Source organism: Canis lupus, chromosome 2 (genome assembly GCF_048164855.1).
Source record: "Canis lupus baileyi chromosome 2, mCanLup2.hap1, whole genome shotgun sequence".
NCBI lineage: Eukaryota > Metazoa > Chordata > Mammalia > Carnivora > Canidae > Canis > Canis lupus.
The window spans coordinates 41374658-41663015 of NC_132839.1; the positions used below are offsets into that span (position 1 = coordinate 41374658).

The window sequence follows — 288358 nt, forward strand, 5'->3', positions numbered from 1 at the left end:
CACGCATCTTCACTCCTAGCAGGCTAGGGACGCTTATCGTTTGTCCTGTGTGATTTAGCAGAATGACAGTCTGCCTCAATCCTGTGCCCTTGGAGGATCACCTAGAGGAGGACAACAGTTAAGGGGAATGGTGGGTTTTCAGAGGCATTCTGATGCCAGGTCTCTTGCCTTTTAATAAAAGATCTGTCCTGCAAGAAGGTGAACACCTGCGGGACTGCCTGCCTGCTGGGACTCTCTCAGCTGCTCAGGGGCTCTCCCCTGGCCCCAGATTTCAGGCTATTTACTTGTCCTTTCTTGTCATGGAGGGAAATAAGTGCCAGCCCTCCTGTACCTGCGCTGGCGCCTGCCCTGGGGGATTAGGCTGTGTTACTGAGTATAAATTGCTGTAATCTCTGCTGCAAAGGAGCTTACGTGCCACAGTGACTGGGGGCCAGCCAGGAGGGGATCTGTCTGCTGAAGTGGCTGCACAGGGCTGTACCTACCTCAGTGGGTCCCACTGTGCTCTTTCAAGCCCTCGAAGTATGGGTTTCTGTTCCACTTGAAGGAAAAGGCTGCTCATACCAAATCTGCTTAGTCAAACTTGTTATAAATGTTGCAATGCATCAGATCAGGTTACAGCAACTCATTTTGTATGACTTTCAGTAAAAAAAAAAAAAAAAACAAAACCACCAAAAACCTCGTGTTAGTTTTTGCTATGCTTCACAATTTTTGGCTTTTTGCAGGCATGTAGGGGAATGGTAGAAGGAGGGGGAGGTGGGGATAGAAAAATCTTCAACCAGAAACCATAGGTCCAATCAGATTAGGAGCTGGTTTGTCATCAGGGCAGTTAAAACCACTTAGGTGCCTGTTGTCAGATACTTTCTCAGTGCATTTATTCGTCATTTATTATATTCCAGGTATCAGGGTTTTTTTGTCTCACTATAGACAGAACCAACATTTTGTCCTTTAAAGAACATTTTAGCTGCATCTTTTTTAAAATAATAAGCATTGTTATGCCCGACTGATTTCTAATGAAAAATATAACAAATTGGTCAAGTCATTTAATGATGCAAATTAGGCCAGCTCTGGAATCTGCTTACATGGAGCTGATGCACTGTAATGAATTTCTCTCCATCCAGCAGCTCGTCAAAATTAAGCCAGCAATGCAGTGCGTGTGGGTTGCCACTTTTTTCTCCTGCGGAAACTCAACCTTGCCGCAACTCAACACCTGGGTTGGGCCGCATCCTACCACATGCCTTGCTCAATGCTACCTACATGTTCCCAATGGACAAAGGAAAACACTTTCAGCCAAATCTCAAGGTGACCTTCAAATTGATCAATCCTGAGTAAAGTTCAGGTCTTTCTTTAGGCAAAGGCTCACTTCCTGTTACAAAACTAAAAGGGAAAAATCTCCGTCATAGGCTCGAAATGCCACCCCTCACCCCACTGCTGGAAAGCTAGAAATTTCCTAAAATTTTCCTAAAATGCACATTCAAGGAGCTGTGAAGGAAGCATTTTGGATTTTTAAGTCTGTTTCCCCTTGTGCATAACAATGTAATTCATCACGATATGGAAAATATGTGTACTAGGAAGTAGGAAAAGCCTGTTCCCACTTTGGCAAATTCCCACGGGGTTTTTGAAACATATAGTTTGATGCAAATGGTGTGTGTACAGTGCAGCAGTCAGCTCCTTGCGCCTCCACCACACACACACTTAAAACCCCTTTTTGTCCTTTGGAATTCTCATTCAAGGCTGCCTTTTCCGGTAGAGTTGAGAACATGCCCAGTGTTGGCCACCTCGAGCGCCCCGTATTGTATCTTGTATCCGGAATGACCCTGCAGTGAGCGCTGTTCCGCACACAACACGGTTTGTACTTGGACCATCAGATTTCCCGAAGCGAGGGGCCCATCTACATCTAGGGCTGAGGGACTTGGTGTTTGGCTATTTCTGACTTCACACTAAGTCATTTGGTATTTCACGTGGTCAACGTTGACATTTTGTACCTACTAGCAATTCTAGTAAAACCTTTGAAAAATAAACTTGAACTCAGCTAAATGACCTTTGAGAAAAATTATGGAAATTTTGCACATGGTACTTTGGTTACACCATCCCGTGAGAACAGCAACTCCACAGACCCAACTCTGTTACTGCACCACTGAGTCACTTACAAAGTGAGAAAAAAGGCAGACAGATTTATTGATGAGTCAGGGAGTGAAGAGAGGCCAGTTCCAGACAGATGGCCTGTTTGGAAACAAGGTACAGTTCTCCACTCCTGGGCCACAGGCATTTGTCCCAGGAGGCGCCAGGGCAGGGGTTGGTGTGGCTGGCTTGAGATAAGAATGACTCTTTCCAGACTTCACAATGCAATGGGGGTGCTAGGCGAGGTGTGGACGTGACCAGAGGCGCCAGGCCTCCCTCTGTGTGGCCAGAAGGGCGTCTGCATTTTTGGGGTGGGCAGCGTATACATTTGAACACCGATGGGAATAAATTTCAATACTCAAAGGTGAAACTATCGATCACTTCCCTATGTTCTCAGCAAGTTTTGAGGATTCAGAATTAGAATGTATCGTCATTTGGCATCTGTCCTGCTTGAAAGCCAAAGCGCATGGCGAGATTCACAGGTGGTATTGGCTGTGGGCTGGTGTAGGGCCTGGGCCTTGGAGACTGAATGAATGGTCATTGTAGGGGCAGGCATTGAAAGGACATGTGGGGCGTCTCATGGTAGCAGAGGACGGCTGGGGATCCCCGTTCGGCCCCAGTGACCTGGAGACCTCTGAGAGATGGTCTTGGGCTCAGGGAAGGCTAGTAATGATTCCACGTACCTTCACAGCTTTTCCAGGGGCTGGAGCAGGTGGACGGCTGAGCTGGCTTACCACACAGTCATTAGTAACAGGCCTTGTTTAGAATTAGATTTGGGGATGGGCCTTTCCTTCTCCCAAAAGGATGTACCTTCCAGCAAAAACTTGTCAGGCCCTGCCTCTCTGAGGCGGACTGTCAGGGCAGTCCTTGGCTGGGCCACATCCCCGAGAGGATGTGACATTTAACGTCCCGCCAGGTTGGAGGGGTAGAGAACCCCTGTCTGGCTCCAGATGGTAGCCCGTGGGCCTATGGGGAGTTGCTGGGCAGTGTTGGTCGCTGTGCCTGCCCAGGAGCTGGATCATGGCTGCCAGGTCTTCCCCGAGCTAAGAGGATGCTTGGCTTCCATTACCCACCCGACTGGGGGTCCTCCAGTTAGCTCATGCCCTACAAGGGCCTCCCTCACCCGGCTAAGGGCCTGACGCTGCCCTTTCCTCCACAGCCACTCTGCAGCAAATAGCTGCCCCTGTTTTGCTTTGGGAGGTGAGTGTATCACAGAATCACTCTATTTCACCCCAAAGCCTATCTACTTCCACCCATAGAAGCATATGGTAGGGAGGGTGGGGGTTGGAGGGTTCGGCTTGCGCTGTTTCTGGCCTCCCTGCCCCTTCTCCGTGATTGCCTTTTTCTGCCTCCACAAAGTCCCAAATGAGGAGGCAAATGTCCACACACTGCAAGACTGGGAAGAAAATGTGGCACGTATGGACTTTCATAGGCTTGGCACTCACCATGCCGCAGATCCATATCTTAAAATGGATTGTCTGAGAAGATGTGGAGTTGCCAATTTGGAAGACAGATGCTGTGCAAACTGAACCCATCTTCAGGCCAGGACGCCAGCATCACGACTCCTACTGTGGAGAGAAATCGCTGTGTCGGGGTTCTGAAGGGCGAGTAGCTCCCCATCCTGCTGATGTAGGGGTGCTGCCAAGTGCGGCTCCTTGGGCAATGTGAGAAGCAGATTCGAGTGGTGTGCTTCAGTACAGCCTGTGCCCTCTCAGCAGAAATGTCTCTCTGTGGGAGCTAGACTTGCTGCTTGGATACAGCTCCAGAAGAACCCTCGGACCTGGGCATCCTGAACTAGCAGGGCCTGTGGTGGGGACAGGTGGGGAACAGTAATCCTGTTCCTTACAACCCAGTTTGATGCACCAGCCTGTGGTTATTCAAACCCTGGAGAGTTTGGGATGAAGGGCAGGGAATAAACACACATAGAATTAGGTTCATTGTGGGGTGTTTAGTTCATCAAGGGGTGAGAGCAGCGGCCCAGGAACCAGGCAGACCTGGGTTTGCATCAGTGATGGGCTGGAGCGGGCTGGTTACTGGTTAACAATGGGGAATCGTGTGCGGGTCGCCCCAACCCCATGTTGGGTGGCCTCAGGCCGAGCCGGTGGCCCTCACCTGGCCGAGGTGGAAGTATTTATGCCACTGGAGGTGGTGAATGCTTCAAGCCAGGACTTCTTTTCCTTCCTGGTGTTTGGAGTTGGCCTTCCCAGCCCAAAAACTGGCTTGCACTGGTTGGGATCCAGCCTGCAGACAACGGGCCAGGCCCTGTGTGAGTCTGCCGGGCACTGGGTGACCTGCGACAGGTCACCTACCTGTGCCAGAGCTCAGCTTCATCCTCTAGAATGGGTGGTTATGATCACCTCGTGAGCCTGCTGAGAATTCACAGATCCTGGTTCAGCTCCTGTCACTCTGTTTCAGTGACTGTGTCACCCTCACACCGTGTCCCCACCTCGAAATTGCAGTTGCTCAAAACTCCTTCCAGACCCATATCCGGTGACTCATCCAATCCCACAATCCCTCCGGGACATAAAGTCACCAGGGTGGCCCCTCCTCCCACCCCGGCGTCTCCCCACAAAGCTGCCTGTATCGGGCAGGTCCTGCCCATTTCCTGCTCCTCGGGTCCAGCTGCTTCTTGGCCATCAGACTCTTCCTAAAAAAGATAAACCTTATCTGTCCTCTCCTGATTAGACGTGACCTGGGTTCCAGTCCAGGCATCGAGGCCTGACTGCCCCGCGGCCACCCCACTCGGCTCACCTCCGCTCTGACTTTCCAGCCTCATCTGAGCCCAGAACCTCTGCTCCCAACACCACACCTCCCTACCCAGAAGGAGACAGGAAATCCCTCTTAAAACTGCAAGCTCTGGCCCAGATGGCATTCTCTGCTTGGAATGCCCGCCTCCTCTCTCCTGGGCAAATTTGCAGAATCCATCGCAATGTGACCCTCTCGCCCAGATCAGCCTGGGCACCTCAGATGGAGCTTCATCATGCAGCCTCACCCATCCTGGGCCCCCTTGCCGCTCACCTTCGGAGGCCCTAGCTCCTAGCTGGGGGCTTCTTGTCTCCAGCTGCTGCTTGTCTGGCTGCCACACCAGACTGGCCGAGACTGAGGCTCACTCACCTTTGTGACTCACCAGGGGCCTGGCAGGTTGTGCAGGCAGCATTCGTTTCCCTTTACTTCTATTCTAGGCTCTTGGCTGCGTTATTTGCCAAGGGGAAATAGCAACCAAGATGAAATATTTCTATACAGACAGCCTGGGACATTCAGTTTTTAGGTGAAAACAATCAACCCGCTTTCAGTAAGAGCTGTAAGAACAAGAACCTTACTTCAGAGACGTGGAATGCTTTCCCTCTTGAATCATGAAGCTAACATTTTGGGAACAGTTACTAAGTGCCAGGCACTTTATATGTTACTTCATTTGCTGTTTCCTAATCCCTGTGAGATCAGTATTCTGACCTCGGTTTATAAGAGAGGAATGGAAGCTCAGAGAGTTTAGGTGACATGCCCGGGGTCACAGAGCTCATAAACGGCAGATCCAAAATTCACACCAGATCTTTTTTTTCAAAATCCATGTCTCAGGCTGTGGGGGGAGGTGGTGGTGGTGGGGGCGGTGGGGGGGTGGTGGGTGGAGGAGGGAGTGCTGGGATGGGGTAGGGAAGGGAGGAAGTGGTGTATCTACTTGTCAGGGAATTTACGGTCCTCAATTTAGAGCACTCACAGAGTACCAGGATGTGGGAACCCACTGAATGGAGTGTTTTCAGAAACAGCCTTTTAAGAAAAGGGCAGAATGCATACACACTTTATCTTTTACTTTTTCTCTACCTTTCTGAATGCTTAATTTTTTTAAGATCCCCCAAACCTACAATTCAATATAGATACAGTAAAAACATTTTTTTTCTCCAAAATATACAGTATTTAGAAGAGTTAAAGTTCGGATGTTGGAATGCCTTGTATCAGACTCACTCTCCCATTGATAGTCATGATAAACTACGGACAAAGTAACACACACACACAGAAAAAAATATTTAAAGATTTGAAAGCACTAGAGAGTGACAAAATTCAGGCAGATACCAGAGAGATCTGATCCTTGAATGATGGCAACTGTGTATTGTGTTGGTTTTTTTTTTTTTTTTTTAATTTATTTATGATAGTCACACACAGAGAGAGAGAGGCAGAGACACAGGCAAAGGGAGAAGCAGGCTCCATGTCAGGAGCCCGACACAGGACTCGATCCCGGGTCTCCAGAATCGCGCCCTGGGCCAAAGGCAGGCGCCAAACCGCTGCCCACCCAGGGATCCCCGCAACTGTGTATTGTTATAATCACACGTGTTATTTATCCTGCTCATCCCTGGAGGGCACCCTCCTGGCCACAGAGCACAGGAGGATAGGGGCTCAGAAAGTTCCACTATTATCGGCTCGAGGTGTCAGAGGATGGAGTGTAGAGTTGACAGCGCAGCTGGCAGTGGAGGAAGGACATCCCAGGAAGCAGGGACATGGAGGAGGGAAGCCCCAAATCTGCATATTGACTGTTCTCAGAGCCAGTTAATCCTACACTGTGCTTGCAAAGGGGAGACTCCAAGAATCACAGCAGTAAGCAATAGCTGTAAAGCAGGAAAAGCTAATTGAAAATTTCACCTGCTTCCCATTACAGTGGAGTCAGTCTTTGGAGTTAGAATCCCACGTAGTTGGAGGACCTTCACAAACACCGGGGGATTTCCAGTGAAACCCCAAAGGGGCTGCGTGTTAGGAACAAAGACTATGTCTCAGATTTGTCCTAAGACCAATGGCAAAATCAAAACAAACTTCTCCCAATAAAGACTTGTGTGAAAAACAAGTCTCCACAAAACTGAGATAATCTGTCAGGAATTTAACGGTCAGGTATTCACAAAAATCAACACTCTTCAGAGAAAGGTAACAGGATCCAGAGTTTGTACAACTTCATTTATGAGGTCTAGAATTTTCCTCTCAGTCAAATCTTTCTCTGCCTTGGGCAGAGTGTTAGTCATGGCTCCTCATTGCCATCATGGACCCCCTTTGTACCACACCCTGGTAGGTTCTTATACATTCCTGGGGGTTTCTTGTCAAGATCTGCTGAGTGTCTGGCTGCCACACCAGTCTGGTAACTTCTGATTAGTAGACATGTGTGAAAAAACAGAGAAATGTGACCTATGGTCAAGAGAAAATTCAGGCCATAGAAACAGACCTGAGATGAGCCAGGTTTTCATATTATCAGATAAATCTTTACTACAGCAAGTATAAAATATTCAAGGGGTGACTATATGGGGAATCTTAATTGAGAAAAGAATAGAAAAAGGGATTTCATGGATATTCTGAAAACTACAATATCTGAATGAATGAATGAAAAGTTCCCTAGATAGATTTAACAGCATATAAAAAATTACAGAAAGTTTTTTTAAGATTAAAGAAATTAGCAAACCACTGCAAAACTGATCAAGAAAATGAGAACAAAATGCAATTTACCAATATCAGAAATGGAACAGAGGATATTACTACAGATGCTGCAGCTATTAAAAGAGTAATGAGAATATTACATCCAATAACAAAGATGAAATGGACACATCTTTAAAAACACAAGTTGCCCAAGTTGACATGAGATGAAGTAGATAATCTGAATAGTCTTTCATATGAGAAGAAATTTAATTTGTAATTAAAAACCTGGCAAAAGGGACGCCTGAGTGGCTCAGCAGTTGAGCATCTGCCTTTGGCTCAGGGCATGATCCCGGGGTCCTGGGATCGAGTCCCACATTGGGCTTCCTGCAGGGAGTCTGCTTCTCCCCCCTGCCTGTGTCTCTGCCTCTCTCTCTGTGTCTCTCATGAGTAAATAAATAAAATCTTTAAAAAACAACAGCACCTGGCAAGAGAAAAAACTCCAGGCCAGATGGCATCACTGGTGAATTATATCAATATTTTATAAAGAAATGATAACCAATCTTACAAAAATTGGTAGAAGGTAGAAGAGGAAAGAACGTGTCCCAGTTTCATTTTTAAGGCCGGTGTAGCCTCAATACCAAAATCTGACAAAGATACTGGAGGCTTTGTAGAGTGGAGTATCTGCCGAGGTGTCCTGGCCACTGGGCCCCACTATCATGTCCTTTACAGTGAGGTCTTTCTTCATGGGACACCCTTTCTTCTTCTTTTTAAAAAGATTTTATTTATTTATTTATTTGAGAGAGAAGAGTAGAAAGGAAGAGTAAGAGGGAGAAGCAGACTCCTTGCTGAGCAGAGGCTTCGATGCAGTGCTCTATCCCAGGATCCTGAGATCATGCCTTGAGCTGAAGGCAGATGCTTAACCAACTGAGCCGCCCAGGATCCCCCATTGGACATCTTTTCTCCATTTCAGTAATTCCACTTGCCATATTCAGGAAACATTTGTCACTTTTTGGGTCTCTTCTGCTTCACTGTCCCAACATTGCCAGACACCAGGATAAATGTGGGGGTCTTGCTAATATCCCCAGTCCTACTCAGGATGGGGGCACCAGTTCCCTCTGCTGTTAGATTCCCAAGAAACTAGAGTTCAAGAGAGATGGACCAGAGACAGGGAGCCCACCCCAAGCTCTGCTCTGCCCCTTGCCTCTCCTTCTCCTCATCTAAGGGATCTTTATATCATCTCATAAGCATGAGACACTGGCTCTGACTTATCCGTATCCTTTTGAAATTCAGAAGTCAAGAACCTTGACAATTTATCATCTATGTTCTACTGCAACAACCATCCGTTGAGGAAGCGGATGTCTCATAGGCCTGCATGTTTGAATGAGGGAATGACGTGGGGTAACAGGAAATAGCAGTGTGGAGGAAACACTTGTCTTCAGAACATGATTCAGCCACATTTTTCTGTAATAGGGACTGTTTAAATAAATCCTGGGTAGACAGATAGATTGATGGGACAGACCAGAGAGCTCAGAAGCAGGTCTGCACACACATAGACATGAAATGTTATAGGGTGACCTGCAGATCTGCAGAAGACTGACTTCTCAACAAATAGTGCTGGGACATTTGAGTAGAATGAGACCCCAACCTTATGCTATAGGCAGGATGGATTAAAATCCTGAATGTGAAAAGCAAGACCATGAAACTTTTAGAAAATAATACAGGAGAAGATCTTCTTGATCTTGGGATTTGGAAGGGTTTCTTAAACAAGATCCCAAAAATGTGCTGACCATAAAGGCAAAGATTAATACATTCATTCACATCAAAAGGCATCATAAAAGGAACAAAGGGTAAGCCATGGATCAGGAAAGGATATTTGCAGCACATATAAATGACAAAATATTTATATTTGGAAAACATAAAGCACTCCTATAAGCCAATAAGAGCAAGACAGACAACCCAGAGAGAACAGGCAAAAGATCTCAACAAGAATTCCATGATGAAGGAAATTCAAAGGGCCAATAAACATGAATAGTATTCAGTATTAGCAATCAGGAGCATGCAAACTAAAGCCAGAATGAGATACTCTCCTACACCATTAGAAGAATAAAACATTTTCAAGTCTAATGAGTGATCCTGGTGTTGGTGAACACAGAGAGCTCATCCAAGAGAGATGAAGGTATGTTGGGATAGACACATTAGAAACACATTTGGTGTTATCTAGTCAAATTGATGATACACATAATTGTCTGAGGAGCAATTCTCCTTGTAGCTCGTACCCAGCAGAAATGCATGTGCACTAGGATTCATGTACAAGAATGTTCATAATGACATTCATTGCTCGTGGTAGTCAAGTATTGGAAACAACTCAAAGGTTTCCAAACAATAAAAGTGGATGAAGAGAGTAAGTATATATTGAGATAAGGAATACAATATAGCAGTGAAAACTAATAAACTATTGCTACATGCACACTAGATGAATCCACAAATGAATGAAAAAAGTCAGCAGAAGGACATTACTGTATGTTTCCATTCACATAAAAATTTTAAAACAGCCAAATTAAACAATGTTTCCTAGAGATGAATCCAAAAATGGTAAAACTACTAAGAACAGAAGGGTAAGAATTATCAGAGATAGGCTGGTTGTAGAATCTGTCAAGAAAAGGGTTTCTGGGGGCGCTTGGGTGGTTTAGTCGGTTAAGCATCTGTCTTTGGCCCAGGTCATGATCTTAGGGTCCTGGGATCGAGCCTCACATCCAGCTCCCTGCTCAGTGGGGAGTCTGCTGCTCTCTCCCTCTGCCATTTCCCTTGCTTATACCCTCTCCTTCTCTCTCAAATAAATAAATAAAATCTTTAAAAAAAAAAAAAAGAAAAGAGCTTTTGAGGTACAGTAAAAATTCTGTTTCTTTACCCAAGTAAAGATATTTTAATATCATAATTATTATTTAATTATAATTATTTTTATTTTAATTTTATTTATAATATTATAGTTACTATTTAAACTGCCCATATGCGAATGTCCTCTTTTTTATTTATTAGCCATTTCACAAAAGAAATAAATTAAAAGAGGAAATTAACTATATATGCTGTATTCACTAAAACTCATCTTCCTGAAGACACTTCTACAATATAGGACATTGTTCATGATTCATAAGAATAGAAAGCAAGTTAAAAAACCATATGCACAACATGAATGCAGCTTAGAGGGGAACGTATACATTTGCAGAGAAAAGATCTAATGAGAAAACCTCAAAAAATGTGTTTTTTTTTTAAATTTTTATTTATTTATGATAGTCACAGAGAGAGAGAGAGAGAGGCAGAGACATAGGCAGAGGGAGAAGCAGGCTCCATGTACCGGGAGCCCAACGTGGGATTCGATCCCGGGTCTCCAGGATCGCACCCTGGGCCAAAGGCAGGCGCCAAACTGCTGCGCCACCCAGGGATCCCAACCTCAAAAAATGTTAACAGGGATTCTTTTCCTTTGTATACTCTTAAATGATACCCAAATTTTCACACTGAACAGGTGTTAATTTCTAGGTTTAAAAAATTATTTATTTATTCATGAGAGACACAGAGAGAGGCAGAGACATAGGCAGAGGGAGAAGCAGGCTCCCTGCAGGGAGTCCAATGTGGGACTTGATCCCAAGACTCCGGGATCACAACCTGAGCTGAAGGCAGAGGCTCAACCGCTGAGCCACCCAGGTATCCCAGCACTGTGGCTTTGATTCAAAAATCATTACTGCCCAGGCCACTGGGGCCACACGCAAGTCTCACACCCATGGACCATCTCAAGATGCTGTAGTAAGGTTGCAGTAGGCCACAGACAGCTACAGCCTTGTGGCTGCCAGCCGCAGGAGCAGCCACAAGCTGGCCCCCACCGCAGTGCCACCTTGTAGAGCGCATGAGTGTCTCTCACCCATGAACCTAACACATACACGGAACCCAGGTGTAGGAGTCTGGTGCATGGAGGTTAGAGCATCATGGCCCCTGCACAGCATCCCTGGGGGTTCCGCATGAGGGGAATTGGAAAGGAGGTGGCCTAGAGGGCCAGCTTTCCCTTCGTACGTTGTACCCTTGTGGATGTAAGGCTAGGGCTACTGTAAGAGACCACTATAGCCTGGGGGGCTTACCCAACAGCCTCACGGGTGAAGACTGGACATCCAAGATCAAGGCGTCTTGGCAGTATTGATCCTTTCAATCCTTTCAGCCTGAGGGCTGTAGGGAGAATCTGCTCCAGGCCTCTCTCATCGGATGATAGATAGGCCTGTGTCTTCACCTGGTCTCCCCACTGTGTGTGTCTCTGTGTCCAAACTTTCTGGTTTATAAGGACATTGGTCATATTGGATCAGGTGCCACCCACTCGAGTGGGACTTCATCTTAGCTGATGGCACCTACGATGATCCTGTTTCCAAATCGGGTTGCATTTTGACAGACTGGGGATTTGGGCATATGAATCTGGGAGGGGGACGCAGTTCGGCCCATAACAATACGTTCAAACTTCTTACAAAAGCATGTATAATGAAGGGAAAAAGGAAACCCTAGATTCTCTGCAGATAAATCATGGAGACTTTGACAATGGGTTGTGCTGGGAAGGGTTTTGTGGAGGTTGGGAGCTGGAGAAACACACAAGGCCAAAGGTCCCCAGCAAGAGCAAAGAAGTCAACCTTCTGAGAATATTCCTGCAGGTGATCACTTTGTTGGCAGCAGAACCCAAGAATGCACGTAGAAACCCATCTGCCTTCTGCACTGTGAGGGGTTTTATTTTGTGGGGGAGCACCCCCTGCCCTGCCTGTCCCATCTCTTTTTACCTTCTCTGGTAGAATCCAGCTGCCATCTGGCTTTGACCCACCTTGAGGGGGAGAGGGGGACCAGTCCCTGGGGCCCTTTATTATCCTGGCTCTGGCTTTGAGCCTAGGAAAGCTTTGGGAGGACAGGCGGAGGCCCTGCAAGAAGCCCCTGCCTTGATCTGATCTGGCAAAGCCCCGGCTTCAGGGTGGGGACACCTGTCGGCCTTCCACACGAGACTGCCACGGGATCTCTGGACACAAATGGTCTCTGGCTCCAGTGGCTGCGGGAACAGCCCCCAAGAGGCCAGCGTCAGGAGGGCCAGGGCTCCCTGCCCCCTGCGGATGCTCCCCCGGAAGGATAAGCGGTCATCGGAGGGTCGGAGCAGAGCCTGGGGGCTCCCAGCGAGAGTTCCGTGTGTCCCTTCCAGCGGGTGTTGGCTGGGACTTGCATAGATGCCTTTGTCCCTGCTGGTGCCTCTGAAGCTTGGATTCCATCCCTGGCCAGGCCCCAGAGACGCCGGCTGCTTTTCTCCAGCGGAAGAAGCTGTTCTTTTTGTGTCTGCAGATGGTCCTGTTGCGAGTAGCTCGGTCAGGGTGGTTCTGGAAGAACAAGCTAAGACAAGCAGACGTTCCCCTTGCCTTTGAGGGGGTGCTGCCGGCTGTGGTGGAGATGGCCTTGGAGTTAGTGGGGATCATCTACCCTGTTGTGGAGGTTGTTCACCCTGGCCCCTCCATGCTTGCTGTTCTCTCTTCCTCCCCTTCCTGCTCTTGGCCATATGGATAGGAAGGCTCCACGGCCTCTTTCTGCACACTGCCACACAGCCCTCCATTTGCCTCCTGCACAACCTGGCTCCAAAACCTTTTATGGCTCCCTAGTGCCTAAAGTGGTATTTCCCAAACTGTGTGCTTCAGGCTCATTTGTACCTCATGAAAGACCAGGCCCTCCCAGCTCCCATCCCAGACCCAGCAATCAGATATCTCCAGTGCGGGAGCCCAGGGACTTTAATTCACTTCTTAGTCAACTTTTTTATTTATTTAAAAACTTGTATATGTGGGGCTCCTGGGTGGCTCAGCGGTTGAGCATCTGCCTTCGGCTTAGGTGGTGATCCTGGGGTCCTGGGATCGAGTCACGCATCAGGCTCCCTGCAGGGAGCCTGCTTCTCCCTCTGCCTATGTCTCTGCCTCTCTCTGTGTCTCTCATGAATAAATAAATAACTTATTTAAAAATAAACAAACTTGTATATGTATATTTTTTAAATATTGTGGTAAAATACACATAAAATTTACCATGTTAGCCATTTCTTTTTTTTTTTTTTATGTTAGTCATTTCTAAGTGCAGAGTTCAGTGGATTTAAGTACTATTATGGATTGAATGTGTGTGTCCTCCTCAAATCGATATGTTGAAGACCCATCTGCTGTAGCGATGATATTTGGAGGTGGGATCCTTGGGAGGTTCTTAGGTTTAGATGAGGTCAGGAGGGTAGGGATCTCATGATGAGATTAGTGTCCTTCTAAGAAAAGAAGAGAGGATCTCTCTTTCTCTGTGAGCACCCACCAAAGAAAGGCCTTGTGAATGCACAGCATTCAAAGACAACTCTCACAAGATCCTGACCGCACTGGCACCTGCTCTCGGACTTCCATCCTCCTGAGCTGAGAAACCAGGTGTGTGACGTTTACATCACCCAGTCTGGAATGGCAGCCTGAGCGGCCTGGGGCAAGTACATTCACACTGTTGCGCAGCCATCATGACGAGCCATCCCCTGAATTTTCCATCTTCCCCATCTGAAACTCTGCCAAGTAAACACTAACTCCCCTGTTCCTCCTTCTGCCCCTTCCACTTTGTCTCTAGGAATTTGACAACTTGAGGGACCTCATATAAGTAGAACCATCTAATATTTGTCCTCTGTGACTGGCTGATTTCACTGATCATAATGTTCTCCTGGTTCATCCATGTGGTAGCCTGCATCTGAATTATCTTTCTTTTTAAAGCTGAAGATCATTCCCTTGTTTGTAGAGACTACATTTTGTTTATCCAGTCATCAGACGATGACACTTGGGTTGCTGACACATTTTGGCTACTGTGAATAATGCTGCTGTAAACACGAGGATACAAACAGTTCCTCCAGACCCTGCCTTCAGTTCTTTTGGGTATATATCCGGAGGTGGAATTGCTGACTCTTATGGTAATTCTTAGTATTGCCAATGAGCTGCCATACCACAGTGGCTGTGCCACTTTGCATTCCTACCCACCGTGCATGAGGGTTCCAATGTCCCCACATCCTCACTGATATTGTTATTTTCTGATTCATTTGTTTGTTTGGTTAGTTGACTAATTTTGGGGGGGTTGGTAGTAGCCATCCTAATGGATATAAGGTGATATCTCGTCGTAGTTTTGGTTTACATTTCCCTGCTGATGGGTGATGCTGAGAACCTTTTCATGGGCTTACTATTCATTTGTGTATTTTCTTTGGAGAAATGTCTATGCAAGTTTCTTGCCCATTTTTAAAAACTGGATTTTGTTGTTATTGAGCTATACCTATAGCTGATATTTGATATACACATATATATTTATTTATATATATAAAATATAGAGAGAGTGCATGAGCAGGGGCAGAGGTGGGGGCAGGGGGGAGAGAGAGAGAGAAAGAAAATCCCAAACAGGCTTCACACTGAGTGTGTGGAACCCAACGCGGGGTTTGATCTCATGACCTTGAGATATGACCTGAGCCAAAATCAAGAGTTGGACACTCAACTGACTGAGCCACCCAGACACCCCAAGTTATATCTATAGATAATTTTGATGGAGAGTGAAGTGAGAGACCACTGGTGAGCAAATGAGCTCTTTGTAGGGCATTCAGAGCCCTCTGCAGTGGGGGCCTGCCCCGCCTTCCATCTCATTTCCTGCTGGCCCTCATTTATACCATTCCAACGACATGGACCTCTGTAGCAGACAGACCTTTTTCGTCTACACAAGAACCACTCTTTTCCATCTCCTATTGAGATAGTTCTCATGAGATCATGGGTCGTACTGTCCTTTTGCCCCCTGGCCACATCAATGGCACATGACCCAGGTTTGGCTGATCCTAGGGCTCCCAACACCTTAGTTTAAGGGGGCTGGCCCAAGGGGTGGACATTCAATCCAAGCCAGTCAGGCTTCTACGGAGCTATTAGAGAACTGTCTTTTTCTGCTTGGCTTGCCACACCAGGATGATATAAGCCTGGGTACCCTTGTGGCTTCTCTGCAGGAAGAAAGTAAAGGTCAACACACAATGTAGGATGAGTCAAAACAAGGAAAACAAAGAGAATGTGAGTAAGAGGGAGAGTGATATTATTTGAGTCCCTGGATCCAGCCATACCTGAAACTAGCATTCACTGATATTTTAAATACATAAGCCAATGGATTCCCTTTTTGCCTAAGCTGGTCTGAATGCAATTTTTGTCACTAGCAATAAAAAGTTCTGAAGAATGCGGAGCCCCCTCCCCAGATCTTCCATCTGTTCCATAATGTGGCCACCTTCCCACATCCCCACCCAGCTTAGATCCACACTCTTCTCTTTTATGTCTAGGTGAAGGGCTGCTCCCCTAGGGATCTCCAGCAGTCAAGGGGTAAGGAGATGGCTTTGCAGGTGTTCCGATTTTCAATTCTCTGCCTGCCCTGTCCCTTAGAGATCTTCTGTATTGTATACTTGCCGTCTGTACTTTGTGTAATAGGGTGAGTCTTTACGATAAAAAATGATCCTTGTGGTGGCTGGTGTGAACTTGGGAGGGAGACATCCAGCATCTCCACATTCCCCACCCACACCTTGGGGCAGTCTTGGGCCAAGGTCCAGCCACAGGCAAGGAACATGTCCTCTGCGGGGACTTATGGAAAGAGGGTGTGAAAAGGTGAGTAATTGTGGAAAACATGAGCTGGTGTCTCCTTGTTGTGGGTTTCAAGTATGTGGCTTTTTCTTCTCGCAGCTGTGCTCTCCCTAGAGGGTTTCCCACCCCCAGCCCAGGAAGGGGAAGCCACCCCCGGGTGTCAGAAAGGGCTGGGCGGTTCCCATGGGGAACCACTGGTCTCTATGGTTCAGTGTCTTGGAGGGCGGTTGCAGCATCCCTGGAACAGGATGGAGGGTGGTGTCTTGGGTCAGAGGTTTTGGGGAATGTCCTGGCCACCCTGAGAGAGAGGAAGGAGATAGATGTTGGAGTCTTGCTCAGTGGTGAGTCCAGCACCCTGACTTTCCTCTGGGGGGTGAGGGTGCAGGGAGACCTACCCCTCACACTTTCATAGTTTGGGGCTTCTACCATGTGAATGGCTCTACCATATAACTTGCTCAAAGACAATTTTTTTTCTTAAGGGTACAACTTTTCGTTTGAAAACCAAAGAAATGTTTCTTGCACCCAGGTATCATGGAAGAGTTCCTTAGGGGCCATACGTTAGTATGTCAGTGGATCACATGGCATCGTTCACTCTTTTCGCTAGTGCTGTTGTAACCACTTGCTACATACTTGGGCCATTCATTTGGGGATGTTCCCATCCCATTTCCCCAGTCATGCTTTTTGAGTCCTGCTTCTGCTGCTCTGAATTGCCCCTGGCATTGAGGGAGTCCAGCCTGGGTAGAAGTGCTCAAAAGGAGTGAGATTAGTAATAATAGTAATAGCTAATAACATTTATGGCAGGCTTTGTGTGAGTCAGGGACTGGTTTAAGCACTTTGTGTGTATTATTTCATCAACAGTTGATACTCAGAGGATCCCGATTTTTTTTGTGATCTACGCAGATGTAGCCAGGCTACAATGGACCCCCTCCTGCTCACCCTATGAGCCAGGGGCTCACGCGTCCCTCTGGAAAGCACACTGAGCCACCTTGAGAGTCTGTGGGTTTCTTTCCAATGTTGTTCATGCCATTTGCACGTGTTATAACAAGGAAGTAATCTAATTACACACGGTGCAAACTAATGAGATATAAGGCAGTAAGAATGGATCGTTGTTTTTATGATATGTAGGTTGAAACATTGGATAAAGGTGAGTCACCTTCCAAAAAATTCTCGTCCAACTAGATGTGGGCAAGACAGCTATGAAAGATCAGGAAAACCCATTCACAAAAAAATCGGGATCCTCTGAGTATCAACTGTTGATGAAATAATGGCTCTACTTTAAGAGAAACCAAGTTGAAAATTGTAGTACCAAGTTATGATTTATGCAAAAAACTAAAAGCTGACATGGAATTCTGAGTGGCTTGTTGTCAAAAGGAAGGACTAGTACCTATATCAAAGTGCAGCTACTAAATGTGTTTTAAGTTAGAAGCTTTATGTTGTAAAGAGTGGTTTTATGATTCCCCATTTTAACCATCTTTTGAAATTAGCCCACCGACGGCTGGTCAGAGGATTTGGCTACAAGTATGTGTGACCAAGCTGTGCCAGGGCAGCAGGGACAAACTAGAATGGGGACAAAAAGTTGTTTGATTTTTTTCAGAGCAAGAGCAGGCAAAGACAAGCAAATGAAAATATGTTTTCTTCTTTTCCATATTTTCTATGAAAAAGAGGAAGTCATGGCACATGGCCTTTTCTACGCCTTAGTTTTATTTATCTTATTTTGCAATATATCCCAGAGATCTTTCACGCAGAGATCCTGCTTTGGGGGATTGCTAGAAAGCCCAGTGACACATGGGAATCGATCTATTGAACCAGTCCCGGCCAGTGGACACGAGCTGTTTCAGTCTTGTGCTATTACAAACAATAGCGCAGTGAGTCATACTGTGTAAACCTCATTTTAGGTACTATAGTAAAATAAACACCGAGGCTGTTAGTGCCCTGGTCTATGTGCATCTCAAATTAATGCATTGGATAGTTTTCTTTGGTTTTGTGCTTTATAGAAATAAGATCCAATTAAATATGTTATTTTTAAATACTGTGACTTTCTCCCCATTTCTACCCAAAATGTTTTTGAGATTTAGCCATGTAATGAGTGTTGGAGGCCATTGAGTGAATGTGCTACATTTAAAAAATAATTCAGTCTGGATTTGGGTTTGGTCTGCATCGTTGTCAGTGTTCTGAGCTTTGGACGATGGGGCGTGAACATTCCCTGGTCTCTAGTGTGCTGTGCGTGTGCTTTCTGTACCGCTTGCACCCTCACAGGGCAGGTTTGTATTCCCTCATCAGATGCTGCCAGACTGTCCTCCAGAACCCTTGTGCTGAATCACACTCCCATGTAACAGATTCCCGTCACCCTACCTTCTTACCTTGGCTTTCTTTTCCATTTGAGGTTAAACCACTTTTCCTTTCTTTGTGATTTGAGTGCCTGCTTTGGCAAATGCCTCTTTGTGGCTTTTGCTCATTTTTCCATTGGACTAATATCTTTTCCATGTTGGATCAAAGGAGTTCTTTCTACACTTTGCATAGGACCTCTCCGTTGGTTACAATCGCTGCAGACACCGTCAGTTTGTGACTTGCGTTTACCCTCTCCATTATGTCTTTTGATAACAGATGTTTCATTGCCATGTGCTCAAATAAATCTTTCCTTTGTGGTTGGTGTTCCTTTGTTTCCTGCTTGAGAAGCCTTCCCAGGCTGCAGTCTCAATCCTCACATTGCGTGGGAGCTGACAGCGGCTCAGATGTTTGGGTGTTGGGTTGCAGGCCAGGAATTGGTGCCCAGGTTCTGACCTACTTGCTCCTCCTGAGGAGTTGCCAACCCAAGCCTGGCCACCCAAGGCCAGAGTGCCTGGGACGTCCCTGCCCCTTCCCAAACCCGCCAGGGACATGTTGGGCTCTGATGGTGCACTGGAACCCTGTGGCCCACTCTGTAGACCACCCCAGGCGGGTCTCTCATCCTCACACACCTTCATCAGCTCCTCCTTTGGGCTTGGAATTTTATTTTTCTCACAGGCTTTGCCATAGTGGGACTGGCCTGTATTTCTTGGGATACAATCCAGGACCCATCTATGTGACTTCCATGTGGTGTGTTCCAGGAGTCATCTCCCTGGGGCTGGAGTCTCTGAAAATATGGATTTATTAGGACAAATGTGGTTTAGCGTGGTTCTGGCTTTGATGACAACAGCAGCAGTGATGAGGATGCTATTTTGTTGTTTGGACTGCACACGCGCTGAGAGGCACAGCAAGAATTTCCCCCTCTCTTTACCGGCTGGGAGGTACCCATCCTGCGAGCTCTGGTCTCTGCCTCTTGAGGACAGGTGGAAAACCCAATGGCCTCCTTTAAAGGCAGAATGAGGGAGTGGAAGAAAAAAAAGGAAGGAAGGATCTCCTGCAATCCCAACATCCCAACACAAACCTCCTTCTAGGCTACGTGTGGCGGGCACACATCATGTCTGTTACGCCCTGTGCAATTTTGTGTTCCTGTTTGTCCTTGTGAAAGGGACGTAATTTTTTTTTTAATTTTTATTTGTTTATGGTAGTCACAGAGAGAGGGAGAGAGAGGCAGAGACACAGGCAGAGAGAGAAGCAGGCGCCATGCAGGGAGCCCAACGTGGGATTTGATCCCAGATCCTGGGATCAGGACCTGAGCCGAAGGCAGATGCTCAATCGCTGAGCCATCCAGGCGTCCTGAAATGGATGTAATTTTTAATAGCTATACAGAATGCCATTGAGTTGAGAGACACACACTAATACAGCCATCCTCATGGTGTTGGACAGGGCCATCTCCAAGGTCACCTTAGATGTGTTAGTCAAAGCCACCTGCAGCGGGTGGCTTTGTCTATTACTTTTTTCTTCCTCTTAATTATTCCCTTAAGCTACATTCTCAGAAAATGAGATTTCTGGGTAAAAGGGGATGGATTTTTTTTTATGGCCTTTTAAAGATAGTAGCAAATTTCTTCTCAAAGATGCTGTGCTAATTTGCAAAACCCCAAATAAGTTTCTTATACTTTTTTAAAGATAGAGTAAGGCAGGAAAAGCTCACTTGGATGTCTCTCTGGCACCCCGGAGGGCTCTGGCCTTACTGCTTGTGGAAGGTCCTAATCAGTGGCACTATTTTTGTGTAGCCAGGCTGCAGCAGACAGGAAGGCTTTGTGGCTATCTGGACTGATAAGATTATTTAAGGACTGTTTCTGGCCAGTGTAAATGCCTGCTGTGCAGGCCTCCAGTCTGGGGACCTGGTAAGGGGCTCTGTCTTCCCAGAGCCTGCATTTTAAATGAGAGGTGAAGCCACCAGGAGGGTTGCCAGCCAGGATCAGGGAGCCTTTTTGTTTTGTTTTTTAAATTGTATTTATTTATTCATGAAAGACACAGAGAGAGAGAGGCAGAGACACAGGCAGAGGGAGGAGCAGACTCCCTGCTGGGAATCCCATGTGAGACTTGATCCCAGGACCCGGGATCACAACCTGAGCCGTAGGCAGACACTCAATCACTGAGCCACCCAGTGCCCCTGGGTCAGGGAGCTTTGCTTACTCGGTGCTCTCGTGTGGGCCTTTCAGGAGGCCTGGGTGGTGATGGCCAGGGCCAAGGGGACCCTGAGAGGGTCTCAGCTCTCTCCCCGTGGCCCAGCTGTGGGGGGTTAGAGACGTGGTGGGTCCAGCTCAGGAGAAGCAAGGCCCTCAGGGAAAACAGCAAGGTCCAGGACTAAACACTCCAAACAAACACTCCAAGCACTAAAGCCCAGAAGGCAGACAAGTGGTGCAGGGGTGGTTCAGGGGTGGCAAAGGTCCAGAACCTTTGCCTTTGGTGACTGAGCCTTCCCAGGACAGACAGGGACCCATGGCTTGAGGATGAAGGGCAGGTGTCCCCACACTGGCTGCGTCACAGACCCCCATGCATCCTCCATCAGAAGCCGCTGATCTTTTTGCAGCTGCCTGGTGTGAACCCAAGTCCACTCTTCTGGCCACCCCAGAGGGAGGCCAGAGCGTCTGTGGGGGCCTGCCCAGGACATAACTAAGGCCACAATTCACTTCCCCCTGGGGAGCAGGGTGGGAGGCTCTGCGAGAATGGGAACCCGAGAGGTCTGAACCCTCAGAACAAACGTCATGCAAAACCAAACCACTTCCTGGGTGAGGGTGAGAGGCTGTGTAGCGCCTGGAGTGTCAGGGCCCAGCTTACCACACTCTGCACTTGCCACTGCCTAAGGGGGCTTCTGGGGCTTCTAGGGTTGGCCAATTTCAGGACGCCTTCCCCTGTTACCACCCCAGCCACACGGTTTTCTGAGCTTCTCCACCCTCTTTGGCATTATCAGCAACAATACAAATAATAAAACAGTAAAAGCAGATACTTGCCCCACCTGCCAGCCACAGCTCTGAGCGCTTTACGTGGTCTAGGTGTGTGTGAGATGCTACTCTCATTACCCCCATCCTACAGTTGGGGGTATTGAAACACAGAGAGGTTAAGAAACTTGCCCTGGGTCACTCAGCCGGTGAGTATCAGAACTGGGAACCGCACTGAGGCTGTCTCCAGGGTCTGTGAGTTTACTCACCTTTGGTATTGTAAGATGACAAGCAACTCACAGGTGCCCGCAGCTGGATGCAGGGGCACGGTGTGGCTCCCCGCCCTGAGCTGGGACCGCATCCCAGCCCCGCTGCACACCAGCCAGGCAACGTCGCCTAATGACTCTGTTTCTCTTAGCCAGCCACTTTATCTGCAAAATGGGTATAACCTCCACATCACGGGGGCTGGAAGGATTGAATGAGATCACTATTGTGAACGTGAGCAGCACTGTAGCCCCCCTGGCTGTGGCAGACATCTAGAAAGCATGGGTTCCCGGCCCCAGTCCTCTTCCTTCTCGTATGTCCTTGGAGGGTCCCCTACTGTCCTGGGTGCGGGGGCAGCATCCACACAATGGTGACAATTCTATGTCTGCTGCCACACGAGGCTGTTGGAAGAGGCAAATGCACTCAGCACCAAAAGACTCCACTGTGCAAGGCTGGTGCCTTCTGGGGTTCTCTAAGGAGCTGGCGAGGGGGAAGGATAAAGCTTTTCTGGCCCTTCTCTGCTGGCCAGAGGGACCTACCGTCTAGCTGCCTGATGTCCTGCTCTCTGTCATCCTTTCACCAGATGGCCCCTGGGGACTAGCCAGCTTGTAAGCGTGGGGCACATGGCCCCATGCGGTAACCAGTTTCTCCTTCCAGATTCACCTCTGAATTCCCAAAAGGGCCACTGGGGAATTTACACGTTTTGCTGACCTCCCTGTTCCACAGGAAAGTCAGCCTGCCTGGCCAAAGCAAGAGTGAAATATTTATGAATGCCATAAAAATTTAATGCTGATTTAGATTTCAGTTTGATTTTCCAGTTCCACTTAAACAGATGGGGAGGATTGCAAGGGTGTAGCTTAGCGCACTGTGAATGCAGTGGCGGACGGCAGTGCTCCTGTTTCAGGTAATGGCTCGTGTTAGAAAATGCTTGGCAAGGCCATTTACTCCCCTGGGCTGCACTGTCCCTTGCCTCCTTGGCCTTGTCCTGTTCCCACAGCGCCGCATGCTGCTCTCCTAGCACTTCCTGCCTTGGTTCCTCGAGGGTGGGGTCGTATCTGGGCCTCTTGGCCGCGTGCTCTCCCACTCGCCACCATGTCGCTCCGCTCTCCCCTAACCTCCCACATCTCTCTGGCTCCCTCACACTGGTCGACGACCTCCCTTCACGCCACGTCATCACAAGGTGGCTGCTGCATCACCGGCGTCACATCTCCTTTCTATGTGGGAAGAGGAGGGAGGAGGGCGAGGCGAAGGAACAGAGGTAGTCCTTCCAGCAAGCTTTGACTTTCAGTGACCGACCTGCAGCAGGGGCCACCTCTCACTGAGAAGATGAGTAGCTCACACGAGCACATTCGTGCTTCCTTCTGAGCCAGCACTGGTGGCAGGAAGAAAGTGGGGATGGGCACTGGCTGGACAGCCAGCAGGAACCGCCACCCAGCGGCCCCTCTGCAGCCAACACCTGTCGTACTCCTTCCTCCGACGCGGCAAACAGACAGGGTGTCGTCCTGCTTCACCGGGCAGGCTCCTCCACAAAGCCAGCCGTGGGCCTGTGACTTAAACCACAAGACAAGTAGTCTGCTCCAACCACCTCGGCATTAGCCGTTGGCTACGCTTGGGAAGGCGGCGGAAACAGCTTCCATTCAGAAAAAGGGAGAACGGGAAGCAGGTGAAGTCCTGTTCCCCACGGCCACGCTGCTCCTTGGGTGGCCACACGGCACCTGCTCTGCCCCTGGGTGGCTCTGCCATCGCCATGGTCCCCTGTGGACTTGGCTCTGCCCTCCAGAGGGGTCCTTCTTGCCCATTATTCTCCATGGCCACGGGAGAGACAGGACTTACGGGGCATGCCATCTCTGGGGGCCACGCGGCTTCCGGGTGGTATGAGTTTGGGGTCCTGGCATTGCTTCAGGGATTGGCTGTTACCATCAGCCTTGGGTTGATTATTTTAGGTAATTCATTTTACTCAAAAACTTGGTTGGCTTCTGGTCTTTTGGAAGGAGGTCAGTCCCACTGGAGAGTGACCACAGCCGGAGAGCTGCTCTAGCCTAAGCCTTACACATGACAACTCCAGTTATTTACCCACTGGGCTCTGCTGTGTCCTCAACCTAGTGGAATGGTCACTGTAATTACATGACTCAAAACCGTGACCTTGGTGGGAGACATCCCCAAGGACTCACATGCTTTTTTCCAGGGGCCCCTCTGTTAGATGGAATTCTTAAAAGAAAGTTCTGGAAAAAGACCTTGTGTCTTAATTTTATCTCCTGCTATGGCTGTTATTTGCAGGCAAGAACTTGATTTACTCTGTGGTAAAGAAACTCTGCGTGCGTGTGTGTGTGTGTGTGTGTGTGTGTGTGTGTGTGTGTGTGATCCTGCAAGACTCTGGGACTTTCCATCCATTCTGATGGCAGGCCGCTGGTACAGGTACCTCTCTCAGAGCTGCCACTTTCCCTTCTGTCACTGTTACTGTCACTGTTACTGCTACTGTTCCACCTCTGTCACTGATCTCAGTCCCTCCTCTCTGTTGTAGAACATTACCCGACGTAGTGAATAACAGCATTCTGGATGTTTCCTTATGTTTCCCCAATTCTGGATGTTTCCTTACGTTTCCCCAATTCTATAGCCTCGGTTGGCATTTGGTCTCTGTCTCACCATGGAGCAGGTGACGCTGTGGCCAAATGTCATGCTGCTGCAAAGCAGATGTCCCCAAGATTCCATCCTGCATGTTGGGGTTCTGCATGTCCACCCCTTCCCGCTCTCTCAGCCCATTCCCACTCCTCTGCCGGCTACCAGACTTGACTTAGGAGTGCATTTGCCTTTAAGAAAACCTGAACAGCAGGGAAGGATTTCTTGGCCTCACACAACAGGAAGTCTGGGGCAGCCCTGGGCTGGCCTGGCATGGAGCAGGGGTGGAGGTGGGGTGCTCAGGCTCCTCCTTGCTTTCTGTTCTGCTCCTTCTAGTCTTCTCAATCAGGCATGATTCTTAGTTTGTGCAACAGAAGCTGAGTTAAGATGATTCAACCAAACAGGGGTTTATTTTTATTTTTAAAAAGATTTTATTTATTTTAGAGAGAGAGAGAGAGAGATCGTGAGCTGGGGCAGGAACAGAGGAAGAGGGACCAGCAGACTCCGTTCTCAGTGCAGAGCCTGATTCAGGGCTCCATCTCACAACCCCGAGAGCATGACCTGAGTTGAAATCAAGAGTTGGATGCTTAACCGACTGAGCCACTCAGACACCCCAAAATAGTTTATTAAGAGAAATTTTGAAGAAGGCTGGAGTAGCAGGCTGGAAACTAAGCCCCAAGGATCAACTCCCTACACTTGAACACCAGCAGAGCTAGAGAGGAAACTACTCCCACTGCTCCATGCAGCGCCAGATGCCACAGTGGGTCCACTGCCTGGAGCGCGACCTTACCACAACTGGCCCTGCTGCCACCACTAGCATCTCTTTGATGCTTGGAGCTCAACCCCTGCTGTCCTCTGGACCTTCCTCCTGAACTGATGTCAATAAACGTGAATCCGATTGGTGGAGCTGGGTCACATGCCTGTGCCCCGGCTGCAGAGGAGGTTGGGAAGAGAGCTTGACAGACTCACGAAGTTGAGTCTGGCCGGTGGAGCCAGGTCCTGTTATTGCGCCCTGGGTGCACAGGAGACCGGGAAGAGAATTTTCTCCACTCTACCTCAGGGACACAGGACCTTCAAGGTGAGAAAGTCCTCCAAGCAGAGCCTGAGTGTTCTCAAAGTGCGGGGCAGGTGTCACCCCAGGCGCCATGCTCACGTCCTCACCTCTCCACCACTCTTCTCTCCACCCCCATCTGCCTCCTGTCCCACAGCCACCATGGAGCTGCTGTGGCCAGTCACCGGTGGCGCCCTGTGACATGCCCAGGCGCGTCTCTGAGCTCCTCTAACTTCTCAGCCCAAGGTGACATGCTAACAACGCCCCCCCCCCCCCCCCAGGAATGCTTATCTCAGGTGCCTTCCACAGCACCCAGCTCCTGGTTTCCTCTTTCTCCTCTGGCCACTGTTTTGCCTCTTCTTCCTCCTCACAATTATATCTGAGGGGTCCCGCTCCACCGGTGGGTGGATAGCCCCGCATCCCTATCTCTAGGCCAGACCCTCCCCTGAGTTCCTAAAGCCCTTACATCCCTTGTGTTTGCTGGTTCTGCAGGCATCTCTAAACTTCCTGTGTGCACCACAGAGCTCCCGATTCCCCTTTATAACCTGTCTCTCCACCCTCGGTGGATGGACCTACCCTGTCTCAGCCACCGGTGCCACCGTGTTAAAGCCGGCAGGTCATGAGGTCCTTGATTCTCCTTTCCTTCCAACCTCAGATCTACCTCAGCAGATAGAGCCTGGGGCTCTGTGTTCAAAACTATCCTGCTTCTCCCCACTTCCCTCTGTCCTGCTACCATCGCCGTCATCCAGGTAAGCCTCAGTTTTCACCTGGAAGGTTCCAAAGTCCTCCAAATGGGTCTCTCTGCTCCACTTGTGTTTCTTCCAGTCCATTCTTCACACAGCAGCAGAGGAGTGGCATTCCTCAAGCCGCGTGGGAGCACATGGGTCCTCTGCCTCAAACCTTCCAACAGCTTCCTGTAACCAAGAATAAAATCTACACTCCTTATGGCTTATGTGGCCTCAGCTGCCTGTTCCTGCTTCTCTTTTCCTTCTCCGGCTGCCTCAGTCTTTCAGGGGGTTGAGCATGGCAACCTCTTCCTGACTCAGGGCCTTTGCCCATGCTAGTTGCTGTCTGTCATGTTTTCCCCTGCATTCTTCCCATGACTGACTGGTTCACTCTGCATCCTTCCTTTCTCAGTTTATTTTAATTTAAAAAAATATTTAAAAGATTTTATTTATTCATGAGAGACACACAGAGAGAGGCAGAGACACAGAGGGAGAAGCAGGCTTCCTGCAGGGAGCCCAATACAGGATTTGATCCCAGGACCCTGGGGTCATGACCTGAACTGAAGGCAGATGCTTAACCGCTGAGCCACCCAGGTGCCCTTCCTATCTCAAGTTAAATGGCATGCTGTCAAAGAGGACAGCGATCACCTGTTATTATCATCTCAGTCTGTTTATTTTCTTTGCAATATTCGAACACGTACTGGTTCATAAGCATCTTATTTATTTGATTGTCTCCTTATCTGATCCTCAAATTGAATACCAGGCCCACGAGAGTGAGATCATCCCTGTCTTATTCACTGACCGGCAGAGTCCCTGGAAGAGTAGGCACTCCGTAAATTAATATTGTTTGGATATTATCTGTCCGTCAAACGTAGCCCGGCACCCAGTGCTCCAGAAATCTTTATCGACTCATCCGGCCTGAACAGTTGGGCAAATGTTGCCTATAGGATATGCTCTTGTGGGAGAGAAGAGGTTTGGCAAACCCTGTGGCCCACTCAGCTCTCAAACTGCATTTACAATGAACGCATCCGATCTTGAACCTTTTAAAAAGCAGCAGCGAAGTGCAGCCAATCAGCTCACCGTCAGGTGTGCACAGGCCCTGTCTGGCGCCCACCGTGAATCGAGGCTCCGTGGCTGTTCACACGCTTGTAAAAGGCGGTGGCTCCCTGGAGGCCTCAGACCTCCTGGTTGCCTGGCACGTTGACATATGTGATGAAAATTCTCCAAAGACTCAGGTGAAGTGTGTGGGAGAGCAGATCTCCCAGGCAAGTCAAAGGTGTTTTGATTTATGACGTGTTGCCCTTTCCTGTTGAGTACGGGCTGGAGACCACGTACAGGACGGTTTTGTTCAGGCTTGTGAAGTTATAGGAGTGATCCCTTGGGCCTCAAATCTCTAGTTTATAGCATTGGAATATGTGAGAGTGGAAAGGGCCCGCTTGTCGAGTGGTAACCTCGTGTAGCATTTGTTAGATACCAGCTGATGCTGGTCCCCAAATAGGCCTTTGTCCACATCATGTGCCACCTTGACACGGTCTGCAAGGCACGTGGATTCGCTTCTTATAGCTGGAGCCTCTGAAGCTCTGAGCAGCCCTCTGGCTCAAGAGTGGAAGAGCTGGGACTGTGGCCAGGCCCACCTTTTCCAAATCCTCTCAAGGGAAGCTGAAGCCAAAAGGCAGCCTTGCCAGGCTCGTCTGCAGGTGAGGTCACCCCTTGGGGGTTCCTGGGTTTGTTCCTCTTGTGGGGGTGGAGGCTTGGCAGCCTGGGAGTGGGAGCCACAGGGCAGGTGGGTGGGGGGCTAGCCTGAGCCCCTACTTTGGCTGAGTGGCCTGGCCAGAACGGGTCCTGGGAGGTCACTCAGCCTCCCACAACCCTCCCTTAGGGCATGGAGGCCAGTCCCAGCATATGGATCGACTGCCTCAGCCCACCTTGGGGAGTACCGTCTCCCAGGGGAGGAGGGGCCTGGGCGGGCTCCTTGGCACTCATCAGTATTTACCCTGTCTCCCTGTGGCATTCATTCCATACTTATCAGAGCACTTATTCCACCACTATGACAACTGCTATGCCAGTTGTCATAAAATAATAAATAACATAAAATAATAACAACCATTTTGCTAGTTGTCTTTGTATTGAGGTGGAAGTCTGGCTCATTTGTTTTTGTACCCACAATGCTTAGAAGGCGGGAATATGGAACAGATGGATAGATGGATACATGGATGGATGAATGGACAGGTGGATGGGTAGGTGGATGGATAGGTGAATGAGTGGGTGGGTGAGTGGGTGGGTGAATGGGTTAATAGATGGGTGCATGGGTGGATGGGTGGCAGGTGGATGGATAAGTGTATGGGTGAGTAGATGAATGGATGGTTGGATAGATCCGTGGTTGGAAGGGTGGATAGAGTGGAAGGGTAGGTGGGTGGATGAGTGGATGGGCAGATGAGTGGGTGAGTGGATGGGTTAGTAGATGGTTATGTGGGTGGGTGGGTGGGTGAGGAAGTTGAGAGCAGAGAGGGGATTTACTTCCATTTGCCCAGTCAGCCATCACAGAGGCCAGCAGTGCCTTGATCCTCCTCAACTGTCTTCCTTTTGTCCCTGTTGGTCTCTCCCTCTTTGCACCCCAGCATCAGACAGACTATCCATCTGATTGGTTGGTGTGATGGGGCCAGGGTGTGGCTCTGGTCACCAGAAGCAGGGATTGTGGTGAGGGAAGAACATGAGCCCTGAAGGGGCCCACTGCTGTAGTTCCCCAAGCGGAAACTTGAGGACTCTGGACCATCATCCCTTTGGGGCAGTGCTGCAGATAGAATTTTCTTTAGTGATGGACTCTTCTATGTCTCTGCTTTTGGTATGGTAGCTACCAGCCCCGTGAGGCTACTGAACACTTAAAATGTTGAAATATTAGTGTGATAGAGTTGCTGACTTTTTAAGTTTTTCTGAGTTATAATTACATAACATGATATTAGTTTCAAGTGTATAACATAATGATTCAATATTGGTATAAATTGTGAAATGATCACCACAGTGCATCTAATTAATATCCATCACCATGTGTACTTACAAATATTGTTTTCTCATGATGAAAAGTTCTAAGATTGGCTGTCATAGCAACTTTCAATATGCAATGCAGCATTATTAATTATAGCCACCATGCTGTGCATGACATCCCCAGGACTTCGTTTATAACTGTAAATTTGCCTCTTCTGACCACATTCCCCCATTTCACTCCCATCCCCCACCCCAGCAACCACCTATTTATTCTCCATATCTATGGATTTGGTTTGATTGTTCTTTTTTTAGATTTCACATATAAATGAGAGCGTATGGTATTTGTCTTTCTCTAGTGGACTCCTCTCACTTAGCAGAATGCCCTCAAGGTCTACCCACATTGTCAAAAATGGCAAGATTTCCTTCTTTTTATGGCTGAATAATATTCCAAGGTGTGTGTGTGTGTGTGTGTGTGTGTGTGTGTGTGTGTGTGTATGTGCCACATTTTATTTATCCATTCATCTCTTGATGGACACTTAGGTCACTTCCATGTCTTGGCTTTTGTAAATAATGTTGCAATAAACATGGGGCTGCAGATATTTTTTTGAGTTAATGTTTTCTCTTCCTTCAGGTAAATATCCAGAAGTGGAATTGCTGGATCATGTGGTAATTCTCTCTTTAATTGTTCAAGGAGCCTCTGCATTGCCTTCCATAGTGGTGGCGCCAATTTGCATTCCCACCAAGAGTGCACAAGGATTTCTTTTCCTTCACCGCCTCATCAACACTGGTTATCTCCTGTTATTTTCATGATAGTCATTTCTCACATATGAGAGCTGACATCTCCTTGTGGTTTGGGTTTGCATCTTCCTGATGACTAGTGATTTTGAGCACCAAAATTTATTTGATTTCAATTAATTTAAATTTCAATTTCAACAGCTACAGATGAGTAGAGGCTAACCATTTGAGGAAGCACAGCTCTGGTGCTCAGGGTCAGCTCTTATTTGTAAAAGGCCTCATTCAAGGAAGAGTCCCAGGATGGAGGGGCCCCTGACTCCTAAGCCTGAGAATTCAGGATGGAGCAGGGGGAAAGATGTCACTACAGCAGAGAGGTTGGCAGGCACAGCCTTGGGGGCTCACATGCCCTTCACTCTGTTGCAGTGGCTGGGACCTTGCAGGACCAGCTCAGAGCATCTTCTACTGGTTCCTGGCCTCGTGAAATAAGACCACATGTTTTGTTCAGCCTCCCTGACACTTGGGACACCTGAGTGATGTCAGGCAGTGGTCGAGGAATCTCTCAAAGACCTGTCTGTGGGATGGCCTTGGCTCACCTTCCCCTTTTCTTCATCTGCTATTTGGAGCATGGATGTGATGGCTAGACCTCCATCTCTTGTGATGAGGACCAGGGTCCTCCCTTTCCCCCAGGGATGATGGAGGAGAAAGCAGAGGTGGCCTGGGCCCTATGTTTAAGCATACTAACTAGTTCACCTGCTATGGTGGGAAATCCTGGTGGGAGGAGGCTCACCAGGCTTCACTTTCTTCCATCCTCTCTGGACTCCATGAAGCTCCAGCCATTTGTCTCCATCACATGCACCATCTGGACCTGGGCTGTGGGGTCAGAGTGGCTACCCCTTCTGCTTATCTCTCCCCTCCTCCTGCCCTCCTGGACAGGCTTCTTCTAGGGGCAGCACTGGTCTTGCATGCATTCTTCCTTTTGTCTGGTCTAACCCTTGTCCTCTGGGCCTTTTAGGACCAAAGCCAAAACACAAAACCAAAACTTTCTCTCTCAAAAGAGCTGGGCTCTTCCACCATGAAGCTCTCTCTCCTACTGTTCCTCTTCCTGGAGTCTCAGCAGCTTACAGTGGACGTTGAGACCTACCCGTTGGGACTCCTGGGTGGCTCAGCGGTTGAGCATCTGCCTTCGGCTCAGGATGTGATCCTACGGTTTCAGGATTGAGTCCCACATTGGGGTCCCTGTAGGGAGCCTGCTTCTCCCTCTCTCTGTGTCTCTCATGAATAAATACATGAAATCTTTAAAAAACAAAAAAAATCAACAAAAAGCCTGCTTGTGCATGCCCTGCTGTGTGGCCCCCACCCTGAGGAACTCCAGTTGAAAATAACCTGCTGCCTGAATGGGCTAAATGATTGGGTAGGATGATGTACCAAAAAACCCAAAAACAAACAAAAAACAAAGCAAAACAAAACAAAAACCCAAACAGAAAATAAAGCCCTTTGATTAATATGTCAAACTAGTATCCTGTCACAAACAGAAACAGCTCTGTGTGCATTGAAAACAACTGTTTTTCATTCTGTTAATGAGGAAGAACCTTCATGGCCTGAAATGTATTTGGACCCCACAGGGAACAGGTGGGAAGGGCAGCGTGGACAGGTGGGGTGAGCCCATCTTAAAGATCATAGACCCTTTAAGACCTCTGGGGCCTACTCCTCAAAGCAGATGCAGCCTGAGTCAGGCCCCCCCCAACACTCCCCCTACACACATGCACATGGACATACACGTATGTGCACGTTTGCACGCATGCATACACACACACACACGCATTCACACTCCACCTACACCACTCTTGGCTGGCTTGGTGTTTTCACTCCCTGCCTCTCAACTCTGTCAAAGATTTATATTTCCAGGTTGTGGTACTTTGGTAGGCCCCGGAGACTAAGGGGTTAACAGGGAAAAGGAAACACATGGATTTCTTCATTGACCATCATGAGCTCAATGTCCTGCAGCCATAAAGGGCGTCTGTGCCCCAGCAGAAGCCGGGGTTCTGCATCTAGCCCCACGAGCCCTGTGGGGGTCTTACAGGTTGTCGAGGGTGAGGTAGTTTTTTCCTAGAGCGGTGGGTGGGCAGGGGCTGGGGCTGCCAGGTTGTGACACATGTCTATGAAGTGGTGCCCAGACCCAGACAATCCCCAAAGTCTGTCTCTCCAGGCTCCTCCCCAAGGCAGACTGGCCCCTCTTTCCAACCTTGGGGCTCAGGCACCCCAGGATTGTCTGCCTCATCGGTAACGTCTGCTCTTGGGAACACCACAGGGAGGTGGTACTTTAACAGGGATCTGCTCCACAGTTAGGAGTGAATGGGGGGGAATTTCAGGCATCAGCTCATGGGCGGGCAGCTCTATCTGGTGTCTGGCCTTTTCTGGTGCCCTTGAAATTACTCATCGTCTGGGTTTAAAGCCCTGACTAAAGGGCTGAGGCTGAGTTTATGAGAAGGACCCTCCCGAGGCCTCCCTTGGGAGGACTAGGAGCTGCAGGGAACTGTGTGCCTGGAAGTGATCGACCCAGCAACCTCTCCCCACCCTAGAGCATCTGTGGAGGGTCGGGAGGCTGGCAGCTTAGTCCTCACTCTGCCCCAGCTGCTGGGGGAATTGGTGGTCCCCAGCCCTACTAGGGCAGGAGCAGCATAAGGCAGGCCTGGGACATCTCGTGCCAGAAAGCAAGCAAGCAAGTGCTCAAAGATTTCTAGGGTAATTGGGACATCGAAAAGCATAATGGCCATAATTGAGCACAAAGAACGATACATATAAATCATAGGCCCATTGTGATCATCAAAGAGAAAAAAGAAAAAGACAAGGAAGGCAGGAGAAAAGGGAAGGGGTGAGGGAAGCAAGGAAGGGAGGCCTACTTCTCACTGTTGGAGGGGAGCATGATACCATTTTCGGAGAATCACCTGTTCATCCCCAGGGGTTAGGGATGCTCTTCTTCACAGAAGAATGTTGGATAATGCAGAAGGAAGGAGAGAATCAGAAAGTCACTGACCTGCAACCCTCAGTGAGCAACTGATTCGGGCCAGGACCATCAGTAGAGGCCGAAACCATTTAGTGAGAGATTACTGGGGACTGGGCTAGTCACCTGCCGATACCCTGGCAATCATGAAAGTACGAAAGCCCTTTGGGAAAGGGATTGAGGCCTCTTTAAGCTGACAAAGAGCTTCCCTGGGTGAGGGTCCCTGGCCCAGCTTCCCAGACCCCTCTGTTGGTCCTCGGGAATGGAGGGCAGTGAGCCTGGTCGTGTGTGTGACCCAGGGGCCTTGGGGGCCAATCCAGTGTCGGGGACTGCATTTCTGAGAGAGGCCTTCCTCTGAGCAGAGATGCTTCCTTTGAGGGTGGTGGGCAGGACCCTGGGAGTCTGCCTCTGCCTCTGAGGGGGTAGCCTTGGTGTGGCCTCGGACCTCTTGTTCTCCTAACCTGGAAAAACATTCCTGCCAGCTCTGGGCAGTTTATGAAGTAAAGATACTACAGAAATCCGTCATTGTTTCTTGGTCTTTCTTTGTCCTGAGTGAGGTCTGAGGTAACCCAAACACTGCTCAGTGGCTGCACGGCTCTGTGAAAACTGGCACCTTCCTACAGAGGATGTTCTGATGGCCTGTCAGAGCAAGGTCCCAAGTCGTGATGTTAAGTGACAAAAGCGATTTGGAGCAACACACATGCTAAGAACCAATCTCACACACACACACTCCTTACTTGGGGGTCCTAAGCATATGGGTACTGAGTATAGAAGAACAGGCCCCAGCCCACTCTGCTACTGATGGGGGCAAGGAAGCAAGGGTTTGGGGTGTGTGTGTGTGTGTGTGTACATGCACACGTGCACGTGCAAGTGCCTGGATTCGTCCTTATATGTTACTTGTGGAATCAGAAACATAAAACGGGAGGTCTGGCAATCTGGAATGTATGTGGAGTAGGGAATCCTATGAAGGAAGTACTGCATGTGCCAGGGGGTTCGGTGTCTCTGTTCACGTGAGTCCCCATCACATCCCTACTCAGGGAGCCCTGCAGCCACCTTGGTGCTACCACATTCCCTAGTGAAGCAGGGGGGACTTTCTGCGTCCTACTCCCTCCCGGCTCACACAGCAAGTAGCTGTGGGCCACTTCACTCCCAGCTCTCCCCAGAGGCAGGCTGACTCGTGAGTCCCACTTCACAGAGGAGAAAAGCATGGCTTAGAGAGCCTGCGGAATTTGTTCAAGTCCCACCGCTGGGAGCAGCTTCTCCTGAACCCATTTTCTTTCCACCCCCCACCCCAGGCCCCACAGCACCCCTCCACCCCACTCCTGCACTGCTGCCCAGCTCTCTGCTCACATCACCTCTTGTTCTGGCCCAGAGTGAGACCCCAGTCCTCTGCTTAGAGGTACAGCCGTGCCCTGAGTACCCTCTCTCCCGAGCGTGTTGCTATCCACACTGCCTGGTGCCAGCTAAGTCGGCTGCCCCCTACTTCCTGAGTGCCCAGGTCTCTGCCCTGCATTCACTATCCACAGACACCACTGCTTGGGAGATACTGGGCCTAGGAGTTCAGAGGAACGACAGTATCCTCTTCCTGGAAGATGCATCTGGTGCATCTGGGATGAGGGGTTCCTCCTGGAGGGACAGACGTGTGAGGCCAGTCTGTGTGTGTGCGAGAGGGAGGACTTCCTGAGGCCAGAAGAGGATTAATGGCAGCAAGTAACCCCAAAAGAAACCCTCAGAGTCCTGCTGCAGGGGTGGGGTCACATCCAGCAGGTAGGACGTGGTTAGCTGAGCCCAGCTTTGCAGAGACAGGCAGGTCTAGGGGGGGCCTATGACACCTGGAGGACCCCCTCCCAGCCTTGGTCTCTAACCTGGGCACCTGGACTTCAGGTTCAATCCTGAATCACTAGATAATAATAATAGTGATAAAAGTTGACACTTAATGAGCACTTGCAGTTTGCTCGGTGCTGACTAAATGCTTTATGTGTATGCCCTAATACATCTTTTTTTTTTTTTTTAAGATTATTTGAGAGAGACAGAGAGAGAGAGAGACAGAGAGAGTGAGCAGAGGGAGAGGCAGAGGGAGAGGGAGAGAGAGGCTCAAGCAGATTCTCTGCTGAGCACAGAGCCTGTTGTGGGTCCTGATCCCCAAGATCTCGACCTGAGCCAAAACCAAGAGTCAGACGCCTAACCGACTGAGCCACCTGGGTGCCCCCTGTTCTAACTCATCTTTATGATACTATTATTTTACTTTTTCGGGAAATTCTGCATTTCTCCCCCTTTGGGCCCCTGTGGGCATTGCCCACCAGAAGGGCAGGGCCGGGGCCAGGGCATGACCTGTAGCAGGCTCTCACTTTATTGCGGCCTGTGAGGTGAGTCTGGGGGTCAGGAGAGAATGTGACACTTTCCCCAAATGCTAGGGAGCTCTTTTGACAGTTTTATAAGCCTTTTAAAGAGTGGGGTACAGGGGTGGGGGGAAAGATTTGAACAGATACTTCATCAAGGAAGATATACAGAGAGTCAATCAGCACATGGAAAGGTGGAATGTCATTGTCAGGGAAACGCAAAATAAACCCATGATGAAATGTCACCATACACCTGTTGGAACAGCTAAAATGAAAACACACCCCTCAGTGCTGGTGGGAACGTAAAGCAGTAAAACCACTCTAGAAAACTGTCCTGCTGTTTCCTACAAAGGTAAACATATACCTTTGACCATATGACCAGGAATCCTCCTCCCAGGTAGTCACCCAGGAGTTGAAAACACACGTCCTCACACAAACCGTATACGTGATTGTTCACAGCAGCATTATTCGCCACGGCCAAGAAGCAGCAAAACACAAATGTCCTCAGCTGGTGGATGGATGAACAAAACATAGTGTGTCCACACGGGCGAACTACCCAGCATTAAGAGAAGGGAGTTCCAAAGCATGCAGGGATATGGATAAAACTCAAAAACATTAAGTGAAATAAACTAGATGTTTTATGATTTAGGATTCCAATTCCATGACGATGTTTTATGATTCTAGTGATATGACGCTCCGGAAAGCGTCATAGGGATGGATGCTAGGGATGGAAAGAGATCAGCAGTTGCCAGGTTTGCGGGTGGGGGAAGGATATTGACCGCAAAGGGACACAGGAAACCTTTTGAGCAGATGGAGATATTCCTTCTTAGACTGTGGTGGTGCTTACAGGACTGTGCACTTGTCAAAAAGAATCAAATGGGGGCACCTGGGTGGCTCAGTGGTTGAGCCTCTGCCCTTGGCTCAGGTTGTGATCCCGGGGTCCTGGGATCGAGTCCTGCATCAAGTTCCCCGCAGGGAGCCTGCTTCTTCCTCTGCCTGTGTCTCTGCCTCTCTCTCTGTGTTTCTCATGAATAAATAAAATCTTTTTTTTTTAAAAAAAAGCATCAAGTTGTATACCTAAAAATGCTGAATTCTACTGTGTATAAAGTACACCTCAAGAAATTTGATTTAAAAATAGTTCAATCTGGGGGCCACCTGGGTGGCTCAGTTGGTTGAGTGTCGACTCCTGAAAAGCTCAGGTCATGATCTCAGGGTTGTTGGGCTCTGGGCTCAGCGGGGAGTCTGCCTGGGGTTCTCTCTTTCCCTCTCCCTCAGCCCCCAGCCCTGCTTACGTACACATGTGCACACACACTCTCTCTCAAATAAATAAAATTGTAAAAAGAAAAGTTCAACCTGAAGGGCTGCATCTCACCATGTGGTCAGTGAGTAACCACGTCCCCTGCAGATGTCCAGGATTGAGGAGGCCACAGGGAGAGCTGAGAAGAAGCATCACATTCACAAAGACGCCCCGGCTCTACCTCCCAGGCTCTGAGGAAATGGCCTGGTCGTCTTGCTTCTCTTAAAGGAACACTGGGCAGGCCCACCTCTGGGGAGGGATTCTGTTGGGACCGTTCAAGGCTAGATTCTAGAAACATCTGGCCTGGGAAAGGCCCATTTCGGCCCCCGCCCTGCCGGGGCCACTCCTTGCTCTGACTCCTTGTTCCCCTGGTAGCTCTGGGCACCCTGGCAGGGGCTCCCTGGGGGCAGGCCAGGCCTGAGGGGGCCTCCCCTCCCCGTTCCTACCCCCTTTTCCCCCCCAGGTGGCTTGGGAGCCCGCAGGTGCCAGGCATGAGCTGCCCCCTCCCACCTCATGGCCCGGGCTTGGAAATTAGAAACATGTGTCTGAGAGGCCCCGCGAGAAGGGGGAGGTGTCAGAGGCACCCAGCAGCTGCGGCCTGGCAGGACCCAGACCCTGGGACCTGGGGGCCTGTCAAGCAGCAGCACGAGGTGGGGTGGGAGGGGTCAGAGGGGTAAGGTCAGTGAGCACAGGGACTTGTGAAAGAGCAAATGGAGAATATTTCATAAATCAAGGAAGAGCTGCTGCTGGTCGAGCCAGGCCTTTGTGGTGCTGGGTGGGGTTGGGCCGGGCTGGCCAGCCTGGCTGCTTTCTGCTGGGGCTGGCCAGAGCCTTCTTCTAGGACATAGTGACCAAGTTGGGGTGTAGAGAGGCACCTAGGTGTGGGGTCTGTGGCCTCCCCCCAAGTCACTTGGACCGATGGCCCTTATCTTTAGGGTTCCTATCCTTGACCTCAGGGCTGCCGTGAGGACTGAGCCAGGCAAGGCGGTGGGAGGTGAGGGACAGTGAGGGTGGGGGTCTGAGATCAGCCGAGACCTGGAAGCTGTGACTAACTTTGCTCCTATCTCAGCCGGCGTGCTTAGGTGAGAGGCTGTGGGAGGCCTGGGCTCCATCCCCCTTATGCGTGGCCTTGGCTGAGTCTCACAGGCGTTTCCCTGATGGACAAGGCACGGTCTTAACACCCACCCTCGGAGAGGAGCTGTCGTGGAATGACGTGGCTCGATGAGGGGGAAAGGATCAGAGCCCACAAGCCTCCTGGAACGGGCCTGGCGAGGACCTGCATCTGTCCCCTGCCTGCCTGCTCCCAGGACTCACTTCCCTTCACCCTCCAGGCAGCTACAGGAGCTCCAGAGCAGGGGGAGCTCCTGGCTGGGCGTGGAGTGAGGACCCCAAGGGAAGGAGGACAGGCTCCATGTGGGGAAGGACGGGAGGAGGGGAAGGGAGGCCGTGGCCGCGGCTGCAGCCAGGTCGGCCTCCCTAACCTGGCCCAGCAAGGCCAGCCAAGGGCATCTCCCTACAGGCTTCAGAGAGACCTGCGCACTCTCGAGGCTGAACAAGCCTTTACGTTTTTATGATGTTTCAGTCACAGGCGCGCCGCCAAGCAGCTGCGGTGGAAGGTGAGGAATAGCAGTGGTCAGTATTAATGAGCTGCTCTGTGCAGCCCCGATCCATCCCTTCCATGGGCTGTGTCCCTCCAGTCCCCATAGCACTGTTTGGTAGGGACCAGGCTTGTTCCTCGGGCCAAGGTTGGGTCAGGCACAGGTAGTGAGGGATGGGCCGAGACGCAAGCCTTGCAGGGGCTCCATAGCCCACATTTGCTCCACACTCTTACTGACCAGGAGGCCCACTGGCCTGAGTGTCCTCCCCCATGTGGAGGTCAGAAGCGGTCTTCCTGCAAGATGCCTGCGGAGGGCATTTTATAAAGGAGTCTGGTTTGGGGTCCAATCTGGGCTCCCCTGCAATGAGCATCTGAACCCCTGCCTCGCTTAGGAAGAGAGCCCATGTCACACCTGTGTTTGTGCAGACATGCATAGGTTATGTGTGTCCCCCAGGCTGGGCGGTCACACATGGAGACATGATGCCACGGGGAGGAGTGACTCTCTCAAGGTCAGAGCAGGCCACAGGCCCCCGAGTGCCACCAAGTCCAGCGTTAATTCCCATAGAAAAGCAGGCATGTAGGGGAGTGCTCTGATTCTTTCAGCCCAACCTCTGCTCTCCCCTGGCCAAACACCACATTCTCATGGCCAGTGCATTATATTTCTACAACCATTTTTTAAAATAAAAAAACAATATTTCTGAATTGGCAATAGTTGTTCACTGGTAGGAAATTCAAAATGCATCAGATGGCATATGGTAAAAAATCTCCTTTCCCATCCCTCCTTCCAGCTCCTCTCCCCCGGAGGCAATCCTTGTCTTGGACTCATTTTCTTGGGTATCTTTCTAGAGATAATTTTACTTAGTTAAGTAAATACATTTATAGATTCCTTTGACCACTTTTATTTAACCTAAGTGGCAGCGTGCTATATGCGTAAAGATTTATACCTTCCATTTTTCCATTTAACATACTATGGAGATTCTTCTTTATGCTTATAGAACTGCCTCTTTCATTTTAATGGTTGCATAGTATTTCAATGTAGGAGTCAGTATTGCTGTTTGCACAACTCCAGGGAGGTTCTTTTCCCATGGTATTCAATGTGGCCCTGGATAGATCCACTATGATATATTTGACCAATTCCCTATTTTTTAAGATTTTATTTATTTATTCATGAGAGACACAGAGAGGCAGAGACATAGGCAGAGGGAGAAGCAGGCTTCCTGTGGGGAGCATGATGTGGGACTCGATCCCAGGACCCTGGGATCACAACCTGAGCCAAAGGTAGATGCTCAACCACTGAGCCACCCAGGTGTCCCTCAATTGCCTCTTTAAAGGTCTCATCTCCAAATATAGTCATATTGGGGATTAAGACTTTATGAGTTTGGAGGAGGAATGCAATTTGGTACATATAGCTTGTTTCTGTACTTAGCTACGAGCAAATAAAAAACAAAGCCAAGGATTAGGCAACCTGCACGTTCAATGTCTTGGAACTGGAAGGTTGTGCTGGCCAAGGAGACAAAGCAGGACCTGATTACTTGGTTGTCCGGTCTGACCTCTGCTTGACGTGCTTGCTGCCTCCTCCGGGCTGACTGGCCCTCATCCAGCTCCCCTGGGCCATGCAACTGTGTAACTTTGTGTGTCTAATTAACAGCCACAGATGTCTGGTGTCTTGGATTTGTGTCTTGTTTCTGACAAACAGCTGGTCTCTCCAGAAATGGCCTCTGAGATGATTGTGCCTGGAATCTCATTGGTTGCAGCTGATACAGAAGTACCGAATGAACAGTCGTGGTAAGTGAAACCATAATCTTGCCCTCATTAGCTGCTGCTTTTCCTTATAAGCTGCTTATGCAAGCCTTCTTTCCCTGCTGTAGATACAGGCCAACGATTTCCAAACCCTACCTGAACCAACACACTATTTTCTCTCCTTGCCAGTTCCCTTGCTGGGGGTGGGGGGTGGGGGGTGGGGGGGGGTGGGAGGCTAATATGCTTTGACCTGTGCTCAAGAGCCGTTTGTGCTAAGAAGTTTTGCTTCAACACAATTGAAGCAAATATCAGGAGTCCTATGTCATTCTGCATGTGGGCAAGTTTATTAAAAGGATGCATTCCTGGAAGCGTGGGTGATGGGGGGTGGCTGGGCAGTGAGCATCCTTTCCCCCTTCCCTTCAGTGTTTTTTCAAAGCCTAAGAAAGTGAACAGCTGCATTTCCTGCTTCCCTTGCAGCTAGAGTGATGTGCTGATAAATACTTAACAATCGGCTCTCAAAAAATAAAAAAGATAAAAATTACACTCTGGCTTGTTGCAGTGCTTGCTGATTTTCGTGGTGTAAACACTCCATGGCCAATTTCGATTCAGCTATTCATGCAGTGCTGCTGAATGTGAAGTGGGATTGCTGTGTACCACTGACTTGCTGGGGTGAGCTGGCTCCAGCACATGCCCAGTTCTGCCACTTAGCTTCAAGCTACTACAGTTCAAGGCCAAGAGCATCCCCCTGCTGCTTTTGGCTGCTCCTGCTGGCAAGCAGAGTTGTGGTGGTTGTTTCTGCTGCAGCGGCATTCCGGTGCCCCTTTAGTCCTTTCGTGGGGTCAAGAGGCAGGTGTAGGGGCAGCAGCACTGGGGCCAGCTGGTCCCCAGGCATTGTTCCAGGCATCTCTCCAATAGGCCTGGCCCACACCCGCTCCTCCAGCCCTTTCAATAAAATCGTAAGCCCATAATTTCCTGTCTAAACCCCTTTTTGCTCAAAATTGTTGGAGTGGTTTCTATTTCCTGTAAGTAAACCCTGGATGATATAAAGTGGAATCTGAAACCTTTTTTTTTTTTTTTAAACAGATATACATTTCTCTCAAACCTGTTCCCTAATCTGTCTGGGTGGAAGGATTTGAATGAGCTGTGAGGTCTTAGAGGACGATAATAAAGAAAATGGCACTTTACTAAGTTTGGCAAATCTGGCAATGCTGCAGGGAAGCCTCTGAGGGTGCTGAGAAGGACAGGACCCACTTCCAGAGTGAGTCTCCAGGCCCTGCTGAGGCTGTCTGTGCTTGGGAGGCAGACACTAAGCTGTTTGGGGAGAGGCTAGATTTTCCTGGCTCCACACAGCCAGACACATGAGAATGTGTCACATAATCGTTACTCTAAGTGCACTTTGAGTCTGAGTTGATTTTGGGGTCCCTCTTTCGATTTATCCTTAGGCAGAATTCATGTTTGGGAATCAAAACCACTCCTGATACTAAGGTGGGGAAGAGAGATGCCTATATAGATGGTTCTGGCAGCCCACGGGAGGCATTCTTTTGGCTACTTAGGAAGTACTCCCTTTCTTAAAGGCAAGTAGTTCCTGAGAATGGGGCCTGTGATCAGCTCTGGGCACCCTACAGTGAAGGAATTTCCGGGTTCCATCCAGACCGATAGCAGACACTGAGCTGAGCCATTTCCTGGGAACATGGCCCAGCCTGGAAGAGTGTGACTGGCAGAACTGTGGCAGCAACGAGAGAGGCCAGTCTGGGTGGGGGTGCCACAGGTAGGGGGCTAGGCCCCAGACAAAAGTGGCTGAGAGCTAGGGTCCAGCAGACCTGGCTTTAGGCTCTGATCCTGGCCCCTGCACAACCACTCACCTCTTTGGGCCTGTAAAATGGGGATTGTAATATCTAACTCATAAATTTCTCCTGAGGGTTGGCTAAAATGAAAACTATAAGGCATTGGGGACCAGAGAATATAGGTGATAAGCCAAGGGCAGAGTGATGGGAACTGCTCGAGTGTGGTTGTATTTAGTCAATAAAGCGGGGGAGGTCATCTGTAGAAAACTGGACAATAATGAAATCCACCAAGTCGGACTGTTTTTTTTTTTTTTTAGTAACCCAGTATGATAAAATACTCCTCCCAGGGAAAATATTTTATTGATTGAATTCTAAATAATTGCTGGTTCCCGTGAGTATATATATGCTACATGTTAGCATGATTTTATTTCTTATCTTTTCATGAATTTTGTGTTCTACATGAAAGTTCATTTGGAAGGGGCACCTGGGAGGCTCAGTTGGCTAAAGATCTGCCTTCAACTCAGGTCATGATCTCAGGGTCCTGGGATTGAGCCCTGCATCAGGCTAGTTGCTCAGCAGGAAGTCTGCTTCACCCTCTCTCTCTGCCTACCGCTCCCCCTGCTTGTGCTCTCATTCTTTCTGTCAAATAAATAAATCTTTAAAAAATATAAAGTTCTTGGGATCCCTGGGTGGCTCAGTGGTTGAGCGCCTCCCTTCAGCCCAGGGCATGATCCTGGAGTTCCAGGATTGTGTCCCACATAGGGCTCCCTGCGTGGAGCCTGCTTCTCTCTCTGCCTATGTCTCTGCCTCTTTCTCTGTGGGTCTCATGAATAAATAAATAACATCTTTAAAAAATATATAAATTTCATTTGGAAAATTCTTACATATACAGTTGGCCCAGAAATGTGCTTTATAAAGTAAGCTGTGAGAGGGAAAAGGCCATTGTGTGCATGTCTCTAACCCTGGGATAGCATGAATTCCTTCATTAATAGCAGATTTGACAAAATCATGATAGTACGGTGATTGGAAAGATGAAGATACAGAATTTGAGTTACTTTCATTCTGCCATTCCGTGTGACCACTAAAGTTTTTATTTATATTTAAAATTCAAAATAGTATAACAGTATAACATCTTGCAAACTGCAAGATGAGTGCAAGTTTTGGTTCATATATGAACTGTTTTTGCTACATTGGAATAATATCTTTAAAATTAAAATATCTTTTAAAATTACTGATTTAAAACCAACGAGCAGGGTTCCAAATGTAAGGAGTTTGTAAATTGCCACTCTGTCCTCACAAGTAAAAAGTTGAACAAAGAGAAAAATCAACAACTTTTCTTGGATCCCCAGGAGAGGGGAGGGCATAAGGCCAATTGCTGCCCCCCAAAATTGGAGAGACAGAGGTGAGTACATGGAGTGACAGCTTCCTGGGGCAGAGGCTTGTTACTGGGAACACAGTTGGAACCTGGGCTGGGGCAGGAAAATGTGAACCATAATTGATGAACTGCTGGAGGCCCAGTGTGGACAAGTCTGAGAATTAAAAGCTCCAAGGGATCCAGTCAGAGAGGGACCCCCACAGTTTTGACCTGAGATTGACCTCCAGGAGCTTGACCAGGTTCCCACAATAAGTATCAGAGTAAAAATCTCCTTGTAACACTGGCAGGTGGAGGGGAAAAAGGAATCATTTTGAACTATGCCAGAGCACTCTATTCTTAGCAAGGCCTGCTTCTGGAAAAACTAGTTAGCAGAGCCTGTGCTGTTGGGGCATTATCAGAGCCTAACTGATCTGGGGGGAATGGAAATAATCAACTCCAGGAAACTATAGCCATCATGTCTCAACCTAAGGGGGAGAAAAAAACCTGAGACACTCTGTGAAGTTCACAGTCTAGAGAAACTGGCTCACTAAAAGATTGAGACCCAATCCTAGGACTGCAGAATACTTCCCCTCCTCACACATCTCACCATATTACTAAGGTTTATTTATGGCAGGTTCTTTTACCTGGTGCATCATATCCAACTACTAAGGAAAATTACAAGGCATGCTAAAAGGCAAAAAATACAATTTGACGAGACCTAGCAAACAGTAGAGCCAGACATCACAAGGATGTTAGAATCATCCGTCTGGAAATTTAAAACACCTATGATTAATATGCTAGGAGCTCTAACAGACAAAGTAGACAGTCAAAGTAGATTGTCAGAGTGGATCAAAAAACAAGACCCAACTATATGTCATCTACAATTGATTTCTTTTTAAAGATTTTATTTATTTATTTATTTGACAGAAAGAGAGAGAGAGAGATTGAGAACATAGGTAGGTGGAGCAGCAGGCAGAGGGAGAGGGAGAAGCAGGCTTCCTGCTGAGCAGAGAGCCTGACTCAGGGCTTGATCCCAAGACCTGAGATCATGACCTGAGCCTAAGGCAGATGCTTACTTGACTGAGCCATCCAGGCTCCTCTGTCACCTACAATTTACATATAATTTAGATGATGTCATAAATTGCATCTCAATTTAAATATAAAAAACACATTTAATATAAATATAAAAACACATTTTAAATATAAAAACACCTTTAGATTAAAAGTAAATGAGGGGCGCGTAGGTGGCTTGGTTGGTTGGGCATCTGACTCTTGATTTTGCCTCAGGTCATGATTTCAGGGTCATGAGATCGAGCCCCACATCAGGTTCCATGCTCAGCGGGGAGTCTCCTTCTCTCTCTCTCTCCCTCTCCCTTTGCCCCTTTTCCCACTCATACTCTCCCTCTCTCTCTAAAATAAATAAATAAATCTTGAAAATAATAAATAAGAGTAAATGAATCAAGAAACACGTACCACACTAACACTAAATCAAAAGATAGAAGTAACTATATTAATTGCATACAGAGCAGATTTCAAAGCAAGAACAGTTATCAAGGGTAGAGAAGGGCATTACGTAATGATAAAGGGGATCAATACTTCAAAAAGACATCACAATCCTTAATGTGTATGCTCCTAACAACAATGCATCAAGTCATGTGAAGCAAAGACAATAGAAATGCAAGGAAAGTAGATGAATCCACTATCATCATCGCAGATTTTAACATCCTGCTATGAGATACGGACAGATCCACCAGACAAAAAATCAGGAAGGACATAGTGGAATTCAGCAATACCATTAATCAACCGGATATAATTGACATCCATAGGCTATTTCATCTGACAATAACAGAGTACACCTTCTTCTCAAACTCATATGGAATATTTAAAAAGATGTACCTCATTCTGGGAAATAAAACACATCTTAACAAATTTAAAAGATTAGAAACCACCATTGAATTAAATTAGAAATCAATAACAGAAAGATAACTGCAAACTCATGTCTCATGAACACAGATGCAAAGTCCTTAATAAACTATTAGCAAATTAAATCCAACAATATATAAAGAGGTGGGATTTATCCCAGGTAAGCAAGTTTGGTTCAACACTTGAAAATTAATTAATGTAATCCATCACACCAACAGGCTAAAAAAGGAAAATCACTTGATCATATGAAGAAAAAGCATTTGACAAAATCCAACATCTATTCATGATAAAACTTAAACTATAAGAGAAAGGAACTTCTTCAACTTGATAAAAATACTTACAAAAAACCTACAGCTAACATCATACTTAATGGTGGGAAACTAGAAGCTGTCCCACTAAGATCAGGAAAAAGACAAAAATGTCCCTTCTCACTACTCCTTTTCAGTATCATATTGGAAGTAATAGCTAATGCAATGAGACAGGAAAAAGAAATAAAGGGTGTATAGATTGGGAAGGAAGAAGTAAAACTAAAGAACAAATCAAGAAAATTAAATATCACAGAAAATGTAGTACTTGCCTAAGTTTTATTTTGTTCAGATGTTTTATTTTTTTTCTGCTGAAGTATAATTTACATACCATAAATCTCACCATATTGAAGTGTACAATTCAGTGGTTTTTAGTATTATTCACGAGGTTGTGTAATCATTACCATTATCTAGTTCTAGAATATTTTTAAAAGGTTTAATTTATTTATTTTGAGAGACAGAGTGCATAAGCAGGGGGAGGGACAGAGGAAGAGAATCTCAAGCAGACTCCATGCTGAGAGTAAAGCCCAAAGTGGGGCTTAATCTCAGGACCCTGAGATCATGACTTGAGCCGAAATCAAGAGTTGGACACTTAACTGATTGAGCCATACAGGTGCCCCTAGAGCATTTTTATTACCTGAAAAGTAAACCCTATTATCACTCCTCATTCCTCTCCTCCCAAATCCCTGACAACTACTAATCTTTGTCTCTAAGGATTTGTGTATTCTGAGCATTTATTATAAATGGAATAATATAATATGTGACTTTTTGCATCTGACTTCTTTCACTTTGCATCATATTTTCAAGATTTATCTATGTTGTAGCATGTAATAATACTTCCTTCCTTTTTATGGTAAAATAGTTTTCCATTTATGGATATACCATATTTTGTTTATCCATTCATTAGTTGATGGACATTTGAATTGTTCCTATTTTTTGGCTGTGATGAGTAAAGCTGCTATGAGGATCCATGTACAAGGTTTTGTGGGGACATGTTTTCATTTCTTTTGGGCATACACCCAGGAGTAGAATTGCTAGATTATATGATAACTGTATATTTAACTTTTTGAGGAACCACTAAATTGTTTCCCAAAGTGGCTGCAACATTTCCCATTCCCATTAGAAATGTAAGTGTTCCACTTTCTCTATATCCTTGGAACCACTTATTATCTGCCTCTTAAAATTTATTTATTTATTTAAAAAATATTTTACTTTGGGCAGCCCCAGTGGCGCAGCAGTTTAGCACCTGCCTTTGGCCCAGGGAGCCATCCTGGAGACTCGGGATCGAGTCCTGCGTCGGGCTCCCTGCACGGTGCCTGCTTCTCCCTCTGCCTGTGTCTCTGCCTCTCTCTCTCTAGCTGTGTCTCTATGAATAAATAAATAAAATCTTTTAAAAAATTTTTTACTTTTATAGGATTTCTTTTTTTTAATATTTTATTTATTTATTCATGATAGACACAGAAAGAGAGAGGCAGAGACACAGGCAGAGGGAGAAGCAGGCCCCACACAGGGAGCCCAACGTGGGACTTGATCCCCAGTCTCCAGGATCGCGCCCTGGGCCAAAGGCAGGCGCTAAACCGCTGCGCCACCCAGGGATCCCAGAATATTTTATTTTTAAATAATCTCTATACCCAACATAGGGCTTGAACCTATGATCCCAAGATTGAGAGTTGCATGCTCCACTGACTGAGCCAGCCAGGCACCCCTGCCTTTTTAAAATTATAGTAGTTCTAATGTGTTTGGAGTGGAATCTCATTGTGGTTTTAATTTGTATGTCTCTAATAACTAATTATGTTGAGTATCTTTTTGTGCATGTTTTTGTACAAATACTCATTAGCCAGTTGCATATCTTCTTTGGAGAAATGGCTACTCAAATTCTTTGCCATTTTGAAATCAAATTATTTGTCTTATTACTGAGTTTTTAGAATTACATATTCAGAAACAAGCCCCTTATCAGACATATAATTTGGAAATATTTTTTTCCCATTCTTTGGGTTGTCTTTTCACTTTCTTGATGGTGTGATTTAAAATATAAGTGTTTAATTCTGATGATGTCCAGTTGATTTATCTTTTTCTTTTATTGCTTATGGTATCATTGCTAAGAAACTCTTGCCTAATACAGGATTAAGATTTATGTTTCTGTTTGCTTCCAAGAGTATTTCAGTTTTAACTCTCACATTTGGGTTTTTGATTCATTTTGAGCTATTTTTTTTTATGTGGTGGGAGTTGGAGGGGTCTAATTTCATTTCTTTAGCTGGTGCATATACAGTTGTCCCAAAATTGTTTTTTGAAAAGACTTTTCCTTCCCCTATCAATTTGTCTGGGCATCCTTAGTGAAAAATCCACTGACCATAGATGTAGCTATTTGATGCCTTATTTCTCTTGGTCTCTCTCTTTTTATTTTGAAAAATGTAAGTTGCAGACCTTGACTCTTCCCTCTTGTTTCAGTTAGAAATTCTTCCCAAATGGGTCAACAGTTGGCCCCACTCACAACCCTGGTAGTTGGTTGGGCTGTTAGCTTGGTGCCTTGGTTCTCCTCCACATGCTGTCTGCAGTGGTCTGGCTGAGCCTTCCTCACAGGGGGTTCCAAACGAATGACAGTGGAAGCTGCAAGGTCCCTTGAGTTCTTGCTTGGAGTCACATGGCATCACTTGTGCCACACTCTACTGCTCAAAGCAAGTTTACTAGTTGGCATCTATCAGAATGGTGTGGAAATAGACTGTGCATTTTGATAGAAGCTGCAAAGAGCCTTCGAAGAATCCATGGCCATTTTTAATTCACAGCAATCTCTAACCACACCAGTGTGTATCTTCTAAGAACAAGGAAATCCTGGATTACATATGGATTACACATGGTTGCTGAGTAAGCTTTTCATGGGAGGGAACATTTGATAGAGGCCCAAATGAAGGGAATATGGCATGAGGAAGAGTATTTAAAACAAGAGGAAAATCATATATGTGCAAAGGTCCTGGGGCAGGAAAGCATTTGGTGTATTTAAAGAACAGCACAGAGACCAGTGTGACAGAAGAGAGGTGGGGCTGTTGTGAACATCAAATGGAATAATATATGTAGGCACGTTCTATTATGGGATGAAAGAGGTATACTATTTCCTATCACTGATTCTCTCAAGATCTTTTCAGAGAGTGAGAGAAGACAGAAGAGAAATGCCTTCAGTAATAACATCCAGCTAGATCAGGGCCAGGGGCAAGCACCAGGAATGCCATGTTCCCCTTAGCGTCCAATTCCTGCTACACAAACCAGGTTCTACGTTGTGAACCTGAGCCAGCCCATTCAGGTGGGCTGAGCACCTTCTTTGGCTCCTCTTTCTCCCCAGCTGGGGTGGACCTCTCATGTGCCATATAGCCAGCCGGCTCCCCGGGCTCCCCTGCCTTTCAGAGTCCCTGATTCCAGTGACTTCTAAGGGGCAAGAGGGTTCAAAGGCCTTAGCATTGAGGGGTATAGGGCTTTCCCCAGGGCTGCCCTAGATCCTGGGGCCTGTGATGGGGTCCACAGGAAGCCTGCCATGCTCCCAGCTGGGGCACTTACAGAGCCGCATGAGCCTTCCAGGTGACCTAAGGTGGAGGCAAATCCTGGCCACTCTTGCTTTTGGAGGCTTTCAATATATTAAAAAAAGAGAAAAGAAAAAAAAAAAAGAAAAGAAAAGAAGGAAAGAGGGAGAGGGAGGGACGAAGGGAGGGATGGAGAGAGGGAGGGAGAAAGAAGCAATAGGATTCAGACAAAATAAGATTGCAAGCTTGTTCATACTCTCAGTGTGTAAACAAACTGATAGTTGTTTTAATTCACACAAATACAGTGGAAATCTTTTGTGCTACTCACAGCACAGTCATAGACTTACTGAAAACCTAATTTCATAGCGCAGCCCAAGGTCATAGATACCTGGTGGGCAGCAGCCTCCTTCCATCCCCTGTGTGACTCTAGATCCAACTTCATTTGGAGGAAAGGTCGCCCTGGAGGCCCTCCAGAGCGTGGTAAGCCGAGGGGAGTCGGGCCTCTGGAGTGGGGAGCTCTGCTCACACACAGGTGGGGGAGCCAGCCCAGAAGTTCTCCTGACTGAGAGTTAGGAGGTCTCCCTGTCTCTGTCTCTCATCTTTCTATCTCTGTCTCTCTCTTCCTTGTGTGTCTTTCTTTTCTCTTGTCTCTGTTTCTCTCATTTCAGCTGCTGACGCGGGGCCTTCCCACCCCCACCACCAGGCCTCCTGACAACAAAGCTGCATTTGGACATCCCAGCTCTGGAAAACAGCAGAAGGTTGCTGGCAGGGTCGAGACTTCCTTGTCTCTGGGTTGGCTTCCTCCCAGCTGGAGGGCCCAGCCGCCCTGCCCCTGGGAACCCCTGCCGTGTGTGGTTTCTGGCCAGGGCTGGGAACAGGGCCTCGGTGTCTGGTGTGTCGGGGGGCCTGCTCGGCTGCAGCGAACCAGGGATGTGGTGGATGGTGAGGGGGTTTCTTGCAGGGCCGCCCACACTCCAGTGTGGGGACAAGGCGTTTCCTCTTTTGGTCTTCTTCTTGACCTTCTTTCCTAACTAGTCACTGTTTTCCCCAGATGCTGGGAAATGTGAATGCATGGATATCACAGGGGTTGTCCTCTTTCTAGGCTGGCCCTGCCCCTCCGGAGCTGGAGCCACGAGGGTGTCATCGTCCCAGCCGGCTGAGGGTGACGGCCATGCCTCTGAGGTGCGGGTGGCCTGGCCCAGCCACACAGATGTGGTGTTTAAATATTTATTTTTAGTGGCCACTGGTTAAATACAGCCTTCGCTTTGATGGGGGCAATCATGAAGTAAAAATAAATGAGATCTTTGCCTCGTCAGGAAGTCCTACTAGCCCAGGCCCCAGATGTCCAGGGCAACCATCAACATCAAGGCTCGTGATTTGAGGGCCCCTCAGGGAGCCAGGCTGGTGGTGCCCACGGCCCCTCACCGGGAAGACCGCGGCCCTTCTTTCCCCAGCCTCCTGGCCTGCGCCCAGCTCCACCTGCCTCATGCTGGGCCCTTCAGAGGCCGGGGGCTGTAGACCAGGACTGGGGGCTTGGGTCTCCTGAGGGTACTCGCTGACCTCTCTGACCTCAGCTCGGGTCAGAAGGTCCTACCTGCTTTGAGGGACACAGAAGAGTCTGTTGGCTTGAAGGTTCTGGATGTTCATCTCTGTGCCCTGACAGCACGGGCTCTCAGGGTTACCCTGCTGGAGCTCTTCTGCTTGTTCCAACCTAAGCTGGCTTTGGAGGTCAGGGGCGATAGCTTTTCTTGTGCTAAAGCACTGGAAGGTGTGGGTGAGGCTGAGTTTACTCTCTGGTTTGGATTTGAGAGTGTTGGGTGGTGGGTTCCTTGCCCCACAGCAGAAAGGGCAGCTGACCCTGGTAGGTCTTGGGGAACACTGCCTTAGAGTCCCCAGCCAAGGCTTCTCCTATCCTGCTTGTCAGGGCCCTGGCATCCCCACTGGGACAGGGCTTTTCTTGGCTCAACGTGTTTCTTCAAGGGAGTCTGGGTGCAGCTGGTCTGCCCTGGGAAGGGTGACACCCAGAGGTCAGGGCCCACCTAATCTTTACCAGTGTTCTGGTTTTCAGCTGTGACAACTGTCTCAGAGGCACCAAGTCCCTTTTCCCAGGTCAGAGGTCATAAAGGAATGTGGGTTCAAACCCAAAGTTGTCTCTGAGGTTTTGACCCTTCTCTGGGCCACCTTCCCATTGGCTTATTGTCCCTTGTCCTTTATGGGCTACTGACACCTCAGACGGGATTGATTATTCTATCACAGCGTTTCTTAAACCCAAATAACGTAGGACCTGCACCTCCCCCGACTTTTTAGAGGAAAAAATTATCTTGGTTCCTAGTATTGATCTAAATTATTTTCATTATAATGCTCCTTAAATACCTAAAAAAAACAAAACCAGGCATAACTCTCTTATGTTTGCAGCTGTTATGATTCATGCCCCCAAGACCATTCAAAAAGTACAAACAGGGGCACATGGGCTGCTCAGTGGTTGAGGATCTGCCTTCAGCTCAGGTCATGATCCCGGGGTCCTGGGATTGAGTCCTGCATTGGAATCCTCACAGGGAGCCTGCTTCTCCCTCTGCCTGTGTCTCTGCCTCTCTCTCAGATAGATAGATAGATAGATAGATAGATAGATAGATAGATTCTATAAAAAAAAACCCCACCAAAAACAAAAATTACAAACAAAACGAGAAGGAGAAAGAGATTCCAGTGAATGCTATCCATCATCCTCATGAGGTAGGGCAGACACCATTTTGCAGAAGACAGTTCCCACTTGCTTTGAAGCCCACCAGGCCTGCAGCATCTCCCCCCAATGCCTGTGCTTAAGCTATGAAGCCCATTGGTGCACATGGTGGTGCACATGGTGGTGTCGTCTGGTCCTCTGCATGTTAATGACAGAAGCTTACTGACCCACTCTGACCTGGTCCGCGGGATGGAACACTGTGAGGTGAAGTTGAGGTCTGCGTCCTGGTCACTGAGCAAAGCCCCAAAGACATGTAGCACTGGCCAGGGAAGTGGGGTAGGATTGGAACAAGGGACCTCGGTGCCAGTGTGGGCTGGGGAAGTCCTGCAGAGGAGAGACGGGGACATCTTTCAGCTAGAGTGAAGGTGGCAGGAAAATCTTGAGGCTTCCAACCTGCAGGTACATGTGAATGGGTGGAATCAGAATGAGCTTCCTGTCCTTTGTCGCAGGGAAGAGCAATTCTAGAGCACTCCTCTGCAGGTCGCCTTGGGGCTGCTGCCTGGCTTGGGCTCCCAGGAATGGGACAATTGGGCCACTGGCCACTACCAGTCCTGGAGGTCCTGCTGGGCCCTCATTGCCCCTGATCAGCGTGTCTCTGTGTCTGTGAGGATGAAGGGTTAGGGCAGTGTAGAGCCAGATCCCAGGAGAGGGTTGCCAGACAGGTAGGGATTCCCGTCCCCGACCTGAGAATGACTGGAAGGTCAGGAGAGGCTGACTGGCAGAGCTGAACCCCACACCGAAGGATGGAGCTTGTTCTATTTCGGCTCTTTGTTACTCTCCTCAGCCCCCAGTCAGACTGAATGAGGCTGACAAGAAGTGTGAGACCTTTCGTCTCTTGGGTCTTCTGTTTAAAGCCTCTCCACTTCCTAGCTGATTGCCCTTGGGTTTGTCAATTGATCTTTCTGGGCAGCAGTGTCCTAATCTGTGAAATGGGTCCGTGTGTGAATGCCACGGGGTAATGTGGATCTTGTGCATTGGACTCCAGCTCACCTACATACACCTGTAATATATTTGTGTCTGTGCATATGTGTATAGATACAGATATTATTTTATAAGCAAGCTAAAAGCAACAAAAATAACCCCGAGCTTCTCTCCAGATGCCTGGGGCACCAGGATTTGCTTCACTGGAAGACCTGAAGCTGCGCAACCCTGGGAGGAAGGAGCTGGAGCAAAATGGTAGGGCAGAGAGCCTCAGCAGCAACACAGCAACACAGTCACAAACTGATGGTGTTTGTTCCTGGTTTCATCTGGGAGCATGGGAAGAAAAGCAACTGAACTTTAGTTGAACTTGGTCAGGTCATGGTGTGTGTCAGGGAGGAGGCCTTGCTACCTGGTGGCCCTTGGCCAGTCGTTCTACTTTTCTTGGCTTCGATTCCTCACTGTGGGCACCCAGGGGAAGCCCTTTGCAAGGATTACAAGCGAGCCAAAGCTACACGCTGGCCTTGGATCTCTTTTGGAAGGAGATGGTGCATAAATTATCACTAAAGGAGACGCAAAATATTATAGTAGGAGTTTTCGTGCCCAGAAACATCCCGGGGAGCACAGTGAGCTATATAGTCTTCCACACCTCCTGAACCTGATCCTTTAGATCTCCGCTTTACCAGACTTGCCATAGCTCTTACTTTCCCAGGAAAGAGCCTGCTTTCAAAGCCCCTGGACTGGATGGGGACAGAGCATTGACTTTGCCCAACCAGGGGGACAGAGAGGCTGTCGTTCTATGGGGGTGCTAAGCTGGCAGGATGTACATTTCTAGCTCCCTTCATAGTGGAGAGGCCTGCTTGTGATAAGGCCGAGATGGAGAGATAAAGAGGGAGATCCTGGGTCAAGCCATGCCTGAAGTCGTTGCTCAGATATCTGTTATGTGAACCTCCCTTCCCACCAGCACCCCGTCCCCCCCAGTCTTTTCTTATGAAGGTGGTTTTGAGCCAAAAGCATCTTGACCACCACAAGTACCATTGTGGAGTAAGAAGTATGTGGACAGGCTCATCCACCCACTCACAGGCTACCCTCACCCCAGGCCCTGAGATAAGTACCAGGGTCACAAGGACAGGTTACCTCCGCCGCTAGCACCTTGGTCGGCTGAGGGGGCAAATGTGAGACAAATCCACGCTGTCCTGTGCTGAGTATGAGAGGAGGGAAGTGGCGCTGTGTGGAGGAACTGAATCCAAGAGGGCTTCCCGGAGGAGGTGACACGGGCCTCAAACTTGAGGGAAAGATAGGGTTTTGCTAGAGAGAGAAGAGGACATGTGGGCACAGACCAAGCAGCTGACAGAGTCCAGAGTGTGTGCAGAAACCACAGGCCAGGAGCTGGCAGCCAGCGGTCCCAGAGCCGGGAAAGGAGGGGTGGGGGACACAGCTGCAGCCTCCGCCCGGCTCCTGCAGGGGCCCCCGGGCCAGCGCTCCGGCTCTGTCCCCGCCTGCAGTGTTGGCAGGAAGAGGCCGGGGGAAGCTGGGAAGACACGCATGGTTGAGAACAGCAGAGAAGGGGAGGGATGGAGCCGCTTTCTTTCCCGCTCCTTTTTTTAAAAATTTTATTTAAATTCAATTTGCCAACATACAGTATCACATCTTTCCAGCTCCTACTGGTAAGGAAATGACTTTCCTCCTGCACAAATTGGACTTCCTGCAGCTGGAGAAAAGGTATTAATGCCGTGTTGGAGGACGCGCTGCTGGCGGGGCAGGGCTGGAGCAGCCTGGACCTGCTGCCCCTGCTGGCACGGCGACCGTCCCAGGCCAGGGGAACTTGGCTCCGTGGTGACTCTCCGAAGACACGGTTTAGATTTCATGTGCACCAGGGAGGTTACAAAATAGAATTGGGGTTGCTGCTCCACATATTCCTTATGGCCCGCTCCCCCCGGCTCCCTTCCCCGGAGCTGCTCACAAAAGGGTCTTTGTTCTCTGTCCGCTCAAAGTCAGCTTCTCCAATGGGAAACGGATCGGGGATTACAAGGAGGAGACTGAGTTTTACTGGCTGTCCGACCAGAAATATGGGACGCATCAGGGTTCTGGCAGCAGCCAGGGCGAGTGTGGTCTGCCGGCCACAGAAGCCAGTGTGAATGGCCTTCCAGTGTGAGCCCCAGGCAGGCGGTGGGGGGCAGCCCACATGTGCCTCCCATTCCTTGCTTTCCCCACCCATATCGTGGGGGCCTTGTACCCTGGGCCAGAAGAAAATCAGAGGCTTGCATTCAGCTCCTTGGCTCTCCAGGGCTCTCGTGAGGGTCTCATGACAGGGTGGGCAGGGCTCGGGGCACCCATGGCCCCTACCACCCTTCTGATGTTTTGACTGAATGAATGAACGTCCAGGTCCAGCTTTAAGGAAGAAGCTTTTGCAAAGACAGTTTGCCAAGGGCTGACCCGGGTGACCTTGAAGGCCTGGGAGATGCTGGGCTCCCAGAGATGTTGGGGGTAGGAGGCTCAGGGCCTGGGGATCCTGTGCAGCCTCGAACGGGGTGGTTGGTCTTTCTGGGCCTCATGTGTCCCTCTGGAAAGTGGAGTCATGCACCCTGATGGGAGTGGCGCACAGAGCCGTGGGGACTGCAGGCTCAGAGGTGCAGAGGCTTCAGACTACGCCCACCTGAGCACCCACTGCTTGGTCAGAGCCAGCCTTTCTGAAGACTGGAGAGCCTGCCTGTGGTACCTGCACCTTATCCAGCACAGGCTCGTTACCAAGGTGTGCCCCTCATCTGAGAGTTGGAGTAGGGGCTCAGTGCTGTGGGTACTGGGCTGAGATGCTGGCTCTCACCCAAAGGGGACACTTTCTACGCAGGGCATCCTGCAGCAGGGGGCTTGTCCCCAGCATCCTCGAGGAAACTGAGCAGAAGCATCTCCAGAACCTCAGCTAAGCTGGGCCTCCCCTCACCACGGTGGTTCCAAGGGGGAGGCTAACCCACAGGGCCCTTGATTGCCAGCATCATGGGGGGCTTAGGACACAGTGGGCCCCCAGGAGCCCTTGGGGAGGATGCCGGTTTCCTTGGCCACAAAGCCAGCCCAGAACCCATGCGGGATTGGGAGTCTTCAAGGCAGTAGCCGTGGCCTAGATCACCCCCCTCTGACCCACTTTCTGGTGCCTGCCCCCCTTGTGGAATCTCATCTCCCTGCCATCCCCTCCTAACCCAGCCAGCAGACCTGGGGCTCATAGCTTTTACTCCAACGACAATAGCCTAGGAGTTTGGGGGTGGGGTAGGGGAAGTGGTATGTCCATACTGGCCACGGGGCTCTTCTCCATCCTGGGGTGGGGGCTGCTGGAGTGACAGTTCCATCAATGCTGGAGTCTTCCCTCTCCGAGGAGCCAGAGCTTCCCTTGGGAGGTCACCAGTGTGTTTCTGCAGCTCCAGGGCCTTGCTGGGACACAGCAGGGAACTGAGGGTGGGAGTGGGAGTGGCTTTAGGAAAAATGAAACCTCCCTCTCGCCCCTCAGGGAGATGCTGAACTCCCTGTGTGCACTTTATAGAACTTAGCAGGAGATGGAGGATCTCTCAGAGGTCCTCCCCCTACCCCCCACCTGGCTCCAGGATGCCAGACCTCAGGGTATTTCAGAGCAGAAGCCACATCCAGATGGAGGCTGATACAGAGGCCCCTCCCAAGGCTGGGGGCTTTGCAGAAATGCCACCTGTGGCTCCCAATCTGCCTCCCTGGGCGGCCCCACTCCCCTGCCACTGCCAGCCGTTGAGTTCTCTGATAAACACTGGCTCTAGCAGTTGAGCCATCAGGGCCCTGGGGAACTTCTGGGCAGGCTAGAGGCACTCTGCTAAAACCACACCTCAGGGGTGGCCTCTCGGCTTACACCGGCATGCAAAGAAGCAGGGTTTCACAGTAAAGGCCTCCTCATCAATGGAGAGGCCACCAGCAGGGGATGCGGGCAACCGTGGGACCCTGGCCACCCCAGACACACTCACTGTGGGAGGCAGGATGCTTGGGCAGGCTCGCCCTGGGAGGTGTGCCCATAGAGGACAGATTGTGATTCTCCCCATTTTATAGCCAGGGAAACCAAGGTTCACAAAGTCAGAAGGGCTTAGGATTGGGGTCTGCTTGCTCCAACCTTGGGGTGCTCTAGGGTGGAGGCTCTATGCTCCGTGTTTCCTCATCAATACTCACACCACACCTGAACTGTGGGTATTGACCCATTTTATAGATCAGAAACTGAGGGTCTGAGTGGTTAAGTAACTTGTGCTAAGTGAGCTAGGACGGAAACTCAGGCCTACTTGACCCTCAAAGGTCTCACCCATGCCACCCCTGCAGGGCTTTGCTATCATCAGGTGCTGCCTCCCCTAAAGCTCTCCTGAGCTATCCCCTGAGGAGCTCACAACAAGGACCATGTCTGGACTCCAGCCCCAGAGATTCTAATCTACTGGCTGGGGTGTGGCCTGGGTGTCAGGGGTTCTTAGAGATGCCAGGACCTTCTGCTGGGCTCAGGTCCCTGACTCGCACACCCTTAAGGACATTGGGTCTAGCCCACCTTAGTCTTGGCCTGCTTGGGTGTTCCCCCTTGGGTTGAGGGTGATTGCTCTGAGAGAGAAATCTCAACCTTCTTGGTAAACACCCTGAGTTTATTCCACCTCCTCTGGCCTCCTGACCATCCAGCCCGACAGTGAATACTCACTCCAGGAACCTGCGTTCCGGTCGGCCCGGTGCTCTTCCCACCACAAAGCATGATCTGCAGGGACTTTCTTGTTTACTTGTGCGCTGATTAATGTCAGTCTGTTATTGGAATAGATTCCCCTCGGCAGAAGGGACCTTGGCTGTCTCATCCATCACAGTGTCCTTGGGTCTAGTGCTCGGCCTCTGAAAGGTGCACAACCGGAGCGAGTGGAACACGTGAATGAATGAGAAGAGATATACTCATCAGGGTTCAGACGTCCAGTGGTGCATCCTGGGAGAACCCCCAGAGGAGGTGGGATACATTAGGGAGCTGGGATTTTGGTTTGTGGGTTAAAGAGAACAGGAGCATCTACGCTCCCCACCCCTTCCCATGGTTAAGACCCAGCGAATGACCTGGGTGCCACTCAAATGTTAGAAAAAGTTGTTTTTTGTGAAGGAGTCATCTCCTTCAGCATCCTGTGGGGTAAGCTGCACCCACGTCCCCTGTTACCACCAATACTGTTTTCTTGGACTACAGCAAATAGTACCTCGACTCCTGACTTCCCTGGGCTGGATGCGATGCAGCAATGCTTTATTCCTGTTGCTGTTGTTCGCGGATTGCCGGCTCGATAAATAAACAACCCAAACGTGAATTGTGAATTCATGTGAATCGGCTCATGTGAATTGGCTTGGTTCCCTGGAACCCATAGAGACGGGACATCCACGTTCCTCTAGGTGTAGCTGGTGCCTCCTCACCGATCTCCTGCTCTGGGGGAAATAAAGAAGTTTCTTTCAGGTCCTAGTAGGGGAAAATCGTGCCCGGGTGCAGGCATACAGACCCTCCACCTACAAAGGTGGGAAGAAGGACAGTGCTGGGGCCAGGGCATCGGGGTGGGCTGGCAGGAGGAATCAAGGGAGGACGGGAGCCTAGGACAGATCTTCCTCCATCCTGGAAGTACCCAGGGCCCCCAGAATCCCAGGATCTCTGCTCCCTTGTCCTCTATGGTTAGATCTGAGGGGCTTCCTCTGTGTTCTGAGCTTCCCATGATGACTAAGGTGGTCAGGGCCTCCAGGATGGGGGTGACCCTGTCTGAAGGAGGAGGGAGGGGCATGGGGTTCATCCGTGTTATAGCAGGTGCCAGAATGTCCTCCCTTTTTAAGACTGAGTAATGTTCCATTGGATGGAGAGGCCACATTTTGTTGATGCTTTCATCCATCAGTGAACACTTGAGTTTTTGCCACTTCTTGGCTAATATTGTGAATAACACTGCTGTGAACATGGATGTACTGCTTTTTTCTTTTTGGCATCAGGAATCAGGGATATGCCTTGAGAAGGCCAGGGAGGGATTGTGTGCTCGCCTTGGCAGGGATGCAGCATTTCCAGAGGGGGACAGGGTCAGGAAAGATGGTTCGACAAACTCGTGGCTCCAGGTTATGGTCCTGGCACAAGTGTGAGGTGTGTCGAGGGGAAGGGAGTTCTGATGTCGAGATGTTAGACCGAGTGTCTGCAAATGATAATGACAATACCACTTGGCTAATATTGGTAGTAAGCAAATTAGCCAGTTGGCAATTGACATGAAACAATGAGACTGATTTTGAAAAACAGCCACTTGTGAGAATGTAGTCAGCCAAACAGAGAACGAGAGGTTTTGGTCCATGTTGAAGTGATGAACGGGTAAGAGTTGAAGGGATGGGGGTGTAAGATCAGCCACCTTTGAGCAAGCACTCACTGGGTGCCAGGAAATGTGAGGATTGCTTCTCAGACATACGGTGACAAAGGGGAGAAAGGGTGAATAGTGACTCCCCATTGGTGGTTGAATAGTGACTCCCCAAAGCATGTGTCCATGTCCAGATTCCTAGAAACCTGTGAAGGTTACCTTATTTAGAAAAAGGGTGTTTGCAAATGTAATTCAGTTACAGAGCTTAAGATGAGTGGGCCCTCACCCAGAGACAAGTGTCCTCAGAAGAGACAGAGGAGGAGATGCAGGCACACAGAGGAGAAGCTCGTGTGGTCATGGAGGCTGAGACTAGGGTGACTGAGTCACCAGATCATCCCTAGAGCCTCTGGAGGTAAGCAGGACCCTGTGACATACAGAATATGTGGTGATTTTTTTTAAAAGAATTTTTATTTATTGAGAGAGAGAGAGAGAGAGAGAGAGAGAGAGGAAGAGAGAACAAGGGGAGGGGAAGAGGGAGAAATAGATTCCCCAATCAGCAGGGAGCCCCATGTGTGGCTTGATCCCAGGACCCCAAGATCATGCATGACCTGAGCCGAAGTCAGATGTGTAACCAACTGAGCCACCCAGGTGTCCCCAGAATATGTGTTAATCTATCGTTTATATTATTGGTAAGACTTCTGGTCAACAGTAGGTTAATAGTAATTGTGTTTTAGGGGAGTCAATAGTTGTATGTGGATTTCTGACTGTGGGGCAAGAGAATGGTGTCCCTAACCCATGTTGTTCAAGGGTCAACCCCTGTATTTGTAAATTGTCTTAAAGATGTTTCCCTCCCTCCCTCCCTCCTTCTCTTCCTCTTCTTCACTTTCTCTCTCTCTCTCTCACACACACACACACACACACACACTAGTGTGACCAACTAGTTACACACCAGTGCCCACCAACACATTGACTGGTACTTATGGGTTCACTTCATTTGGTGCAAACCTTAAAATAAAGCTTTTGTCATCTCTTTGACAAACTTGTTAACAATGGTTATCATTTGCAACTAATTGTCTCTGTGAATCAGAATTTCCTTAAAACTCTATAGCCAGGAAAAAAAAATTGGAAAATAAGGCTGATAGGGAACCATCAATCATAACTTTCAATTTTTAATTGTATCCAGACCTGAAGCTGTGTCTTGTTCATACTTAAAGAAACACAACCCAGATAGTAATTTCCAACTTTATTTACATCTTCCAAAACATTTAAGAATTTGGTCCATATCCATAAAAAGTTTTACTAAAACCTCCATGTGCATTCCGGTTTTTTTTTTAAAGATTTTATTTATGTATGTATTTATGTATTTGTTTATTTATTTGATTGATTGAGAAGGTTCACATGTGAGTGAGTGGAGGGGCAGAGAGAGAGAGAGAGAGGGAGAGAGAGAGAGAGAGGGTCACGCAGACTCCCGGCTGAGTGCAGAGCCTGATGTGGGGCTCAAGGACCTGAGCCCAAATCAAGAGTCTCACGCTCAACAGACTGAGCCACCCAGACACACCTCCATGTGCATTTTTTAACATTCTTGAAATGCTAAGGAAACTTCTGCTTTGCTAGCTCATCATGCCCCATCTGGGTTCCTTTCCTACTTCGCTGCTCACTGTGAGCTCCAGCCACTCTAAGGTCCCCTGATGTGTGGCATACTCTATGCAGCCTCTTCTCCCCTATCCTCACTGACTTCTTTTTCTTCTTTTTTTGAAAATCTACCTTCTGGGCTCTTGTCCCTTGTCTGAGAGTGGCAGAGCACAAAGTCCTTGCAACCTCCTGAGTTAATAATTTTTATCCTGTTCCATCATGGTTATACATTTGAATATGTAAAATACCTTTATACTTATAAACCATTGCTTTTGTCTATTGCATGTATGTTACTATGTATCGCATTTTTAAAATGGTTTTATTTTTTTAAAGATTTTGTTATTTATTTGAGAGAGTGAGCACTTTTACACAAGCAGGGGGAGGGACAGAAGGAGAGAGAGAAAGGATCTCAAGCAGACTCCCCACTGAATGTGAGCCCAATATGGGGCTCTATCCTATAACCCTGAGATCATGACCTAAGTCGAAACCAAGAGTCAGACGCTCAACCAACTGAGCCACCCAGGTGCCCCACTGTGTACCGTATTTTATTTAAAGAGGTGGTAGTCACTCCTAAATACACCTTGGGAAGAGGAAGCCATAGGAATGAGGGCTCGTTTGGGTTTATCCATCAATTCTGGAGGGTTGATGCTTGGTTGGGCCCCAACCATCACACGGCCTGCCTTGATCTGAAGGCAGGGTCCCCCACAACTCCTCACCCCCGTGTACACTGAGCACATGCTCACCAGCACTGCCATTCTTATGACTTGGCTTTCTGGAAATTCCAGCCAGAAATCCTTCTGGGACACCAATTAATTTCAACCCCTTGAAAAGAGCACCCCATTGGTGTGAATGATTATTTGGCAGTTCCGTTTGATCAAATAAGTTGGCTTCCCCGAGTCATCCAGTGGTGACACACAGACAAGACCCTGGGCCAGCCAAGAACCATGGGATATTGGCATGTGGAATGCCACCCTGGGGTTTCCTGGTGAAAACCCTGGTCGTTGTCGCCCCTTATCAACTTCTGTCACAGTGGAATCAGATGATAAACAACATAAAGGTCAAGAGGGGGACATTTTGGCAGAAGACACTCAGCTTCAGGCAAACCACCACCAGGCATGGCTTTGTGTGGCATGGGATACTCTTGGGAGACTGCCCATGGGAAGCTGTCCCCCATGATCCTACTAGCCTGAATGTCACAGCTCTTCTTCAGGGACACCTGGCTGCCACTGCTTATCTGTTTAATCTATGGCATGGGTCTCGAGGGAGGCTTTCTAGTGTATCTGGAGCCTTGGAAGAGTTTCTGTGTCTGAGTTTCTGAGTTCCCTTAGAGGAAGATTTTTGGTTGAAGTTTGGATGCCTGCTAGTCTCATCCCAAACTGTCTCTGTTAGGGAGCTGCATTCAACTCCATCTGCGGGTGCATCATTCCGGGCGTCAAAGCAGTGACGCCCAAAAGACGTCAAAACTGTCTTTTGTCCACAAGGCTCCCATGCAGGCACAGACTCTATAATAAATGAAGTCAGACTATGGATGGGCATGTTCATATGGTCTGGTCTGGTCTGGTCTGCACGTTCTCTTCTACCTTTCTGGCAACAACAACGTTTGTTGTCTAACACCTGGAAAGGGAGCCACCCTTGTGAGTGTGCTTAGACCCATGAAAGTTGGTAATTGGGTGTCCCAGTAAATCCATATTTACCAAATATTGGATTTACCAAATCCAAGAGGTGCCCTGCTTGCAGCTTGTGCATTTGGCTTTGAGATTGGTTGGCAACTCCAAAGTAGGTCTGAAAGTGAAGTTGCCTTTCATTTGGAATTGATTGAGCATGCCTCCTCAGTTCCTATTAGCATATGGGGCTTTGAAGGGCACTTAATAAATCCCCTAATGCTGGCAAGAAATTAAGGTTCTAATTAGCATTCGGGGCAGACAACCATTTCCAAGAAAAGCCTCCTGTCCCAGCATAATGGGTTTCCTATTTCAAACCTCTTTGGGAGCGTAAGAGCAATGCATGCTTTAAATTTATCAGGGCACCTTTTAAAATGTTTGAATGCAGTTTGTGGGGATGGGGATTATTGCTCTGGAGTTCAGCTCTTCTGTGTCCCAGTGGGGAGAATGTTCTGGGCTTTATGGTTTGAAGATGATGGCTCCAGGAGGACTCCAGGTGTAGACACCTGTGCCACCTCCTCCCAGCTCCACGCCCATGGCAGACATCACCAAATGATCACAGCACCTCTGTCTGGCTCACATACCCTTCCTGACGAGGCATTTCAGGCAGCACTTGCAGTGAAGCAGAAGAGATAAAGTCCTGGCTCTAGTGGGGTTTAAGGTCTAAGAAGGGACTGAGGTGCTGAGGGACCCCCAGGAAAACATGCACAATTACACCCATGGTAGAGGGAGAGAGGTGGCACTAGAACATCTTATCCTGGGGATACTGAGAAGTGACAATTGAGTTCTGGAAGATAGGTAGGTAGTAACTGGAGGAAGAAGGCATTTCCAGGGTGTAGAAAGGCCAGTGTAGCTATAGCAGATGGGCTATGACTCTGGAAAGCTGGGGGGACCAGACCACATGAACTTGCAGGCCACATTGAGAACTGTTGTCTTCATGGAGAAAGAGAAAAGCAGCTCCTGGTTTGGGGCTGGGCCTGGCTCCTAGAGCTGGGCCTTGGCTTTGGTGAGGCCTGGCCTGGCACTCCCCGCCCAGCCCTGGTGTCCCATGGACACAAACAACCTCATTCAACACCAGTGTGAGGCAAGACCATCCCGAGGCTATGATGGAGTGCAACGACCAAGGCCACTTCACAACCGTGTCTGAGCACAGACACCAACAAGGTCTCCGTGCCAACCACAAAACAGCAAATGTCTTCTCAGTTAAAATGAGTGACTCCTGCTCCCTCACCTTGCTCCAGGCTGCTTTCCTGGCAGACAATATGGATTTACTGGGACACCCAATTACCGCACTATACCTGCTTCCTGACAACACCCAATCTAGAGCAAAGTCTTACTTCCTTGGACCAGCCCCAAAGTCACCACACAAGGCAAGCCCTCTGCCCTTTTTGACACCCTCTTCCCAGATAGCTCTTGGTCACTCTGGGTGTCCGTCCTGTCTCTCTGCTTCAGCGAGGTGCTCGTTTCTGGTAGTGTTCATAGGAAGCCCAGAGTTGGGATGGGGGTGATGTCTGTGTCTTCTTCTCCTTCCACTCCTCATCTTGCTCAGGTTCTGATGCCTTCCTGTTCGGAAGGCAGAGGAGAGAAGACGAGAGGGCAGTTAGGAAGCTGTTACTTGGCTGGTGCTGTCATGGTGATTTCACATGGGCTCCCCCTAGACCAGCCAGCTTTTTAGAAAGAACTCTCTTTCCTGGGCACTGAGTTCTCCAGAGAACCTGACCCTCACACTCCCTCAGGTAGGCTCTGCTGAGCGCCCTTGGCCTCAGTGAACACATTTCCGTGAGGATTGGCATGCCCAGCGTCTCTCTAGCTAGGCCTCTCAGCAGCTCTCCATTACATGGGACTCACCCTTTGGACTGACTTTGGGATGACCTCCCCCTCACTCTGCCATCAGAGCTGTATGCTGGGCCCATGGCGTGTCTCAGATTGTCCAGGAGGGTGTTGATCCACTGTGTGCCCTATGCTGCAGGAGACGATATGAAGATTCTGAGAGTTCCTCTCGGGGCCCTTCTTATGAGATTTGAGGGGAAGGGGGAAACACCCTTGACTCTTCTTCTCCTTTGCGGGGTAGAGAGGGGACTCACAGGACATCAGTGGCTCTTTCCAAAACTCCACTCCTCATCCCTTGCTATCCCTGGTGCCTTTAACTCTCAATGTGGATGAGGAGTTGAGGTGATTTCATGGTTTCCCCTGGAATGTGATATCAATTGTCCTGGTGTTTCAGAGGAAATTTTTGTAATATTTGGATAGACCCACTGTCCCCGTTGTCTGCCCTTGACCCTCAGAGGTACCTTGCCCTGGAATGAATGAGTTCTCATCTCATACATCCTCATCCTGAGGTGGCTGCTGATTCTGGCTGCACTTTGAGGACCAGAGTTTATGCATCTGTCCCATATCCCATGGTGCCAAGGCCATGGGCCATCAGGGTGGTGGGGAGCTCCAGAGGCTCATGGCTGACCCCATGAGTGACTTACTCTTTTTCTTCTGGTGCAGTGTTTGTGGTGGGACCTGGCCAACAGAGGGGCCAACATGCCCATGCCAGATCACCTCCCCTTATGGGGAAAGGCTATGACAGCCACCAATGCCCCTCAGAGTCTGTGGCAGACTCAATGTGAGTTGAGTGGACCTTGACTGTCCTCCTAAAAAGTATGATGATTTAGTTTGAGGGGACAGTGGCGTCCTGATCCCCAACAGTGGCTACGAAGACTTCCAGCTGCTCATCAGTCCTCTCTGCTCTGCAGGGGAAGTCATGCCAAGGCCCAGCTGTGGGACAGTCTGCTGTTCCTGATGCCCTCCACTTAGAAAGGCTCTTAGCACAGCCAGGGGCCAGCATGACAGGGAGAAAGAGCCCAGTTTTCTTTTCAGAAGTTCCAGCCAAATTGGGCTGTTGAAACACTTCAGTGAATCCCCCAAAAAAGACCCTATGCATCCAGCTCTGAATGTCCGATTCCCATTCTCATGTGGATTTGCTTCCAGTGGAATTGGGAGAGGGGCCTGGACTTGGAGGCTGCCACTCATTGTGTGATCACAAGCAAGCCACCCAACCTCTGTGAGCCTTGGTTTTCTTGTTTGCACAATAGGCAAAAGGAAGTACATGTATGGTAAGCAGTTTCTCGACACCAGGCACCGTAACAGGGGTGCTATTACCTCTGGCACTTGTCAAGAGTGTCGTGGCTGCCTCATCTGGGGAGACTGCCATTGGCCACTGGCTGGCCCCATGAGTGACTTACTCTTTTTCTTCTGGTGCAAGATCCTTAGCCCCTGCTGAGGATTGTGTCTTCCATACCTGGCACTCAGCGCTGTGACTACCACACAGAAGGTTCTTGATTAGTTGTTGCAAGGATGCGTGTTAACTGGGAGGGAGCTAACTTCGGGCTTTTGCACATAAAATGAAATTTTCATGAACTTACCAATCAACAAGAGAAAATAAGTATCATTTTACTGAACACCTACTATGCCCAGTGATTTATATATTTTCTTTATGTGACCTTCACAATAGTCCTGTGAGGTACTGTTTCCTGTTTTGTGGGTGAAGAAATTGAGAAAGCTCAAGCTTGGTCAAGATTAGTCAATACACGAGAAGGAGGGGCAGGATTTGTATGGAGTCTGACCCCTCAGACCTTGTCTTTGCTTCCTCCAGGCTGCCAACAGATGGACATCTGGTAGACCATGGTCGTTACAAAGTAGAATCATGGTCTAGTAGGGAAATAATGAACTCCAGACCCGAGTCTGAAGGAGGTGCCAGCAGAAGGCCCACACCTCCCACAGGTGGTAGGGATGGGATCAGGGCCATCCCAGGGAGTGCCAGGAGACTCCTCCACCCTGACTCTGTCGGCCTCAACCTTAGGCCACCCAGGCAGTTGTGAGGTGAGGCTGGGCCTTGATCTGCCACCTCTTAGCCTCTTGACCCTATTGATACTGCATTGCAAAAACGATTTTGTTTTGACTTCCTCTTGGGTTCCCAGAAAGTTTATTTACAATGGTGAGATTGCCTCATAACTTATTTTTTTTTATTATGGTGGAATATACATAACACAAATTTTCCCTTTTTAACCACTTAACTTGAAAAGTGTATAATCCCTCAGCAATAATTCAAATTATGAGTGCATTCCCGATGTTGCAAACCATCCCCACCATCTGTCCCCAGAACTCCAAACTGAAACTCAGTACCTATTAAACATTACCTCACATTTACCCCTCCCCTCAGCCCTGGTAATCTCTAGTCCATGTTCTTCCTCTATGACTCTGTCCACTCGAGGTGCCTCATGGAGGTAGAATCATACAGTATCTGTCCTTTCGTGACTGGCTTATTTCATCTAGCATAAGGTCCCACAGGTTCATCCATGTGGCAGCCTGTGTCAGAATTTTTCCTTTTTAAGGTTGAATAATATTACACTGTATGTTTTTATCATATTTTGTGTGTCTATTCATCTGTCGATGGACACTTGGGCTGTTCCCAACTTTTAACTATTGTGAATAATGCTGCTCTGAAGAGGGTTCTACAAATACCTGTTCGAGTCCCTGTTTTCAGATCTTTGGGCATATACCTAGGAGTGGAACTGCTGGAGTGGAAACGTAATTCTACGTTTAATTTTTTGAGGAACTACTATACTGTTTTCCACAGCAGCTGCGTCATTTTACATTCCCACTCACGGTGCATGAGGGTTCCCTTCTCTCCACATCCTTGCCCAAACTTGTTATTTTCAGGTTGTTTGTTTTTGTGGTTTGTGCCTCTTAACTTTTTGTAACCCTCATATCCAGTCAAAAAAATTCTGTTTGTTCTATTTTACCTTACCCATTATTATTTTTTTATTATGCATGCAGTGCCTTAATACGTTCTTTAGAAAAAAAAATACATACGAAGGGGCGCCTCAGTCAGTTTGCTGACTCAAACTCAGTCAGTTTGGTGTCCAACTCTTGATTTCAGCTCAAGGTCATGGTCTCAGGGTCCTGGGATTGACTCTGGCGTCAGGCTCCCTGATGGATGTTGAGCCTGCTTGGGATTCTCTCTCTCCTTCTGCCCCTCCCTGCTCGTGTGATATCTCTAAAAATAAAATAAAATAAAGTAAAATAAAATAAAATATCTTAAAAAAAAAGAAAAACCCTATGAAGAAATGGAAGAGTTGGGTCCAAGGGTACATGGGTTTGAATGTTTAATCGCTACTGTCAATTGCTCTGCAAGGCAGCTCTTCTTACTTACCTTTCCAGTGGGAATATACAAAGGGTAAAATTTCTTCACATCCTCACTAACATTTGGTATTATGAATCTTTTAAAAACTTGACAATCAACTGGGGAAAGAGTGGTGGGTAATGACTCGATTTCCAAGGTCTCATCATTAGATGTCCTTTGGATCCCTATGGTCCACCCTTAGCAAGGGCAGAAAGCAGTGTGGTCATGTTGTACTAGCTCCCTCCCTTCTGCTTGGTGCCCTGTCTCCCCAGCCCTGCAGATGGGTGCTCAGGAGCTGCCCTGCAATCCTGCTTCAGACTTTAGATGCCTCAGAGGAGGGGCAAAGCACAGTGGCATTTGGAGCAGGGGAATTAGGAGGGCAAGGCAGCCCCCAGTGGGGAATGGGGGCCTGGGGCGATGGCTGGGAGTTAAGAGAAGGTGGTCGGCCCTGGGCAGTTTGGCTGGCTTCCCGGTTTTTCCCAGCAAAATGCTCAGGATGTAATGAGTGGAAGGAACCTCCAGCCAGGCTGCTGACTTGATTTCTTTTGAAACAAGGGAAGCTGGATTTCTGCCATAATTATCTCCATTACTCACAAAGAAGTCTGGAGTCATGTCCCACGCAGCTGGATTAGCACTGCTCTTTGGTCTGATGGGACAATTAATTGAATGTGTGTGACAACATGAAATAATGACAAATGACCCCTCCACTTTGAGATGTCCAACTGTTCAGAGGAGAGAAAATATGGCAAGTGCGTCAGATCACGAGCAAAGAACTCAATCTCTTAACTTCATCCGAGCATAAAAGCTGCTGATTGAGTGAAAGGGACAGATTCCCGCAGGAGGCTCTGGTCTTGGGCAGGAGCTGCGCACGGGTGTCTGGGAATCTGCAAGGGTTTCTGTTGGAATGTGTCCTCTCTCTGCCGGGATCTGCCCCTTTGGACCGTCTGCAAGCGGTGATGTGTCCTGGAGCAGAATTTTAAAAAGCTGATTTAGTTCAGGCTTTTTAAAAAAATCAAAACAAAACAAAGACCTGCCCCCACTGGGATGGACAACAACTTTTTCCCAGGCCGGGGAGCAAGCAAGCCCCTCAGCTGGGTTGCCCCTAGTGATGACACATTTTAGGTTGGCTGCTCCTCTGGAACTTTGTTTTCCCGTGTGCACAATGGCGGGGGGGAGAAGGGGGTGGTAGGAGAAGGTCAAGGTTGTTTCCGGCTGCATGCTCTGGGAAGTCAAACCCATCCCTAGGGGCCTCTCTCTTGCCCCTTGGCTCCCTGGTGGGCATCGCAGCAGGCAGGATAAAGGCATCCGTGGTGCTGGTTTGCAGAGGCCGCTGGCCAGGGAGCAGATCAATTGATGGCCAATGAAGGTGGCTATGAGGGGGCCCTGACTCCTGTGGATCACTCGGGTGCCTGGGACTGGGAGCACTGGGCCAGGAGCCCCAGCCCTGCTTCTGCAGCCACGGGGACCTGACATCCTTTTTCCCTCTCCTGGAAATCTCCACTCATCTGTCCACTCTGAAGCAGAGAGAGCAGTTGATGGAGAGGAGGGTGGAGCCCAGGCCGATAACGAGGGGCAAAGGGAAGGCCTGTTCCCTCTCCGAGTTCACCAGTTCATGGTGATGGGGGTTTGCTCACCACTCATGAGGACTTGGTGGCTGCAGCACCCCAGGACTTGGGCCTCTATACATCCATCAGGCTCGGAAATCTGGGCAAATCCATCCCTGGAGCTCAGCCAGGGTGAACAGCCCGTTCTTGGCCACCAATGTCTTCCTGAGGCCTGGAAGGACACAGACCAGTTCTGCCTGACAAGACCTGTGGACCTGGTTTCTTGGGCCTGGGGTCACGGGGGCTTATGGATAAGCTGTGTCACGGGAGGCAGCTCCCATGACCAGAGCCCGGGTCATTACCTGCAAGAGATAGGGAGGGACAGTGGCCTGCTAGGTCCCAGCAGTACTGGCAAAAGGGACAGAAGACAGGAAGGTGGATTGGCACAGCTTTCAAGATGCCTTCCTTGGTCACTTGTTCCAGTTCCTGTCAGAAAATAACCAGTGACCCCCAGACTTCATAGCATACAACGATCTTCCTATGCTCACAGTTCTGTGGGTCTAGAATTTGAACAGGGCCTGGGAGGCTGCTTTGCCTCTAGTCTGTGATGTCCGAGGCCCCAGGTGACTGCTAAGGGCAACCTAAGAGCTGGCAATCATCTGAAGACATCTTCTCTCATGTTTTCCCCACACGATGCTGGCTGCTGGGCCGAGGGTCAGGGCACCTTCGTGTGGCATCTTCACGTGGCTTGAGCTTCCTCTTAGCATGGTGGCCTCATCACAGTCCCAACTTCTTACCTGGCGCCTTATGGCTCCAGAGGTGAGTGTCTGGCTTCATTGCGTTTTCTGATTGAGCTTTGGAAGTAACGTGGCATCACTACCACTGTATTCCTTTGGTTGTTTATTTAATATTTATTTATTTTTAAAGATTTTCTTTATTTATTCAGGAGAGACACAGAGAGAGGCAGAGACATAGGCAGAGGGAGAAGCAGGCTCCTGATGGGGGACTCAATTCCAGGACCCCAGGATCATGACCTGAGCCAAAGGCAGATGCTCAACCACTGAGCCACCCAGGTGTCTCTGTATTCCTTTGGTTATAAGCACATCACAAGCACCCCCAGATTCGAGGTAGGGGGAACAGACACCCTTCTCCTCCTTGACTTGAGGGAGGCATGTCAAGCTCAGTTGTACTAAAGCACACGGGATAGGAGATGCTATTGTGACCATCTTGGGTCATAGTGGGATACACTGCTCATTGGTTTTCCTCTCACTCGGCCCCAGCCACGGTATCTGCACCGATGGCCTTGACCGGGCCTCTGCCATGTTTCTTCCCCCCCGACCAGCGGTGGGCCAGCTCCTCCACTGGCCTGTTAGTGAGCCAACCACACGGTACGGGGCAGCTCCCTGCACCTCTGCCTTTCTCACCGTGGCTGGGCTAAGGAGGCATGTTCAGGGTTCACTGGAGCTCAGAGGGCCATTTGATTTAGTGGGGGAACCCTGAGAGCCTGGGCTCACTCACCTCCCTCAGTATCTGCGGCCGTTCGTGTGGCTTTGGGGCTTGTTTTTCTTGGCTCTAACCTGCAGCTCTGGAATGAGGGGAGCCAGCAAAGCCTCACCCTGGAGCCAAGTGGCCTGGGGCCGACGAGCCCCCCAGTGGCCCAGAGGTTCCTCTGTGGATGGCTGCCCCTCCGTGGCTGTGGTTCAGGAGTCTTGGGACAGAGCCCTTGACCTGCCCCTTCCTATTTGTGTAAAGCTTATTTTTTGTGGTGTGCAGTGTCTGTGGGACTGAGGTGGAGTGAATGGCAGAGGTGCTTCCTGCTGCCTCTGGGGGCTCAGAAGTCGTGGACAGTGAAAGGAGAGTAGGTCACAGCTGTGAGAATTGTGGGATCTTTGGAGTTTCAGAAGCTACTTTTTCCAGAGACTCTCGCAGGAATAGTTTTCTCTGGATTTTTCAAACCAACCCCCTGCACTCTTTTTGTCTGTTCCCCACGTGCGGCTGACCCTCAGACCTGAGCAATCCCCGGAGTGGACACAGGGCCCGACTCAGGCCTGCACCTGGCCTTGGGCGACACGCCAGCGATGGAAACGTGTGTGTCTGTCTGTGCACACGCACGCACGCAGACAGACCCACACATTATGTGCACACGCACGCCTCTCTCATGCCACACACTACATGCGTCCATAGCACACATATACCACATACACTTATGTACACATACCACATTCTACAGGCACCTATACCACACACCACTCACACACCATACACCACACACATACACACCCAAATATCACACGTATTCATGCCACACACCACATGCCACATACACACCCACACCTCCACACTCACATCACACACACACATCCCTATTATCACAAATGTACCCATACCACACACACCCCAGACAATCATACCCATACATCCACATACCATACCCATACTGTACACAGACACCACATATGCCAGGCACACCACACATACATGCACACACATATGCCACACGTGCACACACCACTACACATACCACTCATGCACACAACACCACACATGTACACTATACATACATAAGGACACACACCACACATCACACTATACATCACATGTACACCCTCACCCTTCACACTCACACATGCACACACACCATACCACACACACACACAGCACACACATGTACACCATACATTCCCACACATGGGGACTCACACGACATACCACATATACACCCACACGCTCCACACTTCTACACATGCACACACACCTCACATACTCAGAGAAAAGACTCTTCACAAGCCCATGGCACCTACAGAAAAGCCAAGTCACATTCCTAAAAATTTCTATTGCACAGAGAAAGTAGAATGTTGATTACGATGTTCCAAGAAGTCCAGAAGAGAGAACGGCCCCGCCTCTCCCACAGCTGGCTCTCCCCTGGCATGCCAGGGCTCCTCTGGGCCTGCGCCCACCCCAGCAGCTTGAGTGTCTGTATTTACATACGTCCACACACAGCCACAGGGTTCCTTCTTCCCCAGATGGAATCATACTTGGGAATACTTGGTAAAGTAAACTCATCAAGCCCACAAACTCTCCTCAGAGGGCCAGGAGCCCAGAGGCATCCATTTCTCATCAGACCTCGCTGAGGCGGGGAGGGCAGGGGCCAGGCCTCCTGGAGCAGGGCGCCCTCTGGCCGCGGGTGGGGAAACCACAGTCTGGAACTTGCAGTGGGAGCTGGTGGCCGTAAGGAAAGGGGGTGGGGGGAGAGGCGGGGTCAACCTCTTCCTCCCCTGGGCTCCAGGGAGGGAGAAGAGCTCTTAAGATTTGGGAAACAGCATATCCTTTGGCCAAGCACTCAGCAGCTGGCCACCATGGTCAGCCGAGTTCTTTCTTGGCTGTGGAAGAGGCAGACCCAGCCCCTGGCTTACCCGAGGTGTTACTGGCACCATCTGGAGGCTCCTCACCACGCGGGGCCGACTGACTTTCTGAGAGGGCCCACATCAGGAAGTGCACGCTTATGGGGTACGGGGGAAGCCTCTGCACCCCAACCTCTCTCCTGCCCTGGCTCAGAGTCCACCTGCCCGTTTCCCTTGAACACATAGGTCCTGGCCCCTGACCTCTGGGCAATCCATTCCTCCTGGTCCTGAAGGGAATGTGCAAGAGCCACTGAGCTGAGAAACTCTCCTGGGCCTTTCAGGGCAATTGTCAGGGACAGGACTTGAACCTGGATCTCTCTGTGTCTCCAAAACCCTCACTTGCCACCACCTTGGGGAATAGCCACTCCCTTGGTCTTCAGCAACCCTGACAGGGAAGTTTGGGGTGAAAACTCTGGGCATTCATTTGGCTTTTGGAGTTTAGAGAGGCTAACTACAGGACCAGGCAGAGACCTTTAGCCATCCCTTCCCTGAGCTCAAGTTCTTGGGTTTCTCTGTTCTGAGGCCTCCTCCTCCCCACCCGTCTGACTTCGTCACCCTGGGACTGAGTGGTGTGCTGAGCCCTCACTGTGGGTTCTCTGCCACTGCCCAGGAGGCAGGTGGGACAGAGCTGGAGGTCCCAGGAGCGAGGGGCTGCCGTGGTGCCGCCAGGTGGTAGGAGGGAAGGCCTAGTTTTCCGACTCTGGCCCCAGCTGCTGCTCACCACGCAGCCGAATTCAGTGTGACTCTGCTCTCTGCATGCAGACCTCTGAGACCTCGGAACATAGCAGTGGATGGATGCAAGGGAAACCGCTAGCAGGGCAACTTCAAGGCCAGGGTTTGGGGGATGGGTGGCCCAGTGGCTGGAAGGGGCCGGGAGATCACCAGAGGGCCTGGGACTCCCTCCATGGAGGGGATGTCTCCCCCACTGACCAGCAGGCTGAGCTCTAGCCCACACTCTGCTCCACCGGAGGCAATGAACACCTAGCATGCTTTAGATACAATTTAAGCCATTTTAGTAAATAAAATCCAGATAAAATGTTAATTCACTTCCACTTCTTGAATGCGGCTGGTTGGAGGCCGCACAGACCTATCCAGCTCTTGCAGAGGTGGAGGTAACTTCTAGCTCCCAGGTGCAGACTGTATCCTCTGCAGAGCTTCCACCCCACCACCCCACCACCCCTCCTCTCCCCGCTCCCTCCCTCCTTCCCTCCACTTCTTCATCCCCTCATCTGCACTGCACCTGGGGAGGAGTTACTCTGCTCTGAGAGCAGAGTTGACACAGGGTGGAACTTGGCTGGCCTTGAAGGCAGAGGATCCATTCCAGACCAGGCCGGTGGGAAAGATGTCACCTTGCCCTGCACAATGCGACAGCACAGCTGGGAGGCCACCTGTGGAGGAAGTGAAGAAGCTGGCTCCCTGTCCTGGCCAGGTGCAGTGGAAGCTGGACCACCAGGCAGAGCTGTCTAGAATCCTCCTGGGCTAGTGTGTACTTGGAGGGGAGAGCAGGATGCGGCTCTCCAGGGCCCGTGGAGACGCGGAGAAGCATCTCCTGGAGCTTCAGAACGTGCCCTGTGCCTTCCCTTTTGATGTTATTTTTTTCCCCCAAATTTACTGAAGTATTATTGGCAATAAAAATTGTGTATATTTGTGGTGAACAACGTGACGTTTTGATACATGTGTCCATTGTGAAATGAATACCATAATCAGGCTAATTGACACCCATCACCTCCAAGTTGCCGCATTTTTTTGTGTGGTGAAAACTCTTAAGATTTGTTCTTTTAGCAAATTTCAAGCATGCAGAATATTACTACCTACAGTTACAATGCTGTACATTAGGTCTTCAAAACTTATTATGGAAGGTTTGTACCAGGGGCGAACATCTAGCTGACTTAGTCAAAGGAGCGTGCAACTCTCCATCTTGGGGTTGTGAATTCGGGCCCCAAGCTGGGTGTAGAGATTACTTAAAAATAAAATCTAAAAAAAAAAAAAAAAAAAAGAAAGAAAGAAAAAGGAAGAAAGTTTGTACCATTTGACCAACATCTCCCCTTTGCACCAACACCCCAACCCCTGGTAACTACCATTCTACTCTCTATTACTGACTTTGACTTTTGCAGATTGCACATGTGATACCGTGCAGTATTTATCTTTCTGTGCCTGGCTTATTTCACTTTGTCTGATGTCTCCAGGTTCATCCATAGTGTGGCAAATTTCAGGAATTGTTTCTTTTTGAAGGCTGACTAATTTTCCATTGTGTATATGAATCCACACCACATTTTCTTTATCCTTTCATCTGTTGACAGATATTTAGGTTGTTTCCATATAAGTGACTAAGAAGCTGCAATGAACCTGGGAGTACAGATACCTCTTTGAGACAGTGATTTTATTTCCTTTGGCTACATACCTGGAGGTGGGATTGCTGGAGAAGATGGTAATTCTATTTTTAATATTTTGAGGAACCTCTATACTATTTTCTACAATGGCTATACCAATTGAAATTTCTACCAGAAGTGTATAAGGCTTCCCTCTTCTCCACATTCTCACCAATATTTGTTATCTTTTGAGTGTTTTATAATGGCCATACTAACAGGTGCGAGGTGATATTCCATTATTGTTTTGATTTGTACTTCCTAATGATTAATGACATTGAGCAACTTTTCATATATCTGTGGGCCATTTGTATGTTTTTTTTTTTTTTTACAAAAAATGTCTATTCAGGTTTTTTGCCCATTTTTAAATCAGGTTGTTTGGAGGTTTTTAAAAAATGTTTGTTTTGTTTTGTTTTGTTTGCTATTGAGTTGTATGAATTCGTTGTATGTATTTTGGACATTAACCTCTTATTGGATATATGTTCTGCAAATATTTTCTTCCATTCCATAGATTGCTTTTTCACTTTCTTATTGTTTCTTTTCCTGTGAAGAAACTTTTTACTTTTTTTTTTTTTTTTTTTTTTTTTTTTTTTATAGCATTTTCTTTCTTTCTTTTAAAGATTTATTTATTCAGAGAGAGCGCAAGAGAGGCAGAGACACAGGCAGAGGGAGAAGCAGGCATCATACAGAGAGCCTGATGTGGGACTTGATCCAGGGTCTCCAGGATCACACCCCGGGCTGCAAGTGGCCCTAAACCGCTGCGCCACCAGGGCTGCCCAGAAACTTTTTACTTTGATGTAGTCCCATTTGTTTGTGTTTGCTTTTGTTGCCTTTGAAGTAAAATCCAAGAAACCATTGCCAAGACCAATGTCTTCCCTTATGTTTCTTCTAGAAGTTTCATTGTTTCAGATCTAACATTTAATTCTAAATCCATTTTGAATTGATTTTTTTGGGTATTGTGTGAGACAAAGGTCCAATTTTATTCTTTGCGTGTGGATATTCAATTTTCCCAACACAATTTATTGAAGGGATGATATTTTCCCCATTGTGTATTCTTGGTGCCTTTTTAAAAGACTAGTTGACCATGTATGGGTGGGCTTATTTCTAGGCTTTTGATTGTATCCCATTGGTCCATCTGTCTGTTTTTATGCCAGTACCATACTGTTTCATTTATTATAGCTTGGTAACATCAAGAAGTTTAATATCAGGAAGGTGACTCCAGCTTTGTTCTTCTTGCTCAAGAATGCTTTGGCTGTTTGGGATCTTTTGTGGTTCCAAGGAAATTTAGGATTATTTTTTCTATTTTTGTGAAAAATGCTATTTGAATCTTGACAAGGTTTGCATTGATTATATAGATCACTTTGTATAGTATTTGTAATATTAATTCTTCCAATCTATGAACATGGGAAATCTTTCCATTTATTTTTGTCTTCAATTTCTTTCACCTATGTTTGTAGTTTTCAGTGTATGGATATTTCACCTCTTTGCTTAAATTTATTCCTCAAGCATTTTTTTTTAGTGCTATTATAAATAAGATTGTTTTCTTAATTCCTTCTTGGGTGAGTTCATTTTCAGTGTATAGAAACACAACTGATATTTCCATGTTGATTCTGTATCCTAAAATCTTACTAAATTTGTTAGTTTAAATAGTTTTTATTTTGTTTTTTTAATGATAATCTGTGAAATTTTATTTAGAGATGCAAACAATGTCTGAACAAATTGCAAGATATATTATTTTTTTACATTTTTAAAAAATTTAAATTCAATTTGCCAACGTATAGTATAACACCCAGTGCTCATTCCATCAAGTGCCCTCCTCATTGCCTGTCACCCAGTGACTGCCATCCCACCACCCACCTCCCCTTCCACAACCTTTTGTTTCCCGGAGCTAGGAGTCTTTCATGGTTTGTCTCCCTCTCTAATTTTTCCCACTCAGTTCCCTTCCTTTCCTTTGTAATCCCTTTAGTATTCCTTATATTTCATGTATGAGTGAAGCCATATGATGTTTATCCTCCAATTGGCTTATTTCACTCAGCAAAATACCCTCCAGTTCCATCCATGTTGAAGCAAATGGTGGGTATTTGTCATTTCTAATGACTAATATTCCATCGTATACATAGACCACATCTTCTTTATCCATTCATCTGTCGAACAGCATCGTGGCTCCTTCCACAGCTTGACTATTTTTGTTTGTATGGGGAGTCTTTAGGGTTATCAATATATAACATCATGTTATCTGCCAAGGCAATTTTACTTCTTCCTTTTCTATTTGGATCTCTTTATTTCTTTTTCTTGCCTAATCGTTTTGGTTAGGATTTCCAGTACTTTCCAGAAGTGGTGAGTGTGGGATCCTTGTTTTCTTTGTGGTCTTTGAGAAAAAGTTTTTAGTTTTTCACTACTAAGTATGATGTTAGCTATTGGCTTATCATCTGTGATCTTTATGATGTTGAGGTATATTATTTATATATCTAACTCATTGAGAATACCTTTTAGCATGAAAGAATGCTAGAATGACAAGAATGATTGTCAAATGCTTCTATTAAGATGATCATATGATAGTTGTCCTTTATTCTGTTAAATGTGACCTATTGACATTGTATATGTTGAAATATCCTTGCATCCCAGGGATAAATTCGACTTGATTATGGTGTATGGTTCCTTTAATGTGTTTTTAAAATTCACGTTATTTTATTTTGTTGGGGATTTCTGCAGCTATGTTCACCAGAGACATTGATCTCTAATGTTATTTTCTTGCAGTATACTTGTCTGGCTTATGTATAAGGGTCATGTTGGCTTCATAAAATGAGTTTAGAAGTGCTCTCTTCTCTTGAATGTTTTGAAATAATTGGGAAGAACTGGTATTAATTCTTCTTTAAATGTTTGGTAGAATTCACTACTGGATGACTTGTTTGTTGGGAGACTTTTGGTTACTGATTAATCTCTACCCATTATTGATCTGTTCATATTTTTCTATTTCTTCATAATTCAATCTTGGTAGTTTGTGTTTCTAGAAATTTATCCATTTCTTCAAGGTTATCCTATTTGTTGGGGTATAATTGTTCATTGTAGGCACTCATGATCCTTTGTATTTCTGTGGTATCAGTTGTAATCTGTATCCTATTTATTTATTTATTTTAAAAAGAGATTTTATTCTAGTAGCTATAATTACAGTGCTTGTTTGTTGAAATGAAAACTGAAAACAAGTATACAAAACAGTTGATTACCAACCGTGTATTGAAAGCAGTAAGAGGTTCCACGACACCAAATAAATCAATTCTGGGGACTTCCCCAAGATAAAGTTGAACAGCTCCAGCTTCTTCAGTGTTTATCAAAATACAAAAGAAAACAGTAGAGGTTGTCGTTTCGATGCCAAATCTGACCCTTGCAGGCTGAGGGAGTGAAAGCACATGTAGGGGGCTGAGGTGCTGGGATGACTGGCCTGCCCGCCCGCCCGCACTCCTGCGGCTGAGACCCCAGGTGGCCCGGAGCCAGCCAGATGCCCACGCCACCCCCAGGGAGGCCGGGGTCCCTCCGCAGGGTCCGTGGGCGGTGGCGCAGCCCCCAGCCCATCTCCTGGGCGGCCGTGTAGGCACAGGCACAAGCACAAACGCTAGGGGATGCGGCATGACCCGAGACAGAGCGATCACAGGGACCCTATGGTGACTCATTCTGGCCCATCTTCCGTTCCCAACGGGACACAGCCCACCGTGGACTGGCTCTGGCCTCCACTGCAGAACCTAAACTAGGCACGTTTCTCCCTTCTGTGTGTTCAAGTGTTCTCCTTTTCTTGTATTTGTAACGATTTTAAAAATGCACTGAGTTGGGTTTAAAACCAACCACGAGAATGGATCTCAACATAGACCTAAGCCCAGAGGAGGCGCCAGGCTGGTCCACACAGCGACCCCGGAGGCCCGCGTGCCTAAATCCCTTCTCAGTATTGAACTCTGGGTTGATTCTCTTCGTACAATAAAAAAAGCTGAGTAATATTGCATAGGAGCCCCAGAAACTGCCTCGTTGGGAACACAAACTATTACATTAAATAAAAACCCGGCTGCAGGCTGCGGCTGCCGTTGACAGCTGGTGAAGCACCTGCGCCCGACCATGGGGACAGCTCCGGCCTCACCCCACAGGAGGGAAGAGGGTGCAGGGAGGGGGCGAGGGGCCGGGGCGCCTCCCTTCTGGTTCCCGAGATGTTTGCACAGCCAGGCCAGTCCCTCACAGAGCCCGTGCCCGCTGGTGCGCAGGCGGCCTGGGTGTACCGGCTCCTGTGGGCAGGCAGTGCACCCCGGCTGGGTGGTGATCTGGGCCGTGATCTGGGCGGTGATCTGGGCCGTGATCTGGGCCGTGATCGCAGCCGCGTTCCGGGCGCTCGGGAGGCCCTGCTGGTTGGCCACGCCAGGAGGGCGGCATCCCCGGCATCCCCGGCATCCCCGCGCTCATCCTCCGCCAGCATCCTCGCGGGCTCCCCACGGCCTCGTTCACGCCTCTCGCTTGTTGCTGTCACCCCCAAAGATGAGACCTTGCGTGTTCTGGAAGCAGTGGCACCACAGAGGCCGCCCATGGCCCCCACGGGGAAGCTGATGTTCTTGTGCTCCAGGGTCCCCACATCGAAGCCTATGGTGGGAATGGGGGTCACGATCTCCCCCGGCTTTAGCTGGTACAGGATGGTGGTCTTCCCTGCAGCATCCGGGCCCACCATGAGAAGGCGCGTTTCTTTTTTGCCAAAAAGGCCCCTGAACAGGTTCGCGAAGGTATTTCCCATGCTGTAGACTGGTGCGAGCAGCTCTGGCCAGAGAAACCCTCGGCGGCCCTGTCAAGGCTACTGCTCCGAGCCAGGCGTTGGTTTCACTTCCACCCCTTTTATTTCTAATTTTATGTATTTGGATATATTTTTTTTAGTCTAGCTTTTGCTTGCCAGTTTTATTTTTTCAAAAAGCAAGTTGACATTCACTGATGTTTCTTACTGTTTTTCTAGTCTCTGTTTCATTTATTTCTGCTCTGATCTTTGTTACTTCCTTCTTTATGCTAACTTTATTTTTTTTTTAGTTTATTATTTTTCTAGTTCCTTGAGGTGTAAAGTTACATTGTATATTTAAAATCTGTTTTCCCTCTTCTTATTGTAGGCATTATCTCTGTAAACGTATCCCTTGGAATTGCTTTTTGCTGTACCCCATAAGTTTCGCTATACAGTGTTGCCATTTTTGTTTGTTTCAAGATATTCTTTGGTTTCCCTTTCAATTTCTTTTTTGATCCAATGGTTGTTCAGGTGTGTGTTGCTTAATTTCCATATATTTGTGATTTTTCCAGTTTTCTTCCTGATATTAATGTTAGTTTCTTAGCATTGTAGTCAGAAAAAGATACTGATGACTTCAATCTTCTTAAATTTGTTGTGACCTATTTTGTGACCTAACATATGATCTATCCTGGGGAATGTTCCTATGCACTTGAGATGAATGTGTATTCTGCTGCTGTTGGATGAAAAGTTCTGTATATGTTTTTTAGGTCCATGTAGTCTAAAGTGTAGTTCAAATCCAGTGTTTCCTTGATGACTTTCTGTCTGGGTGATCTAGCCATTGTTGAAAATGGGGTATTGAAATCCCCTACTATTATTGTATAGTTATTTATTTCTCCTTTTGCAAATTTTAATATTTATTTATTTTGATGCTCTGGTATTGGGTGCATATATTTTTACGATTGTTATATCCTTTTAATGATTTGACCCCTTTATCATTATATAATTAGTTTCTTGTTTCTTGTTACTGGTTTTGACTTAAAGTTTATTTTGTGTAAATTTAGTTATCTCTACTGTCTTTGGGTTTCCATTTGCATAGAATATCATTTTCCAACTCTACACTCTCAGCCTATGTGTGTCCTTAAAGTTGAAGTAAAGTCTCTTATAGACAGCTTTGGGTCTCGTTCTTTATCCATCCAGTCACTCATTGTCTTTTGACTGGAGAATTTAATCTATCTATATTTAAAGTAATTATCGATAAGGACTTACTATTGACATTTCATTAATTGTTTTCTGCCTATTTTATAGTTGCTTTATTCCTTTTTTCTGTCTTGCTGACTCCTGTTGTTATTTGATGATTTTCTATTGTGGTGTACGTTGGTTCCTTTGTCTTTATTCTTTGTGTATCTACTCTATGTTTTTGCCTCCTGGTTACCATGAGGCTTACATAAAACATAAGCCTGATAAGAACCTGTTTCACCCTGATAAAAACTTAACTTTTATCACATACAAAAACTCTACCTGCTGTGAGGCATGATGAAGACAGTCTTCTGGTAGGGTCTCTATTCTGCAGTAGTCAGGATGGAAGAGAGAGGTTCTACAGTGGCATGCAGGGCCTGTGCAAGGCCATCAACCATCATGGCCTCCCCAAATGTAGCTAAGTCCCACTCCTTGAAGGTTTACTTCTGCAGAATCATACAGATGTGCACAGCAGAGCCCCTGTGTTGATCTTTCTTTTCATCACTCAGACCTCCCCTGTGTCCTCTGTAGGTAGAGGGAAGGTGGGGCAGGGGTCTGCCCTGGAGTGGGAGAAATGTGACTGGGGAGAGGTGGGAATAGGATGTCATCCTTTTCTGGATCTTTCTGACCTGTAGATCAGAGAGATGGCAGGGATTGGGGGGCGGTGGTATCCAGAACTTTAAGCCTATAAACCTGAAGTACCTTCATTTTTTTCTCCCTCTGCTTTCAGTTAACTCAGATTTGTGAGCCTGGGTGCAAGGCTGGGAGTCAGGCTATGGGCATCCTGCTGGGCTCCTGTGTTACTGCCTGTACACTGTTGATGTCTGGTTAGTCAAGCTTGTGGATCTGCTAAACACAAAACAATCAACCTCTCTTTAAATGTTATACTCCTTATATACCTAATATGTAACACCTGAGTCTTGACCAATTTCCCCCGTTAAATATTGATTTAAAATTCTATCGAGTCTCATCACATTTAACTAAAAATCAAAATATTAGACTACCTTCAGTGCTTTAAATACCCTAAGAAGATAAAACATACATAAAATGCTACATCTGTTATGAAACCAAGTACTCACTGTAAAGCAGACCCAAACTCTACTTGTTTCACATGAGCCCCTATCTTACTCATAGCCATAGTTCTTCCAAGTGTTTCTGAGCCTTCCTAGGTTGTAATGACAAGGGAGGGAGTGGTCATGACTAGGAGGTGGGGAGGGTGTCCTGGCCCTGGATTGGGGGCTGGGCTGGGTCCATTACATACACTGTCCCTCCTGATCCTGACAGGGTGAGAACTTCCATGACATCTCACAAAGAAGAAACCAGGGTCACAGAAGTGGGGGTGGAGGTTCTTGCCCAGCATTCAGGGTTTAAAACTTGCGGGAGATCAAAGTGGGCTTTTGGGTAACCTGGATGCAACCCTGGACCTCATTTTAATTGTGGCTGTTCTAGGGAGAAGAACTATAGCCCATGTCCAGCCTCTTATGATGCAGCAGTAAGCTCTCAGGGGCAGGTCTGGCCACAGAATGTTCCAATTCATCATTGCTCAGGTCTCTCTGCCTGAACTTGAACAGAAACTTGTTAGGGCCAGCCTGAGAGCATCACTTGTTTGCCTTCAGGGCTCAAGTTGTGCTGGTGGAAAACGTACACGAACATTTAGGAATTGCACTGGGCTGCTAGTAGTGGAGAGTTGGAAAATATTGGCTTAAACAAGGAAGTGATTTCTTGGTCCATGAGGTAATGAGGAGACTGGGGGTGAGCATCCAGGGCTGGCATGGAGGGCTGCCTCCCTATCACTGTCCCAAGATCTTCCCAGAATCCCTGGAGGGCCCTGGGCTTATGTTCTGTTGAGAACCAGGGAGGCAGGGGCAGGGCTCAAGGGGTTCCCACCGAGTCAGCCCTTTGGTGATGCTTCCCTGAAGCTGGACCCATTGGTACACTATCCCTTCCCTGTAAGGGAGGCTGTGAAATGATGCACCACAAACCATGGTCTGTTACCGAACAGTCTCTGCCAGGGCTTCTCTAAGTGCTGTTTTAACTGACTGCCCCCACCTCCCTTGGCCCTATTTCCTTCAAGACTGCTCCATTCTGCCCAGGATGAGACATATCATTAGGCACTTAGGGAGCAGAGGGTTTGAGGCCCCAGGCCCTGACACGCCAGAAGACGTGGCTTCTTCCAGGGTAGCAGCCTGCTGGCATCTAGAGGGGTTTCACGGTGCTGTTTTTCTGTGGCCTTGGTGGGAGGGGGTTCTGTGTCACCATGCCTCCTTCAGGCTCCAGCAGATGCTTTCTGCAAGAGGAGAAGCAGAGAAAGCAGGACCCATTCCCCTGGTCCAAGGGGCTGGGCAGGTAGGTGGGGTCTAGTGCACCCCCAGGTAGGGTCATTGCAGAGATTGCAAATAATCAGTGGCCCTGGAAGATGGTGACCAATCGGTGGCCAGTTGTCAGAAAGTGCTGTTTTCCCTGGTGCAGGGTGGTGGGCAGGAGGTGGGAGGAAGCTGGGTGCTTATCTGCTGAGGAAGGGGCTGTGATCCTGTAGTTGGGCTGCACGTGTTCATAATATTATGGGCAAGGGCAGACCAGGGTCACAGCCCACTGACCTTTGCCAACTGTTCCCCAGGCCCCCCCAGCTGTCCTCCTACTGTGAACATCCACCTCTGCCTGCATCCCAAAGACAGCCAGGGTGGGTTCTGCTTGAGCCATGAGGTCAGATGGCTGGCCCTGCCCCTGGAACCTGATACCCTCCCTGGGGATTTCCCAGGCCTCTGGACAGCAAGGCAGAGGTATGTCATTTCTGGGGCCCGGGGGAGAAGTCCCTCCTGACCTGACTTACCATCAAGGCAAGGCTTATATACAATTCAAACAGTGCAGTGAGGAAAGTGTAAGGCAGAAGCTAATGATCTACTGCTCTATGCCAGGCCTCAACTCTGCTCCCCAGAGGCAACCGATGCCTACCCAACTCTCAGGCATCCTTCGGGATATTTTCCCTGTGAATTTCTTTTTTACTCAAATAGTAACTCTACACACACCACCCTGTGAGTTGCTTTTGAGAAAAACAATGCATTTATTATACCCTGGAGAACATGTCGGACCAGTGCCGTTAGCCCCGGCCCTTCTCTGAGCAGCTGCGGAGTACGGCAGCATGGCTGGAAGTTCAGGCACTTTTTGACTTCCCTCCTGATAGAGGTTTGGGTTGTCTCCTGTTTGGGACCATTATGGGTGATGTTACAGCGACACTCTTGTTCTTTATCTTTGGGTATTTTCACAGGAAATTCAGCATCAAATACTTAAGTGGGACTGCTAGGCTAAATGGTCTGTGCATTTGAAATTTTGATGGATTTGGATCTATCCACCAAATTTGGATGGCCAAAAAGCCCTCTAAGGGGTGGCCCCACGGTCAATTAGCTCCCGTTTAGCCCACTTTCCATTTAGCAAAGTGATTTTAAAAGACAGGTCATCAAACGTCCCTGCCTAAAACTTAAAACCAGTAGCTTTGATGGAGATCCATGCCTATAGAGCCGTGCCTAGTGGGCCTCTGAGCTCCCCCTTCTTCCAAATGTTCCAGCCACACTAGCTCTTCATCTGTCGTTCCCACACAGCAGCTCAGCCCCACCACAGGGCCTTTGCACATGTGGATCTTCCAATGTGGTACCTGCGGATCTCCACAGGAATGCCCACGTGAGGGTAGTAAATGACATTTTGCTGCTGTCCTCATATCTATTTCCTCACTGTTGGGTGAGGTTGAGTGCTTTTTATGTCCTCTGCCTTCTTCCTTTTGTGTTTCCTCTTATCGAAAGGTATGAACTCTTTGTATGTAAGATATAAATGAGCTGTTTGCCTCTCATTTGTCACCAATATTTTTTTCGCAGTTGACTGTCTTTTGACTTTGTGGTAGCTTTTCCATTTAAGTTTCTAATTTTTATGTAGTGAAACCATTTCCTGCATGGTTTCCAACTTTTGTGAAGAGGTGCCCCAAGCTGGCTCCATGAGGCTGTGGGCTGAATGGCCAGCCTCTTGTCACAGAAGCTTATGCCTCAGTCTGGGGGGAGGCCAGGTCAGAGAGATGGGTCAGGACTGGATCATGGGGGCCCTGAGTGTCAGCCTAGCAGTTGGGCTGCAGGTTGTAGAGTGCAGGATCGGGGCAGGAGAAGGACAGGCCCCAGTTTGCAGTTGGGGTGGGTGGGAGTAATGGGGCAGCTGTGGGGTGCTGGGATGGGAAGGGCAGGAGAGGAGTGACCACTGAGGTCCAGCTAAGGGATGAGGGTGGGATGTGAAAGTGACATGGACAGGGGTGCAGCCCTGCAGCCCCTGCTGGACTTGGTGCCCAGACCAGCAAAAGGCAGTGGGGAGGTGGAAGCTGACAGAGTGGCTGCCTCTGCCCGTGGAAGCTGCTGTGGGGCTGCCTGCACAGAGGCAGCTGTAGGCAAGGTTGGCGGGGCTCCCCTTGCACCCCGACAGTGAGTGGGCCTGGCCAGGACAGAGCCCGTGCTGTTACTCCACACTCTACAGACAGAGGCTGTGACATCATCCTCAAGAGAATCAGTTTATTTTCAGATAAAAGGAACCACATTTGCCCGCATATCCCAGCGAATGTTAAGTCTGATTCTTATAACTTAATTTTACAAAAAGGTCAAAACCACTTAAGTATGACCTCATGTTCACACCACCATTCTGGGTTCAGCAGCCTCAAATGATTATTCTTGGTAGCGACATGGTACATGTGCATGTGTGTATGTGTGTGCATAATTTATAAAAACTGTTGCTGTCGTACCCACAAATCCCCCGTTAACAAGTTTGAATTCTATGCTTTGCTGTTCATGTGTGTAGTCAATGTTTAGCAAATACATAATTTGGTATAAGCCCCATATGATGTGACTTCACAACCGGGGCCTAACCACTGAGCTATTACTTAATTTGCTAAAGTGATAAACAAGATTATTATGTGCAAAACAAACAGGGCTTGTGCTCCAGCTGCATCCAAGTTTATTTCATAAAGCTATAAACACATGGCCCTTTCTTAAGTCTTGCTGATTGAGTTCCCCCTGCCTTTTGTCGGCAGGAGAAGAATGTAGAGGCTGAGTGGGTGCTCTGGGCACTGTGCTAGCTCTTGGCTTTCCAGCTGTGTCACTTAAAGGAACTCATTCATTCCCCGGATTGGGCAGTGCTCCTCCCCGAGGGTCCTTCTGAGGGCTTCTCACACAGAGACTTTCCTGAGCGGGAGACATCTGATCTTGGCTTGCCCAAGCGGAGGCCCTGGGCCCCGGGGACCCAGGGGCTTGTGAAATGTGCTGAAAGCCTGGAGGCCACTGGGGGAAGGGGCAGAGGTCGCAGCCCCCTCCCACCCTGCCCTGAACTGCTCCCCAGCTGAGAGCCTCTAGTGTAATTCCATCCCAGAGCTGGGTAGGAAAATGGGCAGGCCCACTATGCCATGAGGGCCCAGCCCCACCTTGTGTGACCCAGTCAGGAGCGGGATCCCCCTCCCCTGCTCCTGGAAGTGGATAGAGGAGGCAAGGGGAGTTTCCCCCAGCCAGGCCCTACCATCTTCTCTTGGGTTGTAAAACCAGCAATGGGAGAATGGAGGTAGGCAGCTAACTCTGCCCTGGGGAACCGGGGAACCCCCAAACCACCACCAGGGTGGTAACTTTTCAGCACTTCTAGCAGCAAGTGGCTCACAGGAGAACCCAGTCTGTCTTCTGAGTCCTTCAGTGGGTGGTGGGCTGCAGCAGAGGGGTCAAGCCGCTGGCCCCGGGGCAGCCAGGTCTGGAAGACCGTCATTCCATAGGAATTACCTTCTCTTCCGCATGCAAGCCTCCAGCCGGCCCAGCTCCTCATACGACTGGTAGAAAACATCAAACTCCCTGGTGCCCCAGCCCCTCCAGACAGCCAGGCACCACTCCATGTTTTCGTTCTCAAAGCCGCACACAACTGTGTCCTTTGCAACCACTGCCGCATCCATAAGCACCCTACAGAGAGAGGGGAGGTCTGAGAAAACCTCCAGGGGTCCCCACTTGGTCAGAGCCAGTCTGGGGGTATCTGTACATCCCAGCCTGGCAGCAGTGATGTGCTTGGATGCCTGCTTCCCCGGTGGTCCAGCCCGCAGGCAGAGGCTTCCTAACAGAAGAGCCTAGGGCATCACTTGGTGTTCTTGGGGATTGCCTGTAAGGGACTCACCCCATGAAAGGCCACAGATGCAACGAGAACAGGTGGCCTCTGTCACTGGACCCAGACCTCCATGTGTCCAGAAAGCACCATCGATGCTGCTTGTCAATGGCCCATAATGGATTTGAAGCACTGACTTTGTTCCCTTGACATCAGCTCAGGCCTGGTTCTTCTCACGCTAAATTCCCAGTGCAGGAAATGCATGATGGTATATCAGAGAAAAAACCTGTGCCAGCATGTCCTAACTATAGGCATGTGTTTTTTGAGGCTGTGGATGGTTTTGCTGATCTGTGCACACACCGCAGGTTTCCTGCTGGGCCTCAGCTGGACAGGGAAGCCCACGTCCCAACCCTCACTGCCGTGCGCTGTGGCCAGCACGCAAACCAGTATGAGCAGGGCCTCTAGCCTCCTCGGGGCTTTGCACACTGCGGGCACTCATTAGCTTTGCGCTGAGGGAATCAGTGTCTCAGATACATTGCAAAAAGCTGGAGGGATCGGGCTATGGCCCTCCTATCAGCTGGCCGCCTGGGCTGATTTCTTCCTACAGGGAGTGTGTCTGGTTCCTGGTAAACCTGCCTTGGGGCTGCTGAATAGGAAAAACATCGTTAGTGAAAATTTTAGGGACACTAACGATGGGTGATCTGAGGTCAACAGGCCTGGGGCTCTACAGAGTCGCCTGCTCCCCAAGAAGCCCCACCTGTGATCTGATTAACTACCTCAGCCCACAAAGTCAACTGGGGCTCAGTAGAAAAAACAAAACAAAACAAAATCCAGCTCCTGTTTCTGGAATTACTGGCAGAGCAGGGTCAATGGATCTGGTGACTCCTTGAGAATGCTCAATGCTTTTGGGCAAGAGAGGGGACCCGCCATAGACGTTTCTTCTCTCATTGTCGTCCTGGTCTGGGGCAAATAGGCCGAATGGGATTTTTCCATAAAGGAGATTTGTAGTATGAGGCTCAGCAGACAAAGTGAGGTCAATGGATACTGCTGTGGATACTGCTGGCTGCCAAGGGACTCTGGGAACCAGGCGGTGCTGCCTCCCATGTTCGTGGCCATGCACACTGCATCCAGATAGGCTGTCTTGCTCCAGAATGACCCTCACAGTGGAGTCTGGCCTGCCTCCTGGCAGGACCCCTTAGAAGATGGGTATGGAGCCATGGCTGAGACTGGGCTTGGGTATAGTGAGGGGTGGTGTATGCGAGGTCTGTGGCTCCTCTAGGTGCTATATGGGCAGGTGGAGCACCCCAGGAAGGGCCTTCCTGCTTGCTGGGAAGTCCAGTGAATCACCTGGCTCCCTGTTTCCATTGCAGTTGAACTCTAGCCCTGGAGACATATATCCCAGGCAGGACACTTGGTTCATAGGTGCACTGGGTACCCCAGAAATAGCCAGCCCTGGCCAGTGGCTAATGCTCGGTTCAGCTGGTACCTGCTGGGCCCCCGAGGAGCTGCCTGGAGGACCCCATCTTGTTCCTGCTCTGCCTTATGGCCACATCAGTGGATGTGGAGGACAGAAGGGCGAGAGGCCACTGTGTGGGGGTGTGGCAGAGGGGCCTCAATGCCCCACACCATAGCCCCGGGCCTACAGGAGGTGTCCTGAGACTTACCCACGTGGAGTGAGCTCACGGGCTTTTAAGACAGCAATGACTCGGCCCCGCTGGCCGCTGGCGTCCTTCTCCAGGCCGATGACAATAACATCGCCACCGCGCCTGCGAAACCAAAACCGAGAAGGGGAAGTGTTTTGTCCCGGGCTGTGCTCTCCAGGGGGAAAGGGAGCTGGCGGGCACAGAGGCAGGGCAACCAACTCGCCGTCTCTGCGACTGGATTGAGTTACTGGGAGGGCGCCGCAGCCGGGCCCAGGAGGCCTTTCCCAGCGGGAAACCGAATCTCCGCGGACCACGACTCTGCCTCGAGGGCCTGGTCAGCTCCCAGGGGGGCAGATGAGCCAAGTGCCACCGTTCTCAGGTTTGCTAAAGAGATCCCTGGGGGTGGGGGGGTGGATCGTGACAGCACCTGCCAGCTCCCGTGGCCCAGCCAGGAGCGCACCCCCTCCCGGGAACCCTACCTGGGGACCCAGATGACGTCCTTCACGGCCAGGATCCTCACCGCCTGCAGGTGCTGGCTGAAAGCCTCCCCGTCCACGGGCGTCAGGTCGTGCTCGGACCTGTCGGAGCCCGCCGTGGGCTCGTGCAGCCTGTCAGAGTCCTCGCAGTCGGTGGAGAAAGGCACGCTGGAAGAGCTTGCCGGGGAGCAGGGCAGGCTAGAGGAGGACGCGGGGGCCCGGTGCGGGGAGGAGGAGGAGTAGGAAGACATGGAGCAGTAGTCGGTCAGTGAGTCCTGATGGGTCAGGATCTGCGTGCCCAGCTCCTCGCTATACATGATGCTCACGTCTGCGATGGAGTCCCCCTCAGGTTCTTTGGGGCTGGCCATGTGGCGGCCCGGGGACTCCGGACCCAAGGGGCGCACGGGAAACATGTCTCTGAGCGGGCTGGGGTCCCCACAGAAATACCGGGCGCATAGCTGGTAGGTGGCTGCGTGGTACATCACCAACAAGTTGGCCCTGTTGTCCAGGCACCAGACGACCTCCTCCCCCCTGCACTCAGAGCTGCACACGAGCGAGGTGACCACCGAAGGGGCCAGGTAGGGCTCCAGCCTCCTGCTGATCTCCAGGGCTGCACAGTCGATGACCAGCAGGCCAGGCCCATTGCTGTACCAGACCTCAGACCCGCTGTTGACCACCTCCATGGCCTTCACGGGGTAGGGGTTCTGTCGCATGTCTTCATCTGGGATGCTGAACTTGGACCTGTTGGCCGTGTGTGAACACAGGTAGGAGCAGCTGTTGTCTGGGACACCGCGCACCACGGCAAACACTGCCACAAGCCCGTCATCTAGGCCTGCCAGCACCAGGTAGGAATTCTGCAAGCAGAAGACGGGACTGCCTGTTGGTTCCACGCAGGCCAGGAGAGAAGCAGAGTGGGCCCAAGGCTCATCTCTGCACCCACCCAAGCATGCCCAGAGAAGCAATGTTCCCCAAAAGGCAGGGGCTCCAGCAGGACCTCCTGGGCATGCTCCCAAAGGAGGTGTAACTCAAGCCCGGAAGAGCCATGCCCACCCTTCCTGCTGCAAGCAGGAGAAGAGCAAGCCTGGGAAGAGCGTGGCTCACAGCCCCTGGCAGGGAGCACGTGTGGCCTGCACTACACGACCTGCCTTCGCTCAGGCTGGGTTCCTGCAGCGTGAGCAAGAGGGGCCTGCCTTCTCCTTCGGGTCACAAGGGCCTCCTTCAGAGACGGGATGTGGTTCTGCTTGTTAACGAAGTGACAGCGGCTCTGCGTGCTTGCCACTGCCGCCTGGGCACTGGCCTGCCATAGGAAGGGCCGAGTCTCATCCATCTCTGTGACTCCACCTGGTTTTCTGCACTAGCAGATGATAGGTGCCTGCTGAACCTATTCTTGAAGAAATAGCTTCCAACCGAACCTTCTCATGGAGGCGCTTCTTGGACATTGTGCCTACACTCCCCACTTACCACACCTATTCTGAAATGCCTCACTGGTGGTGCTAAAGTCCTGGGGTTGCTCTCCACCCCTGCAGTGAAGCATTTTTTTTTTTTTAAATTTTTATTTATTTATGATAGTCACAGAGAGAGAGAGAGGCAGAGACACAGGCAGAGGGAGAAGCAGGCTCCATGCACTGGGAGCCCGATGTGGGATTCGATCCCGGGTCTCCAGGATCGCGCCCTGGGCCAAAGGCAGGCGCCAAACCGCTGCGCCACCCAGGGATCCCAAGCATTTTTTTTTTTTAATGTGATCTTTTGTAGCCACCAAGGTCAGCAGGCAGAGGCCAAAGTTGCAGGGACAGGGCTGATTGATGCCCCCACGCCCCGCCCCAGGGTCTCCCTGGAGCATCTCTGCAGAGCTGGGAACAGAGGGCAGTGTCACACCCTAGATGCCTGCCTAGGGCTGAGGTGGGATGGGCAGAGTTCAGAACAAAGCTGAAGCCACGACAGAGACAGAGCGGGGACCCAGGCTTTGTGCCAGAGCGAGTGAGCAGCAGAAAGCCCCCTTTCTGGAACCTGGAGCTACTTGGGAACTCAGGCGGCCAAGGAAACAAGCAAACCAGCTTCTAGCTCAGCAGCAAGGCCAATAAGCCCAAAGAACATTTATCAAAATCCATTTTCAGAATTGTAGGCAAGAAAGCAGCCAAAGCAAACAGGAGCAGAGTCTCTATCTGAATCCCGGCTCCGGGCCCCAGTCAGGGCGGTGAGCCCCACGGCCCAGCTGGGTGTGAACGTGCGCGTGCAAGAATGTAGGGGCCTGCTGTCGCGGCCACGGGGCAGCACGGCCTCCGAGGGGCAGGCGCCCTGACTGGGAGGCTCCGCACAGAGCCGGCTTTATTCCCTCTGGTCATGAGGCTGGTGGTGCCCTGGCTCGGGGGCTCTGGCCAGCAGTGGCCTTAAATAACGCTTTGTGTCATGTTCTCCCAGGCTCTGGGGCAGACCGGGTCCTGAGCTGCCTAGCCTCGCCCATGGGGCACACTCATAAATGACCCTAGGGTTGATTTCAGACCTTCTTTTTTTTTTTCTTTTTGTTTTAAAGAAATAAACTGGAGTAGGGTGAAGAGCATATATATTTCATGACTGTCAGGAAGTAATAATAATGGTCACATTTACCCAAGTGTGTGGGTCCAGGGCTCTGGGTGTGTCATGCCCAGAAGGAAAGAACCTTCTTCTACCTCTTCTTATCCTCATTTTACAGATGAGAAAACTGAAATTGGATGATGACAGCTAACATGTTTTAACCAAACATCACCTTGAGCATTTACTAGGAGCAGAGGGGTGGGGATGGGGGATGAGGATAAGCAAAGCAGGAGGGCTGAGACAAAGACAGAAGAGCAGTGCCTGGACTCGGAGGCCAGAGAAGCCTGAGAGCACCACTGAAGGGCTGGGGCCAGGCTGGGGCAGCTTCTCAGAGCAGGCTTGATGGTCCTTGACCCTGAGAACGGAGTGAAACGTAGTCTGGCAGGGGTGTGTGGGGTGGGGCCATTCCTAGCTGGAAGGGTCCCCTCAGAGTGCGGTGCTGGATGGGACGGGGAGCGAGGAGCCAGCTGGGGGAGCTTGCCGGGCCTGCAGAGGTACCCAGTCCCATCAGAGGAGTGGTGGAGCTGCCTGAGCCCTGGGCTGTGGAGATTTATCACTTGGGGTTCCATTTCAGAGAGGTGGGGGATGGAAGGTAGAGGAAATGGACCAAGAGGCGACCCAGGTCTCAGGCTGACAGTGGGCGCTCCAGAGGGGGGTGGGCAGGGCTGCCCGCACTCTGGAGAACCACTGCTACCCAAAGGGGAAGGGCACATGTACAATGGCTCTTTATATCATTTGTACCAAAAAGGGGCCTCACTCGAATCGGGGCCGTGGCATTTGCAGGTGCAATACAAGCTTTCCACTCGGCTCATAGTTTTGCTTTGCTAGTGACACAGGTTCTTGAAAAGGCACAAATGATGGCCTGTCTCTCCAAGGCTGAGTGTGACCTGATCTGGGCTTGGTGGTCCAAGAGGCCATGGCTTTGCTCCCACTCTTCATACCCCCTCCCCTTAAGCTGAGGTGGGGGGGCCACTCCAACAGAAAAGGAAGGGAGTCACAGACCTGGGCATCCACCTTTTCCCTTACCTCACCTTTTTAATAATAGGCACGGCCAACAAGCAGGTGACAACAGCCGGGGTGTCCAAAGCCCGTTGGGGTGTGTTTAAGGGGCACATGCCCTTGAGGCTGTAGATGTAGATCTTCTGGTCCTGTAGAGGCAGACAAACCAACATGAGACCCAGGTTGGAATATATCTGCCAGTTTTGTCTTAGGGTCCCTTCTACCTCAGGAATCCCTTTGTGCCTTAGAAAGCAACATGTGTTGGGGGTTTTCAGGTTGGTTGGTTGCATATTCCTATTCTTTGTAGAAATGTTGAAAACTACAGAAGAGTTGAAAGAAGAAACATAAAATCATTCATATCCCATTTCTTGGAGAAAACCTCCATGGGGACTTGGGGCCCAGACTCCTTTCCCCTTGGTATTTGTGGGTGTGTCCTCATTCCTGGCAAAAGTGGGACCAACGACTGTGCTGTTTCCTCACTTTTCTCGTGACACTGCATGGTGGGTAGAGGGGAAGCCCTGTCCTGCCTGGCCTGCAAGGGAACTGTATTTGAGCACCTCTGTGCTGCCCATCGCTCGGGGGTGCCACAACCTGGCTAATCTGCCGTCAGATGCTCAGTCCGGTTCCAAGTTTTCGCTACTGGGAATTACACAGGGATGAGCAGTCTTACAGACCTACTCTGTGGGTCTTGGCTGGCTGCACCAATCTCCCCCACCCCGCCCCGCCCCACCCCATGGCACCTGTAGCTTCAGAGCATTACTGATTGGGGCATTCCTCTCTGGATTTCTCAGAAGACAGCTCCTTGGGGCTTCTGCTGATTTCCTTGACCTGAAGGCAAAATGCCTTCAGAGCTGAGTGCATTCCCTGGGGAGACCTGGCAGTGTTATAAGAAACCCAGTGTACTGGGGTTCTCCTTCTGCTGGGATCCTGCACCTGATATTTCTCTCAGCTGGGTCCCAGTCACCCACCAGGGATAAGGCAGGTGGTTGCCCTTTGTGACATGCTGCTGCTTCGCAGGGCTGCTGGCACTGCTTTGGGGGTCTCGCACATGTAGGCTGGGGCTATCTGACTTTCCAGTGTGCCTGGGCATCCTATATTCTTATTTGCTAGATCTGGGCCCCTGTGTGGGCTGCGTTGCCCACCTCGCTGGGAGCCCTGCATGGAGGCGGTTACCTCGGTGGCCGTCCACAGAGAGTTCTGGACCTTGAGCTGGCAGCTTAGCTTCATCCCTGCACAGCTCATCCTCTGCACCTCCATAAGGCCTTTCTCTGTGTTCACCACGGTGTAGTTCCTAGAGCCGGCGACAATGGTACAGTCAGTGCACGGTGGCCAGGGGCTACCTCCCTTATCTCGGCGTGGCCCGAGTAGCCTTGGAGGGGGAGGGGGATGCGAGCTGCGGGCCTCAACCACCCCCTTGAACCCAAGGTCAAATCCTTCCACGATCTGCAAGCATCCAGAGCCATGCATGACGCTTGGGTGCAGGTGCATTCTGCCTCCCTGGTAGTGATTGAACCTCTGGGGGACGCAGGGCCATTCCCAGTGGGAGGAAAGACTCTCTTCTGCCTGTGACGTTACAGGGTTCAAGAGATGGCCTCTCCAGTGTGAAGAAGGGGCACCGGGGGCCACACCTCTACCAGAGCCACTCGCCCTTCCCACTGGCCATGTCTGTCTCACCCCAGGAACAAGGGAGCCCCTCAGTCTCAGAGTAGACAAGTCCAGACTAAATATAGGTGGGTGAGGGACACCTGGGGGGCTCAGCGGATGAGCATCTGCCTTTGGCCCAGGGTGTGATCCCAGGGTCCTGGGGTCGAGTTCCACATCGGGCTCCCTGCAGGGAGCCTGCTTCTTCCTCTGCCTGTGTCTGTCTCTCTCTCTCTGTCTCTCATGAATAAACAAATAAAATCTTAAAAAAAAGATAGGTGGGTAAATTTCAGAGTAGGCTGGAGTCCTCAGAACATGCCCCCCAACATGAGTGCTCTGAAAACTAATAAGCTGTTATTTATGGGCACCACTGTTCACTCACAGGGCCTGGCCGTCCCCTAATATTTCTGTCTCCTCACCGTACTCCATGGGCATCTAGTGTGCTCACCGTCTGAGGCAGAGACGGAGGTTATGTACCTGGGTCACACACATCTTTTGCCCACACTTCCACTGGTCTTTATGTCTCTCAGTCTGATGACTGGCTCTCCCCTCCCACCTCTCTTTTTTCTCTGGCAGTTTATGTGCTAAGGATTCTGGGAAGTGTCTCCACAGCCCTGGGGTGTCACCTGCCTTATCCCCCTGCCCCCTGTCTCAAGTCTTGATCACATTTTTTAATTTTTTATTTATTTTTGATCACATTTTTTTTTTAAATTTTTTTTTTTTTTTTTTTTTTTTATTTATGATAGTCACAGAGAGAGAGAGAGAGGCGCAGAGACACAGGCAGAGGGAGAAGCAGGCTCCATGCACCGGGAGCCCGATGTGGGATTCGATCCCGGGTCTCCAGGATCGCGCCCTGGGCCAAAGGCAGGCGCCAAACCGCTGCGCCACCCAGGGATCCCTATTTTTGATCACATTTTTAAAAAAGGTTTTATTTATTTATTCATGAGAGACACAGAGAGAGCAGAGACACAGAGGGAGAAGCAGGCTCCCTGCAGGGAGCCCGATGTGGGACTCCATCCCAGGATCCTGGGATCACGTCCTGGGCTGAAGGCAGATGCTCAACCACTGAGACACCCAGGCGTCCCAAGTCTTGATTACATTTTGTTCGATTTTTTTTTTTTTAAGGCAAGGACATTTCCTCACTGTGCACTTGCATTTCTATTGGGAATGTCCAGTTCTCACTCCTTTTGTGATCATTGACAATCACTGCCTTTTATCTATTATTTCAGTAGAGATTGCAAAGGGCCAACATTCTATTTCTGGCACTCCTTCTTCAAGTATTAGCTTCATTTATTCTAGAAAGAGAAACTTCCTCCTTTTATCTCTTTTGCTACCCTGGGGTACAGTTCACATAGGAAAGGTAGAATAAAATCTTGATTCTTTCTGTGTATACTAATTTCTAAAATAACGTGTTGGTTCTCTAGGAGCCTCCAGGGGTGATCAATGAAGGGTTTTTGTTTGTTTTTAAGGTTTTATGTATTTATTTAGAGAGCATGAGCAGGGGGAGGGGCAGAGGGAGAAGGAGAGAGAGACTCAGGCAGACCCCCTGCTGAACACGGAGCCCAATGCAAGGCTCCATCTCATGACCCCTGGATCATGACCCGACCCAAAATTAAGAGTCGGACACTTAATCGACTGAGCCACCCAGGTGCCTCAGTTTGTTTTTATTAAGTAGCATTAGAAATTCATGAATTTAAACAATTTGGCATGTCTCAATCCACTGCAATTCTTCTTACTAATGGCCAACTGTCCTATCTTTGGCCAGTACAAACCTCTTTGGATTGACTCCTCAATCTCTTTAATTTACTCTCATGAGGGTCTGATGGCATCCCTGATCTGATGTGTCAGATGCTCCCGGCCATCTTCCTGTCCCAGACCTGGAGTCAGTCACTTCTTAAATAAGCCCTGATTCCCTATGGCACTTAGAGATCACCATTTGGGTCCCAGAGGTCATCATTGGTGGTTGGTCATTATTGTTAGGCCTTTTCAATGGGCAGGGCTAGGAAACATGAGTTTATTTTTCTTAAAGATAAAATCTATCATGAGTCTCAAAATTTATACTCAGAATGACAGGTTTTTAAATTTAACCTATCTTTCATACTTTGCATGCCGAATATCACAATGTGCAATGCTTGATACCGTTATGCTTGCTCATTCACTTTACCCTGCAATTAAAGCAATGCTTTAAAATAACAACAGTGCCGCCAGTGATGTAATTACTGAAAACGTATACATTTACTTATATAAATATAAATAAAAATAACTAAATATACACATACAACTATACGTGGTTTTTTAGGGCATGGTTTCTTAGACCATGTCTTATGTCAGAGCACTCAGTCCCACTGCCATAAAATGTGGTGCCAAGGTCACCTGGATGACCTAGAGAAAATGGTAAAGTTCCTTCCACTTATCTCATTGTGTCTCAAGCTTCACTTTATCTAAGCCTTATTAGATTTTTGCACCTGCAAATGTTTGCCACAAGGCTTACTGGAAGACTACTTAGGTCATGAAATGCTCTCGTTGACTCTGAAGATGTCCCCCTAGGGGGATGGGAAAGACCTTACACCTTGGCCAGGATGGAAGGATCCTACACCAGATGGTGGCTTTTTGGAGCTTGCACAGTCTAACTTTTCAATACCTTGGCATCTTGGTCCTGTGACTTCCTGTTCGCTTCCCAGTTCGCTTATCCCCATTTTATTCCAGGCACCCTCTCCCAAAGTTGCACATCAGATCTCATCTTTACTAATATTTGTGCCCCTCCCATCCACTCAGGGTCAAGTAACTATTTTCTGACCACTACCTCCTACTTTTTCAGACCATTCCACCTATTACCATAACTCATCACAGGGTTTTTGGTTTTGTTTACATTCTGCCAAGACCTAGGATTTCTGGTACTTTCAATTGTTCCTCATCCATTTTATGGCCCCACGCAGTTTCCATAATCCATCTTTATCATGACCCTCTTGAAAATACCCCCACCTTTCATGCCCTTCTCTTCCTCCTGGCAAAACCCCAGCTCTGCTTAAAATCAACTGTTTCCTATCTTGCAACCTGGGGCCAGCAGTACATGTTGGGGCACATAACCTTGTGGACAAGCCTCATTTCCAACAGTGGCCACCAACTTCCAGTGGGCTTCAGTGCTGTCCTGCAACCACCCTGATCTCATGAATTGGTGCTCAAGTCACATGTCATCTTTTTCTCCTCGAATATTCAAAACCTCTCTCTGTGCTTTCATCCTTCCTGCCACTTCACTGAGAGAAAGATGTGACTAGAATGGAAGGCCCACAAATTCTTATTTAAGGGCACCTTAAATGCTTGTCTCTGGGTCCCCTGCCCCTCTCACTATCTGGCAAGTCCACCTCAGTACCTGCCCCTCTCTCCGACCCCTCGGATCATTTACTTCTTCTGCCATCAAGCTGCAAATAGCTCCCATCTTAAGACAAAGTCCTCCCAGGATGGGAAAATTATTACAACTAATCAATGACTTCAGTAAAGTTTCAGGGTACAAAATTAATATACAGGAATCTGTTGTGTTTCTACACACTAATAATAAAGCAGCAAAAAGAAATATTAAGAATTAAGAAAATGATTCCATTCACAGTTGCACCAAAAGGAATAAAATATCCAGGAATATGGTTAATCAAGGAGGTGAAAGACCTGTACTCTGAAGACATGGATAAAACAAATTGAAGATGACACTAAATAAATGGACACATGTCTATGGACTGGTAGAATCAATACTGTTCCAGTGTCCATACTACCCAAAGCAATTTACAGATTCAAAGCAATCTCTATCAAAATAGCATCAGTATTTTTCATAGAATTACAACAAATAATCTTAAAATTCATATGGAGACACAGAAGGTCCCAAATAGCCAAAGAAATCTTGAGACAGAAGAATTAAGCTGGAGGTATCACAATCTCTGATTTTGAACTATACTATCAAGTTGTGGGGATGCCTGGGTGGCTCAGTGGTTGAGCGCCTCTCTTTGGCCCAGGGTGTGATCCTGGAGTCCCAGGTTCAAGTCTCAAATTGAGCTCCCTGCATGAAGCCTGCTTCTCCCTCTGCCTGTGTCTCTGCCTCTCTCTCTCTCTCTCGCTCATGAATAAATAAATAAAATCTTTTAAAAAAGCTGTTGTGATCAAAACAGTATGGTTCTGGCACAAAAATAGACACACAGATCAAGAGAACAGAATAGAAAGCCCAGAAATAAACCCATACTTATGTGGTCAATTCATCTATGACAAGGGAGGCAAGAATATACAATGGGGGAAAAGATAGGTTCTTCAACAAATGGTGCTGGGAGAACAGGGCAGCCACATGCACAAGAATGAGATTGGTCCATTTTCTTACCCCATCCCAAAATAAACTCAAAATGGATTAAAGACCTAAATGTAAGACCTGAAACCGTAAAACTTCTAAAAGAAAACAGAGGCAGTTAAACTCTTGGACATCAGGCTTAGCAATATTGTTTGGATCTATCTCTTGAGGCAAGGAAAACAAAGCAAAAATTAACAATCTATCAAACTAAACAGCTTTCGTGCAGAGAAGGAAACCATCGAAAAGGCAACCTACTGAATGGGAGACGATATTTGCAAACGATAGATCTGATAAGTGGTTAATAACCAAAATATATAAAGAACTTCTACAACTCAGCACCAAGAAAACAAACAATCTGGTTTAAAAATGGGCAGATGACCTAAACAGACATTTTTTTTTTCAAAGAAGATATACAGATCTGTGAAAAGATGCTCAACATCACTCATCATCAGGGGAGTCCAACTCAAAGGTATCACCTCACACCTGTCAGAAGGGCTAGTATCAAAAAGACAAGAAACAATAAGTGTGGTAGAGGCTGTCGAGAAAAGGGGACCCTTGTGCACTGTTCGTGGGAACGTAAAACTGTAGCCACTCGGGAAAACAGAATGGAGGCTCCTAAAAAAAGTGAAAATAGAAATAGCATATGATCCAGTAATTCCACTTCTGGGTATTTACCCAAAGAAAATGAAAACACTGAATTTGAAAAGATACATGTCTCCCTATATTTACTGCAACACTATTTACAGTAGCCAAATATGGAAGCAACTGAAGCATCCATCCAGAGATGAATGGATAAAGATGGGGTATAGCTATAGAGACAGATACATGGATATGTATGTGTACCCACACATATAGAGAGAGTATTACTCAGCCAGAAAAAAGAATGACATCTTAACATTTGCCACATCATGGATGGACCTCAAGGTATTATTATGCTAAGTGAAATAAGTCAGGGAAAGACAAACACCATATGATTTCAATTAAACGTGGAATCTAAAAAACAAAAGAAAAAATAAAACAGAAACAGACTCATAAGCAGAGCACAAACTGGTGGTTGCCAAAGGGAAGGGGGTGCAGGGATGGGGGAAATAGGGGATGATGATGAAAAAGGGGAAAAACAAGTATAAAAAACAAAGCCCTCTGTTGACCCTACACCCCTGCCAGACACCATCTTCTCTTTGCTTCTTTTAACTACAAACACATACATGCCTTTCTATCTGCATGGACTCAGTTTTCTCTCAGGAGGGAACTCCATCAGGCTTTCAACCCACTATCCATGAGACATCTCTGGCCATGGCCATCCCTGACGGCTCCCCAATTCCACAGAAGCCCCCCCGCCCCCCTGGTACTAGCAGGGCATGTTAAGTTACTATGGAAGTTACCTGGATTCCTCTTTCCCGTCCCAGAACACCACCATGTACTCCTGGCCCTGGGACGAGAAGAAGGCAGTCTGCTTCCCGCAGGGGAGCTGGTACATGAATGTTGCAAAGGTTGGGTCCTTCATCTGGCTCACCACCGACAGGGCCAGCGGTCGCTGAGGGAGAGAGGCCACCAGAACCATGAGCGTGCGTCACTTACAGCAACTTGATGCCTGGCCTGCCCATGAAACCAATGGTCTTGAACAAGGGGGGAAGGATTAGAAGTGGCTCAAAGCAAGAGGCCATGACAACTTCATATGCCAGAGTGTCTGTCTGGGTCATTGCTCTCCATAGCGACTTGAACCATAGGAGAACATGGACTTATATGGTCCAGTTAGATTAAACCCTGATATTCCAAGCCCCAGGCCCAGGGACAAACAATCTTGTGAAGGATTTTTCTCTGATCTTATTTTACTCCCAATACATTAAATACTGTCTACTTTGATAAGTGCATTCTAACTTTGACATCACTGGCCTCTTTCCCAAACAGCTAAGCTAGCTAGCTAGCTTTCTTTTTCTTCTTTTTCTTTCTTTCTTTCTCTTTCTTTCTTTCTTTCTTTCTTTCTTTCTTTCTTTCTTTCTTTCTTTCTTTCTTTCTTTTTTCTTTTCTTTTCTTTCTTTCTTTTTTTTCTTTCTTTCTTTTTCTTCTTTCTTTCTTCTTTCTTTCTTTCTTTCTTTCTTTCTCTTTCTTTCTTTCAATAAAGTTTTATTTGTGCAGAACATAAAATCAACACACAGAACAATATAGTATAGCTACGCTTTAAAATGATTTTATGACTCCTGCCCTCATGAGCAGACCTGCTCCCCATTACTCTAAAAAGAAATATGTACATTCTCTCTGCTCTAGCGTGGGGACCATAGTGCTATAAAGGGTTTGGTATGCTCTGCCTGCATGATGGTGTGACACAAAAGCTGGAGAGGAAAAGAAAGCTCACTTTTCCTGAGTGGCACACATACAGAGAAAATAAACTGGATATATTAGGAGCCATAACTATCTCTTTATAGAAGAGGTAAGCAGAGAAGAGTGCCCCATTTGTTCTAGACTTAGCAAAGGATGGGCAAGTAGACTAATCCAGACCCTCCACCACAGGGGCAGGAGGTGCCAGGTCCCCAGGCCCGGGGTCCTCAGGTACCTTCTCAGGCTTTGTGTCCCAGCACTCCATCATGAGTGCCTGGAGCCGATGGAATTGCACTTCCTCTGGCTGCCCCAGAATTGGGCGGATACCCTTGGACAGCTTCTTGGCAATCTGAAGCTGGTGGTGGCCCAGCGCTGGCCGCTGTCCCGACAGCAACTCATACAGCACCATTCCATAGGAGAACATGTCTACCTGGGCAAAGAGGCATGCCAAGTCAGGTCCCCTGTCTGGGCCCAGCAGCTCTCATAAGCTGGCCCTGAGACAGAGGGAGCAGAAGACACAATCAGACCAGGGATCCTGCCAAAGGGAGACAATCATCAATACATCCACCAATGCATCCACCCTCCCTTGACCTGTCCAAACATCCAACCATCTGACCATCCATCATTCTGTCCCTTTAGCCATCCATTTCTGATCCTTCCATACTCCCTCCCTTTTCTTTTTTTTTCCATTCATCATCCATCTATCCATCCATACACCCACCTGCTTGTCCTTCTGCATATTTATCTATCTATACTCCTGTCTACCCATTCATTCATCTGACGATCTGTTCTTCTGTCCATATACCTATCTGTCCGTCCATCCATCCATCCATCCATCCATCCATCCATCCATCCAATCAACACACTCTAACCATCAGGTACTGGTTACAGGTTCCAAGAATGCCATGCTCCTTATCATTGAGAATCAAGAAAAGGCAGGAGAACACAGAGCCTCGGCTTAATGTGCCTGGCACCAGAAGAACAGTGTATGCAAATCACAAAGGGGGAATGTCTCTCAAATCACAATATGTTGACTCCTCTACTTTTAATGTCATCAAAAAGCTCAACAAGGAGAAGTTAGTGTAGGCCTCCAGGAGGGCCAAGAGATAACATTTTAGCAGGATAGTGGCTGAGGTAGACCTGAGAATTTTCAATGTGAAGGTTCCTGTTATAATTTTAGTTTTTAGGTGCCTTGTCTGGGTCACCTGGTACTTAAGAAGCTCTTATTTTTATCACTCTGATTTGCCTTTTCTATTTTAGTTAATAGACGCAGGTGGCAAGTTCACCCACTCAGGCTAAGGTCATTTTTTTTTTTTTTAGAAGGGTTGAGGAGGGGCAAAGGGAGAGGGAGAAAGAGAAGCCCAAGGAGGCTTCATGCCCAGCACAGAGCCTGACTCAGGGCTCGAGCTTATGACCGACATCATGACCTGAGCCAAAATCAAGAGTTGGACGCTTAACCAACTGAGCCACCCAGGTGCCCTTACTAAGGCCATTCCTTTTCCTTTTTTGAAGGTGATCAAGGGTACAAACTTCCAGTTATAAAATAACACAGGGATGTGATGCACAGCATGGGGACTGCAGGCTGTTTAGGTCATTTTTGAAGCAATGAGGCAATGACTCATCTGCAAATTACCAAATAATGAAAAATTATAGACCAGGGGAGTTTCAATGCTAGCAAAGAATGACCTGGAGCTGGCATTAGCTGGAAGATGGCTTTAAGTTGTCTGTATGCCTGAGTCTACTAACCAGCTTTCAGGGAAAGGTAAACATTTAGCCATCATCTTGGCTGAGGCTGGCCATGTAGCTGCTCGGGGAGCCCACGCTGTCATGTTAGCATCCCCTCTCTTCTCCTGGCATTGGTGGTGCTGCCTCAACACGTCTGCTGTTCACTTCGAGCAATGCCTTGCAAACAGCACCTATGGGCCAGGAGCCTCCGCCATCCTTATTCTGACTGCTCCTCCTGAGCCCCCGTGAGGCTGGCCCACTGTCCCCACTTTATACATCTAAATGGCAGAGTTGGGACCCAAATCCAGACTCATTTCTGGCCCGGACTCATCGTTCACTGTGTACCACCTTGACTATGTCTTTGAATCAAGGTTAGAGAATTCAGAGGTTGCCGAATTCACTGTTCCTGAAGCCAAGGAGAAGTTAATCCTGACATTGCGATGTGGGCACAGATGCCTGTGCAATTCTGGGTCAAGTCAGAGCCCCCCCGGTCAAGCACAGGAGAGGGAGGGAAGCGTGCCTGGGAGAACGGAGCTGAGAAGCTGCAGGTGCCACAGGCCTGCCTGGCTGGCCTCCCAGGGACCTGGGGCTGGCAGTGGGCTGGGGTGTGGGTACCTTCTCGTCATACACGATGCGAGGCCTGATCTCCGGGGCCTGATAGCCAGGGGTGCCCTCCACGCCGAGGGCCCCCTCATGAAATGACTGCCTTGAGATCCCATAGTCCGACAGTTTGATGTTGATGTGCTCCTTGACATCAAGAGACCAGACCAGAATGTTGTCCGACTTCAGGTCACAGAAGATGATGTTTTTCTTGTGCAGGTAGGCCAGGCCAGAGGCAATCTGGTATGCTATCTTTTGGGTGAGCATGTGTCCCAGGGGCATAAAGGAAGAATCTTTGCAAAGAAAAAATACAAACTATCATTACAACAATTGTCTTTTCTGACTTTCTCTCTCCTCGGATGCTTTATATTCTACAGATATTTCTCATTATTCTCCCTGCTGGATGCCACAGGAGACAGAGAATGACCTTCTGATGTAAAACAATATTTAGGATAGAAACACTGATCGTTCTAGCTTCATTTGTGGTATTTTATGCCTGGAATTGTGGGTGTTCTTACTAAAAGGGCAAGGATTCAAAATTCTTAGAGTTCATCACAGGCCAAGGTTGTTATACTGTCAAGGGGAGGGGGAGTTTGGGGATATAAGATCTTCACTTAAAAAAAAAAAGTTCTCTTCCACTGAGGGAGAAATAATTTGAGTTTAATGATGTTTCTTCTTCCTGAGTCAAGAGACAGCTACCTCTCTCCTGTCAGCCTCGCATTGTCAGCTCTTTTCCTGTCAGGGATTCAGTTCCCTATTTATTTCCCAAGGAAAATTATTTTAAAATTTCACTAAAAAATATGATAAAGCCAACCTCAGGGTTTCAGAGTTTTGAATGATGATGGACACAGGTGTGCATTTGGGGAATGGAGAGATTTATGTGGCCAGTGGGCTTGTAGGCCCCAGGCTGCTATTCAGGTCCCCCTGGTTGCCTTGTTTAAGACTCTCAAATGCCTCTTTGGTGGGACTATTATCATACTCCTTCTACAGGCCTAATTTACTGGATGATGGCAGAGAACCAGGACTTGGAACCTGGTTCCATCTGACTCTAAACCATCAGCTTCCCTAGCCTTGGCAACAGCACCATCCAGAGTGTAGACCTGGTGAAGTGACTCTCTTCACCCACAGGGAGCTGGCTGTGTGCACTGTGGGGCAGGTGTGCTCTGGCCCAGACAGCCAGGCCAGGCAAAAGGAGGGAACCTCCCAGGGATACAGCTTCCCTGGCATCTGAGCTGCCTGCCATGGGCTCACTTGCCTCCCAGGGGTTGTATCTGGGTGGGCGGGCCCCCAGCCACCCCTTTGGAAAGTTCTCAGCCTGGCTGGTACCTTTGGCATTCTCAGACAGCACGGTGTTGAGGCTGCCCAGGGGGGCGAGCTCCAGGGCGAAGCAGAGTGGGTGGATGCTGATGCCGATGAGTGACACGATGCAGGGGTGCTGCAGGGCGTGCAACATGCTGGCCTCTTGCCGGAACTCCGAGAAGTTCTTCATGGCATCTGTGGCACGCAGGTGCCTCAGCATGGTGTCTGCAAGGGGAGCACAGCCATTAGGGCTGCCCAGGGAGGTAAGGGATGCAGAGCCCTGTGCCACCTGCTCCAGGAGCTCCTCTAGGGCAACTCCTGCCACACTCAGAGCCCCCCGACAGGGACTTGAGGGGCTGGCAGGTGCAGCATTTATATTTTAAGGCACTTAATACAAAAGGGGCTGCAATACCGTCACCCAGAATTTGGCCCCCCAGTGGTGGCATTCTTGAGGCATTCTGGGCTGATACCAAGTCCCTCCGCCTTGAGTGCTAAATTGGTCCCAACACATTGGGCAGTTCCTGCTCCCTCAATGGAGAGCTGCGCATGTCCCTGCTCTCCTGTTCCCCTTGGAGCTCTCATCCCACCCCACCCCGCTGCTGGCCACTTGAGGGTCACGGCTGTGGCTTATTCCAGTTCTGCATCCCTGAGTGTCACCCAGAGTCCTGCTCACCCGCAGGGATGTTGGGGGCTTGGCTGCTACTGCTTACCTGACTCCCTGCCAGCAGCCAGGACCCCCAAAGGCAGAAAGAATCAGCACCCTCTCTTCAGACACAGAGAAAACTAGGGCTTCCATGGGCCTGTGACAGGTCATCTCAGGCCAGAGGAGCAAGGTCTATGGGCAGGGGTGGCAATTTCCAGTCTGCGCTGTAAACCCTAGAAGGTGGCTGCCCAAGTCCCCCAGAGGGGCCTCTCCTGCCAAGTGGAGGGGCAAGATGCTACCCACCGGTTTGTGGCTGGCCCTGAGGTCACCAAACAGGGTCCTCTTGTGTCTCTTCCCCTGCATTTGGATTTTAAAGTCAGGGATTTTTGGACATGGAGGTTTAAACGGCATGCAAAAACCCTTGGCGTTAAAATGCATCAGTTGTGTCAGATCTGCGTGGAGGCCGGCCAATTTTTTTTTTTTTTTTTTTAGTACAAAGCTTTTGTTTTTCACATTGGGTCTTTAACCCATTATGAATTTTTGACTATGGTGTGAAGTCTGACCCAAGTCTCGGCCTTGATTAGTGACCTGTCAGCCTTTCTTTTCTTTTCTTTTTTTTTTTTTTTAAGATTTTATTTATTTATTCATGAGAGAGAGAGAGAGACGGAGAGAGAGAGGCAGAGACACAGGCAGAGGGAGCAGCAGGCTCCATACAGGGACTCGATCCCGGGACTCCAGGATCACAACCTGGGCCGAAGGCGGCGCTAAACTACTGGGCCACCCGGGCTGCCCCCGCCAGCCTTTCCCCTCTGACTCATGATGTTACGTCTGCTGTGTGCCAGCTTTCCACACACGCGGCTGTGTCTGCTCCCTTGGCGGGCCCGGCCGAGCCCCAGAGAACACTCTGCAGGGTTCACATCTGCAGAGTTATAAGTCATGACATCTGCTGGGCAGGCCTCTTTTCTTTGTCTCCCTCTATAGGACTCTCAGCTGTTCTTGGGATTTTGTCATTTCATGTGCACTTAGAATCAGTGGGTGCGATCTCTCTCTCTCACATACACACACACCCCCCTTGCTAGGACTTCAATGGGAATGAAACTGAACTGTATACATTAATTATCCCTCAGCACTTTATGGTATAATTGCGGCACGCAGACATTTTCTAGTGATGGGTCATTGCTGTAAATGGGAACGCTCTGAGTTCTGAGGTTGAGCTCACGTCTGGCAATGCTGTGACACTTACTGGCTCTCACGTTTGTCAGTAGAATCTCTCGGATTTTTCTGTGCAGGAAGTCATTCATATAGTAACAATTTGTCTCTTCCTTTCTGATCTGTTTTCTTTCCATTGCTCTAGGATTCTGATTTTTCCACCAGGAATGTAAATTACCTTAATGATCCTAAAGAGGAACATGCTAAGCCAGGGGCTGTGAGAAATGTGATATTCAGCCGCCTGGAAGTGAGGGGGCCGCCCAGTACCCACACTAGCTGGGTATTAAGTGCTGATGGGCTGCTCTAGGTAGAGAACATCTCTGAGCTGCACGTGGTGTGTGGACCTGGATGTGCCAAGGCAAGAAGGTGTTCCGTCCCTTGTGTGGGTGGGGGAGAAGACACCCAGGCTGGCTTTCCCATGCATTTACCTGGGGTGCCACCTTCCTTTCTTTAGTGGAGATGGCTGAGAGGGGTCCTGCAAGGTAAGGGGTCCACATGAGGTCTGAGTGTGCACTCACCATGTACCAGGCCCATGCCAGCCAGGGAGCAGATAGAAATTGTAAGGATGGCCCATACTCTTGGGGGCTAACATCTAGACAAGAAAATAGTCTCCCAAGATAATTTCTAAGCTTTGCTCAGCATGACCTTTAGACCCATTCCACATCCTGCCAGGAACAAAGCAGGTCGACTGCTCAGAGGGCTCTGTTCGCCTCATCCACCGTCCTCATCCAGTCTCCCCAAGGTGGCAGGAAGTGTGACGACCTTGGAAGAACATGCCTGAAAAGAAGGGACATGGGGCCCTGTTTACCTGCCGGGGTGTTGGCTAAGTTCTTGAATTTCTTGATCTGGAATCGTTTCACTGCCACAGGCTGGCCTTGGTACCGGGCCCGATAGATGATGGTGCCGCTCCCGCCCTGGCCCAGGACACTGCTCTCGTCCTCGTTGTGCTCCAGCTTGCTGTTCTCCAGGAAGAGCCTGCCAGAAATACCACATAGGTCAGACCAAGCCTCCTAACTGGTCCCTGACCCCCCTGCCCAGAGAGGCCTGTGGGGTGGGGGTGGTCCTTGGATGGATGGATGTGAGGACACCCTTGGTCGTTTCTTCCATTGCAGGAAGTCACAGTTCAAAGCCACCTGTGGAGTCAGACAGATCCAGGATACACCATGGCCTTGGACAGGTTGTGTAGCCTCAACAAGCCTGGGTCTCCTCCATAAAGTGGGATCGTAACAGTAACTGCCTTGTAGGTGTGGATGATGGCTCGCACTGGGGAGAGCCTTGCAACGTGGCCCACATAGGAAAAAACAAATTCTCTAGGAAGTTTCTCTCCAAAAGATTCTGTGTTTTGAGAGCTAGTATATCCAGCAGACACACTGCATTTATTTACTGCTAGGTTGGTTGTTTCCTTATTTCTTTTTACTAAGTGAGAGGTTAGGTGAGTGGCCATGGAGGGCTTCTGATTGGCACAAGCAGTGTCTGCACAACCGATGGCTAGGATTTCACCCAAGGGCAGGGTGTTTTAGACTTCACTGGTCTATGTGTTCTAATCTTAGGTGAAGGGGAGATTTCTTTTGGGCTTTTGGAAAAACTGTAAGTCACTCCTGGAAGGGAGGAAGGGAGAGAGAGATGATGGGAGGTGGCAGGGCTGGGGGGAGAGGGAGAGAAAGGGATGATGGGAGACAGGAGGGAGGGGGAAGGCAGTCTAGATGCCCTCCCACTGCAGGGCCTCCCCCTGTTCTGCTGAAGCCTCTCTGGGCTGCTCACCAGCTGGCTATGCCAGGTGCCTCCACTGGAGTCCTCCTGGCCCCACAGGCCGACTCCACTAGGCAGCTGTTTTTCATGCCTTCCATGAATGGATTCTGCAGCTGCTCAGACTTTGCACAGCTCAACTGCATACTTTACACTACAGGCAGGTGCCACTGCCTCCACTGAAGCCCGTGGTGGTATAGCAGCTGAGCTGAGCTCTTCTCCAAGCACCCACTGCCAAAACCACCTGCTTGGGCAGCATGGGCACTTGGGAGCTTCCCAGGATGGCCACCGGGACCAGCAGTAGGAATGCTGGCGATCCCTTAGGGCATCCTGTAAACATGGGGCCTAGGACAGGGTTCCCTGGATGCCAAGTAACCACTCCCCCAACCCCGAACCACCCAAACTCCTAGTTCGAGGAGGGCAGTGCTTCAGGGCCCCCGCTGGGGCACAGCTCAAGTGTCCAAAGAGCCTCTGCTGGATTGGGAATCCTGTCCACACTGTTGGGCTTTTCAATTACTAGCCAAGTACCTTCGGTTAAGAACCATGATACAGCCTGCAATTTGATCCAAACCCATGGGGACAACCAGTCTGCCTTTCCAGATTTCATACTGTAGATGCCACAGCCCAGATTCAGCTAGGGTGTAAAATGTAACAGCAAATAAATGAAAATCTTAACATTTGGGGCTCCCTAATTGGGTCTCCTCTACAGAAATTTGATTCATGCATATATAAAACTCTGCATGTGGTCTCTAAGAAGCAACAACCCTCACATTAGAGTTCTAGGAATAAAGGGAGCTCATTTTGCAGAAGAGCAGCATTTCATCATCATTCCTACCAGTGAGATAACTGGGGATATTGGAAAGGGCTTTGGGCAGGGGAGTCTATCATCCAATGTAGGAAGCAATTTATTAATTTGATAGACCCAGAAGTGTGCTTTGGAACTCCAAATCTGCAATATCTCAGAGTATTCAACATCGATTCTTTGGGGATGGGGGACAATTTGGAAAAATGAGAATACAAATATTCTTACCATCCCCCCACACCCCAAAAAGTTTACATTTATTTCAAGAAGCCAGATACAACATCCTTTGCAATCCTTTGACTAAGATGACAACAGGACTTCCTAACTCCAAAAGAGTTGGTAACCACCAAGGTCAAACTGTCTCCAAGGAGACCAAGTCATAGCTTCTGGTTTCCATGACTACAGAAGATTCCATCTTTTTACCCAGCCCTTGGATTTTGTGACTCTTTACTGTTGGATGGGATCACAAAACATTTCCTCTTCCTCGGCATTCTCTCCCCAGTCATTATCTTAGGTTACAGGCAGACTCAACTTCAAGGACAGATGTAGGGGGATCTAAATGCCCAGCCTCAGGGCAGCAGGTAGGGTCAGCATTTGCCAAGACAGAAAAATGAGGCTGTAGGCCTGGGAGCACTGCCTTTTTGAACACCGAGGAGAATTTGCCTTCTATACCTTGAGCTGGCAGGAAAGTAGGAATCAGAGGCAATGGCTGGCTTAGCAGAAAGGAGCTCAGCTGATACAAGGGCAAGATGGGGTGGGGACCCAGAATGGCTCCCCTCCAAGTGCTCTGCCCAGCTGGGCCTGCTGTGGCCTCCGAAATGGCAACCCTGGCTCCCTTCGGGCAGCCTAGGCTGGAAACCTATAAGTCCCAGGAGACTGGGTGGGAAGCAGTGGCTACACCAGCTAGCCACCACCTGAGGAAGGGGCCGCCAGGCAGGGTGGTGCTGTGGCCTACCTGGCTGGAAAGTCAGTCATGAACAGCTCAGGAACCAACTCCTGGAGAGGCACAGGGAGGTCGGGGTGTCTGGGGCAGGAGATGAAGTCCTGTTCGATGGCCGTGAGCACACAGTCTTCCATGTCGAAGTACTGCACCCCCTCTGATTTCTCACTTGGGTCAGTGTGCTGGGCCCAGGAGGTCTCGCACACAGGGCAGGGCACGTACTGCTCCATTAGTGGGGTCCCATCACTTTCGGTGGCTGTCAGGGCTAAGTGGGGACAGAGCAGGAGACAGTCTATGTGAAGGCGGCTGAAGGTGGGTCCCTGAACGGCACCCAGGCTATTTGGTAGGAGGGGGTCTGGGTGCCCCTGCCTGGACCCCAGGGAGTGGCTGAACTATGACTCAGGTTCTTTTTTGGAGAGAGAGATCCTGAAAGACGAGCACTGGGAAAGGTGAGGGATGCACTGGACAGACAGTGGGTGGCCTAAACTGAGCGGGCCGGCTGGGGAGCGGCTGAGAGGCTGGGGATCCCTCCTGCACAGCTGCCCCGACAGGATGCTGTGGGCTGCGTCTGAGCTGTGCCACACTCCAGCAAGCGAACCACAACCAATAAGGAGTTGTTCTTAAAATTAGAAACATAAGGCTTGCAATTACCATGATCCTTCGTAGAAGAGCAATGCAGGGGAAGAAATGAGTACAAATTATAATAGACAGAACCTAGTCATTTTACCTGTGTTCCCCCTGGCAGGAGGCACACAGCTTTTTTGCACGCTTCTGAGAGGAGGTGCAAAGAAGTAGTCTCCAAGGCACCTCAGGGTGAGCTGATGGCCTGCCTTGTGCAGGGTAGGAGGGGACTCCTAGAACCCTATGGGTGCATCCACTATCTGGAGGCCCAGGTAAACACATCCTGCTGGCTAGCTGGTGGTGCTGTCTCCTGAGCTGCCCTGTCTCAGACGATTGTCTAATGCCCGTATCACATCCTCCCCAGCACCTGCTGTGGGGCTCACTGGTTGGCAGGGAGTCACAAAAGCCCAGGGAGGCTCACATGGGTCTAGAGGCTTCCTTGGATGACCAAGCACTCCCAGACTGCCACAACTCATACACCAAACTGCCTTCTCTTGGGCCTGCCTTTCTTTTCTGTTTTCCTCTTTCTTTCATTCTTTTTCTTTTCTTTTCTCTCTCTCTCTTTCTTTTGTTTCTTTCATTTGTTCCTTCCCTCCTTACTTTCCTTCCTTCCAAGATTGATTGGTTGATTGATTAATTTGAGAGGCAGAGAGAGAGAGAGAGGTGGGGAAGGGCAGAGGGAAAGAATCCCAAGCAGACTCCATGCTGAGTGTGGATCCCCACACAGGACTCGATCCCAAGAACCTGAGATCATGACTTGAGCCAAAACCAAAAGTCAGATGTTTAACTGACTGAGCCACCCAGGCACCACTCTTGGGTCCCTTTTTTCCTTCTAGGTCAGCTTTCCCATCAGCCCTGGATGGCCCCCAGACCCTGGTGTCCAGAGCATGCCCCCCAGCAGAGAGCTCTCTAAGCATCTCCCCTGATGCTGTCCTAGGACATGGGGACAGCCACAGGCGAGAAGGCAGCCCGGGGAGGTTAGAGCACTGGCCAAGCAGGTCTTGGAGTCCAGAGCCATCCTTCACTCTCTCGGCCACCAGCCTTCAGAGGCTGAGGGCTCACAAGGAGGAGGCTGCCTGGTTTTCCCTGCACAGCTTCCTCCTTGCAGGATGCCCCGCGGGTTCATCTCCACTCTGGTAGCAAAACAAACAGAAGGCCTCAAAAGCTTCACTTCAAAAAGTATTTTCTTTGGGTGGACTGTCAATGAAGAAGCTGATCAAAGGGCCATGTGGGTGGTTGATCACCTCTGGGAATTGGGGGAGGGAGCAGGAGGAAAATGGGGGTCCTCAACAGGTGTGGCTTCCCTAGTCTCCCATCTCTGTCAGAGGGTCAAATCCCCTCAGAATTCAGCACTGTCCTCACTGTGTAAACAAGACCGGGTGACCCTCACATGGAGGGTTCTCTTGGGCCACGCGGGGCACCCAGGGTTATCTGTCTCCCCTCACACCATGGGGATCCAGGCCCATATTTTCCCCATAGCTCCTGACCCCGTGTCACTGCCAGACTTCCCCAGGGACCAGGATTCTGCCAAAGGGCGCTTAGGACCTCTCTGGTTTCCTCGGGCTGAATCCCAGTGAGACTTCTGCTCCCCAGATAACAAGCCCCACCCTGATTCATAAAGAAATACATGAGCAAAGACTCGGTTCCAGAACGTTTTCTTACCGGGAAACCACTGATCGATCAGGGAATTGACATGGTCTGTGATAAAAGCCATCGCGGAGAAGTCCCTCATTTCCGACTGGCAAATGATTTTTATCCCTCCGCTTTTTTTCTTTTTCCAGTTCACGTCTGAGGATTCCACACTGCAACCCAGAAACAAAGAGCCCTCTGTGATCCGGCGTTGGGGGCCCTGGGATGATCTCTGTGCCTCCAGACCCCAGGGACCCCCCACCCACCCCCACCCCAGGACTCTGTGCCTCTGCAGGACTGTCAAGGGGGCCTCCGTGTTTGCGTCCCTGTGTATGTGACCATGCCTTGTCCCCTCCACCACTTCCCAACATGGTGATGTGGCCAGAGCGGGGACTTGGTGGTAACGGATGCTCAGGCAGGGGTCAGTCCCCCAAGTGGGACGTTGGGGCAGGTTCTCGCCTTCTCTGAACTATGAGATTCTCGTTTGCCAGCTGGCAGCTGTGAGCTTTAAGTGGGAACATCTATATGAGAGCACTAGGCACCAAGAAAAACTCAAGTCAGGCCCTCCAAAGAGGATACTTCACCCTTCTCCTTCATGGAGCTGAAGAATATTTTGAAAAATTCAGTGTAAAGTTGAAATAACTTTGCGTGTTTATCGAAGCTGATTAAAAGTCATTTATTAAACCTCTCGAGCTGACTTGATGTGTTTCTCTCAAAAAGGTAAAGAAAACAGAAAAGGGGAGCTAAGTTGTGTATCTTGTTATGCTGCCTGTAGGATCCCTGGTGTCACCTAGGCCATCATCACATAGGACGAGAAGACAGGGCCAGATGGCAGCAAGGGTCCTGCAGGCATCACCTAAGTGACCACCTAAGTGACCACTGCAGGCTCTCATCCCAGAACTCAGTGGCCGTGGGCTGTGGTCACCAGACCCTCCCTCACCTTTCCTGTCCTGCGAGGAGAAAGGAGGAGGGGTGAGGAGATGGGGGTGCTCTAGACATTTTTTGGGGAGGATCTCCTGTTTCCAACAAGCTGCCATGATGTGTTGCTCTGGGGAGAACTCTGGACCCTGAGGGGACTGTCTCCCAGAGAAGGCGGCCAAGGAGGCTGTTCCCATGGCCTCAGGCTGCCCCTGTCAGGTGGGTTCCCGAGTATTCCTACCTGAGGTAGCCCCCATCAAAAGTGACCAGGAGGCCTTCCTGCCAATAGATGGTCTGATTTCTTTTCACTCTGAATGTGCTACAGCGATTTCTCTGGCTTCCTGTAAAACTATAAATGGTGACTTTCCTGTGCCTGCTTTTAGTATTCTTCTTGTTTTCAAAAAGCTGAAAGACAGAGAAAAGATCCTGCTTAAGTATTCCAGCCTCCTTGCTGGCCTTGGGCAGAGCTCGGAAGAGGCTGGCCTGGCCCCATCGTGATAAATAACCATCCCCTCCCCCCCTCCCCCGCCACCGCCCCCGTCTTCCCACCGCCTCCTCCTCCTCCTCCTCCGTCACCACGCATCCTGTTGCCAAATTAAACACTGTATTATCTGGAGAGGACCCCACAACACTCTGGGAGCACATTTTTCCCAAAGGATTGATAAAAGGCTCTCCTATTTCAAACCTTTCCTGATTTGACAAGCAAAACTTTGTTAGAAAAATGTAGAAAATACAGAAAAATGTACAAAAGAAACCAAAACAACTTACCACAAAGCAGGGATTTTGATATATTTTATCCTAAGATTTTTTTTTCTTTTTCTATGTATATGTTTGGAAAACCAGCTGAAGCTGTATTTTCTGATTTTGTATTTCTAATTTTCTAAATTTCTAATTTCATATACTTTTAAGAACTTCACGTTTCCTATGCCATCCAGACTCATACAAAAGCCATTTTTCCAAAGTTCAATATTTTATAGTAACTTTCCAGATCATTCATTTCTCTGAATATATAGGTTGTTTCAATGTTTTGCTCCCTCAAATGGGCCAATGATGCATGAAAAGTCGTAAAGCGTCCTCTGATTTCAAATGATTTCCTTAGTTCACATTTTTAGCCGTAGGATTAATCCGTCAAAGGGTCTGAACGTTTTTAGGCTCTGGATACGTATTGAGGAACCACTTTTGAAACAATCAGACTATGTATACACTGACCACAGTGTATGAACCTGTGTCATGCTTCTGGGCTGGCTACGGTGGCTTTACTCTGCTGATTTTTGAAAGGTGCAAGGTGGCCAGCATCTCATCCTTGCTTGAATTTGTATGCTTTTGATTACTCCTGAGACTGAACTCCTTCTCCTCATCTGAATTTCAATGGGACTTTTCATCTCATTTTGAGTGAAGGATGCTGCCTGGAAGGGCGCCTGCCTCCACACCCAGCTGGGCCCCCATCCCCAACACAGAGCCCACTTGGGAGCTCAGGCCTCACACGATGACAGCACTGTGTTCTATGACCTCCCACTTAGAACATGGCAGGAGGACAAGTTCAAAGGGAGGGCAGAGCGATGGAATCAGACCTGTGGAAGAACCAGCTCCTGCACCCACTCTTCCCATCATCACGGAGCCCCTAGGCCTTGCAAACAAGTTCCTTCGCCCACATGAGCCACAGCAGTTAGGGTTTTCAGGCTCTCTTTACTTTTTAAAATTTCAGCAATATGGGAAGATCAAAGAATATCTTTATTTAGCCAAGGAGTCATTAATTCCATAAGGGCCTTTTAATTTGAATGTGGCAAAAAGAAACTCATACTGAATTTAACATCAACTATTCAATAGTCCAGGTTTATGCCAGGGGTGCTATTATTGTAGAGTGGGTCAGAATTCCCTGGAAGCCTTGTGAAAAAAAGAGGGTTGGGCTCCATCCTGGAGTTTCTGAAATAGTGGATGTGGGGTGGGCCCAAAGATTTGCATCTAACAAGTTCCCAGGTGAGGCTGCTTCTGCTGGTCCAGGAATCCTACTTTGAGAAACACCACTCTAGACAAATGCTACTTTCATGTTACTGTTTTCCATGAAATAAACATTGGCGGACAGCCAGGATGCCTTACAACCACCTCAGGTGAATCCACAGAAAATAACTCCCTGGATTAGGTCTTCATTGCTTCCAGACCAAGTTAAAGATCTACACCAGTGGTTCTTAAGCTTGACTAGATAGTGAAATCACCTGGCAAGCCTTAAAAACTCGCAGTGCCTGGTGGTGTATCCAGAGATTCTAACTGGGGCAGCCTGTGCTCTGCCCATGTCTGTTGGAAGCTCCCCAGGTAAGTGTAGTGCACAGCCTGAGTGGCAAAACCATGGTTCGAAAGCCATGGTCCTCCAAGTGTGGTCCCCAAACCCAAAGCATCACTGGGGACGGTGGTTTGATACACAAAATGCTGGGTCCCAGTCCCCCCCCCCTGAATCAAACCCTTTGAGGGGGCCCGGCCATTTATGTTCTAACAAGCCTTTGAGGGGATTTTTGATGTGCATTGGTTTTCAACCATGGTTCCTAAAATGAGTTTTCTGAGCCAGCTAGGTGCTGGTTTGGGATTCACAGAATGGCTCGAATGGGTCTGCCAGCCGACAGAAGAGAAGGCAGCTATGCCAGGCTGGCCTCCTGGTCCTCAGCTTTGCTGAAGCTTTGCTGAAGCCCTTCCAGCAAAAGGCCTCTGCTTCCCGAAAGGGCACAGCTCCCTGTACGCCCTCCCCCACGCAGAGGCTGTGGCTACCTGCAGGTCCATCTCCGCCAGGCTGATCAGCATCCGTGCTATAAACCTTTGCCAAAAGCCGACAGGAACAAAACTCATCTTAAACACTCTCTGAATAGTGTTGGCCTTGGGGTGCTGCATGCCGTGGGTGTCCAGGCCAGGCTTGGACGGAAGGAGGTGTGGCAGAAGGTAGCTGGAACACATCGGAAGGGACAAGTGAACGGCGCGGCCAGCGTCTGCCGTGGGTGCCCTGACCCTGGCACGCACACAGCCTGGCCTGGGCATGCGGCCCTGGTGCCCTCCCCTCCAGGGCCTCTGGAATTCTACTCCTAGAAAGACCGAGTAGTTTCTGTACTTGACAATGAATGCTCCAAGAGGAAATGAAGATGGGCACAGCAGAGAAACCTCTCAAGGCAGGTCTGTAGGACAGCCACTAGAACATGCTAAGGGAAGACATGAAAAGGTCTGCATCAGTAACACATCAGACATGGCAAATCTTGGTTCGCTCTCTGTAAACAGGGCTGTGATTGGGGAATCGCTTAAAATTAACTCGGAACCGTGAAGGAGACATGGGTATGGCCGCACAGTTCCAAAGACCATGCAGACATTGGGGTCAGAGTCCTGTTTCTGGCCCTTGAAGCTATTTATTGTTTTTGGCTGGTTGAGACAACACTGTCGCCTTTAAAAAGTTAGAATGTGGCTGTTTGTGTACCGAGGGATGTTTTATGAGAGTGCTCTTGCTCATCATAAACCTGCTGAGTCACCGAGTCAGTTGACAACAGCTGAAGCTGGGGAGGCCCCTTTCAAGAGCACGCCTGAAAACCAGCATCTTCTGTGCATGTGGGGCTGCGGAGGTAGGCACAGGGTGGCCCTCAGATGTGCCTTCTTCTTAACAAAGGTCTTGCCTTCAGCTACCCAGAGGCTTTTAAAATACACCGGTTTAGCTCCAACAAAACATCTTTAGAACGTTCTGGAAGAGACCCCTGAAAATTTTGTAGAAGTGTCTATCCTGGCATTGTGTCTTCAGCACATGGTGTAACCTTTTGTGGATTCTGCTTTCCTGGCGTGGGAAGAGAAAGGACACCTGTCCCACAGGGTTGGTGCAGGATGGACGGGGGCTGTGGATTTGGGCTGTGCGGTGGGGGAGACCCCAAGGGAACCATCATACCTGTGCTAAAATGGAAAATGCTTGGACATTCGCAACTTTATGTGGAACCAGATGCCACTGGCTATGAGTATTTAATATAAAGAGTAACAATAATAATGCTGATGATACCTAATGTCTTCGAGGCTTTTTTTTTTTTAGATTTATTTATTTTAGAGAGACAGATGAGAGAGAGAGAGAGAGAGAGAGAGAGAGCAAGCAGGGGGAGGGGCAGAGGGAGAGAGAATCTCAAGCAGACTCCTTGCTGAATGAGGAGCCCCATGTGGTGCTTGACCAACCCAACCTGAAATCAAGAGGTGGCACTTAACCCAATTGAGCCACCCAGGTGCCCCATCTTTGGAGCTCTTCCGTGCAAGAGACACTTTTCATACTTTACATGTATTATCCCATTTAATCCTCATAATAATTGCAATACTAGTTGATAATAGTATTATTCCCATTGTACAGATGAGATAAGAAAGGCAGTCGGGATTCATACTCAGGCATTCTGGCTCTGTGGTCTCACCTGCTGTCCTATAAGCCTCCTTGAAGACTTGGCCATGACCTGGCGGATTTCATGGTTCAACCAGACATACATGTGTGTATAACTGACTTGCTTTTACTGAGTGCTGGCAACCCCTCTTTCCTCTAACCTATAGATAAAAATAACTGGAAAACTGTCAGACTTTGGCAATGCTGTAAACTCAGAGGCTGCCTCACTTTGCATGGATCAAAGTCAAGGACACACATAGGTCATGGTATGGGGGATCACATGGACTTACAATTCTTCTTTGGGATTTCTCCTTATAGGACTCACTCTTGCCTCCCAGGGGCCTGGAGCGATAAGAGACCCTCTCCCATAGTTATAAGGTCGAGCAGAAATCTGGGCGGTGCCTCGGGCTCAGTGGCCCAGGTCTGGCTCCCAGAAGGCCCAGTCTATGCAGGTAGAGTCTCTGGGCTGGCCACACAGGGTCCAGACCAGCTTACCAGGAGCCTCTGGTATGCATGTCCCCAGAGCTCTGGGATTGGGGTGTGGGCAGGTGGTGATAGGGACTCCGGTAGGTGCATGGTAAAGGTCTGCAGATTTGGGGTCCTGGCTACTGCTTTGTGGACAACATCAGGATCAGACCCAGAAAGTGGCTAAAACTGAAATTCTAGCACAGAGGCCATGTGTGCCTGGCTTGTTCAGATGTAGCATCTCTCATAGATCAGACCACGTGCGCCCAATCCCACCCCGGCCCCTGCCCTCCCTGCATTTTGAAGCCCAGCTGTGTAATTAGCATGCACATCCTTGTCACTTATCCCATTTGCATTCACTAAATAACCAAGCAATTAACCCTCTAAAACAAGAAACACCCCCCCCCAACTCTGCCAGCAAGATATTTCTAATGCCATTCTTGTGTGTTCTCCTGCATTTTTTTCAGTAAATGCACTTCTTTGAACACTTCCTCCCCACCCCCCACCAGAAAGAGATACGCGTGGCCCAGGAAGGAGCAGCCGGCCTGGGCAGGCAGGCCCTCCCCATGGCCCATGCCTAGAGCTCTTCTTCAAGCCTCCAGCAACCCCAGTCTCTACTCTATCCTCCAGTGAGCAGTGGGAACAGCCCGGCAGTGGCTTTACCTGTCATTGGCCACAGGAAGGGCGATCTCAAACTTGGCCAGGAACTGGAAGTACTGCTCCTCTGTCTGCTGCGTGAAGCCGGTCCCCACCAGCAGCATCCTGAGGTCCTCTGCTCGGATCACCCCATTCTTGGCCACCGACCGGGAGCCCTTGATGTTGAAGATCCGCTGCAGACATTCGGATAACCAGATGGGGTCAAGGAAGTAGAGGTTGCGCAGGCCGTGGCTGGTGTCGGGGAAATGGAGCAGGGTGCCAGTCTCGATGAGGAAGCTGATGGCTGCCCAGGGAAGGGGAGGATGAAGCAGCATCAGACATAGAGTGATAGGGACTCTGGGGTGACCTAGGGGACCCAGGTCACAAATTTTCCTTAGGAAGCAATCAATGGTCCCAGGCATACACTGCCCTTTAGCAGGGCCTGCTGCCCTGTCACTGGTTTCCTGGTGGCACCTCATAACACTCTCCAGCGTGCCGATCTGATGGCCAGCAGGAGGACTCTGGTCTGCGGACCTCCATCATCCAGATTCTCCATCTATCTCTGCAGATCTGGCTCCTTGTGACAATGTATCTGTGACTCCCGTGTCACAACCACCTGAAGTGCTCTGACAGTCATTCGCAGACAGGTGCAGAGCAGTGAAAAAGGTGAGTCTCCCTTTCTGGAGGCCCCATGCTTGTGTCCCGTCCACCTGCCCTCCTGGCCTGCCCGCTCACCCGATTGCAGGTCCTCGTAGTCTTTGATGTCATTGTCAGGCATCTGCTCCACCAGCTGCTCCAGCTGCCTGTCTGTGAGATACTGCACGTCGTCGCTCAGGCTACGGCGCTGCTGCTCTGCCAGCACAGCCTCCTGGAGGCTCAGGTAGCTCCTGGGGATCTGGGGTGCAGAGGGGGCAGGCTGGGCCCCTCAGGTCCTGAGGTGTGCCCGGCCCACCCAACCCTGCTTGCTGCCCTCGGAGGCTTGAGTGTGTGAACTTCCCTTCTCGCTGCCCCATCCCCAGCCTTCCCCACCCCTGCCCCAGAAAACTGCTCGCATGGGGGACTGTTGAGCCTAAGCCCGCAGCACACGTGTTTGACAATGGGGGGGCTGGGAAGTTTAGATTCCTGGCGAATAGGGAACAGCCCCTCTGGCTTCAGTGGGATCCTGCCTACGGTACCCACCAGCCTCCCCGCAAGTCTCTGGCAGCCGATGGTGCTGCCCACATCCTTCATGTTGCACGTGACATGGAAAATCAGCTGCCGTAGCCCCTCCTGGCCTTCCAGACTCTTACAGGAGAGCTCACTGTGAGTGCAAAACAGAACGTGATCACTCATCACACCTCTTCTCACTGACAAGTTCTGCAGCATCTGTGTCCCAAAATTTCATCCCTAAGGCTGGCAAGTTAAAAGAACCCATGAAGGGTGAACACAGAGAAATGTATTAAGCTCTCAGTGCAAAGCTCTGTGCTGGGAGCGATGTAGTATGTGTCCTGAGGAGGAGGAAAGTGAGGACCAAAGGTGCCAGGTGACACCCCCCACCCCCCCAAGGACACAAGCTGGAAGGGAGCACACTTGGGGTGGACCTGGTTCTGGCCCAGGGCCAGTGCCCCTATTTTATCGCCGGCCTCAGGGTGTCCTCAAGGGCACACGAAGAATTCCTGAAATTCTGCATCAGGACCAGCCAGATCCTGCATTCTGGGGCAGGTGGAGGTGTCCCCAGGTTGACCCTGCACCAAGGTCTGCAGCACTCCACCCAGGGGGAGTGGGGTGAAGGAACCTGAGAGCCACCAGCACAGCAACTCACACTTCATTCCTACGAGAGAATGCTTCCTTAACTTGCTGGGCCTGTTCCATCGCCTGTGAAGTGGGCACAAGGACTCCCATAACCCCACAGGGCTGTCGTGAGTCAAGAGAGAAGCAACAAGCCCAGGGCTCTGGTCCCACTGGCAGTGGCCGGGACCGCTCAGACCCAGTGTGAGGACCAGGACCACACCTGGGTCTGCGATTGGTCAGAGATCAGCAAATGTGACGAGTGGCAGGCACACGCATTTCTATCTCCTGGTCCCATCAGGGCCATGCATGCTCAGCATTGGCTCCAGCGGGGAGGGGACCCCGAGGGAAGCATGGAGAGGGTGTGCCCAGGCTCTGCCCTGCCTGCCCACTAGAGGCAGCTTGCCCTCCCCGGGGTGGTCTGGTCTGCTCTGGCTCAGGAGCCCTCTGTAGGCAGATCCCGGTGGCCCCCGGCAGATGGACAGGTGAAGGAGCAGCAGCCTCAGCCACAGCCAGGCACCAGGCAAGAGAGAGCAGGACACTCACTGCAAGTGTTTGAAGGTGATGTCTGGGAAGCCTGTGGCCCGGGACCCGGATGGTGAGCGGCAGAGCGCCAGCACATAGGCGCGCAGCGTTGCAATTCTTTCCACTCGGAATTTGGTTTCGATTAAGTCCAGGTGTGTTCCGACCACCAGCACCACAGCATTTGGGGCCTTGGCCTGCCAGAGAGAACCCCACAGCTGAGCATCGGCTTCCTTTGCTCCAAGAAGAGACTGGGACATAGCTCCCGGGCACAGAGGCGAGCCGACCCTCGGCACCACCCAGGACTGTGCCCCACACTCCGCTCTGTAAGCCTCGAGGGCATGTTATGCACCGAGGGGTTGCATGAGGCACCCCAGAAGAGCTGGATTTCTGATCCCCTCAGCCTCTATGTCAGCTTCCTGTGGCTGTGGCCTGCATCCAGGCTCTTGCCACCTTGACTTGTGAGACGGGAGCTCTGTCTTCCTTTTGCGTCCAAGAGTCGGGGGTGGGGGCTCTTAAATTTAAGAGTGCTGATCATCACCTGGTCAAGGAGGGTTTGAAGCGCTTCACTGCGACCTGATTCTGGGTCCTCTGAAAGCCTGCCAAGATGCCAAGCGTTTCTCCCTGACCATTCCTTTTATTTCCGCAGTCAAGGGGATGCTTCAGAGCAGCGGCAGACCCCCTCACCCTGCTCCCCGTGATGTTCCGAGGCCCGAGAGCTGCAGGGCTGGTGCCTCCTCACCTCAATGTTGAGCAGCCAAAACTGGAGGCTGGCCACGGCCTCCTCTCCCAGTGCCAGGTTCCAGACCACCACGTACAGGGCCTTGTCCGTGAAGAAGCACTGGTTGACAGTGGCCATGCTGGCGGGGCCTCCGATGTCCCAGACGGTGAATTCCACAGAATCCACCTGCTTGTGCAACAAGAACAGTGACAGGAGGCAGTTAGGGACCAAGGCTATAGCCAAACACGTTGAGATGGCTCAGGCACAGCACGGGAAGGGCTTTCCTCATCCTGCCATTTGTCTCAGGAATCAAGTAACCCAAGAGAAGGACTTCTGGAAGCTCCTATCTACCGCCAACAGAGCAGGGGGCCCGGCCCTGGATGGCTGGCTCCTGTGGGCTGGGGTGTTTGTGTCCAACTGTGTCTGCAGAACGCTGGGGACACTGTTCTGCCTCTGTCTCTGCTGCAGATGGTTCCCTACTGGAGGGGACACCCAGGTGCTGACGTCAGCACTCACCCAAGGCTTAAACTCCATCGGTGCCTGCGAGGGTGAGGCCGAGGAGATGGGCCTCTGAACTTGCGTAGGCTGGGAGGCGGCGCCCACCAAGGATGATGGGCAGCTGCCCTGACGTGGGAATCAAACAACAGATGTGCTGTTGTGCTGCCAGGAAAGGCTGTGTAAACGGTGGTTTCTCTATTGTCCTATGAGGTCAGAGTCTGGCCCCAGCAACTAGGACTGCAGTTTCCTGCAGCAAAGAATCGTTTGCACGACATTGCATTTTGGCCTCCAAGAGGAGGCCAAGACAAGGCGTGCTGACCGGCTTTTGCAAAGGCATGAAAATGGACAGCTGTTCTGAACTGGCTGAGGGCCCAGACACACGGGCAGTGACACAGCTCAGCATTCGAAAGGTTAGGAGGGGAAATTATAATGCTGGCCAAATGGAAGTGGATGCCAAAGGACAGGAAAAATGGAAACAGCAATTCACCTCTCTGACCTCGGAAAGCATTTGAAACAGACCAGTTGAAAGAAAGTGATACTAAGTCACTACTCAAAAAAACCCAAAAACCCAAAACCAAAAAAATAGGAGAGAATCCAGAGATTATGGGTGACTTTAGAGACGCTCTGGACAGGAGTTAGTGAGATTCGCTCCTGGGGTGTTCAGGGGTGGTGGTGATAGTACTGCTGGTATTAAGTAACCAATCGTTCTGGCGTTACAAGGCATTACAAGGCATTACAGGGCAGGACCCTGCTCTCTAGAGGACAGTTTAAATGCCTAATGACCTGAACTGGAATGCCTGATTTGGAAAGTGATTTTGTGTAAAAGACTTTTGCAAGGAAACCTATCTCTAGCTGGCCCTGTCCTGGGGGCTGTGGGGGTAAATCATGCAGCCTCTGGCCCCAAGGCTCCTCGCACCCCGTGTGGTTCTGTGTGACCACAAATACAGCAACAGGTAAGGGAGGCATTATAGGTGTGCGTTCCATCCCTGAGCTGGGAGAAACAGCTAAGGGCGTGTGCTATGTCCTAGCCCTTCTGCAGGCTCTTTTCTCTGATTCTAATACAAGACAATTTTCATTTTCCTTTGTCTCATACTGAGTGGCAAAGTAGATGATTAATAGGTTTACCAAAGGATTCATTTTAAGTAGGGCTGAAGATCAAGACTTCTCAGAACTTGGGGTGAAAGCAGGTGTCAGGAAGGACAGTGCATCCATTCTGTTTGAATTGCAATCCATAGGGCCAGGAGTGGCAAGGCCTGGCCCCTGCTGTCTTTAGAAGCTCATCAAAGAAATCTAATGGACAGCCAAGATTAAGAACTATTGGCCTGAAGCCTCAACTTAGAACAGAACAACCGGGGCACTTGGGTGGCTCAGTCGGTTAAGCATCTGCCTTCGGCTCAGGTCATGATCCCGTGATCCTAGTATCCTGGGGTTGAGCCCTGCATGGGGCTCCCTGCTCAGCAGAGGGTCTGCTTCTCCCTCTCCCTCTACCCCTCCTCTCAGCTTGTGCTTCTCTCTCTCTCTCAAAAAAAATAAAATCTTAAAAGAACAGAACAACCATGAGGGCATGTTAGGAGATTATTATGAAATTATTCACGGCCCTTGGCAGTAGCTGGTTTGAAACAGCACACAACAGCCCCTGCAAATATCCTGGGTATCAGACACCAGGCTGTGAAAATCCCAGGCTCTCTGGAGAGGAGACAGAAGGGGCGCAGGAAGCTCCCTCCCACCCATGGGGACTCTGCACGCCGACCATCCTTGACCTTGGCTCTCGAGCCAGCTGGCCTCTGGAGCTCCCACTTGGTGGTCCTGATGGTGGCCTCGCTGTGCACCACCTGGGGGGCCCTCCCCGTCTGTAAGATCTCCAGGAGGGTGGACTTGCCCTGGCGAGGAGGACCCACGATGATCATTTTCATCAGCTTGCACTTCTCTGCTTTCCGCAGTTGAGCACGCAGGTAAGATAACATCGCTTTGGGGCCTACAGAAAATCACAGAGTGGGGGAAAATGCTGCTGACACATGGACAAGAACATGCTCACAGCTCTTGGGAAACAAAATCCTGTCTTGAAGGAATACCTTCCATATGTTCTAATGGGTGGTAGGGAGTGGAGAGGGCGATTGGATTTGATGCGAAGAAGGTGCAGTCATAATTACCCCAAAAGTGGAATCCGAATGGTGTTCGGATAGACAATATCCTTCCTGCCCACAGAATCACGGATAGTTTTATCCTATGGTTAATTGCAATACACTGGTGCTCAGCACCAATCACTTTCTGGGTAACCTGCACAGGTCGCCCAGCTGCTTCTAGCCCAGGTCCTTACCCTCTGGACTTAAGCAGTCTTTCTCCGGGGGCAGTGCCTAGGAAGCCCTACCTTCTTTTTTGATCTCTGTGGGCACGTTGCTGATGTTCAGGTCTTCAATGTCCAACTGCCAGAGGTTGCTCAGCTGCCCCAGCTCAGGAGGGAGCTCACGGAGGCCAGGATTGCTGAGGGCACACACACACATCATGGGAGGACACACACACATGTGCGAGCACACACAGACACACACATACATGCAGCAGCCCGTCAGTCTCTAGGGTCCACTTTTCCTGCACCCCTGCTTTCAAATGTTCCATTAGATAGCAATTCCAAAGGCTTTCTCGCTGGAAAGCCAGCATTGCAAATGGCAGCTCTGTCTTCTGCAAATCCCTGTGGCTTAGAACTAAGTTTCCTCCCCACCCAGTGTCGTCATATTTTCTATTTATTATGGTGCCATAAAGATTATTAGTCACTTCTCAAAAAGGCAATGTAACTGAATTATCTTATATTTTCCTTGTTTTGCACACTGCACACTCCCGTGCCTCCTCAGCAGCGCCTGGCGGTAGGTACTCAGTAAATGGAAGGATGAATAACTGAGCAGTTCTCGTCAGGACAGGAGCCAAGTAGCAAGGAGTGCATCATGGCATCACGGCCCCTGTCTTCCCTTCCCCTACCTCTTTGACTAAAGCCCAGTCCTGAAAGTCTCCCTGCTGCTTCCTGGTCCATAGAGGGCTTCTTTCTCCCTGCTGCCTGTGTCCTCAGATGGGTCACGGGAGGACACCCTGAAGGGCCAGTGCGCCTGCGCTGGCTGGGTACTCACTTTCCCAGGTAGAGTTCCGATAAGCTCTTCAGGAGGCAAACCGAGGGAGGGACCGAGTCCAGGTGATTGTCGTTCAGACAAAGGACTTCCAAAGACTCACTTAGGAAGGCTGGAAATTCCAGCACACCCACTGCAAAGAAACGGCAAAACGGACTGGATGTTTGCGGATGATTCTGGATCACGGCGTGCAGGCCAGGCAGGTGTACCAGCTGGTGAAACCTCCGCAGGGCATTGCAGTAAATCGGTCTGAGTAACGTGCTCATCTTACTGACCTAAGTAAGGATTCCCGTTCTAGGGGATGGTCCTACAGACATTCTTGCAAGCATGTGGCAAAGATGTGAGGGCAGGACACTCCGTGGGCACACTGTTTGTAATAGCAAAGACAGGGGACAGGCTGCGTGTCCCCCACCCAGGGAGGTGGCGGATGAGTAACGGGTAAGATGCAACTTATAGAGCATGGGGCAGGCAGGTCCATGGGTATGGAGTGACATCAGGGACTACTGGTGAACTGGAAAAGGAAAGAGTGGAATCTGACATCTAGAAGGCTTAAATTGTGTATTATAAAACGTGTGTGTGCAGGCTTGCGAGCAAATACACACCCCCCCGTGCATTTATGTGTGTATGTCATATGTATGTGTGCTATAATGCATATTCGTGCTATATGATGTTTATGTGTGTGCCACACATGCACACAGGTATATTGACGTGCTGTATGTTACAGGCATGTTATAGGCACACCACACATGTGTATTACAGGCATGTGGATACACCAGGCACACATGCGCATACGTGTATGTTAGACACAAACATAATCATTACTAGAGACACATTAAATCCCACAGCTGTCTCTGGGGAAGAGAATTACAAGGAGACTGGATATTCATCCCACACATTTGATACTGTTCAAAAATTCTGTTTACCCCGGACACGTCTTCTTCAATTAAAAAAAGCCAATGGAGTAAAAAAATAACAAGATGGGCTTGGTTTCAATGCTTCCTATGATGGCACTCTGAAAAAACCAGCCAGCTCTCTATTATTTAAGAGACTTCATTAATTAGGCTAATTATGAGATTCCTATTAAGATCATGTCACATGAGCTCCTTCTATGGGCCACTGGAGTGTGGGAGCTGAGAGAGAATGTGGCAGGGAGCTTGGACTCACACGCTGATGGAGATCAGAGGCTTAGGTTTCAGTAAAATCTCCAAAGCGCCTTGTCCTCCCTGGTGGGCAGGACTCCATGCTCCCAGAACTCAAGATAAAAGACGGCCCGAGCCCTCTCCTCTGGCCCTCTTGCCCGCCAAGTGAGATAGAGAAGCCTGGATTCTTTTGTTGGGCTGGAAAAACTTTCCGCCGCCCTTGATCACAACTTCCTCCCTCCGCTCTGGCTCTTCTCCACACATGTCGTCCGGTATCGATGGTAATGGAGTAACCTGGCATCAGAGAATGTTCCGGGAGAGGCGATAACGGATACTGCGATTGGTGCCCAAAAGAACCAGCCTAGCTGGCCCCCTGTGGGAAGGGGACTTGGTGCCGTGGCTCCTTGAGTGTAATAAAGGTGCAACAGATTTTTAAAGATGGCTTTGAATGTAAGAAAAATGTTTGAGGGCAGCCCCAGTGGCTCAGCGGTTTAGCGCCGCCTTCACCCCAGGGCGTGATCCTGGAGACCCGGGATCGAGTCCCACGTCGGGCTCCCTGCATGGAGCCTGCTTCTCCCTCTGCCTGTGTCTCTGCCTCTCTCTCTCCCCTCTCTGTGCTTAATAACACATGAGATAAATAATAACACATGAATAAATAAATAGGATCTTAAAAAAAAAAAGAAAAATGTTTGAAAGGACTTTTTTTTTCCTCCCCTCAATGAAAAAGAATGATTGTTAGCCAGCCCCAATACACATTGAAAGAACAGTAGGAAAGGCTCACTTTCCTCCCAGAGAACACATTCTGCACACCTGACCTTGGTACTTTCTGATTTTCAAGTCGTTTTTGAAGCCTCTCTAAGCGACGGGTGGATCGAATGAGAAATTATGACTGCAAACAGAGGCAACACCTGTCATAGAGTCTCTGGCCCAGAGCAGAAACGGGCCTGGAGGAGCACAGCTCGAGGTATTTATGAACTGTAATTATTCCTAAGTTATTTATGACTCTGCTGGTCTGAATTTTACCGTAAAAACGGCTGTCCAAATTATTTTTGGACAAGGCTGCCGCACAAATAGGACTACTTGAATGTACATAAATCTCCTTGGAATTTTACTATCCGTCTGCAAACAAGTTAGCTTTTATATAGATAATTCCCTACCCAAGGATCAACAGCCCCCAAGAGAATAACCCTCCACAGGGGAAGAATTTGCAATGGGTCTCCTTTTCATCCAGGGGTGGGCCTCAGCTTTCGAGACGAAATTGAAACACTCAAGAAGCCTTTGTCAGATGCCAACGCCACGATCTACCTCTGCCAGGGATACTTCCAAGGGGTGTGGCCTCTTCACCTAGCTCCCCAGAGGGGCTCCGGTGGGCCACTGGCAAACTCATTTTCCAGAACATTGGTACACGTTCCTGTTGTGCTTTTCATGGCGTGCCTTTGGCCTTGTACTCTGGTGGCTTCACAAGGGAGTGGCTAGTCTCAATGAGTGGTGGGCCCTACCTCCTTTGCACTTCTGCGTTTCTAACCTGGAGACGCCTTTCTAAACCACTCCAATGAACGAGGCTCAACCCCACAGCGATGGCAGCCTGAACGAGATCCATCCCAGCTACACTTGTCACGCGTGTCATCCCCCTTGGGTGTCAATGAGAAGAAAGTGTTGGTTTATCCTTCCTTCCCAGTGAAATCCCTGTGTCTGGACTCCATGTTCCAAGTCCTAAGGCCCTTCATTTTAAAAAGGATCAGTTATGAAATTCCTAATTGTGCGTCCCCATTAGTGTGTTATAGGGCCTCCTCATTTGTTTCTGGGCCATTTGCACTTCCTTTTCTGCAAACTGTTTATATCCACTGCCCTCCTCTATTTTTTTTTCCCAAATCAATTTGTAAGCAGGCTTCGTGTATTAGGGACTTCAGCCAATTTATGTGGCAATGATTTTTGTTGAAAATATTTCTTCTCTGTCCACCCTATGACTTGGTTTATGGTGCCTTTTACTGAACAAAGCTTTTCGATTTTTACCAAAGCTGGAAGTTTTGGTCTTTTTCTAATGGCTTCTGGATTTCCCACCTAGTTTTTAAAGGTCTTTTCCATCCCAAATTTTACCTATATTCTCCTAAATGTTTCCTGTTTTCTTTTTTGTTTAAGTCTGAAATCCACATGGGAATTTTTGCAGTTGACATAAAGTAGGGAATCCAGTGTTATGATTTATCCCTTCCAACTGGACAGGCAGTTATACCACAGTACGTATTAAAATGATAAAACATTCTCCCCCCACAAAATTGAAATGCCACCTTTGTCATATACTAAATTCCTATCTTGACTTAGGTCTGTTCCACTGATGACATATTACTTTTTCATTCATATGTAAACACACACATTCCTACATGACTGATACATATGTGTATCATATGTATATATACACTGGTTCATTAGAAAGTGTAACAGGTGGATATTATTTAGGTCACTGCCGGCACATGTGTCTTGGGCTCTGGCACACCTCGACTCCATCTTATACCATCTGTACTAAAAGGCACTTGCCAGGGTAGCCCTGGTGGCTCAGCGGTTTAGCGCCGCCTTCAGCTCAGGGCCTGATCCTGGAGACCTGCGATGGGCCCCACGTCGGGTTCCCTGCGTGGAGCCTGTGTCTCTCATGAATAAATAAATAAAATCTTAAAAAAAAAAAAGGACTTGCCAACATGAACTGAGCCAAAGAAGAAAGTTATGTTACATTTAGAATGACCTACATGTTGGTTCCCATTCTACAGGACAGTGTCCTGAGGGATATTTCTGTGTGCATTGCTAGCTTTAGAAGTCTTAGCTTTCAGGTTAAAAAAGAGGGCTGGCTGAGCAGCTGGAGGGACAGGTCCTCAGCTGCCCCATATCTCACAGAAGATCTGTGAGAATGAGAGAAGTCTGTTTTCCTGGAATAGTATCTACTGACCTGGCCTGGTTGTAAGACCAGGAGAAACACACTAGGAACCGTGCCATTTCTGGTGAGTTTGAGGGAAGCCCCCAAGCCCCTCCAGAAACTCAGGCTGGCCAGGACAGGGGGGCTGTGTTCCCATGTGGGCTTCACCAGACTCTAAGTGTGGCAGTGAGGACTTTATGGTGCTACCCTTCCTGACTTCGGGGCTGGAGTCCCGAGGTGCCGGGCTGAAACCCAGTTCTGTCACTGACCAGCCACAGCCCCTGTGCTACAGACCGATCGTGTCCTTCCCATCCTCTTCATACATCTAAGCCCTAACGCCCCATGTGATGATATTTGGAGCTGGAGCCTTTGGGAGGTAATTAGGTTTAGATGAAGTCATGAACGTAGGGTCCCTATGATGGCATTAGTGCCCCTTATAAGAAGAGACACCAGAGAGTTTGCTCTGTCTCTGAGAATACAACCAGAAGACCCTCATAAGGAGCCTGATCTCAGACTTCCAGCCTCCAGAACTGAGAGAGCATAAATTTCTATTATCTCAGCTGACCAGTCTGTGGTGCTTTGTTATGGGAGCTTGAGACGACTGCAACCCGGTGGGAGCCTCAGCTTCCTCATCTGCAAAATGGGGAGCCCCAAGCCATACTCCCTGCTGTGACCCTTACAGAAGGTGCCGGCACACGGACCATCTCTAGGGCAGTGCTCACTCACGGCAGAGCCATCCGCACAATAGCTACCACCAGTCTCATCGGACTGCAAACGGTAAGGAGGGTTTCCGTACATTTGCAAGCCAAACTTCGATGAACAACGGGCACAGCACGCGCTCAGGTTTTTCAGGGAAAACCCCATGCAAGGGCGACCCCCGGTGGCGGAGCAGAGAACTGCCCGTCCGGTGTCTCATCTGACCCCACGGACGGACGGACGGACACACACACATACACACACACACACACACACACACACCTGTCTCGGTCCCGGAACGCTGCCGCCCTCTGGTGGTGAAAAAGGAAATACGCTTTGTTTTCATTCCGTCTTCAGTTCTGCAGGGGCAAAAAAAAAAAAAATCAGATTTTGAGGACAGCATGACAACTTCTGCTGCTACTGTTTAATGCTGAGCCATGAGGATATACAGGAGAACATTCCATCTGCAGGGCGTTTGGGAACCCCGCAGCTGCTAGATAAGTGCTCACAGCCCCGGCCTGCTAATTGCACTGCTTATGCTCCCAAGTCTTTGGGGTGGGAAAAATGTCCAGAGGTATCTAACGCTGGCATAACCACTCTTGAGCTTTTCCATTTCAGGTAGCTGTGAGCTGTTCTGTGCCTGGTAGGTAGGCCCATTCCAGGGGCTGTTCTATATCGCACACTCTCACCTGGAGTGGGCTGGGGTCAAGTTCTGCTAAGCAGTGGGCTTCAGCAAGTGACACAGGAGGGCCGATCTTCAGGGCCCCCAGGGCCAGCTGTGCCCATCCCCACATTTTCACCTTTTATTAGAAGGCTTTGGGAGTCGTTTTTATTCAGTAGATGTGCATTTTGATTAGTTATTACCCAAAACCTTGAAACAGAATGACAGGTTAGGCTGATGTGATAAGATCCTCCACGAGCCTTTATTTATATATTTTTTATCTTTAGTTTTTAAAGATTTTATTTATGTATTCATGAGAGACACAGGCAGAGGGAGAGGCAGGCTCCATGCAGGGAGCCCGATGTGGGACTTGATCCCAGGACCCCGGGATCATGCCCTGGGCCAAAGGCAGATGCTCAACCACTGAGTCACCCAGGGAACCCCTCCAGGAACCTTTAAAAATTTAAAAGAGGAGGACAGTGTCATGGGTGAATTGTGCCCACTACACTCCCACCTCCCACTTCCCAATTTATATTTTGACGTCCTAAACCCGAAGCCCTCCAGAGGTGACTGTATTTGGAGGTAGGATCTTTGAAGAGGCAAATAAGTTAAAATGAGGTCATATGAATGGACTCTGATCCAATCTGACTGGTGTCCTTCTAAGAGGAGATTGGGACACAGGTATACAGAGGGACCATGGGATACACAGGAGAAAGGTTGTTCTAGGCAAGCCAAGGGGAGAGGCCTCAGAAGAAAGCAGCCACACTGGCACTTTGACCTCAGACTTCCTGCCTCCAGAAGCATGGGGTGGGGTGGGGAGGTGGGGGGGGCGCGGAATGCGTGTTTCTTGTCTCTTGTTTAAGCTCCTCCTCCCTGTCCCCTCCTTTCCCTCCCCACAGAGCCTGCAGAGCCCCAACAAACCAACAGAGACACCAACCCAAGGGGGTGCTTGACTGCGGTTCCCCACACATATCTGGGAACTTACCCAAGTAAAGAGCCCCCATGCTTACTTGCCAAATTGGTTTTTGGACAGATCCAGGGTTTTGAGTTGTCTGCAGGTCCACTTCTCCTGAGGTGGCAAGGCCATCAGCTGGTTTCCCTGGAGCCTCAGGGACATAAGGGTCTGGGAGAGAAAGAAAGACAGGTAGAGGCACCGTCAGAGCCTGAAGGGAGCAGAGACTGAGGAGAGGGACAGCTCCCCAACAAAATGCAGCCAAACGATGATAGCCTGTTCACCTTCTAGAAGATTCCACAGTCTCTTAGAACTCACAAAATTATACCCAGCACAGCACCCAGGGTGGTTTGTACACGATCCTTCCTTCCAGGTCAGTGGCAGGCAGTTACTCCAGAATGAAAGGAGTTCAAGTACTTTTCAGCATTGAGAGAGTGACTGATATTCATGGGCCTGTCCTGGGAGCAGCGGCTGGTGCTGTGGGGCCTGGAGGCCCGGGTGTCACACTGCTGGGCAGGGACTGTAGCCCACTGCAGGGTGCCGCTGCCTCCTGTGACCCCCTCAGGTGATGCCCTGTGCAGGGGCAGCAGTGTAGGGACACAGATGGTCACCTGCCCCAGCCAGGCCCCTCTCTGCTGGCCAGTTCCCTGGGAACCGCCCCCGTGTGCCTCAGGTGCCCCCTGTGGACTCCTGAGCCATTGACCTTCTGTCCACCCACCATAAACTGTGTGTGGGGTGGTATAAGCTCCACCCTTGGACTTTTCACATGTTTTCCTTGTAACCTTTCTTGATGCCATCACTGGGGGCCTCCCTTGTCCAAGGGGGGGCACGCTGCCCCCACCATCACAACCAGCTTGTCACCGAATTTCTCATTAGGCCACGCCTGCGCCAGGTGCCAGGACCCTGGCTGGGGTTGTGCAGGGCCTCCCAGGACCCCCATCCAGAGGGGGAGATGGTGAACAAACATGAATCCCCACAGGGCTGAGGGGTAAGGTCCTGGACTAAGTTCCTTCCCTCCTGATCTGCTGCTTCTGGCCACAGTGGGAACCAGCAAACCCAGTTGGCATGTGGCTGGTGTGAAATGCAGAAATCTACTCAGAGCAGGGGACTCAGCTTATGGCCAGGGGTGCCCCTGAGGGGAGCAGGGATCTATGTCCTCACTTGCCAGGGCCTCCCTTGAAATGTGCACACCCCGGGGCCTGAGACTTCATGGCCCTCCTCCCCGAGACCACACAGATGGAAAGTACCTTCTTGGTCCTTTAGGGTGGGAGGTGTCCCTGCACATGAGGGGAAGATACTTCCACTGCAGGAGAACCTGTGGGGGCCTGGATGGCCTGCATGGCCGGACTGGGGCTTAGGCCTGTGCACTCTGCCCGGGGGTGCCCTGGTTCCTCCTGCCAACACCTGCCAGGCCTTGATCTGAGGCTGGCTCTAGGAATCAAGAGGTGAACATGGTCTATGCTCTGCGTTAAGGGGCTTGTATTTGAGTGGGGAAGACAGGAGCAGATCTGCAAACAACCTAAGACAAGAAAGCAGCCCCATGGAGGGGAGTGAGGGTTGGGGTGCACACAGGGCTCCGGCAAAAGGCACTTTCCCACATTCACATCCAAAGCTTTTGACCCTCAGGAATTCCAGTTTTGCTGCCTCTGGGGAGGGAGACAGGGGCAAGAACGCACCACCCCACAGTGCTCTCTGGGCTTTGCTCCCAGTATGCCTGGGGGGCGGGGTGGGTGGGGGTGTCACCCCTGTCCTAGGAGGTCAGAGCCAGAGAAGGCCAGAAAGGGGGCTGCTGGGCTGCGCTTACACTTTTCAACATCAAAGAGTCCTGGAGGATAAAAACCCACGCTCTCCCCTCCCCTTACATATCTGTTTTCATTTTGCTCATTTCCTCCCAATCTTTGCTCATAAACACGCATGTTTTTGACAGTTGAACTTTTTTTTTTCCTGGTCTCAGAAGCTCAGAAGAAGCCTCTAGCTTTCCCTGCAATGTGGACTGGTTTCCTCACAAAAGCCAAAAAATGAGAAAGAGAGCCCTATCGAACTTACATCAAGCTGTAAAAGCCCCAGGGGAACTTCTTTGAGGGCATTTTCTGAGAAATCCACATCCCGCAGGTGGTTTTTCCAAAAGACAGCCATTTTGTCTGGTAGAGATTCCAGGGCATTTTTGGATGCTTTACAGCATTTCTAGGAGTAGGACGAGAAAGAGAGTGAGATATTAATTAGCTTTGTAAGTGCAGCGGTGCTTAGGAGAAAAGACCATGTCCAAATTTGATGTGAAAAATCAGAACATGCCAATAAGGCTCCATCATAAATGGCTACAAACTGTCCTTGTCTCGCTTTCCTGTCCTTGCTCTAAGGAAGGGACCGGAATGGTTTCCTCAGGGAGACGAAGGTGGCTCATGCTCCCTTCCCTTCATTCCAGAACATCTGGCCTATTGTCCTTGGAAATAATGGCATCATTCAGGACCCAGCTCTAGAGAGGAGCCGGTTTCCCACACACATATGTTTAAACCAGAATGTTAATGCTAGTGATGGAGAATTTCTTGGTTTGAAACTGATGGCAATAAAACACAAATATTCTTTATGCTATTCCGCTTTCTTTTCTTTCCTTTTCTTTTCTTTTCTTTTCTTTTTAAGATTTTATTTATTTTTATTTATTTATTTATTTTATTTATTTATTTTTCTTTTTAAGATTTTATTTATTCATGAGAGACACAGAGAGAGGCAGAGACACAGGCAGAGGGAGAAGCAGGCCTCCTGCAGGGAGGCCAATGCGGGACCCGATCCCAGGACCTGAGATCACTACCTGAGCCAAAGGCAGATGCTCAACCAGGTGCCCCAATTTCATCTGTTTTAACAAGCAAACTTCCCAAGAAACAAAAACACCATTTTAGTTGGCAGTGCTGTGGATGCAGATTATGTTTTCTTCTCTTCTTTGTTCTGATTTCATAGCTATTTGAAAGGAACCGTGGCCCCCTTCTGGGGGCAAAACTCCTCCTATGCCAGACGTGTAAGCTGGAACTGTGGAAAGTTCTAGGGTGTTACTGCAGGAATCTCAAGCCTGGAGCCAGGGCGGGGGGTGGGCAGGGTGATGTGGAGGGTGTGGCTGGCTTTCAGGTGAGTCACCTGTCTGAGATGCTCAGGGGCTGGATGCTGAGTGACACTGCTGGGTGGTGGTAACAGGGGAACAGCAATGCTGCCCCCCAGCGTGGCCACCAAGGGGGAAAAGGGAGACAGAGCACCGACAGAGCTCTGGTTCCCGTGAGATGCAGGCTTGACTGGCCTGTCACGATTTCCAGCATGAGACTCACCAAAGGGCAGGCCCAGGCATCTGGAAACACCTTCAGGTTATTTCTGGAGACATTCAGAAAACTGAGAGACTTGAAGGAATGAAGGAAGAGCGCGGGGAGCTCCGTCAATTTATTGTCAGAAATATCAAGTTCCTGCAGCTTCCGCAAACCGATCCAGTTAGTGGCTAGGGCGACAGGAAAGAAGTTGGTGAAATATTCCTATCAAGGACAAAATGACAAAGTAGCAGAGGTTGCTGACCATACAACATACCACTTTCTTCTTCAAACAGTTTTTCTAAGTAATTTTTGGAAGCTGTCAGTTTCTGAAGTTTTGAGAGGTGCAGGAATCCGGGTGGGAGGTGGGGCAGTTTATTGCTGGAGACATCGATTTCAAGGAGTCTGTGGTTGGGGAGGGAGACAGTCAAGGCATCAGAAGAAAGAGGAAAAGCATCACTGCTACATGTTTCTCTGTAGACATATTTCTCTTTCCCATTCGCATAAAGCTGCATAGTGTGCATTGAACACGTAGTGATATGACTTACGCTCACTCAACGCATTAACTGTGACTATGTCCCGTGTAGACAAAGAAAGCCCCATGTCTCTTTGGTAGGCCCTGGTCTCACCGGCCCACAGGGATGCAAACCTTTCTCAATATATGAGAGCAAAGTAAGCTGGTGCCCTGAAAGCTGCTGGAAGGCCACTGGGCTGTGCTTCTGGCCATTTGGACTCGCGAGTCTGGCCCTGGTTAAGGACCCCCACTCAGAAGGCCCTTGTTTTTAAAACATTTGTGTGTGACCTTCTTCCCTGTGGGTGACTTCTGACCCTGTGCTCTTTGCAACATTCTCTCTTATTTCACTCAGAGCCACAGCTTTTGAAATCGGCTCAAATCCTCTATAGATAAAATGAGGATTACTGCACATCAGTGAAGGGAAGGCGCTTCCCCTTCCCACGTAGCTTCAGGGGGAAGGCTCAGGCCTCTTCCCAAGGCCTCCTGAAAAAGGAGACCAGGAGCTGCCGATACTGTGCATCTGCTGCCAGAGAACTCAGGGTGAGGTCTTTCTGTGAGGCCCTTCCCACTCTCCCTGGGAGGGCAGATAAAATCTGGCACCCCTGGGCCTCATCGTTTCCACCCGCCAGGAAGCACTCTGACTTTCCTGACTTGCGGCTGCAGGACGGAGACCTGGACACCTCAGGCAAGCAGGGCCGCGTGGCCACTGGTACGCAGTGGAAAGGCGTGCCAGACAAACAGCCCTTCCAGACTTCTCTGCGTTCACCTCGAAAGGAAGTGGGATCTTATTCTTCAGAGCTGGTGTAAAGGAAGGCAGAATTTCTCCCCTGCCACTGAGAATTTGTTTTCAAGACCACAAACTCCATTTAAGGAGTACCTTTAGGAGGACGGTGGTGGTGGCTGGGTACAGGGGTCCCCACGCCCCCTCCAAGGGGCCTGCGTGGGGCGAGCGCCCACCTGGAGCAGATGATCTCGTCCGATGACTGCACAGCAGGCAGTTCCCCCAGGTGGTTTTTGGAGAGGTTCAGCTTCCGGAGGTTGATGAGACCCCAGGGGATGACCGAGGGAAGGGAAGCCAGGCAGTTGGCAGAAAGGTCCAGCTCGGTGATCTGGCAGGAGATGTCTATTAGCCAGTCTAGATCCACCCAGGGTAGCTTGAGGTGGGACCATTTCACACGAAGAGCCTGGGTTTGGAGAAAGTAAAAAGAAAGCACCGTCAGGTGGTGAGCCCAGGGCCAGTGTCGGCTTGGAATAAAGCAATGATTTATTTCCACGTGAGTCTGTCTGTTTATCTCAGCTGGAGTCCCAGGGTGTCAGGACCTCGGCCAAGTGGTGGGCTGGCATTGAGGAGGTACCTATTCCCACCCGCATCTTTATCTCACAGATGGTCTCTGCGAGACCACCCCACGCTCCAGCCCCTAGGGGGCGCATCTTACAGGGCAGGAATCAGCTGGACAGCACCTGCTCTGTACAGAGGAGGCCACCCACACTTGGAGAGTTCTCCCCAGGCTGGAGAAGAAGGCTGAAGATCACACCTGGGTCTTCCGACCTCCCTCCAGGGGTCTCACCCCCGTGATTAGAGCTGCTGCTGCCTGCAACACACCAGGCCCCGCATTGGGTGCTTTGTGGATGGGCTGCTTCCCAACTGAGAAAGTCCAAATATACAGACAGTGGCCAGGATATATAAAAAGCAAAACTTTGACATGCAGCCTATGGCAACCTGCCTGGGAAACTAACCCCCTCACCCCGTTCTCTGTAATAACCAGCCCAGGAAGCCAGCCTGCTCTAAGGCAGATTTGTAGGCGACCACACTGCCATGGCTAGCTAGCATCACAATCCAGGGTGCTAAACAGTAACTTCTGTAACAATCAGCCCAAATGGCCAGGATGTGATTAATGATGGACAGCTTCCCCACATCCAACTTCAATCAACCAGAGAAAGCCAAAGTGCTCCCCCAGCCAATCACACAGGACACTCCCAGTGAGCTGCCTCCGGCTTCCCCATCAACAGCCTCCAGGGGGCTGAGGGCACACCTGAGGCTTTCCCCCTCTCCCACTATAAAGCTTGCCCAGTCCTCTGCCAAAATGCAAGTGAAGGTAGCTGACTCCCTGGCTACAGCGAGCTGGGAATAAATAGCCTTTGCTTTTCTCATTTGGTTGGCCTTTATTTCCACAAGAGGGCATCAGAAAGGCCAGCCGCTTGCTGGTGTGTGGTGGTAAAAAAGATCTGGTTCATTATACACAAGCAGGGCTTTTCTTTTTTTCCTGGATCAAAGAATTTGGGGCTTGACTCAGTTTTGGGGGATTGGAAATCAGCTTTTTGTCTTGTGTCTCCAAAGCAACTGGAAATCTATATGAGAAAATTAGAGAAACAAAAATCAGTGTTTGGCCAAGAGGGAGATGGAACAACCAAGCCAACTGCGGGAAAGGCCAGTAACAGGGGTTAAGTTTGCTTTCAAAACTGGCAGCAGCAGACAGACTTCCTTATGTGACCACTAGATGGCGATGTGAGTCTGGTCTTTATCTCCTTGGGGACCCGGCCAGGATTGGAAGGGAGGGTCTCTGACACCCTCTCAAAGCTCTGGTCTTGGCTCTCCATTCACCTGGATGAAGAAGCACAGGTGATGGTCTGCTGGATGTGGGGTTAAGAGAACAGCGTTTTAACTTCAGCTGATTTTTTTTTTAAAAGACAAGTCACTCTATTGCTGTTTCTCTTGTCATTACTGTTTCCCCCACAATATTTTATTTTGAAAAATTTCAGAACTGCAGAAGAGCTGACTTGGACAGCAAATACGCATGAAATGCCCTCCACCTAGATTCCATTGTTAATCCAACACCACATTTGCTTTCTCTCCTTTCCCTCCACACATTTTTCATTAAAAAAAAAAAAAAAGATTTACTTATTTATTTGGGGGGGAGGGGCAGACAGAGAGTGGGAGAGAGTCTGAAGCAGACTGTCTGCTGAGCATGGAGCCTGACTTGGGGCTCGATCTCATGATCTGTGAGATCATGACCTGAGCTGAAACCAAGGGTCGGATGCCTAGTCAGCTGTGCTGCCCAGGTGCCTACCCATACTTTTTATGTTTTGCTGAATAATTTCTACGTAAATTATAACCATGGTGGCACTTCACCCCTAAATACTTCAGCATGTATCTCTACAGAACAAGAATGGTTTGCTACGTGACCACCATATACTTACCATTTGATCAATACGATCAAATTCACAGTCCACGTTCAAATAGTCCCAGTTAGCACAGAAATGTCTTTATGACTATTTTCTGTCCTGTATCAGGATTCCTAATCTTTCCATAATTCATAACTGTATCACCCTTCATCAGGTTATTGTTGGTTTTCATCTGTTAAATAAGTGCTTAGGGACCAGACGATGTCTAGGTCACTTCTAGACTCAGGATCTCTCTGGTTTGTGTGCTAAGAAGGACAGTGTCCTCCTGTAGGGAGCCTTGGGATAAGCATGATAGCCAACCCAGGAACAGGTGGACAGGAAGGTCACTGTTCCAGGCTTTGCAATGCCAAGTAACAGAAGGCCCTCCAAGGGCCTGGTGGCCTCCTCTTCCTGGGTTCTTGGAGAAATACATTGGACCCGGGCCTAGGCCCAGACAGCTGGACACAAAGCCAAAAGGCTGGGATGACAGTCTGACTTTCCACTCACACTGTATGTCATTCAACATCAAGTGGATTTGGCTTGAACTAATACAGCAGCCAGATGGAAGCTGAAAAGGAGGCTGGTTTTGGTTTTGACTTTCAACAACAAATCTTAGGTGTCTTTTGAAAGTCTTATAAATAAATGACAGGACCATCAAAAATAAATAAAAAGCCAGAAATGGGGCACCTGGGTGGCTCAGTGGTTGAGCATCTGCCTTCGGCTCAAGTCATGATCCTGGGGTCCTGGGGATCGAGTCCCACATCAGGCTCCCACAGGGAGCCTGCTTCTCTCTCTGCCTATGTCTCTGCGTGTTTCTCATAAATAAATAAATGAAATCTTAAAAGAGAGAGAGCCAGAAATGAATCAGATTGATCAGATTGTTGCTCTGACATGAACCGATTATGGTACGCATACACGAGACATTCTTGGAGGATCGACTGCAGCCTATAATTGAATAAGGAGCAGGGGCTTGACCTCAGGAGACCTGAGTCCTGTGTCTGCCTAACTCTAGGTTGTGCCTTGGGCATGATGTGGTGGACATGGATACCTTCTCAGGCCCTGTCTGGCTAGGCTCCCCTTATATGAACCTGCCTGCTAATTTCATTCTGCACTAGCTCAGACCAAGGATCATCTCCTGCACCCATGGTCTGAGTGAGCTGCCCAGAACCTGGCCTGTGTGCACCTCCAGTACAGACAGAGCCTAGACTCACAGCCTTGGATGGTTAGCAGCATGGCTAGCATGCAGCAGACACTAAATGAATGTTTGTGCACTCACAGGAATCAAACCACTGAGAATGCAATCCATCCATTCACACCTCTAATTGGATCGATCATCCTAAAATGTCAGCCTTCCCTGACCCCCCAGCCTGTCTGCAGCTGAACATCTGACCTCCTTCCCCGGGGAGCCCCACACTGCCAGCCTCCCCAACCACTTTCCAGCTTTATGCCTGTCTCCTCCCTGCCCTCTGCTTGCCCTCTGCATTCCTGTTGGCAGAGGGCTTATGGAGTTCATAATTTGTTGTAGGTAGAAGAAATTGGGGGATAGGCATGCCCCTGAGAGCAGAGGATTCCAGGCCAAGGGGAAAAAATGCCAATTAAACACAGAAACTGCCTGTTTGTGAATGAACCACAAAGCTCAGAAAGTGGACGCAGCACTGAAATTCTTAGGTAAGCTGTGGGGACCATGGGAGTGTGGCCTCGCCGTCAGTAGCTGACTGTGCCATCTGCCAAAGGGCTGTTGGGGTGCTCTGGGGCTGCACACTCCGCCTGGAATGTGCGTGGTCTGGTCATGCTTGGCTACTGTGGGAAACACAAGGTTGGTGGGCCTGGAGCTGAGAGAGCTTTTGTAAAAGCTTATTCCTGAAAACTGGCCTTCTTTTGACAGTAGGCGTCATGAGATCACTCAAGGATCCAAGATTCTGCAGTCCTGGCTGGTCTTCACACTCCACTCTGCTACCCCAATTGCTCTGCACCCTGCTCTGGTTTCTGTCCCTTGGGATTCATGGCCCTCCTACCCCCTAAGTTCTATTCATCCTGCAAGCTTCGGTGCAAGGACTGCCCTCCTCGTTCCCAGCAGGGGTCTGTGTTACCACCTGCAGCTCTGTTATGAGGACACCATCTTGCTTCTCTTGTGCATGTACATTCAGCCACGTTGGCCAGAGTACTGCTACTTGCAAGCCATCCTGTCAGCACTGAGGCGGATTAAAGACGCGGACGTGGCAGACAGAACCAAGGCTCAGGGAGTTCCCGGTTCAAAGGCTCCGGTGTGTGTGTCTGTACATGCGTGCGTTGAACGTGCATCTGATCACCCTAACTCATGGGTTTCTTGATCTTCATGGACTGTGAGCAGGTGACGTCGACCACAAAGCCAAGAAAGAACACCTGTAGGGAAATGCATGTGCTAGAAGAAAATCACCAATAAGAAGGGAGTGGCTGTGTGTGCCACTGATTTTGCCGGACATGAGGAAGCAGATGCTGCCAGTTCCTGAAACTGAGAGCTCTTTCGAGGTCTTTCCCCTGCCAGAGTTTCTGCAGGGTGGAAATCTTGTTAAACTCACTCCCCAGGATAACTAGTGAAAAGTAGAAGTCTGAAAACAGGACAATACACTCAGAGTATAGACATCCTTGTGAAAAGATTTCTGGGCTTGGCGGCTGGAAAAACAAACAAACAAACAACAAACCACAAACCCAAAACAGGTGAGATTTCTACCTGGTCTTGGGTTGGTTTGAAAACTGTCATTAACAAAAGTGATTTTCATTTTGGTGCCCACACATCACAGGGTGCCCGAGTGTTTACAAAGTGATAGAAGGGAAGTTAACACACGCAGAGGTAAGCAGATGGCCATGCACTTGACATGGGAAGCTAGCCGGGTAAGCCCCAAAGTCCTTATTACTTATTTGTGTTTAGCCCTGGGAAGGATCACAATAAACAAAGTTCCAAGGGAGCAAAGCCAGCAATTACATAATGAAATCCATGCACGCTGAATTGAAAAATCAAAAGCAGGTGGATGCGGAGACCCCCACCAATTCACCAGTGCCGTGCTTAAGTCACCCCTGCTCTGGAACAAACAGAAACGTGCTCATGTTTGTCTTCAAGGATGAGCCTCATAAATTTTGGGCAAAAGAGAAGGAAGTACTGCTTTTCCAGAAGGCATAGCGTAATGACTTTGAAACTTGTTTCCCAAGGTAGTGATTAGGAATGAATCAAGGACTAAAGGTATTTAAGGGCACAGCTCAAGGCAGAGAGTGATGTTTGGGGTGCTTCTGTATACAAAGACCTCCTTGTCCCGCGATGGGGACTGCGGTCCAGGAGGGCAGTTATCTGCCTTGACAAACCTTCTTGAAGCTACCAGACATAAAATACCACCGAAAGAGCCAGCAGGCCACAACTGCATCACTTGTGCTTGCTTTTGGATCAGTGCAACCCTTATTGGCTGGAGACAGATTAATTGTTAAGTGAAAGGCTGTGGCTTACAGATGCTTTCAACCTGGCTTTTCACCTTGAGAGTTGTGGGTTGGCAGGGGGCTGTGCGCCTCTGCCATTGGTTAGGTAGAGAACAGCTTCGCCAGAGTGCAGGTTCAAAGATCCATCCTTACATGTTAAAAGGGGACAGGAAGCCACAGAATCTTCTAAAATGTATTTGCTAATCCAACATAAAACCCAAGCCTTTTTTTGGGTGGTTAAGCAAAAATTTCTGGGTGTGATGGCAGAGTGCCTTCTCCTTATTGTCCCAGCCAGAAAGATAACAGCCACCTTCTGATATGTGAAGGAGCAACCAGACAGCTGGAGAAACTGCCAAACGAATGGGTCTAATCCAAATAGAACTGACTCAGCGAAAAGCCTGAAGAATAAATCAAAAGAAACCCTACAAATGAAGATGCCTGCAAATGTCCTCCATGAACCCAGACTGTCAGGGGAGGCCATGGATGACAAGGATTTGGCTGGATAAAGGATCAGCACATTGGAGACAGTGGCTCTGTCCCAGCCTCCCCGTGCATGTGAGGGCTATGCCATACAAGACCTGACTGACTGTGCCTGCCACTGTGCTTGCTACTACGCCTGCCTCTTTGCCCCCGGGAGAAACCCTCCAAACACCTGCTGCTCAAGTCCCTGCACTCTGGCTGGGAAAGGTTCTCAGGAAGAGATGGGACATTCAACATGTAAGGACGAGCAGGAGATTGGACAACTGCCCATGCCTGTGAAGTGGCCATGACTGGTGGACCCAGACCAAGAGCAATGGAGTGGCTGGTGGTGGCCACAAGGATGGTGTTATGGGCTGAACTGTGTTCCCCATAAAAAATATGTTGGAGGGATGCTTGGGTGGCTCAGTGGTTGAGCGTCTACCTTCGGTTCAGGTCATGATCCTGGTGTCTGGGGATTGAGTCCTGCATCGGGCTCCCTGTAGGGAGTCTGCTTCTCCCTCTGCCTATGTCTCGTCTTTTCTCTCTGTGTCTCTTATGAATAAATAAATAAATCAACCTTAAAAAAAAAGAAAGATATGTTGAGGCCCTTACCCTCGCTAACTCAGAATGTGACCATCATTTGAGAGAGGGTCTTTCCAGAGATAATTAAGTCAAATGAGGTCATTAAGATAGGTCCTCATCTAATATGACTGGTTTTCTTATGAAGAGGGGAAATTTAGTCACAACGATAGGTCCCTGAAGAGACAGGACGATGTGGAGACACACAGGGACAAAATGGCATGTGGCTGTAATGATTGGTCTACATGCCAAGGAATGCCAAGGACTGCCAACTACCACCAGAAGCTAGGGAGAGGCAAGGAAGGGTTCCCTCAAGATCTGAGAGAGAACAAAGCACTACTGCTAGCACCTTGATGTCAGACTTCTAGCCTCCAGGACTTGAGACAGTACATCTCTGTTATCCAAGCCAACCAATTTTTGGTACAGTAGTGCTGATACAGATGGTAACAAGCCAAATGCAGGTGAGAGAAATCAAGACCCTAGAACCTAGAACATTCCATGGACAGAGGCCCACACATTTAAAATGGAAAAGAAAGAAATAGAGATTCTAGAAGGCAAAAAGGATGCCCATGGAGACAAGTAGATTAGAAATATGAATAGGGAAGGACAAGGACGGTAAGATTGGTCATTAAATTAGCAAAAAGCCTCGGAGGGCTCCATCATGTGAAGGAGAGTTTCAAAAGTGACCTGAGAATAAATACAGGGAGTAAAGGAAGAGAGAGATAAAGAGGAAGGGGAGTTCAGCCTTCCTCTCTGACTCAGGAAGAAGATTAATTCAATGACTTAGTTAATGAAATGATTGAAGGAGAAAACAAAACAAAACACACTATCAACATTGAAAAAAAGCATGTCTGCTCAAAATACTGTAACTACCAGAATTAGTGGTTAGCTGCCAATATGATTTAAGGGGAACCAACAAAGGAAATATTGCTATAGAAACTAGATCAATGGTGCGGGGGTGGGCACCTGGGCGGCTCAACTGGTTGAGCCTTCAGCTCAGGTCATGATCCTGGGGTGCTGGAATAGAGCCCCACATTGGGCTCTCTGTTCAGTGGGGAGCCTGCTTCTTCCTCTCCCTCGGCCCCTCCCTAGCTCATGCTCTCTCTCACTCTGCTGTCTCTGTCTCTCTCAGTCTTAAAAAAAAAAAAAAAGAGAGATCAATGGGAAATATAAGCACAAAAATAACTTACAAGTAAACATATGATGGCATTTTAAACAGTTAACACAGACCCACGTGTTGCCTCCAAGGTCAAGGTCCAGCAGGGAAACTGGAAATTGGGCTGTGATCACATGCTGACACCATCTCGGTGATGCTTTCTTTGCAATGCATTCACAGACTGTTGTGTTCACGTTTTCAGCTGGCCCTCACACTAACCCTGTAAAGTCTGGCATATAAAGAACCTCAGAGAGACAACTTGCTCAAAGGTAACAGAGCCAGGATGGCAATTCAGGTGCCGAATGCTCTGTCTGGTCTCTTCCTACCGGACCACTATGTTCTCATGGCCGTGGAAAAGCTGGCATGGTTTCAAAGGCATTCAGAGAAATAACCAAAGCACCTTGATAGTAATAAAGATGCTCAAACAGCCATACTCCCAAAATACGACCATGCTGAATCTTTATGTTCCAACCCCAGGCAAAATAGGTAAAAGAAAGACTAATGCAAATTCAAGAAAAATGCCAGCAGATGATGATAGGCCAAATATGCAAAAAATGAATAGAGGAATTGTAGAGCGACACACTGCCATAAAAATGCGGGATCCCCAATGGTAGGGGGCAGGAGAATGAATTCTGTGTTCAAACAGGTATGAGCCTACCCATTACTTGATTAAATTCTGAGTATGAAGGAAAAGCAAAAAGGAAAAAGGAATAGGAAGAAGGTGCAGGGAGAGGCAAACACCTGATCTATCTTATCTGACGACAAAAGCAAAATTGAGGCAGAACCGAGAGAAGCAGAATGAGGGTTGCCAATTCTTTGAACATGAAAACATGCCCTTGTAAGTCATGTTTGTGTAGGAGAGGAAAACCAAGTCACAACAGAATATATTTTTAGAAAAAAAGAAGAATATATTTTTAGAACAAAAAAAGTATTACAAGTAATGGAAAAGACAGCGCACAACTCTGATTACAGTTGCAAAAAAAAAAAAAAGTGAAACATAGTAAAGCAACCCCACCCTAGTCAGAGTAGAAAGCTAAAAGAAAACAGGAAAATTAAGATAATTAGACTAAGCATAGAGAAATGCTGGAATGAAGTCAAGACAAGGAAGTCAATAAATAAAGCCAAGTCAAGGGTCTTTGAAAAAAATAATAAAGTCAATAATCAACTTACTAAATTAAAAAGCTTTAAACGTACCTTTAATAGTCTGAGAATGAAAATGACAACCTGGTGACCAGTGTAAAAACAATGCTTAAGTTATGGGAAATGCTGTCTTTGGCCACAGCTAAAGAACCAAATGACAAGGTTGAAATGCAAGATATACTTACAAAACAAAAAATTCTCAGAGTGACATAAAAAGAGAAAAACAAAATAATGTATTAAGATAAATAAGGAAAATAACTGGAGAGTCACTCCACAATGCTTCCTAATCCAATATAATTCTTTTTTAGTATTTTATTTCAAAGTTTTTCTTCATTTTTAATTTTTTATTAATTTTTAAAAATTCTGGTGGAGCTAACGTACAGTGTTATATTAGTTTCAGGTGTTTAATATAGTGATGTGACACTTTCATACATCACCTGGTGCTCATCACAAGTGCCCTCCTTAATCCCCATCATCTGTTTCCTCCATTCCCCACCCCTCACCCCCCTCCTGCCCTCTGGTAACCACCAGTTTGGTCTCTGTAGTTAAGAATATCTGGGGGCACTTGGGTGACTCAGTGGTTGAGCGTCTGCCTTCAACTCAGGTTGTGATCTCAGGTCCAGGGATTGATTCTGCATTGGGCTCCCCACAGGGAGCCTGCTTCTCCCTCTGCCTGCGTCTCTGCCTCTCTCTCTCTGCGTCTCTCATGAATAAACAAAATCTTTTAAAAAAGAATATCTGAATGCCAAAAGGTGTTTAATAAAATGTATCACTTTTTCTTCACTAAAACCTTTTTATTTTTTATTTTTTTTTTTTATTTTTTTTTTACTAAAACCTTTTTAAATAGAGGTTTTTTTCTTTTAAAAAATCACTATGCTTTTTTCTCCTGTAGTATTTCAGTCATTCCTTTTAAAAATAGGAAGCTTACAAGAAATATTCCGTCACTAGTTCCAAGTTAATTTTGCCAACATCTATTTGAGAAGGGGGGGAGGGGGAAGCCCAAAATGTCTGCAGTTAACTTACTGTTAACTTGCTGTTGAGAGAACCTTCGGCTTTCTCAACTTTTAAATAAAGACAAAAATTTCTACCTTATAGGTGATTAAAGTAGAATGTTTGGCAAAGTTCTTTGTCAGCTATGAAGTCTTACGTAAATGGGAGATTTACTGCATATATAAAGTTTCAACCATCCAACCATCCAACCATCCGTCCATCCAACCATCCATCCATAAATTCATCCATCCATGCAACCATCTGTTTATTCTGTTCCAGCCCTACACTGGGGGGTCAAACACAGGGTAAGCCAACTTGGCTAAATTCTCTGCTTTTGAGAATTGTTCTTTCAAATAAGGGAGTTGACATTAGATGAGAATGTCATGGGCAGGAAGCTTGGGGAGATATAAGGGGGAATCGGATCAGGACTAGGGGTCAAAGGAACCTTCCTGAGGATGTTGTATAGGGTTAAGATTTGAAGGGTATCCTGGGTCAAGGAGCCTGGCGTGCTGAGTGCTGAGGAGACAGGCGCGCTTCTTCCTGGCTCTCTGCTGTCCACCCTGAAGGTATAGCATGGATGGTATAGTTTCCTCCTGCAGCTGGACATTTCTCTTTCCTTCCCCTAACTTCTCATTACAAATAGCAGTGCTTTGACCATGTGTGTGGGAATTGCTTTTTTTTTCCTTTTGAATTATGTCCTAGAGGTATCTTTCAGAAAGGAAATACCAAATTCAGAACAGTTTGCTGGGAGAAGAGTTTTATGGCTTTTGTCACATGATGCCAATGACTTTCCACACATATGGAACGGATTTACAGTGCCAGCAGTAAGGCATTGATTGGTGTGCCCATTTCTCTACGACCCTGCCAAGTGTCTTACTCAGTATTCATGTTTATTTTTGCTGGTTTAATAGGTTTGTGTCAGTCCTTTCAAGTTGTTTTAATTTGAATTTCTGTAATTGTCAATGGAGTTATATCTGTGTTCATGCCATGATGTACTGGCTGTGTTTCTTCTATGTAAAACTCTTCATTTCTCTTCTTGCCCAGTGGCATCTGTAAGCAATGCGGTGGCAAGGGTCATGGTCCTGGCTTGGTCACTGCTGAGTCCTGAGCATCTGGTGGGTGATCTATAAACATTGGCTGAATTAAGTTTAATGATCAGCTGACATGTACACTGTATCAGTGACCTACTGGTGTTTTGGTGAGTTCTTTTTTTTTCAGAAAACTTCATTGCTCTCTTTTCTGTGTATATATATATATATATATATATATATATATATATATATATATTTTAAAGATTTTATTTATCTACTCATGAGAGACAGAGAGAGATAGAGAGAGAGGCAGAGACACAGGCAGAGGGAGAAGCAGGCTCCAAGCAGGGAGCCCGACGTGGGATTCGATCCCGGGTCTCCAGGATCACGCCCTGGGCGGAAGGCAGGCGCCAAACCGCTGAGTCACCCAGGGGTCCCAATATATTTCTTTTTAAAATTATATTTTCCTACAAGTATTTTGCTTTAATATATAAATCACTCATCTTATTTCTGACAATGTACCTTTATATCATTTGTATATTTGTAAAAATGATCATGGAATCATCTCCCTTTTTACAAGTGGGATAAATGCCCTTTTAAAAATATATTCTGATGAGTTTCCAATTTTAACTCTTACCTGTTTGAAATTTATTTGTATCATTACAAATGTCTATACTGACTGATGATATACAATTGATACACAGTTGTCTATGCTGATACCCATGGTTGCAATGACATCGAACATTTTCTTCTCATTGTTCCCTGACTATATTCTCCAGTTGATCATGTAAGCTAAATAATAGTTTTACTATTTCTGCATCTCTGTTTTATTAATAATTTCCTCCATTTGAACCAAGTACAAGTGGTTCCTTTTTTAAATTTTTTAAAAAGATTTTATTTACTTACTTATGAGAGACACAGAGAGAGGCAGAGACATAGACAGTGGGAGAAGCAGGCTCCCTGTGAGAAGCTTGTTGCAGGACTCGATCCCAGGACCCCAGGATCACGACCCAAGCTAAAGGCAGACACTCAACCACTGAGCCACCCAGGTGCCCCGTAGAAGTGGTTTCTAACACTGCTGCTTTGTCTTGTGTTTTAAGTCTAGTAGGAAGTTTGTCATGAACACCTCCTTGAAAGGTTATAGAGTAACTGGCTCACTGGATCTACTGGCTCATCTTGCTACCTGATTTCAGGTTTTAAGGAGAACTAATAGCATGGGTAGTAGCCACAGGGAAAGCATCCAAATAAGGAAGGCCTAAGGGCAGGTAAAGATTCAGTAGTTGGAAACTAGAGAAAATGGACACAAGTGGAATGATTAGCTAAATTCCTCACTAGGGCACAGGAAAAGCTGAATGGATGGACAGAGGCCTGAGCAGTTCTGAGTGTGCCTTCACAACTTTTGAGGGGCTGATGAAAGACTCTCTCTTCCTCTCACCCAAGTGAGTGGTGAAGAGGCCAGGACCTGGGCAGTGAATCTGTACCTAGCTCTGCCTCTTTATCTACTGGGTCACTGCTGGTCCAGAGCCTGAATTCTGGAGACACTGGTTCCTACACCTGCTATGCTGCCAGCTGTGAGCAAGGTGTGAGGGACCAGGAAGGTGGGAATCTGTGTATGTTGAAATGCTCTGGAAAGCATAGAACTCTGGAATAAAAACTCTTTGCACCAAGTGTGAGGCCTTACCCAAGACAAGGGTATTTCCCAGAGGACTCAGGGTCCCTCAGGAAAGGCTGCTTGCCCACAGTGCCTCAGGGTCTCTCGGGAGCACACACCCCCCACTCAGCCAACTCTATCAACCTCTCACGAAGGCTTCAGAAACATCCGGGAGGCCATATTTGCTGCCTCTTATCCTTTCTGAGCATCCTGCAAACACAAGTCCTCAGACGCAGCAGGTCCCATGGATGGAAAAAGCCTGCTTCGGATCTGAAAATGTGCAGCCAGGATGTTTCTCTCTGAGCACAGACACAGGCATCTGAATGGTGGGCCACCAGGAATTTTTAAGGTACATAAGCCAGAACTGATCCAAAGAATGATGATGATGACGGTAATAATGATAAATGTTCCTCTCTAGGTGAGCTGCCAGATTTAAAACCATTAGAGACTTTTAAGAGGAAATTAATAATTTCTCCACTGGGTTGTTTCAAAATTAATTCCAGCTCTTGTCTACTTGCAACACTCAGAATAGCCCCAGAAAGCCCTATAGCCTGGCCCTCTACCTCCTGACTGGAGACAAACATCATCGATCATATTCCAGGACCTGCTTAGGCGGCCTTTCCTGGCATTTTTGAGTTTTCCTGCTCCTTTCTGGGCATGCCAGCATCAAAATGTTGCTATTTCTCATGGCAACAAAGCAAAGGCAAACATTGACAGGACCCTTGCCATGAACGTGGACTGTCTCATTAAATGTTCAGGCAGGAGTTTGGCAGTTTTCAAGAGGGGTGCCAACAAACTGGAGCCAAGAAGCATCTCTGGCCAGGTCCGACTTGGCTTTGTGTTTGCTGTTCTAAAAGTATGTCCAGACCACGTAGTGTGGGCTTTTGGAAATTTCCTTACCAAATACCAACACAACCAATATGGGCTTCTCTGCAGTTCCTTGTTTGTGGGCAGACGCAGGTTCTGGCAGGCTGGGAATGAGGGGATGCCTGACCCAGAGACACACAGGAAGGTTCTGAACCTGGCAGTGGCTTCCACAGAAGCAGTAATTACATTAAAGGACAAACAAACAAAAAACACCCACTAGCTGGTGGAGGAGGCAAAGCATAAACACACCAAAGACAAGATGACTAATTCAGCAAGGTCACTGCCATGAATGCCAGCAAAGCCAAGGAGTTTTTAGACCATGTATACAGGGCAGCAAAGCACCCTTTTAATGACTGCCCCTACCTACTATTCAGGACCAAAAACGCCAGTTCAAACCCACTGCACACCTGGGAAACCCACACTTACAGGTACTCCCAGGTACACCTGGGAAGGTACCAGCACTTACCTCTGGTTCCTGAGTCATCCTTCCTGACTGCTGGATCCCTCTGGGCTGCCTGCCTCCCTGTCTTCTGCCAGCAGCACTGAAGGAATGTGCTATTACAGGTTCTAGATCACAGGCAGCCAGACGCACCCACTGCAAGGCACTTGCCTTTGAAATTCATGTGAATAGTGAAAATAGCACCTGCTTTGAGGAAGCCCAAAAAATCCTTATGATTCAGCCTGCACTGTAATTTCATTTTCTCTTCTAGGCCAAGGAGAAGAAAAGTAACATTGTCTTTCTTAAAATGCAATAATCACTTTTATGCGCTATGCCTATCTTGGCAAGCAGAGCTGGAGTTGCCCTGTAGAAAAGATGGCAGATAAAGATGCCAACCATTTCTGCTTTTAATGTTTAGCCAAGAAGATCAAAGTTACCAGCTCTCAAGCTTGGGTGCACACTGGAATCACCCGGGGAATTTTAAAAGCCAAACTGATGCAGGTCCATCTGAGATTCAGATTCAATTAGTATCAGGTCTGTCATGAGCACTGGGGTTTTTAAAAGTTCCCAGGGAGTTATTGTACAGAAAAGTATGACAATCATGATGTACTGAGGCATAGTTCGTGAATCATGAAATGAGAAAAGCCTTGAGTTCGAAAGACTCAGGTTCTGGGCTGATACTGTTTAGTATTTGCTGTCCTTGAACAAGTAACAGAATGTCTCTAAACCATAATATTTTCATCTGGAAAACAGATTCTATTCCCTGCAGTTCTTATTGAGTTGATCAAGTAAGATAAGAAAGTGTTGGAAAAAACACCAAGCACAATATAAAGATAAGGGCTGCATGGTAAGTATTTCCTTTTACAATGTGAGGCTAATATTTAATATTTATTGTACATTTACTATCAATAAGAATATTGGTATTCTTTAAAAACTAGGAAACCAGCAAAAATAAGGGAACAGTTAAAAGGGAATAGCAAAAAATATGATACAAAAAGATGGAAGTAATAAATCAGTATGACAGGTCCCACAGAAAAGTGAATTGAGTGAATTCCTCAAAGATACTCTGAGGAGGGATGAAAAACTAAATGCTGTTTATAAGAAATACACCTAAGACAATGAAAAAACTGAAGATGAATGTCTGGGAAAACTTGTACAATGTTGATGCAAAGAAAAAGAATGCAGTGTGGCCATGTGGAGAGCAGACAATCCCAATTTTAAGGATAAAAGCATGAACAGGATTAAAGCAGGTATTTGACATAATGAAATACATCAAAATACGTCAAAACAGGTCATAAAGCCATAAACCAGGCATATGAAGCAACAACTTGATAGAACAATGTGAAGAACTAGAAAAAAATCAGAAGTAGGAAATATATATATGTATGTATAAACATATATACATGTATATTTATAAATATGTATATGTGTACATATGTGTGTATTTTAGATTCTGATAAAGAAATCCAGCACAAATTGGCAGCACCTGAAAGACTTGTATGATGCAACTGACAAGCTAAAATTAGAGGAAAAAAGACTGAAATATTTAACTCAATAAATCCAAAAAGTAACTCCAATAATAATAGTTATCATCTATTAGGTACTTACTATGTGCCAGGCATTGGTTTTAGAATGTTACCAATATTACCACGTTTCATTGTCAAGCATCCTTCTGAGACAGATACTTTCTCTCTCTTTATTTTTCTTACCTCTCAGATGAGGAAACACAGAGAGGAAAAGTTACCAGATGAAGGTCTGGAGCCCAGATTAGGCCATAAGTCTCATGCCATGGCCTTGCCTTAACCACAACACCCAACATACTCAGAGACAAATAAAATACTCAAGAAAATATGAAGGTTTTAGTAGGGATAGAAGCTAAAGTTAATGAAATAACAAACAGAACAAATTGCTTCCCCAAAAAGAAATGAATAAAATCTAACAAGTCCTCTGACAAGACCACTTGAACATGTAAATGCCTGTTTGGTCTGATTAAGTTTATAAAAGAGAAAAAGTAAAACTGTCCAACATCAAAAATGAAAAGGGAAATATATTATCATCATTCATTACATCAACAAATCAAAACAGAAAAGCTCCATGAATATATCAGCAGCTGCCAAAAATGGATTTAACAAAATCCAGCAATCTTTCTTAGTAAAAACTCTGAAGCAAAAAAAGAATACATGGAAACTACCTAAATCTAACAACAGTCTATTTACCAAAAATCTACAGCAAATGCCTATAAATTGCTGAGGTCAAGACCTTTAAAATCAGGAACAAGAGAGATGAATCTGCTATCACCATGATTCAACTCTTGAAAATTCTAGTGGTACCATGAGACATGAAATAAAATAAGTTATATAAATAATAGAAAAAGAGGGACAAACCTATTTGGAATTTACACGTGCTTTTATCACATACCAACAGTCTCAAGGAATTCTTCTAGAAACTATTAGAATTAATTAAAGAAATTGGTAAAGGTACTAGATAAAACATAAATAAACAGAAGAGCTTTTCTCCATACCAGTAACATCGGGTTAGAAATAGAAATGGAAAAGAATTATATTCCATTCAAATAGTGGCAAAAACAAGAAAGAAGCCACAAATAAACATTATAGATCCAGGCTCTCTATGAAGAAAACTATAAAATCTCATTAAAATATGAAAAATAATACAAAATAAATAAAATACAAAGTCTCATTAAAGAACATGAACTCTGCACAAATAAAGTCACTGTAGGATATTCACAAAATGGAAGAACAAAATATTTTTCAAAGAAAAAAAAACAAACAATAAGTAGAAAACATGCATTAACAGGCTGTAAGACTTAAATGAAATGTGTGTTCCCAAGACAGTATGGCAAACATAGAAACACATTAATAGGAACAGTACAGAGAATCCCAAAATGCATACAGATAGATACCGGGGAAAATAACAATGATGACATTTCAATTCAGAAGGAAAAGGAAGCTCTAATTAAAAAATTGTGCCATAATAATTGATCACCCAATTAGAAAAGATGAAAGCTATATTCTCTCCCTCATACCTCACATACAAATAAATATGTTTTTCAGAAAAACTGAGGCTTCAAATGTAAAAACCAAAATAATAAAAAATATTATGAGATACCTCAGGAGGAGAATATTTATATAAAATTGAGGGGGAAATGACCTTCTCATATAGCCCAGATGCCATTAATGAAAAATATATTTGATTACATATTCTCATATCTTCATTATCACAAAGATAACAGACAGAAGAAAAATAAGGGATTGGGGGAGATACTGGTACCATGTATGATAAAAGGAGGTTTAATATGTGATATACAAAAAGACTGTCCAAAATGATAAGAGATGACCAACCCTTCAGGAAAATAATCAACAAACAGTAACAGGCAACACACATTAGGGGAAATGCAAATGGTGTTAGCTAACACCTGTATGATGTTATCCAGTTACCACTTTTTTTTTTTCCTGTGGTGAGAACACTTAAGACGTACTCTTTTCACAGCTTTCAAGTATATAGTACAGTATTATTAATTATAATCACAGAGCTGTATTTTAGATCTCCAGAACTTATTCATCTTGTAACTGAAGCCTGTACCCTATGACCAACATCTCCCCATTTTCTGTACCTTCCAGCCCCTGGCAAATCATCTACTCTGTTTCTGAGTTTGTTTTTTTCTGATTCCACATAGAAGTGAGATCATATAAGTATTTGTCTTTCTGTGTCTGATTCATTTTGTTCAGCACAGTGCCCTTAAAATCTGTCTATGTTGTTGAAAATGGCAGGATGTTTTCCTTGCTTGTGATGGAAAAATATTCCATCGTATACGTGTACCACCTGTTCTTTATGCATTCATCCACAGGCAGTGACTACTCACCATTTTTCCTGGACAACTGCTGGCCAAGGCACTAGCTTCGATGAAATACTTCCTGAGGAGATGTTTGCTGGGGTCAGGGCTGTCCAGTAAGATGTAGGAACAGAAGAAAGCCCCATGTCTCAGCAGGAATATGGCGATGTCTTCGTTTCCTAAAGGACAGGAAATGGCATCCAGATGTAGAGTGTGTCAGAGCTGTCCAGAATGGCAGATGCTAGTATGTGAGATGGGAATGAAAAGGGTAGTTGTGTGGTAGAACTTCTCTATTACTTCTCTTGAGATGTCAAGTTCCTGTTAGTGAGTGACTTTCTGTGGGCCTCTGTCCTGTGGAGTGCCCCCTACTATGGTTCCATCTGCCACAGTTTGTCCCTGTCATTGAGATCCCCTTGCAAGAGGTGAATGGGGTAAATGAGGGAAGGTGCAGACATTTTGAAAAAGAGGCAAGTAATGGACTTTGCAAATGTTTCCACAGAGGCACTTCAAGAGCTAGAGGTGAGGGGGAAGACATCATCCCACATCTCAAACCTGCAAGGGTTCCCATGGATAGGATTGACTGGGGGACTCACCTGACTTGATGGCCGCATAGAGGGGTAAGCGCACGATGACAGGAAACTCGTTCTTCCTGACTGCATAGCTTTCCGGGTCAGCCCCATGTGTCAGGACGAGGAGCTTCACCAGCCCCAGGTGCCCCTGTTGGCAAGCCAAAGCCAGCATCCAGTTCAGCAGGCGCTGGGGGCTGCAGGGACCTAGCAGGAGATGACAGGGCAACGGGAAAGTACCATTGAAGGGTTTTGGTTGTAACCACTCTGATCTCCCCTTGGACCATTGATAAATCGAGCTGTCCTGTTTCCAGCTGAAAGTCCCTTCTGTCAAGTTGGTAGTATTTTCTGGAATAGTTCTCATGGATTGCATATTCCCACATCATTATAAACCCACTTGCTCATCACATAATGCCAAGTGAGGAAAAAGCATTCAAAACACTATATATGGTATGATTGTAACTGAATTAAAAAATGTATGTGTGGAAAGAAGACCAAATGTACCACCCCAGTGTTGCAGTATTATCTCTGGGTAGTGGGATTGTGACCATGTACCTCACCTCTCTCCCTATCCCTAGCCTTGACCTCCTCCCCAGAGTATCAATACATACAGAGACATGGGCTTTGAAGACAAGTAGCTTAGGGTTAAAATAGTTTAGCTGTGTAATCTTTTATTTTATTTTATTTTATTAAGATTTTAAGAGCGAGCACAAACAGGGGGAGCCACAGACAGAGAGGGAGAAGCAGGGTCCCCACTGAGCAGGGAGTCCGATGCAGGGCTCGATCCCAGGACCCTGGGATCATGACCTGAGTGGAAGGCAGACACTTAACCGACTAAGCCACCAAGGCACCCCTTAGCGGTGTCATCTTAAACAAATTTCTTAACTTCTCCATGACTCAGTTTACCTATTGGTAAAATGGAAATGAAAACACAAATCCTCCCAGGCGTAATGTGAGGATTGCGTGACATTATGTATGTCAAGTACCTGGCTTTATACGTTCTAACTCATTATTTGTCATTATGTTTTTAGCATACTAACACTTTTCTGCATTTCTAAATGATCTGTAAATACATATATTACTTTCAAAAATGAAAGAAAAAAGGCTTTGATGAAAGAAACAGATCTAACTGTCCAGCCTAAAACTTTGAGAGTTACTCCCTACAACAACCACCAACTTAATTCAAGGAGGAAATAACAGTGAGCACACTGAATGAGCAGGGACAGTGTGGGCTGAAATATTACAGTATCTGCAAGTTCAAAGAAATGCAATCTCTTTTGGATGTAGAGGCCATGGAAAAATGATCTCATCCTCCACACTGACACTTCCCAATTGCATCATCACATTGTCTCATTTCCAGAGTCCTTAGGAACAAAGTGCTTCCAAGCATGGAGAGAGTGGCCCTCCTCTTCATGATAGGAAATTGACCAGGAAACAGGGGTGAAGTCGGGATGGAGGAAATGAAAATCCAGCAGAGAGGGCACTTGGCGCACTGCCTGGGCTGTAGCAGATGCTAAATAAATGTCCCTTCTTCTCCCTCTGATAACTAGGATTAACAACTTCAAGGAGGTGGTAGGCAATCAGGATCCCTGATTATTAACCAGGGATCCCCAACGCGCTTACTGCAACGATATCTAGAGAAGAGAGATCCAGTCCTCATGCTGCTGCCTTCTGTTGAGGATGGCTGTACACCCATTTGAGGAGGCTGTAATAGGCTATATTTCATAGCCATGATTTTAGTATGAGGACATCAAAACTCAGAGAGGTTTGGGGACTTCCCAAAAGTCCCACAGTTGGTAAATGGCAAAGTCAAAACTTAAACCCTGCAAAGCTAAAGGATTTAAACACTTGAAACCAAAGGGTGCTCTTTTAACCGTATGAAAGCCTTACTCGTATTTTCTTTTCTTTTTAAAGATTTTATTTTATTTGAGAGAGAGAGAGAAAGAGAATGAACAAGGAGGAGGGGTAGAGAAAGAGGAGCAAGCACACTCCCGCTGAGCAGGGAGCCTGATGCAGGACTGGATCCCAGGACCCTAAGATCATGATCTGAGCAGAAGGCAGACACCTAACTGACTGAGACACCCAGGCAGCCCCCTACATGTATTTTCTGAGGCCCAAATCCAAGGATACTCCAAAAGAGCCCTATTAGAGCCTCCAGCCTTCCTCTTCCTCCTCTGCTCCACCTCTGCTCAGCTACAGAGATGAGGCATGATGTAATCATATATTTCAAATGATGTCTATAGCTATACAATGATGTACCTACCCCCATGAGCCTCTCATCTCTCCTCTTCTCAAACCCTCCCTTGTTCTCTGGCTGTATCTTTGTGTGTCTTCTGGTCTTACCGACAGACTCCTGATAGTGGCTGCCTTCCCCTCCGGCTTGGAAATTCACAGGGACACCCACTGTTTTGCCCATCTCTGTACTTCCTGCAGCGTCCAGAACAATGCTCTAGACTCCTTTGGTCTCAGAAACTCTGTCCCTAGTTGGGTTGAAGATAGGATGCTCCAAGGCAGCTGAAAACCATCCTCAGATCCAGCCAAGCTCCCTGCTCTGCAAAAGTGGACCATCTCAGTGCTTCCCTCTCTTGTCTGCCAAGTAAACTCCTACTCACCCTGCAAAACCCGGCTCAGATGTCAGCTCCTTATGAAGACCCTGTCCTGCACCCAGACAAGACCATTCTCTATGTGTGCTCCCAGACCGCTATGTAATTACTTCAACCTCAGCATGGGGACACTGCATGGAATTACTCCTTTCTGTTTCGATTTCTTCTGCTTACCCAGGAGCTATGAAAGATCTGGGATCACCTTTTAAAAAAGTCTCCAGGTCTCTCAAGTTCTGCAGAATGCCTGGCAATGCAGTAGTGAGAGACTCATATGGTGAATGCTCAGGAAATGCAAACCGCACCATTAGGTTGTGAGCCAGCTGGTGTAGATGCTTTGGGGTGATGACAGAGCTAATCATGGGGATCCCTGAAGAGAGGGAGTCTGCCCTCTGGGGTGCCCAGGCTCCTCTTTGTCTTCCTACATCTCGCTGGACCCAATCTCCACCTGTGGACCACAACATGATCCTGATTCTTACCCTTAACCTCATTCTCCCTCCAGACATATGAAGGGGGTACAAGTTTGAGCACAAATCTACTCAAAGCACACTCTTGGACAACTTTCCTGACAGGACGGTTCCATAATCTGTGGAGACCAATGCAAAACTGAGCCCCTTGTTTAAAAATTATCAAAGATTTCAAGATGATGACTGCAGAGTGTTAAACCAAGCACAGCCCTTCTGAGTGCAGGGCCCACACCGTTGCATGCCCATGAAGCTGGCCTCACTCCCAAACCGAAACCTAACTCCCAAAGGCCATCGCTAAGGTAATGTCTTGGCCTATAGCTGTAGGCATGCCTTCCTGGACATTCAAGGCCACCAGAGGAAATTAAAAGACAACAGGACACCTTGAGTCTATCAGCCAAGAAAAAAAAAAATTACATGTTACTAGAAACACCACATAGCATGCTACATCCAGACAGTGGGATATTATTCAGGGATATGAAGAAATGGACTACCAAGCCATGGAAAGGCATGGAGGAAATTTAAAAGCATACCATCAGGCAAAGGAAGTTAATCTAAAAAGGCTACAAAATGTGCGAGCTCAACTATATGACGTTCTATAAAAGTCAAAACACAGAGACAGTGAAAAGATCAGTGGTTGCCAGGGGGGTTGGGGGAGGGAGGGATGACTGGGTGGAGCCCAGAGGACTCTGAGGTCAGTGAAACTGTTCATTATTGTACCCTAATAGTGGATACATATTATACATTTGTCAAAACCCATAGAATATACAAACACAAAGAGTGACCCCTAATGGAAACTCTGCACTCTGGTTACTAAGGATATGTCAGTAAGAGTTCCTCAATTGTGACAAACTGATGACACTGACACAGAATGTCAACAATGGAAGAACTTTTGGCGGGGAGGTATATGGGGATGTTCTGTACTTTCACATCAACATTTCTGAAAATCTAAAACTGCCAAAGGATAAAATCTATTAAATTTTTAAAAAAAGGGACAGAGGGGGTGCCTGGGTGGCTCAGTTGTTTAAGTGTCTGCCTTCAGCTCAGGTGGTGATCCCAGGGTCCTGGGGTCAATCCCCACATCGGGCTCCCTGCTCAGTGGGGAGCCTGCTTCTTCCTCTCCCTCTGCCTGCTGCTCTTGTTTGTGCTCTCTGTCAGATAAATAAATAAAATCTTTAAAAAAAATAAAAAGGGGGCAGAGATCCAAAATCTTTATCAAATACAGTGTGAGAGAATTTACCTCCTGAGCTAAGGGGAATGAGTGTGGGATGTGGCACAGCCGTTAGCAGGTAGTCTTTACTCTGGATTGTCAGTCTGATGCCCCAGATCTTTGGTTCTCCTGCTTGGTGAAAGTGTGAAGAAACAAGCATTTTGAGGGAAACTCCCCCCCACACCCATGCCTATCTTTTTCCCAAGAAGAGGTGATTTCTGAGAGGTAGGCAAGAAGCTCATGCCCTGGGATTTACCTGGCAAAGACTCCAGCAATTCCTGTACTACGTCAGTATGCCCAAAATGTGCTGCCACCACGGCTGGATTGTCATCGGTGGGCTCCGTGGGCAGTTCCACCCGTCTCTCGGTGAGAAGGTATCGGACGGTCTCCAGATCGCCGTAGGCCGCTGAGATGCTCAGAAGCCGGCCCTGGTCAACACAGAGTGGGGACAGGACTTCAGTGAGATGAGTGCCCTTAGGAACTGCCAGGAGAGGAAACTCTAAATGCTTCACTCAGTCCACGGACAAGGCTGGAGGTGTGCTGTCTGGGATGGCACCACGGGTCATGTGTGGCTGTCGAGGACTTGAAATTAGGCTCATTCAAAGCAAGAAGGGCTCAAAGTGTCAAATAACATGCAATTTTAAAGATTTAGTGTAAAAATGTATCTATCTTGTCAATCATTTTTATATGGATTACATGTTGAAATGATCTTTAATATATTCATCAAATAAAATATATTAATATCTTATCTGTTTCTATTTGCTTCTTGAATGTGACTGCCAGACCATTTGATATAAATGTGGCTCCCATTCTATTTCTTTGGGACAGCACAGCTCTTCACCATTAGCTTCATGAGGATGGGAATAATGGGAATATCCCCATCTGAAGCAATATATTAATATGTGGACAAGGACATGGAGGTTCAGAGGGGTGTTGTGACTTGCCCAAGATTACACAGATAGGAAATAGCTCTCAAGGACTGTACAAATGGCCCTGGCTTTTCATGGAGTTCCTAAGTCCACAAAAGAAGTGCTGGATTGACATGTACAGAATTTGACTGCAGGGATGAAACCGTTAAGTTTGAGTCCGGAATCTGCATAAAATAGCCATAAGTAAGCTTAGTTTGCTTGCTGAATAGGTTAGAAAACAAGTGTATTAGGAGTCATTTTAGGGTGAGACGGGTAGGGATGGGTCAGCAGGATCCCAGGGATGAGAACTGATATATTAAGCTCTTATCATGTGCCAGATGCTGCATGGAACAATTTATTTATATGGTCACACTTAAACCTCATAGCAGTTTTAAGTCTTAAGTCTGTATATGTTATTGATTTAAAAAAAAAAACAAAGAAAAGAGCCAGTTATTTTACCAGCAAAATGAGTTTATTTGGGAATAGCAGAGGAATTGTAATCAGAATAAGGAAACTATGGTGAACCATAGGCGAGGCTGGAGAATAGAATAGAGGGGCTTGTTTTCATAAGGGAAAGGAGGAACCTAGGAGGGTATTTTACTGAGTTCCCATTAGGTGGGCTGTTACGGGGCAAGGAGAAATTCTTCCTTCTTCCTGCTGGGGAATGGAAAGTAAGCTTCCTCTCTCTGGGGAATGCAAGGTTTGCTTCTTAAGGTGACTGGTAGTACATGACAACTCCTCCTTCAGGTCATCCAGACCCCATTTTAAATGAGGTTTCCTTTATTTTCACACTGTATTTCCATCTCGTGGGTGAGGAAATGAAGGCTTACCCACAGGGAGGGAGTTTCTACAGTCTGCACAACCACCCAGGATTTGAACTGGGGTCTAGCTCCAAAGCCTATGTTTTCTCTATTCTGTCCAAGACTTCCCATGAGATGTGGGGCTTGGAGGGAGGCCGGGTTGTGTAAGTGGAGTGAATGAGCTGGTGATGTGAGGTATGCATTCAGTATGACCAGAAGAGAAAAACCCACTAGGCCTGCCATTCCAGGAAAGCACTTGCATTAGGGAGAAAAGCCACAGGGATTGATTAAATGATTCACTGCACACAACCAACATCTGTCTAGACTCTAGTGGGTAAGAGGCTTAAAAGCCCCATCCTCACAAAGTGGTGATGTCACAGGAGCCAGCCCGGAGGCCAGGAGGAACCAGAGGGGTGGCACTCTAGCTAAAGACAGCCCAGAGGCTCAATAGCATGTATTTATTTTAATTGAGACAGCATAGAAAAGTATAAAACAAAAAGGAGGCCTCCCTTCCTAACACCTTTTTGCAAAGGAAACTGTTCCTATGCAGCCTTCCAGAACATGTTCATCCATATCAGCACATGGGTAATCCCATGTGAAACCAAATGCTTTGTCACTTCATTCATTACAACTTTCATTGGCATATAAGAACTCTACAGAAAAGAGCACAAATTGTGTGTTCAGTTTCATGAGTTGTTACAAAGTGACACATTCATGTAATGGACACTCAGACCACAAAATGCAAGATTCTTATCTGTGCCCAGAAGTCTCCTTTCTGCCCCCTTCTTGTCACTGTCCTACTGGAATAACCTCTATCCTGACTTCTAACACCAGAGATATGTTTTTGCCAGTTTTTATATATTATTAAAGTGGAACTATACTTATTTTTTAACTTAATTTTATTTTATTTTTTACTTTTTGCCCTGAAATAGAGATTCATAGGAACTTGCAAAGGTAGTCTTGAGGGGCATCTATGTTTCTGTAACTCCATTTCCCCCAATGGTGACAACTTACACAACTGTAGTTCAAGATCAAAAACAATAATTTGACATTAGTACAATGTGGGTATATCATTCTGCCATTGGTCACAGGTATACATTTGTGTGATCACTACCACGATCAAGATGCAGAACTAATCCATTTTGAGATCAATCTCTTTTAAGCCCTTCCTTTTATAGTCACTCTCACTCTACTGCCCTCCATCCCCAAATTTCGGATCTCTCTTCCATCTCTATAATTTCACCATTTTGAGAATGTTGTTATACAAATGGAATCATACAGAATGTGATCTTTTGAGTTTTTTTTTAATTTCCTGCTCAACCTCTGAGAGTAATCTGAGTGGTTGCATATTTCAAAGAATTTCTTTATTTTATTTAAATTCAATTAATTAATATATAGTGTTTTATTAGTTTCAGAGGTAGCATTCAATGATTCACGAGTCTTATATAACACCTAGTGCTCATTACATCACGTGACCTCCTTAGTGTCTCTCACCCAGTTACCCCATCCCCCCATCTCCTCCCTCCAGCAACCCTCTGTTTCCTATGATTAAGAGTCTTTTATGATTTGTCTCCCTCTCTGTTTTCATATTGTCTTATTTTTCCCTCCCTTCCCCTATGATCCTTTGTTTTGTTTCTTAAATTCTACGTATAACTGAGATCACATGATAATTGTTGTTCTCTGATTGACTTAGCATAATACTCTCTAGTTCCATCCATGTCTTGCAAATGGCAAGATTTCATTTTTTTGATGGCTGAGTAATAGTCCACTATCTATACATATCTGTATCTATACACATCACATCTTCTTTATACATTCATCTATTTTTTTAAAACATTTTATTTATTTATTCATGAGAGACACAGAGAGGGAGAGAGAGGCAGAGACACAGGCAGAGGGAGAAGCAGGCTCCATGCAGGGAGCCTGACATGGGACTCGATCCTGGGTCTCCAGGATCATGCCCTGGGCTGAAGGCAGTGCTAAACCGCTGAGCCACCTGGGCTGCCCATACATTAATCTATTGATGGGCATCTGGTCTCTTTCCATAGTTTGGCTATTGTGGACATTGCTGCTATGAACGTTGGGATGTAGGTGCCCCTTTGGATCAGTACGTTTGTATCCTTGGGGTAAATACCTAGTAGTGCAGTGGCTAGGTGGTAGAGAAGCTCTATTTTTAACTTTTTGAGGAACTTCCATACTGCTTTACAGAGTGGCTGCATCAGCTTTCATTCCCACTAACAGTGTAAGAGGGTTCCTCTTTCTCAGTTTCTTTATAATGCTTTGAATTATATTTATATGTATGGTACATGTTACATATTTTATATATTTACAGTTTCTATCTACATTATATTCCATTGTATGTTCAACCATTCATGTGTTAAGAGTTTTGTGCTATGTCCAGTTCCTATTACAAGTAAAGCTGCTATGAACAATCATGCACAGACTCCTGTGTGCATGTAAGTTTTCATTTCTCTAGGCTAAACTAGGTTCAGGAGTGCACATGCTAGGTCATAATGTAAGTGTTTTTGTTTGTTTGTTTGTTTGTTTGTTTTTTAAGAAACTGCCAAACTATTTTCCAGAATGGTTGTTCCATCCTATATTCTCATAATGATGTCTGAGAGATAGTTTCTCTACACCCTCATCAGAATTTGATGTCACATTTAAAAAAACATTTAGCCATCCTTATAGATGTGCAGTGATATTTCATCATGGTCTTTTTTAAAAACTATTTTATTTATTTATTCATGAGAGACACAGAGAGAGAAAGAGAGAGGCAGAGACACAGATTCCATGCAGGCTCCATGCAGGGAGCCCAATGTGGGACTCGATTTCGGGACTCTAGGATCATGCCCTGGGCTGAAGGCAGGCGCTAAACTGCTGAGCCACCCTGGCATCCATCATCATGGTCTTAATTTGCATTTTCCTACTGGCTAAAGATGTTGAACAATCAGTAAATCTTTTCATGCACTTACTGGCCATTTGTACTCCTCAACAAAATGTTTCCTCATCTGTTTCGCACATTATTTAATTGGACTGTTTGCTTCTTAATGTTGAGTGTTGGGAGATTTTTATGTACGAACGAGATATGAGCTCTTTGTCAGATAGATGATTTACAAATATTTTCTCCAAATCTGTAGCTTGTCTCTTCACTCTCTTATACATATTCTCAAAGCAAAAGTTTTTAATTTTTAAAAAAGATTTTATGCTACTTGGGAGATAAAGTGTAAGCACAAGCAGGGGGAAAAGGGAGAAGCAGGCTTCCCGCTGAGTCGGGAACCCAATGTGGGGCTTGATCCCAGGACCCCAGGAACATGACCTGAGCCAAAGGCAGATGCTTAACTGACTGACCACCCAGATGCCCCCAAAAGTTTTTAATTTTGAGGAGGTCCAATTTATCAATTATTTTTCTTTTATGGATAATTTCTTTTATGCATTTTCTTTTTCTTTTTTTATTAGAGAGAATGGGAGCACGAGCGAGAGAGAAGCAGAGAGAGAGAGAGAATCTCAAGCAGACTCTGCATTGAGCGTGGTGCCCGACATGAGACTCGATCCCATGACCCTGAGACCATGACCTGAGTGGAAGGTAGATGCTTAACCGACTGAATCACCCAGGTGTCCCTCAAAATGGAATTTTTTAAATGTCTCAGAAACCACAGGAGGGCAGGGGAAAAAATCAGAAAAATGAAAAAGCAATCAGAAAACAAAACAAAAAAATTAGATAGCAGACTTTAGCTTTAGTATATAAATAACTATATCAGCATAAATGGCTCAAATACATAATGAGATTGCAGAGTAGATTTTAAAAACATGAGATTCTATATGCTGCTTATGAGAAACTCACTTCAGAAGGGTATATGTAGATTGGAAATAAATGGACAGAATAAAAAGCCCCAGCTCCAAACACAATCACATTATTCAACACACACCTTTTGGGGGAACACCAATAGTCAGTCCATAGCATTCTATTAATATGGAGGATTGTATGATTGATTATTGAGTACTGAACCAGTCTTGTATCTCTAGAATAAATTTCACTCAGTCATGGTATATAACTCTTTCCATATATTGCTGAAATACATTTGTAATATGTTAAGCTTTTTGAATCTATATTCATGATAGACATTGGTCTATACTTTCCTTTTTTGTACTGTTTTTGTCTGGTTTGGGTATCAGGTATATTGATTGGACTTACAAAATGTTGGAAAGTATCTGTAGAGTTGGTATTAATTCGTTAAACATTTGGCAGAATTCTCCCATGAAACCAGATGAGTCTGTAGATTTCTTTTTAGGAGGTTTTAAATTTCCTTATTAGTTAAAGGGTTCTTAAAATTGGGTATTTTATATTGAATGAGTTGTAGTTCCTGTTTTTCCAGGATTGGTCCATTTTATCTAAGTTGTCAAATTTATGTGTGTAAAGTTGTTCATATTGTTCCCTTACAATCTTTTTGATATTTGGAGGGTATGGGCTGATATTCCCTGTTTCTTTCCTGATATTAGTGATTTTTCTCTTTTATCTGTTAGTTTTGCTAGAGGTTTGTCAATTTTGTTAATCTTTTCCAAAAAAAAAATGCCTTTTAGTTCACTGATTTTCTCTATTGTTTCTCTGTTTAAATTGCATGGATTTTCTACTCGTTAGCATTTCCTTTTTCCCACTTGCTTTGGATTTATTTTGTACTTCTGGTAGTTCCTTTAGGTGGATGCTTGGATTTGAGATTTTCTTCTTTTTAAATGTAAGTATTTAGTGCTATAAATTTTCCTCTCAGCACTGGTTTAGCTGCATCCCAGAAATTTTGAAATGTTATATTTTCATTTTCATTCAGTTAACTGCATTTTAAAAATTTCTCTTGAGACTTTCTCTTTGATTCTTGGATTATTTAAAAGTTTGTGGTTAGTTTCCAGGTGCTTGGAGATTTTCCTATTATCTTTTTGTTATAAATTTCCAATTTGATCCTACTGAAGTTGGAGAATATATTCTGTCTGATTTTAATTCTTTTAAATGTGCTGAGGTTTATCTTATGGCCTAGGGTATGCAGTCTTTTTTGAGATATGTTTTGTGGACACTCGAAAAGAATGTGCATTCTGCTGTTGCTGTGTGGAATGTTTTATAAATGTCAGTTTGACTCTGTTGATGGATGGTGTTGTTAAGTTCTATATCCTTGCTGCTTTTCTGCCCAGTTACTCTATCACTTGTTGAGAGAGGGTATCAAACTCTCTACCTATGATTGTGGATTTATCTAGTTCTCTTTTCTGTTATATCAGTTTTGTAAAACATATTTTGTAGCTCTGTTGTTTGGTGCATGCACATTTAGGATTGCTATGTCTTCTTGGTGGACTGATCCCTTCATCATTGTGAAATATCCTCCCTGTCCATGGTAATTCCCTTTACTCTGAAGTTTCATTTCATCTGATATTTAGCCACTCCTTCTTTCTTTTGATTAATGTTTGCATGGTATATCTTTTTCTGTCCGTTTACTTTCAATCTACATATACCCTACTGAAGTGAGTTTCATAAGCAGCATATAGAATCTCATGTTTTTAAAATCTACTCTGCAATCTCATCATGTATTTGAGCCATTTATGCTGATATAGTTATTTATATACTAAGGCTAAAGCCTGCTAATTTTTTTGTTTTGTTTTCTGTTTGCTTTTTCATTTCTTTGATATTTTTTCCCTGCTCTCCTGTGGTTTCTGAGACATTTAAAAAATTCCATTTTGAGGGACGCCTGGGTGATTCAGTCAGTTAAGCATCTGCCTTCCACTCAGGTCATGATCCCAGGGTACTGGGATTGAGTACACATCAGGCTCCCTGCTCAGCGGGGACCCTCCTTTTTTAAAAAAAGATTTTATTTATTTATTCATGAGAGACACACAGAGAGAGGAGCAGAGACACAGGCAGTGAGGGATGCAGGCCTCCTGCAGGGAGCCGGATGCGGAACTTGATCCCAGAACTGCGGGATCACCCCCAGAGCCAAAGGTGTCAACTGCTGAGCCATCTAGGTGTCCCTAAATAAATAAAATCCTAAAAACAGAACAGAAATTCCATTTTGATTGGTCAATAGTGTTTTTGAGTGTATCCCTTTGCATTGTTTTTAAAGTGGTTGCTCTAGGTATTACATACATAGCTTAACGACGTCTACTGGGTTCAATGCTTTATCAATTAAAATGAAGTGTAAAAATATTTCTTCCTTTGCAGCACATACAGAATTTATAATCATATGGAAAGTGCTTAATATAATCTTATGTAAGAAAACAGCATGCAAAACTATATATACAATGTGACTATATCTATATTAGAAACAACGACATATGCACAGATCAGCAGAGAGAAAATATAATGAAATTGTCAAGTGGGACTGTTTGGATGCATTAGAAATATGGTTATTTTCTTGTTCTTTTCCTCTCTACTTTTACATATTTCTAAATTTTCTTTTTTGAGCATGTGCTATTTTTATCATGGAAGAGAAATGTAAAAGAATATGGTAAGTTCAACCTTCAGATCGGCCTTTTGTTGTTCACATTTCAATTACTCTTCCCCTGTCTTCTGGGAAGGTGAAAGGGTTTGCATAGAGATGGTGGCAGTTTAAGAAGTTGGCTTGAAAGGATTGGCACCCATCAGTTTACGTGTGAAAAAGGGGGGAAAAATCCCCATTTTTGATTATGATGATAAGAAGGAAATAATCTGAGTGATAGCCTTCATCCAAGCCAGGTCCCCACTCTGGCTGGAGGAGCCAGCATTGACCCTACCTTCTCCAGCTGGGACGTGCTCTCATCACAAGCCTCTCTGAGCAGGTGCCGGGCCCTGCTGGGGTCTCCTTGCTTGTATGCAGCATGAATGCCTTCTGTCCCAGGGCATTGTGTTGTGGGGTCACTGCCTGGTGTGGACGGTTTGCTGCCCATGTCCTCGGCACCTGAGAATACAGAAGAGCACACACAATGTCACTATTACTTGCCAGTGCTGCTCACGGGAATCACTGGAGAGGAGGGCAGGATGCGCTTCTATGAGGCTTTAGGAAGAGAAAGGGGTTGCCCTGAAATAATGCCAGTGTCATCAAGGACATCAGACCCTGGGACCTGCAGCCCTGAGGGAGGGACTTCCTGTGTGGGGCTGGTGCTAAGCCAGACTGTGCTGCTGTGGAGTACATCCAAGACACCTAGGGCAGCTTCCTTGCTGGTAACAGACAGGCTGATCTCACCGACAGCAACAGAAAAGCAAGGGCTTGGTGGGAGAGCTGGTAGTCCAGCCAAAGTGTCTCCCTGCTGTTTCCTTCATGGGGATATAGTATCTAGAGGTGGAAGAAAGAAAGGTCTAATACTAGATAGATTTGGAAATCTATACATTCTTTGCCTTGAAAACTCCACTAAGAGCATAGGATTTAGAATCAGCAGCCCTCATCCATACTTGCCCTCACACAAATATGCCACATTATGATCTTGGCAATCTCTTGGAACTCTGGGCCTTGGGATGCCCCTGGACCACTGGAGTGACTGGCTCAGGGTATCCTCTTAGGGGATACCTCCTGGACACTGGCTTTACTGGGTGGAAGATGGTCCAGGCTGTTCCAGGACAACTGAGCACAGTTCCAAGTGCTGCTTAGGAGGAGTGCTTAGCTTTGCAGGAGGCCACGATGCTGCAGTGCTGGGGCATCCACTGAGCAGTTGTGATAGGTCAAGCACCAGACAGGGTGCTGAAGATGTAGAAGTAAAGGGAGTCAGCTTCCACCCTCATTGAGCTCTCCCCTTAGAACAGGTGTTTTGTGGACTCCAACAGCTGATGGACAGGCTTCAGAGGTTGCCTGAACATCCTAGATTGAACATAAAACAATGTGAGCATGTACACACACACATTTTCTGAGGAGAAAATACAAGGCTTCTATCAGATTTCCAAGTGTGTAAATGAACCTAGCTAAAAGTTTTATCACTATAAATATTACTTAAAAGACTGCAATAAATGAAGAGTTATGTCCTGATCATTTTTGAGTGAAATAGGGAGAGATTCCTACCATTCTTGGCCAAGTCCACGGAGTCAGTAAAAGGCAAACCTGAACTGAAGTTTGGCCCCCCTGTTCTCAGGCTAGGGTGAACCCCCTCCATCTCTCCATTGCCTCTTTGAAGGAATGAATAAAAAAGAAGCTTCTCATGTGGAAATAATGCCAAGCATGGCTGGCTTCCAAATATTCTCATCACAGAAGTGAATCACCCTATAGTAGCTATCATTTGGGGAAAAAATTATTTCCAATAGCATAAAATTACATGCTTAGAAACAAATTTAACAAAAGATAGGAAGTCTCATATAAATAGAAAGACATCCCATGTTCATGGATTAGAAGAATCAATATTATTAACATGTCAATTCTTCCCTATTTTAACTATAGATTCAATAAAATCCCAGCCATAATTCTCTTAGGCTTTGGGGGGATAGAAATTAACAATCTGATCTTTAAATCTATATGGAAATTCAAAGGATTTTATTTATTTTTTTTTAAAACCTTTATTTATTTATGATAGGCACACAGTGAGAGAGAGAGAGGCAGAGACACAGGCAGAGGGAGAAGCAGGCTCCATGCACCGGGAGCCTGACGTGGGATTCGATCCCGGATATCCAGGACCGCGCCCTGGGCCAAAGGCAGGCGCCAAACCGCTGCGCCACCCAGGGATCCCAAAATTCAAAGGATTTTAAACATCCAAAGTAATCTTGAAAAAGAAGAGAACTGGAAGATGTACACCACCTGATGTCAAGACTTACTATGAAGCTAAAGTAATCAGGGGCACCTGAGTGGCTCAGTCGGTTAAGTGTCCAACTCTTGATTTCAGCTAAGGTCATGATCTCAGGGTAGTAGGATAGAGACCCATGTCAGGTTCTATGCTGGGCATGGAGTCTGCTTGGGATTCTCTCCCTCTACCCCTCCACCCCCTGCTTGCATGCTCTCTCTTAAAAAAAAAAAAGCTACAGTAATTGAGACATTGGGGTACTAGTATAGACAAATATGTCCATGGAACAGCATATAGAGTTGAGAAATACACTCACACTTGTACATCCAACTGGTTTCTGACAAGAGTGCCGAGGCAATACAATGAGGAAAGCAGTCTTTTCAATGAATAGTGCTGGAATGACTTGACATCTACAATGAATAAAAGGAAACACAGACTCCTACATCTTGCCACACACAAGCATTAAACTGAGATGGATCATAACCTAAAATAAAGATTGAAATTATGGAACTTATAGAAAAAAAAAACAAGAGAAAATCTTTATACCTTGAGAGTTAAGCAAAAGTTTCTTAGATGGGACACAGCAATAACCATGAAAGGAAAAATTGCTATATTAGACTTCAGCAAAATTTAAAATTTCTGTTCATCAAAGGATTGATCTACCATTTTTAAAAAGATTTTATTTATTTATTCATGAAGGGCACAGAGAGAGAGAGGCACAGAGAGAAGCAGGCTCCAGGCAGGAAGCCTGATGCGGGACTCAATCCCAGGTCTCCAGGATCACGCCCTGGGCTGAAGGCAGGCGCTTAACTGCTGAGCCACCCAGGCGTCCCTACCATTTTTTTTAAAGATCTTATTTATTTATTCATGAGAGAGAGAGAGAGAGAGAGAGAGAGAGAGGCAGAGACACAGGCAGAGGGAAAGCAGGCTTCATGCAGGGAGCCCGACGTGGGACTCGATCCCGGGTCTCCAGGATCATGCCCTGGGCTGAAGGCGGTGCTAAACCGCTGAGCCACCTGGGCTGCCCTGATCTACCTTCCAAAAATGAATAAACAATACTGGAAGAAAATACTTACAAAACATAAATCTAAAAACAAAAGAGAGAGAATGGTATCCAAAATACAAAAAGCCTCCTATAACTCAGTGATATAGGACAACCCAATTAAAAATGGGCAACGATTGGAACAGCAGAAGATATTAAAAATGCTTAATATCATTAGTCATCAGGGAGATGCAAATTAAAATCAGAAGGAGACACCACTACACTCTCACCAGAATTACTAAAATTTAAAAAGACTTACAGGACTTGGTGAGGTTATGGAGCAACCAGAACACTCTTACCTTATCGGCTGGAGTATAAAATGGTATAACCACTTGGAAACAGGTCTGGTGGTTTCTTACAAAACTGAACATACAGCTATCCTATGATCCAGCAAGTCTATTCTCAGATATTTACCCAAAAGAAATAGGTCTAAAAAAACTTGTCTAAGAATGTTCATAGTTTCAGTCATAGTATTTCCAAACTGTACATAGCACGAGTGTCCATCAACAGAAGAACAGATAAACAACTACTGTGGTTTAATAACTACTCAGCAATAAAAAAAAAGAATGAACTACTGATCCATGAAATGAGTGACAGGAAAGCTCAAAACATAATGCTAAGTGAAAGAATGATTGCACACAATGATTCCATTTATATGCTGTTCTAATCGATGGAAGGAAAAAAATCAGAGTAGTGCTTCCTGGAGGCAGGGACAGGTATGAAGTTTGCCAGGGAAGGCACGGGGAAACTGATTTTTTTTCATCACATTGGTGTTATTTGTCAAAACTTGTCAGTCTGGTGAAGATTTGTGCATTTTGCTCTAAATGGATTCTACCCCCAAGTGCTATAAACAATATTGAACTCTAGTCAATAATACAAATGCTATAGATTTTGAGGGTGAAGTGTACAGATACATGCAACTTTCTTTGGGATACACTAAAAATATTGGATTGATGGATGAATAGAGGGATGGACACATCGGTAGAATGTGAGAGAGCAATTATAGAAAATGTTAATTGTAGACTTCAGGTAGTGGATAATGGATGTACATGGTTCAATTCTTTCAACTTCATGTTTAAAATTTTTCATAACAAAATGTAGACAGAAGTGAATGAAAATATCATGCCCTCAATTCAGGGCCCACCATATGGCATACTGAATGAGCTCCACCATCAGGGCAGAAAAATCCTGCTCTGTAGAAAGGCAAGGACAATCTGCTTATAGCAATGGCCCTTGAAACCGTTCAGGCCCTTTACCGTTCATTCTAAGCCATAACTTTCACTGTTTCAAAGGCAACCATTCTGAAAATCCGTGTAAGTGGATAAAGCATCACACACAATCCACATCTTTTTCAAAACACCAATGCAAGATTGCTGTGTCTGCATAGATCAATGGAACAGAATAGAGAATCCAGAAGTGGACCCTGAACTTTATGGTGAACTAATATTTGACAAAGGAGGAAAGACTATCCACTGGAAGAAAGACAGTCTCTTCAATAAATGGTGCTGGGAAGATTGGGCATCCACATGCAGAAGAATGAAACTAAACCACTCTCTTGCACCATACACAAAGATAAACTCAAAATGGATGAAAGATCTAAATGTGAGACAAGAGTCCATCAAAATCCTAGAGGAGAACACAGGCAACACCCTTTTTGAACTTGGCCAGAGTAACTTCTTGCAAGATACATCCACGAAGGCAAAAGAAACAAAAGCAAAAATGAACTATTGGGACTTCATCAAGATAAGAAGCTTTTGCACAGCAAAGGATACAGTCAACAAAACTCAAAGACAATCTACAGAATGGGAGAAGATATTTGCAAATGACATATCAGATAAAGGGCTAGTTTCCAAGATCTATAAAGAACTTATTGAACTAAACAGCAAAGAAACAAACAATCCAATCATGAAATGGGCAAAAGACATGAACAGAAATTTCAGAGAGGAAGACATAGACATGGCCCACAAGCACATGAGAAAATGCTCCGCATCACTTGCCATCAGGGAAATACAAATCAAAACCACAGTGAGATACCACCTCACACCAGTGAGAATGGGGAAAATTAACAAGGCAGGAAACCACAAATGTTGGAGAGGATGTGGAGAAAGGGGAACCCTCTTGCACTGTTGGTGGGAATGTGAACTGGTGCAGCCACTCTGGAAAACTGTGTGGAGGTTCCTCAAACAGTTAAAAATAGATCTGCCCTACGACCCAGCAATTGCACTGCTGGGGATTTACCCCAAAGATACAGATGCAATGAAATGCTGGGACACCTGCACCCTGATGTTTATAGCAGCAATGTCCACAATAGCCAAACTGTGGAAGGAGCCTCGGTGTCCATCGAAAGATGAATGGATAAAGAAGATGCAGTTTATGTATACAATGGAATATTACTCAGCCATTAGAAACGACAAATACCCACCATTTGCTTCGATGTGGATGGAACTGGAGGGTATTATGCTGAGTGAAATAAGTCAATCGGAGAAGGACAAACATTATATGGTCTCATTCATTTGGGGAGTATAAAAATTAGTGAAAGGGAATAAAGGGGAAAGGAGAAAAAATAAGTGGGAAATATCAGAAAGGGAGACAGAACATGAGAGATTCCTAACTCTCATGGAAGGGGAGGAAGGGGAGGAGGGCGGGGGGCGGGGGTGACTGGGTGATGGGCACTGAGGTGGGCACTTGACGGGATGAGCACTGGGTGTTATTCTATATGTTGGCAAATTGAACACCAATAAAAAATAAATTTATAAAAAAAAGAAAAATGAACAATACCAGGTCATAAACACTACTTTTGTGTTTTGGTTTATTCCAATAAACAAAAAAGTAAGCTGAGTCTGAAAAAAAAAAAGATTGTTGTGTCTGAGTGGAGATTATTGGGGTATTTTTTGGCTGTGTATTTTTGCAAAGAGGAATCAGAAAATGGCTTAGTGTGTGAGTCATTGCATTTGTTAGCAAGGCAGCTTCACTCCCATCACACACTAACAGTCTTATTAATTATTTACCATCAGAGACCCTGGGACAGCAGAGGAGAGCTGGCTGGAAGGAGAGAGGCATTGGCAGGTTGTGAGAAAGAGGTAGAATTGATGGCAGCATCATCCATCAGAAGGGGCACTTAATTATGTTGTTGCTCATCTTTCAAAATTAAACAAATATTTCCCTTATCTCCGTAAAATACAGGCGTGTGTGTGTGTGTATGTGCACGTGTGCATGTGAGTGCCTCTGTGTACACGCAAGTAGGAAGTAACCTCTTCTGTTCACTGTAGGAATGTAGATAAAAATAGTCCATCTTCCAATCAGTTAAGCGACACCAAGAAGGCAGAAGCTAGGGTATAAGGTGTATGTCAAATTACAAGGTGGATTTTACTTTCACTTGATTTTTAAATAATGAAGCATATGTGCAGCTAATTATGTAATCTGAGCCCAGACTCTATTCTATTTATGTATTTTTCAATATTGTGGTGTTTTCAGTTTTCTATCTGATTCCTTTAGGTTGCATGGACAACGCATGTCCACTGTCACTGATGCTGAGAGCTGGGGGTTCTGGTGCAATTGAATTATTGGGAGGACATTATTGGGAAAACATCCGCGAAGCCTCATGCATTTAATTTAATCTGCCACTTTCTTTTAATTTCCTGAAATTATAAAGAGAAGGGTTAACACATATTTACATTGAAAGAAAAAAGACCACAATGCTAATAATAGTATTATATTATTATAATACTATATGTAATATATATTAATAATATATTATATTGAGTATTAATGCTCAATAATAGTATTGAGGATGGGCTAGGGTAGAATTAATGATGGAATTAGAAAAAGATTCTTCTTTATTTCCCAAGTTCCCCATAATGGAATTAAATGACTGTTTTATTTTACATTTTAAAGAGATTACACATATAATAAAAGAATTACATATGTAATTCTCATTGAAAAAAAAAGATTACAGAAATATATCATGTGAAAAAGCAGAAGTCTCTCCTCCCACCATCAGACACATTTCTTAGAGGTAAATATTTACTTTTATAGTACTTTGCCCCAAATACCAGTTTTGTAATTGACAATTGTTAACCTCTGATTTAAACTTAAAGCAGAGGAATGTACTGACTCCATTTGAGATTATTCAGTTATTGTGCCCATTAATAAACCACTGTCCATATTACATTTTTGTGTGCAATAAAATATGACAGTTCTAAATATTTTCCTCATACGGCTATAAAACTCTTTTTAAAATATAAGTACTCAAAATGTATTCTATTTCAATAAAATATTAATGTATCAAATAAGCAATGAGAACCAGTAGGAAAACAATCATAGAACATTAGGATGACTCAGCTTCAAATTAAAAAAAATTTCCTTTTAGTTAGCTACTTAGCTTAGTTAGCTTAGTTAGTTCTCTATGACAATGTCATTACTTTCTTATATAGCAATGAAAAGTCCATATATTTATATGGACATATATACACACACTACCAATAGGCATCTCACTTACTTTTAATGCAAAATTAATATGCTTAATGAAGTAAGTTACCAAGTAAAGGAGGAGAAGCAAAAAACAAGAGAGTGATTTTTTTCTTTTTTGGTGGTGATACTTGTTTGATTTTAGGAGTCAGTTAATTAGGAGCTAGTGAGAGGAGACTGCAAATACAGTGGATGGCGAGGGTTATGGATTGAGTCCATGTAAAATTCTTAGGAATACAAGAAGCATCTATTGTAAGCTGGGAAGTGACAAGTGGACAGCATATTTCTGGTGGTGACAAATTTCATTATCTACATAGCCTGGTATTTATATATGCTGGACGTGGACACTAATTAAAGTTCATTACGTGAGGAAGTATTTGGTTAAAACAATATTTAAAAGCCTGTGGAATGAGAACACTATTTAGTTCTTGAAAATCACTTTCAATTTAATATTCTATTTATAAAGAAATACTTTCAGTGACCCTGTGTGCTCTACATATTTAGCCATTTCTTCCAGAAATGGAAGAAAATGTTAGTTGCCAATAACTTGGTATCTAAATATTTCTGTAATTTGGGTTCTAGAAATACAGAGTATTCTGATTACAGGAAAACTAATGGAAATTATTTTTTTTATTTGGGGGGAACAGTAAAATAGAATTCCATGAATATTATAGTGATGTCTACTGTAAAAGCCATGTCCCTTACAGGAACAGTTCCTGTGGACGTACCCACTTAAAGAGAGTCCTTTGTCTGTTTGGAGTCTGTTCTGTCCTTATATCCTTTGTGTTGCTGTTGTTCTTTCCTTATATCCTAAGGAGAGTCTTACCATTTCTTGCAGAATGATATTTGTTAAGTTATCCTCCTGACCCAAAAATCAGAATATAATTCTCTTTTTACTGTTTTTTTTTCCTTGCAAATCTAGGATAATGGAGAGGTAATATGAGAGTGACTTTAATTCTGTTAGCCTCATATATGTGTGTGTGTGTGTGTGTGTGTGTGTGTGTGCATGTGTATATAACTAAAATAGAGTTATGTCAATATTATATGTTATATGTCATTATGTTATAATTATATGTTACATATTATAGATCTATATATAATATATATATTTCTCTCTTCTCCACCAAAGAAAACATGTATGATAGAAAGAGAATGCTGTCAATTCAAAATCTGTTGCATCCTCTGTATATCCTAGAAGAGACACTAACATTTTACTTGCACATTCATGAACGTTTTTTATTACATTCATCTCTATCAATAGAGTAGCAGAAAGTAAAAACATATCTACTAACCCACAACCAAGCAAACAAAGGTAAACTTTAGGATGCTACTGACCTGGTCATAATTGCTTAAGGACCTTGCTGTGCATTCTCCACCAAGTCCCCGAGCGGCCAGAGCATAGGAGCAGGGGCTTTCCCTCCCCAGAGGTGACACCCTCCTGGCCCTGCAGGGGCTCACCTGCTATAGCCCCAGATTTTCCAGCCATCAGCTGGAAGGATGCTTCTTTCTTTGCAGCTATCACTCTGGGATTTTAGCCTCAGCAAGCAGTTTTCATCTCTGGGTCGAATTACGGTGAAATCCAACCCTTTATTTGTTCGGGGAAGATGCAGAGCTTGGGGGGTGTGGAGGGCAACATGTCCCTCCGGGGTGACCCCGGGTGATAATTCCTCTCCAGCTCCAGATGGCTGGTGCTCAGCCCCATCACAGTGGGCCACTTGGATCAACCAGCATCGGAAAAGAAAGCGCAGGGAACGGTGGCATCCTGACTCATGGCTCATGCAGAACAGCACTCTGGCAATGGAGGCTGAGTGTTTCTCTTACCTCGGAGCCTCACAGCACAGATGCACAACTTCTCTGTGGATGTTCTCACCAAATGGCTTTTTGTTAATAAAAGGGGGATGTGCAGTTATATATACAGACAGCTCACACAAGGGAAAAATCACAAGTAAAAGTGCTATTTTCTTTAGAAATAACAAATACAATTAATCATAAAATGCCATGTTATGCCCACCTGGCCAGAGCGTGGTGACATTTGTCATTGTTGGGGGAGGACTGGCAAATTGCATGGCTGTTTCAGAAAGCAATAGAACAATGTTATATAACAAGATCTTATTCTCCTAGAGTTTATCTGAATAAATAATGGAGAGAAAGATCCACTCCTAAGTTAAGTCACTACTCTGCAGAGTAACCTACGACATCGGAGGGAAGAACCTGCTAACAAGGTAAATGGCCAATATCAGGGAATCAGGGAATCAGGGAATGGCTTTTAGCAAAGACAATGTCTAGGTGCCAAGTACTGATTTTTGTCATTTAATCTAATGTTCACAGCAATGCTATGAGTAGGTGTCATTGGTGTCATTTTACATATGGGGGAGGCCAGGATGCAGACACCATTCACAGTGATAGAGCTGGCTGGTAGCTGGGCAAAAGTGGAAGCAGGTCTTTTTGACCCCAGAGCTAAGAATTTCCACTACTCTGCTTTCCAATTTAATACTTGTTATGAATTGCATATTTGGGTACCCTCAAAATTACCGTGTTTTTAAAAAAAGATTTTATTTGTTTCTTCATGAGAGATACAGAAAGAGAGGCAGAGACACAGGCAGAGAAGCAGGCTCCCTGCGGGGAATCTCATGTGAGACTTGATCCCAGGACCCCGGGATCATGTCCTGAGCCAAAGGCAGATGCTCAACCACTGAGCCATCCAGGTGCCCCCAAAATTCATGTTTTAACCCTGATTCCCAGTATGATGGTATTAGGAGGCAGGGCCTTTGGGAGGTGACTGGGTCATGAAGATGGAGCCCCCCACAATGGGATTAGTGACCACACAGAAGAGACACAAGAGAGCTTACTTCGCTGCTCCCCGCCTAGTGAGGATCCAATGAGAGGATGGCTGTCTGCAAATCAGAAAGTGGGCCCTCATCATGAACAGTCTGCTGGCACCTTGACTTTGGACTTCTAGCCTCTAGAACTGTGTGAAATGAATGTTTAAGCCATCCAGACTGTGGCAATTTGTTACAGCAGCTAGAGCTGACTTTTAAAATAGTGCTTCAAGATCATTCAAAATAAGCGACTACCATGCAGCCATTAAAACAGATAATGAAGACTAATAATGAAAAATACTTATATAATATTAACCAAAAAGAGTAGGATATAGGGCATGGATTGAAACATCATGGGGAAATACCTAACACAGTAAATTAGTTGACACCCTTTGAAAATATGCAAAATAACAGAATTTACTCCGGGTTGGTAGATTATCTGAGATTAAAGTGCTTTGAAGAAAGGTTTCTAATGTGTATAATCTGCTATTTTTGTTTGTAAAAATTTAGTCTGTTCCTCTGGACAGAAAGTCTGAAGAACACACAAAATGACAGTAGCAATTGCCTTCAGCAGGTGCAATGAATGGAGATTTTTTTTTTTAATTTGGGTTTTCTTGTGTTTTCCAGTATTTTTTTTTCTTCACCAAGCTCTTGTTGACTTTGGAACAAAAAAATAAATTAAAAGATGAAATATATCTAGCCTAAGTTTGACCACTTTCACCCTGGCTCAACAAACTAGTTCTTTGACGGCCTTATCTAAACTGAAGGAATCAATTGTTGTAAAAACAAGTTGTTTCAGTTCTGGGAAGAGCCAGAGAACAAGAAAATCTCTTGGGATAATAATCTACAAGCACAACATAGATTTTAAAAGATAAAATAAAATGGTCTAGTAATAATAATAATAATAATTAGTATGCCAGTAATCGGTGCCATTTATTGAGTTCTAGCTAATGATGTAAGAAATGTCCTGCCTACTTCTGCCTTCCTGCCAAACCCATGCAATCCAGGGTTTCTCATCAACCCCCTCCACGAGGTGACCAGTGTTCTGAAGCATCAGAGAAGCTCTCTCTACTCAGTTCCCAACAGTGGAGCTGGGACCTGGAACCCCCACACCTGCCACCAAAGTCTTACCCCCACCCCCCAGGCTGTGTGCTTCCAACCAAACATGGCATGCATATCTGGAACACAATGTGCTTGGCAAACACATGGGAACTAAAAGGTGAGTTGATTCTGTCTCATTAGATCCAAAAACCAGAGAGAAAATGATGGAAGCCCACTCCTCCGTGAATTTTCTGGCATAGCAGCAAAGAAACACAGAAATACAGAACTACCACAACGAATCCTTTCCTACACTTCCTTCTTCTTCCAAGAATTCATTTCTTTATTTCTCATTCATTCTAGAAATACCATATACCCAGTATATGCTGAGCTAAGCCCTGGGGACACAGTTTGATGAAACAGAAGGAAGAGCTAGCGTGTGAGGCTATCTTCTTCCCAGATTTTAAACATCTACCACAGAAACCATGCTCAAGAGACTCGGGACAAACACCACTCTGGTAAAGAAAGAGGAACCATCCTTCTGAGGGGAAATAAAAAGCACAGAAGTAAGAGAGTTCCTTTATTTAATACTTCCATAATATAAAATGGCACAACCTGAAGACAGAAAAAGAAATCAGTCATGCCATGGGGAGGTGATCGTGTTTATAAACACTGGGGATTAAGCCACTCTTTCTCACACCAAACCTACTTCTAAGGAACTGATTTCCAAGGGAATAATTCTACCCATTTAAAAATTATGCAAAAAGAAAAAAGGCAGTATGAATGAAGGTGCTGATTGCAGTATGGTTTAGTAGAGCAAAGAATGGTGGTTATGCCAAGGATCTAATGCGTTATAAATGCTTATGGCATTGAGCACAGGGAGGGATATTGCAACATAGGCAAACTGACAGGAAGGAAACACTCCAAGATGGTAACATTGGTTTTTGTTAAGTGGTGGAATTTGAGGAGATTCTCAATTTTTTGCCCTACTTTCCAGTTACTTCTGTTACTGCTGTCATGGAAAAGTAGTTTTTAAAAATATACTTTTCAGGTTAGTAAAGTAGAACTTCTGGCTGAATCCAACTTCCTCTTAGCAAAGATGGGCACAAAGGAAGAAAATAGACCTAGAGGGAAATTAAACATGAGGCACCCGGATTTTTCCAGCGGCATCCCAAGAACCAATGGTGCTAAGACATGGTGGTGGAAATGCCATTCAACTCAGATGACAGGGTGGCCCTGGTGGCTCAGCGGTTTAGTGATGCCTTCAGCCTGGGGCGTGATCCTGGAGTCCCAGGATCGAGTCCCACGTCAGGCTCCCTGCAGGGAGCCTGTTTCTCCCTCTGCCTGTGTCTCTGCCTCTCTCTCTCTCTCTCTCTCTCTCTCATGAATGAATGAATGAATGAATGAATGAATGAATAAATAAATAAATAAATAAATAAATAAATAAATAAATAAATAAAATCTCTAAAAAAAAAAACCTCGGATGACAAGGCTTGGGTTCAAGTCCTACCTTGGCTGCTTAATGGCTGCATGGTCTTAGCAAGGATTTATGTCTGAATCTTGTCACCTCTTGTAAAAATGACAACAAAAAGACACATTAAAACACCACTGCAAAATTCATGACCTAAAAAAGGGGACTGGCACAAAAATGGGGGTTATCTGCAGGAAGCCTAGCCTCTCCCTACTCCCTCCCTTCCCTACACTGAAGCCTCATTCCCACCATGGACCCCCGGCTCCCTCAGCCCTCACTCTGGTGTCTCTCCTACCTGGAAAGAGGCCCACTCCTTCACCATTTATCAAGGTTCTCCTCCTGCTTCCAGGCTCAGCATAGGTGCTACTCCCCATGGAAGACCTGGGGGAGGGGGGGCTCTCTATAGGCTCCCTTCTTCTTCTGCCTGACCAGGACCATCCTCTTGTGAGGTGTCTGTCCACCTCCTTTCTGTCCAGGAGAGCTGCAGCCTGGGTCCTCTTCCTCAGAGTCATGTGTGCCTAGCACTGTGCCATGTACACAGTAGGTGCTCATTAAGAGCTTCTCGAATTCAGTTTGTTGAACCTCCAGAGCTCTCTGCAGGTCAGTAAGTGATTTGCCTAGAATCTTGCTCATCTGCGGTATCATTCAGAATGGGCGTAGGGGCACAGATTTCTCCTGGTAAAAGAGAAGGATGTCTTCAGGTCCTTCTGGGTTTACTTTTCATGACCGATTTCCTTCCCGCCCCGGAACCTCGCCTCCACCCCACCTGCTCCAGTGTGGGCCGTTCAGCAAAGCAGTGGTAGGGTTCATGTCAGGTCAAAATTTATACTGTTTCAAGATAATACCCTGGGGCTTTCCAGTTCATGCAAGTATCCCAGGACTTAATCATACACACTGGGTGAAGGAGGCCCCAGAGCACAGAGAGCCACAGAATGAAGAATGGAATGACCAAGTCATCCTCCTTTTGCACCCAGCTGGGTGTGTCTACATCGCCCTCTTGTGCCTTCTGGAGGTAATGGCAGCACCTACCTTAGAAGGGTGATTGGAAGGTCAAATGGATGGAAGGATGCAAGTATGGAAAGTGCTAGACCACTACCTAACTAGTGGGCTCTGGACAAATGTTAGTTCTTATTACCATTATTTGAAATTAGGTTAAATGAGGTCGGTGTCTAAAACTTGTAAAGTCTGAGGTCCAATCTTATTCCTCAGGCATCTGAGATAACTGATGTGAATTCAAATGGACAAGTTGGTGGTTTCTGTATCTTATCTACTGAGCTCTGGGTCAGGTGTAAGTGGGGGCCAAACAGAGGAAGAAAAGGGCTTTCCTCTAGCACCCTTGCTGAGTCTGTGGGGGAGTAGAGGTATGGATACACCCAAACGCACCCCAATAACTCCATGGTGGTATATGCCAGTGGACACAGCCAGGCCCCTGCATGCTGTCTAGCACACAGCTGGAGCTTAATAGATATGAGTTATGAATGCTACTGGCCAAAATAAGGAGACCATTGTTTACTCTGACAGTGACCCTATCTAAAAATGCTGCTGAATGAGATCAGCCAAGTTCAGACCAGTGGTTTTAGAGTTCATTTGGTTAATAGCTCTTCTTTCAAACTTGTCATAGTCCATTAGGGCTGCTTTAACAAAATACCACACATTGGATGACTTATAAACAACAGAAGCTTGCTTCTCATCATTTTGGAGGCTGGAAGTCTGAGATCAGGGTGCCAGCATGGTTGGTGAGAACCCTCTCCTGGGTGGCTCTCATTACATCCTCACACGGCTGAAGGGGCTAGGGAGCTCTGTGGGGTCTCTTCTGTGAGAACACTAATCCTATCATCCTTGTGACTCACTCAAGGCCCAGAGGACCCACCTCCTAATACCATCATCTTGGGTGTGAAGGTTTCAACATACACATTTTGTTGGGACACCAATGTGCAGGCCATGGCAATGACCTTAGTTAAAAGCATGGGAAATGCCCAATAATATTCCCATGTAAGAGGTAACCTTATATTAATACAGTTTTTAATCCTGGAGGCAGTGCTCAGAGTTAACTGCTCAGTTAATCACTGTAAACTCCTTGATGGGAAATTATTGTGATAAAAAACAAAAACAAGGGGCCACCTGGGTGGGTCAGCGGTTGAGCATCTGCCTTTAGGGTCCTAGGTTCGGGTCCCACATCAGGCTCCTTGTGGGGCATCTGCTTCTCCTTCTGCCTATGTCTCTGCCTCTCTCTGTGTATCTCATGAATAAATAAATAAAATCTTTAAAACAAAAACTGGTTGTAATCAAAATCCTGACTAACAATTTGATACTTTCTCCAGGGAAAGGTGCTAGGATCCAATGCTAACTGTTCCCTCTCAGAGGAGAGAGTGGCCCAGGACAGGAGACTGGACACCCCCAGAACTGTTTATTATGCTAATAAACAGTATGGACAACTGGGGGCCACATGGGAGAGAGATGGTCAGATTCATTCCTCACTGAGAAACCAGGACACTTCCACATGCATCAGACACACGAATGTAAAAAATGAAACCACATAAGCAATAGAAGAAAACAAGTGAATTCCCTTTTAACCTAGGAGGGTGTAATCCTCTTAACTGTGACTCAAAACCTAGTAGCAATATGACTGATAAATCTGACCACATTTTGAAAATAACAGTGTTATCAAGTATAATTCACACATCATAAAATTCACCATTTTAGGGTGCACAATTCAATGGTTCTTTTCAAGATTTTATTTATTTATTTGAAAGAGAGAGAGAGAGCAGGGGGAAGGGCAGAGGCAGAGGGAAAAGCAGACTCCCTGCTGAGCAGGGAGCCCCATGCAGGGCTCTATCCCAAAACCCTGATGTCATGACCCGAGCCGAAGGCAAACGCTTAACTGACTGAGCCACCCAGGTGCCCCCACAACTCAATGATTTTTAGCTTATTTCCGGAAATGTGCAACGACCATCAGTCCTCTAGACTTAATAAAAACACTCTGATCACCCCAAAAGGGACCCTGTACCAATGAGTAGTCCCTCCCTCCTTGTCCCTCCTTCAGCTGCGGGCAATCACTAATTTCTGTCTCTGTAGCTTTGCCTATTCTGGACATTTCATATACATGGAATCATGCGAGATGTGGCTTCTTCCACGTTGCGTGTTTTCAAGGCTCATCCCTGCTGAAGCATGTGTCCGTACTTCTTCCTTGGTTACTGCCAAGTACTACTATTCCATTGAGTGGATATACTACAGTTGATTAGTTCCTCCATCGGTTGATGGACATTTGGATGTTTCTACTGTTTGCGTGTTGTGAATAATGCTGCTATGATCATTTATGCATAAGTTCTTCTGTGAACATGTTTTCAATTCTCTTGGCTCTTCATGTAGGAGTGGAATTGCTGGGCCAAATGGTAACTCCATGATCAAAAATTTGAGAAACTGCCAAACCATGCTCCAAGGTGACTGTACCATTTTAAATTCCCTCCTACAATGTACGAGGGTTCTAATTCTTCAACCTCACCATCATTTGGTAAAGATTGTCCAATTTTTAAAAAAATTTATCTATTCTAGTGGGTGTGAAGTGGTATCTCATTGTGGTTTGGATCTTTATTTCCCTGATGACTGATGATGTTGAGCATTTTTTTCAGGTGCTTATTGGACATTTTTATATCTTTTTTGATAGATGTCTATTCAGATCCTTTGCTTATTTATTTTGTCTTTTTCTTGTTGACTCATAAGTGGTCTTTATATAATCTGGATACAATCCCTTTATGAGATACATGATCTGAAAATATTTCCACCCATTCAGGGAGTTGTCTTTTCACTTTCTTGATGATGTCTGTCAAGTACAAAGATTTTTAATTTTGATGAAATCCAATTTATTTTTCCTTTTGTCACTTGTTTTTGGTGTCATATCACAGAAACCATTGCTTAATCCAAAATCATGAGATTTAATCTCATGTTTTCTTCTAAGGGTTTTATAATTCTAGCTCTTACATTTAGGTCTGTGATCTATTTTGAATTATTTTTTGTATATTGTGTTGGTAGGGATCCAACTTGGTTTTGTTTTTCCATCTGTATACTCCGTTGTCCCAGCACCATTTGTTGAAAAAATGATTATTTCCCCTCTGGATTGTATTAGTGCCCTAACCAAGTTCATCTGACCATGAATGCCATGGGTTTATTTCTGGACTATTCCACTGATCTATATGTGTCTATCCTTATGCCAATACTACACTGTCTTGGTTACTATAACTTTGTAGTGTATTTTGAAATCAGGTAGTGTGACTCCTCCAACTTTGTTCTTCTTTTTCAAGATCATTTTGACTATTCTGAATCTCTTGTGTTTCTACATGAATCTTGGGATCAGCTTGTCAATTTCTGTGACTATTTCAGATGGGATTCTTATAGGGACTGCATATGCAGACCAATTTTGGATGTATTGCCATGTTAACATTGCTAAGTCTTCCAAACCACAAACACAGGATGTTTTTTCCATTTATTTAGGTTTTCTTTAACTTCTTTCCATCAAGTATTATAGTTTTCAGTGTATAAAATCTTGTACTTATTTTGTTACATTTATTCTCAATTGTTCTATTCTTTTTGGTGCTATTGTAAATAGTTTTCTTAATTTCATTTTCAAACTATTCATTGAAAATATATGCAACTATAATTGATTTTTACATTTTGATCCTGCATCTTAAAAATTTGTTGGACTGATTTATTAGTTCTAAGTTTTTGTAGATTCTCTAGGATGTTCTACAGAAAATATTATATCATCTACTAGTAGAGATAGTTCTACTTTTTCCTTTACAATCTGGATGCCTTCTATTTCTTTTTCTTGTTTCATTATGCTGGCCAGACACTTCAGTATAATGTTAATTGAATCTGTGACAGTGGACATCGTAGTTTTGCTCCTGATGTGACAGAAAAAGCAATTCAGTCTTTTATAACTAAATATGATGTTAGTCGTGGATTTTTAATAGATTTCCCTTATCAGGTTGAGGAAGTTCCCTTCTCTTACTGTTTCACTGAATTTTTCATCATCAAAGGGTGTTGGATATTGTCAATGCTTTTTCTGTGTTGAGATGATCATGTGGTATTTTTTCCTCCTTTTTTCTGTTACTATGACATATTTTACTGATTGATGTTAAATCAAGCTTGCAATCCTTGGATAATTCCAGCTGGTCATGTTATATAATCCTTTTTATATATTACTGGATTTGATTTGCTAATATTGTGTTGGGTATTTGCATCTGTATTCATAAGAGATACTGGTCTGTAGTTTGCTTGTGGTATCTTTGGTTTTAGTTTTAGGGTAATCCTGGGCTCACAGGTTGAACTGGGGAGTGTTCCCTCCTCTCTTATATTTTGGAGGAGTTTGTGAGGTTAATGTTAATTCTTCAAATGTTTGGTAAAATTCACTAGTGAAGCTGTCTGAGCCTGGCTTTTCTTTTGGGGAGTTTCTGGATTACTAATTCAATGTAGCTACTTAGTATAATTCTGTTTGGATTTTCTATTCCTTCTTGAGCCAGTTTAGATAGTTGTGCCTTTCTAGGAATTTATCCACTTCACTTAGGTTATTGAATTTGTTGGTGTACAATTGTGCATAGTATTCTACTATAATTCTTTTTATTTTTGTTCAGTTGGTAGTGATGTCCCCTTTTCTGTCCTGATCTTAGTAATTTCAGCCTTGTCTCTTATTTTTTTTTGGTCATTCTAAGTGAAAGTTTGACAACATTGTTGATTTTTTTAGAAACCATCTTTGAGTTCACTGATTTTCACTATTGTTTTTGTAGTCTATATTTCATTTATTTCTGCTCTAATCTTTGTTATTTCTTCTGTTTGCTTTGGGTTTAGTCTGTTCTTTTTTCTAGTTTCTTAAGGTGGAAGGTTAGGTTATTGATTTGAGATCTTTCTTTTTAAATATAGATGATCATAGCCAGAAATTTCCTTCTAAGCACTGCTTTAGCTGCATCCCCAAAGTTTTAGTATGTCGTGTTTTTATTTTTATTCACCTCAAAGTATGCTCTAATTTCTCTCGTGATTTCTTCTTTAATCTGGTTACTTAGGAGCACACCATTTCATTTTTACATATTTGTGAATTTCCCAAATTTCCTTCTGTTATTGATTTCTAATTTCATTCCATTGTAATCAGAGCTTATGTTGTATGATTTCAATTCTTTAAATTTGTCGAGGTTTGTTTAAAATTTAAACATGTAAAGAACCCCCCCCAAATATGTGTGCTCCACAACACACAAATAGGATAGCAAGACACATGACAAATTTTAAAAAATTGCAACTTATATTATAGACAAAGGATTAATATGATGAAACATCTTCTTACATTGCTGGAGGGAATGAAAAATAGTGCAGCCCCTATGGAAGGGAATTTACCAATACCTAGCAAATTAAATCTGCATTTCCCCTCTTAGCCAACACTCTGGCTTTTAGAAATTTACACCAAAGATACGATGTCAAAAATGCAAAATGATTATCTACACAAGACTATTCATTGCAGCATTACTGCAGAGGAAGCAATACGATGTTATCTGTAGAGAAGGGGCTAAATAAACTCTGGGACATGCACAGAATAGAGTCCTATTCAATGGTAAGAAGGAAAGAGAAGTTCTGTACACTCTGGAGTCACATATTTTTCTCTGAGTCTCAGGGCAGCTCCCATTACCTCCTTCCAGGGATGGGCAAACAACATTCCATGCTCTAGGACCCTGTGTTCTGGGTCTGCTCAACCCATCCTAGAGCTGGAAGACAGAAACTCAGCAGAGGGTCAACGAAGAGCCTGAACTTTGCCTCCAAGTGGCAGCTGTGGCACAATGCAGTGAAAGAAAGGCAGCACTCATGCTTGGTTTGCTCTGACCATAAGCTGACACTTGTTCCTGGAAGGAGAGGCTTGCTGTCTTCCTCCTTGTCACTGGGCCCATGGGTCATTCTGCTAAGGATTCTCTTGAAGCCCTTCCTTAATCTTCACGCATCCATAAGTATTGATGGCGGAGGCAGAACCTGTAAGGAGGCACTTCCCTATTCCCACTCCCCTCCACCTCCCAGGCAGAGAGTACACCTTCCTTCCAGACCCATACACATACCAAGACAAGCTGGCTTTGGGGGAAACAGCTGCGGATCTCTTGAGAGAATGAGATTAGAGACTGAGGACAGGGACTATATGTGTTGAACTTCGAAGGAAGATCTGGGCAGAGGAATTCCAAGGCTTGGCCATATGCTTTAAATGGAATTCCCCATGGATGCCCTGTCAACAAACTTTAGTAAAGATTTAAGCTGCTTTTTGATTTTAAGATTTCAGGCTGGAGTTTCCTTGGAATACATCATTGTATAGTGATGACAGAAGCCATAAAGTTGTTCAAATTTCCCTGGATATCACATAAATATTCATTTATCTTCCACTTCTTTTTTTTTTTTTAAGATTTTATTTATTTATTTTAAAGAGAAAGAGAGTATGCAGGGGGAGGGGCAGAGGAAGAAGGAGAGAGGGGCTCTCAAGCAGATTCTGCTTCCAGCATGGAGGTTGACTCGGGTCTTAATCTTATGACCCGAACCGAAATCAAGAGTCAGATGCTTAACCGACTGAGCCACCCAGGCACCCCTTCCACTTCTTTTTTTAATAAATAGATTATACTATGATTATGTTCTGCTACTTGCTTTTCCCACTTAAAAGTTCTTCTGTATCTGCACATAGAGATCCAGGCATCTTATTTCATGGTAGTTCTTTGTCCTCACTGATGGACTTTTAGGGCATTTCTAGTTTTTTGTAATTCCCTCCCATGCTGTGCTGAACATCCCGCGTGTGCATTCCTGCTCACCTGTGAGCTCTATTTTCAGGTTAATTCAGGGTAGTGGAAGAAGCAGAGTATTTGCTGACCCTTAATTATCATAAAGATTGACAATTCACTTTTCCAAAGGTTGTACCAATTATATCCTTACTTAGTTATTCATTCAAAATTAGTTAAAAATATGAAAAATGGAGCAGAAATTATATCCTTGTTATACTAAATAATAACAAACTTTCTGATTTTTCCCAATTCAAAGAGCAAAATAACATCTCATGGTTGGCTCTGGTTTGCATTTCTTCCCATATGAATGACATTCAGCATATTTTCATACATCGCACCACTATTTATATCTTTTTCAATGAACAAAACTCTCTACTTCTATTTCTTGGTTTATTTGGAAACTGGAATGTTCTTTTTTCCCATTGATCAGCAAGTACTCTTTGTGGTATGTGTGGAAAACAGTTTTTACCTGTTTGTTGTTTGTCATCTGAGGAGGATTTTCTGCAGAAGAGTTCCAACTGTTGTGAAATCACATTTATTAATCTCTACTATGTTAACTAGATTTGTGTTGTGATGCTAGCTTTTATGTATGAAAATGTGTGAAAGAAGCAGGCAATGTACAGAACAGTGGGTGTAATCATTTAGATTTTGTGTAAAGGAGGGAGACGTAAGAATTTGTTTGGCTTGTATACATATAATGCAATTCTGGAATGATGTAAGAATCTAAGAATTGTAGCTTGATACTTAGGGCTTTCGAACTGTGTGATCTGTATTCAACTAAAGTTTTTAAATCTTGGCAAAGGAAAAAAATATGAGGTCATTTGCTCTTCCTTTTCCTCTGCATGTCTTCAGGCAGAGACACACACCCTCAAGTTCAAACAACAAAAATTGACTCCAGCTGATTTGCCTCAAAACTGGGACCGCCATCTGCCTTCTAAATCCAAAAGCAGGCAAACACAAAAGAAGCGAAAAGCCAGGATTGGGGATCCTCTGTGACTCTCAGAGTTGTAAGTTGATTTAGTTAATGTGTGGATTTGAGGGGAACCCAATGCATTATTAGGATGACTATGATGTGTCCTCTTAACAGTTAAGAGCCAATGCCACGAACACATCACATCGTATACAAGATAATGCTTAACAGAAGTGAATGCCTGCAGCCTCTCCCCTTTGTCCTAAGACAAAAACGCTCAGGAGATCTTCATCTGAGCAAGAGCTGACATACCTGGGAGCTGTGCTCCTCTCTGGCTGGGGTTTTAGCTTGTGGCTGAGTTACACCCCACTGCTCTGTTGGTTGGCACCTACACAGCCTCTTTTCCTGTATGGAAATGCTCACGCGCGTAGTACAAGCTTTCTTCAGTGTGGTATTAACCCTGGCTGGATGACAATAGGGCTCTTTGTTTTTATGAGTGATATCCTGATTATTAAAGTAAGGAGCTCCATGATTCTCTGTAACCACAAATATCCCAAGAATGCCTGGGCTCCGCTACCATGGCCCCTGGCCCACTGACACCCGCCTCCCGCCTCCTTGCACAATTCCTCTGTGACCCATGTTCAAGGCACTCCCTGTGGACAGCTTGAGGCCAAACACTGAAGATACTCAAGAATGTTAGAACTCTGAGCTTTACGAAGAGTGTTCTTCCATAAGACATATGCATTTTGCTAATTTGGGGGGGGGGGGGAAAGCACTCTGAACATGAGGAAAGGGAAGATTTTGACTTAAATGAAAAGGTTTTGGATTTAAAACTTAAATTAAACAACTTTTAATTAAATTAAGTTTTAATGAAAACAATTCTATTCTGATGGTTTGATTGGGGCTCATTGCTTTTTAGTTCTACACACTTTTGAAAAGGGGGACTGGCCATGTTTTCAATCCCATGCCTTCAAATAAAATCAAAGACACCGCCGTTATTAAGAACTCCCATTTTTATCATCAATATTATTATCATTTTCACTGGCAAAAAGCCAGTACAGGTTAGGCTAGATAACTTGCCCAACAGGGAAAGAGAGAGAAACGAACATAAACTGTGGGGCTCTGGGTCACAGAAGCAGCAGATCATACCTGGTATGGTGCTAAGCATTCCGTGAACACATTCTAACAGTGCCTGTGTTACAGATAGGGAGGGACCAGGATTTTTTTGTTTTTAAATATTTTATTTATTTATTTGTTTATTTATTTATTTGAGAGAAAGAGAGAGAATGAGTGGGGGGAGGGGCAGAGGAAGAAGCAGGCTCCCCACTGAGCAGGGAGCATAACATGTGGCTCTATCCCAGGACCCTGAGATCATGACCTGAGCCAAAGCCTGAGCTTAAATGACTGAGTTGCCACTCAGGCACCCAGGGAAAGGATTCGAACCCAGCTCTTTCCAAAACAAAGCCCACATTCTTGATGCTGTCACCCACCTTTCCCTACAAACATACCTCAGAGATATCAAGAAGATGCTGGAAGATGGAATTAAGACAGCAGACAGAACCCTGATGTAGTCATCACCTTCTGCCTCTAGTCCTTGGAAATTTTATGAAAAAAAAAATGTTTCCTGGGTGGCTGATTCGGTTGAGTGTCCGACTCTTGGTTTCAGCTTAGGTCATGATCACAGGGTCATGAGATGGAGCTCTGCACCAGGTTCTGCACTCTGCGGGGATTCTGCTTGGGATTCTTTCCCTCTCTCTCAATCTCTCTCCCTCTCCCTCTTCCCCCTCCTGTACTCTCTCTCTCTCTCTCAAATAATTAAATAAATCTTAAAAAAACAAAACATTACCACCAAACTATATTAGCACAGGAAACACAAAGGAAACCTAAGAGGATAGAAAATCAGGATGCACAAGGTGAAGAAGGTTGGAGGAGTGCCCTGAGGTTGCCTGCAGCATAGAGGAAGCAGGAGTTCACCAGCAGAGGGACTGCAGGGAGGTGGAAACCACAATGAGCCCCAGTCCAGCCTGTGCCAGGCAGTGGGAGGGCCCAGGGCTCTGCCTCTTCTATGCAAATGGCAAATGTGGCACTTCAGGTGGCTGGTGGCACCCAGGAGGCACCCTCCACTGAGAAGACATGCTCCAGGTACAGTCCCAGGGCAGCCACTACAGTCTCTCCGCCCTTCTCTCTGGAGGCTGCAATGACTGATACCGCATTCACAGAAGCTGCGGGGAATCCCAGCCATAGAGGTCAACATCCAGCTGTGCACCCACAAATTCTTGAGGAAGATGAACACCATAAGGAGAAGCATGCAGTTTCACCTACCAAGCCCACAGCAGACTACAGATTAGCAGGAAGAGACCTCCCTACCTCCCACTCCCACACACAGAAAGTAAAGCTAAATTAAGTTCCCTACTTATAATTGAAAACCCAGTACCACTAGAAGTACACTGGCCACTGAGGCAGGAGAAAGTGGGGCATATCTCATCTCAGCCCTCCTTGGGCTGAGTGTCCCCAAGGGGAATTGAGCAGCTGACACTGACAATGGCTGTATAGGCAGGATCTTGCCAGATCTGAGACCCTGCATTGCTTGCTGCACCCTTACATTACTGCTCAGGGTTGGATGGGGGGGCTATCCAAATAACTCAGTCACTGAGATAAGGGATGTGGGCAAATTCTGGACTCCTCCAGTCCTGATAGAACAACCACCACCCTCACTCAGGAGGAAAAGGTGAGTCAGTCAGTGCCTGAACTGCTCTAAGTGGAATCTTGGGCTCTGGCTTTCCAGCATCAGGGATCTGTCTCCACCCAGAATTAGTGTTTGTAAAGCAAAAACAAGATCTCAGAATGAATATAAATGCTGTCTTGGAGAGGTAAAGGAGGACACAGCAACCATAAACAAGAGTCGATGAAAAAGCTCAGAAAGGAAAGCTAGAAGAGTTGCACTGTAAAACACACTACATGGATGACAGAGTGGAATGGACAGGACTGGAGGATAGCCTGGTCTTCTGCAAGAGCAAGAAGAAGGTGTAGCATCCAGACACAAAGAGAACAGACAAAAAATTAAGAGACATGAAAGATGGTGCTTGAAGCTTTCCAAAATGTGTCTAGTATGATTCTCGGAACTGTATCCTCCAATAAATGAGAAAAATTCTCAAGGTGAAAAAAGATGAGTTCTCCGAAGGGAGAGGATACTACTTAAGAAGTTGGAAAGGGAAATTGAGTTTAGAAAATAAGAGATAGAAACAGAAATAAAAAATAACAACCATAGGGCTGATTCTTTTCAAAAGACTCAAAACCGCCTCACTGGAAGATTGATCAATGAACAATAAGAAAAAGGGTGAGGTGGGGAAGGGAGGGAGGAGAAAGGGAGAGAAAACAACAGTGTCTTCAGTGAGAAAGGAGACAAGACTATACAGTAGAGAATGAAATCATGAGACCACCAGGAGAAAGAGGGCTCCTTAGAGAAATGGTGATGGTGGGAATTAGACAACAAATTCCAAACCTGGACTTTCTTGTCACATCAGAAAGCAAGGAGGGTATCAAAGACTCCTGGGGTCATGTCCAAAGACAGGGGAACCAACCCAAAGGAGCTTCTACTGGCCAAAGATGAATAATTTTAGGGGCGCCTGGTGGCTCAGTGGTTGAGCATCTGCCTTCTGCTCAGCAACGCCCAAAATCACTGAAAAATCTAACCACCAAGGAGAGACTATTAGACATCATGTGAGTCCTACCACTGATGAAACAGTAAGTACAAAACACCAACTACCTAGCATTCTTGCCGAAAGATCTTACTGAATCTCAGCAAGCCTCTGGATCTATGGAAACACGGAGAGAAATGTGTTAAGCAATACATACCAAATGCAATCACCAAAATCCAGACTGGGAAATGGCAGATGTGGTTTTATCAACAATTAAATCACAAGGAAAAAGGAAATGAGGGAGAAAGGAAGAAATTAAGAACCATATCATCCAACAGAATGCAGGGATCTTGATTCATGGGCCCAAACAAAGGCATTTGAACATGGATGTCAATGTTATTAATGAAATATATTTTTATTTTTATTATTTTAAAAAAGATTTTATTTATTTATTCATAAGACACACACACACATACACAGAGGCAGAGACAGACATAGGCAGAGGGAGAAGCAGGCTCCATGTAGGAAGCCTGACGCGGGACTTGATCCTGGGACTCCAGGATCACGCCCTGGGCTGAAGGCAGGTGCTAAACCACTGAGCCACCCAGGGATCCCCATATGTTTTTATTTTAAAAAAACGTATGTGAGGGGTGCCTGGGTGGCTCAGTCGTTGAGTGTCTGCCTTCGGCTCAGGGTGTGATCCTGGGGTCCTGTGATCGAGTCCTGCATCGGGCTCCCTGCATGGAGCCTGCTTCTCCTTCTGCTTGTGTCTCTGCCTCTCTCTCTCTCTCTCTCTCTCTCATTAATAAATAAATAGAATCTTTAAAAAATAAAATAAAATTAAAAATGTATCTGAAATATGCTGTGATTTTTTTTAAGTCTTCTTAACATGGAATTGGATTCTAAAATAATCTCGAGGGAGAGGGACGGGGATATGGACAGATCAAGATTTGGCTGTGGTGACAATTATGGGCATCAGAATGATGGACACACAGGGGTCCAGGACAGCATTATTTATACTTTTGTACTATGTTCACAAGTTTTCGTAATATAGAAAGTGGAAAATAACTAAGATAAAAACATAACGTTTCAAAATTCTGCCTAAGCTAAACATTTATGAAAAGAAAAACAGCTGTTGTAAATTGAGGCCAAAAAACTGTGGTTTCTGAGGGAAAAAAACCAAGAAGGGGTGCTTTTTCCTCTGACTTTTTGGGAAAGGAACTGAAAGACTGGGGGTCAGGGTGGGAGGGATTACTTGTCATTATATTCCCTTTTGTACTTCTGAATTTTATATTAAGTATATGATTTTTCTGTGACAAATGAATAAAATAATTAAAAAATGTATTTTAAATCCCAAAGCTGCTATGAACTTTATGCTAATACGCTTAAAAAAATCTAGATTAAATGGATGATTATCTAGAAAAACGTACTGCCAAAATTAACTCAAGAGGAAATGGAAAGTTTAAATAAAAACCTACAATCTTTAAAGAAGTGGAATCAATGGTAAAACATCTACCCATAAAAAGGTACCAGGTCTCGATAGTTTTATAGGCAAAAGGTTTTATCCAGCTTCTTGGAAAATATAGCTCTTATACTGTACAAACTTACTGTTGGTTGAAAAAGCAAGTTATGAAAATTTTGGCACAGTCTGAAAATACTGATTTAAAAATTTTAAATATTTAAACTGTTTGGAAAAGAGTACGATTGTCAAAGTGTGAGTCCGGTTGCTACCCCCTCCCCTGCCACTACTTTGCTCACAGGGATAGTGAGCCAGCTAAGAGGTACCCCACCTTCTCTCAGCTGAAGGGTTGGCACCCATGCTCAGTTTCCCCTCGGCTGGTGGCTGAGGGATTATGGCACCTCGTAGGTCAAAGATGTCCTCTATTCACAGCCAGCATGCACACCTACACACCAGGCTAGTCTTCTGAGAGGGGAGCTCCCTGTGAGACCCTTCGTGGGACTGGGACCCATGTCGTCAAAGCTCTGGCATGCCTCCCTAAGAGAGGATGAGAGGCTGGGGACCACATGCAATCCATCTTGCAGACCCAGGCTTTGTGATTTCCTTTTCCTTAGTGAAGTTTCAGGAACCCAGGCAGGCAATGTTGTGGAATTTAGGCTGATCCAGGTGGCAGTCCAGAGGGGACCCTCCTGGCAGGCCAGAAATAACACTATATGTTTATGAACTCACATATATTTAGCAATGGCATAAAATTGGGCAAAGGGTTTGAATTACCTTCAAAATACTGGTTACCTTTGGGGGCTGGTGGAGGGCAGTAATCAGGGAGCGGTCCAAAGGGCACTCTAACTACACGTGTCATGCTTTATGTCTGAATCCTCTTTCTTCTACTCGTCACCTATAATCCATGACCAAGTTCTGTGGTATACTAAAGATGGCCACAACTTTTTGCTTTCCCTCCAGCAAAGTGACAAAAAGATAGTGCCTGCCCTAAGCTTCAAGGAGGCACCAGGAGCTTCTGCTTCTGAAGTCCCCCAATCTGGGCAATTGGATGGCTCAATGGTTGAGCGTCTGCGTTTGGCTGGGGCCATGATCCCGGGGTCCTGGAATCGAGTCCTGCATTGGGCTTCCCGCAGGGAGCCTGCTTCTCCCTCTGCCTATGTCTCTCATGAATAAACAAATAAAATCTTCAAAAAGATAAATTAAAAAAGCCACATGGTATCCCCTGAGCACCTCTTCTTGCTGTAATGCTCTCTTGCATCAAGTATCACTCTGATTTTTCCTGTTCCTTGCTGTCTATTTTTCCTGCTAGAATTACAAGTGCTATGAGAGCAGAGCCCACGCTCCTGTTATGTCCTAAGAACCTAGAACAGTGTCTACCACAAAGGGATGTTTGATAACTGTTGACAAAATAACACTGAATTAATAAAACAAACAGTGAGGCAGTAGAAGAAATGCAGATAACACGGGGCATTAAAAAGAACCTCCATAATAAGTGACATAATGAAAAAATAGTTTTCTGGCAGCATTCTTACTGGTTTCTCTTAGCATCATGGGAAATTTCTTCCTTGGTAATTTATACACACGCTCTGCCTATCAAGTCAACTGACTGCAAATTTGTTTGATAATGCTCTGAACCATATAATTATTGGTTTATTTGGAATTCACTGTAAGAATATTGATCTTAATAAATTTGACATAAGAAATCAATTTAAAAAATAATTGAGAAGGTAATAAGATTGACATTAAAATAAAATGAAATAAAATAAAATAAAATAAAATAAATGCCCATTAGGATCCTCAGAAGAATTCAAGAAGACACTTCATAACATAATACAGGAACAGAATGCTATGAAACAAGCTACCAAGAAAAGGAAAGAGCTTTCTGGAAATCATGAATGCTGAAATGAAACCGTTCAGTAGAGGGCAGAGAAGATGAGTCAAGAATATCTCTCAAATTTTCAGAAGAAGAAGAAGAATCAGAAAATGTGGAAGAAAAGATGAGCAACGTGTATCATAACTACAAGGAGTTCCATAAAAACAAACAAAACCAAACCCAAAGGAGAAAGAGCAGAGGAGGAAGAGATTATCAAAGAGAATACAAAGAATTTTCCAGTTGGCTTACTCAGCACCAAGCAGCAGGAATGAAAAAGACCCTCACCCAGGTCCTGTGTTATGAAGACCAAGATTTCAGAAGACCAAGCATACAGGTAAGATTCTAAAAGCTTCCAGAGAGGGGAGAAAAGAACCAAAAACAAAGGTCATCCACAAAGCAGTGGGAATCAAAGGACATCAGAGGACAGCAGGGCAGACTCTTTCAAGTTCTGAAAGTAGATGATTTCTAATTTGAACCCTGGGGAGGGCAAGGTGAACATGCTCCCAGGAATGCCCAGTCTCTTCTGTGTGCCTGCATGAGCCCTGTGCTAGGAGCTTTCTTGATGATGTGCTTCAAATAAATAAGGGGCCAAAGACTTCTGAGTATGAGTCAGAAATGGGAAATGGAGATAAAAAGAAGGGAAGAGGTACTCACTCCCTGGGCCCCACAGGACAAGGATGACACGGAGTCCCCAGGCCAAGTCACCGTGATGGAAACATATCACTGAACAACACAGATGCAATCCAAAGATGAGTCAACACTGATAGAATTCAGCATGGATGGAGCAGCTGGGAGACACGGCGTGGAAGTGAAGGAAATCATTTATCACGGCAGGCAGGCCACAGAGACTGGCTCGGGTGATGGAGCAGATGTTCAGGCATATATTCTCTATGTAGAGAAATGATAATGACCTGAAGAACTAGAATCAGACACAGGAAATAGAAACTCTTTTGGGAGTTGACACTGGTGCTTTACTGTAGTCTGTTCTGTATCACTTGCATCTTTAACCTGGGGTGTGTATTACTTCGATAAGGTTTAAGGTGCTTCTTTGGTTCTGCAATTCTGCTAGCTCACAGGCAGTGACAATCAACTCTTATGACAATAAGCAAAGTGTAGAAACCATCTAAAGGGGCTTTAATGTAAGGTTGATTGGATAAACATCATTCTATTCACACTACCGAATTTGGTGCAAGTGAAAAAGCCTCCAACACAACTCAAGGAAAATAAGTTGCACAACATATGTACAATTGAAGATTATGCATGTAAAACCAGAAACACACACAGAAGAATTGTGTGTGTGTGTGTGTGTGTGTGTGTGTGTGTGTGTGTCCATGCATGAGCCCAAGTTTAGGGAGAGGTTGGGAAGGAAACATACTCAGCTACCTGTGATCACTTGGAAGGATGGGAAGGAGCCAAAGAGTACAGTGGCTTTATCTGTATCATGTGAATGCTCTATGAGAATGGGTATAAATTATACATAAAAACCTTTTTCTTCACCTTGGGGAGCTTCCTGCCCACTGTTGGTCAAGGGTTCTTTGCTTGCTTGTTGCTTTTGTTTTTTAAAATATTTTTATTTATTTGAGAGAGAGAGAGCAAGCACAAGCAGGGGGGAGGGGCAGAGGAGAGGTGGAAGCAGACTCTCTACTGAGAAGGGAGCCAGACTTGGGGCTCCACCCCAGGACCCTGAGATCATGACCTGAGCCGAGGCAGATGCTTAACCAACTAAGCCACCCAGATATCTCTCTCCTCTTCTTTATGACAAATGTCAATAAATAACAAGATGTCTAAGTGGAATCTGGACAAACTGAACACAGGGGAGGTCAGGGTGGTGAATGATTCTAAGGAATATTGGAATCCTCCTACTTTCATTCATCACGGTTCCTGAAAATGTGTGTGAAATTCATAGACGAAAGTTTGGATTTATATGTTATTGCAGAGGAGGGGTCCATTCCCAGAGAACTATAGAATTTCATAAAAATCCCTAATTATGGCTGCTTCAAGGTCTGACTCATGTGGACCAGGAAACCAAACAGGTGGAAGAAAATCCTTGTTCTTCTGCCCTGGGACCTGGGGATGTCTACACAGGCACCTTCCTGGTCACAGGTCACTGATGTCTCCATGGGGGCCTGGGTGCAGGGCTGGATAAAGAGCATTCCATCTCTTGGCCACTGAAGGCATGCCAGGTGGGTCTGGGCTGCTCTCCAGCAAGCACTGAGGGCTATCAGGTGGGACGGCCTTGCCCATTCCTCAGAAAGGGAGCCGAGGTAGGGCCAATGTTGGGTAGGGGGAGGTGGGCAGTGGGTCAGGGCTGAGGTCCTGGGTGAGCTTCAGGCTCTTGCCACTTTGAATGGATGCTCCCAAGAGCCTATACAAAGCCTGCAGCAAGGTGGCAGGAAGGGGTGGGAGGCAGCTCTTTCCCTGGCCCTAGGTGGCCAGGGCCTAATGGCTCCACAGACCAAAGACCAAAAAAACTCAGTGATAACCAAGCAGAAGGTTGCTTGCTCTTGAAGAGTGGGTGGTTTACTCAGCCTGAAAAGCAATCCACAGGGAGGGAGGGCAAGGCTCTGCTTTTAGTTACTTCAAGAAAGGGGTGAAGGGATTCTTATCAGCCAGGGTAGGTGGAGCTAGATGCAATGAAGGCAGGACTGGTCTTGTGGCAGAAACCTCCTAACAGAGTTGCCCATAGGCAGGCTGGCGTTCTTTGAGAGGTAGTCAGTTTCCCGTTGCTAGAAGTAAGCAAGTACATTCTGGATAAAGAATCAGACCCAAGCCTCAGATTAAGGCTAATGTTAAAATCCCCATCGAACCCAGAGCTTCTGTAGTTGGGCAGGGCTTTGTGGGCAGCATGCAGCACAGCCGTGTTAACTGCCACCCTCATGGATGGATGCCCACAACCATTTCTCCAGCCCCTGAGGTCACTGCTTGGCCTCCCTTCCCTTTACCTCCCTCAGTAAAGGATTCCTCACTGGATACTGGCTGCGGTTCCTGGAGGGCCCAGTGCTGCTTTTAAGGCCAGGCTGAGGCAGGGGGCGCCCATGGACCAAAGTCTCCATCCAAACAAAGCCCTGTCCACCCTCCTTGCTCCCATGGTATGAACATGGCCCAGTTTGCAGGAGCAGGACATCCAATCCAAAAACAGGTTCAAGATGTGGGCTGGCAGTTTGGCTCTGAAAGGCACACCTCAACATGGACCTGTCCCCTGTAGGGTTTTCGACAGTGGTCCTCTGAGAAAGCAAACTACCACCAGATGGGCACTTCCTATTGCAGCCTATTTCCTATTTCTATTTCTGGAAGGCAAGAAGAGCCCCTACTTGAGGAAACTGCTTGGTTCCTAGGAAGTTATTTTTAATACAGATTTGAAAAAGTCAAAAGAAAAAGAGAAAAATGCTGAAAGTAGCTATGTAAAAATTAAAAACCTGGGATTTGAAGACCTTCTGGAAGGTTCCTCATCCTCCTTTGGTCCATGCTGGTCCAGTGGAGGACAGTGCTCTGAGAGGCAGGCAGCTGAAGTCGGGGCGGCTCATAGAGCGGTGGGGTACTGGAAGCAGCCCGCTGATGTTTGCCTGAGCACCCCTCACCCTCTGTGGCTCAGAAGAGTCTCGCCAAGAGTTCTTGGCCTGAATTATCTAGAAGTTTGTTCACCTCTCCACTTTCCAGGGAGCCTCACCTCAGCTGGCAGGACAGGTTTTTCCACTCTGACTCAGAAGAATGTGCAATGATGTGTTTGTTCACACAGATTGCCCCTCAGCCCCAGCCTAATATCTCACTGACCCTTGTTCTATCAACTCACACTCTCAGCTCTTCCACACTTTCTAAATATCTCTCTTGTACCACAGGCAAGCTGACTGCTGACAGTGCTAATAAGGTTGCAACATGTCTTCCTGAGACACGACTGTGCCACACAAACACAGGATAGGCATCACACAGCACACACACAGCACACACACACAGCACCCCCCGCCCCCCCTCCACCTTGGCCCCACTGTGCAACTGGTGAGATGCTCCCACCTTCACGGGCTTTGGAAGGGCTAGACATGCTAAACAAGCATAAGGTGAACTACACAATCAAAACAGGTATGGGCGCGAGAAACACACCTAGTTCATATCCATATGCAAACAAAATGCTATTACCCAAACCCAAAAATAAAACATGAGTTCTCTCCTGATTTTCATTAACGTTTGGAGCTTTTTCTAAACTATGTTTGGAAGCCTAATAATAACTTTGTCGTTTCCAAAGCATGTTGTCTTCCAAGCATTTTTAAAAGAGAGAGCTTCTAAAAGGGAGAGAGAGCTGCTCCTCCATTGACTATAATTTGAGTCTTATTGGTTTGCTTTATGGCAGTCAATTTTCCTTAGGTGGTGCTGGAAGTTGGGTGTGTGATAAGCTTCCCTGCTGTGAGGTGGGTGCATTGGGGTGATGGGAGGGGAAGCAGAGCTCCCTGTGTTCCCAGGAGGTCTGGGGAGAAGGTGAGCAGAACAAATTTGGCTCATTTGGGGGGACACAGCCCAGAAGGTAGATGCAGCTTTATGCCTCATGGAGCCAAATACTCCCCTATTTGTTCTAGAAAGAAATTAGGAGGAAAGAGGCCAGTTGAAGCAATGTTGGCTTTAAAAGTGAGCATGGAAGTGTGTCAGTTAGATTGTAATCACAAAACATCAGTATTAAAGAGGCAACACTTTTAAAAATAAATTGCAGCGTTAGTCTTCTGGCTGTAAATGTAATGCAAAACAAAATAAAACAAAACAAAAAAAGGAGCACATGCTCAGTGTAGAAAACATAAACCCTACAGATGAGCAAAGAGCAATGGCTGTAATCTCCACGTGACTGTGCTACCCTCAGAATGTCACCTGCCTGCCAAAATATAAAATATATTTACATTTTGTGAAAATAAAGCCCAGACGTGCAATGTCTTAAAATTGGGCCTGCAGAGCTTTGGGGTCAAGGTGAGGGCCGGTGAGTGGGGTTCACCAGCCCCACCACTCACCACTGCCCATCAAAGCAACTCCACTGTGAAGTGTTACATAGGCTCTCGGGAGGACTTCATGCTGGCTGCTTAAATAAGTAAGTAAGTAAGTAAGTAAGTAAGTAAGTAAGTAAATAAATAAATAAATAAATAAACATATTTTTTCAAGGGATTGATGCCCACCAACTCTCATCACAGCAGACTGAGTGACAGGTACTGATCCTTCACCTCTGTCCATATCCACAGCCTGGCCAGGGCCTCCTTGTGGATGGAGCTCTTCATTTGGGCTCCTCTACATGATGTGCTTTGGCCATGGGTAATAGCCCGCCATTCTGGGGCTCCGCAGTAAGGTATGTTTCTACTTTCTCCACTTGCATCTCTGCCACTGGCAGGGGGACAAGGTCCCCTGCCCATCTGCTGGTCTCAGGAGGATGGGAATCATGTGGAGCAGAGCTTCAGACCTCAGCATGCAGCAGAGCCCCCCAGCCACCTCCTGCTGTGAAGGCCAGAAACAAATAGTCACTGGTACATCCCACTGAGATCCCGTGTCTGTCTGAAATCAGGGTTCAGAGAAACTGAGCCACACAGTGGAGGTCACCCAGTACTAACAACTGAATACAGTCCTGATTAACCCCACAGGCAGGCTCTTGAGCCCCCACTACACTGTGTGAATCCCAGAAATGTCCTCCCACCCCTTCCTGCTCAGGGAAAAGAAACACAATCATCAACTACCTGTGGGTTCTAAACAGGGCAGTGACAGAAGCGCTCATCACTCTAGCTAACATGCTTTAGTAGTGGCTCCTTAACCTGGAGCCAGAGGTAACAGACTTAACATTCTCAGAGTCTGGGAGGTCCGGTGGAGGCCCCCACAGTGCTGCTGTTCCCCTGTGGAGGAGACAGGCAGGAAGGGCGGGTCCTCCTCTGCTCGCATTCTTCCACTGCGTCTGCGTCGGTGGGGGGAGGTAGTTGCAGAAGGCCAGGAGGGGCCTGATGTCTGGCCACCACAGCAGCCCAAGGCCAGCAGGAAGGGAGTGTTGAAAGGTTTCTGAGGATCTGAGGATCCCAAGGTGGAGCTCCCACCCTCAGCTCCTCTGCTACCACCTATGGTACCTTTCCACTCTCAGAGTTTGGGCATAAATTTGCACTTCTTCATGGAATCCTCATGAGAATTCAGTTACTATTATAATTCCTTAATAGCGACTCTAATTCCAGTAATGCTGAGCCACAGGATAGAAGTTTCCAGTGCATTTCAGGCTACTTTCCTCTTACCTTCTTCAACCCTGTGGTTTATGTGTTTTGTCTCCACACAAACACCTCTCTCACATTAGGGATTCATAAGACATTCCCTCCCTGTGGGACCCCCTCCCTCCAACCCCCAGCATCTGGAACAGAACCCAGTGGGGGCTGCATGATTCCCATAGGCTCCTGTACCCTTGTGTGCATCCTGTGGCTCATTCAGAACAGAGTAGGGGGGAGTCCTGAGATTCCATTGGGGAAAGAAGTCCCTACAGCAAAAAGATTTTTCTGAGCCAGCTTCTTCCAACCTAGTGGGGAATCTACTGTAGGAACAGGGTAAAGTCTAGACAGATCTCGAAGGGAAAAAAACTGGGAGCTGGGGAGTATCAATGCATGGCCTCCTAGTGCACATGAACATTTCCTGGTTATCTGTGTGATCTCAGGCCCAGAGGCAGGTAGGTAGACCAGAACCTCGGCATGCCCCGGGAGCCCATTAGAAACAGACTCTCAGTGCTCCCAGACCTACACAGTGAGAATCTGTATTTCACCAGATGACCAGGGGACCCAAGTATATATTGCAATTTGAGAAATTCTGTTCTAGAGGACCCAAACAATTTAGAGCATTTGGGGTCAACCGGGGTCCCAATTACACATTAGAATCATGGGAAGGAGGTGCAAAACTTTAAAAAAATGCCCATGCCTCCCCTCCCTCCAAAATGCTGCTCTAGTGAGTCTGGGGGGTGCCTGGGCATTGATAGTTTAGACACCCCCAGATTTCTGGGGGCAAGGGTGGAGACCTACTCATTTAGATCACCAACTCTTGACCAGGAAGGGGATGGGGCAGATGCCCTCTGAGGCTTTTTCAGTTGCCACAGTCACCTACCCAGTAAGTCCCAAAGTCCCAGCCCCACCCTCATTCATCAGGATTGCTAAGAGGAGAGACAGGTACAATGATAGAGCTGGAAAGTATGGGAAAACAGAGCCACTACTCAAAAATCAGATATCTTGTTCTACAGTAACTGAACAGAGTGTCTGCTGAGCCAGGTACAATGTTGAATCCCCAACTTCATCGAGGGTACAATCACTTGGCCCTTTCCGATCCAACATACTGGCCCTCTCCAACCCCACACAGTAGCCTAGACTTTAAGGGCTAGAATTCTAACATGAAGATGAAGGTTCCAATTGCAGTTCCACCATTTATAAATTGTTGACACCAGTGTCTAGGCATCTCTCACTCTCAAGTTCTTCAACTATTAGATGGGGATAAATGACCATTTTATAGGTCATTGTGAGGATTAAAGGAGATTATTTCCTAAAGCACTGAATCCAGTGCCTGGTATGCACTCAGGGCTTACACATTGACATTGGGTGTGTCATCATCAACAACAGTGACAATGCCATCCTCTTTACTCGTGTTGATAGTGTTAAAAGTGGTTCAACTCTAGCAGAAACCCAGCAATACATATAAAAAGGCTTAAAAGTGTTCAAGCCTAGTAATCCCACCTCCATAAATCTATTTTAAGATTTATGGAAAAAGCACGTCTAAAAAGATGGGAATGCGATGCTTTGTGTAAGAGTCAGCAATTAGAAACAACCAGACTACTCCCATACATCCAACAGGGCAATAAGGACTAGGTCCATCATTTTATACAGTATTCTCACATAAGATGATGTTTTACTAGATCATCCAATCAAGGTGACTAGCGAAGTTAGGAGAAAAAAGTATAGGATACTAAACTATATACAATATAAAATTAAAAAAAAAAAACAATATAAAATTAAAACAAAATCCCTGAAACCCAGAGAAGCAGATTGGAAGAGAACATACCAAGCTTTTAGCATGCTTGTGTTTAGGGCAGTGAGACCCCTGGTGATTTTTTCCCCTACTTCTCTTTTATTTTTTTTCCTTTTCTCAGTTTTTCTTTAATAAACATATATTATTTTTATATTGAGAAAACAAACCCAAATCTCCATTAAAAAAGCTTTTAAACCAATGTGAAGTAACACCCCAATTCTTAAGATTCTTGACTCCATCATAAATTTTGCCCCACAGCTCCTCAAAGTTTACAATTTAAGTGAGAATCCCAAGATATATTTTATAATGAAATGTTCACCAAGCAATTGGCATTTTTTTAACCTTGGGTTGAAAACCCTTTGTTCTAGACTCCCCACAGGATGCAAACGGCAGGTGGAGCCTGGCATGCCAGGCTGACTCTGCTCTTACCATTGCGAGTCTCCATGGCACGTTTCGGACACACAGCTGACCCCTCTGGCCCCACACACCAGTACATGCTGGGCGGTCGTCGAGACATGCCAGCCATCAACTCTTGGGTGGCTGCCCTCCAAGTCAATCCTGGCCAGGGTCACCGCCGCCACCGCTGCCGGGAGGATGGATGAAGCCAGTGACACACAGTCATGGCTGAGCAGAAAGCTCTCTCATTCTGGTGGTGAAAAATATCATAAAATCAGAAAGTTTTTTCTTAATTGGCAAGTCCCTTCTCATAGTCCTGCATACATTTACCATTTATATATTGCACCTTGGTACTCTTTTTCTTCTTTGCGACATTCTTCCTCACATTCCATCTGTCTAGACACGTCCATCAGGTGAAGGCAGTGGAAGGACAGAGATCCCCCCACCTCATGGAACATGTCTAACCTAAAAACAGTCCCAAGGAGCACTGGGTGAGGGCATCTGGGTTGTTCAATTGGTTAAGCATCTGCCTTCAGCTCAGGTCATGATCTCAGGGTCCTGGGATCGAGCCCTGCATCAATCTGCTTCTCCCTCTACCTCTCCCCCTTGCTTGTGCATGCTCTCTCTCTCAAGTAAATAAATAAACAAAATCTTAAAAAAAAAAGGGGGGGGCATCTGGGTGGCTCAGTCTGTTAAGTGTCTGACTCTTGATTTTAGCTCAGGTCATGATCTCAGAGTCATGAGATCAAACCCTATATTGGGCTCTACACTGATTCTCTCTTCTTCTCCTTCTGCCCCTCCCCACCCCCACTCTCTCACTCTCTCTCTCTCTAAAATAAAATAGTCTCGAAGAAACCCCAGCAATTGCTGACACCCACTGGTAAAGGGTTCAGTGACTGTTCAGTCAACACATGAACGTTGTCCATTGCACAGTGTCATCAGTACAACTAAATGAAGCTTTGGCTTTCAGGGGCTCACACTTCAAGCTGGGGTGGGGCAGACACACAACAGATCACAATACAAGGCTTTCCCTTTGCCCAGAACAAACTCTTCTGGAAGCCCAGAGGCAAGCAGACAATGATCCCAAAAAGAAGGTGTCTGGAAGGCGTTGGTACTGGTTATGAAGACAAAGCAGTCTGAGCCCTGGGGAATAACGGACAGGAGCCATACACATTCTGCCTGCCTGGGGACATTTGGCCATGGCTGGAGGCATTTTTAACTGTCACGGCTTGGAGTCTAGGGCACTACAGGCATCCAGTGGGCAGAGGTCAGGGCCATTACTGAACATCCCACAATGCACAGAGCAGCCACCCACAAAAGAAAATGATCTGGCCCGAAGAGTTCCAATTATGGAAAAACTTTGAGTTGGATTAAGAGAAAATGAGTGAAAATATCAGTGAGGGAGACAAATAACTCTGGGAAATGAATAAGGGGTAGTGGAAAGGGAGGTGGGCAGGGGGTTGGGGTGACTGGGTGACGGGCACTGAGGGGGGCACTTGGGATGAGCACTGGGTGATATGCTATATGTTGGCAAATTGACCTCCAATAAAAAAAATAATAATTAATTAAAAAAAAAAAGATTTACCTCCTAAAACTAACTTGGCTACCATAACCGCTAAGCTAGTGTGCTGCTCGCTCATGCTGGGTTCCCACTGAGCCTGGGGGAGGGGTCCCCCAACACAGGTGCCCCCCAACACAGGTGCCCATCCTGCCATGATGATTATATTTCTAGAACTGCCTCGAGGGCAAGACCCTGGTCCAGGTGAGGCCTGGCACAGGATAAATCGCACAATGGGAAGGGAATTAGTATGTGAAATGCATGTGTTCTATGGGTCTTCGTATAGAGACTACACTAGGCATAAGTACAAGGTCATTAGCGACTACCCTCTGAGACAGATAACTCTGAAGTGCAGAGTTAAAAAAAAAAAGTTGAGGTCATGTAAATCATGCTTAAGACAACATCGAAAGGAAAAAAGCATAATCTGGATGTGAAAGGCTTGGACTGTCTGTGTCACGTGTCAGCAGGGTGACTTCAAGCGGAAACCTGTGTGTCTCAGTTTTCCCATCTGTTAAAAAGAGACATGCACCCTCTTACCCAGGTGACCTCGCAGGGCTGCTGTGTGATTTCAACTAAGGTAAATTTTCTGCAATCACTTTCTATAACGGCCAGAGATGGGAGGTGGTTCTCACCTGTAGTATCAGCGGGAGGCCTGGTTGACCAGCAGGGTCTCTCCCACGGGCCTTCTGATGAACAAGCTCAGAGTATCACCGCTGGAGGGAGATACACCATCTCTCCAGTGAGCAAGCTCTAGAAGGTGCCCTGAACAGTGTGGGCACTGAGCAAGCTACGGAATGAGGCGGGGCGAGCACTGGAGCTTTCTCAGCTTAGATCCTGGAAATCAGGCCCAGGCGGGCTGTACTCCTACAGGCAGGGAGAGGTGGAGCTAGAAAAACCCTGCCCCAGAGGCCTTGTCCATTATGAGCCCTCACCTTTCTGAACCAAGGAGTGAGAGGTTTAAGGAAACCATCCTTAGGAAAACCTGTGTTTGGAGTCTGGGAGCCTGAAAAACCCAAGGAGGAATGATCAACCTGGACAACATTTAGGAGACCATCGAAAGCTTTCTAAATTGTAAAATATGATCAGGAAAATCAACTTGAGACAAGAAGTCAGAGGAACAGCAAAACAATTTGTTTTAAAATAAAGGCTCTAAATCCTGCAGTAACACTCAGACACCAAGGAGCACAGTGGCCATCTGCTTTCAAACGTCTTAAAATCAGCTACCACATCTACCCAGTACCACCTCAAAAAATCCAAATGCTAGTAGACTTGCCTTCTGAAAACAGAAGTGTCTTACCATAGAGTGCTTTTAAGTTTTTTTTTTTTTTTTAAATCTTTAAAATATTTTAGGCCAACCCTCGGCCAGCACATTTTGTTCCCCTTTTCATTTTCAGTTTCCTTTTGAAAATCTCTTTACCGATGGAGGATTTTACCACTGGCACAGTTTTTCAACTGTAATTTGTATGTTGGCTTAGACTCTAAGGTAGAAGGTTTAAAATGAGGTAACTCAACTTTTGCTCAATCTTTGCCCTCAAACGGATCTTTGCTTCTTCCTGCTTCTTTTGGGCTCAGACCAATGCAACAAATCATGGTTGTAAGTTACATGTCTTCCTTTCATTGTGGTGCATACAGCCTTAAGAGGACTTCAAGAGGTTTTCTGTAATAATTTTAATACTTTTTAAAACCTCACCAATTTTTCATTGCTCCTTATACGTGCAGTAATGAATAAAACTGAATGCTTAATCAAAAAGAGAAAAGGGGAAGCTGACATTCATCCCGCAAATGTTTTTATTGGGCCCTTTCTATGAGGAGTGAACTCCATGTGTTCATGAAACTTAAAGCTGGTGGGAAGGCACAGTTAAGTAAGTGCTTGCCACAAAATTTCTGACTGAGGAGAAATAGAGGAGACCCTGGACCTGCTTACTTGTCTTTTCAGGAGGCTTGGAAAGGATTGTCAGTACCAAAGAGCTAGAAGACACTTGCAAATGAGCACGTCAGCTCAGATAATCCAGTAATTCTTTTTAGTGAAAGCATGGTAGAGATGGTTGGCCCATAGTCCTTGACAATCCTTTGGCACTACTAGCCTCCTCTGACCACATACCGGCTTGCCTACAGAATGTGTGTAATGGATTCATGGACTTCAAAATATCAAGGGGCTGCGGACCAGAGAAATGTGTAGATCTCAGTCCTAGATGAACACCCAAAGGTCTGGGAACAGAAGCCCTTCATGAGTCTGAAACCACAAACAAGTTAAGACTGTCCATTCGCCATTCAATCTGTATGCCAGGGTGTACTGGGCACCTCTCAGACAGTTCTGGGCGTGAAGACGCAGCAGTGAGCCATGCTGGTGCCTAGGAATGGTCTCTGACCCCTGGAGCTCCAGGAGAGTGCCAGGCAATTAAAGAAGAGAGCAAATAGATGAAGAAGGACCATAATACCAGTGGAGACTGCAAAAGACAGCAAGGGGGGGGGGGCGGATGTGACAAAGAGGCTGGGCTTACAGGGGGTGGCTGGCAGTATGAGGAGTCAGGGGTCAGCATGTAGAGGCCATATGCTGAAGAGCCAGCTGGACCATGGTGGCTGGTGGGGTGGGGTGGGGTAGAGGGTGGCATGAGCAATGGCCAGGTGGTTGATGATGCCAGACTCCATATCAACTGAGGGGAAGGAGGTGTCCTGGGTTTCATGCCAATCACAAGGAGAAATTATGGCAGGGTTCTAAGCAGAGGATTGACACATTCTGATTTACCTATTAAAAAAAACACACGCACAGACTCTCTGGCTGTCACATAAAGAATTGGAGAGGGGAGGATTGTAATCACGCAGGAAACAAATGCTGGTACCTTGGACTAAGGTGGAGACAATGAGAAAGAAAGGTTGGACTCAGCCAGACACATAGGTAAGCCCAACAGAACTTGCTGATGGTTCACAGAATTCAAGGGATGAGGGTATGGGATAGAGGAAAGGCGAACAAGTGAGCTGACTATGGGCTCATTCCCTGACCCCAAAACCTCCTTTAGGGACAAATCAGATGTGAGATTTTTGTTTTTAATTTTTTTTTTTTAATTCTTCAGGGACGGAAGCAAAGATAATTAGAGTCAAATCACAAAAAGCATTTCATGTTAATGTCGTCCCAAATGGCACCTCTTCTAGTTGTCCCTTTAATGTCTGGGTACTTTGTTACCAAGTTGAGGGGCCGGCACCCTCTAGAAAGAGTGTATTCACTGAGAGCCTTGCTGAAGCCTTCGCCACAGGCTGCTGTTTTCTCTGCCTCTCCGACCCCTGCTGATGTGTTCCGGGAGAAAGCTTCCAGGCCTCCGAACGGGCAGGGGCAGGTTGAGCGGGCCAGAGGTCCCCACGCTCTCCCTCGCCACCTCCCCCGGCCCCCCACCTAACCGGGCTCCCCTCTTGGCCCCTTCGCGGACCTGTCGCGTGTCTGCGGAGGAGGGTGGCGGAGACGGCGGATTCCCCCGCAGCGGCGGGAGCTCAGGAGCCCGGCCAGCCCCAGCCCCAGCCTCAGCCCCAGCCCCACCCCCAGCCCCAGCCCCAGCCCCAGCCCCAGCCCGGCGGGAGGTGCGGGCGCTGCTCCCCGGCACACACGCACGCACACTCGCCCGCACGCTGCGCGCTCGCGCTCACACCCGGCTCACACCCGGCTCACACCCGGCCCGCGCCGGCCCGAAGCAAGGAGCCTTCTCCAGGGGCGGAGGAGACCGTAGTCGCCCGGCCGCGGCTCGGCCTCACTGGTGCTTCTCGCGCCTTCTCCCGGCCGCGGCCCGCGCGGGGTTTCGGGGTGGCCCTCCGGGGCCCGCCGCCTCCCCCACTCCGCGGGGCCGGGGCCGGGGCCGGGGCCGGGGCCTGGGGTCCCCCGCGCCCTCGGTGCCCCCCTCCCCGGGCCACCTGGGCGGAGCACGCGGCCGTCCGGGCGCCGAGGGGGCTGCGGGGGTCCCGGGCGGGGCGGGGCGCGGCGCGGGCGGACGGGCGCTTACCTGCGGCGGCGGCGGCGGGGGCGGCGGGGGGCGGTCGGGGCCGGGGCCGGGGCGGCGGGGGGTGGGCCGGGGCCGGGGCCGGGGCCGGGGCCGGGGCCGGGGCGCCGGGGACGCGGGGCTGGGCGCGCGGACCGAGGCCTGGCCGTCCCCTGCCCTCCGCCCCCTGCGCCTCCGGCCGCGCGCGCGGGGGCCGGGCCGGGCCCAGACGCACTTCCTCAATCCTGCGGCCCGCGGGCTGGCGGGGAGCGAGCGCGGGCGAGGGGGGGCTGGCGCGGCGCTGCCGGCGAGCTGCACGCGGGCGCCTCAGTTTCCCCAGCCGGAACGCGGAGGTGCCCAGACGCCGCGCCCCGGAGGCCCGTGAGCCCTCGCAGCGCGCGGACCCCGCCGGGTCTGGGGGCCCTGCCTTCTCCTGTCGGGGCGGGCGCAGCCGCAAGATTGGTCGGTTCTCTGCTCAACGCAGCGTCGTCCACCGTCCCCGGGCTCCGGAGCAAAACCCAAGGGCTAACCTCGGACTTGTATGGGTTAGGCAGGGCCTCGCAGTGACTGTACTCTGACCTACACCTCTGTGCAGGGCAGGATAGAAATAGGTATTTTCTAGCTTTAGAGTTTGGCAAACGGTGCCCCTTCCGTCACAAGAATTTAATTGGGGCTGAATATAGAAAGATGTCACTGTTGGGTGAATCATTTTAAATTCTGCGGGGAGTAGATAAAACATGCTGGAATGTTGGCCATTTATTATGTCTCGACCCGATATGTATGTTCATCACCCGACGGAGACCATTATCCGACGGCATCACAGAGACGCAGGGACGTGCAGCAGGCATCAGACCTGGCTCCGCGTGCCAACCACAGGAAGACAAGCCGGCCCAGTAAGAAGCAGATGGTTCCACAGCCCGGCAGGACCCGCAGCCTAGGCTAGACCTCTCCTGCGCTGCGACTGGAAGGCTCCTGGGACTTTAGCGCAAGTCAGAGACTCGCCACCACCCTCACTGCCATTTCACAAACGCCAGGCAGACGCAGGGCCCCCGCACGACCTCAAGGACACTCTGAGCAGTGGCCCCTTGGCAAGGGCACCACGGGGCAGCTTCGCTTTGCTCCCAAGAGGCTGCGCCTTTAGCTCGCCGGCCACGGAACGCCCTTTGCAAAAGGGTGGGTGCGGTTTTGCAATCCTGTCCTCAATATTTTGGTCCTAATTCCAGTATTCAAAAAGCAGCAATGTGATTGCTACCGAAAAGTCCCTAATAATTTGCAGGGCGTGGCGTCGCGGTGCTGAGTGAGCCGGGCATTCGCGGTGCGGCGCCTCCGGGGCGCGCGGCCCGCCATCTAGTGGCAGCACGAGGAACAGCACGCGGGGAGGGGCGGCGGGAGGACCCTGGAGCTCATGTGGCCAACGCGGCCTGGGCAACTCAGCTTCTCATTTTATTTTATTTTATTTTATTTTATTTTATTTTATTTTATTTTATTTACTTTATTATTTTATTTTATTTTATTTATTTTATTTTTTATTTATTTTATTTTATTTTATTTTTTTATTTTTATTTTATTTATTTTATTTTATTTTATTTATTTTATATTTTATTTTATTTTTATTTTATTTTATTTTTTATTTATTTTATTTTATTTATTTTATTTTATTATTTTATTTTATTATTTTATTTTATTTATTTTATTTTATTTTATTATTTTATTTTATTTATTTTATTTTAATTTTATTATTTTATTTATTTTATTTTATATTTTATTTTATTATTTCTTATTTTTTATTTTATTTTATTTTACTTATTTTATTTTATTTATTTTATTTTATTTATTTTATTTTTGAATTTTATTTATTTTATTTTATTTTATTATTTTATCTTTTAGATTTTTTATTTAAATTCAGTTTGCCGGCATATAGTGTAACACCCAGTACTCAGCTTCTCTTTTAAATTAATTTGGGAATAGGCTAGGGAACATTTCCAATGTAGAGAACAGCGAGTGGACTGTTTTGAGTCAATTATATCCCAGCATTTAACTCTATTCATTAGGCATGAGTTAGTCACAAGTTTGCCTGGGAAAGTTATTACAGACCCGTTAAGATCTCTTCCTGCTTCTTGTTGACCACCACTGACCCATGGTCCTCTAGCTTTTGCTGTGGGTAGCCAGATTCTCAGCACCTCCTGTGGGAATGACCCCTCCTAAGGTGGAGTCAGCGGGAGGCTACCTCCTCAACCTAACATCTCCACCTCACACCCACACTGTCTTCTAGTCATTCTTCATCTGGGAAAGTTTCCTCAGATACTCTTTCCTGGACATTTTTTTTTTTTTCAAATCCCTTATCATCCACCTTTAAGCTCAAGTCAGATACATGCTAGGGGAGAGGACATAAATTATTTGTCCACTGTCAGGAGAAGTTATTGTATTCTAAAAGGTCCACTTTTAGAGAACGTGCCCATCTCCTATGACCCCCCCCCCCACTACAAGCACACAGGTACATGCAGGCACATGCACACAAATGACAGCCAGTTGGTGTCCCCAGAATGGTTCCCTTCAGAGAGTAAACCAAATGAAGGAAAAGGCCATTTTCCTAGAATTTTCTACTCACATTTAGATTGAGAAAGAAAAGGTTTCTAAATAAATTAATACATATGTAAGTGCATACATTAAGAGAGATCTGATCCAAGCTTCCCTTAAGTTTTCTCTTAAAAGGTGGCACCTTGTTACCCATGGCCAAAGTGATCTGGACTCTCAACATCAAATACACAGGTATAACTGGATGGACCTAACCAAATACAAGGGCTTTTTTTTTTTTTTTTTAAGATTTTGTTTATTCATGAGAGACACAAAGAGAGAGGCAAAGACATAGAGGGAGAAGCAGATTTCCTGTTGGGAGCCTGATGTGGGACTTGATCCCAGGACCCCAGCATCACGCCCTGAGCCAAGGGCAGATGCTCAAACACTCAGCCACCTAGGTGCCCAGGTTCCCAATTCTTGATCCAACCTCAGTGTCAGCTCACAACTTGGTGATTGAGGCTTCTTAGAAACTTCAGGTAGGTTAAACCCAAGCACCTAGATCCTTGTGAAAAATGCACACAGTAGCAGGATGCAGTATGTTCCCTAAACCCCTGTACAGTCCTCTCCACCATTTACCAGAGTCACCCACTCTGGAAAAGGAGACTCGAGCAGCTTAGGTGACAGCTTACACTTTACCAACTAAAATGCAGAGCCTCTGAGGCTGAGCTCCCTGCCTGCTCAACCTGCAACACCGTGCAAGTGGGCTTCACGCTCAGACTAAATACTAGGGCTGATTGAGCAAATGGAATTTGAATCTTAAACTCTCAATACTTCTTTATTACAAGCCATTTTGTACAGAAGCTCCGAGAAAGAGAAAGGTCAGCCACAGAATGAAACAAGTTTTGTCCTTAAATGAAAAAAACATAAGGATTGTCATATATCTGATTTTATTTTATCATTGTTGCATTGTTGGACACAATCTGCAGTTGGGGTCAGAATTCCCAGGCCAATAGGATTTTTTTTTTAAAACCATACCACAGGAGTAAACCTTAAAAGAAGTGAAATCTAATACTATATAGATTTCCATTTCTAAATACAGTATATTACAGAAGGTTAAATATACCACCTCTGTTTACTTACAACTATAAAAAGATACATTAACTATACCAATTATAAATAATGTAGCATTTCATATTAAAGGCATTATTGTACAATGAGAGATTAAGAACCCTCTAATGAATTACTATCAAGGTTAGTATCTATAGTTACTTGAGATAAAATCCTGAAAATTCAGTGTATGGAGTCAACTCCTGACTTAGCAAGTTGCTGACAGTTTAAGTGATAAGTATTAACTGATGTAGAGGAGGTGAATTGCATATTGCCTATTTCTAACAAGAATGACAACCCCACTCCATATATGACTTTCCTTCATTCATACACTGGTTTCAATGTTTATTTTACTAGTGCTCTCCCCCCAATTTAACTCTCAAACATAATTTAATTCCCAAACATAAGCACCATTTGAAAAGTAACTAGTTAGTAACAGTGAAAGTATCCAAATAACGCAATTATGTTTGGTTTTGTTTTTTAAATGCCATACTGAACACTTTAGAACTTGGGGTTGCACCGCATTTGCACATATAAAGAAGAAAAGAAAAATTCACGACACATTAGTGCAGTACTCAGGCCACTTCAGTTGGAGACCTGGTTCTTCCATGGAGTCTGGATGTTATATTTGTTAATCATTAATTAATATCAAAAGAGGACTTTAAAAAACCAGACTGTATTAAAACAACATCCTTTCCAGTTGCGTATGTTTTGCTAATCTAAAATAGATAACCAAACCAGAGACCCAAACCAGAGACGAAGAAATCTACATAAGCTGATCACAAACTATTAATGCAAGTGGTAGAAATTCCTAATTTGTAAAAGTGAATCATGGCTCTGATGTGCAAGACGCGGTTGCTATGCTGTGGTAGTGTCACAGTACTGTGTCCTTAGCAGCGATGGTGACACTAGCAATGTTCTCTGCCTAAGAAAGTGCCTTGGTTAAGGTAGACCGTGACATAGTTTTAGATAAGTATTTTGGGGGTTGATTCAGTCATGTTCCAAAAGGAGTTTTGGTTTTAAGCTGAGTCCCATGGTCAATGTCTAGATGTAGTCCTTGAAGACCTATGCCCATTCACAACCAAGACCTTCAGTATCCTTCCATGGTACTTGCTTCCCCCGAGCTCCCTACATTGGATCCTCAAAATCCTGTTTTTATTTTGTTTTTAACTTAGTCCTGTTTCTTTCCCACTAAGTGGTAGGAGGGGCTTCTTCTGCAAGCAGGTAACCCCCCAGAGGAAGCCACAGGTGCAGGGAGGGCCCTGATTGCAGAACAAACCTGTAGTTTTTCCAAGTTCTTACTGGAGTCAGAGTTGGCAAAACATTTTTAAGTGACCGCTGGATACTTCAAATACCACTTCCTGTTGGCCACACCCTGAGCCTCTTCACTGTCCCCGGGGACCTGGTTGAAAGGGAAAAACAGAAATGGCCAATAGCTCCATCCCTCAGGCAGGACGGCAATTTTTCACACACACACCAGAATAAAACAGGAAGTGTGAGAGGAAAATAAAAATCATTCAAATCCAGTAGATTTAAAGTCTCCAGGACAAAGTAACCGGGGAAGGCAGGAAATGCAGGTTTTCTTCGGCAAGTTCCATCTGCCACATTCAGCTGTCAAATGTTTGAGGAAGGAGCCTGTTGTTTCTTCAGGGGCTCTTGTCGTCGAGTTTGATGGTGACAGTTTTCACTTCTGTGTATTCAGCCAGCGCGTATTCACCTCTGCGATCACAGAAAAGAGGAGAACATGAAACAGGGCATGTCACTTAGCCATTCTGTTCCACTGCATTCTAACATTTTTTTTAAATAAGTTCTTGGAGGTTGAACAGCTTTTTTTTTTTTTTAAGATTTTGTTTATTCATGAGACACACCACACACACACACACACACACACACACACAGAGAGAGAGAGAGAGAGAGAGAGAGAGAGAGAGAAGCAGGCTCCATGCAGGGAGCCCGATGTGGGATTCAATCCCAGGACTCCAGGATCATGCCCTGGGCCAAAGGCAGGTGCTAAACCACTGAGCCACCCAGGGGTCCCCTTTTCCAGTGCATTCTAACATTTGATGGGTCATTCCTCTGTTGGGCATTTGGAGTCTGTGCAAAAAGTCACAATGGGATGACTTAGTAGAGGCATGGCCAGGATGGTAACACCATTAGTGCTTTTAAGTCACCGGATGTGTAACTTAAGTTTACCTATCAAGTTTTTTGGTGCGCGATGCTTTGGAAAGAAGGGTTTGCCTTTAATGAATGAAAGGGATGGGAAAAGAAAGAGGTGGAGTCCCTGGGTGGGGAGTACAGAGCGAGAAGAGGGCCGACAGGGGTGAACAAGGAGGAGAGCTGGGGATATGGCCAGAGGATTCACAAGGAGCAAGGAAACGGAGAGCCTAGAGTCAACCCTGGAGCCTGCAGCTGGCAACCAGCTGTAAGAGGTCTAAGGTCAGCCCAGAGCAGTGAAGGGAGCAGACATTAGCACAGACTGGACACAAGGATGACCACAGCCTTTGAGTTCACATCTTTGGTTCGTGCAGAGCCCAGATGACCCTTCTCAGGCATTATGGGCCATCCTCCATCCTCTGGGCAGCTCCCCTTCCCAGAACTGAGATGAGGCTTTGGACAGCTTTAAACGCTGCTCCAACACTTGCTCTGCTGTTAGATGAATAAACACGGATCCTTATTAAGGAACAGAGGTAGAAGTAGAGGTGGCCACTGAAGGTTCCCATTTAATCCCTTAGATCAGTGGTTCTCAAAGTGTGGTCTCAAAGCCTCGGCAACACCTCAGTGCTCTCAGGCTGCCTACCCTGCCCCTGATATACTGGGGCTGACAGAATAATGCCCTTGCTTCAGGGTGACCGTATCTCAATTCTCCAAACCTGTGTTAGGTTACATGGCAAAGGGGGATCAAGATGGGATTTTTAAAGTTGCAAATATTAGCTGGTCTTAAAATAGGAAGGTTATTCTGGATTACCTGGATACACCCAATGTAATCACAAGGACCCTTACGAGGGTTAAAGGGAGGCAGAAGAAGAGAGTCAGAGGGAAATAAGACTACAGAAAGAGGTTCAGAGAGCAACAACAGGGTTGCCTTTGAGCACAGAGGAAGGGGCCACCAGCCAAGAAATGTGGGAAGCCTCTAGAAGCCAGAAAAAGCAAGGAAACATATTCTCTCCCTGGAGTCTCCAGAAAGGAATGTAGCCCTGCGCACGCCTTGATTTCAATTTACTGAGACTGTCAGATTTTTATCCCACACAACTGTATAAGATAATACATTTATGTTGTTTAAACCACGAATATTGTGATAATTTATTGTAGCGGCAATAAAAAAAATGAATACACCTACTGAAGTGGGGCCCAGAAATCTGTGTTTTAACAGGCCAGGGGATTCTGATACAGCTCAGTTGGAGATCCACTTGCTTAGGCCTATGGAGGCAGGTTCTTTGCCTTCCCTAAGCCTCCAACCCATTATCTTTAAAATGGGCATCCTATTGCCTTCTTGTCATTATAATGGCTGGAGATGATTTACTATCAAGCACCTATGTACTTATGTACAGGTAAAAAATAAAGGGTAGAAAGTATTATTATTATTATTATTATTATTATTTAATTAATATGTCATTGGGATTTTTTTTGGTAGTTTCCTAAAAGAAAGAGGTCAAGAACCCATGAGAATGAGTGATGTATTTTGCAATCTTTTCTAAACATAACACAAAATATAAGTCACATACAGAATGATGAATTCATTTTGTAGAGCAGAAAAGCCATTTAAAAATCCCCTCAAAACAGATGACGAACTAGAAAAAAGTTATATTCACAACTCTGTGTAAGAAACTGTGCTGTTTTCCTTAATATACAAAAAGTTCTTAAAAACCAATTAAAAAACCCCACAGCAACCAAATGGAAAAAATCAACAAAGGGCATGAATAGGCAGTTCACGGAAAAACAAATACAGATCACTAGTAAGTGCAAAAAATATGCTCAACACTCTCACAATTAAAGATATGCAAACCAAAAGAGCAGGAGCTCATTTTTCATGTGGCAGATTAAATACCCAATTTTAGGAATTTATTCTGAAAACAATCTCCCATGAGTGCATAATGATTTATGCATAAGGGGGAACACCAGCATGGTTGGTGAGGGCAAAAGCCCTTGGAAATAAAGTCCATCAGGGAAGATCCTTAATGAAAAGGCTAGAGGGATATCTGAAGCCCATTCTCAAGGGCCCATTCTCAAGGGCAGAAAGTAATTTGCTCCCATTTCATTTGAAAACAGAAAAGAATGCACATATGTACACCCACTGTATGCAAAAGAAATGCACAATAAATTCTAAAAGTGAGCCTATAGTGTGGCACTGTTAAAAATGCAAAGTAATTAGTGATTTATCAACTTCGTAAAGAAAAGTAAACCGAATGATGTAGCTCTAATAAGTAGCTCATTAGCCCACTAACTAATAAGTCCAACATTAAACCATTCCTGTAAGATTAAGTACATGAATCATCCCATTCTTATTACTGCAATCACTGCCAACATTCAAATTCTTGCTGCTCTTATTGGACCCACGGTGGCGTGTCCTAATGTGTTTCTTGCCCCCTCATAATGATCTTGGCGCTCAAGGTTATCCATGAACCCAGCCCTTCTCCTATCCGACCTCACCAGAATGTTGGGAAATAGAGGGGCTGGGTGACCATGTGCTACCAGCTATGCACTCAGAACACAGCACCTGCCTGGTGCACCAAAGGTTCTCATGAAATATTAGCTAAGTGAACAAATGAACAAAATGAATGATGGAACAGTGGTTCCTTCTAATGAACGGGATTGTGGATCAGTGGAGGGAGGCCTAGACTTTCCACACGTCTCTTCCACACGTGGATTTTTGTTGTTATTGTTGCTGCTGCAAAACCACCAAGAAAAGTGCCCAGAAGGAAGAGCACTTGGAAGCTTCGTCCCAAGACCCACACAGAAACAGATCCCCCAAGGGGTCCGTGGGTGGGCGGCAGGGAGCCAGCCCCTGTCCAGGCGGCCGGGGATGGGGAAAACCATGGAATCCACCGCACCGTGCTCCAGCATACAAAAGGAGAACTGGCTGCGACATGAAGACATTAATCAGAGACAAGTGAAAATGGAAATTGGGTTTCAAGTCAGTTTTCCAGGCTCCTTGTGAGTTATGCTAAAGTGCTTTATCAAAAGCCTTGGGAAAATATAGGCCGAGGGTCAGAAAAACACATTGGAAAAAAGTCCCCGCAGTGGCAGGATAAGACACGGGCTGGGCTGTGCTCTGTGCCAGGTGGGGGTGCTGGGACCCTGGACGGGCTGTCAGAGCAGTGGGAAGGGAGACCAGTGACAGGCAAGGAAAGCAATAAGCAACAGTCAGTGTGAGTTTGTAGAGGCTAGAAGTCAAGTGGGCTCTACACACCCTTCCAGCAGCTTCGACATCCAAGGCCATCTGCTTGGGAAGCAAAATTCTTGTTGCAGCAGGGAGCTGCGCCTGGCCTCTGTGTGGGGTTCTGGGTCCCCCACCACAGCTGGTCGAAGGCAACTGGTCAGAGGGGACAAATGGCCATGGATGACCTGGCTGGCTTCATTCTGAGTGCCTTAGAGAGGTGACACCTCTATTGAGCAGGGCGTGGTGGTGTGATAGGTCCACTAGTTCAACCCCACCTCTGTCTCTTCTGGCCGTGTGACCCAGGAAAGGCACGGAGCCTCCCTGGCCTCCTTGGCTTTCCTCATGAAGAAACGACGGTAGTAGCAATAGCCATCTACGATGGATCAAATGTATATGTTTGCCTATAATTCATACACTGAAGCCCTAATTCCCAATGTGAAGGCATTAGGAAGTGGGGCCTTTGGGAAGTGGTTAGGTTAGAAGAGTTGGAAGCCCTCATGAATAGGATAAGCGTTCTTATAAAGGAGACCCCAGAGAGCTCGCTCACCTCTTCCACTGTGTGAGGACACAGTGAGAAGACAGCCATCTGTGAAACAGGAGCGGAGCTCTTGCCAGACCCCAAATCTGTTGGCCCCTCTATTTCAGGCTTGCAGCCTCCAGAATTCTGAGAAATCACTGACTCTTGTTTCAGCCACCCTGTTTATGATATTCTGTTAGAGCAACCAGAACAAAGTAAGACAGCATCACATGGACTGCTGTGAGCATGGCATGAATTAACACATGCAAAGTGCTCATACAGAGCTTGGCAGAGTGTGTTTGGCAAGTGCCAGATGTCACCAGTATTATGGCTGTTGGGGGAGCCCTGACAGGGACCCAGGTGACCCCAGCACAGGCCTGTCTCTCTTAGGCAGGAGGATGTGAAAAGAAAATGAAGCAGAGGTGCATAGACCCTAACACAGACAAGCCTCTCTGGGGACAAAACATGATTTCTGCAGAGGGTTTTCATGGCAGAGAATTTACTGAGGGGGAAACAAGTCATTGGACATAGAGGGACACCAGTGGATACACTCTGCTCAGATGTGTAGATGGTTCTGGCATATGTGCCATGGCTCAGGAATGGACTAGAAAGAAAGACCAAGACAGGGGATGGGACCCCAGCTCCATGGAGACTGGTCAAAAGCATTTGTTCAGGGAAGGAAGCCAGCCCATTCTCTTATAACATCTTTATTAAGAATCTGGAAGGGGAGCTGCCCAAAGGCCCCAGTAGAGGGGCCGAGGGGAAGCATCTGAGTGCTCTCACTGAAAGATGTACAAACAAGGCCGAGGTAATACATTTGTGTATAAATAATACAAACTGTTTAACTAAGAGAGCTCGCAGCCCTCTGAGATGTTCCGGGAGTAGCCCTGCATGTTGTCACAGAAGGTCCCCCTGGGAAGATTGGTCCTACAAGCTGTTTGTCCACAAAGGCTAATAAAATCCCAAGCAGCACCATGAAGGACGTGGGAGAGAAGGCATCATCCAGCTGGAAACAACAGTGTGTCCACTCCCAGAACGTTCTGTCCAGCTCCATCCCTGGACCCTTCATCTTGGGCCAGACACAAGAAGGCCTGTCCATGAGTCTATGCCTATGGAGTTCACCTTCCCGGAGGGCAAGGCAGAAAGGAACCCTGGAGGAGTATGCGGTGGATTTGATGGAGCCATGGAGGACACGGCAGTATGTCTCCCAAACAGGCATTGAGAAGGAGCCAGGGTCACCGAGAGTCTGTCTGTGGAGCCTTTTGCTAGTGCGGCAGATACGGTCAGAGCCTGACCTGGGAGGGAGCCTATTTTCCTTGCTGAGGGCTGGGGTTGGCGTGAGTCTGGCAAAAAGTTCTACCCCTATCCTCATGTGGAGAGCCTGCACCAAGTCTCTACTGAACATCTCCATGCATGATGGGTGTTGGGGAGGACCTAGAAGCTGAGGCTAGAGGTTTGGTCCTGGATCCTGAATGAGTATGGCACCAGGATGAGGGTGGAGAAAAGCAGAAGTGCAAAGGCAGGAGGGAGAGAGAGGATGGGAGAGTTCCATCACAGCCCCAGAGGGAAAGGGCCACCAGCCTTCCTGACATGGCCCATCCAGCCTGACCCATGGGAGCACAGGCAAGGTCAGTGGCCTGGAGCCTGTGCCCCCACCACCCTGAGAACCTAGTGTGTGTTGTATTCACCTGCCGGCAGGCGTGCGATCACAGATACTCACAGTTCTCTGCCATTTCCTGACATTTTAAAGCCACCAAATGGAGCCTGTGCGTAGATGGCATTATAGCAGTTGATCCTAGAGGAAGAACGAAAGATGCTCACGATTATCTGGAGAAGACCCACCTGGGGCGTGGCTGTCCCGGCTCTCAGGGGCTTGAAGCAGACCGCTGCCTAAGGAATGACTTTTCGTCACAGTTTTAATGATGGGGACAGTGCGTTTTCAACTTCTGTCTTCTCATTCTTCTCACCAGAAGCTAAAATGTGAATATTCCTAAGTATAAAGCTTTCCGCTGGGATATGAAAGGAATGTCAAGGTGAGAAGAAAGGAGAGGGAACTTGTGGCATTGGGGAATAAGATTTGGCTTTGAAATGAGCCAGACCTGAACTCAAAGTTCTGCTTCTTGGCTTGAAGGATTCTGCGCTGGTTACTCAGTCTCTCTGATCCTCAATTTATATTCATCAGCGTTACCATCTTTCAAATAAGGCTAATGTCATCTGCAGGATGAGTCGTGAAGCAAGGACTTTTGTCCACACTTTGAACAAGACCATGCACTGCTTTATTTTTTTTTTAAGATTTTATTTATTTATTCATGAGAGACACAGAGAGAGAGAGAGGAGGAGATGCAGGCAGAGGGAGAACCAGGCTTCCTGTGGGGGGAGCCTGATGTGGGACTCGATCCCAGGATCCCAGGATCACAACCTGAGCCGAAGGCAGGCACTCACTGAGCCACTCAGGCGTCCCCATGCACTGCTTTTAGAGTCAGAATAAAAATGAAAGGTAGAGGGAGTGAAGCCCAAGAGGCACCACAACACGGTGGTCCAGAGCAGGGGCACCAGAGCTGGACAGCTGACTCAGGGCTCTGCTCTGCCATGTACTGGCTGTGTGACCCCAGGCAAATCACCTAGTCTCCCTGTGTCTGGATTTCCTCCTCTGTAACATAGAGACAATAATGGTACCTATCTCACAGGTGGTCATGAGGATGGAGCAAAGCTCTCAGACAGTGCTTGACACATAACATATGACTCAAAGCTGTCTGTCAATAGTCTGTCAATAGAAGGGCAATGAAGCTAGTAAGCCAGCGACTCAGGACAGCCGAAACACACACTTCCTCTACTCACCAGACAGTTCCAGACTCCAAGGCAGACGCCAGCTTCAGTGCTTTGTCGAGGTTTTTTGTGAACACAGCTGCTGTGAGTCCATATTCAAGGCTATTTGCTCTTTTGATTACTTCTTCAATATTTTTGAACTTCAGTATTGGCTGTACTGGTCCAAAAATCTGTGATTAATTGCAAGAATGGCAGTGAAAGACATGTCGGACGAAGCACAGACACTGTGAGCAAGCATTGCCTTCATTTTACCCAGAGTGCTCACATGCCCGAGGAAGGATGGCTGGAGGAAAAAGAATCCCAGGAGATCTTTTTGGCTACTTGACCATTGACATCTGAAGGGAAGGATTACAATTAAACAAAACTTAAAATGCCAACTGGAAGTATATTTCAGGCTTCCATTTCTTATTGTAATCAGGGCTTCAGAGAAGCCCCAGCCCCTGACTTTGGAGTAGCCCCTGCCCGTTGATGTGCACGGAAGACAAAATTTTGCATGTTTTTCTTGGGAAGTTATTGCTGAGGTGTTTGCAAGGGCACAACTGTGGGACCGGGTGCCCCGACCTCTTGGTGCTGCGCTCGCCATCAATGAGAACGCCATAAAATGTTTCCCTAATAACTCCCAACTCCCAGGTAAGGGGGTGAGAGACAATGTTCCTTGCCATGCAAAATAAAAATCTCCAGGGGAAAGTCTATAAAATACCCACAGAGGAAGCCCTCAACAGTGATTCATTTTCTTTTGCGTCCCAAAAGACCACATTCTGGGATCCAATTACCCAGAACCCTAGGTGGGAGTCAGTGGCCCATCTAGATTAACAGTAAGATTGAACAACAACGTGAGAATCCCTTATGGGGGGGCTCCTCAATCTCCACCATTTCTAAGGACGCTCATGATGGAAAACTTCAAAGAGAATTCCAACCGGGATTGTTCTTTGAATGAACATGCTTGTCTGTCATTTTAGTTCTGTCTCGGGGGACAGAGGGCAGCTTTGGGCCATGAATCCACTGGTATAACCCACAGGTGGCAAGAGCCCTCCACCATGGGCCACCCAGAGGATGTGTGAGAAGACAGAGAAGAGGGACTGTCAACCCCCAGAGATGTGTGAAAATGCGGGAGGGGGTTAGGACAAACTCTGCACCCGCTAAACTATGGTGGGGGTTCCCAAAGGCAGGTAGGCAAGATGGCTTATCTCGAGACCCCAAAGGAGAGGAGGAGGCCACAGGAGAATAGATAATGCTCCCCTCACAAAGACTTCTGGGATGTCTGAGCCCTAGAGAAGGCTTCTGTTTGTAAGGCTCATTCCTCTCGCTCCCCATCCCCACGTCCCACAAGAGTCCCCTTGGGATGAAGCGTTTCCTACACCCCCTCAGTACCTCCTCTTTGGCAATGCGCATGGTGTCAGTAACTTCTGAGAAGACAGTGGGTTTGATGAAGAGTCCCCTGTCTTCCATGGCCGAACCCCCACATTCCAGCTTGGCCCCCTCCTTCTTCCCACTCTCGATTAGGTCGAGGATTTTGTCAAACTGCTTTTGGTCAATCTGCAAAACACAATGAGGAGTACAGCCCAGATTCCTTTGGGGCAGCAGCTGCCATCTTGGGGATCGCACGGCCTTTCACACAATTAGCTGTGCTACTCCTAAATGACCTTGCCAAATCATAAGTCACACAGAACAGAGGTGCCTTATATGCAAATATTCCTCCAATGCACAAGTCTAGGATCTTTGGCTGGCACAGGGGAGAGAAGGGGAGACAGGATCTCCTCATCCTCTCCAGGTGTAGGGTCTATTCATAAGACTGACATCTTCCATGCAGTTAAGCAAATCTGTGAACAAAACAAGATCTGAAGTGGTCACATTCTTTGCTCTCTCAACTCTTTGCATCCTTCAGGGGGTTGCCAGATTTAGTAAATAACACTACAGGATGCCCAGTTAAATTTAATTTTTGAAAACCAATGAAGGACTTTTTTAGCATAAGCATATCCCAAACAGTGCTTATCTTAAAAAGGGTCTTGTTTATTTGAGCTTCCAATCTCACTGAGTGTCATGTAGGTTATCTGGAAACCCTGCTCCCTTCTCACAGGGCACCGTGCACGAGGGTGATAGTGATTGGAACTGTCCATCCATGGTGCAGAGGAGAAGGGAGGAGGAAAGCTGACCACCTTACCCAGCACTCCAGGGCATAGAGTGGCATGAGCTTGAAGGTGAGATGGATGGGCTTCTCCTTGCTGGTGAGGGGCCAGATCATCAGAAAGGCTCTACCTTCTGCCACCCTGTCTAGAGATCTCTGGAGCCATAGTGCACCCTATACCCCCAGTGCAACATTTTTCTTTTTGACATGGCGCTCAACCAGCTGTCAAAGGGCACCCTTTTAGGGAGACTGTGCTTGAGGGCAGAAGTCCTCTCTCCATCCCCAGTGGTCCTTCTACCCACATCTGTGGGTGCCCTGTTCTTGACCATGACCCTGTTGCTACTCCCCTCCTCTTTGGCTGAGAGAGACAGAGTTTTGTTAGGTTTGCCATAGCTGAGCTTTTTAGATAGAAAAACTGGTTTCATTAAAAGCAACTTTAAATTTAAAAAATAAGCAAATCCAATGGTGTATTTGGAAAAATGTCTGTTCCTGAGGATCAGGTTGGTTTTCCCAGAAAGGGTGGGCACATAACCTTGTACTGGGCCAGTCATCTCCGGAAGTGTGGATCCAGTGTTAAAATTCCAAGTTGGATCCATACCTCACACCTTGTACCAGCATAAATTCCAAGCAGATCAAAAATTTAACCATGGAAAATGAAAGTTTTTCTCTCATGTAGGAAAAAGCCTCTATAATCATGGGCTGCTGATGGTCTTTCTATGATGTGAAATGCAGAAGCCAAAAAGAAAGATTGATAAATTTGAGTTGTAAAATAAAGGCAAAGACATCATACAAGCAAAGTCAAAGGCAAAACCACAAACTGGAAGAAAATCTGACAACCATATCATAGAACCAGAGCTAATCTTTCCTTGCATTTCAAGAGTTCTTGGAAGTCGAAGAAAAATGACCAGCAATACAAGAGAAAATATGTAAAGCACCTGCGTAGTTGATAGAAAAGATACTGCAAATGGCTTTTAAACATGATAAGATGTGCTGCCTTAAACATCATAAGTCATGCATGCATATTAAATTCAAACCAAGTGAGATATCATTTTGAACCATCAGATGGGCAAAATCCATGTTGTATCAGTAAGGCTGGAGACCCAGACAAGCTCATACAAGGTTGGTAGGAACACAGGTTGGTTGATCCTCTTGGAAGGTGATCTGGCAATGCTTATAGAACTTACAAACGAGCTCTCACTCAGCAATCCCACTTAGGACTGTGTCCCACTGATTTCTTTGCATGAGTGCAAAACGACATACTCTGAGACATTGCACGTAACTGTACACACTCGCCTGTACATCAGAACATGTCATTCGAATTCTGGTGAATTTTTACAGCAGAATTTTGTGTATACATGAAAAAGAATAGGGCGGGTTCTCATGGACTAGTATGGAAGGCTCCTCAAGTTTCTTACGAGGACACAAAAACCAAGATGCAAAGCAGGATGGATATCACAGTTATCTTTTGGGTAAAAACAGGAGGGAGGATATCTATAGATATTTGCATATATATGTGTATATATATGCATAAATGCGTATATAAAGAAGTTTTGGAGGGATACATGAGGAACTAAGACCAGGGGATACCCACGGGGCGAAGGTTAAGAACCAGGCCTATGAATGGAGTGGGGAGGATGGAAGAAAGCCTTTTCTTCACTGACCTTTATATGCGTTCTAGCTTTTAACCCCTGTATGTATTCCCACCTCAAGAAAGTAATTGAAACAACTGCAATGGATATAGTCGTATCTCAAGGTTCTCTCAACTTCTCTCTCAGTGAGCCAGGTCTTGGTTAAAAGTTCCAAGTTTGCTCTTTCCTCCTCCCTGGAGGACAAGAGGGCTTTCAGGGCTTCATCAAATTATAGGTCCTGAGTGGCTATGACCATTCTCTACGTATCTGTCCCGGAGGCAGTGCTGGGCCCCCGTGGAAAACCTGCAAATCCAGACTCCACTCTTCCTGATGAATCCATGTGAACACATTGTTTCAATCTAATAATCCCCCAAGAAATGTCCGCTGGAGCCTTCCCTTGCTGGAAGAACCTGCCAGAAGCGAAGGACGCGGCAGGGCACAACACCAGAGACAGAGCCGGATGGACCCCAAAGGACATGTCGAAAGCTGCACTTGGCTCTGCTGGAGAGGGCACTGGATCCTGCTCCCACCAGGTGGCCTGTGCAATGTTTTTGCGCCTCATTGCTCAAGTTGCCAAATAAACCTGAAAGATTTTGGAGCATTTAGCAAGCAACTGCCTGCAGTGGACACCGATCTAGGTCAGCTAGCTGTTTTACAGGCAGAAGACAGACAGGACTATTTAGACAGCTGTAAATCCTCTCTGAGTAAAAATCTTATTACTGTAGATGAAAAAGCACTTTGGGAGAAAAAAATCCAACAGTGTCCTAAAATAATATGCTGAGGTTAGGCGGCTTAAGTGAGCTTTCAAAAGGACTTTTAGCAGCAGCATCAAAAGCACCGATGAAATCAACACCCATTCTGCTTGAATCTGCTCTCTTGGAAGAGATTTCTGTATCTGGCTTCAAAAGTCAAGCCTGGAGCCTTGGAAAAGAGACTTATGAATAATGATGGGGTGAAAGGTTTTCCTTAGTATGGGATCAGCTCGCATATTTCCCACGGAGTCTGGATTAGCTTTACAATCACGGTGGATTTGATAATGGCATGTGGCCATGTTTGCATTCAGACCTGAAATCCAACCAAGGCCACTAGACAACTTCGTGTCACTGGCCACTGGGTTTGGAGCTGAGGTCTGGCAGGGTGGGGAGTTCTGGCCACAAGCTGGGATGCTTCTCCTTACCAGGGTCACGTGGCATTGGAGCCACAGGGCATGTGGACTGGGGCCTGGCAAGAATGGGCACGGTGGTCAGAAATGCACCTTTTGCACATGGTCCTCCCTCTTCGTCCCCACGGGATGGTAAGCAAGACCTGGCCTCAAGTCATGCACAGACATTTTTGCCACCCTAGATCAGGAAGCCTGTCATTTAATGCTCCCCCACCACCTTTAGAGAATAAAGACTTATTAGGTACCTTGAAATACTCATAATATTCATCCATTGCTCCCATTTTCCAAAGACAGGGAGGTTTGGAAGGAGCTTGGGACTTCCCCAAAGTCACAGGGCCAAACGTGCGCTCAGATCCACAGCTTCCCGAGTAAACACATGGTGCCAATGCGGTGGGGAAGCAGCCAGCTCCCGGCATAGACACAAGTAGGTGAGTCTTGACATGTGATTTGAAACTTCATGGCCAGAATAGGACTCTGGCTACAAGAAAAGTAGGTTGCTGTCGAGCTCCATTTCAATAATGCATGGGATGGTGAGGCTGCCCTCTTAAATATTTATCCATCTGCTGCACTGCATAATTAGTAAGAAAGTGATACAGGATGTGCCCTTTTAAAGAGGTTATTAAACCTCGTGGTTATGATCATTTTCATCCTGTCGTTAGTTTCGGAAAACAGGCCTCCAGAGACATGTTCTGCCCAGAGATGCAGCCCCATTCCCCGAGCCCTCTTTGCTCTCTCTCTCCACTGGGATTCTTTGGTTTCTGACGGTCACCTTGTCTTGTGAGCTCGAGGGAAGGCCTGGAGGCTGAGACTGTGGGCTCCAGCTACTCTGCCTCTGCCTGTACCTCGCCGCCCTTCAGCCAGGATTACAACCGTTCTCCTGCAGGGAAGACCAGCCAGGTAAGACAGCCTCTGCCTGAGTTTCTCTCTGGGGATCCCAGTGGCTCAGAGATGGGATGGTCCTCTTGGCTGGAGGGTGCAAGCATAAGGTGCTATGAACCCGGAATGCTTTTCTACTGCTGAGGCCCTGAGCTGAGCATTCTCTGTTGCAAAGAGCAAAACCTCTGTGTGTCCACTCCCGCTTTATGACCCCACGGAGACCTGATGGGACTGGACTGTTGATCGGCATCTAAACAAAAGCCTCGAGTGGCAAGTTTAGTCAGCCTCCCTTTTGCTTTGAGAGGGACCCTGGAATCGATAGAAAAGCAGCAGAGCTGTAAGGGGCCAGGGCCAGAGGGGCTGCCTGGTTCAGCCCCCAGACGCACTGACATATCAGTTGATTACCTGGGGCCCCTGTTCTGTTCTGATGTCAAAGGGGTCTCCGATGGGCCGTTTCTTGGCATATTCCACGCTCCTCCTGACAAACTCAGGGTAGATCTGCTCCTCCACGAACACCCTGGAGGCGGCTGTGCAACACTGACCTTGATTGAAGAACACTCCCTGATGGGCGCACTCCACTGCCAAGTCCACTGGAGGGGGGGAGGCCATGGCGGGGGCAAGAGGAAGCGATTAAGTCGTTAGGGCAGGACTGGTGACAGCTGTAACTCTAATTGCCCGCACTAGAAAACAGCCCTGGGAATGGCTGCATTTCAGAAATTAATTTTATTCCCGGCATTTCTCAATAGAGAGGATGGAAAAAAGGATTTCTGGTGTATCCAGTTTGGGGTTAAATCAGTCCCTGGGAGGACTGCAGGGCTTCTTTGCTGCTAAGGAGCACAGAGAGTTGTTACATTCCCCTGGTTCTTGGTTCACCTGCTCCTGGGTCCCTCCCTCTCCCCCTTTCTAGAGGACCCACAGTTCTAGAGGGATCCCTCCTCCCCCTTTCTAGAGGACCCACAGTTCTATAGAATAACCTCCCACAAGTATTGATGTAGACCAATTGGTGAGAGCTTTTCCACCTTGAGTCTCCTCCACCATCAAGTCTTATTAAGTCAGCTTCTTTTGCCTATTGAGTCTAAGTAATATTAACTTCATGTAGAACTCACACGGGTTAAAAAGAAAGCACTGATTCTGCCTGAAGGGTGCTCAATCTGAACTGGGCAGACATCGTGTTAAAACTAGAAGGGTGCTTACTAAGTAAAATCTTTGGGGGATGTGCTTCATGAAGAAGAATGCTCAGCAGGGTATCATTTACAGCTCCTGGTGTGGCTTCTAGTGCTCCACGGTTAGCTGGTTTTTGTGCACCCCCCACTCCCCTCCAACACACATACTGCTGCTTAGGAAATGTAGCTTTCCTCTTTCCACAGGCCAAAGCATGCTCCCCCCACCCCCCTGCCTGCCCTGGGGGTATGGGGCAGGTCATCCAGACACCCAGCATCGCTCTTGAGCAGCTCAGAGGAATGCTGCCCTCTGCTTTGAGAACCGAACCATTGCTTTCCAGCCAGGTCTTCCATAGAAGTCCCTATAGCAGCAGATAGCATCATAAGGATCTTGCCTTCCCTGCACCCTCCCCTTCTCTGTGCCAACTCACAACTGTCCCTCCTCTAAAAGAACAAATTCATTTCCTTCCTGTGCCCTGATGGGAGCCAGGGGTGGTGGCTGTAGGAGTGGGTGGGGGATGGGGGCATGTTACTAATTGACATCATGGGTGGATGCCAGTTATGCCAGAATTGAATTTTGTGGACTGGCACTGCCTGGAGGAGGAGCAGGAGATGGCTCCGGAGGGCATTTAGGACCATCATAAAACCTATCCTCAAACAGGAAGTTTTGTGTTTTAGCTATAGTTTTCTTCCCAGGTGAGGAGAGGGAATGAGCTGAGATAGAGATGGGGCACCCAGATATGGTGATCCAAGAATCCAAAACAGGGGTCCTGCCTCTTTAGGACTGGAGTATGGGACCTGAATGGGGCACCAGTCAGAACTGTTCCATGTGGCTCCAGAAACCAGTAGCGACACCAATGGTACTTCTACAAAGGAGCACCAACCCAGGCAAAAAATGAGCAATCTGTCTTCATGCCCAGTTTCCTCCTCCTTCCCTGAAGCTTGCTTTCTCACCCAGGCCACTCTCCCATGGAAAGCCAGCTTCAAGGAGAGGAAGTGATATCAGTCCTTTACACCTTAGCAAGAAATGGTGCTAGAATAATTTTACTCGGGATATTTGCAGTTCCCACCTTATCGGGAGTGTGGAATGGGAAGCTTTGTTCTCCATGAAAGGAATTTCTGGCACCAGTGGGCAGGTGGGGGAGGCTATTCTACAAGGTGCTTCAGGGTATCTGGGAAATCATGCTTCTTGTCGGTTGACCCTGTCAGCAGGTGAATGAATGCCCAATGAGGCCCTTTCTTCCTTCTTCTGGACATGACAGCCAAGAACAACAGATAGTTTCATATTGTGTCATGAAGCTCTGGTAAGACACAAACTGCCCCTGAGCTGCTTGGCAGGGTTGCTTTTCCAGGGCAGAGGCGGTGGAGAGAAAGAGAGAGAGAGAGAGAGAGAACCCAGACATGGGGCATATTTTTAAGGGTCCGCTGCCACTGGCCTCTCACTTGTCAGGCCTGAGAAGGAAGAAACATCTCAAGTTTCTGAGAGTCTAAGCACTGCAGGAAATACTGATCGGGGGGAGGGAGGTTGATTAATGCCTGTGAGTGGGGAGCACCTGCCCTGCTCCTCCTTCTCTTGGCCATCTCCCTGCACAGGGGGCTCTGTGAGAAGAATCTGGATCTGCTCTTTGTGGCCCCAGCTCTGCAGGGATGGGAACCATAAACATAATCTCGAAGGACAGAAACAGGCAGCCTCTGGGCCACCGCATAGGACATGTTTCTTTCCAATGCAGCTTTTCTATGAGCTATAAAGCTGATGTTTAGGTCACCATCTGCCTAGTTACGGCAGGACAACCCAAAGTGGAAAAACAGCCTGTGTGTGTGTGTGTGTGTGTGTGTGTGTGTGTGTGTGTGTGTTTCTCTCTCAGTTCATTCTGAACTTGGGCAAGGAAGCAGGGAGAGATTTATGGACTGCCTAAGCCCCAGCAATGCCCAGAAGGGGAGAGACTCACAGTCAGCATCAGCACATACGATGCAGGGGTTTTTCCCCCCAAGCTCCAGCGTCACCCTCTTCAGATTGCTCCGAGAGGCGGCTTCTTTAACCAACTTTCCAACCTTCAGGATGAAAAACAAACTGGATGAAACTTTGGATGGGGCAAGACCTGGTTTGAACATTTTGGACGAGCCTAGGAGGCAACAAGCACAATGTGGCCAGGGATTCTCTGCCTCTCCACCTAGGTGCCTTGGGCCATGATGATGCCTCTCCACTCCTGTGGCCTCTCCCCACATCTCCTCATGGATCAGACTTTGACATCACCGAAATCCTCCATCTGAGCTGCTCCACTTACAGGGGTGGAGTGGGAGCCTTTGGAAGGCCCAGGGATTTGCCCACAGCCACAGAGCTGGCTAGCGGCAGAGTCAGCTAGTCACTAGTCCTGGTGCCCATCCTTCCTGGCAGCAGACTGGGACAGCCAGTCTGGTAAAGGGCTCAAGGGGACCCAGGGGCAGTTGTTCCAACCCTCACTCGTGGGGGATGTGGTTCCATGTGGCTCTTTGGTATAATCTGAGGGAATCTCAAAAAGTTATGGTTAATGGGGAAGCTGATCATCAGGAGGAGAAGGAGCCAATTCTCTGGCAACAGACTCAGGACTGAGGCTTCCCCAGGGCTAAGAGAGAGGATTGGGACATTCACTCACCAGCCTCCTTCACGTGCCTAAAGGGTCTGCCTATCATTCCACACATTGCCAGAGGCTAGGCTTGGCCCATCCCAGAGCAGGCCCCCCAGATTCAGAGCTGGGGAGACTCTCAGGAGACGACTGCGCACATGGACACTTAGAGCCAGACAGCTGGCGAGAGGCAGGGCTGGGCTCTTCTCGGGCTGAGGCTGTTTGCCCCAAGACTAAGGCATGAGTGCATTTCAAAAATTAAGGGATCCCTGGGTGCTTCAGCGGTTTAGCGCCTGCCTTCGGCCCAGGACATGATCCTGGAGTCCCAGGATCGAGTCCCACATTGGGCTCCCTGCATGGAGCCTGCTTCTCCCTCCGCCTGTGTCTCTGCCTCTCTCTCTCTCTCTCTCTCTCTCTCTCTGTGTGTGTGTGTGTCTCGTGAATAAATAAATAAAATCTTTAAAAGAAAAAAAGTTCAAAAATTGGCCAGCTCGCGGGTGATGGACTGAATGACATTTGAAATAGTTCCGCGGTGACAGTGATCGTTCCCAGAGAGTGACAGAAGCAAAACTAGTGTGCACAGGCTGGCCATTCCTTGTGGGTTGGGGTGTGCTCTCCCGGCTGGATGCAGCAGGCGGACCTAGGGTGGGAAAACACCCCCGCCCCCCACTGATGGAGATGCCTGCCAGTTGAGCAATCTCTAGGACCACAGAGACCACTTTCTTGTCCTCGAGGTTAGCTGCGAGTGAGAGCACCACCCCCCTGGACCCATGGGCAGCCCTACAGACGCCTAGAGAGGGTTCAGGCAGAAAAGCCAGGCAGGGGGAGGAGAAGGGATGACTCTGCTATTAGGAGGGGCAGCAGCCAGAGGGCAGGAGCCATGCCTGGCACCTCTCTGGCCCCTCATCTCTCCAAGTCAGGCATGGAGCTGCTGCTCCATTGGGCATGCTGAGCACCCACAGCTATTGTGACACCATGCCGGGCCCCTGACTCGGCTTCTCTAGCAATGCTCACTCCAGCCAGCAAACGAGGGTGGAGGCAGTACTGACCAGCAGACCACAGGAGGGGGCTCAGGCTCCTGGCTGGACCAAATTAGTGGGGAGATGGGGACTCTTACTACTTGGGAAGCATTTACTCATTTCTCTCTCAGAATATTAAAAATAATTCCACATACAGGTGTGTAGCACTTAAAAGGAGGAGAGTTTACATCTCCCCCTACCCTGTGTCCCAGGACCTGTCCAGAGGTGGCCATAGGAAGAATTTCTTGGGTGTCTCATGGACAATTTCTGTTTCTCTCCACACACACTCTTCCTAATACTATAGCTATGTTCCCACAGTTTGCTTTTATTGTGCTGCAACCACAGATGGCAGACAGTTTTCCTTATTGGAATGGCTATAACACCTCGTCCAGAATGGATGCAGTAATATGGCAAAACAGGTCCTTGAAGGAGGCTCGTGAGAACATCTCTCTAAGTAGTTGCTTTGAAATGGAATTCCTGAATCTGAAGATCAAATTTGTGATCGGTAGTACAACATGGCCCTGTGCCTCGGGACGGGTGCGGGTGAGTGCCTATCCTCCCACAGCCTCCATTATACCAGATTCCAATTTTTACCAATCTGACAGAAAAAAGGAGACTCCTGACTTTCCTTTGAATGTGCACTTGCATTTCCCTGATTACCAACGAGCTAGGTCAAGCTTATTGGATGTTTGGTGTTTCTCTTCTCTGAATTATTCACTGTCCCACCATTCTGTGTGCTTTGTCTGTTTGTTTTTCCTTCTCATTGATTTTTAGGGATATTATGGATTTTTAAGCCTTGGAGAGCTGTATAAATTATGACTATTTTCCTCCCAGATTGCTATTTATCCTTTAACTTTGATTGTGACGTTGTTTTTCCTACAGATGCTTTACATTTTTATTTTATCTTATCTACCAATCTTTTCTTCTAAGGCTTCTGAGTTCTATTTGATGTTTATTTAGTTTGGAAACTGGACCAGTGTCTTTAATGATTTACTTTTTTTTTTTTTAATGACTGTTATGTACTAAAACGTGGTCATACTTAGGGTAATAACTCATCATTTAGCTGTTCAAAGGAAAAAATACCCTGGTCTCAGATCATACAATGACTGCTATGTTGACCAACAGCCAGTGAGGAGAGTTACCTCGGTGGACCCCGTGAAGGCTATCTTGCTGATATGAGGGTGAGAAGAAATTGCTGCTCCCACCGTCGGCCCAAATCCTGGCACGATGTTGACCACTCCTGGAGGGAATCCGACCTGGATGGAAATCGAGGTGGCATTCAGAACAGGAGATTGGACCAGTGTCTACCACAGACCACGCTTGGGCGGAGAGACCCAGGGCTGTAGGATGTCCACAAGCACCATGGCATCCTCACTGGGAAGCCAGGGCCCCAGTCATACAGCCACCCCAGGACCCAGACCCAGGCAACCAGTGTGCGTGCTGTGCCTGAGTGAGGCGTACATCCACCCTTCCTTCTAGGCAGCTCTTCATAACCCAAAATGGTGTCTGAGCAAAATGGCGGTGAGGCTCCACAGTCGAGCACCATTCTGTGCGTGTCCTTAAGTACCTCTGTGTGGATCTGTCTATGCATATGTATTCTCGGGGAGAAAAGAGATACCTTGGTTACAACCTCCCAGGCTCAGAGGCTCCCACAAAAAATCCTCTCTGAGCCTCAGATCCCACTCTTTAAACCTGCCCTATCAATGTTCCAAATGGCAACTCGGTATCACTCCCTCAAAGCTCCTGCTTATTGAACCTGAGCCACGCCCGGAGCCGGCATACCCTGATGGTGGGGACCGCCGCTTCTTTCAGTCAAGCTTCCTGCTTTACACCTGTGGCCTCTTGGTTAACCAAGGACACCACAAATGAATGAGGTGGGGGGGATGCTATTTAATGAATCATTACTTAATCTAATATCTAATGCTATTAAAACTGCATGATCTTAGGCAAGATTTTAGGACATGGTGCAGGAGTGAGTCTTTCGTTTCTCTAGGTGCTGTGTGTTAATGGTCGTGACCTTAGAATCTGTGAGTCTCATTAACAGAACATCATCATGTCCTCCATCACCAGGCAAAGGGAGGTGCAAAACCTGTCGGTTCCAGGTGGCTGCAGCCTTACTTCTAAGTGGTAAAGGTCATGCTTCCGGATCGTATGAGCCCAGCTGAGAAAGGACATGAATGAATCTTTTCTCCCATCCCTCTTCCCTTCCTGTTTCGTTTTTAACCTCTTTGCTACATACAAGTGGGGCACAGATCCACTGAAGCGTGTTGCCAGGTGTGTCTGGAAGGAGGTGTTTCTTTGGGCTGCATGTTTTCCGACAAAGTGGCTGCGAGGGCAGGGCTTGGGGAGGGGAAAACACTTGTCCCAGAGTCCCAGAGCAGAGCATTGGTGGGGAGGCTTGGGTGAGGGAGTCCCCCCTTTGGTGCAGCCCCTTCAGTGGGAGCTGGCAAGATTACCCCTCCAAGATAAAAATGGGCCATTTCCTCCACCACAAATGCAAGGCCCGGAGAACCTCCAAAGAGTTGGCTCCCTCTCCGGTGACCCTGCTGCAAATTCTCTAGACAAAACATTTGCTCCTAAACCATAGGTTTGAACCCATAATAAGAGTTAAGTATTCTCATTAGGATCAGTGGGAGGAATGAGTTTCTTCTAGCTCAGTGACCACAGGCAAGAGAAAGAGTGTACAGTTGCCAAGTGCAACACAGGAGCCGTTCCCTTCCCACTCGGCTGTGAGCAGGCTGGCACTGTCACGCACAGCTCAGCTCCACGGGGCAGCGTTATCTTGTGACAGTGGCCTGGTTCCGAGGAGTGGGAATATTATCAACAATGCATAATATTTTCTTTCTTTTTCAGGTGCCTTACCTCTTTGATCAGAGAGCCCAGATAAAGGGCAGTGAGGGGAGTCTGCTCCGCTGGCTTCACAACTATGGTATTCCCACAGCAGAGAGCAGGCGCCAGCTTCCACACCAGCATCAGCAGAGGGAAGTTCCACTACAATGAAACACAGAGGAACTTGCAGGGGGTGCGGGGGTGGGGTGCCTGGATCCACCCTGCACCTTGTCCTGGAGGCCCAGCAGTGTCTCCATGCAGGATATCTGTTTGCATGGTCTAGATTTGGGGCATAAGAGGTAATATAGGGGTGTGTAAAGATCGGAACTGCATTCCTGCCCCGTACTTCCTAGACTGCGTTCTAGGAGATGTTAATAAGTAGTCTTTGCAAAGAGGTTTCTGCTGTATGTGCCCTACATCTCCTCTTGGAGGTTTATGATGCCATCAATGAGTTAAAGGATCTGAAAAATACTGCAGGAGTGAGGCCCGCCCCTCCTAAACTCAGATGTCACAGGACCTTCCTCTTCTTCCAGAATAACATACGAAACCCCCACTGAATTGCTATTTGTTGAAATTCAGTTTGGGAAATGCTTTTCCTGTCATCTTTCAACTACAGAGGCAAGGATACCAAAGTCATTGTGACAAGAAGCCTAACAGCCACTGAACATTAACTCTGTTCCAGGTCCTGTTCTAGCCACTCACAAACACTTAACTCATTTGATCCCTACCCATCCATATGATACAGTCATATTATCACCTCCATTTCCAGATGAGGCACGGAAGGGAAAGTGACTTGCCCAAGATCACAAACTAGCAGGTAAAGGCCAGGATTCATAGCCTGTGTCCTCTGCTACACTGCCACTCCGAGTAGTATCTTTGATGAGGCAAAATGAAGACAAGCATCTCTAAGACAGCAGGTAGCTTGATTCTAGCTGTCCCTCAACCACTCTCATTCCAAAGGAGTTCCTTCGGCTCCTTATGTTCCAAGGATGCCAAACATAAGAGCTCTCTGCAAAGCTACACCGACAGGGCTGGCCGAGGGTGACCACCTCATGATACTGCCATTACAATTCCTCCCCCAGCTCTGTCTGGAATTCCTACCTCTAGACAATAAACATAAGATTCCAGTTCCCAAGGGCCAATATGCTCAGCTAAATGATGGCAGGTATTGTATTGGGTTCCCCCGACTAATGATCGGGGTTGCCTCTGCTTCCTGGATTCCCCACCCCCTTAGCACACAAATATCATCATCTTTCCTATCCAACAAGAAAATCCATACCTTCCCTTGGCTTCTGTCACTTCCAGCAGCATCCTTCTTTCCCTTTGAAGCTTCTTGGAAGAGCTGTGCCCACCTGCCCAGATCCTCTTATGTAAGTCCCAGCAGTGGGACTTCCACTGCACCTAATATCCTGACACCGATGTTGGTGAGCAAATCTGACAGTTGTATTTCTGTCTTTTTTATTCCTATAAAGGAAAGGCCCCTGTTGACCATAGTCTTTTTCTGGAACTGTATTCCATTCCTGGGATGCTCCTGACCCTAAATGCTCAGACTTCTCAGTGGGATCCCCTGATAGTCCATGGGATTTGGCCCCAGGCCCTCTTCTTCTCCCATTCTGTACCTCTCTCTGGATAACCCCCTCCCAACTTGGTGGGCAGAAACACCTCTGTCGTGACCACTGCCTGTGGGGTAGCTCCAGCCCTCACCTCTCTCTTGAGCTCCAGACCCAAAGATGCAGATGCCTAATGGAACTCTTTGCTTGGCTCTTCCACTGGCCTCTCTACCACACCTGCCCAGAATGACCTTCAGCTTTCATGTCCCTCCACCTCAACCTACTTCTCCTCTAGTCTTCCTCAAATCAACCAGCAACACCATCCACTCAATTCCAGCCAGGCCTCACCTCCAGCCTTCGATTAGACACTAAACTCTACCAAATCAAATTGCCTTATGAGCTTTCAAATCCATGCTTCTGCTTGCAGCAGGAGCTCCTCAAACAGTTCCTGTCCTCTCATTTTTCTTGATGGAGATTCCTTCCTCAGCCTTTTAACTGCCCTGCAAGTTCCTCAGGGGCAAAAGGCCAGGCCCTTTCCCTCCATGGCTTCAGGATCTGGTACCCTGGGGCCATGCTGGGCATACAGCAGGCTCTCAACTGTTGGTAGAAGGGATGTAGCTTCCTTCCAAGGTGCCACGTGTCTGCCCAGCCTCCTGCCCAGGTACTGCAGTGGCCTGGGACTTCCTTTGATAGATGGGCAGCATCACCACATTCCCTGGAACCTGCCCAGTGAATAAAGTTCCAGGCCCTTGGCAGCCACAGCCCATCAGGTGCCGGGCCTGTATCCCCTGATGTGTGCTCCTCCTCTTCCTCATCTCGTCCTCATCTAAGTGTGGCCTCACCAGCTATCCTGCTGTTGTCCTCCAAGTAGCTCAGGCACCTGGAAACCTTCACATAGACCATTCCTACTGCTTAGATAACCTGTTTTCCTATTGAACAACTCTTTCTCAAGGCCCACTTAAGAGACGGCTGCCCTAGAGAAACTGGTCATTCCTGAGCCCTCTGGTTGCAATCCACAGTGCCTTCTGCTGTACTTCAGGAGTCAGCGCCTTGAGAGCAGGAATTGGATGGAACCCATCCTGGTATCTCTCAAGTATCCAGCCCCAGGCCACAGCGCAAATGTTCGGTTAACTGTGCTGTGATCAAAACACACCAGAAACTGGTTCTAAAGACTACAGGGGAGTGGGGCAGGATCTACATGGATCTATCTAGAAAAGTCACCATACTTACAGGAGTGATGGCCCCACATACACCTATGGGTTCATGCCTGGTGAAGCACACAACATTGTCATCTGGAAGAGAGGTAATATGGAGAATACACTGGGATTCACCTATAAGGATTTTACGTAGCAAAAAGATGAGAAAGAAACCCAGAAGCCCACAAAGGTGTCAGCTCAAAGTCTTGTCTAGTCCACAAAGAAATGATCTTTAACTCAATTTTCAAAGTAAAATTCCTGGGGCGCCTGGATTGCTCAGTGGGTTGAGCATCTGCCTTTGGCTCAGGTCATGATCTTGGAGTTCTGGGATTGAGTGTTGGGCTCCTGGCTCAGCAGGAGCCTGCTTCTCCCTCTCCCTGCTGCTTGTGCTCACTCTCTCTCTTTCTCAAATAAATAAACACAATCTTTAAAAAAGTTTTAGAAAAGTAAAATTCCTTAGGAGAAGAAATTGCCACAGTGCCACTTCTTTTACAATAGGGCAGGGTGCCTTGGGAGGGAAAAACCAGGGGTGCTCTGAAAAGGCTAGCTGGAGCAAAGAGAAGACAAAGCCCCCCAAAACCAACGCTCCTCCCCTCTCCCCCTCCCATGAGGCTAGGAATCCTGTGTTCATTCACCTGTGGGGATGGTCCTGCCCTGTATTTTGTCAGCCCACCCTGCAAAATATCTGAGGGTTTTAATACAGCCCTCCAGATCGATGAAAAAGGCATGAAGGAACGGCTTCCCCGTGTCCATCGTTTCCAGGGTCTGCAATACAAAGACAACATCTATTTCAGATATAGTTTCCTTTTTAGCCATCAGGTGGTTAAGGCTATCGGTGCAGGAGAAGAGAGCACAGTCCTCTGACACTGCACGCGCAATGTTCCCCGTGTCCCTTCAGAAAGCAAGACACTCCATTTCCTTTAAGACCTGTCTCAGATTGTCAAGGATGACTTTTCTTTCAAAACACCCCAGTCTAGGGGATTGGCTAGGGCATGGGCATGTGTCCCCATGAAGAACAGCAGTAAAAGTCCGATTTGGAGCCTCGCTGGGAAGGAAGACACGGTCTTTGTATTTGGTCTTCTGTCTGGAGCACAGCTGTCTCAACTGTGTGGCCTGGCCACAGGGGTTTGTGCACTCCCAGGGGGCTCTCGTGAGTTTGGCTGCCTTTGGGGAGGCGGGAGAGAGCGCTCTCTTCCTCTAGCAATAAGGGGTGGGGATGCAGGTTCTTCCTTCCTGGCTAGGCTGACCAGTGTGGCTATAGAAAGAGTGACAGAGCCCCCAAAGGGTAGTGCCACCAGCACAAAGGCACAGTCCTCCCCAACTGGGCTGCCGAAGCCGGATGCACAGTTGGAAGGAGTAGGCTCGTCCTTGTGGTGAGGGAGGTGATTACCCAGGGCGAGTGTGCAGCCGCTCAATGGCAGGATTCTTTTCTATTTCCAGCCTGGGTTTAAGAGGACTCCTTTGTCCTTCAGACAAGCGGCCCCAGTTGAGCCCGGCGCTAAAACCGCCTGTCATCCATCTCTGCAGGAAGTGGCCACCCTGACACATAGCCTGGGGCTAGATTCTCATTTTAGAGTCCATGCAGTGAGCTGGTGATTCACTGGGGAAGAAAGGCCCCTCCACGTGCACCTGCATATACCTCATCTCTGGCTTTGACACCTCTGTTGTCACTTCAAGGTGTCCACACCAAGGCTGAAGATACCTAAGGTCACCCAGTGGAACACTGAATTTGGGGCATCTAACTTCCAGCCAGCACAGTGACCACTCCTTAGGCTGCTGCTCCAGGACATTTGCATCTAGGAAGACTGCAGAATGGCTACATAGGGTGCTCCAGGAGACTATCAGAACTTTGCTTCAGGGAGGAGCCACGCATTCCTAAACAGGAGCAACTGCTCCCCTCACTGGGCAGCAAGCCCTCAAATCCTTCCCTGACTCAGTTTCCTCATCTGTTTAATAATAATAATAATAATAATAATAATAATAATAATAATAATAGTAATAATAGGGGTACTTGCTTCATGAGGGCTGGGGTGAGGGCTAAGACAGGGCCTGCCCACAGGAAGTGCCATGCTAACTGTTTCATGATGACAGTAAAAGCTGTGATGATTATGGTCATCTTCCTTTTTGGAGATCCTTACTTGGGGACACCAAGGAAACAGGACTGTGAGTTGCTGAAGGTTACAGGGCTGGTCTGAGTCTGTTATGTATCCCCGTGCCCCCCAGCAGATGCTGCTCAGGCCAAGGTAACATCCAGTCACTGTATCTCTGGCTCCTATTAAGTTAAATTCCAAGTTGAAACTTGTTTTCCCATGGGAAACCCAACTGTTGCAAATCATGCCAAAAGGCCCAGGACCAGGCTACTCCTGACAGTACCTGTGGATCTGTCAGTGGGACCAGGAGTTTATTCTTAGCCCTTTTCTGGGATAGGACAAGGAAGAGAAAGGCAGGGGACCATGGCATAGCCTGCAGGGCATTCCTGCCTCTAGCCCTGGCTTACTTTCTCTGGCTGGATAACCTTAGACAGGTTCCTGAAACTCTCTGGGCCTCGGTGTCCTCATCTCTGCATTGGGATCATCAAAGTGCAGGCCAAGTGTCTAACAACAAGCCTGGTCCACGGTGAGTATTCAGCAAACGTTGGCTCTCTTTTGTTATTAACTTGGGCAAGTTTGCTTCCCAGAGTGACAACATGAATTTGCCAGGTTGGTTCTATGGAAGCTGTCCAAGCAAAACTGGGATCATAATGAGTGTAGACAGGAAATTCTTTTTAAGCATAAAAAAAGATTCACAGATGAGTGGACAGGACTGGACCAGGGAAATCAAGTGTCAGCTACCGATTGGGACTTTGAAACAGTTATTGCGGCTGGACCATGAGTAAACCACAGCTGCTCTCGAGTTTACTCCCTTTGACATTTTAAGAGAAAAACATGCCTTCTGAAAAATTGACACCCTGTAACTTGCAGATAGAAAAGAGTGAAGAAAAGGGCCCCACGAACCTGCCCTGAGACTCCGTTCGTGTGCCAAGGCTTAGAATGAGGAGGCCCAGAAACAGGGCTTGGGTTGAAAAGAGAGTAAACAGGGAGGGCCCCTATTTGGAGGTTTCCAGAAAGAGCACCTGAAGAGCCAGAGCCTGGGCCCCAGGTGCCTCCAGAAGGGGAGCAACGTGGGGCTGCCAGGTCCCCCACATCTGTTTCTAAACATTGAATACAGAAGTGAATACGTAGCTCTGTCAAAACCACTGAGGCGGCCAGAGAATGTGATGGAAAGGAACACTTCGCTGCATGAAAATGCAGGAAAACCCTATGGAGGTGGAGGGTGATGTGGTCCTGGTTCGAAGAACTGTATTTGCCAGTCATTCTCTTGTTCCTTTCATGATGTGGCAAAGAGCTGGATCTCGTTTCTCGTGGGCAGCAAGGTCCCAATGACAGAGGCAACTTGCTCTGTCTCTCCCAGGACCATGGGGCGGGCTGAAGGCAAAGGTGGCTCCCCAGCCCCTGCTCCCTAAGATGATACTGACGCTTGGGGACAGGGTGGGGAGGGGTGCCCAGGGCACATCCTCTCCCGCCTGCTATTAGCCCCCACGGACATTGCAGACCGATGAGCTCATGCTGGGTGAAAACAGAAATGTTTTTGAAAAAGCCAGTCTGGCAGCTTGAGAGAGCTGAGGCTGGCTCTCATTGCAGGAAGAAGCCAGAGGCTCCACGGACAGAAACGCTGACCCTGAGAGGGAGCCGCCCTCGTCCGGACTGGGGGCAAACATGCTGGACTGCCTGACTGGGCCAGAAGGCAGGAGAGCTCAGCTGTCTATGCAGACGCACCCTCGGGGCAATGCACCTAAGAGCAGCACCCCAGATACACAGTTCCCCCACTCTCCAGCCCCAAATCACATATCCACAGGCAAAAACAATTTCAGTGTCCTGGACGATGCGGTCTCCATGTAGGTAGCTATTCTACTGCTCGTTCCAGACATCAAATCAAGAGAGGAGGGAACTGGGGTGCCTGGCTGGCTCAGCTGGTTAAGCATCAGCCTTTGGTGCAGGTCATGATCTCAGGGTCCTGAGCTGGGATTGGAGTTGAGGTCTTTGATACCCTAAGATTCCCCATGACCAGGCTACCCTGCTCTCACCATCACTCCACACATACTCACCACTGCACAATTCAGGGGTGAAATGGGGTCATTTTTAAGTTCTATGGGAAATATTTTCTATATTAAGTGGTGGCATCTATTTTAATAAGTATTTGAAAAAAATATATATGCCAGCACATTAAACCTGTAATTTCATGGATCCTGTCACCTAGGATGAAGTTAGACTTAATAATAAAAGAGATTTCAGGTAGAAAAAAAAAAGAGTTAATTGGGACACCTGGGTGAGGCTCAGCAGTTGAGCATCTGCCTTTAGCTCAGGGCGGGATCCTGGAGACCCAGGATCGAGTCCCACATGGGGCTCCCTGCATGGAGCCTGTTTCTTCCTCTGCCTATGTCTCTGCTTCTCTCTCTGTCTCTGTCTCTCATGAATAAATAAATAAAAAATCTTTTTAAAAAAGTTAATTTCATAAATGTACAGGTAGGACCAGGATATGGCCTCAATCATCTGGTGGGCCATGATCCTCCTGAGTCTGGGAGCCACCAACGCAGCTGAACTTCCTCCAGGCAACTTCTTGGTCAAGAACAAAGGCGGGGGGAGGCAAAAGTCTGACTTCAAAACAGAAAGGGTTTGGAGCTAGAAGGTGTGGACACCTCTCTGGCAGGTGTGCCTCCTGCCAGAGAGCTAGACCTCAAAGGACCCAACACATCTACCTCCATACAAAATCAGCACCCTGGATCTCCCCCAAGCCCCATAGGGGGCCAGGTGGTCCCACTCCTGCCCTGCCGCCTGTGTACATATACTCACAGCCAGGATAGCGCGGTCCCTCTCCACAAGGTCAGCCAACTGATGTAACAGCCAGCCACGGCCCAGGGCATCCAGGCGGCGCCAGGGTGAGCCCCTCTGGAAGGCGGCATGTGCGGCCTCCACTGCCTTATCCACGTCAAGCTGAGTGGCCAAAAACCAGAAAAGAGTGTGTCACCTCTTGTAGGAACTGCGTTTTGGGAACTCAGCAGTCAGTTTCATCGGCTAGCAGACACCTGCCTCCATCACGCTGCAGAGGAGGGAGGGTGGTGGTGGTCAAGGTGGCAGCTCAGTTTGAGATCACTGGACCTGGTCGGGGCTTCCAGGTGACTTTTTGCGTCTTTACATCATGTATCTTTTTCAAGATTTCTACATCGGCCAAGTATGAACTTCCCTTCTGATTATAAAAGCGTGTTAAAATAGCTTGTAAGACAACCGACCTTAATTATTTTTCTTGGTGACCCAAATGGGAAAAGATTTTCCACTTGCTGGCTCAGTTTGGACACACACACCCCTGCAGTTCATCAGTTAGGTGGGAAATGTCTGTCTTGGCATTTTATTCAAGCTGAGGACTGCGGTCCGCAAGTGAGAACAGGGCATGAATGCTTCTCGGGATCTCAGAACTGACCACATCGGAAAAGTCCACAGACAGGGAGGATCTGGAACTTTTCTCTTCTTCGGCCTCACCTCCACCCTACCCCCCCTCACCCCGCCCCTACTCGGCGGGGCAGAAGTGTTGCACCATTCCATGGGCAGGAACTGGATTTTCTGTGCACCCATAGGAGAACCACAATGGAACCTTCTTCTTAAAAGGAAAGAAGTGAGAGCTGTTTAGAGCTGTTTAATGTCACTCATTCTTATTTCAGGAAAATGAGTTAAGGCTTGGTTGCTGATGAGCAATGGCTCATGTCCCAGGCCCCGCTGAGCCTCATTTCCCTAGGGAAGTGTATACAGCAGGCAAGGGCTGCCGATGCAGTTAAGAGTGATACTCCACCAAGATCCTGTGTCTCCTCGTCCCAGGCTCTGGGTTGGAGGCCGGGGCCTCTCCAACTGCAGTGGACGGGAGAGCCTCTGTTTCTGGGTTCTCAGAGCAGTCCTCCAGACCAAGGGAAAACCAGAGCCTGGGGCAGGGATCTCATTCTCTTCCTTGATAACTGGGTACTGTACTTGGGGATCACCCACTGGGAATCCCACTCCACATCATGCCCCCCACGCCCTAGCCACCCCACGTCCTCATGTCATATAGAGATGAGCTCCTTGATGCTACTATCTTTGTAAACAGAGCTTAGCTTGAGGGACTGTGCATATGAGAGTCTGTACAGGTAGAACCACTGTGTGGGGGGAACTGCCTGTTACAGAACTCTCACTGGTGGGATCAAATTCAAGCCTATTTTACAGGTATCTTTCACCTTGCCCATATTCAATGTTACCCATACACTTAGAAGAACATCAGATGATTAGTGGTTGAGGAGAGGTTTAGATTTCTCTTCCCTCCTTAGAAAATCTTTACCTTCAACCTTTCCTCTAATGGCACATATATTTAAAAGATACTTTCCGGCTTTGAAATGTATCAAGGATACATGCCAGAAGTCCCTTATATATATAAGTACATACATCATTACAAAGACTGTAGCTTTCTGTGATCATTTCAGAGAAATCTGGTGATTGCATGATGTTATTACCCCCGCATGACTTGGTTAGCAAGTCGTTTTCCCTTTAAGGTTTTTTTTTTTTTTTTTTTTTAGTGTCTCCTGCTAGAATGCTGCACTTGGTGAAACATACCAGCCGGAAATGCTTTCTGGAAAGATGGTTTCATGCCTCCAGGTTCAAATCATTGATAAAAACCTTTCCTTTAGCCATGTGATGAGGATAGCTGAGGTCATCCTTATAGACGGGGGAACATCTATCAAAGGAGAGTGACTCTGCAATGGATCGTCCCTAATTGATCCCATTCTGGGCCATGTGTCTGAGAAGGAGCTCACTTAGGTCCTACCCCAAGTATGGGCCAGGTCTGTCTTACAGCTAAGCCAAACCACCTCCTTATCCTTTAGTTATCTGTAATTTAATTACTCTGGGGGTGGGGGTGGTAGTGGGGGAAGCACTCACCTTATCTCCTTCTTCTACTTCACATATTTTTTCTAGAGTTGAAGGATTATATGTGGCAAACTTTTTTCCACTCTTGGATTCGTGCCATTCATTGTTGATGAATATCTAACCAGGAAAGGAAGTTGTAATGCATTAGGGCTTAAATCAAAATCGTATCATTCCAACATGCTGAGGACCTTAGGTAACGTCTTGTCCTCCCTCCCCTGCCTCCCACCCTTTTATAGACGGGACCTGGAGGGGAAATGGAGTCACATGCCCAACCAGGAGCACACTCAGAATTAGAATCCAAGTCTCCTGACTTCTAATACATTTTCAGAGAATTACGTTTTGTCATAATGAAACTAAAATCATTTAGACAATTTTTTTGTCTCTCTCTTTTTATTTATTTTTTAAAAGGTTCTATTTATTCATTTGACAGAAAGAGAGAGAGAGAGAGAGCACACATGCACACACAGGCAGGGAGGAGGGGCAGAGGGAGAGGGAGAAGCAGGCTCCCCGCTGAGCAGGGAGCCCAATGAGGGGCTGCATCCCAGGACCCTGGAGTCATGACCTGAGCCAAAGGCAGACGCTTAACTGAATGAGCCATTTAAAGCATTAACATGGATTCATGGAGGAAGAGCTGAGTTAAATAGTTAAAGGGTATAAGTTAAATCCTACACCCTCATCGAGTTTGGGGGAATATTAAATAGGTTCATACATATAAAGTGCCAAGGGATCACCTGCCCCTGAAGGGTAGGTCAGCAGTGAGCACTCCTTCTGCCTCCTCCTTGCCAAAACCCTCAGCCAGATTGCCGAGGAACTGGCTTTCTACAAGAATCTTACTATATATACTCCTTAATCTTCACTGATATACATTAGTACACCTCCCCCATTCTCTTTAAAATGTCTATTTTTATGGTGGCCTTACTAAAAGCCAGTGTTGGACTACAAAGAAAACTATCTGAGCTGGGAAATGTTCTGGTTGTATGAACAGATGCAGCAAATAACCGTTTATATCTAAAACCAAAGACTTCATCCACAAAAATCACTTCATTCAGAGCCTCAATTATCTAGAACACAGTTGAGAATAAGGACGTTAAAAATAAGAAGACATCACGAGTGAATGAAAAAGAATTCACAAAGTTCCCATGCTGAAAGGTGTGTGCTGTTTACTCTTAGTTTAGTCTGCTAACTGCCTTTGAAAGGCACCATATTCAAGGAGAGGGCCTTTGGAGAAGAACCAGGAACAGAGGTGACAGATAATGTACAAAACACATTTTGACAGTGTGCAGGGCCCAGCTACCCAGAGGGGACAGACAATCTGCTGCCATACCACCTTGGGACAGCGACAGCGTTGTCATCACAGCTCACAGCCCACAGAGACCCCAGTCACAGACACGGGAAAGATGCTTTAGAAGCCTTTCCATCAAACGAAATGCCATCAATAATTTCTAAGTACAGAACTAGCTCATCGAATTCCGTTTCTGTATCTATATGCATCTCTTTGCTTGTCTTTGAGTCATTTAAAAGAATCGTGTCGCTCCAAGGGCTAATTCCAGTTACTGTGAATTTTATTCATTTGGAACACTTGACTCCCCAGTGATGATAGATGAGAGGGGAGACATCTCATCCAGTGTGCGGCTTGGTTACTGTCTCCGTCCTGGGCTCTCCTGTGAAAACTCCAAGACTCACTGGGAAAGAAACTCAGTCTAGGGGAGACCGTTTTGATCACTCTTCCCGGGAGAGTGGGAACAAAGCACGGAAGGCCAGCTCTTGCCGGGCAGGTGGGCAGAGGCACCTTGTCCCCCGTGTGGGATCCAGAGCTGAGAGCATCCCTTGCCTATAGGATGTGCCCATCCGACTTCTGGAAGCTCAGTGCCTTCACCATGAGGCCAGGCCCCCAGGGAAGCACGTGGAACAAGCCAGGCTACAATTACAGGTTTATTCTTCCAGCTGAAACCAAATCCAGGAGTTCACTCTTGCCATCCAGCAAGTAATCACTCGGTAACAGCGAGAAATTAATAAGTGGAGAAGAGAGGTTCAGTTAGCGCGGGGAGGGAAGTGCAGCCAGAGAGAGAGGCCTCTTTGTCGGAAGATGAAATTTCGTGGGTTAGAAAATACAGACCATCAGTGAAAACTGCTGATTCTAGATCCTTCCTGGTATCAATTCCAAGGGGGAGGGAAAGTGAGGAGATGGTAGAAGAGAATATAAATAAGGAGGATGGAAACAGATTGCAACGATCAGATGTCTATAATACTTCATCTCCAAGCATGTTCATTCCTCAAAGAAAAAAAATTACTTGGTCAGTCATGACATTAATCTGTAGTCCCTTCTTACCAGAGACATTAAAAAACAAAACAAAACAAACCAGTCAGACTCCTCAACCCTAACCATACTTTCCCATCATGATGTTGCCAATTTAGCAAAAAATTTTTTTCTGTATACGATGCTAGTAAGTAATCTTATAAGTGGTTTCTATTGTTGATTTCCTCCCCACTAAAACAAAACAAAAACACAAATAAAGAAAGGGTCAGTAAGTGTGGCCTACCAATCATGCTGCCTGTACTGCATTGAGCCCCAAATCAGAAAAATGTGCCTAGAAAAAAAAATGTTCTCCTCGACTTGTGAATTGGTATCAGATAAACCTTACAGAGGTATAAAAATTAGGTTATGGAATTCATATTTTACTGTAGGAGTGGAATGGCATGTTGTCCGGGCTGAGCCGGAAAACCACAACTGCTCAGAGGAGCCCGGTGCCCCGGGGTGGAGGTGAAGGTGGTGGCCACTCAAGCAAGGGCTGCTGATGTCAGTGACCATAACTTCCATCGGACTTCAGCTAAACTCAAGAGAGTATGTTTTCAGAACAGGAGATTGGAGGGAATTGTATTTCTTATAAAAAGGGATCAGAAAGAGGGTGTTTGAGTGAACCAGAAACTCCTAAAGAGAATCTCTGTCAGTGGAAGAAATTTTCAAAGGAAAGGAAAGGAAAGGATCGCCCTAAAGTGAAAGAGGCTGCTATCCTCTGAGATCTGGGGTGGGTGGGGGGGGGGGTTGGGGGAGAGGAATGCTGAAGGCGACCCTCCCCTCACTAGTGTCACAAAGCAGAGCCAGTGTTAAAATGTGAGATCAGGGGTGTCTGGGTGGCTCAGTCAGTGAAGTGTCTGCCTTTGGCTCAAGTCAAAATCTCGGGTTCCTGGGATGGAGCCCTGAGAATCTGGGGTCCCTGCTTAACAGGGAGTCTGCTTCTCCCTCTCCTTCTGCCCCTCCCCCTGCTCATGCTTGCTCTCTGGCGGCGTGCGCACGCTTTCTGTTGAATAAATTAATAAAATCTTTTTTTAAAAAATGTGAGAACAAATGAAGAAGCTGTGACAAGGCCATCCTTCTGGAAACAGGACTTATCCTAGGAAATGGTTCCCCCCAAACTGGGGCTCGGATCCACCATTTCTGGCATGTCCTCCATTAACAAGAAGCTCCATGAGTCCCATCTGAAAACTAACAGGCCTTTACCGGGCTCACACACTCCACCCCTCCCCACTGCCTGCTCCAGGGCCTGGGTTCTGCAGTTCTGGGTTTCCTGCTTCTTTCCCAGGCCCCGTCTGCTGTCTCTCCAGCCAGAGGCTCCCTAAGCGTTGCTTGCTGGGGTTGTTGTCCATCAGCCACCACCACACAGGCTGCCTGTGCCCTGCTGCTGTTAGGGGTAGGCCTCAGTGGTGGTCGGCCTGCGGGCCAGGAGCAAGGACAGAGCCACAGGGAAGCAGGTACGGTGGCCTGGTGTCAGGCCATAGCAGCTGTCATGGCCTGAGAGCCCCTAAGGATCTCTATCTCATTGCTTCTCCCCAGTCTGTTCCACTAGGAAGAGGGGGCACGCAGCAAGACAAGAGACACTGGTCGCTCTGCGAATCTGCTAAGATCCTCCTCTATATCCACTTGTGAAGGGCCATAGAGACTTGCAGAGCAAGAAGGAAACTTCCATAGGTGGCTGCATTGCTCTGAGAGGCCTCAAAAAGGTAAAAAGGCAAAGGACACTAACATGGGCAATTTCTGGCTTCTGCATCACAACCTCATAAAACAAAAATAAAACAAAACCACCCCACCACCACCACCACCATCACCACCACCAGGTCAGCATCTGAAAAGTACTATTCTTACTGTTCCCCGAACTGGTGATGGAATTTTCGCTCTGAAGCTGATACCACTAGGGAAACTACATTAAAAATAATCTCCAGCGTTCATGGCGAAGTGTCTTTGTTGATTACGGAGCCCTCTGAAAACAGTTAATTTAAAATGTCATGTGATCAGAGGCAGAGCCGACATGAAGTGCCAAGAGACCAAAATCTGAAGGCCACACATAGTGGCCTGCAACTTTCTCCGCTTGATTAAAACTATTTGAGGGACATAATTGCTACTTTTGAAAGTAAAATTGATGGGGAAATTTTCTCAGCGCTGCGGCAGCTGGAGTTGGGAGCTAGGGATAAGATGCAAATTAAAAGAAAAATGAAAAGGAGGTTAAGTTGGGGAAGGAGAAGCCAGCCGAGGCTCCGGCCCCAGTGCACAGCTCCAGCCTCCGAGCAGCTTCGGGGTGTCCTCCCACGGATCGCGCTCCCTCCCGGCCGCCCTGCCCTCCGCGGCCCGGGCTCCAGGCCTCGCCGGCTTCCTTCTGCCCTAGGCAGGTGATCTCACCGCTCTGCCGACGCTCCAGCCTCCCCAGCCCAGCGCGAAACAGCAGAGACCGCAGGGGCGCGGCCCGGTGGGGCCTGGCCCCCCGCGGCTCGCAGGCCGGCTTGGGAGCCCGCGGGCAGGGAGCGCAGTCCCAGCGTGTGGGAGCCGGGGCCGCTGGGCTCGGGCAGCCTCGCCGGGGCTCACCTTCCTGCCCACCTTGGGTAAACCATGGTGGGCCTGGCACGGAAGGCACGAAGCGCTCGGGCGCTCCCGAGGACGTGGTTCTGGACGTCTCCAGCGCGCCCCGGGCTTCCAGGCCAGCCCCCGGTGTTCCCAGGCACCCCCCGACCCTCCCGCAGCCCGACCCGTTCAGCCCCCGGAACCCGGCCGCAGGGCCCGCGGGGAGGCCGGCGAGCCCGGGGCGCCGCGGCCCGCCCCTCCGCTCGCCTCCCAGGCGGGCCCGTAAGGGCACGTCGGGGCCGCGGCGGCTGCAGCCACCCCGGCCCGGCTCGGAGGCCGGCAGCGCGGAGCCCCGCCGCCCGGGAGCCCGTGCCCTGCGGGTGCGCGGCGGCCGGTCCCGCCCGCGCCGTCCCGCCTCCCGGCGCGGCTCCGAGAGGGCCCGACCCGGGCGCGGAGGCTCGGGTCCGCGGCGCGCGGGGCCAGCTCGGCGGAGGGCGCGCCGCCCGCAGCCCGGCACCCTCGGGGCGGAGCGCGGCGGCGGGGCTCCCGGCCCGCGGACCCCCGGCCCCGCCGCCGCCGCCGCCGCCGCACCGCCCAGCGCCGAGCCCGCGGCCGTCGGGCAGGCGGGCGCCCGCCTCACCTTGGTGAACTCGACCTCCAGGCTGCGGACGGGGCGCGGCAGGGCAGGCGGCTTCCTGTCCGGCTGCCCGTTCTCCACCGCCCCGTTGGTGGTGGCCATGGCTCTCCTGCGCTCCCCGGCCCCAGGCGCCCGAGTCTGCGGCGCGGGCTCCGGCCGGAGGGTGCGCAGCCTGCTCGCGGGGTGACAGCTCCGCGCCGCTTTATGGAGCGACCCACGCCTCCCGCCCGAGGGGGCTGTCTAATTGGCTGCAGGACCGGGGGAAGGGCGGGCGCGGACGGGAGGGGAGGGGAGGGGAGGGGAGGGGAGGGGGCCGGCCTGCCTGCCTCACCCCACCCCGCCCGCCGCCCCTGCGGAGTCCGGCCACCCCCCGCCCGGCCACCGCGCCGCGCGCTCCCCCGCCCCGGGGGCTGCCCCTGGAGGAGCGCCCCGAAGCGCCCCCGGGCTCCGGAAGCGCCGGGGCTCGGGCAGCCGGCCGGGGCGCGGAGTGGGGGCGCCGGGGGCGCCGGGTCGGCTGCTCTGCCCCGCGGTCGGGCGAGCTCGCCGGCCGCACCTGCCGCCCCCTGACCGCCGCCGCTCAGCGCACTCGCCCGGCTTCGCTTGGCGCGCGGTGCCCCGGGGATGCGCGCCCCGCAGCCGGGAGCCCCGAGGCGCGTCGGGGGTCTGCGCGCCCCGCCGGGCGGCCCCGCTCCGCTGCCCACGTGCCTGGGCCTGGGCTCGGCCGCCGCCCGCCGCGCCCCCTCGGCTCCTGCTGGCACCGCCTCCGGGCCCGGCTGGCCCAGATGGCCCGGACTTTCCCTGCTGCCCCGGGGCCTCACACGCGGAGGGCCGGGAGGCCAGGACAAGCCGTCGGCCCTCGCTGGGCCGCGCCGGGCCTCTGACCCGAGCGGGCGCAGACCGCACTCCAGCCGGGGCCCTGGGTGCAATTATTTTGACTTTTAAAATGCATGAATTATACCTCGATTTAACAGAAAAGAAAGAGAAAGAAAGAAAAGAAAAGAAAGAAGAGAAAAGGAAGAAAGAAGAGAAAGAAAAAAAGAAGACCAAAGAGAAAGCACACGAGATCTTTGCAATTTTGTGTTTTAAGTGTTGAAGCCTTTTGTCCGGTGGGTGGCTCGTCTTTCCCAGGGAAGCAGAGGCAAGTCCAGCTCCTCTAGTGTCGCTCTTTGGGAAACGCTCTCCAACAACCCTAGGGACTTGCCCCGGGTCCCCATCTGAGACATGCAAGTGGCTTCCCATGCTTGTCATACCTCAGGTTTCTGGAACAATGGTGTGGGGCAGGCACCAGCAACGAAAGCAAGGGTTTAATCCTTAGGCTCAGCCCGTCAGCCTGTTTCCTTTTGTGAGTAATCTCAATGGGGAGAACGGAAACGGAGGCACTCTTTACTGTCCTGATGCTCTTCCTGTTGGCTTTGCGGGGCTCAGCGTCCATCTCTGTCCCCTCTCTTCCTCCTTAAGGCAGTGCTACTGAGTGTCCCTCCAGACAGTGGAGTATGTAAGCTTTGAAGCTTTTGCGAACCCTTCATCAGATCACCTGCCTGCTGGGGGTGGAAGGGTCCTGTGCTGTTATGGGTTAGAATGCACAGGTGAAGCAAGGAAAGGGGGTAATGGGTCCCGGGACTCCGCGGGCTACGGCCGACCCGCAGCAGTGAATCTGTCTTTAGTGCCAGGCTCACTAACATCCATGAGTCCCAGAGCAATGCTGCCAGTGTCTGGGCTCCCTGCCCTGCCTGACTGGCCCTGTGGCCCCCATTCAGCTCTCTTGGAAACACATGGGCAGATGTCTCCTGTCAGGGCCCCTGGCTGGATGCTGGACCCTAGCATCTGGGCGTCTAGGCCCCGGAAGGCCTGCAGGGTACCGCAGTAGATTCTCCTTGCCCCCAGGGCCAGGGCCCCAAGGCTGGTGGGTACACCAAGCATGGCATGATAATGGCTCTGCAACTGGAGAAGCTTTCTAAACTGAACCATTCCAAGAGTTTCTGTGGGATCCTGGATGGTTGAACTTATGGCACTTGTGCCAACCTTAAAAAAAAAAAAGTCTGAAGATCTGTGGAGGGAATTCTGTGAGTGACTGCTGGATGGATGGGTAGAGGCAAACAGGGTGGGGGCGTAGAACTCTGCTCGCCTAGAGAGTGGAGCCTGTGTGCTGGAAGGTAGACAGCAGCCCCCTTGCTTATCATGAAGTTGGGGACAGAAGCCACCTCAGCTCACACCCCAAGACACCCTTGTGATCTGCAGCATCTGGCCTTGGGGACCAGCTCCAATGACGCTGACCTCCTCACCTGCAGATGCTCCTGTTGACAGCCACCCTCATGATCCTGGGAGCCTGGGTTGGGAGCAGGGCCCTCAGTCATAGCAGGGAGCTCCCAGAGAACAGGTCAGAAGGATGGGCCTGATTCCAGACTTGTCTAGACCAGCAAGCTACCCCTGCTCCTGTCTTGCCACTCAGTGGGAGGGATGAAGGCAAGATGCTCTTCCCCCCATTTTACAGGTGAGTAAACAGAGGCATGCAGATACTTGCCCCAGACATCAGCGGCCGTGGAGGAATCAAGACCAGACGCTGTGGGGGTGGGTGGGGCAGACTGTGGAGGAGGGATTTCTCTTACCTTCTTCTGTATATGCTCTTCTTCTTTCACCAAGGTGAGCGAGCACCTGGGTCCTCCTGTAGCCCCATGCCTCTGGAGCAGCATAGAGTGGGGTGAAGGCACAGGTGGAAGTGGTAGCAGCATTCCTATAGGCTGTGCCTTTCTTAGGGACCAGACCTTGAGGTCCTGGCCTCCAAGATGGTGACTGCCACTGCTAAGGGAGGAGGAAGGACGATTTCCTCCCACAGTCTGCCACTGGGTGTCTGGGTGCCAGAGAGAGTGCCTGAACACCAAGGCGCAGAGGCCCAGCCCCTTCTAACCACATCTCCGATCTAGATTCCAGCTGGGTGTCCTTGGGTCAGATGCCTCATCACTCTGAGGTTCGATTTCTTTCTCTATAAAATAATCTCTTTCCCACTTGACAGTGTTTGAGGAAGCTCAAGCAACAGAATGGTGCAAAGAAAGGCTTTATAAACTGTAAAGTGCTGTATGTATACCGGTTCTTCATTTTCCCATTCTTCTTGGAGACTGATTCCTCTGGGAAGTTAGCAAGTTCTGCTGGTTTCTCTGACTTGTGGAAGCTTCTCTATTCGACAGTCACTCTACTAATGTCACTGTAAAAATATTCTTCTTATTCTGTATGCAGCTCTGTGGTGCTGCTATTGTCTGGCTTCTTGGCATCTCTATGAATCCAAGACATTTTGTGTGGAGGGCCTGTTTGTTTGATGAATGCTCAGTAAAAGCAATTGTGAAGAGAACACTAAGATAAAATCAAAGTTCGATTACCCCTCTACCCCTCCACCAGCTTTGAAAGCTCCACCTAATTCTATTTTAAACTTATAAAACAATGTGGGAGATACTGAGGTCTGTAGCAAATGTAATTAATAATGATGGCGGTAGTAATGGATCCCACATTTTCGTTATCCTTCATTTCAAGTCTGGTACCTAAGCCTCCATAGGGGTGCCCAGAGACCTCCTGAAGGTCCTCAGCATCCCCACAGCTGGTGGCCAGCTGCAGAACTGCCTCCCAAAGACCACTCACCTCACCCAGCATCTAGAAGTCAAGACCAGGCTCTGGGGCCCCTGGGTGTTCAGAACACTTCCACGGAAAGCCAGACTCTTCAGATGAAGGTGGTTCTCCAGAGCTGGGAAGCAGTGTGGCCCCTCAGTGCCTCAGGACAGGTGACCTAACCTCAGTTTTCTTGGCTACAATGGGCTGATAGGTCCCTTGAAATGAGACAATATTAACTTTATTTTTTTTAAGATTTTATTTATTTATTCAAGAGAGAGACACACACACACAGAGGCGGAGACACAGGCAGAGGGAGAAGCAGGCTCCCTGGGGGGAGCCCGATGCGGGACTAGATGCCAGGACCCCGGGATTACGCCCTGAGCCCAAGGCAGATGCTCAACCACTGAGCCACCCAGATATCCCGAGAATATAACTTTACCGCAGGCATCTCCCTCCTGGTGTCAATGAGGTAGATCCCACCTTTCATGTGAATTGTTCAGTGTTGCCGAAACTTGATGTGAACAGGGAGCTACTTGGCTTTCGCACTCATTAGAACTCAAGGTCCCACAAGATGGCTCTGTGCTTCTCCATCATTCTGTCCTCAGGGAACACACAAACTGAGCTATTTTCCTGTGAGTTTTCTTCAGTGATTACACCAGACACAGGAACATCTGGGCCTGCAGAAGATGAGCCAGCTGACACCCAACCACGTCAAAGCGGAAAGGGCCACAGAACCACTGTTTTTAGCCGCTTCCTTTCCAGGTCCTTTCTAGACCTGAGAGAAAATCTTTACACACAATATTGGTCTGAGGTAAATCAAGTTCAGACCACGCAGAAGCAGAGAAATAACTATGTAAAAGCAAAAGACGATACATCAAAACATTTGTGGGTCAGGCCTTGATCAGGCCTTACACATACCCAGCCTGACAGTTTACGACTGCTGGGACTTTTCCCCTGGTCCACCTTCCACCCATTACCCCAGTGATTAAGAGTTGTGACAACGCCAGGAGACAGCGTGGCAGGGAAAGCAGAGACAACTGGTTGATCACCCAACTCTTCCTTTCCTTCCTGCTAGTAGAACTTCGAATTACTGGGGACAACAGTGCGCTTTGATAAAACATATTTTCAGGCCCCTCTTGCAGATGGGAACCGTTAATAAGATATAAGCCAAAGTCTTTGGTTTTGGCTTCCGAAGAACTCTTTTCGTGGGGCTGAGTCAGCTGAGAGGCTCTTCTTCCTTCCTGCTGCCTGGAACATAGATGCAAGGGCTGGAGCTCTCGCAGCTATCTTATGACCATAAAGCAGTTCTGAGAATGGAAGTTATGTGATAAAAAAGTTGGAGCAGATTCCTATGTCCCTGGTTACAGTAGAATGAGGCTTTCTGCCCCAGATTTCCTCCCTTGGATTTTTTTCATGTGAGCACAGGGTAAATCCCTCCTTTTGGGGCTTTCTGTTATATGTGGTTGAATCTAATCCTAAGTGATACAACTGGCTACTTAAATCATGCTGTAAGGCGTCCGGCTAGCTCAGTCAGTAGAGCATGAGACTCTTAAATCATGCTGTATCACCAAGATTAGAAAAAGACAAACTTCTAAACCCTGGTGGAATAATAATGTTTTCTTTATATACAATAAGCACATTTGAAATCTTAACCATCTTTATCTTTTTTGGCTTTAATCAAATATTCTGAATATCTGTGCTCAGGTTTATGGTAAATTAAAGAACAAAGAAGAAAATAACCCTGGGATGGAATAAATGAAGCTAACTCAGTCATTCATCCACAGCTTTGATTATGGGGCTAGGCAGGTAGCCCACCATTTGAGGTGCTGGGGGGTATTAGCTTTGGGCTGCACTTTCTGAGTGAATATGGTACCAATGCTCAGAGAGCTGATGTGACTGCATAGGTCCCTGGGCCACCCAGATCTGGAAGCTTCTTGGCCAGGCCAGCACTCAATCCATGCAGCAAGAAGTGAGACTTCTGGTTTTAAAATATACAAAATGCCACTACATGTAACCACTGCATCTCCCTCGTAGCGTTCTACACTTCTCAATATTGCCACCAGACTTTCTCAGTGACATGAAGAGTTGTTTGCAAAATTTGCAATCCTCTTTGAAGTTCAGGGATTCTGCGTTTTGAACTAAATTTGAATTATTTGGCGGGGTGGTGAGCTCAATTTATTCTGGCAAAACACACTTCCTGGTTAGAAGGAAAGGTATTTAAGGGGCTTATAAAAGGGTTCTGGAAGATTCTTGGACATAAAGTGCCTTTCGCTAAACAATTGTGCTGAGTTAAGCCTAAGTGAATCAGAAACATACATATTAAATTTCCCCTGAAATCCACATGGGTATAAAAATGTTGGGAAAGGGGGCTTAGCAAGATGTAGTTTGCCAAACCCAAAATGTTTGAAAACTAATTTGAGTGTGTAAGTTTGGTGAATTGCTCTTGGACCCACGTATCCTAACCCCACAGTGACAAGACTTTCCTCTTGCCTTGTAGCCGGGACTCCCTGTAAAGGAGCATCAATTATGGAAGAATCTTCCTTTGGACGTTTGCCATTATTTGAATCCTGGGGTGGAGATGGAGGCGGGGAGTGGAGAAGCTGTTGAAATCTGTGTTCTCACGAAATAGCCTGGGGATCCTGTTGTCGTGCCTTTGTGGTGTGAAAGTCACTCAAGCAGTGCTCTGGAGGTTCCCCTGTAATCAGAAAGTCTCTATAAAGCACATCATGTCTTAGAATATGTTTAGGCACAACAGATGGGAAGCCTGTTTATGTATATCATCATATAGTTTTTTTGATACAGCATTATGGTGATCCTAAGACTTCCACACCACCCCCAGGGGAAAAGACTAGCCACCTATAGCATTTTCAATTTTATAATGCTTTTTATTATTGAGAATAATCCCAAAATGAGTTTATATTCTATTATACTATATTTTAGTATGCTATACTATATTATTATAATCATTAAACATAGTTTACCAATTAAAAAACAATGGGTTGGATAAGGTGTATTTTCCACCAGTGATGGTAAATAAGCATAATCATTAGGAACAAAACCAAGAATTACAAGTGTCACGAGGCCTAAGTGTGCATTTTATAAATTCCACGGATACTTCAATTATTGTCCATTTCAGCCCGTCTTTTATCCCGGGAAGTACCAGCATTTGCACCTGCTAGCCAACGTCCAGGGGTTCCACTGCATTCCTCCGGGTGGCCACTAGATGTCATGGGACCAAGTTCGGTAGGAAGTTGCCACTAAAGTTTTTTCCATTGCGAGAAGCAGGAATTCCCCAACTTACAAACAAATGGTGTTTCAACAGTTTATTGATCGTACCCAACACTTCACCTGTATCATAGACACGATGCCAGAAATAGAGATCAGTGCCCAGACTCGCCCACAAAATCCCACTCACTTCTTAGCCTGAAAAGGGGTCCTAACTTTGAGATCAGACACATGTGGGTGTGACTCTCTGTCCAGGGAGCACTTTGGACCTGGCACTTGAGCTAAGCGCTTTGCACCTCTTCCTGCACTGCACTTTCTCTTCTGAAAATGAGAGTAATAGTTCCTTCCCAGCAAGGTCATGGGAATACACAAGAGAGCAGGTGTGACATGCCAAGCATTCGCGTGGTAAAACAGACAGGACGACATCACTGCTGCCCACATCATAATTGACTGGACAGACAGTATCACACCAGAGCCCTCTCCTGCCTTCCCTCAGCTCCCAGGCATCACTGCCTTCTGGAGGCTTCCTGATCCTCATCCTTTCCTGCCCCTCACACAGACAAGGCAGCCAAGGACCCTCTAGTGAAAATTGGCCAAGAGACCGCAGGAAAGTTTCTTTTCAGGCCAAAGGATAAATATATATGCCTAGGAGGTCAGCCTTGCAGATGGACTGAAGGATTCCCATAAAGGCATTTATTAGCCTCGTTGTTGAAGCTTCCTGGGTTTCACTTTCCTCATCTATCAGAAAGGGATGGTGGGACCTCCTGAACGGGTTGAGAAACCTAAATGACATCACAGATGTGTCAGGGCCAGTCCTGTGTGGTGTATGGTGAATGCTCCATTTATGCCACTTGAGACTCTCATGCTAGAGGGACAGAAGCCAGTTCCTTCCTTCAGCCCTGGCCAAGACACTCCCAGCTGGGTGGGCAGCTTTTCAGCCCTTCTAGAACCTTTTTCCTAGAACTTAGTTTTCTCTGTGATGGATATCATAGGTGGTTTTCAGCAGCTCCAGACGCCAGGGGACAGAGACCCTTCTCTGTCTGACTCCAGGCCTACACCCTTTGAAACTCATCCCCTTCACATATATTTATGCTTCATCCTGACACTGCAGACGCTTCCTGCAGAAACTTCTCTCTTCCTAGTCTCCTTCTAGAAACATTTGGATTTGGAAAGCTTAACTTTGCCCTTCCTTGTTTCTCTATCCCCTGTTACATCAGTCATATGTTAGGGCTAATTCTTCCAATCTTTCTTTCTTCTTCTTTTTTTTTAAATTTAAATTCCATTAGCCAACATATAGTACATACTTATTTTCAGATGTAGTGTTCAATAATTTATCAGTTACATTTAACACCCAGTGCTCATCACATCATGTGCCCTCCTTAATGCCCATTTACCCCATCCTCCTGCCCATCTCCCCTCCAGCAACCCTGTTTCCCAGTATTTTTAGTGCATTTTGGCCTCAAGGTTTCTTTCTCCGGCTGACTCTCATTTGTAGACTTTGCAGAGAAGGATCTCAACTCATCACCAGTGTGGAGATTCATTAGCCATCCATGTCTGCCATGGGCACAGCATTCAGAGAAGCTCTAGAAACCAGCCTTCTCACACTGTACCATGCACAGGAATCACCTGGGATCTTGTTAACTTACAGACTCAATTCACAGGTCTGAGGTGGGCTCAGGATTCTGCACTTCAGGGATCCCTGGGTGGCACAGTGGTTTGGCGCCTGCCTTTGGCCCAGGGCGTGATCCTGGAGACCCAGGATCGAGTCCCACGTCAGGCTCCCTGCATGGAGCCTGCTTCTCCCTCTGCCTGTGTCTCTGCCTCTCTCTCTCTCTCTCTCTCTGTGACTATCATAAAAAAAAAAAAAAAAAGGATTCTGCACTTCATATTAGATAACAAGTATCTAAGAAGTGTGCTTTCTAGATTGGCAGCATCAGCATCTCCTGGGAGCTTTTTAGAAATGCAGACTCTCAGGGCCTGCTCTAGACCTACAGAGATAGAATCTGCATGTTAACCAGAGCCCTGGGAGTTTTGTATGCATATCACGGCATGAGAAGGGCCACCAGGCTCTGATGGCTGGTTGGCCAATACCTGGTCTATTATGAAAGGCACCTCCCACCCCCACCCCCAACCTGAAGCCCATCTTCTCAGGATGGCTGAAATGAGTCCTTTCCCTCTCTCTAGTTCTCTGTTTCTTTTCAGAGCAGAGATCGGCTTTAGGCTCATATCTCACCATGAACCTAAGGAAAGTTCAATACCCATTTCAGCCAAGAGCCAACTGCCCCCACTCTTCAGAGACTCCTTACAGCTACCCCCAAAGGAATGGCTTTGCAGAATTTTAATCAATACAGTTTGACAAGATCAGAGCCCAGAAACACCAGGGCAATACTATAAAGAAGGGGTTATATTTTCATTCCATGGAATAAGAACTGTTCTTTAGACTGGTGTTGAATCCTGGGGCTCGAGGAAGACAGGTTTAATGGAATGAGATGCAGACCTGGGGAAGGTAGGAGGGGCTTTAAGGCACTTTGGGAATTAGGTTCTGTGCCACTGGAGGGGCTGGGATGGATATTACTAGGTCAAGAGGCCCACTTTGGGATATGAGGCTTCACTCCCCCTGTGGGCTGCAGGGCATGGCAAGGGGTTTGCCCAGAATGGTTGGCCAATTGTGGACAGTGGACAGTCAATGCAGGAAATGAGAGGCCAGAACAGGGAGATGGCACCAAGTCTCAGGTGTCTTTGTAGGAGTGGCAATTCTAGCCATTGTACAGATTCCAACTCATGGGGTAGCTACATTATATTATAAATATGATTTGCATATGCAAAATTATAATTATACATCTATTTGTGTAGTCATTAATTTGATATTGGTCTTTTTAAAAAAAGATTTATTTTATTTATTTTAGAGAGAGAAAGAAAGGGAAAAAGGATATGTGAGCAGGTGGGGGGCATGGGTAAGAGGAGAGGAAGAAGGAGAGAAGCAGACTTCCTACTGAACCAGGAGCCCTATGGCACTCCATCCCAAGACCCCAAGATCATGACCTGAGCTGAAATTGAGTCAGATGCGTAACACACTGAGCCACCCAGGTGACCCTTCTTTATGAGACTGAACTCTGAGGGCAGGAACACTGTCTAGTTTCTCCCCCATTGACCAGCCAAGTGGCCAAAATAGTGGATGTGCAAAAAAAAAAAAAAAAAAAAAAATCACTAAATTTTGAGTCCATGCATTGCCTCCATATTATGTCATGGACTTAGGCCAAGTTAGGAGTTTCTAACATCCTGGCTCTGGCAGTTGTTGGCCGTGTGACCTGGGGTGAGCCTTCAGCCTTCAGCTTCCTACTCTGTAAAATAGGACAGTTTAGCAGCACAAAGCTATGTGGATGGTTGTCGTTAAGGTGCTGGGCTGTTCTGGAAATGGGCTTCTGCAGGTGAGGGTGCCTGGTCAGGTTGGGTGTGTGGTTGCTCTTCATCTTCTCAAGGAGGGTGTTCTCCAACACCACGGCTGTACATTAGCCAAGGTCAGGGTCATTTTGCTCTCAATGGGATGGAATGGAAGGCTGATCAAGGGAAAAGCAATTTTTTTTTTCTGAGCTATTTGAACAGAAGTTGGGATAGAAAGAAATATTGTCTAAAGTAGAATTGACTGAAGTGTGAGGAATGTGCAAGAGAGTGAAGACATCTAGCATAGTAGCACCACATCAGTCTCCTTTCTGGTTCCCAACCCCTCCCACCCAGAATCAACTCCTCACACCCGAAAAGGCCTCTCCTGATCTCTCTTCCATCTTGTGCCACATCCAGGCCACACTGCATGCTTGTCAGCTGCCAGCTGCACAGCGTGTCTTTCTGTTCTGAAAACATATCCATTCTCATTTCTACCTCAGGGCCTTTGCAATTGCAATTGCCTCTGCCTGGAATGCTCTTTTGTGACCTCTTCTATCATGAGAGTCTCAGCTCAAAGGCTGTCTCATCAGAAAGGCCTTCCCTGACTAGCCCATACAACATTCTTCCCTCATAGCATCCTGTCCTACTGCCTTTACAGCACTTACTATATCCTTTTCCAAGTTGGCTTATTGCCTGGACTCCTATTTCTAGAATCCAAATGCATAACTATAGAGGCACCACCCACACCAGCCACCAGGGAGCATCATTGACCAAGGACAGCTTGGTACTAGGTCCTGAAAGGGACCCAAAATACGCAAAATGCAAATGGTCAATACATATTAAGCATTTTCATCAACTGTGAGTTGGGTACTTTATTTGTAGGTCTGCAGTGAATGCATCACAATAGATTCTCTTTCTAGAATAAATTAAAAGCCTTGAGCTGGAGTAATACAGTTAAGTCCTGCTTGTTTTTCCACCCTTTCTGGGGATATTAATAGATGAGATGCCATTCTCAATGTTTAACCTCTATTGTAGACCTGATAGAGACCACAGAGCTCTCCAAAACCTATTTCTTTATTTCACAGGCAAATCAACTCTGGACTTGGAGGGTCAGTATTGTCTGGGGTCACAGTGTTAGTTTTTTTTTTCCTTTCACTTGAGAAATGTATTTTTTATAGGGTTTTGTAGGAATTAAATAAAACAACTCTAAGAAATATATTCAGAAGTTCTCTTGGTAAGTTAAAGTAAATTATAATAAATCTTCCATGAGTATATAGTAATCTCCTAAGCTTTAGTTCATATTCCATGAGTTTTCACTTTGTTCCAACAGACAGGGTAAACATGATCCAATATGAAGTGACAAATCAATCTGCTTGCACAGTTTACCTAATTTCTTATTTTTTAAAAAATATGAATTCCTTGTGTTAGTTGTGACTGAACCAGGGCTAGAATGCCCAGACACCTGGCTCCCAACCACATGGTGATTTCTACACCAGGTGGAAATCTACAATCCTCTGCATATGCTAAAGTACCCTCTTGGTTTTTACCTTGTAAGAAGTTAAAAAGGTCAATCCTGAGTGAAGTGACATCTGGGAATCCAAAGGATTTTATACTTTGTTAAAACATTTTATGAGCTGGGTATGATGACCACAGAAAAATTGGATGTGGTTTTTGTTTTCAAGGAGTTTCTCATTTAGATGGGAAAATACATCCAGATAGAATAATGCCTGCCTGGAGAAATAGAGGTAAGAGATGGTACTCTTGGTTATAATGGAAGGTTTTTTTTTTAAAAAAGATTCAAGACCATACACTTGGACCTTTGTGTTGTAATCTTGTTTGACAAAATGATAGCTGGCAGCATTTGCTCAACTGCATCAGAGATGCCAGAGTCCCAGCTTCACCTCTGGGTAAGGATCGCACTGGGGCCATGGGGCTGGCCAGCCTCGGCCCAACGTATGACCTAGGCTCCTTGTCATCCTTCAGACCTGCCATTTCTGCCTGGTTCCCAGCATCTCCCATGCAACGCATTTCTAGGATGTGCTTTAAAGATGAACAGCCCCTCAGGGCATCCCCAAGTGGCTATAAACTCTGAAAGTGCCAAAAATAGGCCTGATTCGGGCTGTTACTAGATAGTGCTGACGTGTTTGGGCACAAAATAAAGGTCACCAACTTATAGCAGAGACTTTTTCCAAAGGAGGAGGGAATGCTGCCCACAACCCAAATCTGTCACCTTCCATCCCGGACTCAGGAAGCTGCACTGCCAGGCTGTTTGGCATGGCCATGTTGGGCTTACTGCATTTGGGATGCTGATCTCAAGAGGGAGAACATTTTTTATTGCTATTTTGTAAAATGGCACACAGCTATGAGCTATCCCATAAAGCTCTTTGGGTTCTACCCCATATAATAGGGTCTAGTAGACAAACTTTCTCCTCCAGTTGGGCTGGATTCACTGTCTATTATATATATTAAATATAAAAAAGCTGGAGTGTAGGTGGTCTGGAAGTCTGTTGTCTGTAACAACTCTTTCTTATCTATGGTCCTCTCCCATCTTTCAAATGATCTAGCAACTTCCTCTGTGCTAACTTTTGTGATTGAAGAAACTTATTTTTGGTAACTTTCCCAACCCACAAAACCAATCCCATTTTAAGGTGGAAAAGTACAGTGTAACAATGGCATTACTGTTTTTTGGTGGGTGACACGAAAATGTTTAAGACTGACCCTAACACCAGTCGCTGTTGAAAGATACTGCCTTGTACAAAATAACAAACCAAATCCCAAACTGTCTGTTTATGGTCATCACGGTTCACTTCATTAAGCCATAACTCTGATTACATTCTTTCTTCTGCCCTACCCTGAAGGCTGAGCTTGGAGGCCAGGGGGCCTGGCCTGCTCTTCTGTGGTAACTGTTCACCCAAAAGCACATTTGGGCAAAATAGATGCAAGGTGGACAAAGGAAACTCTCAGGGGCTCTGTGGGGACCTTACTTCTGGGGCTCCTTGTGGGCCCTGGGGTCATGCTTCCATCTCCCACCTCCTGAGCACCCCACCCCGGGAGGCCCCTGGTTCCTGTTGCACCTGCAGAGATTCACTGGGGAAATTCCTGGCTGAAGAGGGAGAGGGTGAGGTAGGCAAGGTGCATGTGGGAATATGCTTTAATCTGCAATAATCATGCACAGGCAGAAATCTTAAAAGAATGGGATGAAGTGGGACAGAGGGAACCAATATTTGGAGCACGTAGCTGGTGCTCAAAAATAGCCATTTTGTTGTTATAAATAAATATAAATAGATGGGTTTTCCCCTTCTGAGTCCAAAGTAGTCTAAATACTGACTTCTCCTGGGCTCTGGCTCCCAATATCCTGTAGTCTTAACTCTTGAAAGGGGTTTCAAGTATGCCCACATACAGGCAGAGCCATATTTCAGGGGCCTCCAACTCAACAAACATGTGTAGGACTGCTGTTATGTGCCAGACTCCAAGGCAGGCACTGAAGCTCCAAAAGTCAAAGTTCACTGCTGACCTTATAGCTCTCACAGACTGGGGAGAAGACAGGCTCACGATGAGAGATTGGGAATGTAAACAGCCATTTGGAGAGGTGCAAAAAGAGGAGGACTTACTTAGGTTTAGTTCAATTGGTGACAGAAACTGGAAATCATGGTGACTGAAAGCAGATCGAAGTTCATTTTCACATAAAAGAAATACATACAGAGATGGGAAGCCAAGGGCTGATAAGACAGCACCACACACAGTCAGTAGAAAGCCTGGCATCTCTGTCTTTCTTTCTGTTTTGCCACTGTAGCTTGTTAATTCCATCCTCAGGTTGGCCCCGAGATGGCTGCTGGAGCTCCAACCATCATGGCCAGATTCCAAGGAGAAAGGCTAAGAAGAAAATCAGCTTCCTGGTCTAATTATTCCCCTTCTGAAGAATTTTCTCTAAAGCAACCCCCTCCCCACCATCAATGTCTTCTGCTTACATCTCCTTGGCTACAGATATCTGTAAAGCTGGGAAGTGAAGTTTTGTTTTGGTTTGCTTTTCCAGCTGGCCCCATTGATGCTCCTAACAACATAGGAGTCTGTTAGTCAGGAAGAAAGGGGAATAGATGTTGGTAGGCAACTAGCAGTTTCTGCCACAGAGACACTCCTAATCATAGAAGACCATTCTAGAGAAATGTGTCATCATGAAGCGGAAAGAAAATATGAGTCAATTATGCAGAAAGCATTGCAGATGGAGAGAACCAACTTCTGCATAAAGCCTAGGAGGTAAGAAATTTCATAGAGCCTTTAAGGAAGGCTCATAGGAGTTGGGTATGGACACTTTGCCCCTAAATATAATTCCCTCATCTGTTTAACCTTACTTTAGCTTAGGATCAGTGAAAACATAAGTCTTCCTATCCATCTTAAGAAAAAGTTGGGGTTCCCATTCACATTAGGGTATAAGTAAGTGTCCACTCTTTACAGAACAACAGATTTGGAGTGTGGGTCCTGGAACATGAATGGAGAAATAAAGAACTCTGAACACAAGGGGAAATGCTGCCTTTCCTCTGGTTTTTGGGCTGAGATGGCGTCTGGAGGCAAGGGGCACAGGTGACTCTCCTAAGCAATGACTGGAGAGGCTCCAGCTATGTGACTCTGATACCATCCGAGAGGACTCGGCATACTACTACCTGTTTGACGATTTCACATCATAAATACATGAAACAATATTTTAAAATTGCAGCCTCTGGGGATCCCTGGGTGGCGCAGCGGTTTGGCGCCTGCCTTTGGCCCAGGGCGCGATCCTGGAGACCCGGGATCGAGTCCCACGTCGGGCTTCCAGTGCATGGAGCCTGCTTCTCCCTCTGCCTGTGTCTCTGCCTCTCTCTCTCTCTCTCACTGTGTGCCTATCATAAATAAAAAATAAAATAAAATAAAATAAAATAAAATAAAATAAAATAAAATAAAATAAAATAAAATTGCAGCCTCCTTAGCTCTGGACCCTATGGCAACAGCTTCTCTAAATTTCTTTTGTTCTGATCTCACACATCATTTCAGCATGTGAGGAGGGGGATGCCTGGGGGGAAACGCAGGCTAGACAAATGTAAAACATGTTGATTTTGTTTCTTTTCTTTCTTTTTTTAAAAAATTGATTTTTTTTTTTTTCCTTTCAACAACTGAGCCTGCCAAGCCCACTTCAAGGAAAGGAGTTGCATTTTAAGTTAGCCCTACTTTCTGGAACTGGTGGGAATGTCTTCTTCTTCTTCTTTTTTTTTTTTTTTTTTAAGATTTCCGCCTGTGGTCACCTTGTAAGGCTTTGCAGTCCTTCCATGTCTTCTCTCCTGCCTCATCCCAGCTCCTCCTGGCCCAATTTCTCATCACATCTGCAGTGGGCCAAGTGCCCAATAATTTTCCATGAATGCCTCTGTACAGCAAGGTTTCACAGCTGCACTACTTAAGGTGCAACATACCCAATGCATATACTTGCGGCCTACCCCTGTCAACCCTGCCCAGAGAGCCATTGGAAATTCAGTTTCCCGGGAAGAGCTCTGACTTTGCAACTCAGTGATCACACAGCCCCACTCCATGGGCAGACGCAGCCCCACGTACTCCCTTCTCCCACAAGCTTTCCTGTTTGCAAAAGCGCAGCTCAGGAAGGGAAGTAGGAGGTGGTAGCATCATAGTCTGGGAACAAAGGGACACTTGCATACATTACTCTGAGGTCCAGGCCACTATACACATTGGGCAAAATGTTTATTGTTGCTTTTTTGATAAGTGAGCTATAACTCTTTAAATGTGTCCGAGTCATCACAGGATCTGATTCTCATCTCTTAGAAGGCATTACATTGCCTTAATATGCAACAGTCTAACAGAACATTAAATCATTTTTTAAGGTTTCATCTAGTTGAGCCTGAGCCAAGGTATTCTTGGGTTGGGTTTGCACATCCACCCTTTTTTTATATAGTTAAAAAGAAACACACGACAAAATACCTATCAAGTGATTTCACTCTTGCCAGCATCCAAGAGTGATCTGCTTAAGTGGGCCCTTTTGGTTTCCAGGGGCCCTACTGTATGGCTTCACTCCCCAGGATCAGCAAGTATTCTCTGAGTGCCCACCCCCCACACACACACCAGCCTGCAAAATGAGCGGTGGGAGAACGTGGTGGGCTGGCCGCAGGTTAGGAAAGTCACAATTTCCCAGGAATGCCAAAGACTGGGTTGGAGAACCAGGCTAACCTGGGGCTGGGAGGGAAGTAAGTGCTTGGACTCCTTTTATGAACAATGCTTCAGCAAAGGCTTGGCCTCACCTATGATCCACTCTCTCTCTCTGCAAAATCCTGCTGGGTCACTGAGGCCACAGTGAGGGCAGCCCTCTCAGGAAAGCTTCTTTCCTCCTGTACCAGACCTTCCTCTTTCGTCCTCATTCAGGCCACCTTCCAAACAGCCTTCTGTAAACTCTGCCTTGGATTAGGTTTGGCTGTTCACATGTCAATCTCCTGGCTGATAAGAGAAGGGCTGTATCTCGATCACTCTAGAATCTTGGTGACCCAGAGAATGGGGTAGAAGCCCCCAAACACACAGCCTTCGTTCGGGAAGATGGGGAGCCGTAGCTTCCATTGTAATGTCTGGTCTCCTAGCCAGTGCTCAGCATAGACCAGCATCCACACCCCATCCAGGTTACTTTACTTTTGCATTTTGACCCTACCTCTGTCTTGCCCCAGGCCCTCCTCAGCCCATTTTGGGCCTCCCCCAGCCCACCTTCTCCCTGCCTGGGTTCTTGGGAACACATCGCAGCGGGAAGAGAGAAACATGAGGACATCGGGTACGAGTGAGTGAAACTTCTGTCCAGTGTTGGTCACTTCGAGGGGAAGGCCCACGCCCCGGGAATGGGCCATAATTAGGAAGGACGGTTGGGTAAGCGGTGGCCCAGATGGCTGCCCAGAGTCCTGATGGGAAGCTCGTTCAGGATGCCCAGTGACATCCTGAGGACCTTCTAGATCATTCTGGCTCTGTTCTCACCCAGGGCCCGGCCCCTGTAGGGTGCTCCTCCTGCATCTGGCATCGCCCTGGCTTCTGCCCAGATCCTGGGGCGGCTTCTAGAGACCTTGAGGCGCCAGGAACCACCAGGGTCCAGTGTCGCAAGCCCAGGGCCAGGAGACAGTCTCCCTGGGTCTGGCTTCTCCTCCCTAGCCGGCTTGGCCAGCCTGGAAACAATGACTGCGGAGAGACACTGCTTCTCACGGGGGTTTTGGAAACCGCGGCGGGGCCTCAGCAAACAGCTTTTGCAAAGGACTGTGGCTCCCAAAGAGATGCTTCCACGCTGGGAGGGTGCAGAGGAAGTGACAGAGACAATAGACAGCATTGTGTCTTCTCCCAGGAAGCTCTGCTCTGCGTTGCTTTCAGGGAAATTGACTCTGGGGCCGCTCGGTCTGTTCCAGAGCGACAGCTTTATGTGATTAGGTTAGTCCCGGGCTAGGACGAAGCCGCACTTCCTACCTCATTAACAATAATGCCAGCAGAGACCAGCCATGCTATGGGGGGGGGGGGGGCTCGGCAGGGGGGGGCTCGGTGCCCTAATTCGTGGGGCTAGGGCTGAGCGGAGGGAGTCGCAACAACAATGCATCTTGGAGCAGAAGCTGTCTGTGGAGGGAGTCCAGCTTTGATGTGGGGCCCTGTCCTGATTAGGGCTGATGGCTGGGGCCCCAGCCGTGCTCTGGAAGGTGGCATAAGCCGGGATGGCATTTGGGATGTGGGCTTTTGCACCTGGGTCTGATGAAGTTTGATGGGGTTTAACACATGCAAACAGCAGCTTTTGTTCTCCAGGACAATGGCCTCCCCAGCCTGGACCCAGTCTGAGACCCCCGTGGCACCCGTTTCCTCCCCGTCGCCTCTTGTCACTCTCCTCGTTGAAGTTTAATTAGGACAAGGAGCTTTCGCAGGCTCATTTCGCACTCCAGCAACTTTCTAACACTTCCTAACGAGGAGGAGGCCACAGCCTGAGGAGGGGAGGGGGCAGCAGAGGAGGGTATGGGGAAGGACAGAACGGTTGAGGGGGCTGGGAGGGGCGAGCAGGGGGTGTGTGGGGAGCAGAACAGGCACAGAGGAAGCTCAAAACCACACCGGATCCTCGGGGAACTAGGGATTGATCTGGGAAGAAAAGAAAATAAAACAAATCCTAACTGGCCTTTGTTTTCTGGGTGGCCAGACAGTAACTTCCCCCAAATTCTCTCTGGTTCCGGAAAAAAAAGCACAAGATCAATGGGTGTTGACTTTGTGCCTTTCAGAACTGGATCGCATGGGCCGTTAACACCTTATACTCCTCTAACTCACACACAAGCTTTTCCTATTCACTGGGTTCTGAAGCACAGGAGTCACGGGGACAATGCCCGGCGTCCCAACTCGCTCCCGAATCAGGCTCCCACAGGAGAAAGAGTCCTGCTCCATGTGCGGACTGTAGGAATCCCATATGGAGGGGCCAATCCCGCTGCCCTGGCTGGAGGTGTCGGCAGGAAGAAACAGAGGTGGACGGACGGGGAATCCCTGCGTACCCTTGCCCGTTTAGTCAGTATAGTTCTGATGCTGCTATGGTAACAAACCCCCTAAATGGAGGTGCTTACAACCTGCAAAGATATTTTTTCTTCTGCTGCTGCTGCATGTTCATGGGGTGGGCTCAAAGCTCTGCACTCCATCACCTCCCCTTGGGGCCCTACACTCATGAAGCATTGTCCCATTATGAGCAAAACTGACCATGGGTGTAGTAGAGGGAGAAAGAGATGATGACAGTGCACATTGGCTCTTGAGCTGCCTTCACAGAGGTGATCACATCATTACCAAAGAAAGTGACATATACATATGTGAGAGGAGACATGTCCTTTTGTTATGCTTCTAGAAGGCAGACCAGAGATATTTGGTCAGTAGTACCAGTAACCTTCCATTTGCTATGTATTGCTGTGTGACACATTACCTCAAAACTTAGTGGTTTCAACCAACAGTTATTTATTTTCTTACTCAGGGATCTGGGAGCAGATTAGCTGTGAGTCTATCTGGCCACAGTTCAGTCCTCCTCAGGGGTAGCCCGGCCTCTCCGTCTATCCTTATCAGTCTCCAACTGGGAGGAAGGTGAGAAGAGAGGAGTGCAAACCTTTCCAGAGTCTCCTGGTGAAGAAGGACAAAGAGAGAGAAAGAAGGGAAGTACTTAAGTCCTTGAAGCTGCCCAACCCCTCCTCTGGCTTATGCCAGCTCTGCTCTGCCACAGGTGGGTATGGCCTGTTGGAGCCGGGGTCTCTGCCCAGGCAGACTGAGATGTTCCTTTGTGAGGAAGGTTAACAGACAGCTGGGCCCCTTCACTAGCTACGTATATACTAAGTGCATGGTCTTCCCAAGGCCTAGGTTCAAGTCTATGCTACAGAGAAATGACAAACCACTATGTATGTAACCCTTTGAGTTATGAGTGAAACTTTAAGGCCAAGTGCCTAATGAACATCCTGGCTCCTGTGAAACTTCTAGCAGAGATTGCAACCCATGAGAGCTCCAGACAAGAGGAAAGAGCCAGAGCTTTGAGAGGAAACCCAGTGGGAAGTTGGCAATCAGAGCGATGGAGGTGGGGAGTGACGTGGGCAAGATGTGCCCAGCTGTGGGCCCTGACCCAGAGGCTCTGGCCTGCAGTGGTAGGAAGGCCTCTCAAGTCCCTCTCTGATAACCCATATAGCTTCTGCCAATGGAAGATTCTCAATTTGGAGAGGGAACAGCAAGAATATTAAACTTTTTAGATGACATCATGGTGGATGTTCAGAAAAGTTGTCAGTAGGGGCAACAGTCTCTTATGAACCATCATCTTCCTCATTTCTAGAATGTCTTGGCAGAGGGGGTGGGTTGGTGGGTAGGATTCTCACCTCCCCTGGGATTCTGGCCTATGTAGAGCACAGATCCCAAAGTCTCTCTTCTGGGGCCTGAGGAGGGTCTGCATATAAGTGGAGAGGATAAGGTGGTGTCCCCAGGAGGCAGACAGGACCCATTGAGGGCAGCAGGGCTAGTGTGGGTTAGAGGATTACTGGCCACAAGGACTATTCCTTAGATAATCCCACTATTAACTCTTTGGTCAATAATTAGAAAGATGACTGGAAAAAGAGAAAATAAGGAATTTGGTCCAAATGAGGAAGGCTCAGGTAATTCACTGGGTTGAATAGGTATCTGGCGAGAGGTGTCCCTCTTCAAGGCTGTTAACCAGGCTGGCCTGGCTAGGGGCAGCCTGACCCCGGGAAAGTCTTCTTTGGTTATGTGCAAGTGGTCAAAGGCCCTGAGGTTGGGAGCTGGCCAACCGATGCCACTGGCTCTGACTAACCCACAAGTGTGGGTGTGAAATGGTTCACCCAGAGAGGCCCTAGGACCCTGGCCAGAGCCCACTTAGCCAGCTTCCTCCCTGGGGAGTAGCTTTCATTTTGTGAAATGGTTTTTTTCTCTGCCTCTGTTGCTCACTCCCAGTGTACTCCCTTTTGGGAATACTTGAGACTTCGCTTTCAATGGTGAGACCCCAGGCATCCCGTGTTGCCATTCAAAAGGTGCTCTACAGGCACCCGGTTGCAGGGATGACTGATAAAACGTCCTTGGGAAGCAGTTTAGCGGAATCTGTACACACTCCATGTCCCGGGAGTTCCACTCCTACCTAAGGCAAATAAGTGTTTATCCTCACTCAAATATATGGGCAAGAATGTCCATAGCAGCGTTCTTGCTAGGAACCAGGACACACCCAAATGTCTGTGAAAGGTAGAATGAATAAAGTGTGCATATCCACATGAAGAAAATACCATAGTGCAATGAAAATGCAAGAACCCAACGTATATACAACCACGTGGCTGACTCTGATACAAAGCTGAAAGAGAGAAGCCAGACAGAAAAGGGTATATGCTTCACAGCTCCATTTATGTGAAATCCAGGGACAGGCAAAACCATTCTGGGGGGATCCCTGGGTGGCGCAGCGGTTTGGCGCCTGCCTTTGGCCCAGGGCGCGATCCTGGAGACCCGGGATCGAATCCCACATCGGGCTCCCAGTGCATGGAGCCTGCTTCTCCCTCTGCCTGTGTCTCTGCCTCTCTCTCTCTCTCTGTGACTATCATAAATAAAAAAAAAAAAAAAAAAAAAAAAATTAAAAAAAAAAAAACCATTCTGGGGGATAGAAGTCAGGATGAATGGGGGCTCCGTTGGGGGGGTAGGTATTGCTAGGAAGGGTATTGCTAGGAAGGGGTTGAGAGCCTTCACGGGCTAGAAATGTTCTAATTGTTTACCTTGGTAGCCGTTACACAGGTTTATCATGGGAAATGAAAAGATTCATCAAGATCTACTTTTTAATTGAAATGTAGTTGACTCATAATGTTACATTAGTTTTAGGTGTACAGCATAGTAATTGGACAAGTCTGTATGTTATGCTGTGCTCACAAGTGTAGCCACCATGTGTCACCATACAACATCGTACAACACTATGACAATATCGCTGATATTTTCCCTCTCTGTGTCACCAGGCTGTACTTTTAAGACACACGCACTTTACTGTATGGCTGCTGCCTAGAAAGAAAAAAGTTGATGTGGTGAACAGGTTTCCCGCATGTTCGGGCTCTTTCTAAAGCTTTTAGAGATGTTTCCTTAACAATGAAGAATTGATTACTCCATAACAAACAAACAAAATGCAATACAAATGTCGCTTTACCTTCCAGACTTCAGAGTCTTTTCAGGAAGAAATAATTTTGGAGGTATGACATTCTAGTTGTAGAATTTTCTCTCTCTAAGGAGGCGATCCCTGCCCCCTCCCCCTGGTGTCGAGGTTGGTGTGGCAAATAGTTTCAATTTTCAGATGTCATCTTCCAAGCAAAGAGTTCTCATTATGGTCTAATTACCTTGGCTATTGGAAACAGGAAACGGAGAGCTGAGCTATTGAACTTGGGAAAAAGAAAAGAGAACTGCTTCCTACCAATATTTTTAAAGTTTCAAAAAAAGGTCGCTGCTTAGTCTCCTCAGGGCACATTAGGTACATTAAAAATCTGCCTAATTATATATTTTAGCAGGAAACCAAAGAAAGGGCCAAGAAAGCGCAGTTTCAATCTTTTGGATAAATAAAAATAAATGTGTGGGTATAAGCTATAAATACATACACCCTGCATTTTAAATGGCCTGATCACATATTTGCTTAAGGAATTGCTGCACATCATGGTAAAAATAAGATACATCACATACTTTTCCCCTGCAGGATATAAATATACAAATAAATATAAAACATTGATTTTTTTTTAATTGGGTAATGCATTCTGGTCAATAAAGTTCCTTTTTCTTCAGGAATTTTTATGGTTTGTGTGAACCGTCTAGGCAGAGGAACTCTGTGGAAGAAAATGTAGTGACAAGAAATCCCAAGAAATGGGGAGTGCTTGTGTTTCTGGCGGGGGCTTTATATCAGAGCCACTTACCCAGCACCCCCACCTCTGGTGTAGAGAGCATTTCTTCTATGGAGACGTGCAAAATGGACCCCTTACGGATTTTCATTGTTCTTATAAAATATATGTTATGCCGACAAGCCCAGAGAATGGGCTCTCATCAGAAGCATTTCCACATCGTTCTGCTGCCAGCCTCTGTGATATTGGATACCACAATGGAAACCAACAAAGCAAGGAAGATCGACATAGAGACACTGGGAAACAAAATCTGTATATTTTATTTCAAAGGGAAAGTCTTCATGAATGTCTCTCTCTGGCCCTTTGGAGACACGACGAACATAGGTGTACTTTTAATCGAGTAAATTAAACTTGCTATAAAGCAAGAAGCAGCAGCCGAATGGCATCTTGCTGGAATAAAAACACACCAGGTCCCTTGAAACAGGACACTGGGAGGGAAATAATTAATAGTCGCCCTCCCATTTTAAGGGAGGTCTTGCTAACTGATAGAGCCCTTTATCAACAGTTCAGAAATAAAGGAATGCATTTTAAAAGAGTCAACTAGGTATAGACTCCCAATGACTTTAGTGCAAAGGGGAAAGCCTTCAGGGAGGCTTTACCTGGTTTTCTGTCCCTGTCAAAACACACTGGTATCTTTAGCAAGATCTAATGGCTTTTATTAAAATTTACTTAAAATTATTTAAAATAGCAATAGCTCAACAGTAACATAGTTCCCACCATTCTGTAAAAAAGTCTCAGCTTTGTTTTCCTGAATCCTCATGTATGGTGTTTTGAGTTAGGGGGCCCCTGGAATGCTCAGTCAGTGGAGCATCCAACTCTTGATTTTGGCTCAGGTCATGATCTCAGGGTCATGAGATCGAGCCCTGTGATGAGCTCCATGCTGGGCATGAAGCCTGCTTAAGACTCTCTCTCCCTCTCTCTCTAAAAATCAATCCATAAATAAAGTGTGAGTTAGGTTGTTGATGAATTGCTTAGATTTGTTTTCACCATTCATATGTCAATGGCTGAATTAATGGCACAAGAATGAGTACAGAGACACAATAACACGTTCTTGTTTGGTGGGGCAATGGGGTGGTGGTGCGTGGAATGCCACGTTCATATAGCTACCTTAGATAGTCAGAGATGGCAATTTCCCTGGATGTGGGAAATTGCCCGTTCCACAGGCAAATAACTGTCATTAGGACATCCTTCAACTCAGACTTGAAGCCAGCAGCTCCAGCAGCTCCTGGGAACTTGCTAGAAAAGTACCAAGTCAGGCCTGACCCTGTCACTGAGTCAGAATCTTCATTGTCTCAGCCCCCAGGGCACTGCTGTACACATAAGGGTTTGTAAGACTAGTTCTAGTAATAGGTGTTGATGACTACACACCTCATCCAGGCATCTTAAGTGAAGGGACCAAAGGTGAGTAAGAGCTGGTCCCTTCCAGCAAAAACCTGATATTTTATTAAAACTAAAAGGTGTGGAGGGGTGCCTGGGTGGCTCAGTGGTTGAGCATCTGCCTTTGGCTCAGGTCGTGATCCCCGGGGTCCTGGGATCGAGTCCTGCATCACGCTCCCCACAGGGAGCCTGCTTCTCCCTCTGCCTATGTCTCTGTTTCTCTGTGTCTCTCATGAATAAATAGATTTTTAAAAAAAGACTAAAAAATGTGAACAGAGATGGGATATTATCTTCAAAAAATTGCATTAGCGTGTGGATGGGTGTCTGCCTTACATTCACCCCAGTTCTCCACACTGAGGAATGGTCCTGTTCCCCTCTCAACAGGTGAGAATGGTCCTGTTCCAGATGAGACCAGGAATGGTCCTGTTCCCCTCTCAACAATGGTTTTATAACCTGATATCTACCACACCAGCCATACCTCCTGCCTCCACACTGGTCTGAGTTAGATTCCTTTCTGCGGCTGCTGGACCAGCCATGGCATAAAGATGAAAGGAGCAACACAAGGTTTTCTTCTGGAAAGCAAGTGTTTTGAGGCAAAGGTGGAAACACAGGGTTTCGTTGGTTTCCAAGGGAAGCCATGCACAGATGCACACACTGACTAATCCTATGCCAGATGTCTGCCTGCTGTCTCAGAGACACAGCCAGAATTCTTATTTGGTCATTGCTTCAGGGCAGGGGTGGGGGGTATGAGTGGTCAGAGGACAGGAGGAGAGGTTCCACACTTCCGGTCTCTGAATCGTGAGCTCTTTCTCAGAGCTTGTAGGAATGTTGCCTCTGAGCTCTGTGATCCTTAACAGCGTCATCCTTCCATGTAGATGCAGGGCTCCCTCTGCCATGTGGCTACAGCCAACTGCAAGTTCCAATGAAATTGGCCAGAGAGCTGGGAAGAAGATTTGGGCGGCTGGCCTTTGGCAGGCAGGGATGTGATTGGGTCCCGGGAGCTCCCTCTCCACTGTGGGCCCAGGGAGCCCCTCACCCCCACCTCCACCCCCTCCGCCCAGATAACTTGTTCCAGGTGTGTTCAATCTCAAAACAAAGAAGCTTTTCTCTGTTGCCTGAGAATGAAGAGTCCTCTCGCTAGTTGCATGAAGTTTTTCCGAGATGGTAATATTTGGTTACAGTAAGATCTGTTATTTCACAGGAAACCCAGCAGAGGTGCCCGTAATTTGATTCACGTAGAAACTGGGAAAACTCTAAGCAGGGAGCTGGGGGGAGTGGAGATCCCAGCTCATTAATGCAGCGTTTAGTGGGGTCAGTGTTTCGCCCTCTGAGCTGAACCTTGCACAATAGGCTGCCAGGTCCCCAGCCACCTTCTAAGGTCAGGGTCACCATGGAAGTTTTGCTGGCATTGCTCTAAGTATAACATCCCAAACAGTTTCCATGACCCACATTATTCCCTCTGCCTTCATATTTCTAGTGATTGTTAATATGTGACGCTATAGCCCAAGCAAGTAGCATTATGCCACCAAACTAAATCCAACAGGTAGAAGTGCCAAAAGTCAATTGCTACACATTTGTTGGGGTGCTATACTATTTGGTACCTGGAGAACATAATTTTATCAAGTACCCAAGGTGACTTGAAACAATACCTACAGGTTTTTCTAAAACTGTTAATATTAATTTATATCTTTCCAGGAATTTTTACTTCGAGAACTTCTGTATCAATTAACTAAATCTGTAAGTTAGTATGAATTAATAAAGATTCGTATCAATTAACAAGGAAGACATTGGAAATAATTGGATATTTAATTTATAATATGTATGAATGGCTTAAAATCTAATTCATTGGAACATATTTTATCCAAGATCAAGAGCATTAAGAAACACATGCATATAATGGGAAAGAAATTAGATGAAGGCTTTTATCTGTTTCCAGATCTGATGATGTATTTATTTAAGCACTCTTAAAGAGCAGGTTCTTGCTGTCCAGGGCCAGGCAGCAAAGTGCTGAAAGAGTGGAAACCTTTCTGGAATAGCATTTCAAGCCCTCGGGACCACGGTTCCCTCTTGGTCTCAACTCTAAGAGGTGCCCATGGCCAGTTTCTCTCTCAGGTGCAGAGCAAGGACAACATCTGGAGAATGTTTAAACATCTGGGTGACAGGCATTCCAGTAAACCAACAGTTCAAATGATTCTGTGCTTACTTCCCCCCTTTTTTTAGTCCCTTTGTTGAGGAACCAGAGCTGATGAGTGGTGGACCTTCCTGGTAATGCAGTCACAGGTTTGAGGGATGGAAGAGGACAGTTGAGGGTGGGGATGGCATATACAGGGGCTTAGGAAGAGGGTGAAAACCATGAATGTGGGGACTTTGAGTTACTGATACCTTCTAGATCCAGGTTCCTGGCCTCCCACCTCTACCCTGGAACTGCAGTTGGCCACACTCCATATTGGGTGCAGATGCATACTGCAGTGGTCCAGCTAGGGCACATTAGTCACATCACAGTTGTCATCTGGAAATACCTGGTTAATGACTCCTGAGATGTGCTTTGGTCCCTTCATGTTGGATTCGGTTTCCCAGAGTTATTTATTGTACCAGGTATTGCCTGGTTGGTATAAAGAAGTCCTTGGTAAAATCATCACATTACACCCTCTCTCCACCCCTTTTTCCTAGGTTTTAATATGTTCAGTTTTCCTCTGCTCTAGTTGTTTGGAACTAAACCCAAGTCTGCCTGTTGCACTTATTCTTCTGGTAAAGAACCCGGATCTTTCTTTAATTTATAACATGCGCCAAATATGCTAGCATTTATGCTGCGTGATTATACAGCAATATTAGCTTCTTAAAATGTTAAACATTTTAAAAATAACCAGCACAATATTTAGATGTCTTATTTACATTTTGATTTTTTTCTTTAAGACTGCGAAAATGATTACAAGGATAAATAAACACTTAATGGAAATACTTATAACACAGTATTTTAAATAGCTTTTAATTGTTCAATGTGTTCGCCTTTCTCCTCTTTAAAACAAGAGAAGCTGAATGAAATCTCAGGTTCCTTCTTCTTTATAATTTTATGTTCTAAGATTTTGGTTGTGGGTCTCCTTTCAGTGAGCACACTCCAAAATAAGTCTAGCCAGATCTATTGTTTTTCCAACTTAAATTATTAAAAGTTTTAAATACCCAGAAAGGGTGAAAGAACAGTACGATGGGTAACTGGGTACTTGCCACCTGGATTCCTCAGTTATTAACATTTGCCTTACCTCCTTGTCTTTATGTATGTGTGTCCTTGTAAAATATTTGAAACTAAGTTGCAGGCATCATTAGCTCTATAGACCTCAGCATGCATTTCCTGGAAATAAGTGCATTCTTCTGCATGATGCAACACAGTAATAACCCCCAAGAAAATGAGCAAGACTGGTATCATATAACTATGGTACCTGTGATGCTATAATATCACCTGAGAAGATACATGATGCCTCCTTAGTTTCTTTTCATCTAAAACAGCCATCCTGCCTCTGCTTGCCCTTTCTCCCGTGGCATTGCGATGTGCATGTATATATGTGTGTTTAAGAGACTAGGCTTAATGCTTTGCTTAAACAGAATGTCCTGTTTCCTTGTGGCTTTCTTTAACTGTGCTTATAGAGTTCCATCTAAAGGTTGGCTTAGTTGCAGGTTGCATGTTACTGGCAGGAAGTTTCTCCCAGGTGAGGCTCTGTACCTGCAGCTCTCTGGAAGGCACTCACAGCTTCCTGAAAGGCTGAGCCAGGACCCTGTCCACAGAAGAGGTGGCATAGGGGCATCTGGGTGGCTCAGTCAGTTGAGCGTCCGACCCTTGATTTCAGCTCAAGTCATGTTCTCGGGGTTGTGAGATGGAGCCCCACATGGGGGGGGTCCTAGCTCAGTGGGGAGTCTGTTTGGGATTCTCTCTCTCCCTCTGATCCCTCTCCCTACTCTTTCTCTCTCTCAAATAAATGAATAAATCTTTTTTTTTTTTTTAAAAAAGGATGGGTACAGGCTTGGCAGAGATTATAGCCTCAGAAGCCCAACTGCCTGGCTTCAAACCATGGCTCTTGCCCCAACTTGGGTGAGTTATCTGTCTGTCTATGCCTCAGTTTCCTTATCTGAGGAGAGTAGCGGAATCTTCCTGTAACTTTGTTGAGAGGACTCACTATATTAATACCAGGAAGGTGCCTAACACAGTGTGGTACACAGTAAGCACGTGTTAATGTGGGGTTTGGAAAAAACATGTATTTAGCCAGAGAAGCTCAATCATCAGAGGACATAAGTGCCATTCAAGCAGCCTCTGTGAAGAGAGCCCAGTACATACACAGTGGGGTTTGTTGAAGGCTTCATGTTGAACACAGATGCTGGTTCTGTATATCCAGCATCGGGGCAGCATGGACAGCCCTGGGAACACTGAGGTCATCTCATGGGACACGCTGCTCTCTCTGTCACAATCACACCCAGCCCTCACAGGCAGCATGATTGCAAATTGCCAATACTCATCATCTCTGAGTTACATCACCAGGAAACATGCAGGTACATATGATACTGGGAACCTGTTGAATATGGTTAATTATGTTTCATTACCCCTATCCGCCTGCTGCTAGGTTTACTGTACTTTTTCTTGAATGGCAAATAAGAAAGCTTTTTATTTTAAATGACAGCCTGGGGAAGAATCAGGTTGCTAATTTCCCTGAGGGTATAATGTCTGATAGAGGCTGGAGACCAAGAGTCATTTTCCTTAAAAGATACAACTTGAAAGTCATTCTTTAAATTGCTTGGATCTGACCTAGTGAGTTCCAAGGTCCTAATTAAAAACAGAAGGTGGGAGGATGGAGGAAGGAGGGATGGTGTGATCCAAGTGGGTAGTGGTCTGGGACATGTTGCTCATCGCAACTCAGAGGCCATCTGCAGTGACTTTGGAAATGCTCTAACACCCTGATGCCTATCACCAGAAACCACAAGGGCACATTTAGATTTCCCTTTCTGAGGCAGTGGTGGGACTCAATCCGGGGCTTTTGCCTGAAAGGGAGGAGGAGGTGGAGTCTCCTCTTTGCTCTGGACTTGTCATCAAAAGCCTCAGTAGGTCTGTCAGTTTGTCCGTCCTGTTTTGTTGCTGACCTGATTTGTGACTTCAGGCAAATGAGTCTCAGAATTTTCATGGGCTAAATAAAGGGAGAGGGTGAAGTGTCTCCAGCTTTTCTCTCCTCCTGAGGTCCTGGTGAGCTCTAAAATTCAGTAATTAAAATCATACTTAAATTCTGTTTTGTATTTCTTTTGATGTTTTACTGTTTTGCACAGTAATCGTTTCAGAAAATATATGACATCTTGAATAGCTAATGATCATGCAAATCTGTGAGTATTATCGGGAGGTTTGGACTTGGATTGGCAAAGTTGTAATAAAAGTACTGCTTATGGTGGTTGTTCTGGTAGCACTGTGGACTGGCCTTCTAATTTTGAGAATTTTGATACTTGAGAAAGTATCTTGATGCTGTGTATCAGGAGCTATAAAATATTCTGTGCTGCTGACTAGCATCCCCCTTGGGAATTTATCTTAAGATAACAAAAAAATACTATGTATGTGAGGGTATTCATTATAGTACATTATATAGTAGCAGAAAAGCTGAAAATAATATATCAATAGATCAAGTTTATGACATGGTATTTAGCAATTAAAGTTATGTAAGTGCTAGAAACAGGGAAAAATTTATGTTATAACTTTTTTTGAAGGAGAAAACAATAGGGACGCCTGGGTAGCTCAGTGGTTGAGCGTCTGCCTTTGGCTCAGGGCGTGATCCCAGAGTCTCGGGATCGAGTCCTGCATTGGGCTTCCTGCATGGACCCTGCTTCTCCCTCTGCCTATGTCTCTGCTTCTCTCTCTGTGTCTCTCATGAATAAATAAATAAAATCTTAAAAAAAAAACAAAGAAGACAACAAAAGTACGTATTACGTGATAACAATTGTGTGAGTGTATATAAGGGAGTATAAGTATATGCAAAAATCAGAAGTACCAATAGTAGTTAGGGTAAGAGAGTGAAATTATGGGTGCAGTTGTCCTATTCATGTATTCTAATCACCTTTTTCATTTAAAATCTTTTTTTTTTAATTACTAGTTTTGTTCCAGGTTTGGTTCATAATTCTGTTCAGTTTAGAGCATGTGTTAGGAGAGTTACTTTTAGTAACTTTGGGCTTTTTAAAAGTTGGGCTTTTTAAAATGCCCAACAGCAAATGGCATAAAAATCAAAACAAAGAAAGTCAAAACCATGTCACTGAGAGCCTGTTTTTCCAACACATGGCCCAACTCAGAGCGGGCACAGAGCGTGGCTGGTATGCCAGCTTTGGGCCCCACTCTGCTGAGCATCAGTCCCAGCATAGACCTTTCTCACCTGGGTGGCTTGTTCGACCCAGTAAGCTAGCCTCTGCCATTGCATGTCAGAAGTGGGCTTGGTGATCCTGGCCTAGTGAGTATGGACTCTTAGAAAGTAACAACTTTTATTTAAAATTTTAAAAAAATTTCTAACATCCATCACCATATATAGTTACAAACTTTTCTCTCTTGATGAGAACTTCTAAGATTGGTCCTCTTAGCAACTTGCAAATATGCAATACGATATTCTTAGCTATAGTACCATGTTGTACCTTATATCCGTAGGACTTACTTGTTCTGTCATTGAAGTTTGTAACTTTTGAGCACCTTCACTCATTTCACCTACCTCCAACCCCTTGTCTCTGGCAACCACCAATCTGTTCTCTGTATCTCTAAGTTCATGTGGGTTTGTGTTGTTTTTTTATCAATTCCACATATCACTGAGATCGTATGTCATTTGTCTTTCTCTGTCTTATTTCACTTGGCATAATACTCTGAAATTCCACCTGCATTGTCGCAAATGGCAGGATCACCTTCTTTTACATGGCTGAATAATTTTCAGTGTGTGTGTGTGTGTGTATCAAAGTTTTCTTTTTGAGCAATTGAAGACATTTACCTTTTTCCCTTTGTTATCTTTGAAAATGATAAGAACATGTACAACAGGTGGTATGAAACATGGCTTAGTTTTAAAGCATCATAATGATGACAGCTTATGAGGCGTGACCTATGGTTTGATGCGCTTCTGCCCTGTCCAGTGTCCGCCTGCCCCACTCACCTGCAGGTGAGGGACTCCCTCTTTTCTCTTCTCAAAAATAGATTTAAAATACCAACTGTGTCTGTGCCTTAACCACATTGGAACACATGGTAAAGCATTCTGAAATGTCGGTTCTTGGAGGGATGACAAGCGAAGCTATTTCTGAGTGAGGCTACTTTATGAAAAGCAAATGGCTTCTAAGTTAGAAAGGATGTCATTTTGTTGTTTATCCATTGGATTGAGATACCTTAGGTAAATAAAATTTTTTTAAAGATTTCACTTATTTACTTTAGAGAGGGAGAGGGGGAGAGTGGGAGGGAGAAGGAAAGAGTCCCAAGCAAACTCCAGCCCACGGAGCGAGGAGTGCAGAGGTGGACTTAGGGCTCGACCCCACGACCCCAAGATCATGACCTGAGCTGAAAGAAACCAAGAATTGGTCACTTAACCAATGGAGCTGCCCCGACAAAAAGTTTCTGATTTGGATCTTGAACTGAACCTAACCATGAACCAAAAACCAGAGCAGCCTTATAATTCCCATCTTTCTGAATTACACGATTGCAGAGTTTCAATGTGTCTGGTGCTTTTCTTGGTGATGCCAGAGGGCCTACCTGAGCTGCCAGAAACAGGCCCCTGTGATCTGAATGCCCTTCAGGGACAAGACTCAGTCAGTAGATGGAACCCTTTTAAGTGACTCCATATGACCTTGGGGCAGTGGCTCTAAATGACCTTTGGACAATGGCTATATATGGCTTGGGTGAGGCAAGAAACACCAATGCATCTTGTTCAGATTGAAAGGCCTTCAGCCTTTCACTAGATTAGATTCCAGAGACCTGACATGAGGGGAGCCTACTGCTCAGGGTGTGGACCACATAGCACACAGGGGCATCAATAGAGGCCACAGAGCTGATGTGTAGAATACACATGCCCCTCACACAAACAACCAATGCTGTCTTGGTAGGAGTGGGCTCTTCAGGAGATCGATGCTCCATTCCAGCCACCCAGCCCTGTCCAAAATACAACCAGATGGCTCAGGGATGGTGCTGCATGATTTTGACTTTCCTCAAGGGTGACAAGTATTTGTTCTTTGATAGTGGGTTTTATGGTTGAAAACAGGTGTAAAATCATTCAGATCTGATGAAAAAAATAATCGTAGTAGGTAATGCCATTATTTATTTTTTAAAAATCTTATGATCTTAAGAAAAGTAATGAGACCACTTTCTGTGATGATGTGTATTAAGTAGCACTTCCAAGAATATTGCAAAGCTTCATCGTGAGAATGGATGTCCAGCTTCCCAAAGAGGTGGCTTTGGAAGGCTATGCTCCACTAAATGTGCAGGTTTGGACTCAGATCTTTGGGAATCCATCTATTGTATTCATTGGGCCTTGTGGTTTTCTAACACAGCTGTGTTCTCAAAGAGATACCCAACAGCTCTATATCCATCCCACTTCGTAGCATTTCCCCACAGACTGATCCACATGCACTTGAGTTTCTTCCAGGTTCAAGAAGCATTTATCTAAACAATAAATTCTATAAATTATTAAATTTCCTGAGCCAGAGGTCATAGCACTGGAATTATTTGAATTGTATTCTGCTTTCTTTGAAAATACTGTTCCAGAGCTATGGTGGATCAGTGACATTTACAAACTGTACTTACATCAACATTACTTTGAACTCAACAAGAACATTTTTTTCACGTCTGACTTTCTCCCAGAATCTTCAGTTATGATGTCCATATTACTGACCTCTTTCTTGTTAGTTTCCCATAATCTACATTGAAGTAACAAGAGCCTGTTCAATTCAGTGACTTGAGCTTATTTTTATGAACAGAACTCTTGAGGCTAAAATAGTCAAGGTGAGGCCAAGAGTCCAACTGTTCAGTATAAAAAGTTTCACCTTTCTTCTGGTTGTATGGTAAAATATTTCCAGAGAGATAGCTAGAGCTCAGTGGTCAAGCTAAGCAATTTCTCTGTGAATTGTAAGACACCATCATTTTCTTCTAAGTGGATGATTAAACTTCTTTTTTTTATTCTTTTTTAAAAATTTTTATTTATTTATGATAGTCACAGAGAGAGAGAGAGGCAGAGACACAGGCAGAGGGAGAAGGAAGCTCCATGCACCGGGAGCCCGATGTGGGATTCGATCCCGGGCCTCCAGGATCGCGCCCTGGGCCAAAGGCAGGCGCCAAACCGCTGCGCCACCCAGGGATCCGGATGATTAAACTTCTAACTCATGTTGCCGGTTTCAGATTGGATGTGCATGCATTTGGGTAATATGCAAGCTTCCATCTTGGCCATATTTACGTATAGTACTATGTCAACTCAGTGAAATGGTAAGTTTGCCAGAACCCATCTTCAGAAATGCAGGCAAAGGCTGCTGTTGCTCCTAAGAGCACAGCAATGATGGTAGTAAGGAAAAGATGCTCTCACCATAAATAAAGTGAAACACAAAGAATTTAGCCTAAACATAGGAGATGAAATGTGTGGACACAATTTGAAATGGCCCAGTCCAAAATTAAGCCTGGTAGGAGGAAGGCTTTGCAGCTCAATGTGGGGTTTAAAGGCTTCATTCACTGATTGCATCTGCTGCTGATTACCTGGGTTTGAAGGTAATAGCAAAATGTGCTCACACCTCATAGGATAACATTAATCCCCTTCACAGAAAACCTAGCACCACATCCAAGGCGGGCACCGTGGCTGGAGAATTTCACTTTTTGCTTTATCTCTGCCGTCCACCTGGCCTGTCAGGCCTGTCACATACCTGCAGCCTACAGCCTGGAAATCAGGGACTTTGATGTTCTAAAGGACGCTTTATCTTGGGTAATTTTCGCCAATTCTTATGTTATTGTGTAGGATGCTCAGAGATTCAGAGTATGAGCGATGGTTTTGTCTCCTAAGATCAGAGCAATTTGCAAGCTTTACTGAGGGACAAGGTCTAATAAAGGGACTTTTGAGCTGGAGTCTGTCAACACCACTGGGAACTGGCATGACATCAAGCCCGATGATTATTGATAGCTTAAGCATCAGTGGGCAGAGAGAAAGGCTGTGGGCATGTGGAATTCCTCCTAGCCAGAGTAGAAAAACTTTCAGCTTAGTACTGGCTCAATACAAGATTTATTTTTTAATTAAAAAAGGAATTCATTTACATGGAAGGGGTGGGGAGTCAAACTCTACAATGAAAGGCAAGCCTCCATCCTGTTCTAAATTTCCAGTTGAGTTGTCCTCTCCAGAGGAGCCATTATTGCCTAACTTCTGTGGGCGTCAATATTCTAGGAGTTCACAAAATACAGTTCTTCCCCACCTACTACACCAAAGGTAGTGGTCCCTCACCCACTTCTGCCTCTTGCTTTGTGTAGGTCATTCCTTCGCTGCAATAATGACTGACTCTTCCATGTTCTTACTCTGTGCACAAAGGATATCATGTTCAGTGCTGTTACATATATTTTTAATCTCCTCAACACTCTTAGGAGGTAGGTACAATGATTAAGACCACTTTACAGATGTGGAAACAAAGGCATGACTTTCCCAAGGTCACCAATCTGGGGGGCCAACCCAAGACTCCAAAGCAGAACCTGTGTGTGACTTCTACTGCTGTTGAAGCCCTGGAGCCACCTCAATTCCAAAAGACAGCTCTTATTACATAATACTTGGTAGATACAATAGAACCCCTAAAGAGTATATAGTGTTAAGCGCAGTAATGAAACACAGACCCTTGAGCCCACCAACACAGTTTAGAACCAGATCTTGTCCAAAATTGCAGAGGTTCGGGCACACTGTGTTGCTTTATAAAAACCATTTTATTCCATATGTAATAATCTCTAAACGATATCTCATTTAGTTTTTCTTTTTCCTCATTCATTTACACAGCTGTGTTGTGTTCCATTGTCGGAAAGTACCATAGCTGACTTAACCAGTCTTCTAACTGATGGCCATTTAGGTTGTTTGGATCGGATATTATTGCTGTGCACCTCCTTCTAAGTGTGTCTTTGCACACGTCTGTGAGTATAATAAAGGGTACAATCCTCTGTCAACCAAGTCAAAAGGTAGATGGTGCGAAATTTACTTCCCAAGAAGCTATACTTATTGTGGCCGCTGAATGGGAGTCTTGCTTCATTATGATAGTGTGAAAAAATTAAACCTTTTTATCACTGCTAATTTGAAAGGTAGAAGTATTAGACTTTTAAATTAAATAAAATTTATAATTATTACTAAGGTTGGGCAGCCATTTGTATTCCTTTCTACATGAAAATAGCTTTACTTATTCCTTTGTTGTCTTTTTTTTTTTTTTTGAATCTCAACAGATCATTGCATTTTATGGAAATCAGCCCCTTTCATATGCTTTCTGTAACAATTATTTTTCTCTGATTGCCATTTATTTTTTGACACTGTTTATGATGTTTTCCTAAACAAAATTGTGTGGTCATATTAACTACCCTTATTATTTCAGGATATCATATCTTGTGTTGAAAGACCTAAAAGCACTCAGGGATATTTATTTGTCTATTTATTTATTTCGCATATATAACAACTGCTTTGTGTCTTTTTTGTGTTATGCTATAATTTCTGCTTTTAGTTTTTTTCTTTCTCTTTATCATGGTAAGAACACTTAACCTGAGATCTACCCTCTTAATAGATTGTTAGGTATACAATATGCTATCCTCATCTACAGGCATAATGCTGTAGAGCAGATCTCCAGAACTTTTTCATCTTGCATAATAGAAATTTTATACCCATTCATTAGCAACCTCCCATATCCTCCTCTCCCTAACCCCTGGCACCCACCATTTTATCCTTTGCTTCTATGAATTTGACTATTTTAGATGCTTCATGTAAGTGAAATCATACCATCTTTGTCCTTCTGTGACTGGCTTATTTTACTTAGTGTAACGTCCTCCAGGTTCATCCATGTTGTTGCATATGGCAGGATTTCTTCCTTTTTAAAAAGCTGGATGATATTCCACTGTATGTATAGGCCACATTATCTTTTTAAAAAATATTTATTTATTTTAGAGAGAGCATATGAGCAGGGTCAGGGGACAGAGGGTGAGTAAGAGAATCTCAAGCAGACTCCTCCTGATGCAGGGTTTAATCCCATAACCCTGAGATCATGACTTGAGCCAAAATCAAGAGCAGCTGGACACTCAACTGACTGAGCCACCCAGGCATCCCTAGACCACATTATCTTTATCAATTCATCTAAGATTTCATTCATTTCTTTCAAATGTTCCTGAGGTTTATTCTAATATTTCAGCAGTTTCATCTTGTATGTGTTTAAATCCTTCATCCATCCAGAAGTTTTTGGTTCAATGGAATGAAATAAGGATTTCCATATTATATTTTGCAGATTGCTATGCCATGCCCCAACTCTACTTTTGAATCATCTACTCTTTTACTCACTGATTTAGAATGCAGTTTTGATCATATGCCATATTGCTATATGCATTTAACTTGTTTCTGTATTTACTACACAGTTCCCTTGCTTTTAATCCATTTGTGCACAAAAACCAAACTACAGCTTTATAATACTTTAACATGTGTAGGGCACATTCCTTCTCATTGCTCTTGGGTTTTAACAATTTTTCTGGAAATAATCAAATGCTTATTCTTTTTCTATGTGGATTTAGCATTAGCTTATGCAGTTAAAAAACCAGAGTGGGTTGCCTGGCTAGCTCAGTTGGTGAAACATGCAACTCTTGATCTCAGGTTTGTAAGTTTAAGCCCCACATTGGGTGTAGATATAACTTAAAAGTAAAATCTAAGAATGAAAAAAAAAAAAAAACCCAAACTGGGAGATCTTGTTGGTATTTTTATTGAGATCACATTAATTGGGGGAAATTACTATCTTTACAATGGTTTTTTTTTTTTCTATACATTAAGGTAATTTCTCTCATTTTCTTTTCTTATGACCATTAATATCATTTAAAGTGGCTTTATCTAGGACTTGCACATTTATTATGAAGTATGATTCCAGACATCCTCTCTCTTTCCTTTTTTCTACCCTTTATTTCCATTTTATTTTCTAATGAGTTATTCCTTGCGCATAAGAAAGCTATTGATTTTTGCATAATTTTGTCAGCAGCCATTTTACTAAATTCCCTTATTGTTTAGAATAGTTTTTTTCTTTTGTGTATATGTTTGAATGTATATGTTTGTTTGAGGCATACTATTCTATCATCTGCAAAAATGAAAAATTAACTTCCTTCTCAATTTTTTTTGCATTTTGTTTCTCTTGTCTACTTACATTGGCTTGTAATTTCTGTGCAATTTTTCATAACTCTAGTAATTGTATCTCTTTCTTGACTTCAATAGTAATACTGTCAATGCTTTGCCTTTAAGCAAAATGCTGCTGTGTGTGTAAAATTGTGAGTGCCTCTTTATATTTTATAAAGATATTAAATGATGAATTATGTTGAAATTAATAAGTGCCTTTCCTAAAGCTATAGATAAATCAGTTTAATTTTTTCCCTTTGGCCTACTCTGTGTTACATTAATAGATGATCTAAATTGAAACATTCTCACATATTGGATTGAATTCCATCTGACTATGGTGTATTTTTCTTTTAAAGCATGGTTGGTTGGATTATTTAGACATTTTGGAGCTGTTTGTGAGCAAATCTAAAAGTATTTCAAAATCAAAATTCTGAAATTAATAGTAGTTTGGAAACTTTCCTTCTTTCTTTCTAATCCATAGCACTTTAAAGAGCACTGAAGGTATTCTGTACTTGGATATTTGATAGAATTCATTTACAATACCAATTGTACTGTTTTTGGAAAGCAACGTTTTGATATCATAAAATTTCTATATGCAAATAATTTTGTTTCTATTTCCATCTCTTATGGTTTCTATTTTTAGTAATTTATATTTGTTGGAAGTCATTGAGGTTTTCACATTTACTTTGGTAGAAGTGAGCAGCGAAATCATTTATTATTTCAAAATCTTCCTTTGTAGCTGAGAATTTTCCCCATTTTCATATTTTCTTTCTTTTTTTATGGCTTTATCTCTTTTCCCTCCATTTGGAAAATTGTTTATTTTATTTATAATTAAAGTTTTATTATTTAAATAACCTCTAGTTTACCCTTTT

At 46.9% G+C, this 288358-nt stretch overlaps 2 protein-coding genes, 2 long non-coding RNA genes and 1 pseudogene across 8 annotated transcripts; 1 reads left to right on the forward strand and 4 right to left on the reverse strand.

Moving 5' to 3' along the window:
- Nucleotides 1-2151: 2151 nt before the first annotated feature.
- Nucleotides 2152-5209, reverse strand: LOC140616140 (uncharacterized). Its single transcript, XR_012016665.1, has 2 exons — nt 5137-5209; nt 2152-3686 (listed from the first exon to the last, which is right to left on the reverse strand). It is a non-coding gene; the product is annotated as an uncharacterized lncRNA (long non-coding RNA).
- A 63553-nt stretch (nt 5210-68762) lies between these two features.
- Nucleotides 68763-79145, reverse strand: LOC140609358 (ADP-ribosylation factor 1-like; annotated as a pseudogene).
- Nucleotides 79146-84881: 5736 nt separating this feature from the next.
- On the reverse strand, nt 84882-206213 carry LRRK1 (leucine rich repeat kinase 1). 5 transcript variants are annotated; one of them, XM_072796624.1, is made up of 35 exons: nt 203748-203875; nt 169136-169229; nt 167625-167912; nt 166855-167018; nt 158659-158830; nt 154156-154335; nt 153593-153741; nt 135752-135978; nt 134558-134685; nt 134308-134471; nt 133043-133180; nt 131055-131167; nt 129666-129742; nt 124650-124779; nt 123902-124014; nt 123294-123508; nt 121057-121221; nt 120339-120511; nt 119205-119325; nt 118761-118920; nt 118053-118329; nt 115310-115481; nt 112794-112957; nt 111668-111807; nt 109400-109649; nt 106705-106871; nt 104072-104269; nt 102761-103038; nt 100656-100850; nt 99487-99638; nt 93313-93430; nt 92172-92288; nt 88573-89423; nt 88115-88216; nt 84882-86314 (listed from the first exon to the last, which is right to left on the reverse strand). In XM_072796624.1, the coding sequence occupies exons 4-35, from the start codon at nt 167005-167007 to the stop codon at nt 86137-86139; spliced, it is 5937 nt and encodes a 1978-aa protein (XP_072652725.1). In that variant the 5' UTR covers nt 167008-167018; nt 167625-167912; nt 169136-169229; nt 203748-203875; the 3' UTR covers nt 84882-86136. The 5 variants fall into 5 exon arrangements, with proteins under 5 accessions (XP_072652725.1, XP_072652700.1, XP_072652721.1 ...); XM_072796599.1 differs by lacking the exons at nt 167625-167912; nt 169136-169229 and adding an exon at nt 205905-206213 and having other exon boundaries at nt 203748-203964; XM_072796620.1 differs by lacking the exon at nt 167625-167912.
- A 6468-nt stretch (nt 206214-212681) lies between these two features.
- On the reverse strand, nt 212682-250365 carry ALDH1A3 (aldehyde dehydrogenase 1 family member A3). The gene is made up of 13 exons (XM_072796644.1): nt 250178-250365; nt 244719-244823; nt 242616-242756; nt 238362-238491; nt 237761-237822; nt 235014-235142; nt 233294-233407; nt 230479-230581; nt 227775-227959; nt 222950-223114; nt 221591-221748; nt 220473-220547; nt 212682-214577 (listed from the first exon to the last, which is right to left on the reverse strand). The coding sequence occupies exons 1-13, from the start codon at nt 250274-250276 to the stop codon at nt 214505-214507; spliced, it is 1539 nt and encodes a 512-aa protein (XP_072652745.1). The 5' UTR covers nt 250277-250365; the 3' UTR covers nt 212682-214504.
- Nucleotides 250366-269134: 18769 nt separating this feature from the next.
- Nucleotides 269135-273696, forward strand: LOC140610131 (uncharacterized). The gene is made up of 3 exons (XR_012011907.1): nt 269135-269255; nt 269358-269600; nt 272669-273696. It is a non-coding gene; the product is annotated as an uncharacterized lncRNA (long non-coding RNA).
- Nucleotides 273697-288358: the final 14662 nt, after the last annotated feature.

What these genes read in the sequence shown, in the direction of transcription:
- LRRK1 (XM_072796599.1), bottom strand. Translation starts at nt 203,844, where the DNA reads ATGGCTGGCATGTCTCGACGACCGCCCAGCATGTACTGGTGTGTGGGG. An exon ending in ATTGCTGGAGTCTTTGCCAG is followed by an intron (nt 154,336 to 158,658) that starts GTAAATCCCAGG and finishes ATCTCCTGCTAG; the next exon opens with GTCCCTGCAGCCCCCAGCGC. An exon ending in CTCTGTGGACGGCCACCGAG is followed by an intron (nt 92,289 to 93,312) that starts GTAACCGCCTCC and finishes CTGCCTCTACAG; the next exon opens with GACCAGAAGATCTACATCTA.
- ALDH1A3 (XM_072796644.1), bottom strand. Translation starts at nt 250,276, where the DNA reads ATGGCCACCACCAACGGGGCGGTGGAGAACGGGCAGCCGGACAGGAAG. An exon ending in GGGACCGCGCTATCCTGGCT is followed by an intron (nt 238,492 to 242,615) that starts GTGAGTATATGT and finishes TTTGTATTGCAG; the next exon opens with ACCCTGGAAACGATGGACAC. An exon ending in GGGCAGGACCATCCCCACAG is followed by an intron (nt 237,823 to 238,361) that starts GTGAATGAACAC and finishes CCTCTCTTCCAG; the next exon opens with ATGACAATGTTGTGTGCTTC.